The following is a 238158-nucleotide window of genomic DNA, read 5'->3' as shown; positions in this document are numbered from 1 at the left end:
TGGGACATGTTTATCCCTAATATAAATATGAATATATTATTTTTATCAAGTCATTTTATTGTTTAATTATTTTACTAATAATAATTAAACTTAAATAAGAGTATATTTTAAGATAAAAATAATGATATTTTTAAAACTTACTAAATTATTGTTTCCTTTAACTTACTAAAATTCAAAAGCCAAGAACAAAGGAAGAGAAAGAGACGGTAGAAGCAAAATTTTATAGTGATTGAATTTTTGGCATCATGCTTTGGAGAATAAAAACTTATCCATAATTCATACTTGTTTTGAATCTTGACTAAGAATGAAGTCGTTTACACTTTTATTCTGGTGTGAACATGTGGAGGCTGCATTTTTAAAAAAATATTTAACAGTATCAGATTCCTTTGTTAATTTCCCACACGCACAAACTGTGATTTTGTTTTTCAATTTTCGTAGGTTGATTGGGACATATTATTGTTGTAAACTGCTGAAGAAAATCAGAAAGCATTGCAACTGATTATATGCCAAAGTTGGGAATGGATAGCATTATTCTAGGTTACATTTTATCCACATGTGTTCTCACCTCTACCTTCTCAAGGATCTCACCAAAACACATTATATTAAGAGACAAGGGGCTAGATTCTTCACTCACAATTCTTGTAGAAAAACAATAAATATAGATTTTTGGTATCTAATTATTTTGAAGTGTAATTTAAGATTTTAAAATGGTACACTACAAGAAAATTATTAAATAGAAATTAATTTTAGAGACTAAAAGTAATTAGTTTTTATAGTGACTAAATTAGAAACCATTTTAGAGACTAAAAAAATGTTGGTTTCTAAATTAGTTTCTATTATTGTTAAATGATTTCTAAATTGGTATTTAATCAAATACCAAAGTTTTTGCTACCAAATTTATAATTTAAATAATTGACAGTTAAAACATTGGTAGTTAATTAGATACCAATTTACAAACTATTTAATAATAATATAAAATAATTTATAGACCAATTTTTTTTAGTTTCTAAATTGGTCTTTAATTTAGTCATTATATCAACTAATTATTTTTTTTTCTTTAAAATTGGTTTCTATTTCATGATTTTCTTATAGTGGTATTTCTGCATTGGAAAAGTAACACTAAAAAATAAACCATATACATTGATTTAGATTTAAGATTTAAGATTTAAAAATTAGAATTTAGAATTTAAAGTTTAAAATTTAGAATTTAAGATTTAAAATATTAATTTATTAAAGTGTCTTAATATTGACATATCCGTGTTCTTCAGCATTAGTTATTCTTGCAAAAGCATACCATATTAGGTGACAATGTTGTATGAAAATTTTACATATCAGAGTGCGTGAGAGAGAGAGAGAGAGAGAGAGAGAGAGAGAGAGAGAGAGAGAGAGAGAGAGAGAGAGAGAGAGAGAGAGAGAGAGAGAGAGAGAGAGAGAGAGAGAGAGAGAGAGAGAGAGAGAGTGGCTGGAAACACTTAGTCTGATCATATAATAAATTTTGAACAATTAGGCAGGTCCACAAGTAAAAAAATGTCTCATCACAAACACATGCAAAGTTCACTACATAACACATTTATACTTTATAAATTAAGCATCAAAATCAAAATCATTATAATGAGTGGAACTCTAACCCTTTTGAAGAACACTTCGGTAATGAAGAAATAAGTGCAAGGAGAGAAGAGAAGCATCGGAATGAAAAAGATAGATGGTTTTGTTTGGGTAAAAAAACAGTGAAATGAAGAAACAACCTTTATTTTATCTTATTTTTCTTAAATCAAACCACCTTTTTTTTATTTATATTTTTTTTTCTCTTTCACTTAATTTCTCTTTATATTCTTTATTCTATAAATCTTCGTTTTTAATGTAGAGTACATGATGATGATTCACTTAAGAAGTAGTTTGAGAAAAAAATTTATCAGCAAGAAATAATCAATAAATAGATATGATTTTAGGAATGACTCAACCCTTATACAGGAATTAAGAAGAGAGATAAAATAGTACCTCACACTCCAACATATTCAAACTTCCAACAAAAAACTACGAGTTATTCCTTATCCCAAAACCAACCAAAGAAGTTCATCCTTAACAACAACAAGGAAAAACCAACATATCAAACACCGAAATGGATAAAGAGATAAACAAACCACCAAACACAATCCTCCAACAATATTAGATCATTCTCTTTTTTTTAACCCCTTTACAAAAAGTACAACATCTAAGAAAACTACAAACACAACAAAAAAAAACATACAAATTCTTTGCACGTCACTTTGAAAGAATTTGAAAAGTGTTAATATCTTTAAAATATCTCACTCACACAAACACTTAGTGTGACAACCTACTAAGATCAACTCCCATGTTGAGTGCTTCAAACATTTTCATTCCTCACACATACAAATACAATATTTCCCAATTAGTAGTTGCACCCTCCTTGGTACTACATAGTAATTTGTCACAATGCACATAATTGTGGAGCATCACCAAACCCCAATAGCCTTGACCATATGAAGAAAGTGCAATAACACTTAGGCTAATTTCCAAATTAGGTAAACTAATCGTTTTTAACTAATAAAAGACTAATTGGTTTAAGAAGCAATTGAATGGTTTTAGCAGAAATAATTAGTGAAGAAGAAAACTGATTCTTAGATGTAACAAGTCCATGGCCCAACTGATAGGGTTGAGAGGAAGCAATCAGCATCAAATCCAACCAAATCTCGTCCAGCTAAGAGATGTTGACACAAAAGAAGGATCAAATGCTACGTGTTCATCTTTCATTAACTATGAACCTGACCCCACATGTTTATTCATTCATCAAATTTCCATAAAAAATGGTGTAATAATATACCAACAACAACCCAAACCAAATACCTTTTTTCCTTTCATTCTGTTTAAGAATTGTGTTTCCTTTTAATACAAAACTACTTCCAAGTTCCAATCACTACAACATCATTATTACAGTATGCATGTCTTCAAATTCTATCTGCATATAATCTAATCTCTGAATAATACACAATTTAGTCTTCAAAATGATCCATTTCACAACAATTTATCACAATATTTGTGAAAACACACAAATCATTAAGAATTAAATGAAAACATATTATTTTAGATTATTTATTGATCTGTCTCTTTTATTGCGTAAAGGGTGTACGGAAAAGAACTACAGGAATAAGTTCATAGAGCAACAGCATTTTATCCATTTCTGAGTCGACAATTTGGGTCCCAAATAAAGGGCACTGTCATCAAAATTACATCTATTGTCGACTTTGAATTGAGACTTCTGTGTCGTCTGCAACTTATTGTTTCTTCATCGTCATAATCATTATAACATTTCATAATATATCACTCAAAACACAACACTAACAATTCAATCTTTTATTTACAATAAATACTAAATAATAACATTTCCTACAATTATCCTTATTATTTCTTTTCTCCATATATTTTTTTTCTAACTTCTTATGGATATACTCTGTAGAAGTTTCAGAGTCAATACGATTTTACTTATATCTTTATTCTTTATTTAAACTTTAAATATTCTATAAAAGAGAGAAATGATAAGGAGGTAAGGCTTCTTAGTTATTGAAACGATTTTAAATAAAAAATTATTAAAGTTATCATTTTAAAAAATAATATATAAATAATGTATTTTAAGAAATTAGGTAAAGTAATTGTCTCAGTAGAGGATTAACAATATCATTTAAGTGTGGAACACATAAAGTGGTGTATGTAGTTAGAGGATATGATTATAACTCTTTTTAATACTAATTTTTATAAAGTTTTATATTAACTTTTTAATATTTATGAAGAATGTATATGGAAAAAGTGAATACCAGATATTGAATAGAAAGTTATTAAAAGATAATAAAGCATGAAGAAAATGATATCTTTTCTAAAAAGAAATAAATCATCTCTAGAAAAGAAGATGATAAACCTTAAAATGTTTAAACAAGTACATTGTTAGACTACGACAATTAAATGATATACACATAATCCGGCTAATAATTGATAAATATTTTCAAAAAAAAAATCACAAACATAACTAAAAATTGGTACATGTACAATAAAAAAAAGTACAATACTTAGTACTTTTATATTGTCAAGTTGCATTCAGCTTTTTCTTTTTTTTTTATAAAGTTTTCGTGTTAGGCATCACTATGCAACTTGACATCTCAGCTAAGCTGACACCTCAAGTAACAACAATCATCTGTCACACATGAAAAAATATTATTAAAAAAAAAAAGAAAGAAAATACAAAAATATGGGGGGACTAGACCAAAACCCATATGTTAACACAAACGATACATAGGTAGATTATACCTATTCATAAAGAATTCTAAGAACAGACTAGCAGGGAGTCTATTATACCAATGAAAAGATTCTCTATGAATAAATCCTAAATTAGCCAACTTATCAGCACACGCATTCCCTTCACGAAAAATATGAGTTACCCTAAACCTGATTGTCCCACAAAAATTAAGACACGCATTCAGCTTTTTCTTTACAAACTATAAAGTTTCATTAATCAATAATCAATAATTAACTACAAATATTCTCATTATCACTTATGTTTTACAATAATAAATAAATAAAATCATCCTTAGTTATCCTCTTTATCTTTTCTTAAGATAAAGAAAAGTATTATTTTTTAACAAAGTGGATTGTGATTTTTTCAAATACTCTTTAACTATCACTTTTTCAACAACAAAAAAGTTATTTGATTGATGATGTCACAAGAAAGGATAGACAATATTAATGCTCCTTAACATAAGAAAGAGAACTTTAAAGAATGAATGTTTTATAAATAAAAAAAACACTTATTTTATTATCTAGTTACACTATGATAAGTTTTATAACACTATTCTAAGTCACTTGAATTGCATGGAAGAGTTTCTATATATAGATATCTTGAATAAAAGCGTCAAAGTTTGCAAGAAGATCTTTTGTTCTTATATAAATGTTTTATCATATATTGATACTTTTAGCTTACACTTTTTTTTTTGTTGCATTTGACTTTATATATAAAAGTAAAGTTTCAATCCACACATTCTTTTGTATACTAAAATTGACAATACAATCTTAAGATGAGTTGGTCTACAATGTTAGAATCAATGTGAGAATATGCGAAGTACAATGAAGAGTAGAAAGTCTAACAAATAAAATTTTGTCTTGTTTTATACACGTCTTTAATGTCTACTTCTTTTTTTTGTTGTTGATATGTTTTTGATGGTTGTCATGTAATTGTTATATGTGAAAATGTTCCTTCTTTTAGAGGTTCATATGATATTTGTGAATGTTTATCTTTTTTTCTTCTTCAAACATAAATCTTCTTTAACACTTATAGAAGATATTATTAGATCATCAAATTTTGATATTATTTATTATGATCAAAATCATATCATAAGTTGTTGTCTTAACAAAATAATATTGGTTGATGAAGATTAAATTCTTTATGATAGATAATTTATATACTTATTTGTTTAAAGTATTAGAAATAACTTGTATCAACTAAAACAAAAATAAGTAAATTGTCTTACATTAGAGTGAAAATAATAAAATAGATTAAATCTCATTTAATATAATACTTTTTATTTTCAATAAAAATTTTAAATGACATAGTCACGTAACACTTTCAATGTGTAAAGATTACCTTTAAAAACATTATAATCACAAATAAGAAAAAGAGTTACATGTACACATCGTTAATAAATTGAACTTTGCCTAAAATTATTTCATTTCATCTTTGAATGTCTTAAATTTTTAGTTTTATCTAAGACCCTTTGATTTGCAATACTATTTTCATTTGTAAAAATTTGAAAACAAATATTTTTTTAAAAAGCAAAAAAAAGAAGAATAAGTGAGTCTTTTGGCCATAAATGGTTGTCAAGAATACTTGTTTTAAGATTTAATTTTAGGGAAAGTTGAATGTGTTTTAAGAATTAGATGGGGTGGTACAAAAATGCTGTGTTTGCTCTGTCTTCTTCTTCTAATGAAAACTAAACGTATCTTAAGCAAAAGTTTTATATTGTTATTTTTTTAAAATGCAATTCATCCACATTGTATTCTTTTAGGTTAACAAGGAAGGAATTTCACAAAGAAACATGTGAATGTTCATATCCATTGAAAGTTTGGCAAAGTAGTTATAAAGAAATTTATCACATATAATAAGGTTACCTTTTACTATTTATTGGCATTGGACAACCATAGAGTAAGTAATGGCTTTCCCAACTACAATTTGAGATTATATATCTAAAACATTCAAATATAAGTTATTTGTTAATAGTTAGAAAACTGTTATTAAAAAAACCTAATAAACGCATTGTCCATTTGTAAAATTCATATTAATTAAGATTAAAAAAAACTAATAAAATCATTGTCCATCATATGTATTTTCACAATTAAAAGAGATTTTTTATTAAAAGAAAATAGTATAATTTCTAATAGCAGAGGTATTCTATTTAATTTCTTAAACCGTGGCCTTATTATAGCTACCAAAAGTATGTTGAGAATTATCCAAATATGCAAGAGTTGGGAGATTCGCATCACTAACCATCATACAAAAACATGAAATAATCGAACATTCCTTAAAATTAGCTATTAAAATAATGATGGAACTAAATCCTTAAAAAGAGAAGAAATCATTGGAAGCATGTATTTAAAGATATAGATGCATTTGTTAGTGCTCCTTTTAAATTTTGACTAAGGCATTATTATAATTGTTATTACTTAGAGACTAATCATTCCACTGGTTCTGCAAATTCACACTTCAACTGTTTTTCATGATGTTGTGGCTTGCTCAGTATCCTGTTCAATATCGTTCCTTCGTATTATTATTCTGGTGTCGATAATTAAGAACGATTGTTTTCACTTTCTAAAACTGCTGATGACTGTGTATTGTCCATTTGATGAAGATACACCAAATGCAATATTAAGGATAACAAACGCTTCTGGCAACATTAACAAGAAAAAACTTCAAATAGAATTGACAGAGAGAATACAAGAACCAAAGGAAAATTCAATTTAGAGTGATTATGGACAAAAGAAAAGGGTGTCGTCGGGGTTCACTGAATCCTTAGTCGACACGAATTTCTCCTACATTGACAGCGAAATTTCCTATGATTTTGATTTTGTTTCACTTTCGAAAGTTACAATTTTCCTCCAACTTTTCTGAAATCTAAAAAACAGCATTACACTTGGAAAGAAGAAAAGAAAAAACAACATCGATTAAGCAAAAGGCAGACCTCAGGAGAGTGTGTCTCCATCTTAGTCCTGAAAGAGAGGGCGTGGGTGCAGTGGAAGTGTCTGTTATGATGCTTGAAAGGGGCACTCATTCATTCATCCTTGTTGCATTCATTCGTTAACGTAGTTGGAAGTGGGGACCGAAGTTTCTCCTTGCTCCTTCCTCAAATCAATCACCACCACGCTCACATTATCAGCACTGTGCCTGGCCAAAGCCAGCTTTGTCAACAGAATTGAGGCATCCGAGCAAGCACGGTCGGAACCATCTGCCGTCACATAACCGCCAGGAGACGGCGGAGTGGGAGGCTTCTGGGATTTCAGACACATCTTCACCACCCCACAAGCAGTTTCGTTTGACACCACATCCCACAGTCCATCACTTGCCAGAATCAAACACTCGTCTCCATCACTTCGCTCTGTCACAGTCACCTCGGGCTCCGAAATCACGAACGGTTTCAGGTAGTAGTCTCCTGAACAAACCGAAGTAACACTACCATTACAACTTCACAAACCACAAGCTAAGATGAAGTAACATGAACAATAAAAAAAAAAACCAAGCTTGCCATATTGGGCAGCACTGGTTCGTTCATTCATTCACTCATTCACTTGCCTATGGCTCGAGACATGGCCAGCACACCCAGCACTCTTGGGCCGTCCCAGTAAATCACGCGCCCTCCCTTGGACTCCACTCGGAGCAATTCGTCGGGGCGGTCAGGCTGAACAACAGAAAACGGATCGAAACACTGTTATACGTTAAGTAGTTACTTTGTCTGGTATTTTGAAAGGAAATTGGGAATTAGCAGAGAGAAAGAGTGGTACTTTGTGATCAGAAGAGAGAGGGATGGCAACTCCGTTGCGGCAGAGGACAGCACGGGAATCACCGCAGTTGGAGACGACAATTTTGTCCGGGGTGAGGACGGCGATGACAGCAGTGGATCCAACAGCGTCGCAGTGCGGAGTCTGGAGCTCGCACCTGCAGTTGAAAGTCTGGTTGCCCTGGCTCCGGCGGAAAACCTCTTCGTCCATGCGAGCGAAACCGCTCTGCATCAACAATTTCCACTCAAAATTATCGTCCTCATCGAGAATCTCTTCGTTCACAATCTCATGTAGCCGCTCCTTGCACATGGTGGCAACCTGCGGAAACAACAAAAATAGAAATAATGAAGAGGAGAAGAGAGAAGCAGATCCATTAGCACTAGTTTAAAAGAAGAGTGTGAGAATACAAACATGAGAGCAACCATGGCCGTCAAAAACGCCAAAGTAGTGAAAGCCATCCAGCGAGAAGAAAGGGCGCAGGGCAACGGAATCCTCCATGTCTCTCCTCCTGCCGCAGACAGAGGTGACCCCATACTTGGGACACTCTTCATCTTCGGAGGAGTCATCATCCGACAACGATTTCGTGTCGGAAACATCCTCGTCGTCCTCCTTGACGAATTGGGAATCCTTCTTCATAACCTTGACTCCGGAGGATTCCTGGTCATTTTGAAGTTGATCATCAGTGTCATTGAGATCGAGCTTGGGGCGCTTCCGAGAAGACTCGGGCACGGTCATGTCAGCCATGTAGTTGAAGGGTACGATGTCCATAGCTCTGCGGGTGGTGGAAGGACGAGAGGAAGAATCAAGAGGGTTAGGGGTGTCACCTTCTCCTACAACTCTACAGCAAATCCCAGCCATTGAGAGGGTCTTTATAGGCGCGAAATCAACAGAGAGAAAGAGAGAGTTTGTTGCAGTAGTGGTAAACTGTAGAGATAGTTAAACTGTGGAGGGAGGAGAGAGAGAAAGAGATGAACGCTCATAGGAGGAGATGAAAGGCTTTTGCGGAAGGGGACAGTGCCATTGAAATGGGATTGGGGGAGAAAGGTTTTCTAGGCGGTGAGAGTAAGAGAGATAGAAAGAGAGAGAGAGCAATTGTTCACTTGGCCTGGGGGCCACACGGGCAGGCTGCCCGTCACCGTCAGGGGCACCGTATGCCATCTCCACCCTTGATCACATCTCTCCTTCTCTTCCCTGCCCTACACGTGGTGGCTCCTTTTTCTCAAATCCCTACGTGGCACCAATCATTTCCTACCACGGTAGCTCCAACCCTTCTTCTTTTCCAGACACGCATGTGGTCCTTTCCCTCTCCCCTCTTCTCCCTCTTCTCCCCCTTCTCTCTTACCTTAACTTCACCTCACCTGGTTTCCGTTTCACCCGCAAATTATCATTTATTATTTTTGCATAATATCATATCTCTCTCTACCTTCTATATATATATATATATATATATTACTACTAATGGCTAAGTAATTATAAATTGTTATTAATAATTGTTTATAGAAGAATATGACTACTAACTAAATTGCATTCTTTGAGTAAAGTGTTGTTCCACTTTTCGATCTCCTAAGACGCTCTGATGGGGGATGTCACCACGTGGCTTCATACGAGATTCTCTCTTTTGTACTTCCTAGTCACGCCGCTCCTCTTCGTGTGTGCACCACGCACCTTCTTATTTACTGCTTTCATTTATCCAGCGCAGGAGAAAAAATAATTTAAACAAAAACAGAACATAGAAAGGAAATAAGGTAAAAGTAAAAAAAAAATTAATTTTAAAATTAACAAACACATCAAATAAAAAAGAAAAAGAAACCTAATGCATTCAGTTTTCTACAATTAGGAAGAAAAAAAAATTTACACAAATTTATGTAATTGATTATATTGGAAGACATAGTTATCTCAAAATATTATTAACTAAATTAACTATTTACATACTTCTTCTTTTTATAAGATACTTTATATAAATTATTTATGAACTCATCGTTTTTTTTTTCTTGTTAAGTTTTAATGTATTATCAGTATAAAATACTTCTAAATTATTATATTCAAAATATTAAACATTTAATCCATACTTTATCAAAACTATATAAATAGTTGTTATAAGATAAAATAGAAGATGGGGACCATACATTTTGCACGCTACACCTGTGAAAATCATTTTTAGATAATTAATTCCATTTTGATCAAAAAAATAGCTTTGCTTTCACATAATAATTAGAGAAAAAAATCATGAGTGAAAAAAAATGTTCAGAAATTTGAGAGAAATTTAACAATAACATGGGTTGAATATAAAAAAAAATTGTTAGAAATATATGCATATGAATGAATAGTATTTAAATACACAAAAATAATTTATTGAAAGAAACAGATAAACTAAAATTTGACCAAATACCCCTAAATTAAGTTTTAGATATCAAAGTTTAAAGCATATGCACTAAAAGACTTTTTAGGAATGGGGGGTGACATATTGAAAGAAACTGACCTTGTTTTTTTTTACTAGACACAGAAAAAATTATTCTAAAAATAATACTTCACACAACTAATTAAAAATTTAATATATTTGTATAGTATTTCTCTTATGACATTTTTTATTTTGTAATTATTATAGAATTTTAATGGTTTTTTATATTGAGGTGGTAGATGAAATTATGTTAATTTTGAGAATTAGAAGTTGAAGAGGGCGAGTGAGGTAGGAAGGTTTTGAGTGGGGAGAAGGTTGGGTTTTTCATAGCTATATTCCAGTTGTCCAATGAAAGCAATCTACGTAACAAAGGATATTTAGACACGTGTGGAACCGCATGTCAAAGCCGATTGACGCTTGCAGAATATCTCAGCATCTCATTATTCAATGTGGGACGCGTGGCCTTTTCTTCACTTCACTAACTCTCCTTTTTCCATTCAATTCAAATTCTCAACACACACTTCTCACTCTCCCTTCAACTCAATCACTCACTAATCTTTCTTATTTCAATATTACTCTATCTTTCACCACATTTTTAATTTAACATCTCAATCTTATTTATAAGAATAAACTTATATAACACACTAAAACTCTTACATTTAATACTTAGCCTAACACTAGTACAAAACCTAGACATATATAGGTAAGAAAAACAATGTGTAAAACACCATAAATGGAAGATGCAAAATAATAATACATCAGCTTACATTATTTTATAATAATAAATTATAAATATATTTTTATTTATGATTAACTTAAGAGAAATAACTATAGAATAACAATTAATATTCTACCAGATTTTGTAGTGATATATTTTACTAGGTTGTTTTGTGAGACTGATATAATTAAGAAGGGAAGAGAGAGGTTGAGTCAGTCTCTGCATTCAGATTCAGAAACTGACCTTTTCAGTGTCTTACTTACCAAAAAGCCACACTGATTCTTGTACCACTGATTCCTAGTTAAGTTTTCCTTATTACCAATAAATAGTAAGCTTATCACCTTGTTTAATGCTTTTCTATCTTGAGTATATACACCTTTTTCTCTTTTTACTCTAAATAAATTATTTCTAAAAAGAATTATATCAACAGTATAATATCATTTAAATGTGATTAAAATATTATTTTTTATTTTTTTTTATAATGGTGCATATATATTTATTTATTTTAATTCTTATAATATATGTGGTTAGATTGAATACTATTTATTTAAAAATTAAAAATTATTATTGATTCTAATGTAGAATTTTTTTCATTTAAAAATATAATAAGTCACGGGTTAAAGTGTGACTTTATCTACTAAGCTATTATGATTTCGTGCATGAAAATTATAGAAAAATATCATTTTATAAATTGTATATATTTATTTTATAATTTAAAATTTTAGAAAATTTCAGTTAACCTAAAACCATGATTTCATTGGAATAATTTCTCTAAATTAACACACTAGTCATTGAAATTAGAAACAAAAGGAGTTGAAGGTGGTGTTTACTAGCATTCAATTAGAACTATGAGAGAAGAGTTAATGAAGAAAAAATAGAAAAAATATTTTGATAGAAAAGAATTCACAACAAAACATTGTGTATTGATTAATTTCACACCTATAAATATTGGCATAGATACCTTTTTTTGTAAACATGCATTTAAACTTTCTATTATAAGAATCCAGTGTAAGAAGTTTACTATTAGTTTAAGAATTTTACTTTTAGTACTCAGAATATCTATTTCAAAATCATAGCCTGTGTTTCAATTCTATATTAGTCTTAAATTTAAACAAATTGAAAAATAACACTTACTTCTTTAAGATGGAGTAAAAGTTGAAGGAAAATAAAGTTATATATTTTAACCATTCATTGATGAAACTTTAGAATCTAGACTCCACCTGCAAAGGCAGTGAAATGACAGATATTTATTGATGAGCAAATTGGAATACAGACATATAATAATAAGAACATGACAAAAAATATATGATGTGTCTAATTTCTTCAAGCAGCATGCAATTGTCCTCATATTCATAAACAGCTATTAAAAAGACAGAGCTATCAGGGTTACGTGTCATGTCCTCATATTCTCATGACACGAGGAAGCCATGCGAGGAACTTAGCAACAGCATCAGCAAAAGAAATGCATGCTCATGACACGAAGAAGCATGGCATGCCTATATGCATCCAGCATGAGGCAAAGGAAAGATATGTACATGACACGAGTAAGACATGCCTTTGATGCATTCAGAGTTAGCCAAAGAAAAGACATGCATATGAGCTGCCTCAGCATGAATAGGCTATTCCTTAAGCAAATGGTACCTTCTTGCTGCAGTTTAAACTTACACTGACGCGTGTGTTGGTGAATAAAGTTGCATTATGCATACTGTTGGCGCTCCTGTGAAACAGCTTATACTATTTACTAAAACCAGGTTTCTAGGTTGAGGTTTCTAGGTTGAGGTTTTGTACGAGTCAAGACAACAAATGTTGTTTCCTAGGATCCATGATGTCGTGTCAAAAGGTACATGCAAATGCAGAAGGGAATGCTGAGTGATATAGTTTTGAGGAGTAATGTTATATCCTCTGTAATCTTGAGGCCCAATGAACACAAAAAGTGGACAGAGATGGGTTTGCATTCCGAGGTAGGATAGAGAGAGGGAATAGTTTTGAAATTTTTCCTCTTTACCACTGTTCATTTATGTCACACTCAAAAAGAGAAAAAAGAGAACACTATCATTCCATGAGCAAGCCATGAGAGAAGACAATCTTCTGTGGAAATATTTTTTGAACTTTTGATGTTTTTCATTTGATTTAACTGATATGATTGAAATTATATTTAACATTTTAGAGTTTATATTTTTAATAAAACTTAAAACTTTTATTTTTAGAATTTCTATTATTATGTGTGTTTATATTGTGTACTCTTCTATTCAACTTAAATTAGATTTTAACTTAAATTTCAAAATAAATAATATTTTAAGATAATAGAATGTTAAATACTAGGTTTAATTCTATTATCCTACTTAAATATAAGATTCAAATGATTTTAATTTGATTTGTTTAATTTAATATAAAATTTAAATCAAGTAAGACTAATGTTTTTTAGTTCAATTTTAGAAATAGTTTTATATTTTATATTATATATTTATATATTTTTTAAAAATTATAAATATTTTCTGGAAAATTATTAAATATTTTTGAAAATATTATTACATATTTTATAATTAAAAAATTTAAATAAAAGAATATGTTATGAAATATTTTTGTAATATCATTATATTTTTAGTTTAGATTTTCTCTCATATCTATGAATAAATTGTATAATTTTATAATAAAAAATTATAATAGAATTTTATTATTTTGTTATAATAAAAAATATATTATAAATAAATTATAATGGAAACATATTCATAATTGATAATTAAATCTAAATATAGAATATTATATTTAAATATAACAAACTACTTTGTTCAATTTTGTTCAATTTTGTATAATTCCTTTTCAATTCAAGTGTTGAGCTAACTTAGATTAAAAAATTAAAAACACAATTTTAATAAATATTTTTTATTAATTTGAATTTAAAAAATATTATTTTTATTTTTTCTAATTAATATAAATAGTTTTTTTTTCTATTGCTTCAATTTCATTATCTAGTCTTCTTTTACTATAATTTCCTTTTTACATCTTTGAATAAAAATAATAAATATATTTTTGAAAGAAGATTCACTTTGTTATCTATAAAATACTCTAATAAACTAAGAGTCTTGTGAGAATATTTGTTATTTAATTAATAAACTAAGAGATTGCAATATGCATATAACATGTTTATTATCACTTTATTTGACTGACTGAGTAGAGAGTAAAATTCTCAATGTATTTGTAATTGAGCTTCTGGAATTAAAGTAACCCAATCTCAATTAGAAAAAAGTTTTAATAAAGACTTGAGTAGTACTTGAGAAAAAAAAATTAAGTAATAAATATTTTTTCAAGTATTTTAATATGCAATGAGTTGTTGTGATATGATGTTAATGAGGAACTGAGAACTGAAACGATGGTCATGAGAAACTGAAACAAATGACTTAGTTTATGAACTACAAAACAAAACAATAAAATAAAATAAAAATAAAAATAAAAATACTTTATAGTAAAATTAATAATAATAAATATATTTTTGGAAGGAGATTGACTTGTTACCTATAAAATAAAATAGTGAACTAAGAAATTTATGAGAAGAATAGTTATTTAGTTAATGAATAAGAGATTCTAATTATGTATATAACAAATTTATCATCATAAGACAAATAAAGGAATAAAAATCTCAGGGTACCTGTGAGACCTTCTGGGGTTAATGCAAGTAACCCAATCTGAATCAGAACAAGTTTTGACAGAATTGATTATCACTCGAGAAAAAAAAAATTTCATAGATCTTTTCCAGTTTCTTAATATGCGATGAGTTGTTGTCATATGATGTTCCCGAGTAACTGAAACAAATTGATTTGGCTTATGAACTGTAAAACTGAGATCAGAGTATGAGTAAGATATAAAAAACATTTAATCAACCTTCGATATTTACCAGGATTCAAAATAAGTTACCCTTAGAAATCTCAGCGTACCTGTGAGACCTTCTGGGGTTAATGCAAGTAACCCAATCTGAATCAGAACAAGTTTTGATAGAATTGATTATCACTTGAGAAAAAAAATTTCTCATAGATCTTTTCCAGTTTCTTAATATGCGATGAGTTGTTGTCATATGATGTTCTCGAGTAACTGAAACAAATTGATTTGGCTTATGAACTGTAAAACTGAGATCAGAGTATGAGTAAGATATAAAAGACGTTCAATCAACCTTCGATATTTACCAGTATTCAAAATAAGTTATCCTTGTTCATCAGATAAAGGACAAGATGACTCAGTGTAAAGTCTGCAAGCTAATAAGTCATTATCAGATATTAGATCTAAGTAATATTCTTTTGGTTGAGAACAATGGAGAAGGTGAGCAACTTATTTCAAAACAGAAAATATTGAAGAGTACCAAGATCTTTGATGTTGAATGATTCCTGAAGATGAGACTTAAAACACTGAATTTCTCGAAGATCGTCACCTATCAACACAATATCGTCAATATATACAAGTAAAGTTGTAAAGGAATGATAAGTTTTGCACACAAATAGAGAGTGATCACCTGTATTTTAAACATAACCAAGATGAATTCCATTATTTACCAAGGGGATGAGTCATGCAAATTTCTTCATCAGGATTTCCATGAAGAAAAACATTATTCACTTATAATACATGAAGAAATTATAACTTATCTCTTGCCAAACACAGAAGAAAAAAATGAATGGTAGTAATCTTTACCATTGGAGAGAAAGTCTCAGAATACTCAAGACAGACCTTTAGTTTGCGTAGAGCTCTTGACAACCACCAGAGAGACGTTGTATATATCAATGGAGACATCTGGTTTAGGCTTGAGTTTTGTTTTATAGAAGGAGACAACATCTATTACAGCTGTAGAAACAATAATTTCATTATTATAAAAAGTAGGAAAAGTAGGCACAATTTTAGATGAATCAACTTTCTTCTTATGAAATGGGAAACGAGTTTTAAGAAAAGTGACACGCTGTGATACAGGAATATTTTTATAATCCATATAAAAAGAGTAAAACATTTTACTCCATCTTTATAACTGAGAAAACCACATTTTCTTGTTCTACGACTTAGTTTTGTCCTTTGAGCATTATCAATACTAGTGAAAGCTAAGCAACTAAAAATCTTTACATAAGAAATGTAGAGGTTCTATTGATTAAATGTACAAAATGTTTGATAGCATATAACCATAGACAAATAGGCAATTGAGATTGAAAAACATGATTGCACATATGACATTTGAAAACATGTTGATGCCTTCCCTCAAGAATACCATTTTGTTGTGGTATTTTCACATAACTAGTTTGATGACATTTTCTATTAAATAAATGAGTCGCTAAGCTCAGGATCATTATCATTTCTCAACAATTTTGAATAAACACTAAACCCACCGATTTTCAATCATATTAATAAATGCTTTCAAACGTTTTCGTGTTTTAGTTTAGTTTTCATTAAGCATATTCATGCATATTAGTAAAATTATCATCGAATTGTTATATCTGGTTAGGTTTGTGCAACAGGGCATTAAGGGGTTTGTGTGTGTGCAGGGTACATTACACTTTTTTTGTGCTTAAGAGGGCTTTGGTCGGAGTATAGATAGTATATCTATATTTTTGTATAAAGATTAGAACACTCATAAGTGTTCTATGTTCTTTCAATCTATTAATTCTTTGCTGAAAAAAGAAGAAGAGTAAAATCATATATGTGGTGGAAATACTCTTGAATGATTGAGGACTTAAGACTTTGGTATAAATGTAAGTCAGTTGCTATGTTGTGGAAATGAGAAACAAATGGATGAGACCCTTTCCATGATAATGTGACAATCTATTTTTATGTGTTTTCTACGCTCATGAAACATTGAATTTGCTGTAATGTAAAATAGATCATTGCTCAAAAGAAACTTTAAAATCTTAAAGAAGGTAAGTTATATGAACTCTTTGATATTGTTCCTTGCTTATTTGATTTTTAGGATATAAGAAAATTCCCAAGATACACACTAAAACCAATTCTGATTGTCTTGAATCACTACAGGTGCCCCAATCACTATCACAAAAGGCTTTTAAATGAGAAGAAGTGTTGGAAGAGAAAAATAAATCAAGACTTGGAACTCCTTTAATATATCTTAAAATTCTAATTACTGCAACATAGTGAGCAATTGTAGGCTTAACAAGAAACTTAACAAGTTGTTGCACAAAAAATGTTATGTCAAGTCAGATATTAGTGAGATACATAAGTCTTCCAATCAATCTTCTTTAGGCTTGAATATCTTTGAAAGGAATAGTTCCAATAGAAGAAAATATTTCATGATTATCAATAGGAGTGAGTGCAGGTTTGTAGGCTAAAATGTTTGCATTTGTTAACAATTCATGTGCATATTTCCTTTTATTACCATTATCCCTTTCTTACTTGTTGTTACTTCAAGACCAACAAAATATTTTAAATCCTCAAGATCCTTAATATTAAATGTCTCATTCAAGACTTTTTAGTTCTATCAATCTCCTCATTTCCATCTCCTGCCAATATTATATCATACACATACACCAATAATGATGTAAAAGATCATTCAGACGAATTAATGAACAATGAATAATCATTCATAGATTGAGTATATCTCGCAGAAAGCAAAAAGGATGAAATTTTGACAAACCACTCTTTGTTAGCTTCCTTAAGGCCATATAAAGCCTTTTTAATTTACAAACTTGTCATAATTGAGTAGAAGTCAATCCAAGAGAAACAACCATGCATACATATTCTTTAAACTCTCCATGTAAAAAGACATTGCTTATGTTTAATTGTTTCAATTCCCAGTATAAATAGAAGCAACAAAATGAAGCAACCTTATGGTGTTCATCTTTGCTATTGGAGAGAAAGTATCAAGGTAGTTAATGTATTCTGTTTGAATGTATACATACTTGATAACCTTTCTCAATTATACCAATCACTCCTCATGCTACATCTAAACAATGAAATAGATGGGAGATTAGAAACATGTTAACCAATTATGATCTGTGGTAAATTTTGGAATAAAAATCAAATTAACTTTGAAAGAATGAGATATTTGACCCCTACCAATTTGATTAACACTTAATTGAATTTCATTAGGTAAAGAACCAATATAGAACAAATAATAGGAATAAAGAATAAAATATTTTTATTATAACATATATTGTAAGGATCTAGAATATTACTTTAGAGTAGAAGTGGTATATTTTAAATGACTCCTGAATATTTTCTTTTATCTAAAATGAAAAGGGCATATAAATAGAATTTCAGTTATTTAGGTTTCATTTTTAAAAGAACCACCATCTCTCTAGAAAGTTCATTTTCCTTTCCTCTCCCTTCTCTAATATTTTGACTTCCTCGTTCATCAATTCGACGATCAGAGTCCACCATCAGACTCCTAGTAGTGAGTACTACAAGACTGCCCAATCAGAATCTCTGATAGGGTAAGTTCATTTTTTATCTTTTCTTTTAGTCAAATTTTGAACTTGTTAGGTTGTTTTTGTCCTTGCTATGCATGTGACCCTTTTAGCTTCAGAGTTAATCTCTGTTAGCTCAGGGTCATAGTGATATAGTTAGATTTTTTATTAGGACTCTGTGGTGCAGGTTAAGTTACCTTTGAGTTCTTGGTGGTTTTGGAGCTCTTAGTGAATATCTACTAAATTTTAGGTCAGGGAAGCTAGCCTTAATTTCCAATAGAATACTAGGTTAGAAGATCTGGATGTGAGAGTGACGTGGTCACCAGTCTCAAACTTTCTTCCTTCCAGGATTGTGTTTTAAGTATATTAGTAATTGACTGAGATTTGAATGTGCAATTTGATATATGGTTGTTGTTATAAAATTATAATGGTGTTGATTATTGGTTGTTTAATGTTGATTTAGAGTAATTTTCAGCTATAGCATGGACTTTGTTATTTTTGGGTGCTTTCTGATGTCATTTAGATCAAACTAAAATATTTTCGATCAATCCAAAATTTATGGGTGCTCTCTGGTGTCATTTAGATCAAACTAAACTATTTTTTATCAATCCAAAATTTATAGGTACACTCTAGTGTCATTTAGATCAAACTAAATTATTTTTTTATCAATCCAAAATTTCTGGGTACACTCTGGTGTCATTTAGATCAAATTAAACTATTTTCGATCAATTCAAAATTTCTGGGTACATTCTGGTGTCATTTAGATCAAACTAAACTATTTTCGATCAATCCAAAATTTATGGGTACACTATGGTGTCATTTAGATCAAACTAAACTATTTTCGATCAATCCAAAAATTTATATATACATATACATATCACTATTATTATTATTTTAGCATAGTTTATTTTGGATGATTATTGTTAAATAACTTTTTGGATATATTTGGATTGTTAGAAAGTTTAAATTATATGTTATGATTGTATGGTGTATTGATGTGTTACATGAGATATTGAATGATGTGAAAGTGAGATCAAACATAGTATTTTCAGGAAAGGAAATACCGTGTTGAGAGTCGATGAAATAGATGAAGTTATTCAGTTGGTGAGAGTCGATGAAGGTTCATATGACTTTGTTTATGGTTTGAAATATAATCTAGTCTTTCAGGTCATATGAATTTATCCTGTCTTACTAGATCATGAGATGTTTATGCGCATGGCTGTGTGGATTCACAACGAGTAGTATGACAGGTGCAGGTCTCAGGATTCTAATTTCAATATACAAGTCTTCCGGAAGTAGAGTCAAATGTCTGAGTATGTAAGTCAATAAAGATCTCACATGAATAATGTAGATGATAGTTGTGATAGACATTTGATGAATTTGTGTAAATTATGTGAATTTGATGGATTATGTTTGTTCTTAAAAGTTAAATTTATATTAGAATTCTTAAAAATAGCTAGCTTACCCCATGTTTTGTTTTGTGTTTGTTTTCTTTAATCTGTGATGATCGTGTTAATTTACACGAGAGCAGATGAATTTGTAGGTAATAGAGCTCATCAGTGAGTAGCTAGAGGAACAAATGTTTTTATGTTGATTGTTTTGTTTGTAAATCTCTTTTATATATATATATATATTTATTTTTTTTATTTTTAGATACAAATACGAGAAAACAATATATATTTATATGTTAATTAAATATTACATGCATAATATATTAATAAATATAAGTAAAATTAAAGATATTACATATATGATTTGTGACGCTTGTGTCTAGTATCCAATGATCATACATGAATTGACTATTTGAGAAGTATTAATATGATTTGATGAAAAATCTAATAAATGGATAATTGTTGAAAGTCATTAAGTCGTTGTATTATCATTGGATAATTTAAATTTTAGAATATGATGAATCAATCAACCTTGAAAGAATCAACATCCTCTTGAAAAATCTTTTACTTTTTTTTTCAATTTGTGTGAATTATTTTTACATTCTTACATTGGGGTGATATTAGTAAAAGAAAATGTTTTTTTTTTCTTTTTAAAAGTTGTTGTTACTATTGGGCCTAGAGCAGTTTGGGATAATGTTACAAAATCATCAAAGAGATTCATAATAAAAAAAAATGTTTACACCTCCATAATTATTTTTAGTACTTTCATATTGTCAAAATTGTCTTTGGATTGTAAAATCCAGAATACAAAATTTGTATTTCAGATTGAAGAATCCAGAATTTAAAATTTGTATTCCAGATTTAATTATTTAGAATACAAACTACAATTTATATTTTTACTTGTATAATATAAATTTGTATTTTTGATTAATCCAAAATACAAATTTTGTATTTTAGATTCTATAATTCAGAATGTAAAGTTTTGCATTTCCGATTGTATAGATTCTGCAATACATTTGTATTCAGATTTGTAAAATCTAAAATAGATATTCACTATTTTTAAAATATGGGGTACCAGAATAAACTATTAAGGTGCAGGAAGAATTTGGCATGGATCCTTTGATAATTTTGTACAATGATCCCAAGCTGCTCTGGCCCAATAGTGACCACAGTCTCTAAAAAGAAAAAAAAAACATTTTCTTTAATATGATGTCCACTGTACGAATATAAAGATAATTCACAAAAGTAATGGAAAAAAAGTGAAAGATTGTCATACAAATAGAAAAAAAAAGCTTAAATAATAAACTGAGAAAATACTAAAATAGATTTATTGTTCACTTTTGTTGTCAAGAACATGTAACAATAAACAAAAGAATAAACAAATGACCACAAATGTTAATTTACTACAAATTATTATAAGTAAAAACCAAGTAAATTTCAAATTGTAACAAAATATAAAAATAAAAAACACATGACTGATTATTTTGTACAGTATGTTGCCTTTAATACTAATTGAAAGTATCCTCAAACTCTCTACGTGTGTGTAATTCATATTTGATTATTACATTAAAAATAATTTAATCTCCCTATTCTTCTTTACATTAAAATCAGTGTAATTCAATTAATATGTTAAACACTGTATGATAAATTTGAGATGGGTCATTATCTTCAATAACAAATATAAAGAAACGGAAAATAATACACACTAAACAAATATTAAACAGGGTTGATTTAGTTGGGCCTTGGGCCCAAAACAAAAATTGATACTAAAATTAATAGAGGCCCAATATATTAAGCGGCCTATATAATAAATCCATTCTCATTATGCAGTCATAGAGAGATCCTCCAACAACTAGGGTTTCTGAGTCGCTGCGACAATGGTACTACCACTTTTTTCCCTTACTCTGCATAGATCTGAGGTTAATTTGATTGTGTGATGAGTCTGATGATGTTTCGATTTCGCGTGATTGCAGGGGAAAGGTACAGGGAGTTTCGGTAAGAGGAGGAACAAGACTCACACGCTCTGTGTGAGATGTGGTCGTCGCAGCTTCCACCTTCAGAAGAGTCGGTGTTCTGCGTGTGCTTTCCCCGCTGCGCGCACAAGAAAATGTAAGTTTTCTACTTATTAAATTGTAAGCGTTTGCGTGAGGATTCGGTTCTGAGTGAGTCGTTGATGGTTTCAGATAACTGGAGCGTGAAGGCCATTAGGAGAAAGACAACCGGAACAGGAAGGATGAGGTACCTTCGTCACGTGCCTCGCAGATTCAAGAGCGGCTTCAGAGAGGGTATGAACGGTTAATTATTTGAGTATTTAAATTTTAGGGTTTGGTTTAGGGTTTTTAGGGTTTTTGTTAATGTGGTCATTTTGAATCAGGCACGGAGGCAGCACCAAGGAAGAGGGGAGCAGCTTCCACTGCCTAATCTTTGAGAGGAATCAATTTTTCTGGGTTAGTGAATTATAGGAGTTAAGGATTGTGTGCTGTTTCTAAAGAACATTTTTTGTTTCTGTCGTCTTAATTTCATTTAATATGTAATGGATTTTTATTTCGACATTTGATCGATTTCATAGCTCTGCGTTCACTTTATCAACATTCATAGCATTTTGATAGAAATCCCTTTGAGAATTTTGATGGACTTATTTAGTTTTATAAGTAATTGTTAATATTGGTACTATACAGTAAAATCACTTCAACCTGAACTAGCATAATAAGCTGTTTAGTGTTCTAAGTCTGCATAATTAGCTGTTTAGTAATTCATGTGCTTGAATGTTAGATTACTACTTAAAAATAGTATCGCCATTTTTATTGAAGTCTTTTTTAATTATATTTAATTATATTGGTTAACAATTTTTATTCTCGTTATCATAGGTAAATCATATTGTTTTGTATCTCAGATAGTACGAATAAAGGAAGAAATCAAATTGAATCTACCTGTAGTTGTTGAAGATACGAAATATCAGAGTTTTAGGAGTGATTTTACATTAATATGATCAATATGTCAATATGTATATACTTAATAAATATATAATAGCTCTGTAAATTTTTCTATATTAGAGACTTAAATTTAATTGATTGTAATTTATTTTGGTCATTAAGAGAATTGAACGTTAATACTTAATTTAATATGAATATTTTGTCTTTATTTTTTATTTTATTTTTAATTATAGTGATTTCTCAAACATATTAATATTACATGTGTAAGACTAAATTAAAAATGTTATATTAATACTTTATATATGTACTAAATCAACTATTTATCTTGTATATTAAATTTAGAAGGTACCAGATTAAATAAAGATTTTGTTTTGGTAAATTTTCAAAAGTAATTTTTCAAACTAAGATTAACTTATATTTTATATGAATTAAATTTTACTACTAACTTTTTTTGTAATTATCTATGTGGAAGTTTATTATTCTGCAATGATGAGTTATGGGATTTATTTAAATTTAACAAAATTAGTATCTCTGGCAATATCGGGTCCTTAGTTCCTTACTTTACTATTTTAGTGAAGTGGCTAAATATTTCTAGTCTGCTGTAAGCTCAATTTTAAAAATTAAAGATAATAATTTAACATATTAACTTTATTTTATATGGTATCTTTAAAGGGAAATAAATATATAATAGTATTATAATTTAAATCATTGATATTTATACGTTGGTTTTTTAGTTATTAATTTTAATAAAGTAAATTAATCTATAAAAATAATTGCTGTAGTCGCTCTTTGACGGAATTGCCGTGGAAAATGGACTGTACACAGTAATGTATTGACAATTTCATGACACCTTCATACGTCTTTTTCCAGCATCTTCGTATTTTCTTTTAATTCCAGGTCCTTTAAATATAGTGATGAGTATTATGTTTTTTTTTCTCATTTGTAGTGTTTTTAGTAGTGGTAATTGTTTGTGGTGATTGACGACCATAAATTTTGTGATATTTTCGCTTATTGTTGTACAATTCAAAATTTACAAAATCCAAAAAAGTAAAAAAATGAAATATAAAACTAAAATAAATTTATCTTCACTATAAAAGAAAATGTTTGTCAGAGCCTACTTTATGAAACCATTTTAACAATTAGTGTGGATTTATTTTATGAAATAAATTAAAACTGGTAAAATGATGAAACTTTCTCAAATGTTATGATGTGAGAACAAAGAATGTATTGGGCTAGAATGGAAGTATGGAGCTAAAAGAAAAGTATGAGGATGAGGATGCAACTGATCTTGAAAATGTGAAAATATTTTATATTTTATTTAGAGTTATTTAAAAAGGTTAAAATTAACTTTTCATAATTATTTTGATAATGGATTAGAGTAGTAAGAAGGTGGAGGTTGAATTTTTGTGTGGTAAAATTCAAATAGTTTAAATAAACGGGTTGCATTCGATACGAAAATTGTAATAATAGAAAATTAATTTTATTTTATCATGATAAATAAAATATACAAATTATATCACTTAAAGATTCTATAGGTGATATTATAAATATTTTTCATATCTTCAATAAAAAGTATATTTATGAAAATAAAACATATTACTAATTTAATTTAATCTATTTTAGTAAGATACTGTAATTTAGTAAGATTTTTATAATTAAACATAAAATACATTAGAGTATAAAAACGAGCAGCTTAATAAATAAAGGAAAAAAAATGTTCAGAAATACAGGGAATCGAGTAACAAAAACATCTCTAAAATAGTAAAAGAAAATGGAAATATATAACAAAATACAAGTATGAAACAAAGTCATATCACAGTTGAACTCAGATAGGGTCCTAATAGCCTCGGTCACATATTTGACAATTTCTTTTGGCACCTTAATAGTGTCCATATCCATCCCATGAGGATGGTTAAAAGATTAAATTTTTCTGTTAAAAACTCCTTGATGTAACCATTCCTTTGTCATTAAAAGTTATTTTCTTTTGTAAAACAAGATTTTGAATTGTGTAATTAAAAAACACTTCATTTTTATATTTATAAGATGTAGAAGGAAAAATATGGGGTACAAATAGAAATCTCTCATAATCCTTTGTACCGAAGCCATTTTGAAACAAAATTTTCATTTATCGGAGAATGCAAACTAAAAGAAGCTATTAATAATAACACAGTCATGTCATCAACAAGTTGAAGTTTTCACAATAGAAGAAAAAAAAGTTTATTTTAATAACTGGCTAATCATGGCTCCATATATTCTCACCCCAAAACTTTGGATTCAAACAAGAACTAATATCCTCTCACTTCTTTAGTTCTTCTTTAGTTATGAAAAAGTACATTTATAGAAGTAAACAGAGCCTAAAAGATTAAGTTTATTTCTAGTTTTAACTCTAGAAGAAATTAAGGCAATGAAAGGAAAGGAAGGAATTCAAGTAATTCTTATACTAGGTTGAAATCCATTAACAGTAACCCCTCCATCAACACAGATAACTTGTCCAGTGATGTAAGATGCAGCAGGCAAGCAAAGGAAAGTCACCAAGGATGACACTTCTTCAGGTTCTGCAATGCGCTTCAGCGGGGTACGAGACATCACATCATCCACAAACGTTTGGTTTTGGAGCAACTGCAAATCAATCTCAAACAAATTACATCCAAAACAACACGACCAAATCAAATATATGTTCTATTTTCAACATAAAATAATCACAAAAGATGCACCCATCTAGTTCAATATAAAAATAGGGAGAAAGGAAATTACATGTTCTACAAGTGGGGTTCTGGTGGTCCATGGTACAACACAGTTGCTTCTTATGTTGTCTTTTGCCCATTCACAAGCCAGATTTTTTGTAAGCTGATTAATTGCGGCTAAAAATTGAATGAACAGAACATGTTATTGTCTTTTCTTTGTAGTAAAATTTGATTGATGAGTTGTGCATGAGAGAAAAGATGCATCATTACCTTTGCTTGCTGCATAAACAGAACCAGTACCCATGCTGGTGACACCAGCAACAGAGGAAAGGAACACAATGCATCCCTTTCCAGATGCTTTGAGAAGAGGGTAGGCAAGTTGACACAGATGGAACGAGGAGTCTAAATTAACTGTCATCAGCTGTGAATATTCTTCACCACTGTACTCAATTGTTGGTTTTCTAAAGTTTGTTCCAACGTTGTTCACCTACAACCACAAATTCATGCATATTTGTGATTCATCACAATTCTCAAATACTAAATGAAATGGTGGAAGGAAAATGCATTCAGAGCAAAGCATTAATTTCATGGTAGTTTATGATCTAACATTTTCGCACATTATAATTGTTCATAGCTTTTTTAAAGATTTATATCATCAATGGTTTTTGAGAATGATTGAAGAAAATCCAATAAGCTCCATTCATTGGTAAAAAAACTACTTTTGGTTATCACTATATATGAATATTTTTAAAATAGTTTAAAGTTCACACAATTATTTTTTAAAATAAACTACTAACTTATATGCTTGATAAAAAAAAGGAGTATACGAGTTAGTGATAATTATCAAACTGTAAATAATTACAAATGATAAATGAAATAATTACATATGAATACCTTTTCCTGAAAAAACAAATACAGATTAATACACACCTTGATTCCTTCTAGTTTTATCTTCTAAATGTGATACTTATAAAAATGAATTTTATAAATACAAAAAATAATGCATAATAACCAATTAATGAAGTAATGCATCAATTCAAATATTCATTAATGAAACTATTAAAATCATAAATAAATACATCTTACTCAATTAATGAAGACATAAATTCAAATACTCAGTTGTACACAATAATCAAATATTCATTAATGATCTATTAAAACTCAAAACTCCTAACTTCATAAGTTGAATTTTTATTTTTATTTATAACAAAAACATTATTATTTTAATATTTTTTACATCATTTTCTAAAAATAATGGACTTTAACTATAACTCAGTCTCATCTCATACAAGGTGAGATTTATACCCATTTATAAAAAATAAAATATCTTAATCTCTATCTCCAATCCATTTAATTATAAATTTATCTTTTATTATATATATTTTTTTTCAAGAACCACAACGTTTTTGTCGTTGATTTTTGTGAATTTGCACCCCAATAAAAAAGAAGGTTAGGAATAGTTGGCCTTAGCAGCTTGAAAGTCTTTGCACAGATATACCAGAAATGGAAAAAGGTTTTCAAAGAAAAGTGGATCTAGATCTAATCCTAGTTAGGAACAGATTGATCATACATAGATGTTAAGCTTTCCATTGAAGGTGGATGCAACTTCCTCAAGGAGCTTTTCTCTGTCCTGTGGTGAGGTGACGTCACACACCGATCCAGTTACCTGAAAACCCTCACTCTTCCACTTTTCTAAGCACTTCTTCAGCTCTGTTTGGGTCCTCGAACAAGTGTGCACGGCGGCGCCAAACGCGGCCAAGTCACTCACGATGGCGTGCCTATATATAACACCGTTTCAAGCAACAAAGAAATATGAGAAGAAAGCAAAAAGCAGAACAAAAGAGAAAAGGTGCGAAAAGAGTGATGAAAACCAACCCGATCCCACGTGTGCCACCACTGACCAGAGCCGTCATTCCCTTCAGACACCATCTTCCTCCTCTCTTACGCCTGCTTTCTTCAAACTCTGCCATTTTCACTGCTTTTCACCCACAATAACAATATATATATAGACATATATATATAGACATATACATATATATAGGTATATATATATATATATATATATATATATATATATATATAAAATAAACGCATGCATGGTTTTGTCACATGCAATGCACCTGTAACTTTTGCACCAATTTTAATTAAATTAATTAGAAACAATAAATTTATCACTAATCTGTACCATTCCTCCAGTTGCTTTCTTCAAACTTTGCCATTTTCACTGCTTTTCACCCACAGTAACAAAAAATATATATATATATATATATATATATATATATATATATATATGCATGCATGCATGTTTGGTTGTGTCACATGCAATGCACCTGTAACACCAACTTTAATTAAATTAATTAGAAACAATAAATTTATAACTAATCTGTACCATTCTGACAAAAAGAATTATATTTTTAAAGTTGAAGTGATTGAGAGAGATTAGTATCTCATTACTTATATTTTTAAAATTTATTTCGAATATTTAATTAAAGATATTTTAAGAAAAAAAAATGATGAATACATAATTTAATTATAGAAGATTCTTATGAAAAGATATCTAAAAAGTAATATTATAAATAGAGAGGGATAGTATTAAAAATGTTATTCAATGATATTTACTTATTTATTTATTATGCAAAGACTAATACAACACTTAATATTTTTAATTTAATGTTTCAATAGAATATGAGTCTAGTCTCACAGTAGGGTGAACCACGCTGCCGTTAATTCAGTAAATGCACGTGAAAGGATTATATTTATTTAATAGCAATATGAACCATTATTATTATTATTATTATTATTATTATTATTATTATTGATAATAATTTTCCCTAACACAATTATATCATTCAGAATTGAATTTGTGACTTTGATCTTGATAGTATTACATCAAATGCTAAACCTCCATGAGATTATAATTACATTAAAAATCTGATGTATTTAATAAAACTTAACTTAGTTTTTTATAATTTTAACAATTTTTACGGATAAATATTTAATCCATCCATAAAACAATGTTTTAAAAAGATAGAAATAATTTTTTAAAACTATATTTTGAAATATTTTTAAAAAAATTCAAACAAATTTAAAAGTATATTTTGAAAATATTTTAAAATGACAAATTCAAAAATATTTAATTATAAAAAAATAATTTTGATTTAGTAAGCATTAATATGTTAATTTATTTGATTTAGATAAATAATTAATATATAGTTATTCATTCATAAAATTAAATGAATACATTTAACCTCATCTATTTTTTCCATTTTTATAATAAATAGATTATACAAATTCATATATAGCCAAATTGGATAGATAAATTATTTTTTTTCAACCTTCTTTAAAGCTCAAAAGCCAAATTTGGAGGAAATCGATCTTATTATTATAAGTTTTAACAAATAAAATATTTATGTATAGTCTATTTCAAACACCACTGATAATATTTTTCAATGAATAGACTACTGACTTTAAAATCTACTTTATTAGGTTCTTAAGAAACCACAAAATTATTTTTCTCTAGCAGAGTTTGGGATCTTATTCACTCATTCTGTTCATTAAGAATATAATTATAATAAATCAGCAACGTGAATAATTTTACATAATCCCTTAATCATAAATTATATGGTTAAATTTATATTAACTAATTAAAAAATGTTAGAATGATTTCTAATTAGTTAATAGTGTAAAATCTTTACTACGTAGAAATTAATCTTTATATGTTTAACTAACAATCAATCATTTTATTATAATTTTTTAAAATGATTAAACTTTTCATACTCATAATTTATGGTTAGAAAACAGTGTGTATATTATCTAATACATTACCAAAAGGAGAAGACATTAAAGCTATTTAAAGAAGGAAAATACTACTTTTGACACGGTATATTGAAAGACAACCATTTACAACTCTTATTTAACCAATGCAATTTCAAAATTGTTCCATTTCAGCAAAAAAGTTATTTCTCTTTTGAGTTGGAATCTGATGCAAAATTGTTGTCAACATATCAGTACTATTTAAAGAAAGTGTCATTTCCCTGCTAATGAATTGAACAAGACCATGTATTCTGGTATGCAACTAGAAGGGAGAGAAAACCAAACTGCACATCACTTCTCACACTTATTCGTGATCAAATGAGAATCATTTGTTCCAAATAGTGTTTTCAGGTAATTCTTATGCTGGGTTGAAATCCATTTACTGTTAATCCTCCATCAACACATATAACTTGTCCAGTGATGTAAGAAGCACCAGGCAAGCAAAGGAAAGTCACCAAGGAAGACACTTCTTCAGGTTCTGCTATACGCTTAATTGGAGTACGGGACAAAATTTCATCCACAAACTTTAGGTCTTTCAACAACTACCAAAAAGAAAAAAATCAAGTTAGATCAAACACATTGCCAACATCATCTAACAAAGATAAACACCAGTAGTAATATACTCATTTCAACACTTTCACATTCTATTTCTTTTAGTGCAATAAAAAAGTATTACTGTTTAACTTCATGCCTGGTTGTGTTCTATTTTCAAAATATCTGCCACACTCTACCTCTGGTTCAAACTTCAATTGCCAAAACAATGAATAAAACGATTTTCTTGATGATGCATTAGTCCATTATCTGAATATAATAAACATAAAATTTCCAAGCAGAAAAACTAACAAAAGTTCTGCTAGGATATAGATTGGCTCTGTAATATTATCAACTTCAAAATCTACCTTAATGAATGCCTAGCTAGCAGTACTTAGTAAGTCAGGAATTTTATGAAATAGAAAAATTAAACACAATCAAATACACAAGTGTTAGCTTCATGTCAGACACAACAGGAAATACTTGATAGCCAGAGTAATTCATTTATCCATCAATCCACAAGCAGACCTTATAGATTGGAAAGGGTTCACTATGTTGGTTTTATGATAATGGGAGTCAATAGTATATGACATGCAATTATTTGGTGAAGCTTATAGTGAATGTCAATTAACATGTCCACTTTTTTATGGTTCTGAAAGTGGTAAACTTAGTTCAGTACTTGACAAACATTTTCCCAATCTTGCAGGACTTGGATGGTTTGCTAATGTCGAGTCTGCATATTAATATTGTTTTAAGGCTTTGGTAGAGAGGAGAACAGCCAAAAGAAATAAAAAAAATGGGATCAAGTAAACTACATGTTCTACAAGCGAGGTTCTAGTAGCCCACGGTACAACACAGTTGCTCCTTATGTTGTCTTTTGCCCATTCACATGCCAGATTTTTTGTAAGCTGATTAATTGCGGCTGAAAAAGAAAAATCAGTGGAGCAAAAGTATAAGTATATTTCTTTGTTTGGGATAAAATTTTAATGATAAGTTGCTCATGAAAGAAAAGACTTGATGATGGCACTCACCTTTACTTGCTGCATAGACAGCTCCAGTACCCAAGCTGACCACACCAGCAACCGACGAAATGAACACAATGCTTCCCTTTCCAGATGCTTTCAGAAGAGGATATGCAAGTTGGCACAGATGGAATGAGGAGTCTAAATTAACTGCCATCAGCTGTGAGTATTCGTCAGTACTGTACTCAATTGTTGGCTTTCTAAAGTTTATTCCAACGTTGTTCACCTAAAATAAAGCAAAAGTCATGCATATGTCTGATTAAGGAGAAGTAAATTAAATGGAGGGAGACTACTTTGAAAGTGAATCATTAACAAGTAATGGAAGTTTATGATCTCAAATTGGGAGCATTTGTAGGTATTGTTAAAGTCTACTGAATAAAACATACCTGACTATAAACAATATTGTTGGGTTCTCAACACTAACAAAGCAAGAAAAAGATCTATATGCAGAGAACTCTCACTATTTTAGTATCTTGACAAAGTTCACAAAAACTCTATATAGAAGGAGTAGCAGAAGATAATTCAGGATCTATTACCTACTAACAACACTACCAACATGAGGCAGATCCGACCTACTACAGACCATACTATACATGATGCTACCAACTACATTAGCATACGGGTAGTCTTCTTCTTCATCTTTTCCTCCTCAGTACTTGGAACTTAGCATACAGAGCATACTTTTCTTCTTCATATGATGTTCAAAGGCTTCCCCATAGGTTTAGATTCATGCGTCATAAACCTCTCAACCACCTTTTGCAAGTACCCTTGCTGAGGCAAATGCAATATCCCAACCGTCTGGTCCGTCTGCATGTCCATCCCTAGTAGATGCCTTGCGGGACCAAGATCCTTCATTTCAAACTTTGAACTTAATTTTCTTTTGATCTCTTCTAATTCATCTTTATATTGGCTGGCAATAAGAATATCATCCACAATATAAGAGTAAAAACACTACAAATTCTTTTCTTTTTTGAGGATGTATACACAGATATCATAGCTGCAGCTCTGGAACCTGTTTGCCTTAGAAAGACCTCAAATGTCTTGTACATTGCCTTGGACTCTATTTCAAGCCATACAAAGATTTTTCCAAGAAACAGACCTTCTCTCCCTCTTGAACAAACCCCTCAGATTGTTACATATAAACAGTTTCCTCCAGAATACCATGCAAAAACGTTGTCTTACTGTCTAACTGTTCTAACACCAAATTGTACCAGTTAACAATAGACATTAAAATCCTTATGAAACAATGCTTTACCACAGGTAAGGATATCTCATTATAATTGACTCCCTCCACTTATGTATAACCTTTCACCACTAGTCTAGCCTTGAATCTCTCCATACTTGGTATTCCCCCCTTCTTCTTGAACACCCACTTGGATGCTACCTCCTTCAGGTTTCTTGGTAGATCAACAAGCATCCACGTGTGGTTCTTCCTCAAAGATTCAATTTCCTCTTCCATGGCAACTTGCCACTGCTAACCTTTTGAACCTTCTATAGCCTCCTGAAAGCTTTTAGGTTTTGAACCGTCTATCTCCTTAGTTGTTGTCAAAGCATAACTGATAAGGTCAACATATGCAAAACCTCTATTTAGATTTGACTATCCTCACCTCCTTATCACGCGTAAGTTGATAACTGGAGTCAACCTCTGCATGTTTGGACCTTCTCGTGTAAGAGGTATAGACAGTTGGTGGACATCATTAAGCTACTGTCAAAGCATAACTAAATCCTAATCCTCATCCCCCAAATTCCCCTCAATATTCTCCCAAGTCGTCCAATATCTTGTTGAAATCTTAGTTGTTCCACCATCATTCTTAATTCAGTCATTTTGAACGAATACAATTGTTGCTTCATGTGTGGCAACAACTTGGTCATATATAATGACTCAAGCTTCACCTACGTCGACAACAATCTTCTGCGTGACTTATCTCAGTACCTTATCACCAAGACACAGGATTTTGGCGCTCCTTGCTCTCTTGATTGGCACAACCTTATTAGTCTTCTCCTCTTGAGTCATAGACGTTGGTACGTTCGTCTCACCCTTCAAAGCATCAACACAACCTTATTGAATCAAGATGACTTCTATCTTGAATCTCTGCAACCCGAAATCATTCTTTATCTTCTTGACTTTCTTTTCTTGTCAATTTACTACTTGTACACATACTTATAAATACAATATAATCGAAAGCATGAGCTCAACATTATGAGTAGAACAAGCTTACATAGATGTTAAGCCTGCCATTGAAGGTGGATGCTACTTCCTGAATAAGATTCTCTCTCTGAGGCGGCGAGGACACGTCACACACCGATCCAGTAACCTTAAATCCCAGATTTTGCCACTCTTCTAAGCACTTGTTGAGCTCTGTTTGGGTCCTCGAACAAGTGTGCACAGCCGCGCCAAACGCGGCCAAGTCACTCACTATGGCGTGCCTAAAACAGTTTGAAACAAACGAATTATCAGAAGAAAGCAAAAGCGAAATGAAGAATCATAAAAGAGAAGGTGCGTTGAGATGAAAACCAACCCGATCCCACGGGTGCCGCCGGTGACAAGAGCCGTCATTCCACTGAGAGACCATCTTCCTCCTCTCTTACTGTTGCTGATTTCTGGCTCTGCCATTTTCCTCTGTTTTTTATTCTAGAAGCGCGTTTGGAAATTCGTAATGGAAATTTTCTTGAAGTTGACAGAGCGTTCTTCACCCGTGATCTTTATTATATAGTTAAATATTTAAGGAAAAATATAGCTTAAACAATAAATGCAGTTTTTGAAAGTGATTTTTTAAATAAAAAGATGATCTTATAATTTTTTTTTACAAAAGTAGAAGTTTGAAAGACTTATGTATGGATTTTTTTTTTCTTTTAAAATTTTTAAGATTAAAAAAATTTAGGGTTTAAATTAATAAATTAAGTCTTCCCTTACTAGTTGAGAGGTTCTTTATAAGTATTGTAAAAATATGTTTATAAGTAATATGTTGAGTCTGTGATATATTTTAGTTTATGAAAGGGCTTTGATTGTAATTATTATAATTTTTTTCTTTATCCTAGTGAAACTTACTAAGTATTTATATATTTAATGAAAATATCTGGAGCATAAAAAATTATAGACACCTATACAGACACGAAAATACGTAAAATCTTTAAAATGTAAGATATGGGAACACGGATATATATATTATATAATTATGAATTATATAAATTGACAATAAAGATTTATGTGCACAAATATGTTTTAGATTATATTTTTGAGGAAAAAGATGTTTTTTCATGACTGGTTCACAAAGATTTGTTTCTTATTTTTATAATCATAATAACAATTTATACAATAAAATTTAAATTTTTAGAAAATTAATGTATTGTTTTTAAAATTGTGTTAGAACTGTATTAGAATTATCAGAAATCTAACAAATACTTTTTTAATTGAACATTTCACGTATACAGGTGTCATACGAATGTCGGTGTCCGATACAAGTATTGACATCGACACTTTATTTAAGAGAAGTGTATGAATTTCATAGGTTAGAAGCATCTTATCAATAAGTATAATCTTAAGAAATATAATATAATCTCATTAAATAAATTAACTATTTTTTCAAATTTTTGTGAGTTGATTGAAATGTTTTTTACAATTAAAAGAGATTTTGGAATAGTTTAGGTGAGTGGAGAAAAATAATATTATCCACATGCGAGATGGTACCTATCACAGCTGCATCTGCAAGAAATGGCTCTTGTTCTCAACGTCTCCTTGTGTTCCACTTCTAAGCCACGTCTTTCTCTCTCAAACTCCAATTTCAAATCTTCCACTCTTCTTCATCTTCCTCTTCCTCTTCCTCTTCTGGTTCGTATACTACTCTACCTGTTTCTCTCTTATTCTACTTCAACTGCGTAATTCCCTCGCCTTCATTTCACAGGGATTCAACGCAAAGCAAAGTCGCCAGCCATCTCAGAAACTCACATTTTCATTGGGTGGCTCCGTGTCTGCTGCCACCCTCGCTGCTCTCCTCTCTGCTTCTTTCATCTTTGTTGATCCCGCACTTGCATTCAGGGTAATCAATAACTCAACATTTTGTAGTTTGTAGATGAGAATTTCAACCCCAGTTACTCAAGTTAAAGGCTTTTTGAGTTGATGAATGATGGGTGTGGTGAATTCAGGGTGGAGGGCCATATGGGCAAGAAGTGACAAGGGGACAAGATCTCACTGGGAAGGACTTCAGTGGCAAGACTCTGATCAAACAAGACTTCAAAACGGTGTAGCTTTTTTTTTCTGTTTTCCCCTTTGTTTTTAATTTTTAAATGAGTTTAGTTTTAATTTAATACATTTTATCTGTCAACGTAATTTTTTAAATCAAATTAACTTTTAAAGTAATCATTAAAAATAAAACAGTCTTATCCAAAGTAACAACCCATTATTGTATGACATTCTAATTAAATTCAAGTTTAATTTCTGTACTGCAAAAGATTTTTACATTGTTAACTAATTAAAAATCAGGATAAGCTTGACTTTGAGTAGTTTCTGCATGAAGTTGATAAACTTACCAGATGACAATGTCTAATTGAATCATAGTATGAAAACTTTTTACACTGCAAGTGCATATATAATTTTCTCACGAAACCCTGTTTAAAACTAAATTGATTTGAAATTTGATGCTGGAATCATTCAAATGTGTGCTTTTGATGAAAAAAATTAACAAGTTAACTAACATTGCCTGTTACAGTCAATACTGAGACAAACCAATTTTAAAGGTGCAAAGTTAATAGGTGCTAGCTTCTTTGATGCTGATTTAACAGGTTTGTCCAACACTAATGTTATAATAATGAATGTAATGTAAACATTTCGAATCCTGTTTAAAATTCACATTCATTCTCTCCCCATCTGCTGTCTTTTTCAGGTGCTGATCTTTCGGATGCTGATCTTCGAAATGCAGATTTTTCCCTGGCTAATGTGACGAAGGTAATTGTGCTCCAGTATTATTAGGGTGATTTCACTAAGCTAGAATCTAATGGGAATTTAATATCTAATCCTTTGTCCAAGACCATCTTGAGATTCTTACTCCGTGTTGATATGCCCTTTGTTTGTTGTGTTGTGTATTGTACTCGTATCAACCAAAAATAGGGAAATTGTGTGAGTGGGGTTATACAAGAGGGGAGATAATTAATCCTCAAATTTCTCAACATATGATTACATGTTTCCTCATACTGTCCTTTTGTTAAATTATTTGAAGATAAATTATAAATGTTTCAAATAGATACAGACAAAACTCGATACCAAATGACCAAATGAAAATATGAGGGATATAATTGTGAATGCAGATGAACATGTTCTAAAAGAAATCACAACTAAAGAACCTCGACTCTTCTAACAACTCATTTTTGTAGAATACTTAGCGGAATGCACTTTTGCTCTTTGAAGAATTCACTTCCAGTTATTATGGCATAGAAGTTGCAATCAAGTTAACATAAAATATCACGATGTATCATTAACAACTTCAAACTTTCTTTCAGTCTAAGTTGAAAATGTGCCCCCAGTCCACTGTAATTAACGAATTTCTTTTTGGTTGTCTTCTGCGTGAATGACCACTTTCTGCAGGCAAACTTAAGCAATGCTAACTTGGAAGGTGCACTTGCAACAGGAAATACATCTTTTAAGGGATCCAATATCACAGGCGCTGGTATGTAGTGAAACTATAATGTGCTACTATTGGACTTTAAGGGAAATATGATTGTGAAAGAGTGTACTTCTGATAATAGCTTTCAATTCATTGGAAGTCCTACATTGGTATTGCCTGGTGATTAGTTTACTAATCTATAGTTCCAAATCTACCCACTTAATTAATTAAAGAATGTATATTATTGACATACATGATACAATTGGTGTTGGGTTTCAATCAACCTAGAAAGAAGAGAACATATAAGGTAGTAAAAACAATGGGAAGCTAGTTTGTCTGCTAACCCTGAATATGTCTATTATAAACTTCACAAAGACAAGTTCTCTTCTCCTTGACAATGGCACTGTGCTTCCATTTTTCATGATCTCCCCTTTCTTGTTTTAGTTTTGTATTTATTTTTATGAAATATGTCCATCAGTAGTATATCTTCTGGAAATTTTTGGCATACTCAACATGCAGTTCAGATGTGAGAGTATAGTTTAGTCGTTAGTGTAGAAATTAGTAGTACAGTGCACCTGCATAAGTTGGTTTCTGTATGCTTAGAAGTAATCATGGAAACTTATGATATGTTTGAACTGATGTAATAACTGAACCTATATATAATGCTAAGAGCGTAAATAAACTTTGTTAAGATATGATGACACCATAATAACAAATATTTACATCTTCATTCGATGGTTTGTGTCTTGGCTGGAATCAGACTTCACGGATGTACCACTAAGAGAAGATCAACGTGAATACCTCTGCAAAGTTGCTGATGGGTAAGATTATATCTATAAATTAAGATTGTTTTATTGTCAAAATATGCTTCATCTGTAACGAAGTTGTTTCTGGTAACAGAGTGAACCCAACAACTGGAAATGCCACGCGCGATACATTGTTCTGCAATTAGTATCACATTCCTGAAAGAAGACTCACTCCCAAGACCTTCAAAATACATGCACTAAATATTTGTATCTCCATTATCCTCTACGCAGTCTGTGCCATGTTGTTGGAATCTTGTAATACAAAGCACCAAATCTAGATTACTCCAAATTTCCATTCACCATACACTTGACAATAAGATTGTGATGTTATGCTCGTAGCCATACCTATTTGTGCAATAGCTGAACTCCTTTCATATATAATATACACTTTGGAATACATGGAGTAGCCTTGCGTAAGACTGAGGGTCTATTTTGAATACATTTCTCAATCGAGAAAAAGTAGCTTTTTCGTTATTTAAAATTTGTTTTATTATGTATAAGTTAATTTATTTCATATCATTTTTCTAACTTTTTTTAACTTGTGCATACACATTTTAGTTTATGAATATAAATTTTTTTCCTTTCCTAAACACAATGAATTGGATTGGAAAAGTTAAATGTGAATATGGTTGCAAAATATAGAAGTCAAACTAGAGATGAAGGAGTTTACACTTTAAAGAATATTGTGAAAAAAAGATGTTGGATAGGATTGTGTTGCCTTACTAAAATATGTCTCCAAATTCATTTTATCAATTACAAACTAGTAAGTTGTTGTATGTGTTATTTGGCAAGTTCTATGCCTTCGCATGAAGCACTATTATTGAGAAACCAAATGTTATACTGGTCTCTCTCCTTCCCTTCACACAGAAAAGTTTCACTCAGAAAATATATTTAAAGGTGTTGTCAAATGCCACACCCATTTGGCACCACCCTAAATTATGGAGGGCAGGTATAATAATGAAATCACCAAAAGAGGAAAACACACTCATTCCATTGCATGGAAAAAGAAATGACATTCACACAATATACGTCCATGTTCATGCACATGTCCATGGACTCATTTAGTAAAAACACGATTTCACTGTTACTGTTGCAACCACCTTTGATTCCAGTTCCACCTTATTTTTTGTTTGCCACACAATGTTACCTTTTGCTTCCGAAATAACTGAGTTTTTTTTTTTTTGTTCTAATTGAGGTTGTTCCCCCTATAGCCATCTCCAGACTATTAAACATCAAAATTATATAAACAACATTCCTAGTTTATTGATAAAAATAATTCCCAACATGTTTTAAGCTTTTACGTTTATATCACTGATAATTTCTTTTCTTAAAAAAATATACGAAATCAACTTATTCAGCACTTAGGAACATGTTATAAATATATGAATTAATTCAATTATTTGAGGAGTAGATATATTATCTTTGTAGTTGTGCATATTTTACATAAATTAGTCATTTACGTATATTTTAAAGAATATATTATCCATCAAAGTAAAATCTGATAAAATATCAACTAATCTTTCATTTATATGAAATTTATAAACTTAATCTATTTTATACAAATAATTCATTTCGACGATTACATTGGCTTCATACAGAATGAAGTTAGAACAAAGTACCACGAGTACAAAAATTCGACTCTTAATATCAATTGCTCTTTTAATTTATACCCAAAAATCATTCATCATAAATCTTTCATGATTCAGTAAAAAAAAAATACTCACTGATATTCTCTTCTGATACTCCAGCTAGCCCAGTCATTGAACTAAACAAACTTGTTCCTGCTCAAACTTAAAAGCCAGGTTCCACATCACACCTCACAATATGTTTTGCTCTTCTTTTTTTACCTTGCATGTAGCAAGAAGCAAGAAGAAAGAAGCAAGATGAGCTAATAAAGAAAGGCTATGGCACAACGGTAAATTTTATTTCAAGCTCAATCGTTCAGAATCCCTGGGAAGGATGGCAGAAATATTAAATATACTGAAACAATTAATAACCGACGTGTATTCATGAGCATCTGCAGAAGGCAGAAAAGGGTGAGAGAAGAGCAAGCCAGGATCATCAATAATTTGTAAGTCACGGCGGAGGTGTCCGCTGTCCCCGACCACCACGATGAGGTCTATTATCAGAGCCTCCATCTGAAGATTCGTTTGCATCATCAGATCCAGATTGTCCATCATAATTTTCCCCCCAGAGTGTGGCGGGTCTCCTTATTCGCATCTGGAGTGTGGTACCCCTGGACACAGAAGCAGGTTGAAGAATGAGGAAAAACACAGCTAGCAGACCACCATCATCTATGGGATCATCAACCCCAAATGAAGTTTGAAGTGTGCTAAGGAGATCCCCAAGATCCCTCTGGCGCTCCAACCTCCTCCAGGTGCGCTGACGCTCTGGGTCTACTGCGGATGGGCGCTCAAGAGGATGTTCAAGTCTTGCATGCTTTCTAAGATCTGGGTATGTGCCACTGAAGTTGCAAGTCTCACAAGAACAGCTCCTTGATTTTTCATTCATAAAATGTCGAGCCGCCTCCACTACTTTCCACTCTTTTATTTGGCCCCTACATAGAGGGCATACTAACTTTGACTTTGCCTCATTCTCACAGGATAAGGCTTGCATTGTAACCAAACCCTCACTTCTGTCTTCAGGCACATCAATTCTAGTTTGGACAGTCACCTCATTTATGTCTTCCGGTACATCAATTCCACTTCCACTTTGGACAGTCCCCTCCTCATTTCTGTCTTCTGGCACATCAATTATACTATCGACAGTGTTAGAAATTTGACTTTCTACTTGAGAAATGGTTGATGTGGTCTCAGCAAATGACTTGCGGAACTGATCAAGACAGTTTGAGTGGCGATAGCTGGTGTTGCACATGTAAGGGCGGCATCCTTTCTCATGGGATGAACATATGAGGAGAACAGCATTGTGAGGGTGTTCCATGCACACTGGGCATCTAGCTTCTTCCCATTCTTTAGCGTTTTCCTCTGACTCTCTAAGAGCAGATCTTCCAACACGACTAGAGCTGCTTGGGTAAGGTGATGCTCTGCTACTTTCATGTGACAAAGACCTAGCCCTTCTCTCCTTTGGCATCTTGAACTGTCAATACTTTGTGAATACACAGACTTTAACACCCAGAAGAATAACTGAACCAACTAGAATCCTACATACAGGTAGCATCAACATGAGCAAAACTGAATTGGACATCAATACATGTACTGGAAAAACTCATGTCAAATACATAAGACATCAGTGAAAAAATTTTGATCAGCAAACAGTCATCCATGTGTAAAACAACAGAACCTAAAAGACAATACACCTGGCATTCATATTCATAATAATTCGACAAACAAATTTCATTCCAAAACATCATGTAAATTTTGAAAGTACAATAGTTATCATTAAGAAGACTCCATGGCAGGACTTGGTTTACAAAAAATATATAAGTTATGCACACAAGACCTTAAAAACATATGCACCAGTGTAAGTTGTTGCTTGAATGCCAGTGTCCATGACTAGACAAGATTAGAGTAAATCCAAACCTTATTTCCACCCATTTTACGAGAGACTTTCCCAAGGTTGATAATAACCTTCTTCGTGACATTAAGTTTTCAAAACAAAATCAATCATATCAAATTCTATAGCAATTTATAACAAAAGGGTTGAAAAAACTATTATAATCTTTATAAAATAAAATTGGAATGATAAAACATTCTTCACATCCCTAATAGAAAAGGAGTCTACTAAGACACAGCGAGGTCAGCCCAAAATACCCACATACATGTAAGCATTCAAATAATTATACATTTTCCTATCATTTTCTCATAAACTCATTATTATAAAAAATTTCGAAATAAAATAGCTATGTCCTCAATTCTCGTTATAACTATGCAAAATTCAAAGCATCAATAATACCACCATCGCATGCATAATTATATATACCATAATAAGCAAGAGATTAACAACTGAGCAAGTAATAAATTGGCAAGCTCAACTCAACATGCTTATCACAATCTAGGGTCCGTTAACCCTGTATTTTAGAATAATGTCAGGGATCCATTCACCCAATAGTTTTCTCAAAAGGATCTGTTCACCCAGTGGCTTACATAAAAATACTATGGTAAGGCAGATTATGTCATTTTTATTGTCTCTGTTTCAGCAAAAGCCGCTGTTCTAACATACACCCCGTGAAAAACTGCATTCAAACAAATCCTGGACAATAACAAGTGATGTAAGGTATCACATCTCAACAACTTCATACCATATCTGTTCACTTTGACACTTTGTTACTACAGCACAAAAACTTTGTGCCAGTGCAGTATTCTCAATACATATTGAATAAAACACATTTTTTTATATATCATAGACTACAGCATGCAAATTTTAAAATATACGAGTCAACATATCCTATGACGTAAAATATAGCAATAAATTGGAACCCTTACTAAACTACTCCGCTCCTATTGTGGAACTGAATCAAAATGGATCATGTTTGAGATTCTACCACAAGAAGCTAGATTTTCTAAGCTTTCCAACAAGCTCAGGATCACACAAATTGGAGTTCCTTTACTAAAGTTATGATCCTTCAAAGTAGATTGATCTACATGAGAATTCGGCAAGACTAGTGTCTGCATTTTATGCACCAGGAGGAATCCCCGTGGTTGAAGAATTTCAAAACTCAATAGACTAAATGTCTTAAAAATCCCTCTGATTCATTCAAAAACCAATTTTCCAAACTCATGTTATTTATGAGCAATCACATTAGACATGGTTTTATCAAAATACTGAACCAAAAAGTTAAGTTCAAGAAATTACAATTAGAGGGAATTCTATAGTTATCAACACATTTTGAAAATTTTCAGGGTCAAACAACTGTATGTAAGCTTCCAATTAAAGTTGTTTCCACTTCAAAATCATTTGTAAAGCTTATGTTATTCTCTTTTAAAATCGGCTGACTCATCAAAACTTACAGCAGATAATCATGTTCTCAAATTTATTATGAATTTTGTTGCATGCTAATGAAATTTTCCGGTTAGATACTTCATTAAAAAGCTTTCAAAATCATCTGTACAACTTAATTATTCTCTTTTAAAATAGGTTGACTCCAAAACTTATAGCAGATAATCATGTTGTCAAATTTGCTTTGAATTTTGTTGTATGCTAATGAAATTATCCGGTTACATAGTTCATTAAAAAAATTTCAAACAAAGTATCCCCTTTCAGCATCTAAAGCATAAATTTTTTTAAAAGAAATTATTTCAACTTCAAACCAAGCATCATAGATCTCATTCTTGAAATTTAAAGACAAATTAAATCTTGTTTCAAAATCCACGCTTAAACCACAGTTTATGGCATGAATTGAAGGCTGAACTTCTGCCAAACACTTTGTCAGTAAAAATCTTTAAACTTTCACAAGTCTTGAAATTTCTCAATCCTCTCAACCCCTCTATTTGAAAAACTACACAACTCGATCCAACAGCTTATTTATCACAGAAAACTCCGCAAGAAACACGATTCCCTTTCAAAACCCTAGTTTACCAAAACCAAACATACAGAAGCAATTCAGCGAATCCAACTCCACAAATGAATAGAAACAGCAATAAATTAAAGTTTAATATCTAAATCCCTCACCACTTCGATCTTCTTCCACCTCCAATCCGAAAAAATTGGATGTGCTGAAACCTGAAACTTGTGATACCGTTGAGTTTCTCTCGTTCTCCTCTACAATTTCATCAACTGTGAGGAACGCAAGGGAGATCTCGATCGATCTTCCTCTTTTTCTTTTGTCTTTTTCTTTGTGTTTCCCCTTTTTCTTCCTCTCTTCTTCTTCTCTTTCTCTCTGCTTCTTCTGCACTTCCACGTTGGAAACTCAGTGATTCCTCCTCTAATATAACTTTCATTATTTACTTTGTAGGACCTACACTTCCTCAATTTCCATATACCTTTTCTTCTTTTTCTTCCATCTTTTCTTTAAAAAAAATCTGAATCTTCCTACCATATTTTTAATTATTAAAACTAATCCTTCTTATAGTAAATAAATATTAATATTATTAATATTTTGCAAACTACAAAATACATTAATCACCTCTGAAATTTTCTAATATTACATAAATATTGTCTAATTTTTACACCTCCTAATTCTTTAAAAAAAAATCCTACCACTTATATTTCTAAAAAACATTACTACATAAATCTTTACATAAGAGATTACTGTAAATACATAAAAATAAATAAAAACTCATATAATCTCACAAAATCTCAAACACAGTTAATGTAGTTTACTTAGTACATAAATTACAACATCTTAATCTAATCATGTAAGATTATTATATACAACAAATTCTCCCTTCAATATTTAATAAAAATAATATATTTATGCAATGTTAAAATTGAAGTAATATAAGAGTGTGATATATTGGTAATCTTATATTAAATTATAATTGAAGAAAAAATAATTTTTAATTAAAATAAAATATTATATGACATCATAATTTTAAATATTTTCAAGTATTAAAATAATATTTTTGCTTAATATTTGGTTATGAAAGTAACATTTTTGGTTTTTCTTTGTTGTTTGTGTCTTTTACATGAACCGCCAATGGCTATGACTATTCCAAATTTCCATTCCCCATATAATCATATCCAACACTTTTTCTGGGCAATTGTGAGATTAAATTCATTGCATTTACCCATTTTTTCTTAAACATTGGAAAAAGGAAAAAACTCCAAAACAAGGTGTGCATGCATTTTGCATAATTGTATTTGGGAAATAAAAGACTGGGTAATCATTTTATAGTTTTTTGCATCTTTTTATATACTAACTCAAGAAAATATTGAATAAAATATTAAATGCCTTTTAATATTACTAATATTTTGAAAATGTAAACAATGTTTCTTATTTGCTTTATTTAAGAGTTAGGTTAATTTATAGGAAGAACATTTTGTAAAAGGTACAGTCAATATTTTATTTTTGGGAAATCAAGTTATAGTATATTAATTAATTCAATAAAAATTTAAAATAGAAATTAATTTTATAGATTAAAATAATTAATTATTATATTACTTAAATTATAAAATAAATTTAAAATAAAAGTTTTCATATTAGACATCACTAGGCTGACACCTCAAGTAACAACAATAATTTGTCATCACATGAAAAAATTATTATTAAAAAAAAGAAAATACAAAAATACGGAGAACTAGACCAAAGTTCATGTGTTAACGAAAATGATACATAGATAGACTATACATAAATGATACATAGATAAACTATACCTATTCATAAATAATTATAAGAACAGACAAAATGGAAACCTATTATACTAATGAAAAGATTAAATTAAAAAATATTTTATAAATTAAAAAATTATTGATATTTAAAATGATTTTTTCTATTAATAAAATTTTATAAAATAACTTTTAAATTAATATTTAAATTAGTTAATAAAATTTGTGTAACTAATATTTTAAATTATAAATTAGTTTCTAAAAAATTAATATATAGAGACTAAATTAAAATATAAGTAATTAATAGATAAAATCTCATTAACTATTGGTTATATATTAATTTAAAAATTACTTTATAAAAATTGATATTAATTTAAAAATATTTTATAATTTTTTATTAATAATAAAAAACAATTTAGATGCTAATAATTTTTTTATTTATAAAATAATTTTTAATTTAGTTAATATATTAATTATTCTTTTATCTATAAAATTAATTTCTATTTTAAATTTTTTATAGTGTACTATTATATATAAACTGAAACTCGAAAATAACTGTATTCATTATTTAGTTGGTATATTTTCTCCTTAACCCTTTGACAGTGTAATTTGAGTTAGATTAACCTAAAACAAAGTAAAATCTCCCATAAATCATGCATTCCAGATTTTTTAGCAAAATTTTAAATTTATATTTATGAATAAAATATTATAAAAATCTTGTTTAAAGCTCCTATATACATGCATGATGAATATTAATTTTTCCGAAGTAAAAATAAAAGTGTTAATTTTAAAAATTCATCAGAAACTATAAATTAGAAATTGTAACGGTGATATTTGTTATTTGTGGACGTAACGATTAACAGAGAGATAGAGCATTCGACAAGTTGCACGTGGACTTGTACCTGTGTGTTCTGTCCAACTATTTCTTATTATTAAATCACAACTGTTATCCAACAAAATATTTATGTGGAAATTATTTATCATATAGTACTAACTTAAAAAATATATTTAATACCTTTAAATGAATTAAATATTCATGAAGTTTAAAAAAATGCAAACAATCATCTACTATATAGATTAACAAGTTTTTAAAATTTTCATTCAATTTGGTATTTTGTCTCTTCAAAATTGATGCTATTAAAAATATTAAAATTAAGATTTATTTATTTGAATATGTTTTTTTACTCAAGTAATTAACGTAGTAATATTTTTTAATCATCGCAGCAAGACTATAAAAAGTTAGAAACTTTTTAGTCTAGACCTTGCATACCAATCAAAATGGTCTAAACTTTGCAATCGGACTAAATTAAAATGGTAAGAATTTTTTTTTAATAAAATAATTGTGTAACTTACTTAAAAAGGAGTAATTAGACAATAATACATATTTTTATTTAAATTTAACTTATTTAATTTATTTTTAAAGTATTTATGAAATTGCATTAGTTGTATGTTTTACTTGAGAATAATATCCTAAATAGTTAGTGTGGACACTTAGTTGTGTGTATTAGATATGGAGATCAAATAAAATAGATTATTCAATTTGAAATAAATAATATGATGAAAGTGTTAGTTTAATAAATGAATGGACTATTACATAGAAATGTCAAAGTGAGTCAACTTAACTCACAGGTTAGTTGGGCTAAAAATGAGTTAACTTAACTCGATTTACTTTTTAGTGAGTTAATATAACCCAAGTTGATTCATGAGTTGATGAGTTGACTCACTTAAACATATTTTGTCATATTAACTTATTGTAATACAATTAGATCAAATGAACTCGATTCATCTATTTATAACACTACAGTTAAAATGTTAACATGTCTTATCAAATATTAACCTCAATTCAAAAGTGATACTATAGTAAGTGAAGAATCAAAGTTTCAACTTATATAATTTGACAAAAAAAAATAAATTAGACATCTAACCCGTGCAAACATTGTTGAACAATCTTCAAATATTTTGAAATACTAAATTGTTAGCCTACATAATTAAAAGTAATGAAAAAATACAATAAAAAAAATGTTGTTGATGAACTACAAGTTAACTCACATCAAATATTGAATCCATTCAACTCATCAATTAAGTGAGTCAATTTCAAAATTAACTCATATTTAAAAAAAAATTGTATATTTTCAACTCAGTCCGACTTGAACCCATAATAAACTAAATCGACTCACGAATTTAAGCTTAATTTACTACCTCTAATCACAATCGCTTTATAACATTAATTATTGTATTCTCTAACTAAAAACATTCCTTCACCTCTAAATATTGCCATTCTTTATTCTTCTATTTTTTTTCAACGACAAATCAACCTTTCTCCATATAATTCATCTTGCATGCTAGTTATGAGGAAATATAACTTCAAGACTTTTGTTCATTTTGGTTAAGATTTATTTTCTTCACATTCTTCATTTTTTTTCCTTTTTTTCTCTATAACATGCATGTGAGAGTTGTTGAAATGTATTTTCTTAGATAACCTAACTTTGGACTGATTGCTAACTATAACTAGAATCTTTAAATTGATAAAAGTCATATTTAAACTTTGTAGATTAGATAATTTTTGTTGTCTTGATTTCTTATAATAATTTAAGATAAGGAAAGTTAATGATGTTTGAAAGTTTCTAACTGTGTACAAAAATCATAAATTGAATGATGATGAAAATTAGGATTAGGTTATAATTTTATATGACTATGAAACATTGTGTATGGTAAAAAATATTCACATTAGCTAAACAGTTTAACTTGATTTATTAAGTATGTTTTAAATTGAGTTTGTATTCAAGAGTTATACATTTTTTGAAGAAGTTAACTGAGTTAAAAAAAGTCACAATCCTAAATGGAATTATCAAGAAGATTAACACCTAAGAAAAAGAAAACTAAAATATTAATCGGTTTTAAGATGAAAATAATATTACTATTTATATGACTTTCCTTGATGAAACTAGTTTTTAAATGCTTTAATGTAGTATAATCATATAAATAAATAAATGCAGAGATAAAATATAAATTTATACCAAAATCACATAAATAAATGTATCACGTTCTAAGTAAATAATTAAGACTGGTACCATTTATTAAAAAAAGAAAAGAGATATTTAATATCACTATTTTCATAGATATATTATCCTGATTTTAAAACAATAAAACATAGAAATACAATAAATTAAATAGATTAAAAGTGTTTGAAAATAACTGTAGACCTACCACATAATTTCTCACGTACTCATTTTTATATTTTTGGGCCAATAAATCATGTTACCAAATTATTTTCAAGCATATTTAATCAAAGTAAATAATTGCTTTTAAAAGAAGCATGAGTAACAGTGACATCTTTTTCACATATTTATTCTTCACATTAGATTAAAAAAATCACAAAGTTTTTTTAATCTTATTATTTATTTAATAATTTGTCTGTAATTTTATAATTTTGTAATAAAATTTAATTGCTGGGTCTCTGTCTCACCAGCATGCAATGAAAGATTGTCAGAATGTGAAAATAGAAAGATTGTTGCAGTAATAACAAATTGAAAAGAGAGTTTTTTATTTGTTTAAAAGAAAGAAATAGCGAAGGCTTCAACAACAACAACAGCAACAATGGGATCTCTTAGAAAGGAAGTGTGACACAGAACACAATCCATGATTTCCAATTCTACGTTCCCAACAATGGATCCCCGTTAGCTTTGATTCATGCCCTTTACAAGCTACCCTGTAAGTTTTAATTTTTCTTCCATTTTATTTCTCATCATTTCTCTGGGGTGCCATTGTGTGTGTGAATTTAAACTTCAACGTAGATTCAAGGACCCTTCTGTAGAATTTTGTTTAATGCAAAATGGGCTGTGTCATTGATTTGATCATTGTCACCATGCCAATCAAATTGTCTATGAAATGGGTTCAATGAGAAGGGTCAGATTTCATGGTAGATCTAATGTTTTATCAACTTCGTGTTATGGGTTTAAAGTTGGATTGCGGTTCCATCTGGATTGATCTGCATCCTCAACTGGTTCACTTTTGTCTTGAATTGATCTTTTTCTATTTGAATGTGTCCACTAATATGATGTTTCTACGAACTGTGCTCTTTCAGAGAGAAAAACGCCTTTGAAGTTTCAGCTCACGAATGAAATATTTGACTTTGAGTGAGAGGAACCAAATATACATTAATCAATATCTAATCTACCTGATTCAATGAGTGAGTGTGCCTGAGCAACTTATTTTGTTATTTTCGTAAGTATGAAAAACATAGTAATCAAATTGCTGGATTTTTTTGGTGATGGAGAAGGTTACTATTGGTTATAATTTTTCAAATGAGATATAATGTATTCGGCTACTGATCTGTTGTTGCAGGCCAAACATTTTGTGCTGCTGAAAGGCTTGAAAACGTTGTTTAGTTTGCTTAATTCAGTGAGTCATTTTCTTTGGGATAAGTTCTTTATTGTATTTGTATGACTCTGAAAATATTTGATACGTTCCCATTACTCTGAACCAAGGCCTCTTCCTATATGTGTTTGCATGCGGGTTTATTGTTTGTATGGTCTGCTAATGTATTCACCGTGCATGCTCCTCCTTTCTTCCTTGACAAATTTCTCTACAGTTTTACTGGGTACTTGGGTTGTGTTTCATATGTATGTAATTTGCATCTGTTTTGAATTTGGATTATTTGTGTTACAGAATATTGATGCTTGATTGGAGTCATGAACACGTGGGAGTCCTTCTCATTGTATTGATTGTCTCTTTCTACACTGTCTTTGTTAGGGCTTTTGTTCATCTCATTCTCAACATTCTTTTAATAAATGTGAACCTGATCCTTTTTTAAAAATAGGACACCTAAAGATGCAAATGCAAACTGATCTTAATGCGATAGAGGATCAATATGGGCAATGTGAGGCGAAATATCCAAACAAAACTGCTATAGCATGCATGATAAATGCAGAAATTAGTGCTGTGTTGGCAGTTATGCGAAGAAACGTTAGATGGGGAGTTCATTACATGTTAGATGATGACCAATCAGAGCACTTCCTTGTTCAGTCATTAAAGACGCTGAGGAGGCAAATTTTCTCATGGCAGAATCAATGGCATACCATCAACCCTGCGTTGTATCTACAGCCTTTTTTGGATGTGATACGATCAGATGAAACTAGTGCACCTATTACTGGTGTTGCTTTGTCATCTGTTTACAAAATCTTAACTCTAGATGTGATTGATCAGCACACTGTCAACGTAGGGGATTCCATGCACTTGGTCGTTGATTCCATCACTAGTTGCAGATTCGAAGTGACTGATCCTGGATCAGAAGAAGTGGTATTAATGAAGATTTTGCAAGTTCTTCTAGCTTGTGTGAAAGGTAAAGCATCTGTAATGCTGAGTAACCAACACATTTGCACCATAGTGAATACTTGTTTCCGAATAGTTCATCAAGCAGGAACCAAAGGTGAGCTGTTGCAACGAATAGCACGGTACACAATGCATGAACTGGTTAGGTCTATATTTTCTCACCTTCAGAATATTGACAACACAAAGTGTGGATTCATAAATGGGAGCGCTACCTTAAAGCAAGTGGTATAAGATTTGTGTTTCCTTTGACCTTTTTGGTTGCATTTCACACTTCTTGATGCGATTATTTTGCCAGTTATAGAAACAAAAATTAAAAGGAAATTTCTATTCTGTGCTGGGTAAAATTCTTATTTGCACAAAAAAAAATTTGCTTTGCAATTATAAGTTTTTCTCAGTTAACAAATATGAAATTGTTAAAAGGGGAAATATCCTTAACTTTTTCTTATGTTACTGTATATTATTTATGTGAAAATTTCAATTTCCATTAAAACGGACTAAAGAAAGCCAAGTACATGACTAAGAAATCTTCTAGGTAGATTATCTGAAACTTATAGGGAAAGACGGAAAAATGCTTGTAATAACATATGTTAATAAAATAAAATATGGTGGGGGGTGGTCGAGGAAGAAGCAATGTATCTTTGCTTGATGCATATATTTTATTACTAGTTAGGGTTAGATAGCTGTCTTCTATATTATTAATCTTTCAAATGACAATATTGTATGGTCAAATCTAAATTATCCATTCAATTGTTCGACTGCCATAAACAAACTGAATTTTTCGAGTTAGAACATGCATAAACTTGAAATTAAGTAATGATATATATATAGTATTTTTTCAGAACAATGGACTGAATAATGAGCATGCTTTGGCAAGCAGAGAATTGGAAAATGAGAGGCTTAATTCTGCACAGGATGCCCAACCATTATCTACAATCACTGGTTCCGGTACTGCAACTGTTGTGACAGCAAATGTTGTGGATGAAAACACAGTCATTGCTAGCAGTGGCAACAAGACTGAGCCACACGAATTACAGCTCATGACTGATGGAGTTCCTTGTATGGTGGAAATATTTCACTTCTTGTGTTCTCTGCTGAATGTCACTGAGCATATGGGAGTGAATCCTAGATCAAACACAATGACGTTTGATGAAGATGTGCCTCTTTTTGCATTAACTTTGATTAATTCAGCCATAGAGTTGGGAGGGCCATCCTTCCGCCATCACCCAGGACTGCTGAGTTTAATTCAGGATGAATTATTCTACAATCTTATGCAATATGGTTTATCAGTGAGCCCTCTTGTACTTTCAATGGTGTGTAGCATTGTTCTCAATTTATATGAACATCTTCGTCAAGAACTCAAACTACAGCTAGAAGCATTTTTTTCTTGCGTAATTTTGAGGCTTGCACAAAGCAAATATGGTTCCTCATATCAGCAACAGGAGGTTGTGATGGAAGCACTTGTTGATTTTTGCAGGCAAAAAACATTCATGGTGGAGATGTATACCAACTTTGACTGTGACATAAGTTACAGTGATGTCTTTGAAGATATTGCAAATTTGTTGTCCAAAAGTGCATTTCCTGTGAACAATCCATTGTCTTCCATACACATTCTTGCCTTAGATGGTCTTATTGTTGTAATGCAGGGAATTGCCGAAAGACTGGGTAGTGGATCTTTAAGTTCAGAACAATCTCCTGTAAATTTTGAGGAGTATACACCATTCTGGATGGAAAAGTGTGACAGTTTTGCTGACCCAAATGGTTGGGTTCCTTTTTTCCGCCGAAGAAAGTACATAAAGAGAAAATTAATGATTGGAGCTGATCACTTCAATCGGGATATTAAGAAAGGTCTTGAGTTTCTGCAAGGAGCACATCTTTTGCCTAACAAACCTGATCCCAAAAGTGTTGCCTGCTTTTTAAGATACACAGCTGGGTTGGATAAGAATCTCATTGGTGATTTCCTTGGAAATCATGAAGAATTCTATGTTCAGGTTCTTCATGAATTTGCTAAGACATTTGATTTCCATGATATGACCTTAGACACAGCCCTGCGTGTACTTTTGGAGAGTTTTAGGCTTCCTGGAGAATCACAGAAGATACATAGGGTGCTTGAAGCTTTCTCTGAGAGATATTATGAACAATCACCAGATATCTTAGCTAACAAAGATGCTGCTCTCGTGCTATCATACTCAATTATATTGCTTAATACAGATCATCATAATGTGCAGGTCAAAAAGAAGATGACAGAAGAGGATTTTATCCGAAATAATAGGCGTATTAATGATGGCAATGATCTGCCCCAAGAATTTCTGTCAGAGATTTACCATTCAATTTGTAAGAATGAAATTCGCACCACTCTTGAACCAGGCTTTGGATTTCCTGAAATGACCCCAAGTCGGTGGATTTCTCTGACGCACAGGGCAAATAAAACTGCTCCATACATTGTATCGGATTCCAGAGCATACTTAGATTATGATATGTTTGTGTTGTTGTCAGGCCCAACAATTGCTGCCATTTCTGTGGTTTTTGATAATGCTGAAAATAAAGAGGTATATCAAAGATGTATGGATGGATTCTTAGTTGCTGCTAAGATATCAGCCTACTATCATCTTGAAAATGTACTTGATGATCTGGTTGTGTGCCTCTGTAAGTTCGTTACCGTTTTGGATCCATTATCGGCTGACGATTCTGTCCTGGCCTTTGGAGATGACACAAAAGTAAGAATTGCAACTGAGACAGTATTCACCATTGCAAATAGGTATGGTGATTACATCCGCACAGGGTGGAGGAATATTCTTGATTGCATTTTAATATTTTACAAGTTAGGCCTCCTTCCTACTCGCTTGGCCAGTGATGCAGCTGACGAGTCACAGGTAACTACAGAAATTGGACATGGAAAATCTAACTCAAATTCTTTATTATCATCTAATCTTCAATATAGTGCTCCAAAGAGATCCTCAGGATTAATTAGCAGGTTTAGTCAACTCTTATCGCTTGGCTCTGAAGAGATACGACCAATACCGACAAAAGAACAGCTGGCTGCTCATCAGCAAGCTACACAAGCAATTCAAAAGTGTCACATTGATAGCATATTCACTGAGAGTAAATTTCTGCAAGCTGAATCTCTATTGAATCTTGAAAGAGCACTCATCAATGCTGGAGCTCAACATCTGAAAGGAAACAGAATGTCTGAGGATGAAGAGTCTTCAGTTTTCTGCCTGGAGTTATTGGTGGCAATCACTCTGAATAACAGGGATAGAGTTATACTTCTTTGGAAGGGTGTTTATGATCACATATCCAATATTATTCAGTCAACTGTGATGCCTTGTGCTCTGGTAGAAAAGGCTATTTTTGGACTTCTTAGAATTTGCCACCGCTTACTTCCCTACAAAGAGAACATTACTGATGAACTTTTGAAGTCCCTGCAACTAGTCTTAAAGCTTGATGCACTAGTTGCAGATGCATATTATGAGCAGATTACACAAGAAGTCGGTTTCCTTGTGAAGGCAAATGCTTCTCATATTAGATCTCAGTCTGGATGGTGGACTATTACTGCTCTGCTCTCAATTACTTCTAGACACCTGGAATCATCTGAGGCTGGATTTGATGCACTGTTGTTCATTATGTCTGATGGAGCTCACTTGCTCCCTGCTAATTACATCCTATGTGTTGATGCTGCGAGACAGTTTGCCGAGTCTCGTGTGGGGCAGGTAGATCGATCTATAATTGCACTGGATCTTATGGTAAGTTCTGTCAATTCCTTAGAAAGATGGTCGAGTAATGCTAAGAAAGCTGCGAAAGAAGAGGAAGTGGAAAAGATGTTACAGGATATTGGGGAAATGTGGTTTAGGCTAGTTCAGGGACTGGGGAAAGTATGTATGGACCAGAGAGAGGAGGTTAGAAACCATGCATTGTTATCTTTACAGAAGTGCTTAAAAGGAGCTGTTGGGACTCACCTCCCGTGTGATTTGTGGTTGACATGTTTTGATAAAGTGATCTTCATTGTGCTCGAAGACCTGCTTGAAATTGCGGAGTCACATTCTCAAAAGGTGTACCCAAACATGGAAGGAACACTTGTTATTGCCTTGAAGCTTATGTCTGAAGTTTTCCTTCAGTTACTCCAAGAACTATCACAATTGGCGGCCTTCTGCGAACTATGGGAGGGTATGCTAAGCTGTATGGAAAAGTGTGCGAAGATGAAATTTAAAGGAAGAAGAAGTGAGAAGCTTCAAGTGCTTGTGCCTGAGCTTCTGAAGAACACTTTGCTTGTTATGAAATCTCGGGGCATACTAGTGCAGACTAATAATGGTTCGGGAGAAAATAGTTTGTGGGAAGTGACATGGCTATACATGAAGAATATTGCTCCCTCATTGCACTCTGAGGTGTTTCCTGAGCAAGATCCAGAGCAGCTACAACACAAACAGGTTAAAGCAGTTGAAAGTTTGGGACCTGATGCAAACATTTCTGATCCTTCAAATGAAAAAGATGGCCAAGGAGTTGAGATCAGTTAATTCTACCTGACAGTGCCTAAGCAACCTGAATTGGCTTTTCTGTGTCCCTGTGAACACCCCAACAATATTAGTCTAACCTTGATAAATTTTCATTTTTGTATCTTGAGGTTGTGAGGGTGTTATAGCTGATTTTGCAGTGTATGCCATTATTAATGTGGTTGGAGCAGTTTGGTCAGGCTATTCATGAAGTGAAGTTGCCTGTTATTTGGTCTTCTCTCTTTCTCATAATTGCCTCAGGGACTCTTCTTACTGTATACAGATGAAACTTTTGGTTGGAGATATGTTATACTACACAGAGTCACTGAAACTATGAAGCATCAGTATTGTCTTTGTAGGTTGTACAGAACTCAAAATTATCTCTTTTTGTATTGGCTTGGACATGTATTTACTCTGTATGTTAGTGATGTAAACAACACATTTTTTTAGATGATCATAAATGTATACACACATATTAAGATTACCATATACTTAGGAGCAAGTGTTGTTGTAGACCAAGTTCTGTTTATAAAGAGGGTAAAATGGATTTTGGTTTAAGCAAAATTAATTTGCTGCTGTTCAATGTATTCCCTTTGAAAAATCTTATTTTTTTTGTAGAACCAAGAAACACAGGTTTTTAACCCATTAAATAGTTGTTTATGGAGATTGAATTTCATCATTAAACACAGGTTAAAAGTTTACATTAAATAAATGGCTGTTTCTTTCTGCACCCTAACAAATTTCTTCCTGCACCCCATCATTCTCGAAGAAGACTATTTTAACTCTTTTAAAAATGACTTCTGAATTGTTCTTTCTGAAATATTTTCGGAACATATTTTTGGAATATATTTTATTAAAAACAAAATGTGTTTCTGAAAGGATATTTAGGAATGATTTTTTATCTTATGGATTTCCTAATTCGGAAATACCCTTTGCTTCCAGAATCTCTATTTCAGAAACATTTTTGCTTACAAACCCATATTCCAGAATTACCCAAAACTGTGAAAGGATATTTTTGGTATTTCAAAAGAATGTAGGGTACATGAAGAAAAATGTGAGGGTGCAGGAAGAAACTCCCTAAATAAATTAAGTATATAAAGTTTCATGTGATTAGTCCTTTATCAATTATATAAATTGTATATAAATATACTTTTAGAAGTATAAGTGTACCTAAATAATAAGACTGCAAATTTATGAATGTTCACTTAAAATTTGGTATACGATCATTAAAATAATATTTTACAATTTATTAATCTTTTTTAATTTAAAATTTATTTTAATAAAGTCTTTCAAGAGTTAACATAATACTATTCATTTTAAAACATATTTCTTTTTCAAAAAAAATGTATTAATTTCACTCTCATAATATAATTGTATTAGTTTCTTATAATTTCTGATGTTGTATATATGGAGAGATGTTGTTGTATATATGGAGAAAAGTGAAAATAATATACAAAAAGAAACGACCAACTTTAGAGTTTTTAGTTTACTTTTAATTGAAATTTTTAATTTTCTTTTGATTGTTTTGTTTTAAATATATATATATATATATATATATATTTGAAAATTCTAATAAAAAATATATTATTTTGTAAACTAAAATGACAATAATGTAAATTATATATATAATATAATATAATATAATATAACTTGTTATGACGTAATTAAAGACTATTAAAAGAGAGATGTCTAGCTTATTTAAATTTTATAGGATATTATCCTACCATTTTTACTTTTAGTGATGTTATTTATTCATCTTCCATATATTAACATACAATACTGATAAATTATTTTTTAAAGAAAAAATGTGGCAATTTTCCGTGTACGTTTTCACTGTCAAATTTTTGTGGAAGATAATTACTATGATTTTCCTTAAATTAAAATTAAATTTAAAATTAGATAGACTTGTTTACAGTATAAAATTTATAAATAACATTTACCAGTTTCAAGTTAAACTGATAAAAATGAATCATGAGAAAGTTAACGGATACTGATATGATTATAAAATAATATTTAATATTTACTTATTATTATTACAGCACGATAATAATAAATAAATAAAATTTCCTTAGTTTTTCGAGTCATTTTCTTTTCCTTTCTTTTCTTTTTCAAACTAGTTTACAGAGAGACGCAGTAAAGAATAGAAGATCGAAGATTCCGATGAGGATCAGTAGCAGTACGGAGTTCCGTCAACTTTTCCGTTGAATCGCCGAACAAAGCAACGCCTCGCAACTTTCCGATTCGCAGAGAGTAACAGGTGAGTGTGATTTTTTTGCTTTCGCAGGATGTTGCAATTTCGCCATTCTTTCAGTTGCGTCGAATTTCATCTCAAATTGCTTGAATGAAAATGCTGGATCGCATCGGATCTTCTTCTTCTGCACTTTCATTTTGAGTAGTTGAACTCTTGCACATGTGCATACTTGGGAATTAGGATTTGTGTATGTATACTAATATTTTATACTTACCATAGGGTAGGGTTACCTTGTGTGTTAGACATTTACATGCCGTGATGCTGAATTGAATCTGAAGCGTTCTCAGTTTGTGTTTGTATTTCGTGCTTCATTTAAGTTAGGGCATTACTCTGTGCTGCCCTTAAGAATAATGTCGTATAGTGCTACAAAAATATCTTACTGGTTCTCCTAGTACTCTATGGAGAAAGTAGAAATCGTGGAGAAGCATTTAATTATTTGTTTTGGAAGTGGGAAGATTGGAAGGACAAAATAATTTGGTAACTAAATCTGGACCTTTCAGTCTTGATTGGAACAATTATTGATTACTTGGTTTGTGGAAATCTGGACTTGTTATTTTTGTTGTCTCGTTGTATTTCAGAAGACTCGGGCCTTGCTTAGATAAATTTCTCCATTAACATTTATAGAAGAAAATAAGAAAAATTAAATAAGTTTTTTCTTGTAAGCTAAAATGAACTTATGCATAATTCAAATCAACTTCTGTAGAAGTTAATATAAGATTGTTTTACAATACTGGCTTGTGCATAAACTAAGTTAGCTTTTGGAAGAAACTTCTTCATTTTAATTTCTTGTTTTCTTCTCTCATGAGTGTTTATGAAAAGGTTTATTTAAACAGGCCCTTATTCAGTAATTACTTGGCAACTCGTCTTGGTTACCATACTAGTCAGAGTGCTATAACACAACTCTTTTTAGTTATTTGGGTTGTGGAAGTTCTGATTGGTTATATTTATTGGTTTTTTTTGTACTTATTAGAGAACCCCGTTGAAAATCTATCAGATCCTTGCGCTGCCCTTCAAAGAGTATTGAAAAAATGGGACGTCTGAAGCTGCAAGCTGGTATCAATGCAATAGAGGAGGAGGAACCTGAGGAATGTGATGCTGCCTACCCTGACAAAACAACTTTGGCATGCATGATCAATTCAGAAATTGGTGCTGTTTTGGCGGTGATGAGGAGAAATGTCAGATGGGGAGGCCGTTATATGTCAGGTGATGATCAGCTGGAACACTCTCTCATTCAGTCTTTCAAGACAGTGAGAAGACAAATCTTTTCATGGCACCACCATCAGTGGCAAGCTATCAACCCTGCCTTGTATCTACAGCCATTTTTAGATGTAATTAGATCTGATGAAACTGGTGCCCCAATTACTGGTGTTGCTTTGTCATCTGTCTACAAGATCTTGACTCTTGATGTGATCGATCAAAATACTGTCAATGTTGAGGATGCCATGCACTTGGTGGTTGATGCTGTCACTAGCTGCAGATTTGAGGTCATTGATCCTTCTTCAGAAGAAGTTGTTTTAATGAAGATACTACAAGTTCTCCTAGCTTGTATGAAAAGTAAAGCATCTATAATGCTGAGTAATCAACATGTTTGCACCATAGTGAATACTTGTTTCCGGATTGTTCATCAAGCAGGAAGTAAAGGCGAGTTGTTGCAGCAGATAGCACGATACACAATGCATGAACTTGTAAGGTGTATTTTCTCTCACCTTCAAGATGTTGGCAATACTGACCATGCACTGGTTAATGGAAGCACTAACTTGAAACAGGAGGTATGAGAATCCTGCTACCAACTTTCAAAGGCTATATTTTTTCCCATGATTATTGTTTTAGCTTTTGGGGAAAAAAAATTCAAAAATTCATACAAAGTGGAATTGGGGTGGGGGAGAGGGTGATCCTTTTCTTAGTATTTATTTCCTAGAGTTAACAGTTTGGTCATCAAGAATTTCATATTTATACCATCTATATGAATTTTTGTATTTGGCCACTATTCTTGCAGACTGGAGGTTTGGATAATGACTATGCATTTGGAAGTAGACAATTGGAGAATGGCAGCATGAGTTCTGAATATGATAATCAGTCATTATCTTCAAACTCCGCTCCTAATGTTTCGAGTGTTGTGAAAGCAACTGTGATGGATGAAAACACAGCCATAACTATTAGTTGCAAGGATGGTGTACCGTATGACATGCATCTCATGACTGAACCATATGCCGTTCCTTGCATGGTGGAAATATTTCACTTTTTGTGTTCTTTGCTAAATGTTGTTGAGCATACGGGAATGGGTCCTAGATCAAACACGCTAGCATTTGATGAAGATGTGCCTCTCTTTGCCTTAACTCTTATTAATTCCGCAATAGAACTTGGAGGACCTTCTATTTGTCGTCACCCAAGGTTGCTGAGCTTAATTCAGGATGAATTGTTTCATAATCTGATGCAATTTGGTTTGTCAATGAGTCCCCTTATACTTTCGATGGTTTGTAGCATTGTTCTCAATCTGTATCATCATCTTCGTACAGAGCTCAAATTACAGCTAGAAGCATTTTTTTCTTGTGTCATTTTAAGACTTGCACAAAGCAGATATGGAGCTTCATACCAGCAGCAAGAGGTAGCAATGGAGGCCCTTGTTGACTTTTGCAGGCAAAAGACATTTATGGTAGATATGTATGCTAACTTTGACTGTGACATAACTTGCAGTAATGTCTTTGAAGACCTTGCTAATTTGTTGTCTAAAAGTGCATTTCCTGTGAATTGTCCATTGTCTGCCATGCATATTCTTGCTCTGGATGGTCTTATTGCTGTTATACAGGGAATGGCCGAAAGGATAGCCAATGGATCTGTTAGCTCCGAATATTCTCCAGTGAATCTTGAAGAGTATACTCCATTCTGGATGGTTAAATGTGAGAATTATAACGATCCAAATCATTGGGTTCCTTTTGTCCGCCGAAGAAAGTACATAAAGAGAAGATTGATGATTGGTGCTGACCACTTTAATCGTGATCCTAAGAAAGGTCTGGAGTTTCTCCAAGGAACACATCTTTTGCCTGACAAACTTGATCCCCAAAGTGTTGCCTGCTTTTTCAGATACACTGCTGGGTTGGATAAGAATCTTGTTGGTGATTTCCTAGGAAATCATGACGAATTCTGTGTTCAGGTTCTTCATGAATTTGCTGGAACATTTGATTTCCAAGACATGAACTTAGATACTGCTCTGCGTCTATTCTTGGAGACTTTCAGATTGCCAGGAGAATCACAAAAGATACATAGGGTGCTTGAAGCTTTCTCCGAGAGATATTATGAACAATCACCACATATCCTAGCTAACAAGGACGCTGCTCTTGTGTTATCATACTCCATGATAATGCTTAATACAGATCAACACAATGTGCAAGTTAAAAAGAAGATGACAGAAGAGGATTTTATTCGGAATAATAGGCTTATAAATGGTGGCAACAATCTGCCTCGAGAAATGCTGTCAGAGATTTACCATTCAATTTGTAAGAATGAAATTCGCACAACCCCTGAACAAGGTGTTGGTTTTCCTGAAATGACACCAAGTCGATGGATTGATCTAATGCATAAGTCCAAAAAAACTGCTCCATTTATTGTATCTGATTCTAAGGCCTACCTTGATCATGATATGTTTGCCATAATGTCAGGCCCAACAATTGCTGCCATCTCTGTGGTATTTGATCATGCTGAACAGGAAGACGTATATCAAACATGTATGGATGGATTTTTGGCTATTGCTAAAATTTCAGCCTGCCATCATCTTGAAGATGTTCTTGATGATTTGGTAGTGTCTCTTTGTAAGTTCACTACACTTTTAAACCCGTCATCAGTTGAGGAACCAGTCCTAGCCTTTGGAGATGACATGAAAGCTAGAATGGCAACTGTTACAGTTTTCACTATAGCAAACAGGTATGGTGATTACATCCGCACAGGTTGGAGAAATATTCTTGATTGCATCTTAAGACTGCACAAGCTTGGTCTTCTTCCTGCCCGTGTAGCCAGTGATGCAGCTGATGAGTCAGAGCTTTCTGCTGAAACCGTTAATGGAAAACCTATTATGAATTCTTTATCCTCAGCTCATATGCAATCTATTGGCACTCCAAGGAGATCCTCAGGATTGATGGGTAGGTTTAGTCAACTCTTATCTCTTGATACTGAGGAACCAAGATCACAACCTACTGAACAACAACTTGCTGCCCATCAACGCACCCTACAAACCATACAGAAATGTCATATTGACAGCATATTCACTGAGAGTAAGTTTCTGCAAGCTGAATCTTTATTGCAGCTAGCAAGAGCACTCGTGTGGGCTGCAGGGAGACCTCAAAAAGGGAACAGCACACCTGAGGATGAAGATACAGCAGTTTTCTGCCTGGAGTTGCTGATTGCAATTACTTTGAATAACAGGGATAGAATTGGTATTCTATGGCATGGTGTGTATGAACACATATCCAATATTGTTCAGTCAACTGTAATGCCCTGTGCCCTGGTCGAGAAGGCTGTTTTTGGACTATTGCGGATTTGCCAGCGGTTGCTTCCCTACAAGGAGAACATTGCCGATGAACTTCTGAGGTCATTGCAACTTGTCTTGAAGCTTGATGCGAGGGTTGCAGATGCATACTGTGAGCAGATTACTCAAGAAGTCAGTCGCCTTGTGAAGGCAAATGCTTCTCACATAAGATCCCAGTTAGGATGGCGTACGATTACGTCACTTCTTTCCATCACAGCTAGACATATAGAAGCATCTGAAGCTGGGTTTGATGCACTATTGTTCATAATGTCTGACGGTGCACACTTGCTTCCAGCTAATTATGTTCACTGTATAGATACTGCCAGGCAGTTTGCTGAGTCTCGTGTTGGACAAGCAGAGCGTTCTGTGCGGGCACTAGATCTCATGGCAGGGTCTGTCAATTGCTTGGCCCGGTGGACCAGTGAGGCTAAGGAAGCAATGGAGGAGGAGCAAGTGTCCAAGTTATCTCAGGATATTGGAGAGATGTGGTTGAGACTAGTGCAAGGTCTAAGGAAGGTGTGTTTAGACCAGAGAGAGGAGGTTAGAAATCATGCTTTATTATCTTTGCAGAAATGCTTGACTGGGGCTGATGGCATTTATCTACCACATAGCATGTGGTTACAATGTTTTGATCTTGTGATCTTCACCGTGCTAGATGACCTGCTTGAGATTGCACAGGGACACTCTCAAAAGGACTACCGCAACATGGAAGGCACCCTTATCTTAGCAATGAAGCTCTTGTTCAAAGTGTTTCTTCAATTACTCCCCGAATTATCACAATTAACAACCTTCTGTAAGCTATGGTTAGGTGTACTGAGCAGAATGGAAAAATATATGAAGGTGAAGGTTAGGGGGAAACGAAGTGAGAAGCTTCAAGAGACAGTGCCTGAGCTGCTTAAAAACTCCTTGCTTGTTATGAAGATGAGGGGTATACTAGCGCAGAGGAGTGCCTTGGGAGGTGATAGTCTCTGGGAACTAACATGGCTACACGTGAATAACATTTCACCGTCATTGCAACTTGAGGTATTCCCTGAGCAGGATTCTGAGCATTTGCAGCACAAACAGGGTGAACCAATAGGAGGTTTGGTGCCTGATGATAAGGGTTCTGTTCCTTCGAGTGAAACAGCAAGTCATGAAGATGCTGGCATTGTTGGTTAATTAGAGTTTTCATGTTTCTGCTACCCGAATTGCTGTTTATAATTATACACATCTTCCCTGACCTCAAAACACTGATTGTGCAGAATTTGTGGATCACATACGCATCCTAATTTTTTTTTGCCACTGATAGATGCAGAAGTATTATATGAGGGGAAGTATAGTTCTCAGGCAAGGACGTTGCAAGTTGATCTAGTGAAATCTCTGTCACCTGTCAGTTGCCATTGCCTTTTCTCGTTCCCCATAGAAGCTTCTTGTTCCAGTAATTTAGATGAAATATATTGTAGCTTGAGATAGATTTCTACCTTTCAGCGGGGTACTGCATGGCTTCCCTTTCTACCCATGGAGCTGCGGCAGGGATAGTAAGCCTAAATTTCCTATAAATTTTTACACAAAACCTCCATTTGCTCTTACTGCAGCATGCATATAATGGGTATGACAACAGATAGTTCTGATTTTACAGGCTGATTGTCTGTGTGATAAACCTTGAATCGTTTATGCGTGTCATTAGATATATTGATGTTTTGTGCCTTTGTATTTAGTATTTACATCCTAGTATTCACCTTTTTTCCTGAGCCAAATATTGGTCCTTGACTTTAGGCATGCACACAGAGTAGCATCTTCCCTTCCTAGTTCCCGTGTAATTTGGATGTTAAACAATGGACCAAAGACAATGTTATTCCAACAGAATTACAGATATGTATTATATATGCTTGAGTGATTTCAGAAGTTAATTGTTCGAAATAGTTTGGAATGGTAGCGAATGCATGCACTTCGGAATGCTTACCAATTGAGCACTCAATTTTCATTCTTACATTTTTACGCATAGTTCAAATGTTACACGTGCCGTGTGAAAAAAACGAATTTCAGATTCATAGCATCCACTGTTATTCATGGTGCTACTTACGAGTCCTTCCTCTTAGAACACTAAGCATCCCAAACATATTATTACAGCCAAGAGTAAGTGTGAAGATTCTAGGCAAATCAATTTATTGGAAGTGTTCGAGTTTAATTCATTTATTTAAATGAGTGAAATTTACAAATTAAGGTTGGCTCATACTTAATTCATTTAACTCGGTTATGACTTAATTACTCATTTGAATTATTTTCCTTAATTTTATCAGTTTAATATTTAAAACAAGCATGTTTATAGTAAAAAGTAAAATAAAAGTGAAGGCAGCAGCTATAAAATAACTTAAAAGAGTAAGATGAAAATTTCGATACAAAAATGATGACCTTTTAAAAAGTTTAACGCGTTAGTTTAAAATATAAATCTTAAAAAATAGAGTTAGTAAGTTGGATAAGTGGTAGATGTAAATTAGTAATAAAATTAGAATATTCAAGTAAATCAATAAATTAATTACCACTCTTTGGGCTTACATAGATCTCTGATTACTCAAACTATTAATGATAGATAAGCTTGCAAAACATAATTTTAACTTAAATATTTCAACCTTATTTAAAGCTTAGACTTTTTATTGGTTAAATAAATAAACTAAATCCAACATTTAATAAACCAAACCCAAATAATTCACTAATGACAAGAAGGCAAATTCTCTCTTCCCCATATCAATTCTAACATACACGCAATCTCCTATTGAAAAATGAAAATAACAAAAATACACTTCCAAAATAACCTTAAACAAAAGAAATGTATAGATTAAAATTACTTCCAAAACCATTTTTCCAAAAATATTCCATATTTAAATTTTCATAACACATTTTTAAATTCTGAAAATTCTTATCTGTTATACATTCTCAAATTTGTATTCCAGAATCTTTTCTTTAGTTTTGAATTATATTTATTATTCTATATTTGAAAACTTGGAATAAGGATAATTTTGAAAATTTAAAAAATATAAGGTTCGGGTTAAAAATTGATATGGTGCAGAAAGAAATTGGCTAAGAAGAAAACTTGATCCTCCAAGTGCAAAACACCCGATCTCCTACAATAGTACATAGTTTTTTTTTTACTAAAAGAACAGTTTTTTTCACAATTGTAAGAACAGTTTTTTCCACAATTCTGATCATAATGATCCATCCATGATGCAGAGACACACACACGCTAAAAAAAATATTGTAACTTCTAGCCGTCAGTTTTACAGTTTTCGGCAGTTAAAGGAACTGTTAGTTTCGCGCAAAACAAAACAAAGTATTTAACATTCCAAAGTAGATCTTGAATATGCATTGTTTTATGTAATCAAAATTGTTCTTAATATCCAGTGTAAGAAGTTAAACAATTACCCTGCATGCACAGTAAAATGGAGAAGGAAATAACACAATTAAGAAAAAAAAAGTTATTTTGCCACAAAACATGGCCTAATTCAGGTTACGTCACCAAATCTATGCATGTTATAAAAGAAGAGAATAAACAACACCTTACCAAATCTTCTCCCTCTTCAAACCGTTCTTCTAACAAGCAAAACGACATTTATCTGTACTTCCTTACTCATCCTGAACCTGGTGAAATCCAGTTAAAAATAATGGAGCATCTATTTAGTACAAAAAAAATCATTAAATAATAACTAAATTTAGAGACAAAATATAATTAGTCACTGTATTAACTAAATTAAATATTATGTTAGATATTAAAAAATTATTGATATCTAAGGGGATTTCTATTATTAATAAAAACTTATAAAATAGTTTCTCCATTTTAAATTTACTACCAAAATTTTAGCTACTAATATTTTAGATTCTAAATTAATCTTTAAAAGACTAATAGAAACTGATTTAAAATATAAACAATTAGTAGATAAAATCTTAGTACCTAATGATTAGATACTGATTTGAAAACTACTTTATACATTTTTATTAATAATAAACATTATTTTAGATATCAACTAATTTGAAAACTACTTTATACATTTTTATTAATAATAAATATTATTTTAGATATCAATAATTTTTTTAGTTTATAAAATAGTATTTACTTTAGTCAATATATTAACTAATTATTTTGTTATCTAAAATTAGTTTCTATTTCAAGATTTTCTTGTAGTGATTACTGGGGCAAGGAACCATTCCACCATTGAACAAAATTAAGTTCTTAATAGTGCACACCTGAGATTGATCTAGTTTTATCCAGGACTAGGAGCAACAGTTTTCATTCTCTGCACAACATTATTCAAAGATTTCCTAGGTCTGCAGTTCAGTTCTCAGAACCTGCACAAAAGGCTCACCAAAGTAAAGTTGAAACTTGAACATCAAAATACACAGAGGAATCATCTTTACCATTGCTGGTGAGGTGGTGGCAATTTCTAGTGTCAAAGACATTAACTTCAAATGAAGAGGAATAATGAGGGAAAGTCTTCCTGCTGTCCATAAGAAACATGTGCTTGCATGATTGAAAAGGGAAGCAAAAGCCAGAATATGAAAAGTGGAGAGAAAAAACAATACATATCTAGATATTTGAGGCCATACAAACAAGTGGAAAATTTCCCGAGACATTTATTATAAGTTGAGACTATGAATATTTTGACAACTATATATGTACAAGGGTGGAAATGTTAGAGGTGACACCTACAAGACTCACTATAGTGATCTACTAACTATGCCGACCAAATAAAATGGCTGATTCCTAAGCAGTGACTGTTTCTTGAGGTCTGCACTTCCTAATCCTGATATGCATACTACCATTCTTTATGCTTCCACCCCACAGTAATTGGCAGCAATGCCTGCGCAGTACCTGGTTAAGTACAGCCAAATCAAATGATTAATTTAACAGCCATTTTTAAACTCCAAATGTATATGGAATTCAATTCTGTTCAAGCATATTATTATCATGACAAAGCTAAGTTCTAGATCCAAAGATGTTTTTGTTTCAGTTGTGTGTGTTGAGAGAAAAGATTAAGAGAGTTACATTCTTCCAATATTCTGGGTCCAGCTTCAAGGCAGAAACTCTAATTCTTTCCACTTCCACGTTATTAATGTCTTTTCTTGTGCACTTCCCTTCATTGCCTTCATGTCTCTTGTAGATAGTGACACTTCCACTTTTTCCAACCTTTGTAACCTCATCCAGGAAAAACACAGCTGGCTTCTGGCACGGGTCAGAGCTCATTGGTCTAGTATTGAATGTGAAGGGACCGTCCTTCCAACTTCGCCAAGTCTTAAATGTCTGCAGTGGCATCTGCAAGTCTGCTGCTACCAACAATAATGGATATATTTGTATAGTGTAACCCCATGAGATAGATATTGACCATCTGTGCTTATGATCATAGCAAAAACTTTGCTGCACTATCCGGGCAGGGTCAGCGTCGTATGCACTGATGAGCTTTTCCATTGAGTGAAATTGAGTCTGGTTGGGAAACAAGGAGTTCAATTGGCCAAGGTGATGGAGTGATAGAAGTGGTACCAAGGGATGTGCAGCTAGAAGACCATATGGATCCCCTCTTATGTCAAGCTGAAAGAAAAAAAGGTCATTAATAAACAAAATTTATTGAGCATGGACAAGTCCAAAGATGCAAGCTGAACTAACGACATTTGAAACATGAATGTGATTGATTCTTTCTTCATTTGGCAGAAAACAATCAAAAGATTAGCTTGCACCTATATTTAATATTGCTGAGTTTAATTTTTATGCACTCACAATGATAAGGGTTTTTATACTGTCAATCAATCACAAATCTTGCTAAAAATGACTTTACAAGGCAAATTCTGACTGGTCTGCAATTTAAAATCCCTTTACGCTGAGTTCATGTACTCTATTTATCCTATTGCTAAACTTCCAAAGTTTGTGGTACGTAGATGTCAAGCAGGAGGGGAGTCAAAGGGAGATTGACCAACTATGTATATCAGTGTATAGTTTGTTTGTACCAAAAAGTACACAAATGTAACAAGTTGAAAAAGAATATACCTGGTGGAATCCAACTTCTCTGGTAAGAGGCACCCCAATTTCATTCACACAGGCCCAAACCCTTTGATCAGAACCATAAAAATAGTAGTATCTGCTTAGACAACCATCCATCATTTTGTCTAGTTGAGCAGCTAATGCATAACTGATTGCAAATCCACCTCCACCAAAGGCCATGTTATAAGAATGCATCACATCTTGCTCAACACTCTCAGAACTCCCACCAATATAGTACATTTGATTGTGATCATATTTTCCCAAGACAGTAACTAAGTTCTCAGTAAAGAACACAGTATCATCGTCTCCCATTACAAACCACCTAACATTTGGTAAACCAAGTTTAAAGCTCTCATAAACTATCCGGGCAATCCGAACTGCAGATGCTGAGTGCACATACTGGAACCGCCTCCAGCCCTGTGAGATTTGATATGGAAGTAACATGTCATCATGCAAAATCTCAGGCTTCTTGTCAAGCCAAACAAAACCTCTTGTGGTGTTTGGTTTCCACCATAGTTTACTGTAGTTGCTACGGTCATGCCAAGTGTTAGATGACCCAGCAATGCCAAACAGAATATGTGAGATGTTTGTTGGTCCGCTGTCAATGACAGAAGTATTCTGTACAGTATGTATATGCTCCGGTAAGGGGAACCATCGGTCTGGTTTAGCAAATGCTGAATGGAGGGCAAGTGATATGGAGGCAACAAGGCACACAAGTATGCCAAACCTTATTAAGAGTACAACCATATCACCAAGTCTTTCGGGGAAAAAAGATAGTCTCGATGCTTTAAGAGGAGACTCATGACCAGGTTCCAAGCGATTGTGGCTCATCTTCTCCCTACTACATTTGAAATAACTCATTAGAAAGAATTTAGACATGAATCATAACAAATCATATAACTCGCAATTGATCAAAGTCACTATGAAACAATTCCATTATATTGCAATTGCTTACTTTTTATCTATGAAAACCTCATTTGCTTAGAATAATAATAATAATCCAACAAGTGGATGCGCCAAGTTTCTTATTAAGCAAGGATAATCCTTAAACCTGATGAATTTATTTAAACCATTAATTATTTTTCTAATTGATGCGCTAAAAGATTTAAAGATCAAAGCCATTAACCAGTAAGCCAAACTAAGGTCTTTTACTAAATCAATTATTTTCACCAGACCTATGACATGTCAAAATTGCTCAATAAAATAGTGTATCAAACATAACATGATAGCAGGAGGTCCATGGATGGTGTTTGATCACTATTTAGTGGTAGGAATCCAAGTGAGTCCGAGTCTCACATTGATTGTTGGATCTTTCAAGAAGGATACACTGGGGAGATTCAATACCACTTAGCTATGAGCAAATTCATATAAGAGATTATGACACCATGTTCAACCTTAAACCTTAAGGCAATGGGTTTACAGGTCTTCTTCCTTGCATGTTGCTCAATTTTCCCATTTTTATTCAATGTGGACTCAAACTCACTTGAAATCCTAACATTTTGGGAATTTCTTTACGGAGTCCAAATTTTGTATTGCCTAGTGCAAAGATAAGAAGAAATATGATACGGATTAGGTTTTCAGACCTTAATCTAGTCTTTAATGATGAAAGCTTCCCTTTAGTGGCTTCATTGATTAAAAGATCAATCAAAGTTGATACTAATACACTTCGGGCAAAAAGAGGCTCATTTGAAAGAATATGTGTTGAAATTGATCTAACTCAATTAGTTGTGGGGACAATTTGGATTCAAGGACACTGGTATTACGTGGAATATGAGGGACTGCAAGTCGTTTGGAGTGCATGTGGATGTTTTGGTCACTTGATAGTTGCCTTCATCAGATATGGAAAGAGATGAACAAAATGGAGAAACAACTAGAACAAATATCAAAAGAAGAAAGAACTAAGGTGGTGAAAAGAAGAAAAAGAAAAGCAAAGGAAATAAAATCAAGATATAGCTAGTAACGGGAGATTCTGTCATTGGGATAGAAAAATCTAATGATATAATTCAAAGATATGAAGACTTAGATAAAAAAAATCATGGAGTAAAGGATTGTTACACAGAAAAAACGACAACCTCAATAGGATAAGGTTTTTTCGAAAGGGAAACTCAACAATGTACCTCTTATCAAATCTGTCCACACATAAAAAGGAAGAAAATTATAAGCTTTGATGGTTAATAAAAGGAGGACCTTAGACAACAAGGTAGAGAATAAGAGTTTGTTTGAGTTTACTAGTAATCCTCCTATAATTGGAAATAAGCAAAAAAGGAGGAATGAAGCAAGTCAAAGTGAATATGTTAATGGTGAAAACTTTGTAGGAAAGGAAGTAAACAAGAATGAGATGGATGCTATTATTATTAGATCACATCAGCAAGCAAATAGTACACAAGATATGCATGTTGGGAATATTTCTCTGAATTTATATGCTTATCTAGATGGTATAGTTGAAGATACAACTTCTGGTTCTAGTAAATCTGGAAATAAAAAGGGCTAAGCTTTTACTACAAGGTCCAACAATTTACAGAATAAAGAAGTTTCTTGGGAAGTTAGATTGAAGTAGTGCCAGAAATGAAAATGATAAATGAGATTGATACGAAACAAGGTCAGAGCCAAGTAGTTTTACTTGTTCCTTTTCATTCTGTCTTTCATGATGAACTTTAAAGATGTTAAAGTGCTTTCCTGGAATATTAGGGGAGCCAATAATCAAATTGCTAAAAGAAACATGAGGTATATTATTCGGAAACATCACCTATCTTTCATGAAAGTTATTAATAGCATTAGCCAAGTTGTGACTTTCTATTAGAACACAGAACAAAAAATGGTGGTGTATATTATGGACCTTCATCTTACTTGTGAGGCTGGTTATAGGAACACTATATGCTTACTCAGATTCTATGCACACTCTTCCCACAGCATGATTACCTTTCTCTAATTCTCTATACATGGTATGTTAACGAGAGGGTGGAATGAAAACCAGAGATATGGAGCATATTACAGTGACAACCTTCGTCTACACACTTCAAGCTCACTAGATTGAAGTTGACTTGAGAGAAAAATTTATCTTAATGTCTTTGTTATCTTATTTTATTTTATATATTTTTTCCCTTAAAAAGTGGTTAATTGTGTATATAATAAATAAATTAAGCTGAATTGCACTGTAAAAGAATTCCTGGGGAGAAGACACAGCAAGTAATATATTTACTGGGGGTTAACATACCAAAACGTTGTTAAAATGTATTTCTGAGATACAAGTACAAAAGTAAATTAATAAAAATAATGTTTTCACCGTATAGTAACAGTACCCTTTTTTGCATCGACATAATTCACATAAAATGCATCTATGAAAATGATAAATTTAGATCACACCATCACTCACTTTGAAAAGAATAAAAACTGAAAGCATTTGTGTTCTCAAAGGCTGCTGCATAGCCAAGAAGAGTATAATCAAATGAATCATATTTAAGGATGAAAATGGAACACTTTGTTTTTTTTTTCCATTCGGGAAGAAGCTTGAGTGATAATGTAAAGATGATATATTATCGTTATCTTTAAAAATAGACATGGGAGAGGATACATAAAATCCCAACAATTACTTAAAGCAGAACAGAAAAAACCTTCAAACACTTCATACCTCAGTTTAAGGATCAAATTGGAATACTTCTTTTCCTTTTGTTTGGTTATACAATTCTGCTACTGCCCTTTGCATCAAGTTATGACTTTTTTTAACCGCAACCTGTTCTGGCTCTTATTCCTGAACAACTCCCTGCAATGAAACAGCATAACAAAATTATATAAAACAAAATCCCACAAAAATAAAAACATAAAGGTTAAAACTTCACATGAAAAGATGAAGATGGCGATGACCCAGATGAATAATAGAAAGAAATTAATGATGACAGAAGAAAAACAAAAAAAAATTTGGAAATTTTGATCATACCCCCTCAGCAGAAGAAGGGTAGGTTCCCATCATTCAACAGAATTCTCTTCTCCTTCTTCTTTTGTATTTGTGCTGGTTTTGTTATGGTGCAGAATCCTGAGACCATGTCTGAGATCATGATCTGCTGTTCACATTGCATATAAAAGGAGAACATTGTACATTTACACAGAAGAAGAGTGAGAGGAATGACTCAATTTTTTGTTGGGACCTTGAGGGGTCGGTTATGGAACATCATGGCCATGTGTCATGTAATATGCTCTCTTGCATCATCATGCACTCACACTGTTACACATTCATAGAAATTAGTTTCCAAAGGTTGTTTTTCTAAGTGTCTTTAACTTTTATTATTATTTCTTTTTCAAAGAAATACATTTTTATTGAAAAAGTTAAAAGTGGCATTTCCACCACTAACAATATATGGTATATATTCTTCTAAGAGATACAAAGGTTATTTTCGGTATAGGTTGTGGTAATCCAATGTCAATTCGAATAAAAATAATTATGTTCCCATCAAGGTTACATTGATGTCTAATTTTAAGAAATCATGTTAATCTTCAACTATAAATAATCACACAAAAATATTGATTTTTTATACCTATAGTAACGGCCACTTTTAACTATTTGAAATATAATTTTTATACACTATAATACATACATTATCCTTTGATCTTTGATGATAAATTTACTAGCCTAAAAAATATTAATTATAAAAAATATTAACTAATAGTATCATTTGTGGTAGTAGGATTTAACTATATTATTGAAAACTATGCATTTGATCTCTATGAAAAAAAAATGACATGTGAAATGCAACGTTTGGTCATCAAAAATTAAAATTAAAAACAAAGTTAATATATTTACACAAAATAAAACTTTATAATAAAATGTTAATTTCTAGTTTTTTTTTTTTCAAAATTTACCTGCACTGTGCAAACCATGCTTCATCAAAAGGATTGTACTTTTTTTCTTGAAATAGTTTTTACATGGCTTTAGTTTCTCTTTTAACTCAATAGAGAAGTAGAAAGTAAATATTAAATTGATAAAGAAATATATAAAGAAGAGCTTTGTTGAATTTTGAAGTGACGCGTGGCTTTGATGAAAACATGACAGTTTTGGATAGTGACGGTTCGAGATCCGAGAAAAGGTTGAAGTGAGTGTCAGACTCAGAACTCCACTTCTTTGTATTTTCTCTTCTCCTTCCAAGGAACACCGATTACACCTCAAAAGTCATTTTCTATCAAAATATTCTACAAATATATATATATATATATATATATATATATATTTTAATTAAAATAGTTATACTGGAATGAGGTGAAAAAGAGAGCTAAGAATTAAGAAAGAATGGAAAAGATATAGATAAAAGAAAATATTTTTTCTCTATTTATTTGGATGAAAAAAATGAAAAAAAGAGAGAAAATGAGTAATTTCTAAAATATATAATTTTCAAGTAGTTTTCATGTATAATTTCCATCGGAGATAATTGGTAGTAGGAATAAATTAAACCTAAACAAGTCAAAAAATTAAACCTAAACAAGTACTTTTTGAAGTATTATAGTAGATGAAAATTAATATTTAAACGAGACCAGTCTACGAAAATGATATTTATAGGCACAAATAAAAAGTCACATAAAAGTTTATAGAAATTCAATAGACAAAATAATTCATTAAGATTAATTTCTTCTCTTTAAGACTTTCAAAATCAATTATAAATATATGGAACTTTTGAATGTTTAAGGAAAAGTATGAGAAAGGTGGAATGAGGAGAAGATGACAACAAGACACACCCACCAAGCCTCTTTATTATATGTCTGCTAAGGTACTAGAGTTAAGATTATAGTTTAAATATTTTTTTTTCAACCTACTAAATCAAATTACACATTTCAATTTTTTTTATTTTTCTTGTTTTTTATTTTTTTTTTAATAAAAATCTTAACTAGGTAACACCTCAAGAAACAACAATCATTTGCCATCACATAAAAAATTATTATTTAAAAAAAAAATATATGGGAACTAAGTTATATGTTAAAAAAAACGATACATAGGTAGACTATACCTATAATAAAGAATTCTAAAAATAGACTAGATTGAAGTCTATTATACCAATAAAATGATTCTCTATGAATAAATCATAAAATCAATTTATCAACACAAATATTCTTTTCAAAAAAATATAAATAACTCTAAATCTATTTTTTTATAACAATTAAAATAAATATTTCATCAATTATTAAGAAAAAAAAACATTTGTCCTATATCACAAACCAAGACTTTTCTCGTATTTCATATATATATATATATATATAAAGAATTGTGTTCTTTCCGTCCCTTCCGACAGGCAATGAAGTTTCTGTACACTATCGACAAAACATCATACGGATGCATATACAGCGTAACCAGCATACATGGATGCCATTGATGCTCATGTCATCCATACATTACATACTCAATTTTTATTTTTAATATAATAACTTCACTTCTTTCATATTATTTTTAATATACAGTAAATTATAATATTTACTTTAATCTTACTTTCCAGTACACGTATTTACTTTCTCATTTATTATAAATTTATTTATTTGATAATGTGAATATGGTTATTTATTTGTAAATTTTTATTTTTACACTTGCTTTGATATCTATCACGTTTTCAATTGAATAATAAACACCGCCATTTCTTTCCAATTGCTATCATGTTCACCTTTTTGACATAATTAAGGGGCATGTTTTATTTTATGTGATTTCAATGGTGTTTTTTATGAATCACATGTCCTTTAATTTCTTTAGATTTAAAAATTTATTTGAAGGATTTACCCTTTTTAAATTTTTTTTTATATGTGTGTTGATATACATGGAATGAAGGATCAATTCCTACAACATAGTTTGAAGAATATGGTGTTTAACCGTTTCATAGAGTCGTCTTTGACTTAATTTCATGCATGTCAAAATCAAAGACCAAGACTTTGGAGTGTGGTTCCCTAATGTTGGTGAAGGTGGGTGTGAAGAACCATTGCTATCTTAAAGGGATTGTTTATTAATGGTGTGAGTAGGTGATAGTTAAAACTCTTACATTATTTCTATAAGGCAATTGCTTCCGAACCATATCCCTGCACCCAATTTCAATGGAAAAGACGAAAATGTTCTTAATGTATTACTTTTTGTATTATGGATTTTTTTATTTTTTTATTATGGATTTTCTTATCTAGAATCGGCTTTTGATTTTTGTTTCCAAATTTTTATGTCCAGAACACAAAAAAACTCTTATGGATCTACTTTTTCAGAATGTATTATTTTCAATTCCAGATTTTCATATATGAAATAAAGGGTATTTTCAGAATTTTAAAAATGTGTCAGGTGTAGGTACAAAAATGTTGGGTGTAGGAAGAATTTGCCTTTCTATAATCTTCAAATCGACACCTTTAAAGACTTGCACCAAGAATTAGACTTTTTAATAATTTTGACTAAAGAAAATTGGATAATTGCTAAATGTACATCCTTCATTGTTAGGTACAACCCACTTTTGATATATTTTTTCTTCCAAAACTACATAATTTTTAATGGCTTAGTTTATGTTGAAAGTTTAAATGCATGTATATTATCGTTTTTCAGTCTTTTTCTGAGGCATCTAAGTGTATAATATGCTTTAAGATGGTACTTTGTGGGGTGGTGTGATAACAAGATACCAATTTACTCTTCCACCTTCATAGTTTTTTCCTTCCATCTCCATAAATATTTTAATTCCAAAATTACCCTTAAACAGAAAAGTGTAAGATTTGTTTTTGTTTTTATTTCCGAATGTATCAAATATATTTCAAACTTTAAAATTTTGCTTCCTCTGAGGTGTTTATTTCTTGTCTTCCACAGTAGATATTCATTTATCCTAACCAAAATGATTGGCATTCATATTTTGTTATACACTTTACCATATCTCTCATAAGAGGTTATTGGGAGTGTACTTAGCTATTTCCAAAGATTTGTTCACAGTTTTTCAACTGGGCCACGTCTGTATTTTCGGTATAGTTTTTGCTAACTAATTTATCCAAGATTGTAAAAGGCCAAATTCTCCCTTCACCCACTACAAGAAAAAAATGATTTTAGTGGAGGTTATTTAACGGAGGTTAACATAACCTTAAAAATTGATTTAATTAATGGAGGTTTTTTTTAAAACCTCAACAAAATAACGGAGGTTTTTTAACCTTATTTAAATTCCAAAGGTTTATTCTAAAATCTCGGCAAAATGACGGAGGTTTTTTTAACCCTCATTAATTTTCAAAGATTTATTTTAAAATCTTCGTAAAATAACTGAGGTTTTTTTAACCTTCATTAATTTCCATATATTTATTTCAAAACCTCCGCAAAATAACGGAAGTTTTTTAACCTTAGTTAATTTTTAAAGGTTTAAACCTTTAAAACCTTTGAAATAATTGCTTAATTCAATTGTTTACTAGTAAAAAAGAAAACACAAGCATTTAGTGCACTTCTTTCTTTATTGTTATATAATTAGTAATTTACTAAGCATGACAATTAAATCTAAATTTATGATTTTTTTTTATCTTTTCTTAACTCTGACGATTGAAGCCTGTTAGGGTCCAATTTAACTTTTCCTGGACCGTAAAAATAGGTCAATAGATGAAACCTTCAGCCCTAAACCCACACTATATATAAATTGGAGTTAAAGTTTGGTTTTCACTTTTTATAATTACTAAAAATAAAAAATATTATTTTAATAAATAAGTAATTAAAATTGGTAACTGACAATTACATTTAAAATTACATAATTAGCTGAATATATAATATAATTTGATTTTTATGTTATTTATTATTTTTATACATTGTTTGGATTAACATGTAGATAGTACCTGAATATCTACTTCATTTAAAATACGTAAAAAACTAAATTTTAGAAAAATTATACAAAATTTCTCATGATTATTTCGAATAAAAAGAACTTGAAGGAAAATTAAGTTAGATATGATATGTTGGAGTTGTGTTTGTTTCTTATTTCTCCTTTAGGATAAGCATTATAGTTACATGTCAGTAGCATTACATTAGTATATCAGAGTCTTGATATGCTTTTACAGCATTTGTTTTTTTCACATAAAATATTGTTTGAATTTCTCACATCAATTGGATTGGAAGTGACATTATCTACTTTCCTGTGTTCAATTACTCTTACATTAAATTTTGAATAAAATATAATTAGGTAAGTTGCATGGTTGATTAGCAAGTGTCACGTCACGTTCAATAAATGTTGAAGGCATTCATACATCACTCACCTTTTCATTTTCTTCCCAAAGCACTTATTAAACTGATCTTTCACAGTACTCTCCCACTCTGCACACCCTGCAATTAGCTACGCATGCTAAAATTATTTCCTGTACTTAATTAATTAACAACTATTATGCAGACACACTTCTTCTTACACGAAACCCTTCTTCATCTTCTTCTTCTTTTCTGTCATAAATTTTCAAACATGCATTCATCATCCTTCCACAGTAGTAGTAGAACCATCACTATTATTTCATCTCATTATTTATTTTCTCTTTCTGTTGGAATCGTGTTTCATATTCTTTTCTCTCTTCTTTATGTTTTCAAGGGAATAGTTCCAAAAACTTTGGAATCTTAGATGTTTGGCTTGGTGAGTTGTTTTTTCACCATTAGTTCATCCTCCTTGATTACTTAAGCTCTTCAATTTCAGCATTGTGGAAGTGCTCTAGTTCTGTAAGGTACATGGTCCATGAGGTGTGTCTGATCGTAGCTACTTTAACCCCTGTCGTCTTAGGGTTTCATGATGTCGGAATTTCAAATTTGGAAGATTCAAAGTTGTTTTGAAGTAGTTTCTAGAAGGTGGGATCTGGGAAAGGGGCGAGAGGAAAAGAGAGGATTTGAAAATCCATGGAGTGAGAGAGGAAATTTAGAAACTGTGGATTTAGGATCTGTGTGAAAGAGGGAATAGCTGAATAAATAAATAAAATTTAGGTTAATGACGGAGAGAGGAAATTTAATAGAGAAGAGATTTCTTTTTATTGAAATAATTTCACTAAATTTCTTTAACTATTCAATTAATTGACAAATTTTTAATATATTTTTTTATCAGCAAAGAATTAATAAATTAATATATTTTTAATTTATAATATATTTAAAACTATTAAATTAAAAAGTTTGATTTTTTAATAACATTATCTTTAAAAATACTAATTATGGTATTATGATTTTAAGTTTTAGTTTTAGGTCACACTTTTCTGTTTCGGTGGGTATTAATAAATTATAGCATCATTTGGAAAAGTTTCTTAAACATTTATAACTTATAATATCCATATCTCACATTAATAAAAATGTTACATTTTTATTATTTTAGTGTAGTTTATTCATTGGGAAAGATAATATTTTTAAAAAAGTGACTTAAACATTAATAGTTTTTTATTGATAAATAATTAAATTAATATATTTAAAGTATTTGAGGGATGTTCGAATTTGTATTTAAAAAAGTCAAAAGGATATAGAAAAATCTTCACAAAGTAACTTATAAAAAATTGATATTCCTCTAAAATAGCCCTACAAATATATGCATATGAATATGGATTGATTTAAGACTTGTCCACAACTCTTGTGCAACCTGAGTGGTGGTAACATACTAAAAAAAACCATCAGCACTGCAACCTAAAAAAGTCTCACCTAATTGTTCCATCTCACAAAAAAACATGTTACATTTACTATAGTAATTACAGCAACACCAATATAAACACTAAATAATATTGAATAAAAATACATTTTAAATAAAAAAAATAATTAATTATTATATTAATTAAATTAAATATTAAAAAAATGATTAATTTTTAAATTAGTTTGATGTTGACTAAAGAATAAAATAAAATGTTGCCGTGATTTTAATCACTTGTGCTCCTCTTCAATTTGCCTTTTGTTGTCTTCTTTGATCTTCCATTTGCCACCTTTCTTCATCTATCAATTTTTTCTCTTCATCAAATTTTCTCTTTTCTTTTCTTTAACTTTGTCTCTTATGACTTTCTATTATTAACTCTTATTGACATTTTGCTGATTGAAATATTGATGAAAAGAACACCAACAAAACAATAGCAAACAAGTTAGAAAATAAATGCAATTTAATCTCAAGTAGTATTATGTCTCTCAGCCTTCACTAAAATAGGTAAATAACTCAATTTTGTAATCAATCTTTGAAAGATTAATCTTTGTGAGTACAATTCTTGGTATTGATTTTCTCTAATGATTTCTTTATGAAAAAAGAATTAATACAATAAAATAGAAAAGAGGTCAACCCTTATAAAAAAAATATTACAGTTATTTAAGAAGCACCCAAACGCTATAACCACACCAATAAATCAAAAGGCAATGCATCTTACCACACACTAAAAAAAAAATCATTAAATAAAAATTAATTTTAGAGATAAAAAATAATAGTTGTTATATTGACTAAATTATATATTATTATAAAAACTAAAAAATTATTGATTTCTAAATTAGTTTCAATTATTGATAAATAGTTTCTAAATTGGTATTTAATTAGCTATCAAATTAAAATCTAAATATTTAATAGTTAAAATCTTGGTAACTAATTAAATACCAATTTAAAAATTATTTATCAATAATATAAACTAATTTAAAACCCAATATTTTTTTAATCTCTAAAATAATATCTAATTTAATCAATATAATAATTAATTTTTTTTTGTCACTAAAATTAGTTTTTATTTAATAATTTTTTAGTATTGAAATTAACCAAACACAAGGCTTTATACAAATTGGGTTTGGGTCAAGACTCACTAGTACAGAGAGACCAAACAGGTGCGGCTCATTGATTCGTGACTGGTTATGTGGTGTATCTTGGATCATCTTATTTCATGGAGGTCCAAATAACATTTTCTCACAGTTCTTCTAAGGCCAAATATCATGTTCTCCCAACACAGAATGTGAAATTTAATGGCTCACATATTTGCAAATGGTTTTAACATCTCTTTTGATAGCTTTAAGTCGTTTTTTTTTAATCAGCAAATAGCAATGAAATTAAATAGGACCACTGCAGGAGTGATCCAACCCTTATACAGTAAAATGATGTTCACATATTACCTTTTTAACTACAAATCAGCCAACAAATCCTCCTACAGTCAAACCCATCTCTATCAAAATAACAAAGAATAACAAGGATCAATCCTCATAACAAAATTAAATTGAATGCATACAAACCAAAGGTTCAAGACACCAATCAGAGAATGAGAAATTAGCTGACGGTATCTTTGAAGAGATCCAGGACTAAACCTTAATCTGTGCCAGAGAGAACACCTCAATGTGGTCAACCACTCCACCTTTAAATAAACAGTTGTTCCTATGCCTCCAAATTTCACTAATCAACGCAATCCACACGTTGCCCATAATCATATGCCTCCAAATTTCACTAATCAACGCAATCCACACGTTGCCCATAATAAGATTAACTGAAGTGGGTGCATCCAGAATCTTGAAATGTTCAAAATGAGACCTAGGATCCATAAAATCGACTGATCTTACTCCTAACCAATCATAACAAAGATTCCAAATTAACCAAGCTTTAAGTCGTTTAATCTCCACGTTGTTGTCAACCTCATTTTTCATGAAATATACAAAGCAACTTGTGTTTACTAAAACTCCTATTAGTCTCTTCATCTCACATTTGCACAAAACCTTTATCACCAACTAATTTTCCTCCAAGTTTGGGAATGTCAGAAATCTATTCCCATGTCCTCTGGGAATCTTAGCTATAGTTAGTTTTCAATAATTAATAATAAACAACTATATCAGAATCTGTTACTTAGTTTTTGTTATTTTTTGCTGTGTATATAAATGAGACTTTGCAACTTTTGTATAGCAGATTTTACTGATCAATAATAATGCCAGTTGTTTCATGCTTCTTCTTCTTCTCTCTCTTCTTCATGAAACATGTTGAATTTGGATTACTATAGTGTATCAATAGTCTGCAACTATCTTTTCGAAGTTTTACTTGCTAACTTTCCAGTTTATATAATCTCTTTTCATTCTCATATTTTTCCAATATTGAATGCAACATACATATACATATACATATATACATATATATATATATATATATATATATATATATATATATATATATATAGTTTTCAGTGAGTTATTGATGGGCACGCTGGATTTGGTACGGATGAAGGATGTTGATTGCAATAGCTGATATCTTGATCGTGATTGATCATAAGTTTTGGAAAAGCAAGGACATTATAAATTACGACAGTGTATTGCTGTTGAAATTGAACATGAAATAATATGATATATATATTTAGTTGTCGTATCTTAATCGGCTTCCACAGATCCACGTTTGAAACATAGGTGTAGCAGCTCCGTTGCCTTATAGCTAGGCACATATTGTTCCTCACTTGGTCACTGGTACAAGTCATTAGTTCTTGCTTCAGAACAAGGATTAGGTACTAATAATATTAATTTCAATTACTAGCTTGTGGGGCTCGGAGTGCATAATTCAATTACTCATTTAGTCTAACCAATAATTGAAATGCTTCTTAATAAATAGGCCCTTGGTAACTATATTCCTCCCCAACAAAGTCCACCAAACATTAAAAAAATAAAAATGACAAAGAACCTAGAAATTAGTTAATACCAATTTGCTGTGCACGATGACACGGATAATTCGTTTGAAAACATAGCCACTGAATATACATTACAATTGGAAGAAGCCAATTCACTACCAAATATAAAAACCCAGGTGTTTCAACATTTGAAAGATAAAAAAAGCTTTTGCTTGTTAGCTTCCTTTTTTAAATCTCTATTTGTTGTTTTCTTATGCTACTTTAGAAGAATTCAGTGAAATCAAATCAACCTTGGGCTACCAGTTTAATCTGCCCTGAATTGACTAGTTCGTGTGTTTGTCTCAATCGTGTTCTTGTGTGACTGTGTGAGAGAGAGACAGAGAGAAAAAACTCAATCATACATCACTAATTTGACTTCTTAATTTGACTTGTTAGCTTAACGTGATATGGGAGAAAAAGCCTAAAAGATTCTTTAGGTGTTTTTTATGAGACAGGTGCAAGAGGAAAAGGTGTTTAGATAATCCAAATAAATGGGTGGCTCTTATATCTCCTTCTCATACTAAGTATATAATTCAAAGAAATTGTCATATATGCACTGTATTTTTCTGAGCTTTAGCAATAACTCAAAAGCAATTAATTGCCCTTTTCTCTTGGCAATTCGTTTGTTGAGTTTACATGCACGTCGTTGTATATTACACAGCATAACATAATTTCTTTTCTTTAACCTTTTTCTTCTGGTGTAAAAACTTTCACGAGAAACAACCTATATTATATTCTGATTAAAAAATACCTACAACATGTACGAACAATTGTTTTATGGAGAATTTGTTTAATTTGTTTCTTCCTCACATGCAATTGGGGTATTCTGTATTGTGGTGAGGGACATGCTATAACCAATAAAGTAGTTACTATAGTGGAACAGAAAAACTAGACACGAGTTTAAATGAGTGGTACTTTATGTGCGTGCTACATAGTAGAAGTTATTATGAGAACACTGGACAGTGTAACAGTATTACCATGCATATGGGTTTGGTGGAAGCTTCAGAGAAACAGTTTAAATGTATTTTCTTACTCTCATAACCGTTATCTCCATCATCCGTGTGAATCAAATATGATGCAAGACAGTTGCATAAATGGGACCCTCCCAAGACTGTGTTGCAAGTAAACCAAGCAATAAAACAACAGAAAAGCTTCAGTACTAAAGGCAAGACACAGAGCTTATAACAAGACTTTTTCAGATAACCTTTTTCTCTTCCCCCATAGATTCTTAGGTTGCTTTCAAATATAATAATAACCAGGACATGCAACCCTAAACTATTCATATTCAATTCCCTCCCTAGCCAGCCTTTAATTTTCTCATTATATAAAGCTTCTTCCACCAAACCTGTTTCTCACTCTCATTCTTATCATCTCCCAACAGGTTTTAATTTTCCTTGCCACTCATACACATGGAGGAGTCTCAGTATCTGTTGTGGTTCAAGAGAAAACAAATGTTGAACTCACATATTCAACAACCATTTGGAGCCCGCAACAACAACACCAACTCATCGTGGGAGGAAAGGGCTTTTGCAGAAGATGCTGCTAGGATACTTGGTGGGTGCATATGGCCTCCAAGATCTTACTCCTGTAATTTCTGTAAAAGAGAGTTTAGGTCTGCTCAGGCTCTAGGGGGACACATGAATGTGCATAGGAGGGACAGGGCTAGGCTCAAACAAAGCCTTAGTCACCATAATGAATCCCTTCAAGATCTTCACAAAAATGATTGTAAGTCACAGAGTGCTCAATTTTCTGAAGTGATGGAACTTCTCTCATCCAGATATTGTTGCCTTAATCCTTATTTACTCTAACCTTTCAGGTCCAGTTGCAACAAGCAAAGTCTCGTCTTCTAGGCCCTCAACTATATCTACTCAAGAAAATTGTTATCATCAGCCTACCATGTCTCCTTACTCTTCTCCAATTAGCTGGGGACATCACCACATGGGGTCCCCTGATTCAGAACCAAAAGGGTCTGCAGTGAATGGAAGGGAACAGTTTTTAAAAGGTTTGGGTTGCAATGATTATGTTGAAACAAGTTTGTCTGTGGGACAAAGTTCAGTGTTTGTCCAAAAGTTACCAATTGAATCATATGGGGACGAAGCTATCAGTTATAAAAGATCAAAGACTTCTATGCCTCCTTTGCCTGCCTTCCACAAGCCATGTTCAAGTGATAGACACCTAACTTTTCATTCTGCAGAATTTGTACTCAAGCCTGGAATGGAAGACTTAGATCTTGAACTCAGGCTGGGGAAGCCGCAGAAAGTTATTTAGTATATAAGACAAACAGAAGAAGTTGTAATGGAGTGTCAGTGTTTACCTTTTTCTTTCCCCTTTCCTATTAGAGGTTCATAGAAAATAGGCAAGAACCTTCTTCGCCTAACCTAAAGCCACCTTGAGTAGAATTCTTAGGTTTATTTTCATGAGATGTTAATTTGAATACTAATATTATCTCTAGTTGCATGTTATTATATTTTTTTTCTTCTTCTCTTCTCTTGAATATGTTGATGTTTCTCCTTTCTGTTATGAGCATAAAATTACGCGTAATGGTTGTTTTGTATAACAAGGAGAAACATGAAAAAAAGGAGAAGAATGGTTTAAGATAAAACTTATACATGTGAAGAAAAGAATAAAATTAAGAAACTACTGTAAAAGGGTATGAATGAGAATAATAAGAATGAGATTTTTCTTGAATTATTAGTTTAGTTACTGCATGCAGTTCATTTGAAAGCAAATGACAGATATTGAAAATACAACACTACAGTACCTTCAACAACATATGCAAATCTCACCATCTCAAATATGATATCAGATTTGACCAACTAAAACATGTTAGTGGAAATTGAAAATCTTACATTTGCTAGGGTTTCACAACGAAGGGGTTATGCAAAGACAGACAAAGAAATAAACCACACAAAGTTGTACTTTTTCTTTCAAGAAAAACATAAATTTCTTAGAAGTTTATTGATACAGTATAGTCTCATTTACTTGTGGTGAGAGGAATCAAAGAAGAGGAAAATTGGAGTGTAAGGTAATAATTAAAGTGGTGGAAGAACTGACAGTGACTGACAATTAGAAGTCACTTCAGCTACATATATTCCAGGGAACTAACAGTAGTCACATGCACATAAACCTGCACAAAATTATGAATAACCTTTTTACACGGATCATTACAAGTGATCGCTCACCCACTTACCACTTCACCTCATCATTCCATAAATTCCAAACCGTTCAGTTGCTTTCCACATGCTTTTTCTTACAAACACTTCCAAAAAACCAACCAACCACACGGAAATTGAATATTAACACAAACACAAACACCACAGCCAAATATTAATTTAGTTTGGTAGAGAGGGAAAGGACATCACATCATTGGCCTTATTAGCATGTCATTGTTTTTACTCTTGGTGTGATGTGTATTATATATATCCATGTTAGTTATAGTTATCCCTAAAAATGTCCACTTCTTATCTTTCAAATATTTCGAAGCCCGAGACTCTTCTGCTCACTGTAGTAACTTAAAAACAGTGTTAGCCACCTTATTGTGACACCGACCGTTCCTCCAGAATACACGGGGACGTCACACTCTCTTCTTTTCAACCTTTCTTTCTAAGGAAATTTTATGAAATATCGCTTTTATTTGACTTCATGTTCTTTGCAGTCTGCCATGAGCAACGCATACACACACAGAAGCAATGCATTTCTGTCTACGATCAAGGGGGAATTCCAGCTATATACCCTTTTCACTATGTTTAATTTCCCATTACGGACTAACATATATACTTTTACTCATAAGATACAACATTGGCACAAAAGAGAGATTAATGAAGAAAAGCATGTTTTCCATAGCAACTTAATCAACCATGGATATTGTACATGCACACTTATGCTAAGCCCACTTATTTTATGCAAAAGTTTAACTCTTTATTTCAAAATTAGAAGAAATAAAAGTTTAATGGTCATTAATTGATGGCACAAAGTAATTTTATCCAGTCATTTATTTACAAATCATTTGTTGATTAAATAGCATTACATAACTTCAATTCTAAAAAGTTACATTGGTAAGTAAAGTTAATTACATGGACAGATTATTATATTGTATTTCTTCCAAAGGTTGGTTCTGTCGACCAGAATATTTAAGCATTTTGGAGTTTTGTTATTAACATGAAAAAAAACTGAGATTATATATGTCACATTGTATATAATTATCTGTATTTTATCCTTGTTGGTTTTTTTTAATGTACACGCATCTCAAAAACATGTCACAAAATCAATAAACAACGTACCCTTTGTTACTATCTCAATTTTATACTGAATTTTTTTTTCTTGAGCCGTGCCATGAAACGAACTTTGTGAGCTGTAGCAACTAAAAGTCACTGCGATCATAGTCTTTTTTCTCTGTTTAAGCTTTCTTTCTTCTCCTAAAAACTTACTCAGGCAAACAACCCTAGCTGATTGAGGAAGTGGTGTTTGGTGAGTGACTTTGCAATTATGTGAATATATAAAAATGGTGATTAGTTGGAATAGAAGTTATGGTTAACAAATAATGCAGCATTTTGATTATGGCCTGATATCAGGGTGAATCTTATGTTTGAATTAAAGTGTAAAGATATATATATATATACATGCAGCAGAGAGAAGTCACATGGGGATGATGATGTGTGTGTTTCTGTTTGTATTTGGTGTATTTATTGTGGGAATTGAGATTGATATGCATGTTCCCCAGTTTAGGAAGTTTGTGTACTTTATTTAGGGTGCTTCGATGTATGCAAAGTGTAGTGATAGTATTTTGTATAGCTAATTGCTATATACTGGTGAAGTTTAAGAGTGTCTATAGAGATTGGAATTGTAATTGTAGGTAGGTAGCACGTGTGTGTCTATGCATTAGGATTGTTTATAGCTTCTGCCACTGAAAACAACTACACAGACATTTCGTCGTATAATTAATCTATTCATTGGTTGTGAAAGACGATTTGACAAATGACACTTCACAACCTTATTCTCCCTTCCTACAATGTCGCTTTACTCTTCCATCTACAAATTTTAAACCTTTCAAATATAAAAACACTTGTTTCAATTTGACAAAATGGAAGGAAGAATAGGGGCTTCTACACTCTGCATGCACGTGATGCCAATTCTAAATTGCAATCACTCTCCTCCGTGACTACAATAGCTTTTGTAATTTTGTACCTACCTAAACCTACTCATCTCTTTCAAAAATTAGTTCAACAAAAACTACTTGCTTCTTTATTCAAAAACAAAATTATTATCTCTAAGTCAAATCTCTTGGGATTAGTTCATCTGTAGCTTCTGATTCAAACTCAAACCTTGTTATTGGGCCCATCTGGGTATTGGGAGAAAAGCTATTGGGCCCATGAAAAAGGATATCAACAACACTATCATATACATATGCCCAATAAAAAAAGCATACACCTTTTGAGAAAAAGATGATTTTTTTCTTTGTAAATTTTACATAAGATGGTAAATACACGTTCTTCAATCTTCATGGTCACAAAAAAAAAGGTAAAAACTTTAGCAAAAGCAAACAAGAATGGCGAACCCAGAGGGTAGTGCAGAGGCTCAAGATGGTCACTTAAGGGAACCACTTCGTGAAAGCGGGTTCCTTTTTTTCGCTTCTCGCTCTCCTTTTCTCGAACTATCGTTTTTTTTTGTTCTGTTTTGTTGCATGAAGTGAATTGGGTTTCTTGACTCCGGGGTTTGTTAAAACGAGTTAAAGCGTTTTTTTTTTCAAGTTTTTTTTTTCTGGGTGTGATGTGGTTTCATTGTTGGTTCAGGCATGCTGTGGTGGAGGAAATGGCGGAGTTTGGTGCGAGGTGTACACTTGCTCCAGGAATGAAGAGGAGCTGAATGCACGCTAGAAGGAATGGAAAAGAAAGGGTTTTTGGTTTCTGGGTCGGTTTCTGATATGTGTTTTCCACCCCCAAAGAGAGAACCTCATTAAACAAGTGGCCTCTGCCTTCAACGGCAAGCTCAACATACTTGTGAGTCTTTCTTCTTTTTTGTTTATGTTTAGAAATTGGAATATTTTGTCTTGTATTTGTGTTTAAAGTAGTTTAGAATAGTAGGTAGGATAATCTGAGTGTTAAGCTTTATAAAAAGTCATGACTGATTATAATTCATGAAATCGATTTCAACATTTATGAATTCATGAAAAGGAACTGTTGGATGAAGATCAAATTGTTCACATTTCAAATACATATCTTAAGATTATACTTGGAAAAATAAAATATGAGTTGTTGCATCTTCGTCCAACGATTCTGATTAACTAAATGTGTGAATGCAGGAACACAGTTAATAATTGAAAACATAACAAGTTTTGTCTCTATGAACATCTTGTGAGCTTAGGTAAACAATGTTGGAATAACTGTGAGGAAACCAACAGTAGAGTATACAACTGAAGAATATTCAAAATTGATGGCAATTAACATGTGCCAACTTGCACATCCTCTTCTCAAAGGTATTGTGTTCGTTTCCTCTGTTGCAGGTCAGACAAGGTTCTGGAGCCATTTATGCAGCAAATAAAGGTGAGTTGATGTGTAATTATGTGATCTCCGGCTTTTGACATAGATTACAAACTATTTTGAAAGGTATTGATGAAATAAATTCATTGTGCTGTTTTCTTTAGCTGCAATTAATCAGCTTTCTAAATATCTTGCTTTCGAATGGAACAACATAAGGAGCAACAATGTTGCACCCTGGGTATACCAACACATCAGTTCATACACATGTAATGCTCTATAGTTTATTTCATTCAAAAATTACTTTCAAAACTATATGTTGTGATACCTCATCCAGTTGGATACCTATAGATCCAACCAGAGAATTTGTTGGGTTATTTTAGAAATTGTTGAGGAGCCCAATGAAATCATCATGGCATAAGTGTACACAGTGGAGATTCCACACTAAAAGGAGGTTTTGTGCTAACAATACATTGCGGTGACCTTACGCATGATCATCACTATAATAATTAATTCAATTAACATTATCTTCTTGATTTGGGATGCTAATGTTACCATATATCTGACAGTTGCTTGCAAATAAGGAACTTCTTGATAAGATCATATGTCGAACGCCAATGAAGCGAATTGCAGAAGCACATGAAGTGTCATCCTTGGTGACTTTCCTTTGCTATGCTGCCAGCAGTTTCTTACATCACTGCACAAGTTATTTCTGTTGATGGAGGATTTACTGTGTATGGATTTCAACCCAGCTTCAGAATTGCTTGAAAGCAAAATGGACTTTTTTATTGTTGTATTATGTGACAAAGTAGTAACCACTTGAGTTTTGGACCACCTCTGATCAAATAGTTTTGAAATGAGAATGAGTTATTTTAGTATTTTAAATTTATATATACACACATAATGAATGTTATTTTTTATGTAATATATATGTTAAGAGTTATATTATTATTAATTATATAATGATATTTAAAGGAAATATTAATATTCAAAGTTATTTTTATTATATTTAACATTTCTTCTTGCCCAGATTCTCTCAAAAAATTGGATGACAACCTTTTATATTTCCATTTTAGTTTCATTCTAAAAATCGAATCAAACAATAACTTCTTTTAAAAATAAAATTTTCGTTTTCTCCCTTCATTTTCTTTCAACAAAACATTATGCAAGATTAATCTCTTTCAGAAGGTAAAATAACCTTTCAACCAAGTGCTTTTCTAAACAGAATACTTAAGATTATTTTTTAACCACTTACTTAAGTTACTCAAGTTCATCATTACTTCACTCAATCACTAGTTGATTCACTTCTCTTTCTTAAAAAAAGAGCAAATTGAGTTAAAAGTAAGGCCCCTAATGAATTTTAATACAAACATAAAGGTTTTTTTGTCAGATTTATATTGCATTGCACACACTGCATGTTAGTCCTTTTCCAAAATACTAAAAGGGAAACATGCATTCTCTCTTTTGCCTAATCAGCACTGACAACAACACACACAAACAACCCCCACAAATGGGCCCATTGGGATATCACCGCCACCAAATATCTAACCTCGTCGTTTTGAGACAACATAAAAGACGTTCTAATTCTTCATGTTCAGAACTCACAATATAAGATCGTGAACAAAAGCTAATAGCAATGGCGAATCCAGAGGGTAGTGGCAGAGCTTCAAGATGGTCACTTAAGGGAACCACTGCTCTCGTTACAGGAGGCACACGTGGAATCGGGTTTCTTTTTTTTTTCTTTCTTTTTCTAAATCGTATTTTTTTTTCTGTTTTCCTCTTTTTCTTTGGATTTCATTTGTTGCATGAATTGGTTTGGGTTTCTTGATTCTGGGGTTTGTTAAAACGACTTGAAGTTGCGTTTTTTGTATGCAATTTTTTTATGGGTGTGATTGGGTTTCAAATACATTCGTAGAGGCAGATTCAAAAAAATTGTTCTTTATGGGCTTATAAAAGATGTTCAATGCAAGGTTTTCATAGAAACCTTTACCTGCAAAAAGTGTGAAGATTGGACGTGATTGGGTACATTCTTTTCGGGAAGGGAATAAAATAATATTTAAGTGTTCTAACAAGCTCTCATCACACATCATAGTTCTTTTATTATACGTTGTTATTATAAAAGCCAATACGTTGTTATTATAAAAGCCAATGAGGCTAATTGTTTCCATGTGTGAGAAACTTGAACAATTTATGTTTTTATTAAATTAGGGTTATAACTTTGGATGTTTACTTTTATTTTTATGTTTTTAGATCCGGATGTTTTTTATTTTTATGTTTTTTATTTCTTGATTCTGGGGTTTGTTAAAACGACTTGAAGTTGCGTTTTTTGTATGCTATTTTTTATGGGTGTGATTGGGTTTCACTTTTGATTCAGGCATGCTGTGGTGGAGGAACTGGCGGAGTTTGGTGCAACTGTGTACACTTGTTCCAGGAATGAAGAGGAGCTGAATGCATGCTTAAAGGAATGGAAAGAGAAGGGGTTTTCGGTTTCTGGGTCGGTTTGTGATGTGTCTTTTCCAGCCCAAAGAGAGAATCTCATCAAAGAAGTGGCCTCTGCCTTCAACGGCATGCTCAACATACTTGTGAGTCTTTCTTCTTCTTTTTGTTTGTATATTTAGAAATTGGAATAGTAGGCAGGATAATCTAAGTGTTCAGCTTTATAAAAAGTCATCACTGATTGAATTCATGAAATCGATCTCTAACATTCAGGCATTCATGAAAAGGAACTGTTGGATGAAGATCAAATGGTTCACATTTCAAATACATATCCTAAAACTAGATTTGGCAAGAAAAAGTATGAGTTGTTGCATCTTCATCCAACGATTCTGATTAACTAAATGTGTGAATGCAGGAAATGTTTACTGCAGCACCATAAATACAATCTTAGAGTTTGTGACAATAATGACACATCTCAAGATAAGACCTTTAAAATCAAGAAACTATACTGTCAAAATGTGAAAACCGGTGTTAAGTGAATGAATGTACCACTTACTAATTTGTTTATTGTGCTAAATTTCAAAATATTTTGGAGCTTCTGTACCTACCCTGTCATGTATTATGATGCAACCCAGCTGCTTTGCCTGTGCTTAGGATAGAAGCAGGATAACCCGTGTATTCAGCTGTATTGATGACTCTCTTATTTTGGGATATTAGTTACTGAATTTGTTAGAGATGATCTCAGGTTTTTCAATTCAAACAGGAGTTTCAATATGATGTGTATTGCTGAATACTGTATCGTGTATTGTAATAACATCCTCGTAAAACACTCAATGTGTTAGTGTGTGTTCTTCATCCTGTTCTCCTCTTACATGCACTCAATTTGCAAGTGGTTACTGACTTATAAAATAAATAAATAATTGCAATTTCTTTATGTATTTTGCCTAAATAAGACTTTCTTATTGTTGCTTGAAATCCATCCTGTAGGCAGCATTTGTATCTGCACAATATAGTTAATTGAAAACATAGTATGTATAACTTTGCCTTTTGTGATCATTTCAGCATAAAATTGTTAAAATTAAAAATGTTCAATCAAATAGCTAGACTCGTTTCTCTTGTGGGCGAGATTTCAGCACACAATAAGTTTTGTTTCTATGATCATCTTGTGAGCTTAGGTAAACAATGTTGGAACAAATGTGAGGAAGCCAACAATAGAGTATACAACCGAAGAATATTCAAAATTGATGGCAACTAACTTGGACTCTGCATACCATCTGTGCCAACTTGCATATCCTCTTCTTAAAGAATCTGGAAATGGAAGTATTGTGTCCATTTCCTCCGTTGCAGGTCAGACAAGTGTAGGTTCTGGAGTCATTTATGCAGGAACTAAAGGTGTGTCGATGTATAATTATGTCATCTCAAACACAGATTACAAACTATTTTGAAATATATTGACGAAATAGAATCATTGTGCTGTTTTCTTCAGCTGCAATGGATCAGATTACCAAATATCTTGCATGTGAATGGGCGAAAGACAATATTAGGAGCAACAGTGTTGCACCCTGGTATACCAAAACATCACTTGCGGAACCTGTAATGCTCTTTCACCCGGTTTATTTTCTGTTCCAAGAGACTAATTGTCTTTTCTTTCTGAAGATTGGTTAATTATTTTGAGAAATAAAATTGAGTTTGATCCGCAGTGAACTGGTCGGTCATTAGTAAATAAATTCTAAGCTGATAGTATTAATTTATTTTGTTGATCCTGTCAACATATATTCTGTGTTGAAGTTTTACATTCATGTTACTTTTAAGTTTTAACTTGTCTATTCAGCAGTATAAGAGTATTCAGATAAAAAGTGTCTGTCTATCAGATAATAAAATATCTTTAGATTAATTTAGTACGAAATTCAAATTCTTGAGAGAGCACATGTGTGTATGTTAGCATGCTAATTGTTACCTTGTATCTACCAGTTGCTTGCAAACAAAGAAATTGTTGAGGGGATAATATCTCGTACGCCAATAAAGCGAATTGCAGAAGCACATGAAGTGTCATCCTTGGTGACTTTCCTTTGCTTGCCAGCAGCTTCTTACATCACTGGACAGGTTATTTCTGTTGATGGAGGATTTACTGTCTATGGATTTCAACCCAGCGTGAGAATTACTTGAAAGCAAAATGGACTTTTTTATTGTTGTATTATGAACAAAGTGGTAACCACTCGAGCTTTGGAACACCTATGATGAATAAGTTCACTTGAGCTTTGGAACACCTATGATCAAATAGATTTGAAAGGACAGTGAATTATTTTAGAATTTTAATGTCTTTCACGACTATCTTGAATCATAGTAACTATGAGAATGAGTTATTTTAGTATTTTAAAAATTTATATATATTCAATGCCTGTAATAATATGTTGCAACATGATTGTACTTCATCTGGTGAACAAAATGCAGAGCTTCCAACAATTTTTATTTGTAAAGTTGTAAAATGTTATTTTTTATGTAATATATATGTAAAGAGTTATATTATTATTAATTATATAATGATATTTAAAGGAAATATTAATATTCAAAGTTATTTTTTGTTATATTTAACATATCTTACTATTTATTTGATAATTTAAAAAATAAAAATAATGCTAAAGGCAGATCCAATCGGATCATGTTAAAGTTTTGAACAAAACCTACTTAGATGACAAATTAAAAAACAAAAACAAAGTGATTAAATGATATGATTATCTCTTCAATGATTCATATCACAAACATCCTTTCTATTTATTTTTAAAATAAAAAGTAAACTATATTTATATTTTCTAGACATAGAAAGAGATACTGTGGATTGCGCTTTTGCTATTGAATTTCAAAATGAACTTGATGACCACTGTCTGCTGGCAGATAATAACGGGAACATCCATGTTGTAATGTACAACATGGATTTGCTGAATCCTGAAATAATCTATGCATGGGGGAACTTACGTCATTTTTATGATCTTAAAGGAGAACATCGCGTATATTTCCGATACGTTAGTGATAACTGCTTTCATATTAATGTTTACATGGAAGCGGCTTCTCAAATAATGGTATCTGTCCATTTTGCTGAAGCTGAACGTCGTGAACCACTCACCAATGGTCCTTTTCAACAACATTTCTTCGTAACTTTATCTCTTCGTCAGACTCAATCAAGTTATCTGGTGACATTTTACTTTTGTCTTATTTAATATTTCAATCCTTATTTTGTATATTAAGTTTTTTACACATTGTTTTATTTTTTTGAAGTATCTACCTGAGGATTTTGCCAAATACATTCGTAGAGGCAGATTCAAAAAAATTGTTCTTTATGGGCTTATAAAAGATGTTCAATGCAAGGTTTTCATAGAAACCTTTACCTGCAAAAAGTGTGAAGATTGGACGTGATTGGAAGAACATGTGTCAAGTACATTCTTTTCGGAAAGGGGATAAAATAATATTTAAGTGTTCTAACAAGCTCTCATCACACATCATAGTTCTTTTATTATACGTTGTTATTATAAAAGCCAATGAGGCTAATTGTTTCCATGTGTGAGAAACTTGAACAATTTATGTTTTTATTAAATTAGGGTTATAACTTTGGATGTTTACTTTTATTTTTATGTTTTTAGATCCGGATGTTTTTTATTTTTATGTTTTTTATTTCTTGATTCTGGGGTTTGTTAAAACGACTTGAAGTTGCGTTTTTTGTATGCTATTTTTTATGGGTGTGATTGGGTTTCACTTTTGATTCAGGCATGCTGTGGTGGAGGAACTGGCGGAGTTTGGTGCAACTGTGTACACTTGTTCCAGGAATGAAGAGGAGCTGAATGCATGCTTAAAGGAATGGAAAGAGAAGGGGTTTTCGGTTTCTGGGTCGGTTTGTGATGTGTCTTTTCCAGCCCAAAGAGAGAATCTCATCAAAGAAGTGGCCTCTGCCTTCAACGGCATGCTCAACATACTTGTGAGTCTTTCTTCTTCTTTTTGTTTGTATATTTAGAAATTGGAATAGTAGGCAGGATAATCTAAGTGTTCAGCTTTATAAAAAGTCATCACTGATTGAATTCATGAAATCGATCTCTAACATTCAGGCATTCATGAAAAGGAACTGTTGGATGAAGATCAAATGGTTCACATTTCAAATACATATCCTAAAACTAGATTTGGCAAGAAAAAGTATGAGTTGTTGCATCTTCATCCAACGATTCTGATTAACTAAATGTGTGAATGCAGGAAATGTTTACTGCAGCACCATAAATACAATCTTAGAGTTTGTGACAATAATGACACATCTCAAGATAAGACCTTTAAAATCAAGAAACTATACTGTCAAAATGTGAAAACCGGTGTTAAGTGAATGAATGTACCACTTACTAATTTGTTTATTGTGCTAAATTTCAAAATATTTTGGAGCTTCTGTACCTACCCTGTCATGTATTATGATGCAACCCAGCTGCTTTGCCTGTGCTTAGGATAGAAGCAGGATAACCCGTGTATTCAGCTGTATTGATGACTCTCTTATTTTGGGATATTAGTTACTGAATTTGTTAGAGATGATCTCAGGTTTTTCAATTCAAACAGGAGTTTCAATATGATGTGTATTGCTGAATACTGTATCGTGTATTGTAATAACATCCTCGTAAAACACTCAATGTGTTAGTGTGTGTTCTTCATCCTGTTCTCCTCTTACATGCACTCAATTTGCAAGTGGTTACTGACTTATAAAATAAATAAATAATTGCAATTTCTTTATGTATTTTGCCTAAATAAGACTTTCTTATTGTTGCTTGAAATCCATCCTGTAGGCAGCATTTGTATCTGCACAATATAGTTAATTGAAAACATAGTATGTATAACTTTGCCTTTTGTGATCATTTCAGCATAAAATTGTTAAAATTAAAAATGTTCAATCAAATAGCTAGACTCGTTTCTCTTGTGGGCGAGATTTCAGCACACAATAAGTTTTGTTTCTATGATCATCTTGTGAGCTTAGGTAAACAATGTTGGAACAAATGTGAGGAAGCCAACAATAGAGTATACAACCGAAGAATATTCAAAATTGATGGCAACTAACTTGGACTCTGCATACCATCTGTGCCAACTTGCATATCCTCTTCTTAAAGAATCTGGAAATGGAAGTATTGTGTCCATTTCCTCCGTTGCAGGTCAGACAAGTGTAGGTTCTGGAGTCATTTATGCAGGAACTAAAGGTGTGTCGATGTATAATTATGTCATCTCAAACACAGATTACAAACTATTTTGAAATATATTGACGAAATAGAATCATTGTGCTGTTTTCTTCAGCTGCAATGGATCAGATTACCAAATATCTTGCATGTGAATGGGCGAAAGACAATATTAGGAGCAACAGTGTTGCACCCTGGTATACCAAAACATCACTTGCGGAACCTGTAATGCTCTTTCACCCGGTTTATTTTCTGTTCCAAGAGACTAATTGTCTTTTCTTTCTGAAGATTGGTTAATTATTTTGAGAAATAAAATTGAGTTTGATCCGCAGTGAACTGGTCGGTCATTAGTAAATAAATTCTAAGCTGATAGTATTAATTTATTTTGTTGATCCTGTCAACATATATTCTGTGTTGAAGTTTTACATTCATGTTACTTTTAAGTTTTAACTTGTCTATTCAGCAGTATAAGAGTATTCAGATAAAAAGTGTCTGTCTATCAGATAATAAAATATCTTTAGATTAATTTAGTACGAAATTCAAATTCTTGAGAGAGCACATGTGTGTATGTTAGCATGCTAATTGTTACCTTGTATCTACCAGTTGCTTGCAAACAAAGAAATTGTTGAGGGGATAATATCTCGTACGCCAATAAAGCGAATTGCAGAAGCACATGAAGTGTCATCCTTGGTGACTTTCCTTTGCTTGCCAGCAGCTTCTTACATCACTGGACAGGTTATTTCTGTTGATGGAGGATTTACTGTCTATGGATTTCAACCCAGCGTGAGAATTACTTGAAAGCAAAATGGACTTTTTTATTGTTGTATTATGAACAAAGTGGTAACCACTCGAGCTTTGGAACACCTATGATGAATAAGTTCACTTGAGCTTTGGAACACCTATGATCAAATAGATTTGAAAGGACAGTGAATTATTTTAGAATTTTAATGTCTTTCACGACTATCTTGAATCATAGTAACTATGAGAATGAGTTATTTTAGTATTTTAAAAATTTATATATATTCAATGCCTGTAATAATATGTTGCAACATGATTGTACTTCATCTGGTGAACAAAATGCAGAGCTTCCAACAATTTTTATTTGTAAAGTTGTAAAATGTTATTTTTTATGTAATATATATGTAAAGAGTTATATTATTATTAATTATATAATGATATTTAAAGGAAATATTAATATTCAAAGTTATTTTTTGTTATATTTAACATATCTTACTATTTATTTGATAATTTAAAAAATAAAAATAATGCTAAAGGCAGATCCAATCGGATCATGTTAAAGTTTTGAACAAAACCTACTTAGATGACAAATTAAAAAACAAAAACAAAGTGATTAAATGATATGATTATCTCTTCAATGATTCATATCACAAACATCCTTTCTATTTATTTTTAAAATAAAAAGTAAACTATATTTATATTTTCTAGACATAGAAAGAGATACTGTGGATTGCGCTTTTGCTATTGAATTTCAAAATGAACTTGATGACCACTGTCTGCTGGCAGATAATAACGGGAACATCCATGTTGTAATGTACAACATGGATTTGCTGAATCCTGAAATAATCTATGCATGGGGGAACTTACGTCATTTTTATGATCTTAAAGGAGAACATCGCGTATATTTCCGATACGTTAGTGATAACTGCTTTCATATTAATGTTTACATGGAAGCGGCTTCTCAAATAATGGTATCTGTCCATTTTGCTGAAGCTGAACGTCGTGAACCACTCACCAATGGTCCTTTTCAACAACATTTCTTCGTAACTTTATCTCTTCGTCAGACTCAATCAAGTTATCTGGTGACATTTTACTTTTGTCTTATTTAATATTTCAATCCTTATTTTGTATATTAAGTTTTTTACACATTGTTTTATTTTTTTGAAGTATCTACCTGAGGATTTTGCCAAATACATTCGTAGAGGCAGATTCAAAAAAATTGTTCTTTATGGGCTTATAAAAGATGTTCAATGCAAGGTTTTCATAGAAACCTTTACCTGCAAAAAGTGTGAAGATTGGACGTGATTGGAAGAACATGTGTCAAGTACATTCTTTTCGGAAAGGGGATAAAATAATATTTAAGTGTTCTAACAAGCTCTCATCACACATCATAGTTCTTTTATTATACGTTGTTATTATAAAAGCCAATGAGGCTAATTGTTTCCATGTGTGAGAAACTTGAACAATTTATGTTTTTATTAAATTAGGGTTATAACTTTGGATGTTTACTTTTATTTTTATGTTTTTAGATCCGGATGTTTTTTATTTTTATGTTTTTTATTTCTTGATTCTGGGGTTTGTTAAAACGACTTGAAGTTGCGTTTTTTGTATGCTATTTTTTATGGGTGTGATTGGGTTTCACTTTTGATTCAGGCATGCTGTGGTGGAGGAACTGGCGGAGTTTGGTGCAACTGTGTACACTTGTTCCAGGAATGAAGAGGAGCTGAATGCATGCTTAAAGGAATGGAAAGAGAAGGGGTTTTCGGTTTCTGGGTCGGTTTGTGATGTGTCTTTTCCAGCCCAAAGAGAGAATCTCATCAAAGAAGTGGCCTCTGCCTTCAACGGCATGCTCAACATACTTGTGAGTCTTTCTTCTTCTTTTTGTTTGTATATTTAGAAATTGGAATAGTAGGCAGGATAATCTAAGTGTTCAGCTTTATAAAAAGTCATCACTGATTGAATTCATGAAATCGATCTCTAACATTCAGGCATTCATGAAAAGGAACTGTTGGATGAAGATCAAATGGTTCACATTTCAAATACATATCCTAAAACTAGATTTGGCAAGAAAAAGTATGAGTTGTTGCATCTTCATCCAACGATTCTGATTAACTAAATGTGTGAATGCAGGAAATGTTTACTGCAGCACCATAAATACAATCTTAGAGTTTGTGACAATAATGACACATCTCAAGATAAGACCTTTAAAATCAAGAAACTATACTGTCAAAATGTGAAAACCGGTGTTAAGTGAATGAATGTACCACTTACTAATTTGTTTATTGTGCTAAATTTCAAAATATTTTGGAGCTTCTGTACCTACCCTGTCATGTATTATGATGCAACCCAGCTGCTTTGCCTGTGCTTAGGATAGAAGCAGGATAACCCGTGTATTCAGCTGTATTGATGACTCTCTTATTTTGGGATATTAGTTACTGAATTTGTTAGAGATGATCTCAGGTTTTTCAATTCAAACAGGAGTTTCAATATGATGTGTATTGCTGAATACTGTATCGTGTATTGTAATAACATCCTCGTAAAACACTCAATGTGTTAGTGTGTGTTCTTCATCCTGTTCTCCTCTTACATGCACTCAATTTGCAAGTGGTTACTGACTTATAAAATAAATAAATAATTGCAATTTCTTTATGTATTTTGCCTAAATAAGACTTTCTTATTGTTGCTTGAAATCCATCCTGTAGGCAGCATTTGTATCTGCACAATATAGTTAATTGAAAACATAGTATGTATAACTTTGCCTTTTGTGATCATTTCAGCATAAAATTGTTAAAATTAAAAATGTTCAATCAAATAGCTAGACTCGTTTCTCTTGTGGGCGAGATTTCAGCACACAATAAGTTTTGTTTCTATGATCATCTTGTGAGCTTAGGTAAACAATGTTGCAACAAATGTGAGGAGGCCAACAATAGAGTATACAACCGAAGAATATTCAAAATTGATGGCAACTAACTTGGACCCTGCATACCATCTGTGCCAACTTGCATATCCTCTTCTGAAAGAATCTGGAAATGGAAGTATTGTGTCCATTTCCTCCGTTGCAGGTCAGACAAGTCTAGGTACTGGAGTCATTTATGCAGCAGCTAAAGGTGTGTCGATGTATAATTATGTCATCTCAAACACAGATTATAAACTATTTTGAAGTATATTGACGAAATAGAATCATTGTGCTGTTTTCTTCAGCTGCAATGGATCAGATTACCAAATATCTTGCATGTGAATGGGCGAAAGACAATATTAGGAGCAACAGTGTTGCACCCTGGTATACCAAAACATCACTTGCGGAATCTGTAATGCTCTTTCACCCGGTTTATGTTCTGTTCCAAGAGACTAATTGTCTTTTCTTTCTGAAGATTGGTTAATTATTTTGAGAAATAAAATTGAGTTTTATCCACATTGAACTGGTCGGTCATTAGTAAATAAATTCTAAGCTGATATGTTGAAGTTTTACATTCATGCTCCTTTTATGTTTTAACTTGTCTATTCAGCAGTATAAGAGTATTCAGATAAAAAGAGTGTCTGTCTATCAGATAAAATATTTTTAGATTAATTTAGTACGAAATTCAAATTCTTGAGAGAGCACATGTGAGTATGTTAGCATGCTAATTGTTACCTTGTATCTACCAGGTGCTTGCAATCAAAGAATATGTTGACGAGATAATGATTCGTACGCCAATAAAGCGAATTGCAGAAGCACATGAAGTGTCATCCTTGGTGACTTTCCTTTGCTTGCCAGCAGCTTCTTACATCACTGGACAGGTTATTTCTGTTGATGGAGGATTTACTGTCCATGGATTTCAACCCAGCGTGTTGATTACTTGAAAGCAAAATGGACTTTTTTTTATTGTTGTATTATGAACAAAGTGGTAACAACTCGAGTTTTGGAACACCTATATGAATAAGTTCACTTGAGTTTTGGACCACCTATAATCAAATAGATTTGAAAGGACTGTGAATTATTTTAGAATTTTAGTGTGTGTTTGGATTGGGGAGTGGATGTGTGAGAATTTGAGGCATTGGATGTGTGAAGATGTGAGAAGAAAGTAATGTTGTTTGGATTGGAGTATGCTAGAGTGGATGTGTCAGAAAAGTTTATGCGAGTTTGTGAGTGATGTTATGGTTGTGAGGAACTTTTAATTTTTTTTAAAATTGTTAAATGTTACTTTACAAATTTATCCTTGCCTATTAAATTTTTTTAATAATGAAATGAATTATTTTTGTTTAAAAATAAACAACTTTGACATTATAATTAAAAAAATGTATTCAACAAATTAAATAAAAAAACTTCAAATAATTTTTTAAAATATTAAACATGCATTATAAAATTAGAAAATAAATTAGATCTTATGTAAATAAAAGATAATATTTTTTATTATTAAAAATCCTATAATAATAAAAAATTAAAAAAATACTAAAAAATATAATGTAATTAACAATAGAAAATAATTTCATAAAAAACTATTATCAAATAAATTACTAACTCATAAACATAATAATTATAAAAAAAAATATATTAATATAAACGCAGAAACAAATTAAATAAAAAAAGAACTTCAAATAAATTTTTAAAATATTAAATATATACTATAAAATTAGAAAATAAATCACATCTTATATAAATAAATAAAAAATACTATTTTTTAATATTAAAAACCCTTGTAGATGAATAAGGGTAAATTTGGAAATAACACATGCTGATTTGGCTTTCCTTTTACATTTCTTCATTTTGAGGAGAGAAGATATATACTTTTCATAGGTATATCCTCTCCTCCTCTTTCATGCAAAACTCTCGATCCAAATCATTGATATCCTCTCACTTCTTTCCTTGTGAACCGTAGATTCATAGAAGCAAACAGAGCCTAATGTTATCTTGAATCCTACATGTACGTGACATTATTCTATTCTAAGTTTTTTCTTTCTTTTTACTCATATAATGGATTGTATCATATTCTCTTTAATATCCAATGATTTTGCATGTTTTAACAATGTTACATAATTTTTTATTTTTTTTTTAAATTATTTACTGGACTGTATCTCAAACACTGTTTTAATTATAAATAACTAAAATATATAGATAAATAAATTATATTCTTCTCCAATTATTTTTTAACACAAGGTTAAATTTGTAATTTTACTTTTTTTATTAATTAAAAGAAATGAAATTTTAATCATACTTATCACAAGTTGAGTTAGGCTTAAAGTCCATTTTTTAATATGGTATCAAAATCATTTTGAGTCTATCCTAGCAAGAGTTTGTTGGATTTATCGTGTCACCAATTATCGACGGTTATCGAACCACTCATAATATATAGTCTCAAATATAAGTTGGTAGTCTCGGCGTAAGAGAGTGTGTTCGAAATTCCATATCGACTAAAGATTAGGACTTAGGACATTTCTCAGTTTATAAGTGAGTGCAACTTTCACGTTATAAAATTGAGTTAAGTTTAAAGTCAACTTCTTAACCTGGTATAAAGTTATTTAAAATCTATCACAACGAGAATTTGTTTGATCTATCGTGTCATCTGTTATCGATCACTCATAAATATATAGTCACACACACGAGTTGATAGTATCGGCATAAGGTGTTACAAAATCTTATGAGATTAAATTAGAGTTGTTCACTTTTTAATATCGAGTTTTTATATATATTTTTTATTTTATTGATCTTAATCTAAACTATTTTCTTTCTGTTTAAATCAATCGTTTTCCTCAACATCAAATCTCCTCCCTGGACCCAAAAAGCATGAGTGCTGATTAACTATTCCTATACATATTATGTATGTTAGCATGATCATAAGTATAATAATGAATTCAAATAACATTATGGGTGGTAATTGTTACCATATGTCTGACAGTTGCTTGCAAATAAGGAACTTGTTAATGAGATCATATCTCGAACCCCAATAAAGGCGAATTGCAGAAGCACATAAAGTGTCATCCTTTGTGACTTTCCTTTGCTTGCAAGCACCTTCTTACATCACTGAACAGATTATTTCTGTTGATGGAGGATTTACTGTCAATGGATTTCAACCCAGCTTGAGAACTACTTAAAGCAAAATGAACATTTTTGTTCTTGGATTATGTGAACAAGGTGGTGGTTTGCCACTTTGATTGGTGAATGAACTATTTTAGTATTTTTAAGAATTTAGATAGTCATATTCGGTGCCATGATTGTAACATTATGGGTGCACTTGGAGCTCCTTACACATCATTCAATATATGTATCTATTACTATCAAACTAGTGCCAAGTGCCTTAGCACTGTGTATTGCAACATTATTGCACTTCATCTGCCACTGACTGAAACAAATGCAGATCTTACAACAAATTTTATTATTGTATCAGGTGGAGCCAATCACTAATAATCATTCATTTTATACTAAAATATAGATAACCTCTATCATAGGGAATGTACATTGATTACTAATATTCCTTGAGTTCCCTTTGCTATGCACTGACCGTGATTATAAACCATCTAATTCAATCATAGTTGTATTATAAAACAAGAATTGAGATGAATAAAGAGAAAACCAAAGGATGTTCAAAGATATAAGAAGATATACTTTTTCTATTTCTTTTTCATTAAATTAAAGTAGAGAGTTTTAATATATATATATATATATATATATAAATAAATAAATAGTACATTCATTGTTTAGTTAAGGAGAATGTAAAAAATAAAAAGTCAATAAAAATTAGAATAAGAAAATATAAAATAAAAACTAGACATATGTATAAAGAAAAACACTTGAAAATTGAAAAGATAAAATAAATATTTTTTTTTTAAAAATCTTGCATTTATATTATTTGTTACTCTCCACAAACTAAGAAACAAATATTGATAAGATCCAACTTAGAATAAATACTCTTAAAATAAATATATAATAATAATTATTATAAATAATTTAGCTCTTTTTATGAATAATTAGAAAATTTATTTTTTATTTTTTTTTATCAAATTTCTAATTATTATTATAAACTCAATATGCAAAGTCATTCAAAATTCCAAATGCAAGATTCAAAGAGATGACTGCCAAAAAGGAAAATAAAGTTCTTCAACTTTCTTCATAATCATAATATTTGACAAAATCATATTTTATTTTCATCATTTAGACTCTAGTCTAACAGGTCATAAAATTGTTTAAAGTAATGTTACAAACAAGAATATTAGCAATTATAATTCACTTGTAGAAGATATCCTGACGTCCAAGTTAGTAAGAGTATAAAATATAATAAGTATAGTATAAAATATAAATTGAAAATACTCTTCGTGTTATTGATGTTATGTTTTTTCTTTTACATAAGATAATTTTTTCCTTTTTTTCCTTTTTTTTATATATGAATTTATTATTGATTTAATTGAATAATAAATATTCTTTCTTCCTATTTAAAGCTGATTCAACATTTCTTAATCTATGCTTAATCTCCTTAAATATAAATATCTATAGATGTACGACTTTGTTTTTATTGAATATCAGTTTGGCCATGACGGTAGTAGTAAGAAGCTTCTTCTTGTGTCCTAAAAGTCCAGAAGTGTGACTTTGACTTTGATTTGTCTTGAGTTTCCAGAAATTCCTGGACTTGAGCATTAAGCAATCAACCATGGTTTTCCTGGTCAAGAACACCATCCCTGTAATACAGTGTTGTAAATAATTATATTTAAATTTAAAGTTTGTAAGATTCTTTTCTTTAGACATGGTGATATGATAGAAATATTTTTGTAATTAGAAACTTTGTGTCATTTCAATGTCTTTTCTGTGAGAAGAAGAGAAGGTATTAGTGCATGGTAATTGAAATCCTTGAGGTGTTTGGAGCTTATGATGAATTGGATTTTAGATGATCTTATCTCATGCCGCGCACAACTTATTTGACTAACTTTTCTATTATAATTTCATTCTTCACATCTCAGACCAACTCATAACTTTTACCTTCACCAAAAAAATCCATACTCTTTCCTACCAAACCTATACATACATATACAAAAAAAAAATCACTCAAAAACCAAAATATTTAATTAAAATTATTAATATTTAAAGCAGTTTTTATTATTAATAAAAATTTATAAAATAATTTTAAATTGGTATTTAAATATTAATTATCTTATATTCTAAATTAGTAATTTTTATTAGTAATTTAAAATTTAAAATATTAATAATTCAATTTTTTGTAATTAATTTGAATATTAATTTAATTATTTTTATTTTAATAATAAAAATTACTTTATATATTATTAATTTTATAATTTTAGAATAATATTAATTTAATAAATATAATAATTAATTATTTTTATCAATAAATATAATTATTATTTAATAATTTTATTGTAGTGTATCAAATTTTCTAGGATTAAATACAAACTCACCGATCTTTGCTTCAACTACTTGGAAAGGGGGAGAATTTCTCTTATTGCACCATTTGCATTTTATTTATGAAAGTACAGTTAATTCTTATAATATATTTTTTATTTTTTTACAAAAATATTTTGTTCTTATAAAAGAATTGAGATAGTAGTATCTATTCATCGGTTAAATAATTATATATTTTTTTTCTTTTTTTTTTCTTCTTTCTTTTGGTTGCATGATTTTGATTTTCGGTTGACATTTGCAAAAGATTATCTGACATTTAAGTAGGTGTTTAGTATTCGGGTGCAATAAATGTTATAATAATGACATAAATGTTATAATAATAACAAGTACTGGATTGTAGTGGCTATTTATAGTATTGATGAATCTTTTCACTCTTAGGTCTTGATCAAGGTATCTGTAGTTATTAACACTCTCATTACCTAATTTTTGTACGGTTTAATTACCATTAATACATACTTTAACAAATACATATAAACTTGTATCATTCCATTGTGGTCAGAGAGTTTTTATTTATTTATTTTTTATTTTGTTGAGATGAAAAAATAAATTTAATATGGTTTGTATTTTTAAAATAAATTTAAATGGGAGAGAATAAATTATAGTAAACTTGGTTTTTTATTTTTATAATAAAATTGAAATGAAAAGAATAAATTATTATAAATTACAATATTGATTTTTGAATTAAAATTTGCATTTTTAGTTTAGTAAAACATAAAAAAAAATAGTAGCAAAAATTAAATAAAAATATTGGGATATTTTTTAAAAATAAATATTAATTTAATGGTTTAAAAATTAAAAATAAAATTTAATTTATTCATTAGTGATATGTATGTAATGATAAAATAATAAGTGAATAAATGTATGATTTGGTTTAGTAAAAAAAAAGTGTATAAATTATATTTTTAAATTGTGGAATTAAAAAATAAATGATGATTGGAATGAAAGATGTTTTAACTAAAAAAATAATTATATATATATAATAAAGTATGATAAAAAAATATGTAATAATATTTGGTTATAAATTAATACCAAAACATATATAGAATAATGAAATATGTGTTGATAACTAATTAAAATGTAATTTATATATTAATTAAAGGTGGATGAAAAATAATACATCAAATTAATATAACAAAAATATGAATTATTACTAATTTAAAAAAGTGTGGATGTTATTTTGTGAAGATGGCTGATGTAGATACTCTCCTCTAAGTCAATTATTGAGGTGTGTGAATTTTTTTTTGAACAAACAATTCAATCTTGTGTAGTTGAATCGTAATGTTAAATACTTATATTAAGAAATTAAGTACTTTTTCAACTGTTAATCATTCTTGCATGTGAATATTTTTTGGTATTTTTAATGTTCGTGACAAATTTTCTAAACAACCAAATTGTATTTCACCTTACATAAATTTGTAATTTTTTTAGGGTTTTGGCGGTCAGAATTTAAAAAAATGTGAGAATTGAGTAGCTAGAGAGGCAAATTCTCACCAACTACAAAGAATGAGTTATACTTTTGAAAATAAAATGCAAAGCGGTTTAATTGGGGAAAATTTTCCTCTTTTCAATCCTACTACACTATGGAAGAAAAAAGAGACTCTTACTTCAACTACTATTAGTGACGTGGCATGATTATATTAAAAAACTTGACTTCTAAAATTTGTCCTCATTTGTTACGAGAATGGATAACGATGTTGCTTTCAAACCTCTTCTCTAACCAATCTTCACACCATTCTATATTTTCACACTATTTCAATTTTAGTCATCGATGACCTCAAACACAACTTTTTTATAAACTAGTTACAAAAATGAAAGAAATTTAGAAGTTGACGTGCGAATGGAGATAAGATTGCAGTGCTGGAACAAACTTACATGTCTGCTATTTCCTTCTAAATTTCTGATCAAGTGATCATCCCTGTGAAAACGACCATTGAACTATATTTTTTTTCCTCATCTTAAAATAAACTACATAGTTAATTTGATTTAATCCATGAAGTTAATTACACTGTCTCCCTTTTTCACAAGCATCTACTTTGTTGTAAGATGTGTTTATTCGAGTTGTTTTTCTGGGTTCCATTCTCACTTTTCTGGTGGCGTACAGTAGATTCATTGCAAAAGTGGCATCACCACTTACGTATTGGTGCCACTCATCCAAATTCCCATGCTCATTATTCACAGCACACTCACCATTCAAAGCTCAAAAATCTCCAACACTATGCACACTACACCATTTTGGTTTTATATCAGTGTGTTACTGTCATGTGAGATAAAATGTAAAATATATCAAACATTTGATAAGAAAAAATGTAATATTTGAGAACCCAATTGGTATAATTGAAAGGTAAAGATAAAATAGTTACTGCGTTGAAAATACAATGATAGAAAAAGGATTACTGATTCTGAAGTGATTTTGCTGAGAGAGAAAGAAATAATGTTGGCGGTGATGTTTCAGAGACCTTGGCATTCGTTATTTTTGTCGCCATTTGCAGACATTGATGTGTCCCACTCCTGCTCCTGCCGCCCTCCTTATAATCTTCTTTATTCCTTTTCTTTTTTTTCATTTTCATTTTTATTTCAGACCCTTCAAAAAATATTATATATTTTTCTCCAATAACATTAAAATCTCATCCACCAAACTCACTTTAATCACTGTTAAGGTGTTGTTTAGTTCAGAGGATGAATAACTGACCTAATCTTTTTACTTATAACCAAATACCTTTAATGCTTTTTTATTGTATTTCTATCTTGTCAACCTACTCACGTCTCACGTATTTCTATCTTCTGAACCTTTATAATCATAAAACCTGAACTTGAATTGACTTACACTTCTGCGTCCCAATAAATATACGAAGATGCCAACCAAAATCTTGAAACTAGAGAGTTAAAAAGGTGGCATTTTTAACCTTCTGAGTATTTTATTGCTGTAAAACAAGATTTAACTTCTGTGTATTATTGTAAATACAGCAGTTAAGGTTGTTGGGGTGTGGGAAAACACAAGGTTGTGCATGATAAGTTGGTATGTTTTTGTTGAAAGTGGGTATTGCAGTAATTGTTGATAGAATAAAAAGTAAGAAAAAGGTGTATTTGTTGTGATGTAAAAGTGAGAGGTGAAATTATTGGGAGAAGGAGAAGAGTGAGAAGAGGAAAAGCAGAAGGGCACGCGTCATTGGAAGGGAGCATGGTAGGAAGTAGCACTTGATGAATGAGGAAGAGAGAAGGGTAACAGAGTAAATTGGGAATGAAAACTCAAAACTGTTTTTACTTCTCCATCTGGGCCAACTTGCTGGGTGAGTAAGTGACACCACATCAACAAGTGGATGGAGTTCTGCTTGCTTCGGAAGTTGAAAACTTTGAACACAACACAAGAACCGCTTACCAGGGAGACTCCCCAAAACCACTTCATCCTTCAATACTACTTCTTTCTAATGCATATCATATCATAACATAACAAAACCATTTATTTCATCATTGATGGTGCTGCTGTTGCAATTGATGTTGCTAACATCATCTTCCTTCTCCTTCTCCCATAAAATATATATAAAAAAAAGAACAAGCATAGAGGACCCCGCTCACTCTCAAGGTACTTCCCACTGTTTCCATCTTTTGCCCCGTACTAATCTGACCCTTTTAGTGGCATAGATTGAGGTACAATTACAAAAGCATATTACCATATTACCGTATTATATCCTTTCTGCTGCAACAACAACAACCCCCCGAAAACACTGCGTTTTTGTCAACTAAAAACACTTCCTTCACCTTCAACTTCAACCCCAACCTCAACCTCAACTCTTCTCTTATCTTCTCTTGTACTTCTACACACCCTTTTTCCTCCACTTTCACCTTCTTTGATTTTTAGGTGGATGTGACTCCTCCTGTTTACATGTGTGGTTAGGGTTTACATGCAAAAAGCATGTCTTTCGTGCCTGATTCAGACACAGATCTCCCCTGTCTATTCTTTTCATCCTTATATCTCTTTTCGACATAAAATAAAGCTTCAGAGGCGAACATGGCCAACCGCTGGTGGGCTGGGAATGTGGGGATGATTAGAGAGCAAGAGTTGATGGAGAACAATAACAACGCGAATACTACTCCGACCAATAGCAGCAACAGCAACACCAACGCCAACACCAACACCACGGAGGAAGAGGTCAGCAGGGACAACGGGGACGACCAGAACCAGAACCTCGGAAGCCACGAAGGTTCGGAGCCCGGAAGCGGCGGTCGGAGGCCACGTGGAAGGCCTCCCGGGTCCAAGAACAAGCCCAAGCCGCCGATTGTCATAACCAAAGAAAGCCCCAACGCGCTCCGAAGCCACGTGTTGGAAATCGCCAGCGGCAGCGACGTCGCGGAGAGCATCGCCGCCTTCGCCAACCGCCGCCACCGAGGCGTGTCGGTCCTCAGCGGCAGCGGCATTGTCACCAACGTCACTCTCCGACAGCCCGCCGCGCCCACCGGAGTCATCACCCTCCACGGAAGGTTCGAGATTCTCTCCCTCTCCGGCGCGTTTTTGCCCTCCCCCTCGCCTCCCGGCGCCACCGGACTCTCCGTCTACTTGGCCGGAGGGCAGGGGCAGGTTGTTGGCGGCACCGTTGCGGGTTCTCTGGTGGCCTCCGGGCCGGTGATGGTGATCGCCGCCACGTTCGCCAATGCTACCTACGAGAGGCTGCCGCTGGAGGAAGAACAAGGTGAAGAGGAAATGCAAGTGCAACAACAGCAGCAGCAGCAGCCACAACAACAATCTCAGGGTTTGGGTGAACAAGTTTCAATGGCCATGTATAATTTGCCTCCTAATTTGCTACACAATGGTCAGAACATGCCTCATGATGTATATTGGGGAGCTGCTCCACCTCGTCCTCCACCCTCCTTCTGATATGATGGATTTGCTTAATCTTACTGACATGTGAATTAAGTATGTTAATTTTTCTGACGGTTTTTCTTTGTAAGCATAAGACTAGGCGGTTGTTTTTTTGGTTCCTTTTGTTAATTTTGCTTCTGAAAGAGACTCGAGTCAAGCAGATGTTATTATTATTATTATTATCATCATCATCTTTAAGACACTTTGTAGCAGCACTGGTTTGTTTATTTGTTTGTTTCTCTTGTGTCTAATGGATCTGCTTTTTTTGTGTGAGGAAGAGTTGGATTATGATTATGTGTAGGTAATAAGGATGGAGTTTGAAATGGTCCGGAATAAGAGTGGAGCTAGCTAGCTGTGTGCTGGAATTTGTGGTAAGCAAACGTGTTGTTTGACTCTTCCTTGTATTAATTGGAGGCTATGCCACATTGAATGTTTTGGCACTTGCTACATTCATATGGAAATGGAACAAACACTTCTTTAAAGAGAAGGGAAGGGGTGACAGTGATATGGTCGGTTCATCTCCCTTTCCCTCAATGAATCAAATCACTCTCATCTCATCTCATGCATGCTGTTTGTTTGGACTTTAGAATAGACCATACTGCTTAAACTCAGTCAACATTATTATGCCTCATGTGAGGTGGTGTAAAAAAAAGGTTGTCTGGGTGTAGTTCCCCTTGTTTTTGTTTTCTAGGTTTTACGGGGTTTGCTTTTTAGTATTTTCTAAGAACCAACCTGCACCCATTAAAGTTGGACCCATGGTGGATAATATTGTTTATGGTCTTGGCCTTTTGGTCTGTGTCACTCGTGCTTAGAAACCCGTTTAGCCAACATCGTTTTATAAATTTTTTAGATAATAGTTATCGATGGACATCAAGTATGGGATGCGTACCATAATTGTGTCCACTGTATTTTTAATTGAAGTATTCATCGGACCAAGGGTTTTCAAAATCTTGTACTGATCCTTAGCTATTCCTTTTCGTATCTCACTTTTGCTTGCTTTCTTGCTCAATTTGTTCATCAATTTGACACTTTATATATTCTCATTTTCATATGTTTTGGAATAATATGTTGAATGTGGGAAACTGTAACTTCTTTCATATTTCATCTGTGTGGTTGAAATCCATCTGCATTATTTAACACTATATAAGTGTCTTGCATTAATTTGAAAAACTATACTATTAGCCATTTGGATAGAACAAATTTTACAACTAAGAGAGGAATACGAGATCTAATAAATGATACAATAAAGAGAGAGAAAATATTTCTATTAATTCCGTTGTATACAAAATTGATGCATGTCATAATTAGTGTGTTATTGATATTTTTGTAGGTTATACTAACGGTTAGTGCAATCAAAATGAATATGATGTATTGTATTTTTTGTAGTGTTGTAAAATAGTAGAAACAAAATGGCTTGGTCTTAATGTTAGTTACTGATGTGATTTAAGGAGTGGCTGAATGAAGTAAGAATGGGTATGATAGATCCTTGATGAACATGAAATATGAATAATGTCCTTTGATGTGTGTTGTAGGGTTGTAGTGATGTAAATTAAGAATGTTAGTGGGGTTAAGTTTGTCTAATATGATGAAATAAAACCCTAGGCCACTTGAGCAATAGTTCAGATGACAGCCTGGTTTTCCACTAATAGGCAAACCATAATTCAAATGCATCCTCCCTTGGCTACCTCTTTTCTTGCTCTCTGCTGTGACTTCTGAATTCTCTCAGAGGAAATAACCATTTCATTCTAATATACACTTAAGCTGTTAATCAACATTTCATACAAAGTTTATTTTGGCATTCCTTGTAATTGTAAGTTAATGTGTGTCTTGGTTGAATACTGCATTGATCATGTGTCGGTGGAGGGTTGACACCAGTCTCTGGTGGAGTTTCGGTGGCAACCCCAAAATCAAACACCTGGCGCACATGTATACGTATGATAGGAAACTGGAGATAAGATAATGCCTCTACTCTCTACTCTGACCGAATAGTGGGAGCTTGCCCTCTTGCTTAATCAAACACCTGGCATGCATGCCACAGAACTTTAGATAATGCCTCTCAACACATATTCCTTTTTAATCAATTAATCAATGTAGATTATTCTAGCAAGGAATTCATTTTTTTCTTTCTATAGTAGGGTTTTTTCTTTGTATGGTTAGAGTAAATTACTGAGATTTAATTTCTGATTGGTCTAATGATCATGGGGAAAAATGATAGAATGTAGCAAGCTATTTGGTGAAATGGGAAGATTTTGAGCGAAAGTTAAGTGAAAATTAAGGTGAAGAGAAAAAGGGAACAATTTGATTGAATACAAATGATGTGAATGTTTTTCTTTCAACATGTATGATTTATTTCTCACGCAAGGTGATCGTATTCAAATTCTAGAATGAGATATTGATAAATTGAAGATATGATGTGATAAAAAAAAAGTAGATGAAAAACAAAAAATGTGTAGCATGTGAGAGTAGTATTTCAGCAATGAGATGATTTTTATCGTATCTATATATATTCATAATCATATATACATGTCAACTCAAAATAATAATATCTATCTAATATTGTTATAAACAAAATAATAAGTATATTAAGTAGAAAGATGTAGGAAAATAAGTTTAGTTAGTTACATATATACATACCAATAATAGAAATTTTGAATTTTTCGTATGGCTAAGTGAATTTTCCTTATTTCTCTCCATAGTATTAAATAAAAAATCTTAGAATGTTTCACAATTATGTCTAAACTAATTCTATAACTTTGAACATCTCCTAGTTATTTATGGCAAGTAGCCGTCATAAAGTTTGTGACATTAAATTTCCATTTGATGAAACCGCTACTAATCTTTATCACAAATTCACATCATCAACCAATACAATATTCTTTCAAAACATCAAAAGTCAAAGACGAATCAAGTCAAAAATATTAATACTGTAGAAATTTTGAATTGAACTAGAAAAGTTAGGGAAAAAATGTAGTGGGAAAAAATCAAATCAGGAGCATATTTGCTTTAATCTGTGAAAAACTGCTCCAGAACAACTAGATAATCCAAATTACATTTTACAGTGATTTTTTTTTTCTTTTTAATGCATCGATGGTGTTAAATTTCTTCACAGTTAGATTAAGAATTAAAAATTAAATAATATAAAAAGCAAATCAAAGAAGAAGAAGAAGAAAAAGTGTGTGGGGCTTCAATTTGAGAGAGAAGGTAGGTTTTGCTAGGGTTCTAAATTCTGATTGGAAACGATGAGTGACCCATAACTAACAACCTATCTAGTGGATAGATATAAAGTTAATGAAAAAATTCTTTGAACCCTCTATTCATGACAACTCCTTATAATAATATTTTTAATTAAAAAATAAAATGAATATAGTTAAAATATTAATTCATTAAATTGGTGTATTTATTCTTTGAAGTGTCAAACAAACTATTAACACTGGTTTAATATTTTGTACGCATATATTTCTTTTGTTTATGGTTCTTGAAAATTGAAATGATAAATATCTATAAAGATAAAATTGTACTAAAAGAGAATTGGACAAATTTGGTTTAATTGGTGGGTGAAATGCTTTAGTTTGGTGAAGCTTTGTCTACAAAAGTTCAAAAAAATTTCTTAAAGAACGTGTTATTACCATTATATAGTTGTATTTTATTTTATTTTTTTTTATTTTTTTTTAATAATTTTTTTTCATGTGATGATAGATGATTGTTGTTACTTGAGGTGTCAGCTTAACTGAGATTTGCATAATAATGCCTAACACGAAAACTTTATATAAAAAAAAGATAACATGTTTAGCAAATTTTGGAACAGGTCATTCATAGTGGATGTATTAAAATATTTTGATTTAAAATTCATGGTGGTGTATGAAAATATTTTGATTTAAATAATTAACCGTAAAAAAAATCTAAATAAGTAAAATCTTTTTATTTAAACGTGAGTAATGAGGACGTAATAAAAAATTATTTAGGTTATTGGAAGTAATAACAAAATGATTTATTATATACTTATTAATACATTTTTAAACAATATACATTTTTATATCAACAAAAGAATATTTTAGAATAATTTTATGTTCGAATAAATCAATATATTAGAAGTATTTGTTATTTGTAGTTTGTACACATGGTAAGAATTTTTTTTCCATGAAAAAAACACTGGAGATTATTATTGAAATTTGAAACAGATACATGACACATAAATAACACAAATATACTTGTAAAAGAAAACAATTAATTTAAGAACCGACTTTTACCAGTTTAAAATATATGGATTTATAATCATTAATGTTAACATTTTAAGAATATAAATTATAATTAATTACTTAATTACTCAATTTTGAAATTATTATTTCTTTAATTTTCTTAACACTCTCTAAGTTCTTAAATTTCTTTAACATATTTTTAAAAGAAATTTTAGTCAAATCTCATCAATTAAGGATGAATGCATCTTAGTAGTTTCTAATTCATTGAAGTTTGATTTGGAGTAAAATTCTTTTTTATTTTTAAATATATTTTGTTTTTAAGTGTAAGTGTTTCAAAGTTTTATATATTTGACTAATTGAAAAAGTTGTTAACTCGGTGGTTTCACTTTTGATAAGTGTTTTAGTTTTAGGTCTGAAGATTATAAATCTCACATTTTATTCTTCTACGTTGAAGTTGTTATTGTTTAGTAAATAAACGACTAGTAAATAGGGGAGAGTTGAACAATTTTTAAGTAATATATTGATTTGTATTTTGTGATATTAAATTGGTGGTAAGATTATGAGGTATTGAAATGATGTCGTTGGTCAATTAATGAGATTTAGTATGGTTTTAAAATCAATGTTGATTGTGTATATATTGATTAATTGATAATTGAAAAAAAAAACAAAATTTAATTTGTGTTTAAAAGTGAAGAATTATCAACATTCTTTAAAATATGTAAAAAAATTATATTATTATATGAATTTGCTAAATAAAATCCATTCAGTATAAAATCGATTCTCAAACATAATAGTAGATACTAGTAGTAAGTAGTGGAGAAGTAGTTAATAACCAATTATATATAAATATATATATTTATATATAATTGATGAGAAAAAATTTATCTTTAATAAGATTTAAAATTTAAGATAATTAGTTATAGATATATTGATACTAATTATGATAGGTTTAAGTGAATAGTTACTAAACTAGTATGTTAGTTGTGTTTTATGATCTTGTAATTTTTTATATCATTTTGATTTATATACACTAGCAGAAATATAAGTGCTATCGTGGGGTATATCTGTTTTTTTAATATTATATTTTTTTTAATATTAAAATTTGAATAAATGATGTTATTATTCACATGTTTATATTATAAATATAAATTTATAAATTATTTTAAATGTTTGTGTTTTGTATATTTGTATTTTTTATTTTTATTATTATTATTATATGTGTATTTATATTTATTTAAATGAAATATAAATTTATGTGTATTCATATATTTAAAATATCAAATTCTCTCTTTTAAGAAGAAAACATTAAATTCTTCATGAAAGGAAAATCAAATAAAGATAAAGATTGATGGGAATGTCTTTATACATATTATTCAAAATAAATAAAAATGTTGTTAACAAATATTTTCACTAATTAAATTATATAAAACATATCATTCATAATTTTTTCAATTTTAAAAAATTAAAAATTTTATTTATTATTTTTTTATTTGTGTACTCTTATCAAGATTAAAAAAAATAAAATAACTATGATTGCTAAGTATTAGAATTTATCTGTAAGATAAAATAAGAAATAAAAAGTATATAAAAAACAATTATAATGAGAAAGTTTTTTATATATAAATGTAGACAGTATTAAATAGAAATATACAATAAGATATATATAAAAAGTACGTGAAAAACTATCTGTGATAATTATTATTACCAAATATTAGAACACATATTCAAATAAAAAAATAGTTATAATGGAAAATTCTTTTATAAGTAGGCATATATATTTAAATTTAAATTTATATAATATATATTTAGTTACCTAAACACCTATTAAATATAAAAATAATGATAATAATAATATCTGTATGTTTATTAAACTAAGCACAAACTATATTTTGATGTTAAAATAAACACAGCAATGTAAAAAAATGTAGTACATAGGAGTGAATTTTATACAACAACAGAAGATAAAGTTTATATTGAAACATTTTATCTCATCAATTATTAGTTTCAAATATTTTAATATTTGATAACCATTGAAATTTTAAAAAGAAAATCTTTGTACTTAGAGTTCAGCGAAGAGCCAATTATACTTGGAGTATAGTGAAGGGCCATATAATAATAATATTACTAGTTTCTTAATCTAAATCAGGGAAAAAAAATCTAATTTAAAATCCATCCTTATCACAAAATTTCTTAAAAATTATTCTTTACTGCATCAAGAAATTAATTTTATTTCTTTTTTATTATACTGAAAAATATTACAAGTATAATACTGCATTAATTTTGTTATTAATACCTAAAAATATTAATTAAAAATATAATATCCACATTTATACCAAGCAACCTTCAAATCAAAACAATTTGGATTCACTATTTTTTTTTATAATTGAAATTAATTAATATTTGATATTTCACTATGCTGAAAAGTGTATAAATACAACTTTTAATTTTTAGGAAGTTTCAAAATTTATGAGACAAAGAAAAAGAATAGATCTATGAAACAGAGGAGTTGGATAAAAAGAATATAAAATTGAAGAATAAGAAATAGCGCCAAAGCAATCAACAGAGTTTTTTTTTTATTCTTGCCTCATCAAAACCCTCTTTGTTTTACGCTGCTGCCACACTCTTTTTGTTTCGGTATTCTTCGTTTCACTTTTATTCGCACCATAACCTTTTATGATTCTGCTTAGTCCTCAAAGATTTTATTTTTCGCCCTCTATTCTTGTTTAAGAGCTTCCCAACACTTGATCGAGGACATGGCGGCTGTCACGGAATTTGGGGTGTCTCAATTGCTGCAGGTTTGGTTTTCCTCCGTGTCTTTGAATTAGCATTATTTGATGGACCCCTTTTATTTATTAATTGTTGTTGTCGTCATTTTTTTTGGGGGAGGGGTGTTTCAAGCTTTGATGCTCGTAATAGCATATTTTGATTCGTTTAAGTTTTGTTCCTTTGGCATAGGTTGTTATTATTTCAGTTGTTCGTGTATTACTTGGTGAAGCGTGTTAAACTAGCAAACTAGCATAGGTTGACATGGGTTTGTGTTTGTTTTGTTTATATCTTTGTCGTTGACTAGTTGGTGCACTATGTTTAATTTGGCAAATGAAAATGCATCTTTGTTTATGGGTTTTGTTGATTTTGGTTTCAGGGTACTTCAAGGCAGACATTGTTCTTGAAGAAGAAGCCTCAGAAACATAGAAGTCACATGCTTTGGGGTACGCTTTGGAATAGGAATTGGGCTTTGGGATCAACTCGAAGAGCTTTGTCTTTAAGGTGTCACGCTCAAGAAAATCCCAGAGCAGTTGTAGAAGAGCAACCTGGCTTGGTTGAGATGCCTGCCTCGGAGGTTGTTCATTTATTCCGGGTACCGTTTATGCAAAAAAGTGCAGCTGCTGAGCTTTTAAAGGATGCTCAGGTGAAAATCTGTAGTCAGATCGTGGAAATACAAACGGAGCAATGTTATAATGTTGGCCTTAGTTCACAACTTTCGAGTGAAAAAATTTCTGTCCTTAAATGGCTTCTTGAAGAAACATTTGAGCCCGAGAATCTGGGAAATGAGAGCTTTCTTGAGAAGAAGAGGAAGGAGGGATTGACTCCAGTTATAGTCGAGGTTGGTCCCAGGTTGTCATTTACCACAGCTTGGTCTACTAATGCTGTGGCAATTTGCCATGCTTGTGGATTGACGGAAGTCACCCGTTTGGAACGGTCAAGGAGGTACTTGTTGTTCACCACAAGTGCACTGCAAGATAATCAAATAAATGAATTTGCATTTATGGTGCATGATAGAATGACTGAATGTGTTTATAGTCAGAAGTTAACATCCTTTGAGACTAGTATTGTTCCCGAGGAGATTCGTTATATACCTGTTATGGAGAGGGGACGGAAGGCATTAGAAGAGATTAATTTAGAGATGGGTTTTGCCTTTGATGACCAGGATTTAGAATTCTACACCAAACTTTTCAGAGAAGACATTAAGCGTAACCCGACAAATGTGGAGTTGTTTGATATTGCGCAATCCAACAGTGAGCATAGCAGACATTGGTTTTTTACTGGAAACATTTTCATTGATGGACAACTTATGAATAAGACTCTAATGCAAATTGTGAAAAGTACTCTGCAGGCAAATCCAAATAACTCAGTTATTGGGTTTAAGGATAACTCAAGTGCTATAAGGGGTTTCCCTGTAAAGCAGCTCCGACCAGTTCAGCCTGGCTCCTCATGTCCATTAGAAATTGCAGTAAGTGAGTTAGATATACTATTTACAGCTGAAACACATAATTTTCCATGCGCAGTGGCACCTTATCCTGGTGCAGAGACGGGTGCAGGAGGTCGCATTAGGGATACACATGCTACTGGAAGGGGCTCCTTTGTCCAGGCAGCTACAGCTGGTTATTGTGTTGGGAATCTCAACACGTCAGGCTTTTATGCTCCATGGGAAGATCCCTCCTTTACTTATCCATCGAATTTGGCACCACCTTTACAGATTCTTATAGATTCTAGTAACGGCGCATCTGATTATGGGAACAAATTTGGAGAGCCATTGATCCAGGGTTTCTGCAGAACTTTTGGAATGAGACTTCCTAGCGGGGAGAGGCGAGAATGGTTGAAGCCAATCATGTTCAGTGCAGGCATTGGACAGATAGACCACCTTCATATAACAAAGGGAGAACCTGACATTGGGATGCTGGTTGTCAAGATTGGAGGCCCAGCTTATCGCATTGGTATGGGAGGTGGGGCAGCCTCAAGCATGGTCAGTGGGCAGAATGATGCAGAGCTTGATTTCAATGCTGTGCAACGTGGGGATGCTGAGATGGCTCAAAAACTATATCGTCTTGTTCGGGCCTGTATTGAGATGGGGGATAAAAACCCAATAATCAGCATTCATGATCAGGGTGCTGGTGGGAACTGCAATGTTGTGAAGGAAATTATATATCCAAAGGGTGCTGAGATAGATGTCCGAGCAATTGTTGTTGGTGATCATACAATGTCTGTTCTAGAAATTTGGGGGGCAGAGTATCAGGAGCAGGATGCAATCTTGGTGAAGCCTGAAAGTCGTGATCTCTTGGAATCAATCTGTAGCAGGGAAAAAGTTTCAATGGCTGTTATTGGAACTATTAGTGGTGATGGACGTGTTGTGTTAGTCGATCGCTTAGCAACCCAACAGTGTATTTCAAATGGACTTCCTCCACCTCCGCCTGCAGTTGATCTTGAATTGGAGAAAGTCCTTGGTAACATGCCTAAAAAGTCTTTTCACTTTAATCGGGTGGTCTATGAGCGGGAGCCACTTGATATTGCCCCTGGGATTACAGTGATAGATTCTTTGAAGAGAGTGTTGAGTTTACCATCTGTCTGTTCAAAACGTTTCTTAACAACAAAAGTTGATAGGTGTGTTACTGGTCTAGTTGCTCAGCAGCAAACTGTTGGTCCTTTGCAGATTCCCCTTGCCGATGTTGCTGTTACAGCTCAAACTTTTACTGATTTGACTGGAGGTGCTTGTGCCATTGGGGAACAGCCAATTAAAGGCTTGTTAGACCCCAAAGCAATGGCTCGGTTGGCTGTTGGAGAAGCACTAACAAATCTTGTATGGGCGAAGGTCACTTCCCTTTCTGATGTCAAGGCTAGTGGTAATTGGATGTATGCTGCCAAGCTTGATGGGGAAGGAGCTGACATGTATGATGCTGCCATATCTTTATCTGAAGCAATGATTGAACTTGGCATTGCTATTGATGGAGGGAAAGACAGCCTTTCTATGGCAGCCCATTCTGATGGAGAAGTTGTCAAGGCTCCTGGAAATCTTGTTATCAGTGTTTATGTTACCTGTGCTGATATAACAAAAACAGTGACTCCAGACTTAAAACTTAAGGATGAAGGTGTTTTGCTTCATATTGATTTGTCAAAAGGTCAGAGGCGGTTAGGTGGATCTGCTTTTGCCCAGGCGTTTGACCAAGTTGGGGATGAGTGCCCTGATCTTGATGACGTTCCTTACCTTAAAAAGGTCTTTGAAGGTGTTCAAGATCTTCTTACTGATGAACTGATCTCTGCTGGCCATGATATCAGCGATGGTGGGCTGCTTGTTTGTGCCTTAGAGATGGCATTTGCTGGTAATTGCGGACTTAATTTGGACATGACATCTCAAGGTAACAGCCTCTTCCAAACACTCTATGCTGAAGAGCTTGGGTTAGTTCTTGAGGTAAGCAAGAAAAATCTGACTTTGGTAATGGACAAATTGATCAATGTGGGAGTTTCAGCTGAAATCATTGGTCAAGTAACTGCCAGTCCATCAATAGAAGTTAAGGTTGATGGGGAGGTTTTCTTAACAGAAAAAACTAGCACTCTAAGGGACATGTGGGAAGAGACCAGTTTTCAGCTGGAAAGGTTCCAAAGACTGGCATCTTGTGTGGATATGGAGAAAGAAGGACTAAAACATCGATATGAACCCTCATGGGATCTGACCTATCTTCCTGTCTTCACTGAGGAAAAGTTTTTGTCTGCAACTGTGAAACCTAAAGTGGCTGTGATTAGAGAAGAAGGAAGCAATGGAGACCGAGAAATGGCTGCAGCATTTTATGCTGCTGGTTTTGAGCCATGGGATGTTACTATGTCAGACCTTCTCAATCGAAAGACGTCTTTGCAAGAGTTTCGTGGAATTGTGTTTGTTGGTGGATTTAGCTATGCTGATGTGCTTGATTCTGCAAAAGGTTGGTCTGCTTGCATAAGATTCAATGAGCATGTTTTGCAGCAATTTCAGGAGTTTTACAAGCGACCGGACACTTTTAGTCTAGGTGTATGCAACGGGTGTCAGCTAATGGCTTTGTTGGGGTGGGTACCTGGGCCACAAATTGGGGGTGTGCATGGTGCTGGTGGTGACCTATCACAACCAAGGTTCATTCATAACGCGTCAGGGCGGTTTGAATGCCGCTTTACAAGTGTTACCATACTGCCCTCACCAGCTATGATGTTCAGGGGCATGGAAGGTAGCACAATGGGTATATGGGCTGCTCATGGTGAAGGAAGAGCTTACTTTCCAGACGAAGGTGTATTTGACCGAATAGTTCATTCTGAGTTAGCTCCTGTAAGATATTGTGATGATGCTGGGAATCCAACTGAGGCCTACCCTTTCAATGTGAATGGCTCTCCTTTAGGGGCTGCAGCTATTTGTTCCCCAGATGGGAGACATCTTGCCATGATGCCTCATCCAGAACGTTGCTTCTTAATGTGGCAGTTCCCATGGTATCCAAAGCACTGGCATGTAGAGAAGAATGGGCCTAGTCCTTGGTTGCGCATGTTCCAGAATGCGAGAGAGTGGTGTTCCTGAGATCACCGTATGTTTTTTCTTTTTTGTATAATAAAGCACTTGTCCTTGTTTTTGTTGATGAATTATCCATCATCTCTTCCTTTTGTTTACTATCAATAATTAATGGACAGGTCTTGGCAGTGGAATATACCAAGATTCTTGAAGAAACCGTTTTCAGCACTAAAAATATTTGTACTTGCACAACCGTTTATTACCAATATGCACACTGACTATAGGCTGTTGATCTGATGACTACCGATATGCACATTAATTATAGGCTGTCGATTTGATAAACAGTTAAACCAGATGCAATGGTTGTGAGGATAGCATAATTTTTAAATTAAATTTATAAAATAAATGTCTGCAACATAATGCTTATTTTTATGCAATCATCCTGTACAAGTAAAATTCAGTTGCAGCTTTAGTTTTCTTAATTTTACGGTGCTACGATGTTGCTTGCTTGGAATGTGTTAGCAGGTAAGGAAGAATGGCCAAATATTATTTACTTGAGTGACTACACGGAGTAAGTTCACTCAGTCCTTCGTTATATCCTCCATTTGATTTGGTATTAAAGGTAGTCTGAGTTCTATTCCAATGCATTCTTTTGGAACATTGGTAATGGTAGATCAATTATTTTCTGAAAATAGGTGAGGTGGTTGATGTTGGTGAAGGAAAGACAAAAGTGGATGTTAGTGTGAAGGTAATGGTGCTGCTATGTTGGAGGTCTTTAAACCTTATGTGATCTGTGTTTAATTTTCTGGGGAAGGAGTGGGGTTGGCTCTAATTGATGCTTTCATGTGCTGTATTCCAAATACGCTGGTACTGAGGTAGAATTCAATGGTACAAAGCATCTTATTGTGAAGGATGATGACATTGTTGGTATACTTGAAACTGATGACGTCAAGGATCTTAATCCCTTGAATCATAGAGTCCTCATAAAGGTACTTCCTGTGCTTAGATCATTTGGCAACCGTGTTTTTAATCATATAATATAATTCTCTTGATGTATTTTTCATGTCATGGCTGTCCTCTCCTAGGAACAGTATGTTTGGTTTTGTAAGGAAAGTGGGTTTTTTTAACTGTAATAACGGTTGAAAAATTTAGTTGATTGCAATCTGTTCCTTAAACAACATGCCTTATCATTGGATTTTAAATCATCTTCTATAATGTCTTGAAAATCTAAATCCAGAAAAATGTTTTGAAAAAAAATTTCAAATTTATATTTTTATCCACATTCCCCTCTATTTTAAGAGTATTTTTGTCATTTTACGTGAGCATGTGCAGGTTAAAATTTTATCAGGATTTCATGGAAGGGAAACTCCCAATGCAGATTCTCGTTCGTGGATATTTATTATTGCTATTTGTAGGACAATTTCTTGTACAAACACTTCTGAATTTGGGTTCTTTATTTAGCAAAAAGTAAACCCTTATGTAGTTTTTTCTTTCTCTATCTGCTTTATGGTTTGAAAAAACAAGAAAACTGTAAAATCACTACTTTAAAGTTATCTTCAGTATAAGTATCTTTATTTTATTTTATACTAACGTCACCATATCACATTATTTTAAACTATTATTGTAATTTTTAATATAAAATTCTCATAAGATTTATAATTTAATATTTTTTTTCACATTTTAATTATTTCCAAACCGAAAAAAATAGTTATTATTTTTTATCATTCAAAATCTTATTCAAAATTATAAGTTTTAAAATTCATATCACATCAAGTTTCAATCAAGATTCCTTATCAAACTTAGATTTCAAAGTTATATTTTTAATTAAAACACTTACATTAGAGATAATTGAAAATATTTGAGACGTCCGAAGCTTTATTGGAGGAAAAACTAAAGTCCAAAATATAAATGGATAAATAATGTTTGTTGAAACACGTACGCAACGTTGATCTTTTATGTCTTCAAAAGGTAGGGATTCATTATCCTACCCACATTATTATTTGTGGACCATTTAATTAAAACTTTAATGTTTTTTTTTCAATTTCTTATAATTTTTTGTTAATATAATTTTTTTTTTCAAATTTACATTTATTATTTGAGCTATATATTATTTTAGTCACCAATTGAATTTTAATTGATAACGTATTCTTCGTTATTTATATCATATGTTATTGTTATAATTTTATTTTAATATAATGTGTATTTACAACTTATTTTTAATGAAAGCTAAGAAAAATAGGAAACTTTCTAGCAACTTGAAAATATATGAAATTTTTAAAAAGATTCATCATTAAACAATGTAATACTAAATGATGTAACATAACATAATTCTATGAGATAATGCAACATTGAATGATGTAATTAGGTGATAAAAGCACACTATATTCTTATGATATAAAAAGATAAAGTAGATTTGTAGAAGTCTAATGTCTTGTTATTTTTCCTCTTCTTTCCCAAAGATAAGGCATGCAAATACTCTCATGCAAACAACACTTTTCTCCATGCACAATCAAACTAATTTTCCAGACATTTTACTCTTATATTGCAATGTCATATCTCAGGTTGTCAACTTTTACAAACAATTCGAGTTACTGTAAATTTGTATCACTATTGGAGATTTTTCTACCAACTTTTTACAAAACAACTATAGTGAATAAATGTGTTATTTTTTATATAATGTATTATAAAAAAACTGAGATAACAAAAGAAAAAAAATAAAGAATATGAAAAAAAAAATATTTCTTCTATTTTCTTTTCTTTACATCAATCAAAATAGAGAGCCTTAATAGATTCAAGCTGTACATTCATTTTAGTCTAGATAAAAGATAAAATATAAAACAAAGAGACAATAAAAAATAAAATTAAAAAAGTAAAATAAAATAAAGACTAGACATATATACAAAGAGAAACAACTAAGAATTATAAAAGATAAAATTAATATTAATTTTCTTATAACAACCTTACATCCATATTCTTTGTTACAATGTTATCAATAAAAAAAATAAAAAAAATAATTAAATTAAATCAAAATAATAAGTAAAATTGAATATGTTTTAGACACATTCATTTATATAATATAATATGAAATTTATTTTAACTTTAAACCATCTAAATACTTAGTACGAAAAGAATTGGAATAGGTTATTATGTAGGTTTAGGTTTTAAAGGTTAGGATTTAGTATAAAAATAATTGAAATAGGTTATTCTATGTGTTTAGGTTTTTTTTTATCATCAAAGAATGAAATTAAATTAAGAGGGATACAAAAGGGGTATCCCCACCCTTTTACATAAACCAGACCACATTAAGAATCTCCAAGAATAAAAAGATGAACAAACATCCCAGAAACAATAGACCGATAATGTTTTCTGCATAAGCTAGACATTCTATATGTTTAGGTTTTCAAAGGTTAGGATATATGATTGAAATGAGAAAATGAAAATATTAAACAAGCTTATATTTTAGATAATTAAACATCAAATAATCAATTTTTTGTAGTTTTAAATTTGTTTCTTGTTATTTGGAAGCTTAACAGTGAAGAAAAAGCAGTGAAGTTGTGAATTTCCTTTAGTTGCAAGTGAAGAATGTTGGCCACACAGAACAGATAGAAGAAAGAAGGAGAGAGACATGGTAGGGTCAAGGGATGTAATAGGGCTCAATCCCCTTCATTCATGAAATTATCTGAGACTCACCAATTAAATTTCTTGTTTCTACCAACAATAATTCATCTTCAAATGAACCCATTGGCTCCAATGTGGGGTCATTAGTACCATCTCTACCTCTGTAAAAAGACAACCTCAAAAATTATGCCACTTACCAATTCTAATATTATTACTCTTATGATTGGTTATCAAGATTGAAGATGCTTGAATTTGAATAAACGACACAAGTTCTTCAAGGCTTGTGTGGCAAACAAATCTCCTTAATTCTGGTGGAGATAGAAAAAGCTGCAATGACAACCTCAAAATCCTCGACTAAGAGGGACAAAAAACCTTGGAGGCACAGTATCTTGCCACGTGGCTGCTGTTCAATCTTCTATGTGTGGATCTTAGGCCTCTGTGACCAATCCTTTTGAGCACAGGCAACTACTATAAGTCAGACGTACCCTTCGCTTATACTAAGCCATCCACCACTGAATTTGCAACTCAACAACAACCTTACCCTTTCTCTCCACAACAGCACTTCCATGGCTGCCTCCCTCTCCACTGTCGGCGCTGTCAACAGAACCCTTGTACGATATCTTTCCTACTTTCTTACACTCTTTCCCTTTTCATGTCTTCTTTGATATCCATCTTTATCTAGCATCATGGTAATCATTGCATGATGAATGCTCAAGTGTTAGGAAATGTAAAAACAAGTAGGCTCGCACATGTTTATTCAGCTCACGTAACCCTCTGTCACTTCCAAACAAGGGTTACTATATCTTCATTTTATGTGTCATAGTTGTATAGTGTGTCATGGTTGTATAGTTACATGCTGAGTTTAAATATATGAGTTTCGGACTCTTATGTTCATGTTGGATATACATATCGAATATCGACATCCTGATATTGGTAGGACACGTATCGATGAAGTATCCAATTCAAAAAATATTTATTGAATTTATAATAATTTTAGTTCGGTTCTAACATAATTTTAAAAAAAAATACATTAATCTTCTTAAAACTTAAACTTATTATGAAAAACATATTTGTAATCCAAACAAAATCTAAGAGTATCAGTCTGTGTTGTGCTATTGGTGCATTAAGTTGCTTGATTTGCATGTTTATATGGCTCATGATTGTGCATGGTATAACATGAGTTACTGTGATGTGACATTGCAGTTGAATCTGAATGGATCTGGAGGCGGAGCTTCAGGTCCCAGTTCAGCTTTCTTTGGCACAAGCTTGAAGAAGGTTATTAGCTCAAGGGTCCCTAACAGCAAGTTGACATCTGGAAGCTTCAAAATTGTTGCTGCAGACAAAGAGATCGAGGAGACCCAGCAGACCGAGGGGGACAGATGGAGGGGTCTAGCCTACGATGTTTCTGATGACCAACAAGACATCACAAGAGGGAAGGGTTTGGTTGATTCTCTTTTCCAAGCTCCAATGGATGCTGGAACTCACTATGCAGTCATGAGCTCCCACGAGTACCTCAGCGCTGGACTACGCCAGTCAGTATACTCTTTCTTCCTCACATAATCTCTAAACCCTTTATTTACCGTTTCATTCTCTTTTTTATATCATCATCATCATCATCTTCTGTGCTTCTTAATTTAGGTACGACTTTGACAACATGAAGGATGGTTTCTACATTGCTCCAGCTTTTTTGGACAAGCTTGTTGTTCACATCGCCAAGAACTTCATGACCTTGCCCAACATCAAGGCATGCCACCACAAACATCTTCTCTGCATAAATTGCACTTCAACTTTTCTCAAATTGGGAGACACCATTCATTTTTTTTCTAATCCTTTTGCAGGTTCCTCTCATTCTTGGTGTCTGGGGAGGCAAGGGACAAGGAAAATCTTTCCAATGTGAGCTTGTCTTTGCCAAGATGGGAATCAAGTGAGTTCTTGCTGAACTATCCCCTTCATTATGTGAACTTTTTAATCACGGTCATCAAATATAGCTAAAGTAATTTTATATATAAAATCACATGTTCTGTATCATGGAGAGGAATTTAAACAACTTTTGTGTTGAACCCAAAATTTTGTCCTAGATTTTACTATTTTTACATGGTTTGAGATAAACATGTCCAAACATGAACTATTTAACTTCGAATTCATTTTCACAAATCCCCACTCAAACACAGAGTAGGAAGTATTGATATCTGGCAATACTCATACTTCATCAAAGATTTGAATTATATTGTATTGAAGCTCACAACAAATGAACTGAACACTCTTTATATTTGATTTGTTTGAATTGTGATTACATTACAGCCCCATCATGATGAGTGCTGGAGAGTTGGAAAGTGGAAATGCCGGAGAGCCAGCAAAATTGATTAGGCAGAGATACCGTGAAGCCTCAGACTTAATCAAGAAGGGAAAGATGTGTGTTCTGTTCATCAATGATCTTGATGCAGGAGCAGGTCGTCTTGGTGGAACCACCCAATACACTGTGAACAACCAGATGGTGAATGCCACTCTCATGAACATTGCTGATAACCCCACAAATGTGCAGCTTCCTGGTATGTACAACAAGGAAGATAACGCCCGTGTGCCCATCATTGTCACTGGTAACGATTTCTCAACACTTTATGCTCCTCTCATCCGTGATGGTCGTATGGAGAAGTTCTACTGGGCACCAACAAGGGAAGACCGCATTGGTGTTTGCAAGGGAATTTTCCGGACCGATGGTGTTCCTGAAAAGGACATTGTCGAGCTTGTTGACAAACACCCTGGCCAATCCATTGGTAAGAACTAAGAACCAAAAACTGTAACACTAAGGTAGAATTTGGGTTCCAATTTTAAAAAAGAACAACATTAGATGAGTTTAAGAAAGAGAACAATTTGATTCCATTGAAAATAATAAAACCAAGGAGCAATTTGATTGTATTTTCACAAATAACTGCAATAACATCCCATGTTGTGGTGCAGATTTCTTTGGTGCACTGAGGGCCAGAGTGTATGATGATGAAGTAAGGAAGTGGATTTCTGGTGTTGGTGTTGATTCTGTTGGGAAGAAGCTTGTGAACTCAAAGGAAGGACCTCCTACCTTTGACCAGCCCAAGATGACTCTGGACAAGCTCTTGCTGTATGCTAGCATGCTTGTCCAAGAACAAGAGAATGTGAAGAGAGTCCAATTGGCTGACCAGTACTTGAATGAGGCTGCTCTTGGAAATGCCAACGAGGATGCTATCAAGAGTGGATCTTTCTTCAAATAGATCATTGAAGGTTTGCATCTAGCTTAATCTTCCTTCAACTTGCAACAATAATCTCACTTTGATATGAAATTCTTGAATTGTTTTATGTGCAGGCAAAGCAACCCGACAAGTAAATATTTCTGTCCCTGATGGCTGTGCTGGTCCAAGTGCTAGCAACAGTGTATTACATTCTTAGCATTCTCAATGTGTTGTGTGCAAAGAGAAGATGCTAAGTTTGAAATAATTTTACCATGTTTCTTATTGGACTGTCCTCTATAATTTTGGTTACAGTTTGCACTTAATGAATTTGGTGCCTTTTCCTTTTGTCCTATATTCTTGATTCTTCTTTATATTTTTGTCTGTCACTACAGCTTCATCTTCCAAGTTCAGATAATAAACTGTTAAGAGAACATCACAAATCATAAACATTACAAATTGAAATACGAAAAGAAAAACATTGTTCAATATGATTTCTTGTATACCTTTCAAATTTAATGCACCTTGAACATGAATACCAAACATTGCTAGAAAGTGATTAAGTTTGGAAAATCATTGACACTACTGGAAATAATCATTTGAAAAACGCACACAGTTGATACAGAAGTATATAACAGACAATGAGAATGCTGTAAATTTTTTCCTTCAAGAAAAAAAAATCCTTCTAAACAAGATTTTGAAAACCAATGCAAGAGAACATCAAGGTCATAAAAAAATCAAGCAACTCTATTGTGCACCCATATTACTTTGAGTTTAAAAGTTAAAAATCAAAGCAGAAAAAAAAGGGTCTGTTCTGTGTAAATTTAAAAGAAAGGACCTCTTGACATCACATTTACAGGTCATCCATATTCCTATATACATCTCTTCCAGGAGCAAATAAATAAATAGTGGATATTAAATTTCACAAAATAATTGTTGGACACCCTAAATCCTATTACTTAGGAAAATGAGAGAAAAATATGAGAACAAAGGTGATATAATATGATATGATCGAGAGAGAAAAAAATAATAGAAGAAAAATATGTGTTTAAGATGTCTTAATATCATTCCTTTAAATTTTAAGGGAAAATGAGAATAGGAGGAGATAGTCCTGAATAGGAACAAGACTTTGTTGTTTGAGAAACCTACCTTCTGTAGCTAAAAATGATGGTTTTATAATTTTTTTATATACAATTAATTGATAATTCTTTTATGATACAATGAAACTCTAATGTTTTTCCTCTTGTTGTACAAAGGGTGAATAAATATCTAAAAATGTCTAAATTAAAAGTTGCCATAAAGCAACAAGAAGAAAATTGCAGGCATAAATGAGTAGAGGGAGGGCTAGGCTATATAGTTGATATGCATGGAAATGGTGACTAGATAAGACTAAGTTTCTCCAACAGCTAGAGAATAGTGAAGAGCACTAGTGATGGGTCACTTTCTCATTATTTGTGTCTATACAATTAGAGGAAAAAGAAATGGAAAAGATTTTATAGAAATATTCACTTTTTGTATGAAAAAAAATGGTATTTTTGGGATTCATAAGTATCTCCCCTCCCCTTCAATTGGCATGTAATAAGGAAGATGATTGATATTTTTTTTCTACATATTTTTTTTATTTTTTTAAAAAGGTGTAATCATTTTATACATAAAAAATTGAAAATAATATGTAGTTTAATGATAAGAGTGTGTTGTTTAAACTAATTTTTAAGTAATGTGAAAATAATTTCATTATTTATTAATTTTTACTCATTTTAAATAAGTGAAAGAATGTTTTTTTTTCTTTTTTCTCTCCATTTAAACACCTTTTTGCATCTTATTTTTATTCTCCATTTTTTAGTTTTACTCTTTTTCTCTATTTCACTTATGACGTGAGGGAGCATTAGAGCAAGCACTCAAATTTGGTGGAGGTAGTCAAATTTGTCACGAATAGAAAAGGAGTGCAATTTGATAGAACTAGCATATTTGGGCTAATTTGGATTAGAGTTTAGGGTTTATACATTATAAAGAAAATTATACACATGTTTGTATAATTTGATTATCACAATTAAATTTGATTTCAATCAACTTGCAAAATCCAGAAATTAGTTTTTTTTATTCTGCTTCTGTAGTTCATCTTGTTTTATAGAGTAAACCATTATATTATTTTTATGTTAAGTTACCTGCATGTTCTGACTTTCATGGTATCACTTAAACCAGAAGACAAGCCCCAGAAAATCACAGCTTTCTTTGCTGAGTTGGAGATGCTCCATATTTAATTATATCTCACACTCTTAAACATATAATCCAGAATCACACTCTTGCATATCAAATTATAAATCATGATAATAAGCTATTCAACTTTCCATCATGTTATTTTAATATCACTGTAATTTAAAAATTAAGAAAAAGAGACAAAGTTCTGATCCATGCACGTGGTAAAGAAAAACATTTGACATCAAATATTCACATGCTATCCACGTTCAGCTAGACAATTCTCCATATAAAGCCTACATGCAAACAAATTCATAGTGGATGACAAATTATAAGGGAAAAGGACCATAAGAGGAAATACCAACACATAAAATAAATTGTGTAAAGCTGATACAAAAAAAGAATTGAAGTGGAAGTGGACGATGATGATGATGATATTCAAAATGGTAAAGCTGTGTTAAGTCACAATCCGTGGTAAACACCAAACATGTGAGAGAAATGAATCATGAAATAGTAACCACGTTTCAGTTTATAATCCACACACACTCTTGAATAGCACCTCACAGCACAGAGCACTATTCATTTGAGCTTACTTAATGATTCTTACAAACAGCATGAAGTACGTAACATTTGTGTACAAGTTTTTTGGTTGCTCTGCCTCGTGATGGCCAAAACCAGAACACTTGTGCTTGTGTGTGTTTTGACCCTTCTTCTGGTCACAGACATTGCAAAGTCTCAAGAGTTTTTCTTCAACGGATTCGGTGGTGCTTCTGCCACCAACATGGCCTTAAACGGAGGAGCAGTGATTGAGCACAAGGGCTTGCTTCGTTTAACAAACAACACTCAGAGAGTAATTGGGCACGCGTTTTATCCAACTCCAATTCAGTTCAAGCACACCAACAAAAGCTCTTCCACCGACACAAAACTTTTCTCCTTTTCCACTGCTTTTGCATTTGCAATCATCCCTCAGTACCCAAAACTCGGTGGCCACGGTTTTGCCTTCACCATTTCGCGCTCCGCGTCCCTCGCGAACGCGTACCCGAGCCAGTACTTGGGCCTCCTCAACCCAAAAGAACTGGGGAATTTCTCAAACCACCTTTTTGCAGTGGAGTTCGATACCGTCCAAGACTTCGAGTTCGAGGACATCAATGACAACCATGTTGGTGTCAACCTCAACAACATGGTATCCAACAAATCCGTGGAAGCTGCGTTTTTCCCTGAGGACTCAGCCAATAAACAAAACCTGAGTTTGAAGAGTGGTAAAGTGATACAAGCATGGGTTGATTATGATTCATCAAATAACCAATTGGAGGTTAGACTCTCCCCAACTTCCTCCAAACCCACTTACCCAATTTTAAAATACAAAGTAGATCTCTCACCAATTCTCCAAGATTCCATGTACGTGGGGTTCTCTGCTTCAACAGGGTTACTAGCAAGCACACACTATATTTTTGGTTGGAGCTTCAAAATAAACGGAGAGGCCAAAACCCTTTCCTTGCACAACCTCCCATCGCTCTCTGTCCCTAACAAAACTCAAAACCACTTAATCTTAGGACTCTCCCTTTCATTCATTCTAACACTCGCCGCAATTTCTCTGGCGTGTTACCTATTCAGAAGGATGAAGAACTCCGAAGTAATCGAAGCTTGGGAGAGGGACGTTGTTGGGCCGCACAGATTCCCGTACAAAGAGCTGCACAAAGCCACGAAGTGTTTCAAAGACAAGAACCTCCTCGGGTTTGGAGGGTCCGGTCGCGTCTACAAAGGGGTTCTCCCGAAGACCCACATGGAAATCGCGGTGAAGCGAATCTCCCACGAATCTAAACAACGTGTGCAGGAGTTTGTGTCTGAAGTATCAACCATAGGAAGACTCCGACACAGGAACCTCGTACAGTTACTGGGTTGGTGTCGGAAACAAAACGACCTTCTACTTGTGTACGATTTCATGAAAAATGGAAGCTTGGACAGATACTTGTTCGATCAACCGAAGAAAATACTGACATGGGAGGAAAGGTTTAAGATAATAAAAGGGGTGGGTTTGGGGTTGGTGTATTTGCATGAGGAGTGGGAACAGACGGTGATTCACAGAGACGTCAAAGCTGGGAACGTTTTGCTGGATAACGAGATGAATGGGAGGTTGGGGGATTTTGGGTTGGCCAAGCTTTATGAGCATGGTGCAAACCCTAGCACCACACGTGTGGTGGGAACGATGGGGTACCTTGCACCTGAACTCACACGAACGGGGAAACCCACCACCAGTTCTGATGTTTACGCCTTCGGAGCATTGTTGTTGGAGGTGGTGTGTGGGAGAAGACCCATCGACATGAAGGCGTTGCCGGAGGAGCTGGTGCTGGTGGACTGGGTCTGGGAGCGGTGGCGCATGGGGGCGCCGCTGGCGGTGGTGGACTCCAGGTTGGGTAATGTGTTTGATGAGGTGGAAGTTTTGATGGTGATCAAAGTGGGATTGTTGTGTTCCGCGGAGGCACCGGAGAAGAGGCCCAGCATGAGGCAGGTGGTGAGGTACTTGGAGATGGAGGTGGCGCCTCCGCCGGCGGTGGTGGATGGTGGTGGTGGCTGCTATGGAGAGTTGCATTCGTATTCGCCGTGGTCGTCGGTGGGTGATGACGTGCCGTCGTCGCTTTCACTTTCCGGTGGCCGGTAAAGGGACAAAAAAGACAGTTAAATTACTAATTTTCAATTAGTTGGAATTAAAGGGTCAAAAGATTCTCTTCTCTGCCTATTGTCTTGACTTGAATGATTATCTTTTTTATATTAATGAAATTTGTTTGTTTATTTAGGACATATACTGTTAAGACTTCCAACACTTCTTAAAAAATGAAATAAGTTTATTAATAAATTAAAATAATTTATTTATGAATTAAAAATTGCTTTTTCTGTTACAGCGTTAATTTTAACTTTTTTAACAAATTTAAACTTGAGCAATAAACTTTTCATTTTAATATAGTATTAATTATTATTTTTTAATTTATTCTCATATTAATTACTCTTCTTGTTTTATTCGAAATAATATGTTTATGAAAAAATATTTGATAATCATACTAACATTTACAAAAATATATTTTTAATTCATGTATAAATTAATTTCTTTTATAAAAAAAATACTTCTTTAAAATATTTATGAAAAAAATTATCCGAAGTGAGAAGTAGTAATAAGTATTTACGATTTATGATGTTTAGGAATTAATTAGTATTTGTTTTATTTTATACAATATCTTGAATATAAGGTAGAATAAATTAAAAATTATCATGATTAACATCTACATTAAACACTTTTACTTGAACATAAACAGCAGAATTTGCTTGTTTTCGAATTAAACCCAATCTAAAGTTTGAAAAACTGAACCTGTATTTCCCCATTAACACCCTCACAAACAGACTTTTTTAGCTGGGAGAGTAACCTGTTTAATTTGAATGGAATATTAAATTTAAATTATTTTAAATTTACTTTTAAGATAATCTGGAAATTTATTTATTTTTTACTTTATTTATATATGAATTTTAAAATCAAATATAATTTTACAATTTATTTAAAAATGATAAATAACAAACTCTGAAAGTAATAAAACAAAATATTATAATAACTGTATGTGTTTTGGTTCAAACTTGTATTTGGCTCCTATGCAGTAGTACTAGTCCCATGTTTTCTTAGTCAAAATCTCAATCATTTATCATACAACTTTTTTATTCTTATTTAAAGATTTCTCCTACTTTTCATAATGCATTTTTTGTTATAAAATTATCAAACTTATACAATATCACTTTTTGTAATATAACTCATTAAAATTATAGTATGAATTATATTAACTAAATGTATTTAAAAAAATACAAATATATTTGAACCTTTTTAAGATGATAATTTATTCAGAGTAAATCAAAATATAAACCTAGTGTATGTGTGTGAGAAAATTATTGAAGTGAAAATACTCATGAACTTGTTTAACTGTGATAATGTATTACAGTACTTCATAAAAGACGAATCTTAGCCAAAAAAGAAATTGAAGGTTCAAATGGTCACTCTCCTTTTCATTTATTTCAGTTTGCAATAGCTGTACACTCTAGAAGGCAAGAAAATTAGCAAAACTATTAAATACAGCAGATGTAATGTGACTAACTGTACAAGAACATTGCAAATCATGTCAATTCATACGTGTATATACATACATATACATATACATATATATATATATACATACACATATACATATATATACACATACATACACACATATACATATCGATAAATAGGATGCTGGATGCTCCTCACTTGTCTACCAAGAACCTCCTCAATCTCCCTCCATCTTCTTCCAACATTAATAACTTGGAAACAATGGAAACACCTTTTCTGAATTAGGCAATAATGTGGGAAGCTATCAACACTGATCAACAAACAAATGCATGGTTATTCTCTCTGATAATTTGCTATTGGTTTACCAACTTTTCAACAGTGTTTTCATCCTCACTATCTTTTCCACAACTGAAAATTTCATCATCATCAAACCCTACAATCAGTTGAAAACATGTTCGTTAGTATCATTTTCTACCGCACAATATTTTATAAATACTTTAGGAAATAAAAATAACAAAAAGAAATTAAATTCTTTATAAGCTACAGTCTACTCACATATAAGTTCATTTAATTTTTTCTTCTTATTTTACTTTTCTGTAGGTGTTTAAAGAGAGACTTGTCCAAACAGATCCTAAGCCCATGTAGTGTACCTTCATCCAATTCTTCAGCTTCATCATTTAAAGGCCTTAAAAGCATTGTGTTAACTGAAGATGGATCCAATGCCATCCAATCTGAGTTCCCATACTCGTCTATGTATAAATCCCTTGGCCTAATCCACTCATCAACATAACTAATGGTGTCAAATGATAGGGGATCACTATCTTGATCTTTGCTCGTAAACCTGAAAGAAAAGTTAAACATTATAATAATTCCCTTCAATTGGCAACTGCATTAAAACAAACCATCAATATTCAATGTACAACAGTTTAAGCTCACATTTGTCTTAATCGTAAATTGCAGTGAACAAAGACAAGATCGGTAAGGTGTTGGCGCTCTATATAATTCCTTGTGTTGACTATTTGTTCAAAAGGAATCTGGTTTCTCTTGCAGGACATCACACTGGATGTTTGGCTGAGAATACGAATTGCTAACCGTGATAAGTTAGGGCAGCCTCCTCCATATGTTGACCACCATTCAGCTGCAAAAATAGCATATGTAAGTCTTATGTAAGGAAAATGTAAATTATCAAGCATAGAAGTCAAATAGAATCTAGCTGTCGACTCCAGAAAGATTTCATCAGGGCAAAATTTCAAAAGAACTACGCTGCCAGTGATTCTTAAACTACAAGTACTTTGTGCAGAACTTTCAGACAACAAAAAATTCTACTTCAAATTCTACAGCATTGGTCATCATGCCAAAGTCAAATTTTGTCCTCTTTCATCTTATCGGTTTTTACACCAGCATTCTTATACTATTACTACTTTCATACTATGAATAGATTCTAATTCATTTTTTCAATTAAGTTACTTAGACTTGAGAAAGTTAAATCACAATATAACAGATGTGTATGCTACTCTTACAAGGAAGCAGATTATCTCTTGCTCTCACTGCCATCTTTCTCCCAAAGTCACCTGCAGCAGACTTATACAAGTTTATCTCTTTGATAATTTTATCTTGGATTCTTGTATCAGATACCAATCTCTCTATGCAGTCAAACATTCCTGAGACAATCTGACTGTGAATATCTCCTTGAATACTATAGAAGAACTTTGGATTAAGGTAGAATCCAGCAGCGTGAAGAGGATGATGCCACAGCCTTTCCCATCTATGATGTATAATATTCCAGTACACCATGTATTCCTCCCTCTTACCGAGAGCTTTTTTAATTGCTTCTTTTGCCCGGTATATTCCAGCATAAATGTATCCCATTGCAGGTCTCATCTCACTACTAGCTATTCTCAGAACTTTTAAGAGAGGGGCTGTTAGACGAACAATCATGTCACACGAGGACCAAAATGTTTGACTGCTTAGGCAATCTAACATTTCAAGCCCTGCTGATTTCTTTGAATATGGGCAATCTGCCCACTCCTGAGAAGTCACCAAGGCCTGTAAATTGTGTTTAAGATCAACCATCCGTTTCAATGTGGTAAAGTTTGTTGCAAATTGTGAAAAAGATGGATCCACAATATCATTCCCTAACGTATACCTTTTAACCATAATCAAAATTGCACTGTAATTGTACACAAATCTTGTTACAGATTTAGCTTGTTCAATCACTGCACTAATCCACTCAAGATTTCCAAAATCTTCAAGTATGAAATCAATGCAATGAGCAGCAGAAGGGCTCCAATAAAGGGTGGGAAAAGTGTCGGTCAGCCGTCTACCAGCAACAGCATATTGTTCTTCACCAGACGTAATCACTTGCAGCACTTGCCCGACTCCAACTTCATCTACTACTTGTTTTATCATGTCATACAGAAAATCTGCAGAAGTTGAAATCTCAGTCGCATCCATAGATTTCAAAAAGACAACGCCTTCAGGACAATAAGCCAAAAAGCTTATCAGTACTCTCCCAGTTTCTGTTGCCCATTGATCAACCAAAATGGAACAGCCAGTCCTACCCCAAGTCATCTTGCATCTATCTATATCATTCTTCACTTCCTCCACAGAGTTCTTCAGGATCCAACCCCGAAGTTCATGATGCGAGGGCCGCTCGAAACCCGCCCCCCTTGAAGAAATTGCATCAACCATTTCATGAAAATAGACTGAGTTCACGGCATCAAAAGGTGCACCAATGTCATACAAAAACCGACCAATCGCCATATGAATGTGATTGTCCACCCTTTTGGGAAACAATCCATTCTTCTCCACAGCAACAACACCCTCCGAATTTGCATAAATTGCTGCAGGATTCTTACTAGCTCTCATCTTCTTCCTCCTTTCCATATTCTTACTCATTCCTTCACCAGGATTCACTACCAAACTTGAATTGTGGTCCACTCCAATGGCCTGCAGCCCCTGATTGACATCAACCTGGTTATTATTGGGAAGCGAGTTCACAACAGTGGTCAAAGGATTAACACTCATAATCTCCTCCTCGATCTTCTGCTTCCTCCTCTTCTTCACCACAACCCCATCCAAACTCTGCTGCATGTGAAGCCTGACATCATGGGGGACACGGCTGCAAGTGGATGCATTCCCTTTCTGGCAAGCTAGGTGTTCCTTAATCCTATGAATCCCACCACCCTTGAACATCTTCTGACAATATATGCACTTCAGCTGCACCTTGTCCCCATTCTTATACATCTGAACATGTTTCCATGCCGGGTCATGTTTCTGGGATGTAATTGGCACCGGTTCCAGATTCGAACCCATTTTTCCCTATAATCACAGCCACCATTTCAGAGATTAATAATAACATAACAGCCATATTAGTGTGAATGCAACAAAACCAACCACTTTCTCATGACCCAAATCGGTGTTTACTTTCCACCGAGCCAAATTGTAACAAAGATGCAATCTTTTTTCAATATCAAATCCTTAACGCTTCTGGGTCTGGTTTTGAGACAACAAAAAAACGGAAATTGAAGAACCAAATAGAGAGAGTGGAAAAGAGGAAAATATGCATACCCGGTTTGATGAATCGCTTTTTTTTATTATTGGAAGAGAAGAGAGGAATAGGAAGAGAGAATGAACCGACTCCAAGAGAGAAGCCAAGAGAACCGTGGAGATGTGACCGGACAGACCGGTTAGGGCATAGAGAGAGGGGTCCGGTTGAGTTGGCTTCGCTTCGAATAGATCCGGTTTCGGCGGTAAAAGGTAGCTGGCCGGACCGGTTTGTTTTCCAACAAATAATGAGAAAACCGATATTCGTGCCCATCCTCTTCTCCTCAATCTAATCTTCTGTTTTTATATTATTTTAGAGTTTTAAATTTTAAGCATGATCTTTGGAAATACACTTACTTTTACATTAAATACAAATTATTAAATTTTTAAGATAGGTGTGCATAAATTAATCCAATTGCATTCTAATAAATAACAACAAAATAACCCAAGAGTTATTAATCTACCATCATTTTAGTTGTTACTTTTAAAATTAAATTCTTTCAAATTTTTAGTTTCAAGATAAATTAGATAAAAAAATTCTCTATCATATATGAAAATTTATATGCAGTATTATCAAACATTGCAATTACATTAATAATGGCGACATACTAATAACAATAATAATGATTGTAAAAGTAATAATAATATTGATTATCAGCATAAACATTACAAATAACTCCAATGTAAATAATAATTGTGATGATAATATATATATAGGTTTTATTATCTAAAAAATTACGTATAAAATTGAAAATGTTTTATTGATTATAATTAGAAAATTAATAAAATATTTTATAATTTAATTTAATTTTGTTACTTGTAATTTCAAATTGATGAATTAGTTTTCAAAACATAAAGGGTGACAAGGATGCTATAGTAGTATATATAAGCTTAAAAGGAATATTTTATCTTCATGAATTTCTGGAATAGAAGTATATACTAATATAATTTTATTTTCACATCAAATTAAAAATCATTGCCTAATTTTTGTTTTACAAATATTAATTGGTGAAAGGAAAGTAGTGGGAAACGGTTTTCAAACAGAATTAGAAAATGGCTAAAAGCAAGGAACCTCCATCACATATATATAGCTTTTTCCTTCTACACAGCACCATTATATGAAACACAACACAACACAACACAGTTGAAGAAAGAATGAGCAGAAACAGTTCCACTCTCCCAAACTCAATGCCTACTTCCTCACATTACTTCCTTCTCTTCTGCTTTCTAATCTCCATCTCCCACACAGGTTCTGATCTTCTTCCCTCTCTCACAATCCATGCATGCATATCCCATGAAAGATTTTCACATCTTTTTTCTTCATGATTATAGCTATTTATTGTGGTATTAATGTTTATAATTCTTTTACTCATTCATACTCACCCTTCTCTTATAGTTTACTTCCATTTTTCATCACATTGTTTGTTACTTCAGATGGGACACAACTCATAGTGGTAAACAACTGCAAAGAAAGTGTATGGCCTGCAATTCTCGGCAATGGAGGACAGCCTTCACCTAAACATGGCGGCTTTTATCTTGGAAGTGGTGAAGAGGTTGTTGTCGAAGTTCCTGAGGGTTGGTCAGGGAGAATCTGGGGCAGACAAGGGTGTTCCTTCGACCAACAAACAGGCAAAGGTTCTTGTCAAACAGGAGATTGTGGAGGCCTATTGCAATGCAATGGCATTGGTGGAGTTCCTCCTGCAACCCTAGTAGAAATGACCCTTGGAACCTCAAAATCAGCATTGCATTTCTATGATGTTAGTTTGGCTGATGGGTTTAACCTTCCCGTCTCAATGAAGCCACTGAATGGTGGTGGTGCAGATTGTGGTGCTGCTGGGTGTGAAGCTGACTTGAACGTTTATTGCCCTTCAGCCTTGGTTGTGGAGAGGAATGGGAAGGTTGTGGGGTGCAAGAGTGCTTGTTTGGCAGCAAAATCAGATAGATATTGCTGCACTGGTGAGTTTGCTGAAAGATGCAAGCCAACTGTGTTTGCTCGTCTCTTCAAGACCGTTTGCCCTAATGCTTATAGCTATGCTTATGATGATTCAGCAGTGCTCAAGACTTGTGTGGCACCTCGCTATGTCATTACATTCTGCCCTCCACATTGATCATGTGTCTCTGCTGTTTTCACTGTTTTGTTTTTCTTGTTCTTCATTCAGTATGAACTTTAGTTTTGCAATTTTCAAGGGTACAAAACCCATTTAAGCATATGACAACATCAATTCATTTTACTGCTCTACCATTTGGAGTTGTGATTAACTGATTGTGTTCATTATTTCAATTATTAGATTTTAACCAGCCTCTTACTTATATTATATTACCATATATTTAATTTTCTAATTAATATTTACTTAAAAAACCATATTCAGCACTTGTGTCATTGAGATAAGGATATTAACAGAATTGATATCTGTCACTGGTTCAATCTATTTATATTTGTTTCTTCAAAGCTATCCACTACTGACCCTATACTCAAGCCACAACTTACGTAAATCCATAAGGATAAGTGCAACAATTCTAAACATACTTCTATATATATTTCTATTCTTCTCTACTCTTTCAAATGGAGTGAAACTACACCTTCAACCTCTCTAATTAATGGCTTCAAATTCCTTGGACATGAACCCCTCTTGGACAAGATTGCAGAACAAACAATTTGAGAAGGCACTGGTCTTGTACGATGAAGACACACCAGATCGGTGGCATCATATAGCGAAGGATGTTGGTGATAAATCAGTGGAGGAAGTGAAGAGACACTACGCAATTCTTTTAGAAGATGTTAGTAGAATAGAGTCAGGGCATATTCCAATTCCCCAATACAAGTTCTCTGAAAACATGCATGGATGATGATGCAGAGGTATATGCTTTAATTAATTAATATACATATTAAACTTCACAAGTATTATTTCTCTTCTCTCTTGCAATTTATCGAAATTAATAATAATGCAGTTCACCATGCAATTTTGTTTCCTTTTAATTATGCAGGCATTCCAAGTATCTTATTTTCTGAGTTAAAACCAGCTTCGAACCTTGGTAAATATCCGTCGTATTCAATATAACAGTAGAAACTATTTACCCCTTTTGTAATTAGCATCAATATCCGTCGTATTCAATATCCATTTTTTTTAAACCCATCACTCGTCTCATTTGTTTTGCTTTATTGGGTTGTCTTTCAGAATTTAAATTCAGAAACTGTCTAAAAAATTTACTTTTGAAAGTCTATTTGCTACACGTTCATAACTCTAGCAATAGTTCATAATTGCGTGTTGAATTATAATTCTGGAAATAAATAAATAGAATAAGCATTGATTAGAGATTATTTTTTATTAAATATAAACCAGACATGTGATGCGTTTAGGAAAAAAGTACTGGCTAAAAAAATCCTAAAACTTTCTCAGATATGAGTTAAGTGGTGCTTAAAGTTCACTTCTTAATATAAAATCAGAATATTTTGAATATATTCTAACAAAAATCAGAATTGTTATCGAATCACTCATAATATATTGTCATATATACGAGCTGTCATTCTCGATATGAAGAAAATGTATTAAAGATTCCACATTAACTAGAGATTAAAACATTTCATAATATATAAATGAATAAAAATCTCATCTAAAAAATCGGTTTTATAAGATTATTTAAAGTTCATTTTTTAATATATTAAGATATGTTATCATCTAAGAACAAGATTGAGTGTGTGATGCTAATGTGTCTTGGGTGAGTAATTTATTAGAATGACAACAACAATTAAAATAAGATACGAGGTTTAAAGGTATAATAAGTCAAAAAACCTAAGTGATGACTTTTATCTCCACATTTTTTTCATTCAAAAGATTTTAATTATTAATCTTAATTTAATAATTTGGGGTAGCAGACATACACAGCTAGGTATTAGTTGTGGTAATGATCACCTTGATTTAATGTAATTTTTCGTTAAGTTGGATCGATGAATGGTACAACAAATATTCTGTGCCTTTGACTTTCTTACAAGTTTGCTCGTGTTTACTCTACTGTCTAATGAGTTATGTAAAAAGTAACATACGAATTAATTTACACATTTGAAGTAAACACTATAAAATATTGTTTCATATTCGATTCAATTTATCATCTAAACTTACTAGCAGAAAATACTACAAATTTACAGTAAACTCCTTTAGAATAGATGATAATATCAGAAAGGTGGAAGCTTTTGGAAAAGGTTGGCAAACCCAGGAGTAGCACTTGTTGAAAGCCAATAAAGTCTTCAAATCCAAATCTCCTAGAGCAAAGATGATATTTGGTGTGCTTGAATTTGCGTTATCTAGCATATCTTGGACAGTGTTATCCCAAGAACTTGATGAATGCTTCAGATTGGTACTACCATTGCAGAACCGAAATAAAATTGACACAATGACTAGTCAAGTCTGCAAACAAACGCTTGACAAAATGATGCAGTTTCATCAGGACAACACAAAGATGCCACCAAGAATGGAGATCAAGCTGTTGGTTCAGTAAATTCCGAAGATAAAGTTATTCGTGAACATCATGTATGATAATCAACATATCAGTAAAAACATGGACAGTTAGGAGTGAGTTCATAAAATATACACCAATTTCATGAAATTCAGGTTCTGGAAACACAAATTTCACCTTTTTGTCGTGACCAAAAGCATTTCATTTCAACTCTGTAATCAAACTACTTCTTTAGAAAGTACATTCCATCCCGAAGTTCTAACTTTTCCTCAGAGACCAGACCAGATAAAAAGCTTTGTAGTTGTTGGAGTGACTTGTCATATGGGGGATCAGCAATGCAAAACATCTGAATACAACCATGTAATTAAATCTATCGGATCATGGTATCAGCATACAAATACTAGTATAGGTGTAAAACTGATCTTTTTATCAGGAAGTACAAGTTTAAAACCATTCTTACCTTGAGAGTATTGTGAATTCGATCCAATGCCATGCTACCAAAGTTTGTGAGCATCCCCAGGATAAATTTCTGCAAAGAAACTTCATCAGTTAGACATGCTTTAATCTATGCATTGCACATCCCCTGTGTTTAAATACCTCGAGATGCATAAATGAAAATATATGTGCACCCCAAAAGCTCAATCTTTGGCAAAAAAATATTTGTTCATATTGGCAAAACTAGGAATAACAGGCTGATGACGATAAAGAACTGTATTTATTTATTCAACATTCATTCTCTAGTGTGCTTCTTCATTAAATATTTTCCCTGCCCTTGTGCATGAAAGCCTATTTGTTGTAAGAGATCCATTAAGAATTGCTTTTCTACAACATATATTAGCCGTCTAAGATTAAAATTTAAATAGCATACATTCCAAGGATTCTCAAGTCTAGGTATTGGATAATTAAAGTAAGTCATAATTATCAACTGACCATTAATTTTCCCACGTACCTCATAAACAGTCATTTCCTTACGAAGTTGATTTTCCACAGAGGCCACAGATCTGTCCTCCTCCTCGTCACCTCCTAGAAGTTCCTGAGTACCAGTAGTACTGGCCCCATTCTTACTTGTCTCAGCCATGTTTTCCACAATGGTGTATACATGGTCAGAGGAATCTTCCCCTTGCGACTCTGTAATGATTCCCTGGGTACAAAAAAGACAGCAAAAGTATTTAGTTTCAACTTCACTACTGAACTTAAGACTTCACAGTTTTAAAAAGAAAATTCACAGCCGTGAAATTGTGCTCAATTGAACAGCAAGTCATGTCATTGAAAAATTAGAATCATTATACATAAAGGAACTTCGAGGTTAAAGTAAAATGTGTACTTTCTTTTGTGAAAAAACCATCATAAGTTAGTTAACTCAAAAAAGAAAATAGTATTTGTCTCCACAAAAAAAATATAATTATTAAGAAATGATCTAACTCAATCTCATAAAACCGGCTTATAAAGTGATGTTTGCACCCACTTATATACTATAAAATATCCTTATCTTTAGTCGACGTGAGATCTCCAAGACACACCCAATCTGATATATGAAGGAAAATGTTGAAATTCAAAATGTTGTTGATCTGCATTATTCAGGAACCTTTGGATATCCAACTCTATTCACAAAATGGTGACACGATGACGAGGGTTCTGAAGCGCCTCAACCAAGAAAGGGTCAACCATTGACTCCTTATCTTTGAAACTAGAAATGACGTTGTTTGAGATAAAGTAGGAATCCATGGTGTCAATAAGAAAGCTCTGACCCAGAGAGATAAAGAAAACGGCGACTTCAAGAAGGTTGTTCCTTTTTTGTGTTTCCTTATAATATGGGTTCAGAAGGAAGAAGAGGTGAAAGATTTGTGATTGTGGCCTAACATAGAGAAGAGATAGGAAAAAGGAGGCTCTTGGGTTTTTCACCATCCATTCTTCCTTCTAAACCCATATCAGAAGGAAACACAGAAAGAGGCACAACCTTCTTGAAGCCTCTGTTTTATTTATCTCTCTGGGTCAGAGCTTTCTTATTGACGCCATGGATTCCTCTTTTATTTCAAACGGCGACTTTGCTGGTTTCAAAGATAAGAAGTCAATGGTTGACCCTTTCTTGATTGAGGTGCTTTAGAACCCTCTCATCGTGTCACCATTTTGCTAATGGAGTTGAATATCCAAAGGTTTCTGAATAATGCAAATCAACAACATTTTGAATTTTAACATTTCCCTCCTTCATATATCAGATTGGTTGCACATCGTGTTGCTCGACACTATGGTATGCAAACAATCAATGTAGTCAAAATCGCGAGTAAAATCACACGAGGCAACGAATTTGGAAGCCAAACCGAGGTGACTCGGTCGACGGATTGTCGTCGAAGCGAATCGTACCGTGGCGCTACGCAGCTCGGTGCATCATTGCATCGAAAGGCATCATCGATCCGCCTCATAAACTAGTGCAGCACGTTTTTGCCCCAAATTTATTTGACCTAGTGCGGCCCAAAAGCATATTTCTAAGTGAGCGAGTGAAGCGGGAAAGAGTAGAGTGAAGAGTGAAACAAGCACCGCAAACTCCATCGGTGTCGTTGTCGTGCTCAGGTTCTCTGCCACCTCCAACGCTTGCGATCATGTTCTCCATTGCTGACGTTCACCACCGCCACCGTTTGAGTTTGCCACCGTTCACGTTTGCCATCGCCACCGCCGCCACCAGCATTCGCCATCACTGTCGTCGCTCGCGTTCGCCACATCAACTGCTCATGTTCTCCTCTTTTTTCATTCTCCATCACAGTCATGGTTCTCATTCTTTTCTTCTTCAATACAAAGCCTTTTATAATGGCTTCAAACGGTGAGAGTTAAAAAAAAAAGGAATTATTTGTAGAAGAGGATGATGATTATCCTTTAATTAATATGAAGGATTTCCTTGGATAATTTAATTGTATTAGATATTTGTGAACTTAGTTGTTTTCTATATAAATAATTTATGATTTAAGAATCTATTTACGATTATGTTATGTATTGAATATTATTTTTCATATGTTAGTAACTCTTACGAATTGAGTTATGATCCTCGAGTTACGATCTTTTAGCTCTTTTTCAATCCAAGTTACGAGTTTGACTACATTGCAAACAATGGTCCAGGATAATGGCTTAGATGGTCGGGGAACCAAGATTATGGTTAGAAAGTTAGCTAAAAGCAAGTATCCTATGGTCTGCTTGTCTGAAATAATCTAAATAGTTGGAAAATGATAAACTTGAGCAGATAAAAATTGCCATAAGGCCTAGGCCAAATGGAACCAGTTTAAATGAAGCCAATGAAGTTGGAAAAAAAAACAATGCTCTTAGAAGTGTGGAAGAGAGGAAGGAGGAATATTCCTGGGCACAAGCATGCATTTTTAGTAGCTACAAAAGTTGTGATTCAGATTACTTAGTCCCAGTCTTCAACAAAAGAGAAAAAAAATCTTATAAGCAAAGATCAGAATGAAACTAGCAAGATTCATGTGGTTGATTCTGAAAAGTGCATGACTAGCACGGATATTAATTCTACCCGAGTTTCCATATTTAGAAATAGGGAAAAGGACCGTAATGATCCAGATTATGATTGTAACTATGGAAGGTGTGTCAAGGGTATTTTCCACCTTCTTCGATACCATATTCGAGCCTATCCTAATGAAAGTTTGATTTGGTGACATCTGACTCAATTGATTGAAAGCAATGTCATACTGCATGAATGGATTTTGAACTTGTTGGAAATTAAAAGGCATCAAGTTAAGGGAAGAAGGTGGAATTCCCCTAGCATACCTTCCATAGTTACGGTTATAATCTAGATCACTACGGTCCTTTTCCCTATCTCTAAAACTAGCAAGATTCATGTGGTTGATTATGAAAGTTCTGATAACATATTAAAAAATAGACTTTAAGTTTAATTCAACCTCATAAAACCAACTTATAAGGTAAGGTTTGCACCCACTTATATATTATGAAATGTTCTTATCTCTAGTCGATGTGGGGTCTTCAATACACATCCTCCCACGCCGAGGCTACCAACTCGTGTGCGGGACTATATATTATGGATGATTCGATAACGACCCGGTAATGAGTGGACTGATATGCCCAACAAACTCTCGTTAGGATAGACTCTAAATTGCTCTGATACCATATTAAAAAATGGACTTTAAACCGGTTTTATTAGGTTGAATTAGGCTTAAAGTCTACTTCTTAATAATAATCATGCTGCAATTAGTAATGCCAAAAAGAACAACAAAATTTGCAGAAGTGTCTATTAGACCCACCTTGCTTATCCAGAAATGTATTCTCCGGTTTAAAGCATCTGCAGGTATCCCAATAGCAGCACCAAGGTTTTTAGCAGTCCAACTGAAAAAAAAAATACAGTATAATATTACTACTCAACCAAAACAACAGACTAAAGGTATGCAAAGATTGCTAAGGATACCTTGGTTGATCTTGAAATTTCATAATGATAGATGCATGAACAGGGGCTACTGTGAATTGCATTTCCCTATCTTGAAACTGCAACTCCAACTGAACAGTAGAAAATGGTAATATAAGGAGCAAATACAGAGGTAAAACAGTAAAAGGTGAGAAAGGAGGGGCATCATTATTCATAAAGTTCAAAACTGTGTCAAATATCTGCAGACAGAAAATATAGAGCAACTAACCTTGATGGTTCCAAGACTTTTTTTCCACTGTAGCTTACGAGGAGTTTTGATTTCACTAAATCTCTTTGCATAATCAGATAAGAGCTGGTCAACAGGTTCAGGCAGGTTAAGGGGTTCATCCTGTAAATCTCTTCAAAGTTAAAATAGTACAGACACAGTTTTGCAGGACAACAATGAAATCACTAAATCTATTATATTAAAAAAGGATAGATTTTTTTTTTTATCAGTGGCTAGATTACGTTATCATAGTGTCCTTGGTTTATGTTTCAAGTTTAACACAACTCAATAAAACAAAAAGTGATAGGCAAAGTTGGCTGAACTTTCTAGAAGAGAGAATTGAAATGTAATATCACAAACCTGAAATTGTTTAACTGCTTGAAAATAAACACCAAAAACCTGATTTCATTTATGTGTTTTTATTTTCTACTTCACCTTTTTAGAGAAAAAATCAAATATTTGCTGCAGAAAATTGTTTCATACGTGAGGAGTACATTTACATTTGGAAAATATAAATTTGCCTTGGCATAATGATGACAACAATGAAAAATGAGTGATAATAGCAGGAAAGGTAGGGACAGAAAAAGAAAATTTTGATCATTTTTATTTGTTTAGACAATATAGGATAAACTGTGTAAAAAATTGTTATGGAACAAATGGACCAACATAATTCCTGCATCTCAAGTAGAAGTGATTCTTAGACAGAAATTAATAGAAAGAAGTAATGAATTGGTACTGCTAGAAAGTGAAGAGTACATATAATAGTAAACAAATAATAATAAATGTATTGAAAAATAATTTTTTGCACTTTCTTCTGAGAATAAGCCTTATAGCTGAGCCTAAATATAATACACAATCCTAGTGAGAAATAGATGTCGTATCATGACATGAATAAATGATTTATCTGCTCATTAAAGAATCAATAAAATAATTTTGACTGCAAACCTGTATTGGAGGCCAGAAATTAGAAGATATGATAGTGGCAGAAATTACATCCATGGATATTGCACTGTCTCCCACTTCAACACCTGAGGGAGCATCACCAATTTGTTTGTGAAAAGGACTTAAAGATAAAAAATAGTTAAAAATGTTGTTGGCAATTATCACAAACATGGAAATATGAACTTGGAAATTACTTGTCTGGGGTTGCTGATTTATGGTAGCTTTAATGTTACTGTTGATTCGCTTTGAGCCAATTAGGTCATTGAGCATAATCTCACATTTCTGTAGGCTACTCTCTCCAAAGTGTATCTAACAAAAAGCATTAATAAGTGTTTAGATACCAATACAAAACATGAATGGATACAACAAAAAAAGTAATAAAATATTAACTCGACACCTACCAAACAACCAGGTTTCATGAGTTTTTATTTGAATAAATACCTTCAGGAGTTCTAGAGTCCGTATCTCTGAATCAATATCATAATCTGATTTATTAAGAAGTTTCTCAGCAAGCATAGTTCGATATTCATGAACTAGTTGATCTTTTGAACCAATTATGCCAACAATCATCCCAAGTATGTCAACCTTCCTTTGGTTTCTGCTTCCCTTTAATGGATCAGCTTCCACAGGGTCAGGTTGCCATCTGCTTGGAAAAGGCAATTACAAGAAACGTCATTTATAATATGGCAGGCACATCAAATCAGAAAGAACATTTAAAAACAACTGATCGTCATCCAGAATACAGATATACCGCATGGCATTGATCCATGCTTGCCTATCATCACTGTTAAAATCATCATCAACACCAGCATTCTCTTGAATTTCTTCATCTCTGTTCAACTCTTCAAGAAGGCTATCTCCAGGATTCCCAGAAGAACTTGAATTTCCACCAGTCCCATCAGTGAGCATTGTTACTATGCACTTTATGGTATCCCTCCTTCCTCTTAAATAATCCCTTATGGGTTCACCAACTGCCTCAAGGAAAACACCTGCAGGATCTATTGTCCTAAGTGCTTTAATAGTTGAAACATACTGGTGTAGTATATCATTGGTTGATGCGCCTGCAGTAAGCAATCGATATCGTAGTGCTGAAATAAATGATTCCACCAGCTTTGAATGTTGTCCAGTGTATTCAAGACACAATTTTAAGTCTTCAATTGCAGGAGAGCTTCCAAAATTGGTAGAGAGAGAAAGAAAACAAATTATCAGAAGACATGGCATGAACAAGAAAGCCACAATCTAGCAAAGAATTAATTAGTTGAGACAAGTCAGATGGCACAACTGCTAGATGTTGGAACTTGAAAATTATCCAAAACCAAAGTTAAAGCATGCAACTGCAAGAAGAAAGAGTTGATAATTCAAATTCAAAGTTCATTGTTCAGGCAAACAGAAACAACTTCATTTCTAGAATAAAATGTTAAATCCTAGAACAATTGTCGATCTCTTTGATATGACTGGAAGCTATAACCATAAGTATGTTTTAGTCAAGGGTGTTGAACTAGCCATTCAATTTGTCAAGAAATAAAAGAGGGTAATTAATTTTCTAATAGAAAACCCAGAAGAAATAAAGTGAACTAGAAATAAAGTACCTCTCAGGATAATCAACAATTATCTCAAATAATTTAGCAATTCTTAAATCTTGCAGTGTTTCATATGCAAAATATTCCAGCCGCAACTTCCATCTCACTAGCCCTTCAGAGGGAGTATTAATTCCAGGACAGCATGAAGATGGTTGTGGTGCCAAAGGTGATTTCAAACCTGATGAAGTACTCTCATAACTAACTACATCGCCAAGATAGACAAGAAGTGCATGCAGAAATTGGAGAGGAACAGCCTGAATGATTCCAGTTACCAGCATACTGTGTTAGAATTGTGAGAATGTACATTTTTTTCTAAACTGGCTACTATGGGCAGAAAGTATATTTTAGATAAAGTGCAGTGACTGTCAAATTATATAACTAGGGTCTGAAAATAAGTTATTCCATAAATGACTTTGGAACTCGTATGCACTATGCAGATACTCTTTATCTACCACACTTAATGCATATGAACATCGATATTTTAATAAAGCATGTAAAATTAGGTTGTTCCTGTGAAAACAAATAATTGGCCAAAGCAAAGCATCATAATAAAATATTATTTAATTGAATCCATATACATATGGTATATATAATGTATTAAGTATATATCATGTATGATATATGTAATGTATCATGTGTGATATATGTAATGTATCATGTTCATGTGTGATATATGTAATGTATCATGTGTGATATCATATATGTAATGTATCATGTGTGATGTATGTAATGTATCATGTGTGATGTATGTAATGTATCATGTGTGATGTATGTAATGTATCATGTATGATATATGTAATGAATTTAGCATATGTCATGAGGAAAGAAATCATAGTTATGTAAGAATTGAGATGCAACACGACTAACAAAGCAAAAAATGCTAATAAGAAAACAAGTGGAGTGAAACTTGTATGTGGCATAAAATTTTGCCAAGACTGGATATTGGAAATGTTTTTTGGCTGGTTGGGCATCCTTTGACCAGTCCCTTTTAGCAATTCCCAACATCTAAATTTAATAAATAGCTAAGTGCTATCTGAATGATGAAATGTACTACAACATCAATTATTACAATCTGATGCAAAATTCACATTTGTAATGTAATTAGAATCATAGTTATGTCTCAATGTAATTATAAAAACAAAAATTGAAAATACAGCATAATTAGGATGAAATTATATATGCATAACAAACCTGTATCCAGCTTTTAATAGATTGTAAAACAGAACTCCGGAAATCATCACCAGCTACATCATTCACTTTTGCCTGCCATTCAGACAGGAGAAAGGAAAATGGCATCCCAAGATTATATTTACAAAGAGACGCAAAAGTGAAACAAAATGGCGTGAGCCAGGATTTTGAATTTCAGAAACATTCTCACCTTCAGTAGTAAAAATATAGCAGAAGCATAAGCATCTTCAGCCATGGAAGTAAATCCTAGATTTCTAAGATCAAGAACAACCTTTCCAATGTTCTTCACCAGTCTACTGTTTTCTGAGAACCTATGGTCGTTATAGCACTCATCAACATCCATTTCACCAACCTTGTTGCATACTTTTCCTTTTTCATCTAAATCCATGCCATCCTTATTTTGAGATGCATCATCGCAGAACTCTTCATCCATGATCGTACTTAACTCCTCCAGTTTTCTTTTAAAATACCAATGCAGTATAACTAATAGTTGCAAACAGGAAAAAACATACAAGGCAAAAAAGGAAAGAAAGCAGTAAGCTCCTTAAAAAATATCAAGAAATTGATGCGATCAAGAATGTATTTGGAACATCAACCATTATTTTTTTTTATCAATGACAGACATTACTTATTTACTCATACTCAGTTACTCACTTTAAAAGAGTCAATCAAAATAGATCAAGTGCTCAAAATATTGCATTAGGAGCTAACCAATGTTAACCAGTATATTAGAGCTAACCATAGCAAACTTTGATATAAAAGTACACATATGGTGAAAACCATGAGATTTGTAAACAAGTTTTCAAAATTAAAACAATCGATTTACTTATAACGAACCCTCGTTAACCTATCAAAAAGCAACAAACTGCAAACAAACCAGGGAAATGCCGAGGAAGTGTGGCCATAAGAACAGAAGAGACAATCCATTGATACTTAGAAGTAAGGTAATTTCTTTCTCCTTCAAAATCATGTTTATCCTCTGACATCTGGTCCTTGTAAGATTGTAAACCATGCACCAACATCAAAAGACACTTCTCCTGATACTGTTTCTCCAAAGTAACCTCTTCCAAAGCATTATACAAAACACTCTGAATCTCATCCTCATCAATCTGTTTCAACCATTCACGAACTAAACACTCACCACAACGAAAAAAAGAAAAGAAACAAAAAAGAATTCAAGTAAGCATCAAAAACACTCACATCAAGGTCATCATTCTTGTTCAAACCCGCAACATGAGAGTAGGGATCAAAATGGCGCCAAAATCTCGATGCCCCATTTCGTTCAAAAGTCTCCTGCAACAAAAAGAGTCGATAAATTTTCAAACTTTGGACCACTATTGGTGAAATAAATTGTGGGGTACCTCGAGGACTCGAAGAAAGTGGTCTTGAACGAGGGAATGGAGACGATGTTTGCAGAGGGCTTGAACGTGAGAAACGAAGTCGGGACCCACGGAGAGATCGCCGTTCCCGGTGAGAAGGGATTGCGTTGCGGCGCAGAAGCCATTGTAGCTGCAGATGATTTCGTGAAGAGAATCCTCAGTGAGGGAATCCAAAATTGCAGGGTTGAAGAAACAAGAGTTTAGTTCTTCCATAGCCTTGGGAATTTTGAGTCAGTGAACTAAACTAAAAAATGAAAATGTTTGGAATTGAAAACGCAAAGACCCAAAATTGAGAATGTTTCGTTCTTACGTGCAATTGTTATAATCAAAATGTAGTTGTTTTAACATACTTTCATATTCTAATTTTTTTGGTGCTAATTCTTCTTATTTCAAAGATCTTAGGAATTTTCCTAATTGTGTATGTGTTAATGTTTAGTTCATAACTTTTATGGGAAGATTGGTAATCAATAAATTTTTCACATTCTAAGGATTTTAAATCCTAAAAATTGTTAATTTTAAGAATGAATAAATTATACGGTAAAAATAATTTATATTATTTTATCATCTTTATTGTCATTTTAAATGTTTTAATAAGTAAAAAACAAAATGTCAAATACTAAAAGTTATTAAGGGATTTTTAACTCTTAATAATAATAACACATTTGTAATTATGAAAATTTTAAAAAATTGTTCATATTTTTTAGAAATATATATATATATATATATATATATATATATATATTATTCTAAAATTCATTAATAAATATTAGATCCGTCAAAGGGTATGTTTATAATTTTCAAAAATCTAACAATTTTATAAGAATGAGAACTGGAGATTTATAATTTTACAAGAATAAAAAACGTGTGTTACCCTTAAATCTTCATTTAAAATTAAAACTACTAATTATTATGTGGCGTAAAAAATTAAAATATGTAAAGTTTGTTCCATTAATAACTAAATATGTTTAAGCATTGTTACATATTGCATGACCTAAAGAATCATTTAAAAATTAGGAAAAAATTGAGATTATTTCATAAATTTTAATTTAACTTTTATAATGCATGAATTTACATGAAGGAATTTGAATTGACTGCATAGACTCCCCGTTTTGCTACCTTGTCTTCTATTCTAAACTTATCTTAAATAACAGGAAATAAAAAAAATGAAATTTTAATAAAATTCATTTGGTTTGTTTTTTAAATGAATATATAAAAGCATGATAATAGCATTTTTTAAAACCATTGCAACTACACTAAAAAAATATCTAACCAGAAAATTTAAGTTAATTCGTAGGTTTGATGATAATAGTTGACCTAAGAACAAATATATGTTTTACCATCTTGATATGTAACAACTTCAATATAATACTTCTGAAAAAAAAATCAATATTCTTCATATAAAACATATTTCTTCGTAAAGTACAATGTCTATATTTCATAAAATATCTCAATTTCATCCTAAAATATTTTAGAAAAATATAATTGACTATTAAAATATAACAATAACTTCAAATTAATTTTCTAATTTAAAATTAAAGTAAAAAGAAATCGTACGCACAGTTCTAGAACTAATAAATAACAAAAAGGATAGTATAATATAAAAGTAATACAATATACTTTACTATTTTAACAATCGTATTAATATATAGTAAGTTGACATTTGTATTGTAAAATAAGATAAAATAATACCCAAAGAATAAAATGTGTCAATTGTAACAATAATCAAGAGCTATGAAAAAAAACAAATATTAATACCTAAAACAAACATTAAATCGTGTAATACTAAATTTGGTAATTATAATTTTATCAATAAAAAAACTGGAAAACTAAGTTAGCAAACTCACTCCAATACAAGTAAATTCATACTAAATAATGAACTCATCACTAGTCATGTAGCATTAAAAAATTTATCATTCAACAACTTAATATCTTAGTTAGGCTGACTCTTCAAGTAACAACAATCATTTGTCATCACATAAAAAAGTATTACTAAAAAATAAAAAAATAAATAAAATACAAAAATATGGGAGGATTATATCAAAACTCATATGTTAACAAAAACAACATATAGGTAGATTATACATATTCATAAAGAATTTTAAAAACATATTAGATAGTAACTTATTATACCAATGAAAAGATTCACAAATCCTAAATTAGTAAACTCATTAGCACACGCATTCCCCTCACGAAAAATATGAGTAACCCTAAACTTGGTTTTTCCACTCTAATTAAGACAAGTATTCTATCAATTACGAAGCATAAAAGGAACATTGGTCATAACAGTAAATGCAACACGAACCAAAATAGAATCACATTTCAGTTAGACATTAGTAAATTCATCTTTTGAGTTTCCTCCATAACATATATAACTCCACAAAACTGAACAATGAAAGTCGTATGAACTTAAAAAAAATACAGAAAAAGTTTCAATCAATTTTTCCATACTCCATGAAAATAATATTTTATATCATAATTATATTGTATAAAAAAATAATTATTAGATTTTTCAAACACATCAACCAGATGATTTTGGATAATCAGCCGGTACTTAACTTTAAATAATGGACGACGAAGTTTCATCACTCACTTAGATAACAACAAGGTTTAAAACCACTAATATATTATTGAAACTAATTGGACTTAACTTTTCCTCTAGAGTGGTTCTAGAACAAATTCTGGATATAACTTTTCCAAATTCTAGAACAAATTCTTCATAGGCAAACAATTAAAATTGTGCACCAATATGTGTTCTAGAGCAAGTACAAAATTGGCTGGCTTCCTTTTCTAACCCAGTTGTACATGGTAATTGCCCACTAAGTGTTTGAATTATTTCGAACTTGAAAACACCAAATCATAACTTGTCAATGTGAACAAATAGTTTGTCATCAAAATGAATGAATGATGCAGTGGTGAAGTCTACTTGCATCAGTCAACCCAATTAAGAATTAGCAGACAATTAACTTCACTTCAATTATTATATCCTATACACTTTTTTCAGTCTTTTGTTTACTCCCAAATTATGCTCATCATTTTGCGAGAGATAAAATAGTTGGTGGCTGGTGTGAAGTAAAAGTTTATACAAAGATTAATTGTCAATGTTTTATAATGCAATTTTTATACAGAATATTTAGCACATGATATACACATAAAGGGTTATTACAATGAATAGGAAGATTTTAGATATTTATGGTTGGCAAGGAAAGAACTCTTCTAAAAGAAGAGATTACTTTATACACCTGTTATAAAAACTCAAAATCACTTTATATAAAAGCTGTTAATACTTCTTTTCGTAAAAAAAAAAATTATAGGTTAAGAAAATGAACATAATTTCTCTCCAAAATACTTATTTATTAAATAAAATATTTTATCATTTATCTTCGAATAACTAAAAGTTTGAATATATTTTATGGCCTTTAATTTATGCATAAAAAACACAAGGCAAACTGATAAAGAAAACTAGACAGAAGATTATATTAAATTTCAAATTAAGGATCGAATGTTATATAAACAACTAACAAATGCTTTTCTTTTTCTTATATAAAAGTTTTTATATTAAACACAATACTATATATTAATGATATGTATTTTTAGTATAAGTTCTATCACAAACTACGTTTTACGTTAAGAATGATAGTGAAGAAAGAAAAATACTATATTATTTAATATTATTCATGTATCTGTAATTTTTACAAACATTATCATAATACATAATAAATATTTAGTTAGTATATTAAATATCTTAATTTAAAAAATAAATAAAAAATTGTTTATCCATGCATTTGACAGTTTATAATATTAGAGTACAATATTAATTTAGTGGATTTTGAATCGTACGGATAACATTCATTACCGAAATCTGTATTAAAAGATTATCCGATCGTTTATTTATTTATTTATTAATTAATTAATGTGTGTCATTTAAGACAACCAATTCAAATTCAATTATTGTTACTTTTTTTTACGGATTTTCAATTATTAGTATTACTTATCATAATGAAACGTACACCTTTATTTCATTATTCCTTCCATGTTTATATTTTCTGAATAAGAACAAGCAACCGACCAAACACGGCCTTAAAAGATGGGAAGGAAAAATGCACCCAAAACGCTCCTTTGAAAAACAATGCCCTGACCCACCACTTTCGAAAATGTGTTAATATTTTTTTCTATTTGTAGAGAAAAAAACAAAACAAAAATCCCAACAATCATAACAAAGGAATGGATATTTTTAAGGGAATGTTAACAATGTCAAAAGTCTTTTTCTTCTAAAAATAGCATTATTTATTGTGCTAAAACATGAAATTATTTTTGGCTTAATTGAGTTTTTTTTTTTTTTAAATTTTGGTCTATATTCAATTTTTCTTTTATTTTATACTCTCTTAGATGGATTAAAAGTAGAGTTTTTTTTTTTATATCAACACTACATAAATATTGAATTTTTTTCCAATTTTTTCTTTAAGCATAATTTTAAAATACTTTTAACAAATGTTCAACTCATACCCTGGCCATTTTTAGGTAAAAGGAAAAGAATACAAGTTTCGTTCATTAACTGTGATTTAAAAAAAAATTGGAGAAGAGTTAGGGACTAAAAGTTGCAAGAGAGAAGATTTGTGAATTTTCACCAAAATTTATGAGTTTAGAAGGGTAGATTAATTTCACAATCGATTGCAAGTTGTTGTCATGTTAACCATCTTTCAAGTTCCTTTTAAATTACAGAATTTTTAAAAATTTAGAATGTATTTCGTAGAAATAAATTAATGTATAATGCTTTTTACATAATTTAACGAATTAATATAATAAATAAAATAATAGAAATTGCATTTATCTAGATGTTACAAAAGATTATATTGATGGTTTTTTTTGTTAAACTTTTAATAAACATTTGACTAAGATCAATATGAAAATAATTTAGTTAGCATAGGTAATAATGTAAAAATATTTTACGATATTGATTAATAAAAAAAAGGTTTTTCCAATTTAAAGACGACATTAATTTAATTGGTAAGAAATGTTGACAACATTAATTTAAAATAACAGCGAGGATAAACATTGTATACGGGTATATATGTTGATGAAATTTGAATTTAAATTTATTATGATTTTGGTATTGGTTAAGATTAAGATTAAGATTAAGATTAAGAAAATCTTAATAAAACGAAGTAAAATAAGGTTAATGTAGTGTGTTTATAGTCTTAAATGCGTATGAATAAATAAGATGAGATAATTGCAAGTTTGAGAAAATTTTGGTATAACCATATCAAATTCTTTTTAAACAATAAGACTCATAATTAAAACTACAACTTATAGTATTTAAACAAAAAGAATTATTGAGACAATTTTCTCTATTCTAGAAATAAAAACTTTTTATTTTCTCTTAAAAAGTATTAAGATACATATTTCTTAATAATTAAGTAAACAAATTTATATTTTACTTCCCTTAAAATAATTGAATATTTAAGTTTATCTAAAATTAAAAAAAAATACATATGTAATAAATGAGTAATCAACATTGCCATATGTTTTTAGTAATTATAAATAAAAATTAAAGTAAAAGGTAAAAAAAAATACATGTATTAAATAATTGAATTTTATTGTTTTATCTAAAATTAAAAACACACATCTGCATTAAATAATTGAATATTTATTTTTATCTAAAATTAAAACAAAATGCATATGTATTAAATGAGTAATCAACATTGATATATGTTTCTTATTAATTATAAAGAAAAGTTAAAGTAAAAGGTAAAACAAAATCCAGTATATTACAAAAATACAATACAGAAAAAGGAAGAAAATAAAAAAAATATATTAAATTGAGAGAAAATTTGAATACAAAGTGTGTAATATTTTTTGTAAGACGGAAAAGAATGATTAGCAGCAAGTGTCGAAGTCAAGAGAGAGTAAAGTCAGAAACAAAGTCCCAAAACAGGTCATTTAGTTTATTAACAAGGTTCCATCATTGAAACGGTGCCGTTTGGGTTGCATCCAACGGCAGTCCGCCACGTGGTTGGTGACACGCTAAGACATGACTACGCGGTTTCGCTGTTATCTTTGTTTCAAGCGACACATGACTCTGCCGTCGTCCCCGCTTCCCTCTCTCTTTCTCTCTCTTCCATGGAAACTCCCACATAGACACATGAACAGTTCCTCATAGTCTCTTACTCCTTTGATCTTATCTTCTTTTTTTCCCTCCTCGTTTTGGGTTTATTGAACTGGGTTTCAGAGGTCTGTCTGTGCAAGAATCTGGTCCAAAAATTTGAATCCTGCTTGCGGATCCGTTCGGTTCCTTCGAGATCTACTGCACGATGATGTCTTCTGGGACATCCTCGTACTGGTGCTACCGGTGCAGCCGCTTCATCCGCGTTTTGCGCCATGATGCCGTGGTCTGTCCCGACTGTGACAGCGGATTTATCGAAGAAATCGAACACCCGCCGCGTTCAGTTCACCTCGACCCTCGCCGCCGCCGCTTCCCCGCCGCCGCCATGTACATGATCGGTCAGCGCCCCGCCTCCGATAACGCTGCCCGTCCTGCTCTACGCCGCACCCGCCGCAACGGTGGTGACCGCTCCCCTTTCAACCCTGTTATCGTCCTCCGTGGCGGCGCAGCTGCCACCTCCGCTAGCAGCGAGGACGAAAGTCGAGGCTTTGAACTCTTCTACGACGATGGTGCCGGTTCTGGCCTGAGACCCCTGCCTCCGAGTATGTCAGAGTTTCTTCTCGGATCTGGATTCGATAGGCTTCTGGAACAACTCTCTCAGATTGAGATCAACGGTATTGGAAGGTACGAGCACCCTCCTGCCTCAAAAGCAGCCATAGATTCGTTACCGACCATCGAAATCGATGACACTCACTTAGCCATGGAATCACACTGCGCCGTTTGCAAAGAAGCTTTTGAATTAGGTACGGCTGTGAGGGAAATGCCGTGTAAGCATATATATCACCCTGAATGCATCTTACCATGGCTTGCCCTTCACAATTCTTGTCCTGTTTGTCGGCACGAGTTACCTGCGGATTCCTCAAATGTAAATTCTAATGCGAATTCAAATCCACCACAAAACGTGGGCTTGAACGAGGAAGAGAATGTGGGGTTGACGATTTGGAGGTTGCCCGGTGGAGGGTTTGCTGTGGGGAGATTCTCCGGTGGGAGAAGAGGTGCTGAGAGGGAGCTTCCTGTGGTGTATACTGAGATGGATGGAGGGTTTAACAATGGAGGTGAGCCTAGAAGGATTTCATGGTCTTCTAGAGGGAACAGAGGGAGAGAGAGTAGGGGATTGAACAGGTTTTTCCGCAATTTGTTTGGTTGCTTCAGAGGTGGGGTTGGAAGTAGTGGTACTAATGCTACACAGCGTTCTACTTCTAGTAGAGAGTCTATGAGAGCAAGTTCTTCTCGTTCTAGTATGGATCCTTCTCCGCGGTCACGCAGGACTTGGTCTATGGATGTAAACAGTGGAATGAGAGCATGGTAGTATTAAAGGGAAAAGAAGAAGGTAAGTGAGAGTGTATAAAAGCTCTCAACTTTGTTTCTCTGGATTCCCCTTTATCATTGTCAAATGTACATAATGATATTGGTTGAGAGTCCTCAAGGATGCAATCCAATCATGGAGTCTAGTGACGGATTCTCACATCTTCTTTTACTGGGAACTGTTATGTTAGCAATAGGTCATAGGGACAGGGAGTGACAGCAATGGTTGAAGGTTAAACCCATGGAGGAAGGAGATTGAAGCAGGGGTTCTGGGGCTGTCAAGTGTTTGTGTATCTTTGAAATTTTTGGGGTGAGGGGATATGATATGATAATGTTGATGATCTTGAACTTCATTTTACTTTCATAATGAACTGAAGTACCCTTCTATTGTTTTTTATTCTATGTTTTTATCCTTCTCTGTCACACCTATACTGCAGTTTATGGTCCTTCAGATTCATTGGTCACGGTGTCCCTATTTGTCATGGTTTTTATTTTTTTAGCCTATTGCTGTCTCAAATTGATTGTGTTCTTGGTGATAACTTGCTTAGTTTAATGGTCAGCTACATCACTTTTTCTTTACTACAATATATTATTTTTCCTACCTTACTAAAACATTGATCCTTTTGATTCTAAATAAACATTTGTGTAGAATTGTTTGTTTTTGTCTCCTTCTGTTCTGCTTTTCTCCTGTTTTATTGATCAGGTAGCAGTTTTTTTTATGGTCTAAAATTCTAGTTCTATAGGTTCAGTCTAAGTATTAAGACATTCTTGAACTCTTTTCATGACAATTCTGTGTGAAACTAACTTGAGTTTCTACACTAAAAAATACATCCTTATTATGATGAGTGTTCCTTATTATGATGAGTGTTTCAACTTTGAATGTGATTCACATTTATTTACAGTACATCCTTATTATGATGAGTGTTTCAACTTTTGAGTAATGTTTCTGGACCCTGTATAATGCACAACTTGTTCCTATTAAAGTTAACATTACTCATGAATTTATTAGGCTATTTGGTACAAATTTTAAGGTGATGTTTTGTGCTTTTTTGTTTGATCGGAGTCCTTTGCTAACTTTTGTGAATTCTGTGAATTCGTACTTTTTTACATCATTGGGGAGTTGGCTCTGTATTTTGAGTGGACATTGATCAATTATCATGAAAGTAGCATTACTAAATCAGTAAAACTATTTACCCTTCTTTCCAAAGACCTTTTTTAATGACACAAAAATTAAAAATTCCCCAATCGTGCATTCTTCTTACTAAATTATCTAAACAATTCAAATCAATATTTTAAGTTGAGAATTTGTTATACAGTCTAATACCTCTTTGAGAATTTTGATTATTGGGTACCTCGCTTTTATTAATTAAAAGAGTTGATAATATTTTGAAATCTGTAAAGTAAAATTAAAACAATTTTATAAATGTGTCAAAACAAATGGTAATATTTTTTTGTAATATATTTTTAAATAAAATTGATAAAAAATTTAATAACATTGTAGAAAAAATTGAGGACGTGGGTAAAAAATGAATAAAGACAATGATGTCTATTTGAAAAATAATATTATTGTACCATAATTGAAAATATATAGCTTGAAATATTTTACTAAATGAATAAATCACTAACATAAAGGTTGGGAATTTTTAAACAATGATAACCAGTTAGTAGTAGTTTATGATATAACGAATTTTAATTAATTTTAAGAATGTGAAAAATCTTCAAGTTATTAATAGGCTGAACAAGGTCATTTCAAACACATCCAAAAAAATCAAACTCAAATTATGATCGATGTGAAACCACAATTTGTAGCACGAGAGACCATTAACTTAAAACAATTTATAATAAGGTATGTGTTTGGGTTGGGTTTCAATCCCTGTCATTGGATAGTGGATACTTATTTCTTCTGCACGCGATTCAAGTGCCAATAATTTCTACACATGCCCTTTACCTGTATTCAAGGAAATTTCAAAATTGGAAAGGGATCTTACAAGATGCCACCACCCTTATGCTCATTTTGATGCCTTTGCTTGGGATCATTTCATGGGGAAGAACATTAATATACTGCATACTTAAAGCTTCAAGCAAGAATATATTAATAACTGAACTTTAATTTAAATTTAACTTCATAAAATCGATTTATAAAGTAAGATTTATATATATATATTATAAAATGTTTTAATCTCTAGTTGATATGAGATTCTCAACACACCGCTCACAAAAAGAATGACAAACCGCTCACAAAAAGAATGACAAATTGTGTGAAACAACATATTATAGGTTGTGTGATATCATCATGTTCCGATGATATTTTTATTAATATGTTCCGATGATATTTTTATTAAAGGATCTGAATCTTGATATGTATGGAATCCTGATTTTCCCAACTATAAATAAGTCTAGAGATGAGCATCAAAATCATAGAACACTGAGTGATTATGGGTTGTGTGTGAGCTGTGATATAATACTATCATATTTTTGTGCTTAAAGCACGTAGCCACGTTTCATTTGAAGGAGAAATAAAAGACTAGGTAGTAAGAAATTGCCATCATCTTACAAGGTTTGTGTTCTCTCTCTAATATATGCAGTGTCTCTTTCTTACATTTGTTAAGTTCATAACAACTTTTGTGAGTTTTATTGTATAAACGACAAAACGCACCGCGATAAAGCTATATATTTTCCACGTTTGCTTTGGATTTTTTCTTTTTTTTTATATTTTTTATTTTTTCTTTTTCTAAAAATTATGTTTATTTATATGATTATTATGAGTCATTTATTATTGAACTAAATTAAAAATTTTAATCATGATTACAAATATATTATTTAATAATTGATCATTTATTAATCTTCTGTATGACTAGTTTTAATCGATCAGTCTTTAACGAGTACTTGACCGTTTTATATAAAAGTTAAGCAAATTACCATTTTAATTTCATTGTCCGAGTGAAAAAAAGGGACAGCATTTTTTTTCCCCTCAGCTTGGTGCAGTGTAATTTAGACACCAAAAAATTTAAAAACTAGAAGCAAATAGAGGTTAAATAGCACAGTTCTAGTATATGAACAAAGCGTGTACGTTTGAACTGCTTGAATGAAAATTAAGAATATTCATTTGTTTAATATATGAAGTATGATGAGGAGAGAATATGAGTAGGAATTTGGTGTGAATATTAGTGCAAAAATAGATGAATTTGGTGTGCTAATTTGCATACAAAAAGGTCGTCCCGTCTAAGCCGTAAAATTATGAAATTTTCAAATCTATTTTATTGGGATTGGGTTGGTATGAATTTGTTGTCCACTCTTATTCATAATTAAAATAAATAAGCCTCTATCCCTAATTTTACTCTTTTATATATATATATATATATATATATATATATATTATGCGTATAATATCTAATTAACATATAAATATATATTATTTTTTCATATTTGTATCTCAAAATATATCCCTCCTCATAGGAATTTAATATATACATTCAAAAAGTTTAAAAACAAATTAAAGCAAAGCATTCAATTTAAATCTATCTAATCCTTCTGCTGTTCACTTATGAGCTCTATTACCTGCAATCTCATCTGCTCCCGTGTAAATACACTATCATCACAAGAAACAACACAAACAAATAACAGGGTAAGCTAGCTATATAAAACAAAATTCTATATAAAATTTCAATTTGAAATTTATAAACATAAATGATTAAGTTTCATACCATTTTTCAAATCAACACAAATTCTTAAATCATCAAGTGTCTATTAAAATTCAATATTCATTTTTCACATGTCAGACTTCCACTGACTCATATCACATAGACACTTGACTCTACTTTCGGAAGACTCGTGTATTGAAATTAGAATCCTGAGACCTGCACCTCGTTGTGAATCCACACAACCATGCGCATAAACATCTCAATATCTCATTATCTTGTATGATAGGGTAAATTCATATGACCCGAAAGACCAGATTATATTTCAAACCCCATACAAAGTCATATGAACCTCCATCGACTCTCACCAACTGAATAACTTCATCTATGTGATTCCATTATATCAGTAGAGTCATGATGTCTCATTACGGGCCTGACAGATCAATACACCCTAACAACAATCTCAACACGGTATTTCCTTTTCTGAAAATACTATGCCTTAGATCACACTTTCAAATCAATGCACACTTCATTTAACACATCGATACACCATTCAATCATAATATATAATTTAAATTTTCTAACAATCCAAATATATCCAAAAAGTTATTTAACAATAGTAATCTAAAATAAACTATGCTAAAATAATAAAATAGCAATATTCATATATGTATACAAAATTTTGGTTTGAACGAAAATATTTTAGGTTGATCGAAATCACACCAGAGAGCACCCAAGAATTTTGGTTTGAACGAAAATATTTTAGGTTGATCTAAATCACATCATAGAGCACCCAGAAATTTGGGTTTGAACGAAAATATTTTAGGTTGATCGAAAACACACCAGAGAACACCCAGAAATTTTGGTTTGAACGAAAATATTTTAGGTTGATCGAAAACACACCAGAGAACACCCAAATTAACAAAGACCCTGCTATAGCTAAAATTGCTCTAATCAACATCAAACAACCAATACTCAACAACATTATAATTGTATAACAGCAACCATATATCAAATTTAACCTTCAATCTTCTAACCTAGTGTTCTATTGGAAATTAAGGCTAACTTCCCTTACCTGGAAATTAGAAGATATTCACTAAGAGCTCCAAAACCATCAAGAACCCAAAGGTAACTTAACCTGTAACACAGAGTCCTAATAAAAAATCTAATTATATCACTAGGACCCTGAGCTAACAGATATTAATCCTGAAGCTAAAAGGGTCACATGCAAGCAAGGACAAAAAACAACCTAACAAGTTCCAAATTTGACTCAAAGAAAAAAGCAAAAATGAACTTACTCTATTAGATATTCTGATCGGACAATCTTGTAGTACTCATGCCAGGAGCCTGATGGTGGACTCTGATCGTCGAACTGATGAACGAGGAAGTCAGAATCTTAGAGAGAAGAGAGAGGAAAGGAAAAGAACTTTATAGAGAGATGGTGGTTCTTTTTAAAATGAAACCTGAATAACAAAATTTCTATTTATATGCTCTTTTAAGTTTAATAATAAAATATTCAGATGTCATTTTAATTTTACCACTTTTACTCTAAGACTATTTTTCTCAATCCTTACAATTCACATTTAAAAAATATATATATTGTTTCAAAAATTATGAAAGTGATACATGCCTTTTTAAAAATTGTATAGCATAAGTTAATTCTTCGAAAGTTGGTTTTATTTTGTTTGTATTTTGTATGACTGGAAAAGGATACAAAAGATCTGATAATTATAATTTTTAAGTTGTTTTTATATCACTAAAGTCTACTGTTTGAAAAAATCATATGTTAAACTTTTAAAATGTATTAATAATTTAAAAATCAACTTTAAAAAAAATCATAAATTTTTCATTTAATAAGTTTGGAAGTAGGAGTGACAAAAGGGGGGTTAATTTCATCTTCTTTTTTTTTTTATCTAATTTGTAGTATATAATGGCAAATTGGGTTAAAATTTTTGATTTGTTCTGATGGACTGCGAGTTGATCAACCACTCTATCAATATTTTTTAAATCCTTTTTTGTTTTGTAATTTTAATTTTTTTATAATTCTGTAAATATTTTTTCTACTTAACTAATTAATATCTATAATTGAATAAATTAAAATAATTATTATTCCATTATAATTAATAAATAAAATTTAATTTGTAAGTATTAATTATTTAAGTTACCATATTTACATCACTCATATAATATAATATAATATAAAAAATTAATTTTTAAACTATTTTTTATTTTATGTTTAATTTAAGAAAATAAACTGACAGGTTCTTTCATCCTATCTCTGATCTGCTAGTTTAACGAGATAGATCAAAATAGATTAATAGATTGAAAATACTAATTGGACTCATAGTTCAAACAAACCAATAGATTATTCATTTTGCCACCCCAATTTAAAAACACTAAATATTTCTTGTATGTTTTCTATAGTGTTAGACTTAGATTCTAGCTAGATTACTTTAAAAGTACTTTCGACTGAATCATATTTTTGTTGAGTAGAATTAATATTGTATAATCGTGTTGTAATTGCTATATTTTTAAATTTTTCTTAAGAAAATCTCAATGAAAACTTTCCTTTGTTATTTTTTTTTCCCAAAAAGTAACACAATGAAAACTTATTTTTTTGTATTATTTTATTAAATTTCTTAGAAAACATCGAATGATGACTTGTTATTTCCTTGATATTCAATGATAACCCTATGGAAAATTTATTCAATTTGTATTTTTGAATCCACAACTCTATACAAAACCAATTTTGGTAAATTTTTTTCATTGTGTTTAATTTTCTTAAAAAAATATGGCTAAAACTTGTTTATCTGATAAGAATTTTAGTAGAAAATAAAATAAAAAAGCTTGCGAACTTAAATAGTAAATAAGGGGTAGCAATAGCAATGTCTGAGCTTGTGTCTTCTTTGTCGATTGGTGTATTATTCTAGTGATGCGCCTTTTAAGCATTTTTATTCACCAAATAACAAATAATATATCGTTTTAAAAAATAAGTAGTCAATAATTATATTTATACTTTGATACCATAATCATATTTAATTGTTTTTTATTTTTTATTTATTTATCTCTCAAACACAGAAACCAAGATGGTCTCAGTCATCATCATAGTTAAAATTATGTCTCTTCTTTTTTAGCATTTTTGTGTTTTGTATAAAAAAACTTATGTTCACACGTCACTAGCTCCTTTTTCTCTTTGTTAAATTTCTCTCTCATTGTTATATTTTTTGTTGTTGTTTTTCATCGAAAATTGACGTTTGTGTTTGCATTCAAATTAAGGCCACCTATTGCGTAACAATTTCCTTTTGTCCTCTATTCTCGTGTGCCGTATTTAATAGATTCTTTCTTTTTTTTTTGCAGATTATTAAAAATAAAAATCTTATTAAAATTGATGAATTAGGTTTTCTATATTACACTTCAAAAAACGATTAAATATACTTACTGATAAAAAAATCCATATCAATAATGAGATTCAAACTTAAAACTAATATGGTTCTCTTTTAAAGTAAAAATATAAAGTTGCACTGAGTAATTTGTATGTTAAAAATGAATAATTAAATGAATGTAATAATTAAATTATGTTATTAAGTTTTCAAAGATCAAGATTGTAATAGAAAATATTTGCATTTCTCCGGCAAAGTGACAAGAAAATTAGCGGTGAAGCTGATGATGATAACTTGTACTTTTCAACCCTTTTTCCAATTTTTTTCATTAAATTCCAACTTCAAATTCTATGGTGGGGTTTGTTGGCATGGCAACATCTTTCTTAGCCGTTCTTGTTGAAGATAGTTCACAAAGAACAATTTTAGGGTTTTATTAGGGTTTTTGTTCTATGCTTTCAAAAAGATCTTAATTATTTGATTATCACAAAACACATTTTTATAAGGCAACTTTATAGTATAATTTAATAGAGTATCTATCACGCGCATACTTATATAGTTGATTAATAATTTAACACAGATAAGAAATTTAAAGAAAAAGAAGATTGCAGCCATTGTTCTGCTATGAAGACAAAACCACATATGAGAACAAAGAAGATGCCAACATATTCATTTGACCCATAATTGAAATTAAGGTAAGTTTTTGTGTCGGTTTACTTAATGGAATGGCATAAAGCGAGTGGTATTGGAAAATTAATACCAAATATTTGGCCATATGTTACTAGAAAAACAAATTAGTTAGTACTGAAATTTGTGAGTTTGATAGGTTTGGAGATATGGGTATGTCATTATGTGCAAATTTCAAAGGAAAGACCAAAGTTGACTTTGTTGCCCTAATTGAATTTATATTGATTGATACCAATTCTCATCTTAGATTCTATTTTTTTAAAACTCATTCTAATATAAGCATAATATGTATTATTTATGACTGAATATTCATTATGATAATAGAAGATAAATTTAATTTATTTTTTAATAACAATTATGATTGATTAATTAAAACAATCTTAGTTGATAACAATTAAAAAATTGTGTTTGACCTTAGTTAGATCAGATAAAAAATATCGATGATAAATTTTGGCATGAAAAACTTTAGTGACACAAAACACCTTAATAGAGATAAAATGACGTATAACTAATAACACATAACCAAAATTGACTTAACAGTACACATACTAAGTTTTAAGCTACTTTTACTAAAATTGAGTTGAAAATACTCAAACTAAATAAAAGAAAGAACACAAAAAGAATAAACAAATATAAAAAAAATTATGATAAAAATTATTTTTTTTGTACATATAAGTAAATATATAATTCTATAAATTTTAAATTTTCTTATTCAAATAAATTATTTTCTATGCAAGTTTTTTTTTTTAAATATCCCATTCTCATTCGGATAGCAAATTTAGTTATAATTGGCATAAATCTTAATCACAATTGCCTACCAAACTGCTAGCTGTAACAAAATTTGAACTTAATCACAAGAGTAGAAGCACCAACCAAATTGTATGATTTTGTGAAAAAAAAAACTATTTTTTTATAATGATTTTTTAGTTCAACAACTCATATTAAGAGTTACATTAATGTCTGATTGAAAATAGAAAAATATTCTTAGTCTTGTGTAGAAGATAGAAAGAAAACAACAATGATTAAAGTGAACAGAAAAAGTTATTAGAAAGGATCACATTCACTTAATTAAAACTGGAGTCATTATGATCATACCATATACAACTCATACACGTAAGTCTCAACCTTTTTATGCCCATAATAATTTTTACTAAAAAAAATCTAACTAATGCCCTTAAATCATTAATTAAAATAGTTTAAAGTAAAAATTATTGCTGTTAAGATATTTTTAATGCATGGATTGTAATTAGATTTAAAATTTAAAACACTAGTCTTGTAAGAATTTTCATAATTTTAAATGTGTCATAAAATTTTAAAAATATTATGAAAAGTTATATTTACATCAAAATGTAGATTTTATAATTTTTTTAATTAGAATAAAATTTTAAAAATGTAAAAAAATATAGCTCTTGGAAATAAGTTTGATAAGTTCTATGCTCTTGAAGTTGAAGTTATTGAAATAGAAACATAATCTCGATTAAAGTGCATAAATTTCAATGTGGTGATGTCTGGAAAAAATCAAATGTTCATAGTCCCAATAAAAGGGAAAAGTCAGTGTCGTCATTAAAATTATAACTAATCATATCAGTTTAGTCAAAGACTGAATCAAAAGACTATTAAACCAGAACTCATCTTAACATCTTCTCGAATCAATCACTTTAATGGTTCATTTCTGGCGACAACTGTGTAACCAAATCTTACTGAACACATAAAAAATTGGTAATATCAGTAAATTATCACCAACTCAACTAACAACCAATCAAAAGCAAGTCCAAATCAAGTTGAACTACATATTGCCCTGAATTGACAAAAAAACAGTAACTCATAGAACATGTAGCCTAATAGGTGTCTCCATCTAGATGCAAATACACAATGAGTTTTAACAGAGTCAAAGGCCACTTTATTATCTCTAAGCTCAACTTTTTTCTCCCGGTTTTCCTAAAACTCTGCTCTTTATGTCTGATTATACCTTCTAAAGTGAAACCTTTTTCCTCAGAAAAGCCCTGCTAGCATCTAACTTTTTTCCTTCTTTTTCTCTGCCTCACCTTTCAAATTAATCATCAACAATAGAATTAATCAACGAGCATCAGTGTTTACAAGAGCTGGTTATGGCCAAAAGATATACTTTACACTAGAGCATAGTACTATAATATAGATAACAGAATGGAGTATGAATGAAAATAATGTAACAACACCATTTTTTAAAAGGCAAGTGTAAAGAAATATGCAGATAAAAATATATTAGCACATCAGTTTATGCAGTCCACACATCTTGAAGGGCCAAAGTGAAAGTTGTACACATTCACCTGCATGTCGTGACATGACACAATTCAAAGTTGAATCCAACTACATAAGAGAATTTCAAGAGTAGAGTAGAGATATAATGTGTGTACCTCTAACACTTTCCCACCACACAACAACAACATAGTGACTGTCTCGCAGGAAACACATCCTTCACCTTTCTCTCTCCCCATTATTTCCATTCAAGTTTGAAGCCTCCAATTTAAGGTAAACCAAATCAATAGACACAACACAACATGGCCTCCAATATCCTCCTCCTCCTGCTCCATCTTCCTCCTCTTACAATTACCCTTTTCACTGTTTTTATCCAAATCCAAACAACAACTTCTTCACCCCAAGGCCCTCTCATATTGCCTCTAATATCCCAGACACTCTCACATGGGTTTGTTTCTGTTCCAACTCCTTCTTCACGTAAGCTCTCATTCCACCACAACGTCACCTTAACCGTTTCACTCACCGTAGGCACGCCCCCACAGAGCGTTACCATGGTCCTCGACACAGGTAGCGAACTCTCGTGGCTCCACTGTAAAAAAAACCAAAACATTAACTCAATCTTCAACCCACAACTCTCTTCCTCCTACACTCCAACACCCTGCACCTCACCTATTTGCACCACCCGGACCCGAGATTTCTCCATACCCGTTTCCTGCGACCCGGCAAAGCTCTGCCACGCCACCGTCTCATACGCTGACGCCACCTCCTTAGAGGGGAACCTCGCCACTGACACGTTCTCCTTATCCGGTTCGGGTCAACCCGGTATTATTTTCGGCTGTATGGACTCCGGGTTCAGCTCCAACACCAAGGAAGATTCCAAAACAACCGGGTTAATGGGCATGAACCGCGGGTCGCTCTCGTTTGTTACGCAAATGGGGTTTCCGAAATTCTCGTACTGCATCTCCAGCCACGATGCCTCCGGCGTGTTACTCTTCGGCGACGCCAAACTCACGTGGCTGGGTCCTTTGAAGTACACGCCGCTGGTGAAGATGAATACCCCATTACCCTACTTCGACCGGGTCGCATACACGGTTCGGTTGGTGGGTATTCGGGTCGGTTCAAAGCCATTGCAGGTGCCGAAGTCAATTTTCGCGCCGGACCATACTGGGGCGGGACAGACAATGGTGGATTCGGGTACCCAATTCACTTTCCTTCTCGGGTCGGTTTACACTGCTCTAAAGAACGAGTTTTTGGAACAGACGAAAGGGGTGCTGACCCTTTTGGAAGATAAAAATTTTGTGTTTGAAGGAGCGATGGATTTGTGTTTTCGGGTCAGAGGGGGTGCTGTGCCGACGGTGCCCGCCGTGACAATGGTGTTTGAGGGGGCGGAGATGGGTGTGTCCGGGGAGAGGCTACTGTATCGAGTGGGTGATGACGCGGCAATGGGAAAAGATGTGTATTGTTTGACGTTTGGGAATTCAGATTTGTTGGGAATTGAGGCTTATGTGATTGGGCACCATCATCAGCAGAACGTGTGGATGGAGTTTGACTTGGTCAACTCAAGAGTTGGATTTGCTGACACAAGGTGTGAACTTGCGAGTCGAAGACTTGGCATGAGTTCTTAGTGTTATGATTCTGCTATAACTGTTCATGATTCATGTACACTGTAGTTATTTTTTCACTGTTTAACGCAACAAATCTATATTAATTACACTAACTCCTGTGCTGATATCAGTTTAGTTGTACTGTTTCTTAGATCCTACTATTTGTTAATGGCAGTGAGAGTTTAGTGAGAGTTTGGTGATTTGTGATGATGAAGTTTTGTTGAGAGGTTTTTCTGTAGAGATGTAGTATTGGTAGGGCATATAATGGTGTAACTTAACGTCACAGTTACTTACAACTAAGTGAACAGAGTTTGGTAAGAATATGTTTTGCGCGCTTTCTATTCAATGGTTTTGGCTTTTGAGTGATTTTAAAGTAATATAACAATGATTTCTAAGGATTACTTTTGTATTTAAAATGATAAAATATTGAAGATAGAATGGAATATAATCGATTAGAAAGTGACCAAATCATTTTAATAGCATGAGTTTTAAAATGTTTTCTTATTTAAAGATATATATCATTTCGGGGCTAGAAAATAATCAAACATTATGTTAATACTAGAAAAAAATAACCACTTTTAGTTTAACTCCATTTAAGGTAGTTTGATAAATATTTAGTCATTTAACTGCTAAATATGAAATAATTAATTACACTAACATATGATCTCTTGTAAAAAAAATTAGTTTCATGCTTTTTAACATTATTTTGAGATCAAGATAATGCTTTTTTTTTTACAGAAATTAATAGTTTCATAATTAAATACTACAATTGTCAACATAAGTTTACATCTCAGATATTTTGATTGAAAAAGAATATAATTATTGATGAATGTTGCACATTTATGGAAGTTTTATAAATTTTATGCTTGATTTGGTGGGGAGAATGTCCAAGAACTTCCATTTGGAGAAACAATCCTTGATGATAAAAGAAAAAAAATGGATGATAACTTTTGTTTAAGGAGAATTTACGGAAAAAAAATCATCTCCTGAAATATAAATGATGTTAGGTATTTTTAGTGAGTTTAGTTTAGATTCAAATTTTCCATATTTGATTTAAATTTTCATATTAAAAGTAAAAAACAGTAAATAGTTGTTTCTCGTTTTTCGAATTTTAGATGTGATTTTAAAAACTATAATATATTATAATAGGTATTCATTAAAACATGTATTTAATATTATGAAGGGAAGGATAAAAAAAATGGGTTTGGTACCAAAATAAGATGAAAATATTTAGGGTGTAAAAAAAATTAACAGTTAAGGGCTTTTTTTTTATGTCAGACGCATCAGGTGTAATATGAATAAATCATATGGATGCTAGCGTAATTTGATCATTGTAAAATGATCAATATAAAATGATACAATTATATCAAAATGTTAAAAGAAAATGGAAGCTTTAATTTTTTTAGTTGATTTTTAACTCTTGTCAGTTTTTATTATTTTTATAACTATAATTTTATTATATATTTTATTAAAAATTAATAAATAAAGTGATATTACTGTAACATTACGAAGGTAAATCTTATAAACAATATAATATTAAAAAAATAGATTGATATTTATTGATTTATATTTTAAAACCATTAAATTAATTAAACATCAATCAAAATATTTTATATAAGAAACTCAATACACCCCTTTTAACTCAAAATTTTAAGACATTTTTTTTCTGTTATATATTATTTTTCATGTATATCTTCAAATGCGAGTTTCTTCAATATTCATATTTTTGTTCGAGCAATGTGGTTATCTATTTGTATTGTAAAAGATTTTTAATACATGAAATTTTAATATATAATGCAAATTCACCAAATTAGATTATTTTTTCTTGGGAAAACATTGGGTAACTCGGCATCATTAAACTATTAAACTATGAACATTTAATGTAAAAATTAAAAATAATCACTTCTAATCTAAAATTTTAAAACATGTACTATTTCTTATATATTGTTCTTCAAACATGTTCCTACACCACGTGAGACAAATTCACACTTAAATCTTAACAGTAAAATTATTAATAAATACTCTCAAATAATGAAAAAAATTATTAATATTAAAGTTTAAAACATAAAAGAAATTATAAATGACAAGTTAAAATATAAGTTCAATTGGTTTGATGCTATTTTAGTTGATGTTATTATAGATGATCATACATGTCACAACGAAAATAAATAATTAAAAAATTGGTAATTAAATAATTTACTCAAAAATATATTATTGTTGTTATATTATTTAATATTTTAATCTATTAAGTTATGTAGACTTTTTGCTTGAATTACAGTTGGACTTTCTTAATTGATTTTTTTTTTCAAATATTTTAAGTTGATTTGTGTCATAATTGAATCATTTTTTACCCCTTAATTTTTATTAAATTTTCCACCTATTTCGGGTGTTAATATTACTATAAACATCCCTACAAAATATTTTTCTATACGAGAGTAAAACTAAGAAATCATTGTTTTAACTATATACAAAAATATTTATGGTTAAAATGAAAATATATAATTTAGAGAGAGAACTTTGTTATTTTAATTAAACATTTTAAGTTATTTTTTATGTATACATCATATTACTTTGTAATCATCTAAAAAAATTATCTTTTACTAATTTTTTCTTTATCTATTATATACTTTTTTTTATTCTTTACTTCTTTTAATCAATTTTATTCTGCTTATACACGATTTTATTTATTTGTTAAATAAATATTTTTTGATAATAGTCTTACGGAAATTGTAATTAGCATATTATTTAAATTCATCACCACTAAATTGACTAAAATGATTTTAAATAAATAAAAGTATCTTAAAAAAGACGAAGTAAATGTGGTAGAATATGAATGCAAGAGTAAATAATACTATTTTTAAAATTGTTAATTTATTACAGTGTTATTTATTTATTTATTTATTTTATTTTATAATGTGTTTTTTTTATTCGTCCATTACATTACTTATTTTATCTTGTACGTATTTTATTCTTCTTCACTTTTTTATCGCTCTAATTTGTAAAATGTTGAGAATGGACGCATATACGCGAGGATTACCACACACCACAGACTTGACCATTGTTTAACCATAATACAAAAAGATCCAAAAAGAAAAGAAAAAGAGAAAACTATATCACCGTTTCTCGTGATCTTCGGCAAAGAATCGAATCGGGAGGTGAAAGATCCAATTCCGACTGTCTTGTGATCGAAAGCGGATTAACGCTGTTTCCGATCACAACCCCCAATCACATTCAGCTGTCGTTCCTCGCCAATTTCGGTAACCCTCTACCTCTCATTGTCCACGCGATTCCGTTTTCAAATTTTCATCACCTGAAATGTTTTGCCGATTTTGTTGTTGTTGTTGTTATTATTATTATTATGAATGAGCGTTTCTTTCTTGTTACTACTCGATTCAATGTTATCTCGAGATTGAGCTAGGGTTTTTATTTGACGTTGTTGGAGGATTTGCTGTTGGTTTCATTGATGCCGTTAAATGACCACGGCGTAGCGAACGGTTGTGTGGATTCTTGATCGACGTTATATCCTTGATTTGTTTATCTCCATTGGATTGGAATCTTGAAAATTGTGTAATTGTATGTAATGCTTGGAAATGATTTGGCTCCGCGGCTCTGGTGTTTTGTGTTTTCCTGTGGAAAATGGATTTTGAGTTAGTAGTGGAAGCCTAGTGACTGGTTCTGTCGATTTATGTTATCCTTGATTGGAGCCGGTGGATGGTATGACATATATTGGAATGAATGAATCATGTTCTGTTAAGTTTAAAACTGGCAAATTTTCTTTCATGACGTATTTGGGATGATTCTTAATTTTTCACAAATGCTCCATACACTAAATAAACTGAATAACGGAAGCATATTTTAGGATCATGTTCTCTGTGAGAGTGGAAACATTTAAAATGTTCACGGATTACTTTGAAAATTGAAATATGAGTTATTGTGCTTTAGATAGTTATTTATTGTTAAGCAAGATCCAAACTTGGTCCTTTATTATTCCTTTGTAGTAATGTTGTTTTTATGATGAATATTTCCGATAAGTGATAATATTTTATAGCATTGGCCAATTTTAGGGATGATCCTGTTAGGGTCAGGATGTGGTATGTTAGATACCTTCTGTCTGTCTGTCTGCCTCTTTTGATTTATCTGATACTTGATAAAATTATATGGTATTCATGGTAAATTTTCATTCTTCCCCTCCTTTCTGTTCCTATCGAACTTTATTCTTTAGCATTTATCTATTAATTGATTTATTGTCTACTGACCATGGTTTTATTTGATATTTCAGAATATTCAAAGGTTTTAGTTGCTGTTTTTTGTCAACTCTAGCAAACCTGTGAAGTTTTAATTCAAGTTTTCAAACATATAGAGCCATGAGTTTTGTTTTTCGAGGAACGAGAGCAGATCTTGAAAATGGGTTTCCAGGATTTATACCGGAGAGGCGAGCATTGGTATGTACTCATTATCTGCACCTGTATAAATTTTTTGATGGAGCTAACACGTGCGATGCTTTATTGTTTCTGTGTTTTCTTGTTCTATGAATAAAACATCAACTGAAAGTCTAAAACTTCATACTGATTCCAATATTTTATCCAGCGTGTCCATGCAGCACGTCCTAGTAATTCCAATTCACTCACTTTTCTCGTGACAGGTTTGTTGTTACATTATGTTTTCTTCATCACTTTCTCTTTTAATATTTTATTTTTCCCAATAGATTTTCCTTCAATGTCCCATTTATGTCTTATTGTTTATATGTTTCAGTTCTTCTGTTATTCATGATACTGAACTCTCACCAGATGTCCCCAAATTTTCTGGTAAGGTCCTGTAGTATGTAAAGTAGGCATGCAAGTTTTTCAATGAAAAAAATGACATTAATTTATCCATTTGGTTTATAAGTTCTTATCTCTACTTGTAGCTTTGGCTGGTGCTTGGTGTTTTCTTGATGGCAACAATGTTGAGGATGTATGCAACATGTCAACAGCTTCAAGCACAGGGCCAAGCTCATGCAGCAGCAGCCAGTGGCATTCTTGGCCACACGGAACTGAGGTTGCATATGCCACCATCAATAGCACTTGCAAGTCGAGGGCGTCTGCAGGGTCTCAGACTTCAGCTTGCACTTCTTGACCGGGAGTTTGATGATCTTGGTTTGTTGTTATTTTCAGTCGTTTGTGATATAAATTGCTACTTTGCTACTCATAAATTTTTTAGAACTTTCTGAAAATGATCTCTAGTATAGTAAATTTTTGTTTTTTAATCTCTTCAGATGTTTCATATAGTATATTGAATACAGATTTTTCTTTCCAATCTCAGATTATGAAACTTTGAGAGCTTTGGATTCAGATAATGTTTCTACTGCACCTTCCATGACCGAGGAAGAGATAAATGCTCTTCCAGTCCACAAATATAAGGTTGCCGGTCCCCAGAGGTAATTAATCAATCAGATCTGTTATTATGTTCTCCCTTCAAATGGATATTAATATTTTATACTAACAGCTCTTGTCTGTGTGATGCGGCAAAAAATACTGCTCTCTATTGCATGTTATTAATCAAATATTTCAAATATGTGGATACATTTGAGGGTAAGAGTGTAATGATAATATAAAAAAAGGCCATGTTGAAATTATGATAGCTCTGATTATGAATAATATATTCTGAATGATGACAAGGAAGCACTGGTATTTCAGTGCCATGCTATTTGGGATGCTTATGATTATTGTGTATTACCATATTTTATATGATTATTGAAGACAACCTTAAACCATATTTTCTTTATTAGCTGTTGACATGTGAAAATGTCCTGTCCAGTACAATTTTGTCTGCCAGTTATTAGTATTAACTTGAAATTCTAATTGAAATGGGAATTTACATCCTCATTTAGAGATAGCGTATATATGCAAAGTAAATAAATTTAGTATTTGATTATTTGACAAGAAGCTGCTTTTGCTTACAGTGGTGGTTCCTCAATGCAACAAGCATCATCCTCCACTTCTGTTGAGGTATTGTCTACATTTGGGCCTTACTTTTTCCTCCATCCATGTGGCCTAAACAAGTGAATTTCAAAGTTTCTCATGATAACTTCATTGATTCCTTGGGTGCATTTTCTACTTGTTTTTCTTGTAATTTTCCTATGATATTCTTGACAGTATGGGAAAGTGCTGTCACTGCTCATGCTGATGTGTTATTCTGTGGATAGCATTGTATCACTTTACATCATTATTATTTGTCTATTCATTTCAATTCTTTTTGGTGATTTAAATGACTAAAGGATCATATGAATATGCAACGTCTACATTGTAAGTCTTTGTTTTGTCTGTAGAGTACAGACATGATTCACTGTAAAACATTATGGCATTTTTTGGTCGTTGTAGCCCATCTCACTTGAGGGCAAAGACATGGTTATCATTGTTGTTCTACATTGTTATCTTTTCCTTTCGGTCAAATTGTAGAATTTTTGTTTTATGAGCTGCTAGTGTGTTGATCTACATGTTTCATTCTTTTTCATTTGTGGCAGAAGAAGCAAGATAATTCAGGTGCTGTTGGGAGCATGAAAGCCTCTGACAATGAGCTCACTTGCAGTGTATGCTTGGAGCAAGTTAATGTTGGTGAAGTACTGCGTAGCTTACCTTGCTTGCATCAGGTTTGTTTCATAACTTAGTAATCTGTAACTTTTGGTCTAGTAGCTTTTCATGTTGTTTGATGATTCATTGTGTCATTTCATATCTGCTATTGTCATCTGATTCTCTTATATATAGAAGTAAAAAAGGTTAGAGTCATTTTGAATTTATGAGAAGAAAGAAAGGTTTTTCTTATATCTAAATTAACACCATTTTCTAAGTAAAATGTGGTTGAAATCCTGTCAATTTCAGCTATTGACTTGGATTTGTAGGTTGTTGCTTATATTGTGAAAACTTCCGTTGATGTGGATTTCCGTTATGAATTTGAGCATTTAACGTTGTGTATCCATGGGAGAAGCACCTGCAATACATTTTATGTAATATATGCTTTGATACAATTATATCATGCCAGTGATAGTTTTCTCCAATTTAAAATCTGAACACATTTAAAGAAGTGTAACATGTTTTAAACATTATCTTTTGGTAGTAGTGAAGCAAAACATCTGCAATTTTAGGAAAGTAAATATCAGTACGAGCATGTTTGATAAACATTTGTGTTATTTATTTAGGGACATTTGTTGACTATTCTCTTGACAAAGAATTCTACATGCACTGAAATGATAGTTGATATTCTGTATTAATCTCGTTTTAATGATTCTGAGACCTTGTTTATGTTTTTATGTTTTGAAGTTTCACGCTAGTTGCATCGATCCATGGCTGCGCCAACAAGGTACATGCCCTGTATGTAAATTTCGAGCTGGATCTGGGTGGAGTGACAATGGACATAATGATATCGCAGACATGGTTTGAATACATCGTCTAATTTTTATTTATGGACGTGTGATTAAAATCTACAGCAGTAACTTAGTGTCGTGATGTATCAAAAGTAGTAGTTTTTAACTAGTATTGGTGTAATTACCCCCTGACGTGTAGGGATCAGAAGAACGGCAGAATACCGTGTAACAACTATTCTACTTATATTTCTTCGGCGTCTGTGCTTAACCCAGCGCCATCTGCACAATTTTTTCTTTACTGCTACCATACCTCTCTTCCCCTCCCTTTTTTGTGTCTCGCAGTGCTTAAATATCAATTCAACCAGGATACTGATACTGCGTTATAAGGGACAAACAAGGTAATTTATTTTATTCATCCTATTTCTCTAATTTATAATGAACAGGATCTTATAAGGTTTTTATGTATAAACTAAAACATAAAATATTTATTAGATTTTTTATTTTCTTTTTATATCACAATAAATTTATTATAAAAATTAATGAAATATAAAGTGACAGCGGGAGTATAAATATTATTTAAGATTAATAATAAATAACTCATGATGTTTACTTGTACTTGTTACCTTACCAAGTCATCTGTTCAGCCAGCCATGCCTAGTTCAAGGTTATTTCTTCCTTCCTACACGAGGAACCTCTCCAGGGACCCCTAAAATAACCATATGAATATGAAATGACGATTTCAATGAACTTTTAGAGGGTGATTAATTTTATAAGGATTTTGAAATGCTTTAAGAAAAACTGTAAACAAATGAAATTTTAGGAATTTGATTATTTAAAATAATCTGAATTTGAAATTCTTCATGAGTTTTTTTGTTTCATTGTTATGTCCATGACTTTGTTTAGAGGGGAAAATTATCGGTTTGGAAGAGACTAATTTTTTTGACTAATGTTGGTCATTTCTTTTAAATTAAAATTGTGATTATATTTTTATCGGTATCAGACAAAAAAAAATATTTTATTGGAGGTTGTTCAAAGTTATTAATTAACGTATTATTTCTCCATTGACTTTAGTAAGAGTTTTATCATATAATGTTAGAGTTGTATCGATAATTATACTTATTTTTTATCCAATATAAGTCATTTATTTTTCAATTACGTTGATAAGAGTTTTTTTCCGTTGATTTTGTTGAGATTATTTTTCCATTTATGTGAACTAAGGTTATTTCTCTATCAACAATGGTAAGAGTTTTTTAGGTCAATGTTGCCAGAATTCTTGTTTGATGGATGTTAGATTTTTTTAATTGTCGTCTTTAGTTGTTATTTTTTGGTTGATATTTGTGGGGTTTCTTGGTTGATATTGTTAATGTAAATTTTTCTCCAAAGTTGGTAAAGTTTATTTTTATAATGTTTAATGGACAGTTTCAACAAACTTTGACAAGGGTTATTTTAGTCAATATTAATTAAGAACTTGTTTATACGGTTAAAAGGTAAGTAAAAAGATTGACTAATTATGTTGGAAAAATTGTGACCTATTTTTATCCATTATTAATTTTTTTATATTCTGTAATAAATAAAAATAAAAAATTAAAATATAATAAATTTGAATTATTTTATTCAAATGAAATACTTTATAAAATGAATCAATTCGAAATGAAAAACAAATAAAATTTAGTAGATTTGAATTCTAGGAAAACTATATATATTCCTATCCAAACACGTGGTAAATATTTTAAATATTTTGTTGCATAAATTTAACAGTCTTCTAGAAAAACTAATTAAAAAAAAGGATAACACTCTTTTAGAAAGACCATTTTGTAACATCTCATTATGAGATTTATCGTCATATAATGACTTTTTGGAAATCGTTTACATTTTGAAATAGATTTTCAAGAAAAGGTGTTAAATTCCTTTTAGAATGGTCTATGCATGTCGTACGTGCATAAATCGAAAGAACATTGAAAAGAGCTTTCCAGAAATAACCTTCCGGCTTTAATTATATATTTTCTAGAAACCCATTTGAGAATAATATTTTCAAAATGATAATAAATTATTTCCAAAATAACCTTTCGGAAAAAAATAATATGGCCTTTATCAATTACGATATGATAATTGTAGGATGGAGTAAAATTGTTTCTAAAATGATCTTTTCGGAAGAGTGTTAAATTTGTTATAAAATGATCTTTCACAGATTTTTTTTTCGTATAGGTTGCATTAGTTTTTCTTTGTTAAAAGGAAAAACAATTATTCTTTGCCAAAATTCTCTTTAGATGCATATGCAAAATATATTTTAAAAATAAATTAAACCAAAGGTGCAGATACAAGATGACACACAAGCCACAACATATCACATCACAGAAAAAATTAGGTATCCAACGCCAATTAAGGCAGAGAACTCTGAGAGAATTATTAAAGAATTAAGTGTTAAGTATCTGCTAAAGAATTTCTAGTGTTGCTAAATATCTATCTATAAAAAATGCTAAGAACGCAACTACTCTTATGAACACACTTCTTTTTATTGGTTAAAATTATTTAAAATCACAAAAAATGTGTAGTTTCCATATCTTGTTTAATGTTTCTATATCATGGTTTTAAAGTTTTCAATAATTTTAACTCACGAACACTTCTTAATATCTCTATATTCTAAGTTCTCCTCACTGCCCAACTTAGCTACGTCTCTACCTTCAACCACCCTTCGTTGCAAGTAACTCAACCATGGCTGTAGCCTGTATTCAGAAGGAATGAAATAGGGTGTCTATGTTGTTGCTAGCTGCTGATTACCTAGCATCTTACCAAACATCATATTTATGTTGTCTGGATGGACAAAACCAATTATTTATACATCGTTTAGGATTGGCCAAAGGGTAAGTGAGATGCTGAATAGTAGATAATACATAACTATTTGATTTGATTGTCACCAAAATATATCAAAGTTGTGTAGATGTTTATGAGACCCTACTTTGCTTTACCTTTACCCTTTCCCTGACCTTTTTTCGCTCCTAACTTGGCTTGCACACGTGCAGCAGCAGCTGCTTTTGCTTCTTCTCTCTTCTTCTTCTCTTCCTCTTTGACAGCAGCAGCTAGCTCTCTCTGCTTCTTCAGCTCGCTGTTTTTTTTTTCATCACAAGATATCATATTGTTGGTAATTTCTAGTGAAAGGAGACATCCAAAACAAACTGAAGCATATGTATTTGGTAAAATGTTAAAAAAAGTTACTTACTCAAGCCTGGCCCTCTCCTCTGAAACACTTCCCAAACTGGAGCCCTTCCTTGGCCGACAGGCAACTAACTCAACTTCAAAAACAAGTGTTGCTCTGCAAGGTAAATGAAAAATTCTAAATTTGAAGTCACTGGTAAACGCATGTTCTTGTGGCTAAAGTGAAAGTGGATTAGTAGAATGGGGAGCAAGGCAAAGCTTCAAAGAGTTACAGCATGATTTCATCTAATAGTTATATAAAGATAATTTGGTGCTACAAAACTCTCACTACAGATGGGACTAGGTAAGTGTTCGATCGACCCACCACGCAAGAGAAGGAAGCCTTGCGAGGAGAGAAATAGAGTGAATAGAAATAAAAAAAAATAAAATGAAATAATTTAGATATAAAATGAAAATTAAAAATGTTTAGTTGAAGAGAAATAGATAATAGATGGTAAGAGAAATAGAGAAATGAGTAGAAATAAATGATAAATAGCCCGGTAGATCTTAACATTTTTAATTTATTTCCATCTTATTTCTCTTCTTTTAAACACTCTAACTTTATTTCCGTTCACCCTCCACCCCTAATTTCTCACCTACCAAATGCATTACAAAGGCTGATTTCATGACATGATAATTCAATAATTGAAAACACTTGGAACACTGATAGAATTGTATCCCAGGTTGTTTTTCGGTTTATACCTTTTAAAGAGTAAAAATGTATTGACAAATGCATGTTCTCAGCTTTCTCATTTTTCTAAGGAACATCTTTCATTTTTAAACTTTTTTGTTAAACAATTATGTTTCCTAACAATAATTGTGGCATGGGAATAGTACTCTGGAGGGATATCTGGAGGAGATCCCGCACTGCCATATGCATATTCTGGTTTGCAGGTTATTTTTGCAACTTCTCCGACCTAGCAAGATTAGCAGATAAATATCAGATAAAACCATTATCTAAATACATTTTCATCAAAAGTATGCTTTATTAGACCTTCATGGTTTTGACTGCAATTTCCCAAGCCTTGATAACATTGCCCTTTCCAAGCTCAAAAGAGAAGATAGTGTTATCTTCATGTGTTGTGTCAAAAACTTCACCGGTATCAGCAAGTGTGCCTTCATAATGAACTGATCAACACAAACAACATTGAAATGAGAACCAGAAAAATCAAGCATTTCATGAAAATAAACTTTAAACACTCTAACATAGAGAATCAAAACTTATAGTTAGTTTAGATAAACTTCTCATAGGCCAAAAAATTAGAACGAAACAAGGTGAAAAATGAATCAATCTTCTTGCACAATTAAAATTAACTTGTACACATAAGCTTTTTAAAAAACACACTCCTTTATATTCTCCAATATCCATAAGTACATATCAACTTGTAACTTGTTTCGTAAGTTAGAAATCAAACATGTCCAACTGATAATTAGGAATATTCTCCATTGTTAAGTTTTCTTATATTATACTTTGAATGATTATAAATAAAGAACTTACGTGTGATTATACACACAATTCACAACAGAGAAACTTTTTATGGTATCATAGCTACTTTTTTCTTTTTTTTCCCTTCCTTTTTGGATTCAGTCACTGTTCACATGAACCATTGCAACCCTCCACACATCACTGTCCATCAAAGTCACCTCTCTCAAACGATCACCACTGTGCAAGAATTGTTGCCTAACAGTGCAGCATACGCTGCCTCTCTCTGACGCGTCCATCTCATGTGCCACCCTCAGATCAAAACAGTCAATTTTTCATGGTATTATAGCACCTCCCTGTAATGTATCTCCTTTGGCAAACCACTTTTAGGCTTTTGAAACTATTTGACTCCATGGCTTCTTCTGACTTGGTACCATGTGATGTGACTTTCACCTATGTACCACTGATCCCACTGCTATCCAGATATTTGACTACTATAAATCTCAGTGCTGAGTAATCTTGTTGGAAGCAAATTGAGGCCTCTTTATGTAGCTTCATGTGGTTCTCTTTTGGCCCAATCTTCAGGCATAGTACTAAGCCTTTACGGCCTGCTATGATGTATGGATGAAGGCCAAGAAAGTTTATTCAAAACAATGTCCATTGTTTCTCTATAGTGTACTTCCTGACTTGAACATCAAGTTAGAGAACATGAACATGCAGACATATCTTGGAAAGCTTGATCATTTGAGAGCAAAATATTATACTCTCATGTCCTTCACTTCTTTTGTACAAACATTCTACAAATAACGCAGTCAATTTTTCAAGATACTTGCTCTTGTCGAACTTCCATCAAACCTTGAGCCTATTCGTAATCAATTTGCAGACATGCTCACTAAATTCCTAAAGAGCTCTCATATTGACCACATTTTTAACAAACCCATGACATGTATGCTCCAGCTTGAGGGGGAATGTAAACTTTGATCTTTGAAATTAGGGAAATATGTACAAGTACAACCAATAATTAGAGATATTCTACATAGTTAGTCATTTTAAGGTTTCCCTATATTATACTTTGAATGATTATAAGTATAGGATTTACTAGTGTGATTATACACACCATTCACAATAATAGAGAAACACTTTATATCTAAATGGAAAACTTACCATAAGCTAGAGACAAATCCAAATTGGGCCTTAATATCTAAACTTTTCCTTGTAAGTATCCTAATATCCTACAATTCCGATCCACTGTGTAATAGTCCAACATGATCTTTCCATTACAGTTTCACATTTAAGGGGAAATTTTAACATCCAAGTAAATTATAGCAAGTGTAATGTATGTGTTCTCATGTATTTTAGAATTGAGACCATGCATGAAGACAATATGATAAGCTTTTGAAAATAGCATTATATGATTGGTTAATGCATAACAGACAAGAGATGTTCCTTTTTATTCTAATAAGAAGGTCTATATATAATTAATGATTGGAATGACTTCTTCAGCACCTTAAAAGCCACGAGTCACTTTACTAGATAAAAATTACAAAAGTATGACTGATTGTGTAGGAAAACTCTAAAGGTGTTGAGTATATTGCATCTTGCTTTGAGACTACAATGTCCTGTAGTCCACTACTAGACAAGTTCCAAAATATTCCCCATGCCAGTACAAACATACCATCAACAAGAGGAAAATTTTCTGTTGGACCAACAGCGTCAGCTTTGCTTTTTCTCAAAATGGTCTTAATGACTCCTCCATCACTGGTCAAATCAATTGCATCACCCATTGTTTGCACTCTGTTAATAAGACAAAAAAGCTAAGAAACGTAAACATGGATAAATGGAACAATGCCATGCACCTCACAAGGTTGTATTAAAAATCAAGCCATCAAACTTCTCAGAACAAATAGAATTAAATTCAAACAACCTGATCAGAAAACACAAGCATGACCAAAAAATTTAAAATTTAATGACCAAAGTCACCAAGTTTTTGATCAGTTATCAGTTAACTTTATATCTTAAGAAGAACTAAACTAGTGGTGATCCCTCTCAATCTTTGAAAATGTAACAGTCATTACAATTACAAAACTTTCTGTATGTCCAAATGTTATTGGAAGGAAAGTCAATCAATTTCATAACTGCGCAAAAGAACATGCATAAAACAATTGATCATGAAATATCTTTTAGCCGCATCGTGAAATTGTGAAAACTAAATAGTAGAGCTCAGATGAACCAGTCTAGATCCAAAGCTCAAGGACAGTATTCAATTACTATCTTCAGTTGTCTGAATGTAATTGCCATTGCAGTATAGATGCTAAATTACCAAGTTTATGATGCATTGCTGTAACTATTTTTGTATGGGGATTAGGGAAATTGGGGGGAAATGTTGGAAAAGGGCCCAAAATTTCCTTATACCCTCCCTGGTAAGATAAACAGTCTATAAAAAGGTTCAATATATTCTCAGTACAGAAGTACATGCAAAATAATAATATGAAATGAAAATTTAAACTATAAAACAAAGTACTCACTAAACATCAGTCACACAAAAAAACAATCAACAACATTTACCATGATAAATTAAATCAAATCACGAAATTTAGATTCCATTTCATTTTTCAGCAATCTATTCCCAACACAATACCATTAGAAAAACAACAGTCCAATTCTCAATAAAACAACAAGGATAACAAAAATTCAAGTTCTCCATTTTCAGAACCTTCAAATCTGCAATCTTTTGCCAAGTTTTCACAAGACCCATTATGCATACACTTAAAAAGATTTTGAATTTTTCCAAAAACCCTCACAAATTGATTCGGAAGCAACGAAAGAATGGAACGAAATGAATCGAGAGAAACTAACCCTTTTTTAGGTGAACGGAAGAACGAAGCTAGTGAACGGTGTAGTTGATGAAAGCGCCGAATTTGGAGTGGCCATGCGTTTGAAGAAACTCTTCTCCTTCAGAGGTTTTAAGAATAAATGCCACAGCACAATCATACCCACGCGCAAACCAAGCGTGGTTTACACTGCTTGTCAAATTGCCTTGCGCGTGTTTTACACATTCAAGAAAGAGAATGGGGGAGTTAAATATTAAGTGTAGTTGTCTTAGTGAATGAGCATATTTTCATCATCAAATAACCATGAATATACCTAACAGTAATTTATTTAGAATTTTAAATAATTTAGTAATTTTATTTATTTTTAAATTTTTTAAATATAATATTAATAATTTAAACAAATATTTATTTTATATTTTTATTTAAATAATTTATAATTTATATTTATATTTATTTAAAATTTAACAATTTAAATTTTTTATTTATATAAAATATATGTGCCAAAATTTGTAAAATACTTTTACATAAATTTAATTTATTTACTACCTCAAATCTATTTTCAAATACTTTATAACTTTCATGAAAATGGTTATAATATATATAAAAAGTTTTCATGTTAGACATTGTTACTTGACATCTCAACTAGGATGACACCTCAAGTAATAATAATCATTTGTCATCACATGAAAAACCTATTACATACTTATTGTTATAGTGAAGAAAAACGTGTTTTAGCAGAAGGATTAATATATAAAAGATTTTTGGAAAGCAATTAAGCCTAACAAAATGCAAGATTGAGTATCACAATATGGTATTAGAGGTTATTGGTTTTTTACAACTGATTATTGTTATTTGAGGTAATAGAAACCTTGGTTACTAATTAGATATCAATTTAAAAATTAAATAATTGTTAGTTAAAACCTTGGTTATTAATTAAATATCAATTTAAAAACTATTTAACAATAATAAAAACTAATTTATAAATCATTTTGTTTAGTTTCTAAAATGATATGTAATTTAATTACTATTGCAACTAATTATTTTGGTCTCTATTTCATGTTTTTCTTGTAGTGATAATAATTCTAATAAAGTTAATGTTTCTCGGTTACACCATCCATATATTCAACATCCCTAGTTCAAAATCAATAATCAATGCTCATAGTTTCTTAACGTCAACTATATCATAAAATAATTCAACTCATTTATACTATCATTCAAACACTTTCAATATCAATTAATACACATTCAATTACTATATTCACATCACAAACAACATAAAATCTAACATTTTACAACCTCAAATAAAATACATTATATCACTCATTCAATCATTCCAACATCTAATTTCAAATAACACTATTTTACTCATAAACAATCAATCCTCCAAACAAATTTTGGAACTCATGACTACACCATCCCCACATCCAAGTCTTTTTAATTTAGGATTCTATTGAAAATTTAAATTAGTTTTTCTTACCTGAGTTTGAGTAGGTGCTCACAAAGAACTCTAAACAACTACATCACAAAGACTAATCTAAATATATTACTAGGACCTCTGAGTTAATATAGACTAATTCTAAAGCTAAAAGCATCACATGCAAAAACTTAACTGGAGTCAAATGATAGATGAGTGAGGAAGACTGAATTTTAGAGAGAAGATTAAAAAGAAAAAAAATTTATAAAAATATAAAACTTAAATAACTATTTTTTTATTTATATATTTTTTTCATTTTAATAATAAAATATTCAGATCATTCTTCTAAAATTAATAAACTGGATGATATGTGAAACTTGTGTGAAGGCTTTTAAAAAAAATCAGGATAGAGTTACTTTGGGTTTTAGGCAATCATGCATATAAAAAAAATACTCTATGTATAATTACAAATGCTAAATGATGGTTGAATTTCTAAACTCATAAGATAACTATTATCTAACCTAAACTACTTTTACAATAAAAGATGAAATATTTTTTTGATTATATTTATTTGACATCCCCAACAAAAATTGTTAGGCAGACAAAATTCTCACATTTCACAATAAAATAGGGGTAGGAAAAATTAGAAAAATCAAGAGAAAAACAAAGAAAAAATGTGATGCAAGTAACACAACGTTGGTGGTTGTAGAGCCAAGTTTATAACTGACATGACGAGAGAATGTTCAGCTCACTATTGGAGGTCGGCGACAGTAATTACTCTTTGCTGCCATGTTATAACGAAAAATCAGACACTGAAGAAAATTAAAAAATAGTAAAATTAAAGCTATTTTTCTTAAAAAATAAAAGAAAATTATTTTTATTATGTTATTATTATTATTATTATTATTACACTCACAAAATAATAATCAATTTTATCACCTTCATAATAGATGTTTTTCAAGTAATATATATGATAAAAGGTAAAAATAATAGACTATTTTAATTTTTCACTAATTTTATTTTATATTTGTGTATAAAGTGACTTACACATTTTTTTTTCTTGACTCCAATTTTTTTTTCCTTCTATAGCAAATCGATAACATCCCTTTTTCCTTTCCATTTGTACACCTGTGCGAATAAAGATAAATATACTATTTTTGTTTCATAATAATAATAATAATAAATGTTTCACTTCTTAAAATAATTTTATTTTTTAATAAATATATTATTTGTTAGCTGTTATAAATATATACAGTAAAATATTTCTGTTTAGGGCTAGTTAGGAATAAAATTATTAATATTCATGGAAACTAAAAATATTAATCAATTTATTTTAAGGAAAAAACTAAAACTGTAATAATTTTGGAGGGGGAAATCGATAAACATCATCCCAAATAATAAGTTTGGATTTTACTATTCATATACAGATTTGTGATAAATAATCCACAAATATTCTCACAAATGTTTTTGAGTCATGTTCTAATTCCAATAATTTTTTTGAAACTTGTTCCATATAAATTTTTTTAATATAATAAAATAATTACAGTAAAACAAACTGTGAGATTAGATGGATAAATTTGAACGGAAAATTTTCCTTCTAATAATGTGTTATATTTTTAGGTTAATTGCTCATGAACAATAATGTTAAATCTTACAATAAATTATGTTATTTTATTATCTTATTATTAGTGTAGAATATGTGACTTTGTAGGTGATGAATCGGATAACTTAGTTGGATTGGCTTAAAAACTTCATTGGTTATTTTCACTATGATCTCTTGATTTAATTATTAGGTTTTCTTTTCATATCAAATTTTTAATTATTAATTTTTTGAACAAATATTTGATCACAAGTCAAATATAAGTTAATTATTTATTAATTCGTTAAAAAAAATTATGAAATAAAAATTAATTTTAGAGAAAAAAATAATTAATTGATATAATGCCTAAATTAAAGACTATTTTAAAAACTAAAAAAATTGATTTTTAAATTAGTTTATATTATTGTTAAATGGTTTATAAATTGGTATCTAATTAGCTATTAAAATTTTTGTTACCAAATTTAGAATCTAAATAATTTGTAATTAATTTTTTGGTAGCTAATTAGATACCATTTAAAAATCATTGAACAATAATATAAACTAATTTAGAAATCAATTTTTTTTAGTTTTTAAAATAATATCTAATTTAGTCATTATAACAATTAATTATTATTTTTTAAATTTAATTTCTGTTTAATAATGTTTAATAATTTTCTTAGTGAACATACCATTATTTTTTAACTAATTGTTATTTAACTTACTCTCATGAATTTAGGGAAATTTTATTTTAAATTAAATAAAGAAAATAGAGAAAATTATAACTATTTTTTGTGTGTTTAGATTTGCATGGATTAGGTGTTAGTATTAAAGATAATTAAAAATAATTGGTACATTAGTAGTAATATTATGAGTGGGTGAGAAAAGAAAAGGACAGAGAGTGGGTGAGAACAGGAAGCAGTTGATGTGTCAGTGTGCGTGCGCGGTGTCTGAGTGTCTCTGCTTCGCACTCACATCATACTCTTTTTTCTTTCTTCTCTTTCCCCAACGCTCCAATCCCAAAGCAACACGTGCCATCCCTTTGGTGATGTGACCGTTGACCATGTCCTTGGGCCCGGCCCACCCACTAACTAGTCCTTTCCTTTACCCACGGGTTTTTCTTGCCTCAACTTCTCAAACACCCTTTCTACACATGCTTCGCTTTTGGTCCCACCTTTCTTGGATTTTACCCATCTGAGCCCACCCATCAGGGCCACTCCCCCTTTCCTTCGGCCCTTTTTCTTCACTTTTCTTCCTTCCCTTGCAAACCCTATTACTTTTTATATTCAATCATTTTTTTTCTCTACACAATTTTACTTTAATTAACTACAATTATCACCAACCATCAAAATTCTCTTTCGGTCACTTAATACTTTGTAAGAAAAATATTGAATGCAATTAAATGCATTCAAGGTTCTAAGATCTGGATTTATTTACGTTGATGTGACCATTGTTGCAAAATAATCACAAGAGAGTATTTTTGTGTTTACAGATCACTGCATCATATAAGATATTGTGTTTATCGTATTCAAATTACTAAATATTCACGTTAATAAATTAAAGAATTTACAATGATATTGAAGGTTCGTAGAATAAAATGATATACAATAAACGAACTATTAATGAGAAAATAATTTTTGGATCAAATTTCAACAATTCACGTGTACCTGTTATCCTTTTTCAAGAATACACATAACTATTCTTATTCTCTATATCGTTCAAATGAATTAATAACCATTTATTCATAAGTTATCATTAATTTGGAAATTAATATAATAACTAATAATTCAAACTTCACTTTTTATAATATAACTGATTGGTTAATCTCTGCTAAATTTAGATTATAGATGTATTTTTTAATCGATCTTTATGGATATTTATTGAGTTGATTATTTGTAACTCAAATCAATCTAATCCAATTCAATTATATTTGGTTGAGTGATGTATTTAGTATGAGTCACATTCATTCTTATAAAATTGTGTTATGGATAATTATGCTATTTTTTTATATGTTTTAAATTAGTTTGGACAAACAAGATTTGACTAATTTGAAAGCTTTTAATTAATTTATGTAAAGGTTGTCTTTTTTTTTTAATTAAATTGATATTTGAGAACTACTTTTAACAAAAAAAAGAATGTTTTTTAAAATTTTGATCTAATTAACGCAATTCAATCCAATATGCTTAAGAGTCGATTGAATTGGATTAATTTAATATAAAAAATGTAAAAATCAAATCTAACTCAACCCAATTCAATATAATATTTTTTAGTAGGTTAGATTTGTTCAAATCCTATCATACCCAATCTGACCATAAATACTCCTATGATCTTTCAACTATAAAATCAAGTCATAGTTTTCAGAAAAATAACAAATATTAAGACAATAAATAGATCAAATATATAGCTTAATGAAAGTCACACACATAAACATACATATATGTCAAAAGGAATATATCCATGAAAAATAACCAATCAAGATTACGTCTCAAAAATAAAAAGAAAGACGAAAAAGTCTTCTATGGTTGCTTTCCAACTTATAAAGTATAGCATAATTGAAAAAATGATAAAAAAAATAAGTGTAATGATAGTTTATACCTTTAATTTAGATTATTTTCTTTTTAAAAAATTCTTCAAGTGGTGAATCAATATTTCACTTGATCTTAAATCCCTTCAAAGTGTGTTCCTACTCGTTTCTTATGTCACATTATTCATAAGAGTTGATAAATCTATTTAGTTGCAGGAAAACCTCATAAAAAATTATATTATAAAAGAATAATATTATAATTGTTAATTCTCAACACTTATTTCCTATTCTATCTTGTTGGGGGCTAATGATATGTAGAGGAGAAGGTATCCTCAATTATTATGGTTGCTTCTTTAGGGTTCTTCAACATCGTTGATCCTCCTAATGTAGCATCTTAAATCATCTTATAATTTTTGAAGAAATTTTTGGTTCTCTACTATAATTCTCCAAGTGTTATTATTATTATTATTATTTTATTTTCTCTATCTCTGAGTCAAATAACAACTTATCAATAGGATTGAACTTATAAATTTTACAAAGGCTAATCAAAATATTAAAAAGAAATATAGAAAAAAGAAAGAATAAAATAGGTAGGGCTAAAATAGAAATTGTTTATATATTAACACGAACAACACCAATTTTATCGTAAAAATAATAATAAGGGGCATCAATGCGTCCACACGAGAAATTAGAAATATAAAATATTATATTTAGTCTATTAAAATTGTTGAATATTCCCAATAATAATAATTATAAGGATTCACAATAATACCCAATGTTTATAAAAGGATACATATTATATATATATATATATATATATATATATATTAAGAGTTATACACATAAGAACACTAAGAGTTATAATTTATAATTTGTTATATCTTATTCTAAATTTTTCTCTATTTTTTTCTTTGTTTCGATATGTCTAATATTTTATATCACCTACAAGTCGAGATCAATGTTAATTTATATATATCTTATTTTCTTAATCTAGCGATATATCTTTAAAGATAAAATCATCTAATATAGTTAAATGTCAATGTCAAATTATATACATCTACCTAGATACCTTTTAAAAATAAAATTATTCACCATGCTTAGGAGTTGAGATCAATGTGAGTTTATATACATCTTTTCCCTTAATTTATGATAATATTTTTTAAGGACAAAACTGTGACCCAATATTTTCCATAAATAACCAAATTAAAAAAAAAATTTATGAATTACTCTAGATCAGAATGATTTTGTTTTACTTTTGTACTAAATTAAAGTAAAAATATAAAATTTAATTAAAAATACCAATCCGTATATTTATCAAGGAAGCACACTAAACAATTAACTACTACTTAAAAATAGAAAATTTCATTAAAAATACCAATCCGTATATTATAATTTTTTATTAATAATATAAACTAATTTATATATTAATAATTTTTTTAATTTATAAAATAGTACATAATTTTTAATTAATAAATTTTTTCTCTCTAAAATTAGTTATTATTTAATAATTTTTTCCTAAAATTAAACAATAAAAGTAATTAATTAAATGACATGAAAAATTGTTTTCCTAGTTTTTAGGTAAAATGGCTTATTTTAAAAAAAAATTGTTGATCCTATAAATTTAAAAATATTGTTTTAGTAAACAAATTTAAAAGCAAATCTTCCATATCTTACATTTCTTTAGTTCTCTAATTAAATCCATTTTAGTATTTAGAGTTGATGTAATGTAATTTAAATAGTATATTAGATTCTCGATATTTTCTTATCTAATTAAACCCATTTTAGTATTTAAATTTAATGTAATGTAATTTAAAAATAGTATAAGGATGACTTTAAATATTCAAAATTTAAATGAACAAGCAATACTTACACTCTCTCTATATATATAGGTTTTAAACCTTCCAATAGTCAATAAAAAACTATCAACAATTATCTATTTTATCTAATTTTTAATTCAATTTCTGAATTTTTAAAATATATTTTTTATCCCTTTTAACATTTTCTTCATCATTATCTCAGTAACTTGTATAATATTTGTTTGTCTTTTACTTCTTATATTTCATTTTTACATTTTTTTCTTTATTTCTTTCCCTCCTTCTTTCTTTTTTTTCCTTACCTTTATCCTTCTCACTTTGGATCTTGAGTAACTATTTTGATTGCTAGGATGCGTCTGGTTTCATCTTTTTCTTACAAATTTCTTCAAAAAAAAAAAAAATATAAAAAAATAAAAAAATAAAAAAATATATATAGTGCTAAGGTTATGGTCATGAATGAAATTTTATTCTATAGTATTAAGGTTATGATTCATAGTTAAAATGTTCAAATATGATATTTACTTTCACTATATTTAATTTTATAACTTTAAAATATAGTGTCCTTTTAATTTTGCAAATTGTGTTAATTCTAATTTTAATTTACCAACTACTTATTCAATGACTTTAATTTGAATCACATATTCATTTTCTCAACAGATAAATACCGGAGAAACTAATATCTAATTAATAAAAAATAATTTGTGATAAAGTATCATGTATAATATTTAAGTGATATTTTCTAAAAGAAAAAATATTGTCTTAACTTTTCTCTCGTTTAAGTTATAGGCCAACGCTGAAACTATACGTCTCATCACTTAAAGGATTAACTCTTCGCTTAAGCAATTACATATCGTTCAAATAATATTTAGTTTAAAAGAAAATAAAATTTAAAGAAATTGTTTTAAAAGAAAGAGATAGTTTAAATATAATTTTTTTTAAATAATCAATTTCACTTTAAGATAGTGAGAGAAAATCGGATGGATAAATTGAGTATTTGTAGAAAATAAAATAGATTGTCTATGAGAAACAAAAATCCTTGTAAAAGGGTTTCACAAACAAATAACGAAAAACAATTATTGATTGATAATTACAGGGGTTCAATATGTAAAAAAAAGTGCAGAGTGAGAGAGAGAAACAGCACTGTTCAACAATTATGAAGAATGAACTATCAATTTTTCGAGGTTATGAGATGCCATTATTTAGATGGGTACATGTTGTTTGATATATGACAACAAACTAGACAAAGATGGTTCAAACAGGGGACAAAAGATAATGATACTTGATAGAGTTTGATTTTTTCCCCCTAAATATAAATTACACTCAAATTTAGATATATATAAAAAATACTGGCATCACATATACATTAAAAAAAATCATCAAATTTTAATTAATTATAAAACCAAAATAATTAATTAATATTGGATTAAATTATAAATATTTTAGAAACTAAAAGATATTTGTTTTTTAAAATAATTTCTATTACTAATAAAAATTTATAAAGTAATTTTTAGACTGATATTTAACTATTAACTACCAAGATTTTATCTACTAATATTTTATATTCTAAATTAGTCTATAAATCACTAATTGAGATTAATTTAAGATCTAAAATATTAGTAGTTAAATCTTCGTAGCTAATTTAGATATCAATTTAAAAATAATTTTATAATTTTATATTAATAATAGAAACTACTTTAGATACTAATAATTTTTTAGTCTCTAAAATAATATATTAATTTAGTTAATATAATGATTAATTATTTTTTATCTTTAAATTTAGTTTTTATTTAATGAATTTATTGTAGATAATGAATTTTATAGTAATTTGATCAAAATTCATAATTACGTTAAAAAAACTTTTGATTTCCTTTCTTTATAATAAAATAACATTTTCTTTCCTTTTGGATAATATTTTTAGTTTTATTTATTACTTTCTATTATTTTAGTTGTCTAATATTGCATAAGTAAATGATAAGTAGTGGTCCAAATCAAATCTAAGCATAGATGGAGATTTTAGAAATAATCTAAGCATAAGAGTGGATTGGGACATGGGATGATTATGTTTTCACCATTGAAGCATGAACCATTTCCCTTCTCTTCTTTTCCCACTTCCTTGTACTGTGTAATCATTAACTTAATCTAAGATTCTCAGAGTATGTTTTATTTGATTGCACACATATTGCATCAAAAGAAGGTTTTGGAGGAAAACCAAAATCTTTGACTACAAAACCTGTAAGCTTGACCATGTTTAGAGAAAATAACAACAAATCCGAAGGATTCAAAACCTGCATAAAATTATCCAAATTGGTACAGTGCATGATGACATATAACCCTTATAAAACTAACACCACTTCAAGAAAAATATAATGACTCATTATATCAAACTAACACGAAAAGAAAGTATCACCAAGATAATATATATTATAGACAACACAATTAGTATTACAATTCAATATTTATCTTACACGGCAACAATTTGTAATATTTAATTAGTGTAGATAAACTTCAACTCACAAAATTCTAATTCCTATTTATTTTTTCATTCACTTCAAGAAAATACTTCATAGATAGTTTTAAATTCTTCAATTTGAAATATACAATAAATTTAAAAACTTCCTTGACTTTTTTTAAGAATCGGTTAGATGACCAATCTTTTATAGTTATTATAATTAAGTCATAAAAGCAAAAACTCAATTTAACATATTTTCTTACAAAAAGTTAATTATTAAGTTTAAAAGGTGTTAGTTCTTTTAATTGAATCAACATAAAGATTGAAAAGTAAGTTTTATATAGTTTTATCATAAACTAGATAATAAAGGAAAAGATACTCTATTAATTAATTGTGACAATTGTTATACAGTCTAAAAATTCCTATGTCTATTAATTAAAGTAACACTTTATCTTAAACAATTAACAATAATCTTATTAATTAAATTAACACTTTATCTTAAACAATTAACAATAATCTTGTAAGAGAAATTTTGACCTTGTAACGGATAACCATGTCATTTTCATATTCAAAATCTTATAATCTAGAATATTATTGCAACTCAATTCTAACTTCTCTTATCCTATTAGATGAGTGACTACCATAAAGGAGTTTTAGCTCCCAAAATATGCAAAGATAACCTAACATGCATTACAAAATTTTGATTAATGATATGTAACACATTTCTAGGATCTTGAACTCACAAAGACTAATCATGGAATCACATATGATGTAGAATGGAGTCAAAAATTTAGAGAGAAAGCAAAGGAGAAAACAAAAAGTATTTCTAGAGGAATGGTTGTTATTTTAAAATGAAACTTGAATAAGTAATTTTGTTATTTATATGAATTTTTCACTTGAATAATAAGATATTCAGATATCACATTATTATAAAATCACTAAATAGAAACTAATTTTAGAGACAAAAAATAATTAGTAGATACATTGACTAAATTATATAATATTTTAGAGACTAAAAAAATTATTGGTATCTAAATTAGTTTATATTATTGATAAATAGTTTCTAAATTGATATCTTTTAACTACCAATTATTTATAATAAACTTACCATTTTAATTATACTATACTACTGTTTTAAAATTATTTTCTAGGCCCTTACATTATTCTCAACAACAAAATTTTTCAAAAATTATCTTACTAAAAAGATGTAGGGACAAGTTTATCTCATGGTTTCTTCCATTTTCTGCATGGAATCACCATACCTAATAACATCCTACAACACCTTCACTATACTGATGGTCTTTCCTTTGAGTTGTTTACTCTACTGATCTTCAATCCTAACTGACTTTGTCTCAAAGGATAAGTCTTCCTTGAATTATAAATCATCCACTTCCAACACATGGCTAGGATCAGGAATATACTTTCTCAGTTGACACAGATGAAACACACTATGTAGGTTTCCTAACTAAGGAGGTAGAGTGATACTGCAAGCCACTGGACCTATCTTTCTTAGAATTTGATAAGGTCCAATAAACTTAGAAGATGTATTTCTCAATTTGATAGCTCTTCGTACTCTCAGAAGCTTTCATCTCACTTGAATTTGCTTCACCTTCTTAGTGATATTCTAGAGTAACTCTGGTCCAAGCAAAACTGTCTTTCCATCCTAGTACCAACTCAAAGGATTTTTACACTTCCTCCATGTAAAACTTCCATGTTGTGTCATCCAAATACTAACATATGTGAACTCTAGCACAGACAAATTTTCATTCCAACTACCTAGATGATCAAATACACACATTCTCAACCGATATTCTAAAAATTAGATTGCTTATCTGTTTGAGAATGATATATATAAAACTCATTCTAGTCTAGTCTCCAAAGTATTTTGCAGAGTCTAGAGTTTTTCAAAATTGAAAAGTAAACCTAATATATCTATTAGACACAATGCTGGAAGACATTCTATATAGTCTCAAAATCTCCTTATATATAACTGTTTAAGCTTAGTCGTGTATGCATTTTTTTTAGCATGTCAACTATCACCTAAACTATAAATTTAGTTGAATTAACTTTTTTGTAAAAAAGAAGTGTGAAGATAAAACTTAACATGAAATAAGTAACATATATGTTATTTATAAACACACAACTTATGATGTGAGGATAAATTCATAGTGATAGGAGTCTTTTATTTTAAAAACATACAACTTATAATCATACTTGTTAAGTTTCACAAGAAAAAGATTGATATAAAGGGTGCAAGTCTGTACATTATTTTAGTGAGACAGTAAGAACACCATTACATAAAAGGTAAATAAATTTAAATAAAATAAACTATAAGATTTTAAGAAAAAAATGAATAAATAATCTCAAAGTATTAATAAAAAGTACTATTATTATCATTAACATAATATATATGCATGAATATTATAATCTTAATAATATTAAAGGTCTTTTATTTGTTTTATAAAAAAACTAAAATTCTTTTTATAATTAACCTAAAACCTAACCACTTTAAGATGTTTCTAGTTCTTCTAAGAACTGTTTAATAAATAAACAACTAAATTTTCTTCCTATTTGTATCTCTAGCAACACTTTCTCGTGATGTCAGTAAAAAAACGACAATTTAAAGTTAATTTATTGATAAAAAAAACCCTAAACAGTAACTCTTGAACTTGTTTCCATTTAAATAATTCAAGTTAACTCGTGTCCAAGTGAGTGAGAGTTCATGTGTTGCTCGCTCGCCTGCGATGCCATTGTCAGCGTCTGTGCCAACCTATCATTCCCAAAGTCATCAAAACAATAACAATATTATTATTTTACTTTTTTTTTTACTTTTTCATACAATTTTTTTTTACTATTAGTGGCCAAGTAAATGGTTATTTTCCTTCAAAAAAAAAAGAGCTTAATTCAGTTATGATTCCCAAGGAGAATTCCACCTTCGTAAATTAAATAATCTTTACCCGATCTTGAAAATAAAAAAGATATTATTTATTTAACATGTTTTGTTTTGTTTTTCTACGCAGAGTCAGGTTCTGGTGGCAGTTCTGCAACTTCACTCCCACTGTGTAAACAACAGCAAACCCAGCTGTAAATAAATTATTTCATGGACGATATCACCCCTCTGTTGCATTTCAATTACTCTTCCGAAAATTTACACTTAATATCATAATTAATCAATCCATAAGAACATGCAGTGGACCGAATTCCATCAATGTCCCTTCACAACTTTCTCGGTCCAACTCTCTCTGTTACATCTACCTGTTAAAAAGTGTTCAAAAAGCATCTTTTTCACTGGACAATTTTGTCATTTTACAAAAAATAAATAAATTGCCTTGGGAATTGGGACTTTCTCCAAAATAATCTATTTTGCCACCCACTCGTAATATTTAAAAAAAATAGTTGATAATTTCAATACCAAATAATATATAATTGCATTTTTTTTCCTAAAATGATACTTATATATATTAGTTTTAAAAATATTTACACTGTAATAATATGATACTTACATTTTTCTAAATTTTTAAATAATATATATTATTTTTGTATTTCTAATAACCAACATTACCTATAATAAAATGAAATCAAATATCTTTATTTTTTATATTTCAAATTTTTTATTTAATTTTGTATTGATATTTAAAAAAAAAGTTCACTTTTATTTTATTAAAAATAGGTTAATATCATTTATCAAAAATACACCAGATATGAATGTCTAATTAAACAATTAAAGAAATATAAATATACTTTTATCAATAAATGTGTATTATTTTTCAATAAATTTCTAATCTAATATCCAAGATGAATGGCATAATTTTGTAATATTTTACTAAAATATTTTTTTTTAAGAAACTTAGCTATTTTATAATTTTGATGTTGTTTAATATAAAATAATAAAGGTAATTATATTTATAAAATTAAAAAAAATGGTATTTATAAGATTTAAAAGATAACACCGAATATTGATTTTGTTGGAAAAAATAGGTTGTTTATTTGACAATATTTTATAGTATTAAAATGAGAAATATCTAACTTGCCGAATTCAGAAGATAGATTTGTGATTCAAACAAAAAAGATCTCAGTGTAATAAAGACTTTAAAAATGACTTTTAATTTGTCTCGTAAACACCGTAATAATAATATTTAGCACCAAAGTTAGTGCAGACCTTTGACCGAGGAAACGGCATCTTTGTTGCTTGCCCCTTTGCTCCTTCCAAAGATGTTTATATTTATTTGGCGTAGACCTATTAATTTTAATACTAAATTACAATTAATTAAACACAAACATTAGAAAAATATCAGTTGAAAAAAAAAAATGATTCTATCGTAATTCTCTAGAACATAATTTTTTATTAAAAAAAATGCAATTAATTATTTAGAGCGGTGGAAGCATGTTGAGAAATAAGAAATTACATGAAATGATTATAGAAAGTATGGTGTTGCGTCATCCTAAGCACCCATTAGATCTACACAAAGCCTAGCACACACCTCATCACCCTGCAATGCTTCAAAGAAAAATCTCTCACTCTCAGGTTTTAGATCTCAGTTCTTCTTCAATCCCAAACAACAAAAACTCCTACAAATAACCTAAGTTTATAAAAACCAAGTTCAGTTGATTTCTGAATTCTAATTTACCATATATGTGCCCTATTTGAGGTAGATAAGAAATTAAAGTTGAAAGCAGCAGTAGCATGAAGAGGTTGAAACCCCATTATTAATTGTAGCTGACAAAAAAAGAGAGGAGATTTGTATGTACAGTTGACTCCAAGAACAAGTTCATGTCCAACAAAAGGATCTCATACAAAGAGAAGAGAGAGAGAAAGATAGAGGAAGAAGAGAAGAAGAAAAGAAAGAGAGAAGAAGAGAAGATATTTTTTGTGATAGCAGAAAGCAGATTTAGTGGTGTTTCATGAATCACTGTACTCATGCCAGCATATGAGCATTATGACACAGCGTCTCATGATGTAGAAACGAGCCCTTTGTTCTTTGACCAACCTTGCACACTTTCTAGCAAAAGCACACTTCCTCTGAGTGGAGGAATTGTTGATGAGAGGGGAAGTGGTGGAGGTAGAAGAACCTTCTTTCTTTGAGACCTTACAGTTCTCAGGAGTATTGAAGTACAAAGTGGTGGTGGTGGTTGCACTACATGGGGATGCAGAAGTGGAAGAAGCCATGGTGGAGAGAAGAGAAGAGAAGAGAAGGAAATTGTTGACTTGAATGAGTGGGTGGGAAGATGAGTTTAGTGAGAGTTGAATGAGTGAGGAGTGAGTGAGTGAGTGAGTGAGTGAAGGGAGAAGAGAAGAAGGGAGAGAGGGTGAATATTTATAAGGGGTTTGTTAGATTGGGAAAACAAGTAGCAGAGCAGATGGTATGTGTGTGGCACTGGGTATCACCTGGGCCTTCCTTTCCCAACACTGGCCCACCATAAATTTAAATATATCACCACTCTAATAACTCCCATCTTCTTCTAAATTAATACAACAAAATCATCAATTTTTTTTACTTCTTTATTTATTTCTTTACTTCTCAACTCTAACATAATTTTAGATAGAGAATTTATGTTTGTTAAATTTTTTAAAATAGGTTAGCAAAATATGGATAATTATCTTAATTTAAACAAGATTTAACAATTAAGGTTATGATTGATTTATCTTGTTCTTGATGTTGGTTGAGGTTATTCACAACCTTTTGTTATTGAGGTTATAATTAATTATTTAAATTGATATTCATTAAAGTTATTTTTTTGAACATTATTAGTTAATGTTTATGTTTACTACAAAATGTTATTGATGTAAACAATTTAACCAACATTAACAAAAAAAAATCATTCAACACTATAAAAATCAACAACTTTAAAAATTGATATTGATAGTATGGATCAAGAAAATGTACAAACATTTATTAAGAAATAGTAGTAAAATATTACAATTGAAATAGAGAAATAACCTTCACTTTTATTGAATAAATAATTTTGAATAATATTAATTGAGAAAAAAACTTCTATCAATTTGGTTTGTTATATTGATTAAGAAAACGTATAAAAAGCTCTATAAAGTTGTTACTTTATAAGGTTTTGACTTAGAAATAGTTATTTGATCTTTAGTATGTAATGTTTATGACTTATTGATGTTAAATTTATATTGTGTTTAGTTTAAAAGAAAATGAATTGATCAAACTAATAAAAATATTGTATCATATTTATGATTCAAAGCTTGTTCAAACAACAATATACTAAAATGTGATTATGTAATGCTATATTGGATGTTTAATATGTATTAAGGTTTTAGCTAAGATCATGGTTTGTATGACTTTTATAAGTGTTGTAGGGATACATAAGGTGATATTGTGCATATCCTGACACTAAAAACATATGTTAGATTTTAGCATGTGTCAAAGTATTAATCTCAAATAAATGACACTTTATATTTAATCATATGACACTTGTGATTAAACTATACATGGGTTCATTGATTTCATGTTTCGTGTGTGTATATAGTGATACATTTTGTTTACATTATCCTTCGACACTTGTTATCTATGTTTGTTTTAAAAAATATATGTGAAAGTCGGATAAATTATATTATTTTGTAGGTAGGTGTGAAAATTTGGTTAAATAGCATATGGATAATTAGTTATTTATGTATATGTGATACTTATATTATAATTAAATTATTATATAATTTGAAAAAGATTATAAAGAGAAGTTATGAAAATTTTCATATTTTAACTTTTCAGAAAATTTTGATTTTTAAAAAAAAATTTAAATAAACAAATTAATCTTATAAATTTCAAAAATGTATTTTTCTTCTAGAATTCCTCATTTCTCCTCCCCTAAGTTTTAATTCTATAATTTTTTTCCTAATTTTTTGAAATATGTAAATTTTGATCAAGTTATTTTTGTAATATTTAATCCCACTCTTGATCATCAATATTTGTGATTTAAAAAGAATAGAAAAATCACTGAAAAATAATTCAAACACATGAATTTTTACATTTATAATTGTTAGACACATGTTCGTTGTTATTTAAAATTAATAAATAAAAAAGTATAATGTTAATAAAATAAATGATTTAACTTCTTATTTAGTATATTTTTATACAATAAATATAATCACATAGTAATTTTAATATCCACAGATGACATATTACTACATATTTCAATATTAACATTATTAATTATCTCAAGCTGTATATGAGTGCATATGCATCAATGTTAAGAGGGGTGAGAGATATGTGATCAATGATTAGCTGAATAGTAATTTAGATATTAAGGTGAGAGACCAAATCTTTTCACTATTATGAATACAATTTTATGAATACAATTGAGTTTTAAAATCATAAAACATAATAATAATAATAAATAAAAGAAAAAATATAAGTTAGTAAGCAGTTATTCATGAAGAGATTAGTAAATGTTGTTACTTATGTAATTAATAAAAAAAAAATATAATCTAAAAGTAATAGATAGTAAAGGTAAGTAAACGAATCATATATTATTATGTCACAATGATATAAAAAGCTACTAGTAAATATATCCATAAGCATCAAAAGATTCATGTTAAAATATGTTTTTCAATCAAACTTTGTATCATGATTCTATTTAAACATAAAAGTTTTGTATAAACCCTAAATTATAGCAGCACTGTAAATATTCATAGTGTCTCTGTAAGATTTGATTTCATTTGTAGAAAAATGTTTGGGAGGGAAGTTCGGGAAGGGATTGAGCGGGATAAAATTGAAAATATGTGTGGAAGGTGTTTTTTAGTAAACGAAACCTTAGCGTTGAAAAAGTTCCTTTTGATTCAGGTAAAAAAAATGTTTGGGTTTGCAAAAATGGCCAATGAGGAAGAAATAGTGATAAAAGAGAGTCTGCGACATTGTGAGTACTGTAGGTGAAACTACTGTAGATGATGTAGAAGTCACTTTACTTCTACTGTCACCAAATAAAGTTGTTATGCATGTAAACCAACCTCTTCTTGTTTTTCCTTCTGTAAAAGGAGATTGTCATTTTCTCATTCAGTTTTTAAAATGTCTCGTGACATAATCTCTTTTAAGCACAGCTTCTTCTTCTTATCTTTCGTTTTTCTTCCTTTGCTTCTTACTTTTTTTTCTTTTTTTTTTAAATCAGAAAGATAGTTTGCACTGTTATATATTTGACAAAATCTTTAAATGCATATTTTAGAAAAATAAAAATAATAAAATATGTTTTTCATTCAAAACCTATATAGATAAGACGATATAATTTCAGTTATTAAAAAAATTGAGAAGATCTTAAAAACCTATTATTCTTACATTAAAATTGTGCAAAATTGTACATACTCTATTTATGTAGCTGAGTTTTAAAAAAAAATCTTCTTAAAGAGAGAAGAGAAATCATTTATTTAATTATTCTTTTAATTTAGTCTTTAATTATTAATTAATTAACTAATAATTATTACTATTTGAAAGTCTTTATTACATCAATATTAAAAAAATGTATACTCACCTTTTTCAAATCATCCCTTACTTTTTATATAAAGTATATCCACTACCATTTCCCTTATCATTTATATATATATATATATATATATATATATATATATTTTAATAAAATTCTTTTCTTTCTTTGTTCAGTAATCAATTAGTTACAATTATGTCCTAATGTTATTTATTTTTGTTTTTTTATTATTTTGTTATAGATGTTTAACATTCAAATTTAGTTTTTATTTCTAATTTTTTCTTTTAATTTTGATTGACAATATAATTTTGTTATACAATTTTTTGAATTGTATATATATTCTTGTAATGAATTAAAATCAAAACTTCAAAACTAATTACATTTTATGGATATTTTTTATATTTTGTTTTAGTCACGCCTTTGAAAAAATATTTAACACATTTAATACATGTAACAAATTCAAATAAATAATAATCACACATCACATTCTAAAATTAATATTACAAAAATTTAAGTATAAAATTATTATTTTTCTTTAATTAATAAATTTATCGCTTACTCACACCTTATCTTTCACATATAAAACTATTTTTAAGCAAAATTATGAACAATTAATTTGTTTAAACATTTGTTTGTTAAACACAATTTATGAAAGTTCTAAAAAAAAATAAATAAATCAATAACTTTAAGATGCCTAGCTTAAGCCCAAACACAATTGTGTCTTTGAAATTTGATGGCTTAAAGTGACCATGATCTTAAGTTAGAATGATCTTGCTTTAAACAAGTTCACTTGTTTGTTTTAAAGATATTCATTTCAATAGTTATGTTATATCTAACATTCAAAAATTATAAAGCAATATCTTATCTTACAATGTTTTAAATCACATTATTATTAAATAATTTGAATATTTTATTATATACCTTTTGAATTTAAGCTAATAATACATGTTAGGCAATATGCAAAGCTTTAGTGGACACTCTTTGTCTAAGAAGTTTCGTTTGACAAACTTAACAAACTAAAGACTTCGTTTGACACACTTATCTCACAAACTCTGAAGGACAAACTTATGCTAGTTTTATCACAATTTGAACTAGAAGGATTTGTTTACCTTTAGTCATGATGACGAGTTTAATGCAAATGATAAGTTTAATTATATTTTTCTTCTTCTCCTTCATTAGCGAACTTTCAAGAGTAATTTACAATTTTTTTATATATTTTATTTAGAGGATTTATCCTTTGATCAGATATACACATCTTTTACAAACTACCCACCTAAACTTTCATTTCGTTTGAAATCAAATTACAAAATTAGAGTTAAAATTGAAAGAAATGAAACAATGTCAAATCTTGTAAATTATTTGTAGATAACTTCCCTTTAAGGGACAAGTTCATTACTTCTAATATTGTGAGACAATGAACAACTACTATATCAATAATGGATCCTATATATTACAATTATTTTCACGATTCTTGGAATCACCACTTACTTGAACCCATTATACAATAAACCACTTGATTAATCTTCTTATAAAAACATGTAATCAAGTTGTAATATTAATAGTACAATAAATATATATGAATGAATATATGTAAATATTTATAATTGTGGATAAAACTTATAAAATGTATGAAATAAAATATATAGTAAAGATAATATGACATTTTACTTATAAAATGACTTTTTGATAGACACGTGTGTAATATTGGACAAAGTATTTTAAAAAACTCTATCTTCAAATGTAATTTCAAAATTAATACATGAGATATTTTTATCGTCTATCCATGTGAAAACTTATAAAACAAATTATAATAAATTATACGTATTGTCTAACCAAATAAAAATTTATCAAACAATACTATAATACAAGATTTCTTCATGTATTAAGTTAGATGAAATAATTGCATTTAACAAAACCTAACACTTATATCAATATTGTAAACCTTATTGAATATTGATCTAATTAATATATATATATATATATTATTAATTTTTATAAATTAATAGAAACGATATATTGAAAAATAGTGTTACATTAAGTTAGATGAAATAATTGCATCTAACAAAACCTAACACTTATATCAATGTTGTAAACCTTATTGAATATTGATCTAATTAATATATATATATATATATATATATATATTATTAATTTTTATAAATTAATAGAAACGATATATTGAAAAATAGTGTTACATTAAGTTAGATGAAATAATTGCATCTAACAAAACCTAACACTTATATCAATGTTGTAAACCTTATTGAATATTGATCTAATTAATATATATATATATATATTATTAATTTTTATAAATTAATAGAAACGATATATTGAAAAATAGTGTTACATTTAGTTTGTGATAGATTTAATATCATTATAAATACTAGTCACAAAAACGTGTTTTTTTATAAAGCATTTTGTACTTTGAATATATGATTTTTTACATTTATATTGCATAAAAAAAAATGTTTATACTGATTTTTTGTTCACCAAAATAATAATAAAACAAAGTTATGACTTTTTTTTCTTAATATTTTATTGATTATCCATACTTTAACGATCATGAGGCAATAAGTATATAGGACCAAATTCTATATATATGTCTACATCAATCTTTATGGTGCTATGATTCTGAAACCTGTCTCAGATTCTTCCTCATTCCATGAACATATTCCATGAGAGGAGCATGAATTACCATAGAAAATGATGAAAATTGAGAAAACATATAAAAAGTGCATTATAGGGTCCCTCATAATTGAAGGATCGTGAAAGGTGAAGATAAGGTCACATTCACGTTTAGAAATTGCCCACAAAATTTATACATCAACTTGGCCATAGTTATTATCACTATATTTTAGTATGTATATTATATATAATTAAAATGATCACAAATAAGATTTTGGAAATAAGAAATCTATTATTAAAATTCATAATAAAAATTGTTTAATATATAAATTATATTTTCGATGCACAATATTTAAAATATTACACATTTTAAATTATTTTAACAATATGAAAATCTAATTTATAGGTAAAGATAAAAAAAAAAAATATTTGAATTTAAAAATAAGATGGAAGACTAGTTTAATATTTGAATGATAATTTTTTTACTAGTTATGAGAGTAATGTATGAAATATGTTTCCAAATGAGATTATTTTAAAAGAATATATCTAATTAAAAAATAAAAAAGAATTATACCCTTTGAATTATATTTTTATTTATAATAAAAGAATAAATAAGGTAATAAGTATTATGAGATGACTATATAAATGTTAGGTCCCTTTTACCATTTGATAAAAGGGAGTTCCTCTTTCCTTTTATTGTGGATGTTGTTTTTAAAAATAAGCTGGTTAGAATCAAACTGGTCATTGAATAAAAATATAGATTTTAGTTACAAAGGGTTAATGGAAGTCAAACTAATTTTAAAAATCTTATAACTTTATTTTTTAATATAATAGTATAATATACAAGGTAATATTAGTAAAAAAAAAAGTTATATATGTATAAATTTGTAAAAATAAAATTTAAACTTTATTTACAAGTCTCATGAGCCATAACATATGATAAAAATAAGTTATATAGAAAAGCAAAATAAGTTATATATTTAAATTCAACTTGAACAAATAAAATTCATTGACTATTACAAGTTACTTACAAAAAACATCTAATAACATGTTAACTTATATAATTGTGTAAATAAATTAATTAAACATTAAAATCATTCAAATATTATTGAAGAACATTCTAATATTAAAAAACCAAAATATCAACCTACATATACTTAGAAATAATAAAAAATTATAATAAAAAAATAGGTGAGTTACATTCAATTTGAACCTAATGCAACTTGAATCCATTGATTGAGAGATCTAGGTCATTTTGATACCCTATCCATTCATGTAGTAACAATAATACATAAAAGGCAATTAGACAGGAGAGTTCTTGGCCACTTAGAACAAGTTTGATTTGATACATCCTTGGCTATAATGAAGCTACCTTCAATGTTGCAAAGACAAGTTCAATCACATTACCAATATGTCCACTTGAGTTTTTCTAAAACTACAAATAATCTTTAATAATAAAATTTATGTGTCCAAATTCAAATATGTATAAAATGTGTGTTTTCAGTTCAAATTTCAGATCATAGAATAACTCAATTCATTGGTTTGATTTATTTCCCGGAGTTGGATTCGAGTTAGAATTATTTTAAATCATATAAACTTAATTTTTGTAGCAAGTTGAATTGCCTCATCGACTTTTTATTTTACTGTAATTTCTCTGGATTAAGTTATAGGTGATAATGAATTAAAGTACTTATAACAGTTTTAGTTTTAACCTTTTATGGTGTATTTCAAGTATTTAAATGACATATTCAGTATTTTTTTTTATCAGCAATAAATATCGAATATCAGGAACCACTTAAGAGGTGGTTCAACCTTATAAATACCTAACTGGAACCACTTAAATGACATATTAAGTAATAATAGTATTAATCATTTGTGTTATTTCTTATTTATAATTATATTCTGACAAACTGAGATGTACATGCGCATTATAATTAAATATTTTTGTTATATTTTGATATCTGTTTATAGCCTTCTAGACAGACAATTTTTCTTTGGAAAACAATAAATTAAAAATGAAATGGATTCACCTTGCACTAGTTCTAAACATACACTTAATTAACTACTCACAAGAATTTTTTTTAGACAATTATGCTAATAAATAGTATCTCTAAAAGGATATATCCCACTTGTCAATCATAGATTTTATTTTAATCCAATTTATCGGCCTAAAGTATAAGTTTTATATAAATACATGTTAATGAGAGATGGATGTAATGCTAATTCAATTGTCAGGCCAATAAATGTGAACTTCAAATATAGTTTTTTTTTATCAGCAATAAGGATTGAATAACAGGAACCACTTAAGGGTGGTTCAACCCTTATACATACCTAAAAAATATGAGACAAATTCACTGGTCTCCCAAACCAACAAATAGAGAGAGACAAACAAATCATTGCTTCCACTTTGTTAAAGCAAAATCTTTTTATATTTTTTATAATTTTGATATATATATCCAAAGAAATTAGCTTCTTGAAAAGGTGCATGATTTGAGTCTCATCCTGAAAAATAAGGATAAAGAGGTTTGGAATGATAGCGATTCTATTGAGTATTTTGTTAGTTCTGCCTACAATTTCTTAAGGGGAGAGGAAGAAGGGGAAGTTAAGCGGTTGTATAATTATTTCTGGATGATAAATGTTTTGCCCTCAGTTCATGTTACTGCTTAGAGGGTGTTGGAAAATAAGTTAGCTACTAAGATCAACTTGGAGAGATGTGAGGTTGAATTAGAAAGTATTTTATGTTATCTATGTCGGGCAAATGAGAAAATAACAAGTCATTTGTTCTTTGGTTATAGAATTATTTTGCTAGTTTGGAACCTTTACTTCGAGTGGTTAGGGTTGAGTTCAGCTCTTCATCACACTTTTGTCTCACATTTCCTGCAGTTTAATATACATTAAACACCTACTTCTGTTAATTTAATTTTGGAAAGTCTGGACTGTGGTGATAAGATTTGGAGACATAGGAATAAACACATCTTTAAAGGTGGAGTGATTGATCATTCTGAAATCTTCTCCTTGACTCAACTAAAGATCTAGTCCTGGGTAACCTCTAAAATCCATTTTGCTTGTTTTTATTTTTCTGATTGATTTCTGAATCCCTTGATTTATATGTATTCAATTAAAAATAAGTTATTTATTTAGATTGATCAGACTATATTTATTCTGATAGAAAATTATTCTTGAAATGAGAGATTTTTCTGTACGATTTTGTACATGAGGTGAATTACATTGAAAGGAAATTTTGTTTTTATTTTTTTTATTATTGATAAAAAAATAATAAAAGAAACATTTACATTGTGATAAAAGTGTGTTAGATAGTTATGAAGTTGTACATTAAGTATCTGAGTAGTGATCAGAAGAGATGCATGGAAGGTAATAAATTGATAGCAGGGAAGTGGAAAAAGAAAACATTTGAGGGATGGTGATGTTACAGAGAAATGTGGATTGAAAGAATGACGTGGTGTGAAATGGTCGGTGGGGGGTCCTGCAGGGAAGAGATTACAGAAAGCGCAGAAAGGGGTGTAAGTTGAAGCGTGGAGCCAAAACCTAACCTTGGGTAATGTACATTTTTGCATTCCACACCTAACCTAATCTACTCACACCTTTCAACTTTTCTGCTTTCAATTTTTTTCTAATCCATACTCATTCATTCAATCTTATATATAAACCTATTTCTATGCATCCACTTTCTTATTTTTTAAAAAGATATGTAAGAGTTCAGGTTTATAATATTTATTATCTATATTTTTTTTAAGTGTTTCATGTTCTCCAAAAGATAGATTTATAATTATGTATATTATTGATAGTTTGTCTTAGCCAAATGATCGTTTTAGTACTTGAAAGTACACTTAACTTTCAACTAGGTCTCTTAAATTATTAACATTAAAATCGTTTATAAAGTAAATGTAATTTTTCTCTCACTTTAATCTTGTTGTTAGTTTATTTAACAGAATTTGTTGTAATTTTGATTCTCGAATGTTATTATCTATTATTATTTTTTATTGAATTTGTTATAATTTTGATTCTTTAATGTTATCATTTATTATTGTTTTTTTTCATTAATTTACTATTATTTTATTTCTTAAATTGTATGATTTATTGTTTTTTCATTAACAATAAATAAATAAAATAATATGGAATACATAAAGGGTGTTTCAACCATGCTACAAAGAAAATGTTCAATAAAAAGGTTAGGTCCAAGAGAATTACATATTCTTGTGTTCCAAAATTAAGATCATTAAAAAAGTTTTTCCAAAACTTTACTCTACTGATAATTTCACGAAGAACCAACGGTTAAAAAGGTTTTTTTACCATGATGAGGTTATTTTTTTTGGTTTTTACCAAAACGGGATATTACAAAGTGGACTTTAAGCCTAACTCAACCCCATAAAACCAGCTCAATGGGGTGAGATGCTTCCTGGAGATGCAGGCGGTGATAATTCTGATGGAGGTGCAATGTTGGATGCAGGAGCAGAGACACTATTTGTTGGAAGATCATAGGATAATGAGGCTGGTGGAGGAACAATATTGGGTGCAGGAGTAGAGGCACATGGCTCGACAGGAGGTGCAGTATCAGAAAAAAAATCAAAAGCAGAATTATATGCATTAGAAATAGGGAGAGATAAAGTGTTAGGGTCCTTAGGCAAGCCACTGTCCAATTTATATGGAAAGTGATTTTCATGAAAGATTACATGTCTTGATATCTCTATGCTATGAAACTTTAAATTTAAGATAATATAACCTTTTGTATTTTGCGGAAAGCCAAGAAAAATACATTTGATAGATCTATCATCTAATTTTTTCCTATGTGCAGTAATGGTACTTGCATAACAGAGACAACCAAACACTTTTAGAAAGGAAATGTCATATGGTTTTCCAAACAACTTTTCATGAGGAGTGATGTTATCAAGTAATGGAGTAGGAATAACATTTATTAAGAAAACAACATGATTTACAGCAAATTCCCAAAAAATAGGAGGAAGATTTGCTTGAAAAAGTAAAGCCCGGGTTACATTTAGTATGTGTTGATGTTTACGTTCTACAATGCCATTTTTGTTGTGGTGTTTCAACACAAGATTTTTGATGTATAATTCCCTTTGAAGCATAAAAATTTGACATAGCAAACTCAACACCATTGTCAGTACGAATCGTTTTGATATTAGTTTTGAAATGATTTTGAACGAAAACAGTGAAGTTAATGATGTGTTGACGCACTTCAGATTTGTTATGCAGCAGAATAACCCAAGTATAACGCGAGTAATCATCAACAATAGTCAAGAAATAACGAAAACCTTGCATAGAAATTATGGAACATGGTCTCCAAATATCAAAGTGTACAAGATCAAAAATAGCAGAGGTAACAGTATTACTTAAAGTGAAAGGAAATTTTCTCTGTTTTGCACGACTACAAGTGTCACATACATGATGAATATCAACAGTAATAAAAGAGTATTGTTTGCTTAAGACATGTAATCTTTCATGTGAAGGGTGTCCTAGTCTATAATGCCATAGTGTTTTGTCTGTGATATTACAATTAATAAAAGGAGCAAAACAATGCGGTTTAGAATTACTAGAAGCAGGCAAGGTAGTGACAAGGTACAAGCCAGCGGTGGCTTTAACTGTACCAATCCTCTCTTGAGTGAGATTGTCTTGTATAATGCAGTGGGTTGAAGTGAAAGTTAAAGTGCATTTAAGTTGGTGTGTGAGTTTAGAAACAAATATTAAGTTTAATTGAAAATGAGGCACGTATAACACTTCAGACAAATAAAACTGATCAGAAAATCGTACTAAACCAGAATATGTGGCATAAACAGTTTGGCCATTTGGAAGACAATCACAACATGAGCCTAGTCACAACATTCCCACCAGGCTTATGTTGTTGGTTGACACTGGTGTGTGACAAAGTTGTTTGGTTTCTCTAGCAGTTGATTCCACACTGCTCAACATCAGGACCACTGACTTTGGTGGTAAAAGGGTCGATTCTGACCCACAACAGAGAGAAAATGGAGGCAAGAAGAATGGACCAGACCACCACAATGGTTGGTGTTCTGTTCTGGCGTCCCATGAGACCTTTGAGGAAGGGATAGAGATGAATGATCACCCAAAATGCAAAGAAGAGCTTACCAAAGAGGGGACCCCATGATTGGTAGCCACTGTTGATGGCATAGGAGATACCTGCAACAACTCCAACCAGGTTTATGATGAGAAGTGTTGTGCTCTGATACCATATTACGAAGTGGACTTTAAGCCTAACTCAACCCCATAAAACCGGCTCATGAGGTTGAGGTTTGCACCCACTTATATACAATGAAAGGCTCTAATCTCTAGTCGATGTGGGATCTCCAACACGGGATCCATTTAAAAAAAATTACAAATTTAGGCAAGTCGTACCTAATTGGGACGACTTCATATGTAGAAGTCGTACCAATTAGGCACGACTTCTGCCATGTCATACTAAAGTCGTACCAAGTTGGCACGACTTTTGCCCTGTCATACTGAAGTCATGCCAACTTGGCACGACTTTTGCCCCGTCATATTGAAGTTGTGCCAACTTGGCACGACTTCTGCCACATCATAATTTTTTTTTTTTAATTTTATTGTTTATATATTGGGTAGTAAGTTATGTAATGTTAAAAATTAATTTCATACATAATTTTCTAAGAGTGTTAGTTTTAAGGAACAAAAAATTGGATAATCGTGTATGGATCATGTTTAACGGTAATGTAATACAATAACTTGATTATTTGATTAATTAAAAAATGAAGAAAATTGTTGTTGAATTTAGAAATAAATACATAAATGAAAATTTATTGTATTTGGAAAATAAATAGAGAATTATTATTGTGAATTTGCAAAATAAATAGCATGAGAAGTAATGATTTTACAGAACACATAATGATGAGAAGAGATTAATTAGAACTAAACAAATTAGTAAGATTCATTACAATATATAAAATAAAACTATAAAGTTGAACTAGAAGTAAATTATTTATGGGAAGACGTGACACAACGTGGCAGAAGTCGTGCCAAGTTGGCACGACTTCTGTATGACATGACAGAAGTCGTGCCTAATTGGTACAACTTCTGCATATGAAATCGTCCCAATTAGGCACGACTTGTCTAAATTTGTAATTTTTTTTAAACGGACCCCATTTTGGTAAAAACAAAAAAATAACCCCATCATGGTCAAAAAACTGTTAAAAAGTTTTATTTCAGATATTCTTAGCTGGTCCAAAACCTTATACAAAACATATATATTCCTTAGTACAAACAACCCAAACTACAAAAGATATGTATACAAAAAAATACAATCATATTAAGACCCATAAATACGTTTAAATTCCTTAAAAACCTTCTTAGAGACACAATTTCTATTCAGCCTATCAAAAAGAATAATATCCAAACTGAATTTTGCGTATTGAATTGTACAAATTTTTAAAAATGGCTGTAGCACCAACATCTTGCACTCCAATCCGAACCACCAGATCACGCCTTTTAAGCTATGTATTGTACTATGCATTACTAAAAAAAAAACCTTTCCCAACTAGCTAAATGATCTATAACTTAAAGGAATAAATTTTTCAACCAACCATACATATAAAAATCAAAAATTCATTTAAGAGATTTTAAACATAAAATTAAGCACATTATTATTTTAATATAACAATTAATATATAAAAAGGACTCCCATAAATTAAAATTATAATAAGTAATTAAGTTTAGTTTCTAAAATGATACCATATTATAAAGTTTAGCAACTAAAATGACAATGATAAATTTAGAGATTAAAATCATAATAAATGATAAAATATGAGGATCAAAATGACATTAATTATAACTTGTATGACATTTTTTTTAAAGGAGATCAATATAAAAATTATATTTATTGATACTTTCTTTTAAAGGTAAGGAGTTTAATTACATTGTATTGTTCATGGTGATATGTGTGTTATAAGTCGTATTAGAGTCTAGAAGCCACCTCATGCATATTGGAGTCTATAAGCTTTCTTTGCTTATTGTTATGTCATCTCAATCTTTCTTCTTAATTCATTAACAACTTGCTTTATGGGATGCAAGACTGGAAAATCTCTTTCTTTGGGGTTGGTTGAGGACTTATCATGGTAAATTTGAAGGTAATATGATATTTTAGTCAATATGGTGCACCTGGATCTAATTCTTAGGACTTTTAGCTTGAGCATTGAAGATGGTGTGTTTGTTCATAGATGTGTATTATATAAGTTCTAGTTAGTTGTTTTGTCATTCTCTAAATTTTAACTAATATTATCTAATCTTTCAAGTTTGAATTTTTCTTAATCGGTTTCAAGTACCACGAGTAGATATTCCTTATTTTTATCTAAGATTTCTGGTAGTTTTATTGAATATCTTTATTAATGATTAATAAGCCTTATGAGTTACATTCTCTTTTCACATAGATTAGACTAATTAAGGGTACAATACTCAAATTGAATTAATTCTATCTACAAAATAACTTATTTCAATCATTTTCATGCTACAAACATCTTGATGATCTAAAGTTTGAACTAAAAATGAAAACCAATTTTATATTATAATACACAAACTAAAAACATATCTAACCATTTTTTTTATAAAATTTAGTGTGATTTAAAAGATAAAAAAAGTAAACTTCAAAACCAACCGGAATCCTCAAATTATAGCAGCAAGAAACTTTAATTATTTCTTAAATAGAATACAAACCCTGATAAATATTTGCTCGAGCACTATTCCACTATATTATCCATTGATATTTTTTTCTTTGAATTCTCATACTTTTCAAAAACTGCAACATGCAAAACGTTTCAAGTTAACCTTTATCAAGTTCAACAACATCAAGCTCTTAACCAGATAATGTGATATGGGATCATGGGATAGTAACATGCATGACAATACTTATAAATTGTCTATATTAAGTTTTCCAGTTATAATTATTTTTGTCCTATTAGGATACGAATTTAAAAATATTTGGAATCTTAACTACAGCGTTCACAACTACCCGCTTCTGCTTATATCACTAAACCAATTATGCTTATTTTAAAATTATGTTTATGTTACTTTTCTGTTTATTTGGCCATTGTTATCCATGATGTAGCTTGAGGTAGAGAGACATTAAGGAACAACAAATCTTGATAACCAAATACTTGCCCTCTTTCAACTCACTAAATCTCAATGATTTGGATTCAATATTTAGTATACCTCCCTATGTTTTAAGTTCTGATGAAACCAATAAATACAACATAATTTCTTAATTTAAAAAAATATTTATAAAAAAATTTCATTGTCCACTAGTGTCTTCTTATTTTTGGGGATTTCGTTGTTGTTGGTACTAAAACTTTGAGAAGTTAATTTTTTTTTTTTAAATAATTAAAATTAAAATGATAGCTTCAAACTATGTTTTTTTCATATCATTTTCGACCTGCATATGTTTTTTTTTTTTTATAATATCTCTCCTATTTCCATATTTTACCACAAACCCAACACTCTAATGTATTTGCTTTGTCCATTAGTCATCATCTTGGATATCTTCATTGCAGTGAAATTCAATCATGAAGAAAATAAGTATGAAATTAATAAACATACAAAAAAAAATTGAAAAAAAGAATTAAACAGAAACCCGAGACATGATAAAAATAATAATCAGATTTCTTTCTACTTCTTTTATTATGTAACGATAGATTGTCATAGAATAAGAAAGAGATAATATGAAAAAAGAAGAAGGAAGAGAACATACTCAAATTAGGAAGATGGGGAATAGAGAAAATTATATAGGGCAGAAAGTTTCCTACAAAAACTAAACACAAAAGCAATCGTTTTAATTTTAATTAATTTTTTAAAGTTAACTGTAATAAAAAAATTAATAACTAAATTAAATATTATTATTGAGATTAAAAAAATTATTAATATATAAAATATTTTTTATTAGTTAACTAAAATTTTGATAACTAAATATTTAAAAATTAATAAATCATTAGCTCAACCATGTCTACTGTTCTGGAATACCCTTCACCTTTTCTTCCCTATAACCAAACAATATCTTAAATTTATAACCATGAATAAATTCATAGCAGCAAATTGTTCTTGAACTGTGGAACAGAAGCCCCAGACACCTTTTCTCGGTCGACTTTCGTTGTGGATACTATAATGTTTTTGTCTTGGTTCTACCTTTTGTTGCATGGCTGTTTTGGCGGGTAATACCAGTCATTTGATTTTCTAATACTAAATTAATTTGTGGACAATCTTTTCCTCTACCATAATAATCCACTTCAAAGAATTAAAAATAAATGTTTGGAATCATAACAACATGCATAACGAAATTGTTAATCTTACATGCATAAAGAATGTAAAAAGACAATGATATTGTTTGACCAAGATATGGGGTAATTTTATGCTTCTATATTTATGATGATTAGTTTATGTAATTCCACACACCACACACGCATGAAATAAAACCTCATTTTTCTTTGGTCGTGTTTGCTTTTTGTCACTTGATTGGTCAAAGTGCATGTTACCATAACAAAAAATGAAAACATTAATTTCAAATATGGCTTATGCGTACCAAGTCACAAACCATGTGAGGTGTCAATTGAAAAATCAAAAACTGGCTACGCCATGTGGTGGTTACTTGATTTTGTTTACAAATTTGGGGAAGTTAATAATTTAGTAGAACTTTTTGTCCAATGACATGCCATGTGTTCAAGAATAAAACTAAATGAAGCTCGAAAACCATAGACATCAACATAAAATAATGACTTAAAAATATACAAACATTGGACTCATTAGTTACTTCATTTTATAAGAGAATTTCTATTAAATATCGTACCATATTCATTTCCATTCAAAAAGGGCATGCCTACCGTGTAACCAAATTGATCAAAGTGAACATGAGTTTATTTTGTACATATGCCTATTTGGAGATTTGCTACGTGCTTAAAGTTGAAGATTCTTAATTATAAATTAAATCGGTTGGGACTCATGGTTTTGAGATATCTTGGTAGTACCAATCAATCGATATGTTTAAATTATTAGGAAGTTGAACAAGGTTAAGTCGTTAAAAAAAACTATATGCAATATGTTATTAATCATGATACATATATTAATCTTGATTTAATAGTAACATGATCCATTTATATAGCTGTATAAATAGACACAACAATTAAGGCAAATGTATGTCTTATTACATATTTATGACACTAAATATCAAACACTTACTTGAGTGTCGAAACACCTAGAAACGAATAAAGGAAGTAAAGTCAAACCAAAACGTAAGAGTTAATAGAGTGAAAAAAAAAAAAAAACTAACTGAAACAAATGAATTAATTGTTCAGCTGAGAGAAGATTTTCTCAATTCCTTTATACGAAAACATAAATATTTTTACTGAATTTTTTTTTCAAAAATAAGAATGTGAAAGAAATAATGAATATCAACATATCTTAACATTGTGATCTAATTCATGTTAAACAACTTATGTTCATTTAGATTAAAATACAAGTGACCTATCAACAGCAAGAGCAAAAAAGAGAAAATGTTAGTGGTAAGTATATTTCCTTATATTGGTCATTGTTTAAGGGTGAAATGCTATTCATATAGTGTCCCACAATCTTTTACTCCATCACTCACACCACAATAAGTAGAAACAATCAAAATACTAATGAAATGTTGTGACCAAAATCTTATGTCCAGTTTTTATTCAAGAAAATTAACTGAGATTTGACAAACCAACCTTGAAGATAGCAAAATTAGACGCAACACACTATAGGGTACATAAGCTACTTTTGGCAACATTACAGTTAGTTGATGGCTTGATGATGTTGTCAATTTTGTCTTCCACGATAAGGTTAGCTTGTTTTCCTAATTCACATGCCACAAATATGTTTATGCAACGAACTTAGACCAATAATTCATGAGAACAGTGCAAAGTGCTCTGCTTCAACCATTTCGCAGTTGCCAAAATCATTTTCTACTGTCCCCTTACTACACCAATACTTCATTTCTATTCAAAGTATTAGTTTCTTTCTCCAACATAGTACTGGTTTTTATAGCTTCCTACACCATCCAAGGGACACCAAAACTATAAGTAGGGAACATTTCTGATATTAACAGTACTTTCTGTAAAATTCATTTATAAATATATACACACACAAACACTTTGAACAATAACTTCAAAAATAAAAAGCAATTTGATCGGTTTTCAATTTGCCTCTGTTGTGAGTTGAAGAGTCATGACTAATGAAACACAATATATAAAAGCAGAGAAGCATTAGGGTCTACTGCCATGCTTGTTCAATGACGTTCATTCATCCTAAAAATTCATAATGAATGCAGCAACACAAATGAAGAAACCCTAAGAGCTTAATTTAAACTATATTGTCTAGCCTTTGTGCATTTTGATTCCATTCTTAAAACACTCCTTTCACCAAGACGTGTACAATTGGTTATAGGAAACTCCAATATTTTTTCTGCTATCTAGAAAATTGTAGACTAAAACATTTGATACCAACCATTTAGAACCATTGATTTTTGGATCATTTAATTACACAAGGTTTTTTTGGCGCATTAAATAGCAGTGAATTCATTAACTCATTGCATTTAAAAATATTGTCTGCTTATTAATGCTCTGACTTTCTATATGCTTAACTTCAGAGAAAAAAGGTATTAATATAATCTTCAATATCACATTAGAAAAATAAATAAATTCAAGAATAATGAAATAAAGTTTTTTTTTACCAACAAGAAAAAAAATATGAGTCACTTCAAAAAATAATAAAACCTAAAAAATCACCATAACACAAAACCACATAGCCAAACAAACAACAAGGAAATAAATACTAAAAAACCACTAAAACCATAGCCCCAACACTAAACTACCTTAAAAGCCTTCAAAATTATCTTGCACACTTGATTTGGAATAAAAATATCTTGCACACTTGACCAATTCAAAATTAAGAGGTAAATATTGTTTTTATCTTTTCACATTCAGCCTCCTTTTGTAGCATGTAACCATTTTTTTTTTCAGCATGAGTGATAGTACATTAGAATGATTTGGACAAATTTTGCGTGACGCTACCGAACACATGTTTTGTTATCTAGGGAACGTGCATGTGATTATGAATTAAGGAAGAGAGTTACATGACATGTAAAAACATTGTTTGTGAAATGGGGAACAAGAACTCGTTCACTAAATTTCATGGGAAACTTTGATAAGGTTTGTTCTTCCATTAGGTGCCTGACCAGTCAAACATAAACAAATGCATGCAGCTGCGCAAGTCCATCATCAAAATGTTACATATTAGGTCCATGAATCCACATCAAAAACTGAAAACTGTCGATTACAAAATATATTATTCCTCATGCATCACGAATCATGTGGTGGGTATTTCTTTTGTCTTATTTTCCATATAGGTTCCGTAATCCATAATTTGTCCTATTGTTTTATTCAACATCACCAAATACTGCATGCACAACCATTCTATAATCACTTTTGATACAACCATTATGAACAAAATCTGACTAGATAGATAGCAATCAGAAAAGTAGTGGTTGGGACTCTGATGCCTCTAAAAAATGTTAATAAGATGCTCCCTTAATGTAAATTGAAAAGGGATAGAAGGATAACCAAAATAAAACAAATTTTGGTCTATATTAATGCTCTAATAATGATTATAATGATGATAGGACAAAATTATGTATATAAAAAGTCAATTTAAATATATTTTTCGATGAATTTTAAATTTTAAAATGGACAATACTTTAAATTAGGATGATTAATTCTAATAATATCAAAAACATGTTTGGATTGCATAATAAGAAGCCTTCAATTCAGTGAATTTAGAGAAATACTAAATTTTATGTTTGATTGTCTATTTTGGGGAAGCCATGTTCACTAGTTCCGAAATGCTAACATGTTCAGAGACTTTCATCCCCAAAGTGTTGATGAATGTAACAACATATGATTATTAAGAAATTAAACCAAAGGTGGAATTTTACGTTAAAGGAAAAGTAGACTAAAGCATTTTTTAAGTTAATGTTTTCTTCCTAATCATAAACGGATTTTGTAAATCCCCATTTGAAAGAATATTATGTTGTCTTCTCTCTTTTTCTTATTTTAAAGTCTCCACCGTGGCTTTGTTTCATCACTCAATAAATGTGCAGAAGCAGTTGATTCTATAATTCTATTGTCATTATTTTTTCATTATGGGTCAAATATCACATGCCTCCATGAAAATAGCAGAACATCATTATTGAAATTGTAGCATTGACTAATCACCTTGATCTGATGTGAAAAATGAAAATGTCAGAAGTTGTTTTTGGGCATATACCATTGATTTGAATTATTTGAGTGTTCAAATTAACACCTTTTACTTGTTCACATTGTTTTTCTCTAACTTTCTTTTGCTGGAGAATCAGCAAAATAACCTTCCAAATTATTATAGTGATGAGGGGTCTAAGCAAACCCAAAGAGTACAAAGCTTAGCCCAAACTTAGATCAGCCCAATCTACTTATCATACTATTACTCAAGTACAAAGATATTCCAACACTTGCCCCCGGAAATATACTAAAAGACTGTTTTATCCTTTTATTGAATAGAGTGATGAAATCTGAGGGTGAAAAAAGAAGAAAAAAAATTAGAGTGAAAAAATTAATGGAATAATAGTAAAAATGGTTTTTAGTTTTTTTTTACAAAGTCTATAAGTTACGTTTGTATATTTTTATAAAATTCAAAGCTACAATTTCTACAAAACTAACCCGTGCATTGCATGCAAAAGAAATAGTTTTCAATCCTACATAATCAATTATATGCCACCAAAATTTTGCAGGTGAACATTAAAAATGGATGAAATGGTCTGTTTCTCAATATCAGCACAATTTCCCCTGAATTTCTAACTAATAAAAGGCTAGTCCAACTTACAAAATTTATCTTTTCAAAAAAATTTACATTTCATCTCCTCTACAAAAAATCATTAAACAACAATTAATTTAGAAATAAAAAATAATTAATTATTATATTAATTAAATTAAATATTATTTTATAAATTAAAAAAATATTTAAATTAATTTTTATTATTAATAAAAATTTATAAAGTAGTTTCTATTTATAATATTAATTATCAAAATTTTAATTACTAACTACTTTTAATTTTAAATTAAATTTTAATTTGATGAGTACTAACTTAAAATATAAAATAGTTAGTAATTATAAATTTTTATTAATATTAAAATATAATTTGCATACCAATAATTTTTTAATTTATTTAATATAATAATTAATTATATTATTTGTAATATCCAGATAGTTTTTCAATTTTTTTTAGTAACATAACACCGATTTCTCTATCCTCTCTATCCAACCGTTTGAATCAATGTTTTTTTAATAATAAAGAGATTAGTGTAATATGTTTCAAATATTTATATAAATATTATCATACTTTTATTTATATATATCGATTTTCATTTAACCAACTTTAATATATCATTTTAAAATACGTTGTTTACCTTAGTGTGAATTAGCAACAATATAAAATTGTTCTAAACTATCATATATTGAACTACAAACCTCCATCTGCATGACGGTTAAAAGTAAAGATACCAAAAGTTACTTACCAAAGATTTTGTTTTAATTATTTAAATTTTAAAACTAAATTAAGAGTATTAAACTTTCCCGCAGCATTTTTACAAATAAATCAGTAAGTTGTTTTATATTGCTTTTTCTCTGCTACTTTTTCTTCCTTTAAGAACCTTTTGTTAATATGTTTTTTCTTTCTCAAAATCTTCTACTTGATTATACGTCAAGAAATTTAAATTATCCACGCATTTTAAAGCAAACGCAAGAATCCTCGTTGCTCCAAACAACCTTTTACTGGCCTGTCATGTCAAGCAACTTTTTGCTTTAGAAAATTATTGCTATAAGAAAGAAAGAAAGAAAAAAGCACCCTGTGATGGTCCTCTTCTCCATCACTATCACATGCATGCCACAACTCAAAGTGACACTGTAAATAACCCAAGTGCTCTTCCAGAATGCATACTCCACCCTTCATCACTCTTTATTTGTTACAAAACATTTTTTCTGCTTCCATACTGAGATTGTTCTTCTCCTTATATGTAACATCTGCACTCAACTTTTAAATTCCAATCTCTCCATTTTGGTTTGTTCTGGACATTTTCGTCTCTATATCTATTGTTTACTCATCAATCACTTTTACAAGTGAGACTCCACAATGTGGATTCATTTAACTCTACAAAGTGCCTTCCATTGATCTGTAAATCTCAATTTGACGTTTGGTTTAACCTCATTAAATCAATCATGTAATAAAGTTTACCATCAATTATATATTATATTTGGTCTCATTTTGAAGTTTTATAAAATAGAATGATGTCATGTGTTTATATTCGAAGTGATTAATTTATGTGTAAAGTTCCCCAAATATAATAAATAACTATGCAGTACAACTGCTGTAAAAAAAAATTTAAAAAATCTTTAAAATAGAGAGATACTTACAATAGCTACATCGTTCGTGTCACCTTGTAGAGCAAACAGCGAAATATATATGAATTTGTGTTGGGGAAAAGAAAAGTGTCGTATGATTGGACCATAAACTCTTTAACTTATGATGTATAACATTACCATGGTATCTTAGAAAAAAATTAAGCTGAGTAATGGTTTTTCATCAAAATGATGCAATTTCTTCTCTGTATTACCAAAATGTTTTTATTTACGCAATGTATTACCAATTCATTGGGCGTGGCACTTATTCTACAGAATTATATATGTGAAAAGACACATCAAACATAACCCAGAAATTTCGCTGAGCAAAACAACCTACTATACACATATATGTCTGCATTAATTGTGCACACAATACATCATATCCTAATTTGCATTGCATCTTAGCTTACTCCATGTGGAAAACTCCAATGTTTGGCCCCTACTCATCATATTCCCTTATTTTAGCTACTTTTACTTGTATGTGTATATGCACACGCCATCTATAACTTCATTCAAGAAATGTGCATGTGTGTGTAGAAAATGGGGTTCAAAATACGTTGATGTTGCTCTTGCATGTATGAATCATGAAATTAGTTTGGTAAGCACCACTTAATCATGACTGTGAACAAGTTAATGCTGAGAGAATGTAGCAAGTACCCAAATGCAGACAGCAGTATAAGAAACGCATGCAAATGCTAACTTTGCTATAATTATGTAAACAAAGACATTTAATGTCTTTTATTAAATTTATATAATTGGCAAGGTTAGAAATAAGTTGGTAGCTTGAATTTCTTTTTGAATGAATATAGTAGACACAATGTAAGGAAATGTAGGGTATGAATTAGCTGGGTAGCCATAAGAAAACAAAGTTCCAAAATAATAGAGTAACATTTTGTGGTTGGAAATAGTATCTTGAATGTGTTTGTTGGGGAGATATGGTGAAGATTAGGGTGAAGCACCCGTTTATCCACATGTAAGTTTGTGGCTATGGGAAGTGATTTGTAAGATTGGGCCATTGTACAAGCAGGGTAGTCTCTCTGAGTCAGCTCAGGCTCAGTGTGAATTATGTAGTGAAGAATTTTTAGGTAGTCGTGTTCATGCCAAAACAAATCAAATCGATCCCATCACAGGGAAGATGAAAGCTTGGATTTTAATAAACTTGTGGGAATCTGAGTAGTGTGATACACTGGTGTTCAGTTAATGTCCTTCAGGTAAAGGACCCTCCACCTCATACATGCAAAAAAATATTACGTACATTGTTCAAGTTTTATAGATAGATAAGACATGATTAACATATATATCACATAAGAATCGATCAAAACTTTAATCAGCACCATAAGACCATGTAATAGTTTTTGTCTCTCTGTGTGTGTCCACAAGTCGTGGGAGTAATTAATTGAGTGGAAAGAAAATCTCTGGTCATTGAAGGGTGGAATTTATGAGTGTGAACCAGAAAAACCGAGGGAGGGTGTGAAAGTGAGAGGATATTTATGGTTAGAAAGTGACTGCGGATGATCACATGCATGAAGTGCATATCAGATGATGGTGATGATGATGATGCCATGCAACGCAATATATGATTGTAGTTGGTTCTTCTTCTTCTGATATTTGTTTAGATTCATAATTTAAGTGGTGACCAAATAGGAGAGTGGTGATGGGTGATGGGTGATGATGAGAGTTGATTTGACCATTTGCCAGTGGCAGTAAAATTGCACTGCGATTTGAATCTAAGAAAATGTCTTATTATTTTGTCTGCTGCGGTTCCCTAGTGTTCTATTCTGAGAGAGTATGGTGTATGCATATATGCATATGATGTTGGAGGTAAAATCACAAGTGGGACCAGGTTAAGGAGGGAACAATCAACAACGTAAGAAAAATGTGGCAGAAAAAGTGAATTGGCCAAAAAATGAAGACGTTTCCTCTGGCTTTCACAAGTTTTTTACAGCAAAAGAACACGGAATGAAACACTAGCTAGCATTCCTCTTTCATCTTTCGCAGGTGGCAAAAATATAAGCCATTGTACCAAAAGAATAATTTACATTTTTTAAGAACATGACCCCACCATAGACCTTCTAACTTTTCTCTAGTAACGTACCCTGTGGTCCCAGGAATCTTCCCAACACACTCCAATTACAACAAACGACCATTAATAACTTACCTAATATCTTCACTCAACCATGGAGCCAGAAAAATTAATGAAAGGAAAATAATAGTTTGAGAATTTTGGAGTTTTATACCACTTTTTTTAGAAATAAATATATTAACTCTGAAATAGTTATTTTTCTGTATAAAGATTGGATCACCCTGAAATTATTCATATATTTTTTTTTATTGATAAAAAAAAACTATTAGCTCTCTCACCAATTTTAAATTTTATCTACATACACTACAAGAAAATCATGAAATAGAAACCAATTTTTAGATACCAAAATAATTAGTTACAATAGAAACTAAAATAGAGACCATTTTAGAAACTAAAAAAAAAATTGGTTTCTAAATTAGTTTCTATTATTTTCTATTATTGTTAAATAGTTTCTAAATTAGTATCTAATTAGCAACTAAGGTTTTAGATACCAATTATTTAGTTTCTAAATTTGGTCTCTAAAACCTTGGTTGCTAATTAGATACCAATTTAGAAACTATTTAACAATAATAGAAACTAATTTAGAAACCAAATTTTTTTTAATTTTTAAAATGGTCTCTAGTTTAGTTACTATTGCAACTAATTATTTTGGTTTCTAGAAATTGGTTTCTATTTCATGATTTTCTTGTAGTGATAGATGTAAAATGATATTAACAACCAAACCTACATGACCAATATATACAAAGCATCTATAATACTTAATCTACATCTACACTTGTTCCAAAATGTGTCTTACGTACATTCTTTAAGAATTTAAATTAAAGATAACTTATAACTCCCTTTTTTTCTATCTATGAAAACACTTTTTTAAAATAAAATTATAAAAAGTCATTAAATATAGAGATAAACAATACTTCAAACACATTAATAGACTTGTCAATTTAAAGATTCTTTCACCCATCTTTTAAGTTCCACTTCACAACTACTTAATATTTTGTTTATTATAGCACCTTATTTAATTTTGATTTCGACCCACTTTTTCCTGCTATTACTAGACAGTTGACAAGAAGAATAAGATTTCGGGCAGATTACGATCACTTGGGAGAAGAGGTAATGGATGCAAAATTGAAAAATAACTATACTACTATTCAACAACACCAAAATAATGAGAGAGGAGGGCCCGAGAAGTAGAGGTTTCTTGAACTGTTGAAGAAGACCAAAGAATAGACCTGTGTGAGAGAGTTCAAGAAAAAAAAAAATAAGAGTACAAGATACTAAATTTCATTGTATACACTTATCATAAAATGATGTCTTTTTACTTGCAAGTATTCCAAGTTAATGATCTTAGTTAATGATGTCGTCTAGGTTTTGGTCTTTGATTGGTGAAGGTAGAGTATTTGTAAAATGTATCTAAGTTAGAATTTAGTATGAGATATAAGAAAGTAATAAATATGCAGATTTCTCTTAGTGGATGCACATTTATAGAGTTCTATTCCTATATTGAACCTAAATTGTGATAACTTGTCGAGTTAACCTTGAAATTAAGGTATATTTTGTATTATGATTACAACAATTAATCATATTATGGCCGCTTAACTTGTTTACAGAATATATATATATATATATATATATATTCTTATTACATTACAAATATAATTAAATTTAATCACGAATTATTACCTACAAATCTGTATTAATAGTTAAATTCAACCTTATTTACGAATTATTAGTTATGGATATGTATTTATAGATAAATTCATCATTACACACAAATATCTATGTGTTAGTAAATACAACATTGTCCACAAATTAATATTTATGGATTTCTATCCATATATAAATCCAACATTACATACGGATTATTATCAAAATATCTGTATTCGTAAGTAAATTTAACATTACATATGAATTATTATCTACTAATTACCAAAAATAACAATAATATAAATAATATTATTAATATTAATAATACTATGAATATTTTTACTAATATTATTATTAATATTATCATTAACATTATTAATACACTACAGGAAAATCATCAAATAGAAACCAATTTTAGAGACAAAAAATAATTAGTTGCTATAGTAACTAAATTATATACGAGTTTAGAGATTAGAAAATTATTGGTTTCTAAATTATTTTTATTATTGATAAATAGTTTATAAATTGGTATTTAATTAGCTATCAAGGTTTTTGCTACCAAATTTAGAATATAAATAATGAGTAGTTAAAACCTTGGTAGCTAATTAAATACTAATTTAGAAACTATTTATCAATAATATAAATTAATTTAGAAACCAATAATTTATTTAGTCTCTAAATACTATCTAATTTAGTCACTATAGCAACTAATTATTTTTTGTCTTTAAAATTGATTTATATTTAATGATTTTCTAGTAGTGATATTGTAATTAATATTATTAACACTCCTAATATTATTACTATTATAAATAATAATAAATACTATTATTATTATTAATATTTTTATCAATATTACTTATATTATGATTAATAATATTAGTATTATTATTATTATTTTTATTGATAGTATTATTGATAATAATATAAATACTAATATTAATAATTATAATATTGATAATATTTAAAAAAAATCATATAAAATATAATTAATATTACTAAAAATATTCATAATATTAAGAATATTAAAAGGCATATAATAATAATAATAATAATAATAATAAAACTAAGCATAATATTAATATTTTTAATAAAAATATTTTTTATTATAAGAATTTATAATTTTAATAATGATATTAATAATTAATAATAAGTATAATCATGAAGTTTGTATTGTGTAGTGGTTGAAGGTTATTTGGACGTAATATAAGTCCCTCAATAATACTTATAAATTTTTTAGTGTTACCTACATATTTTTGTTAAAGGTAAAATCCTTTTTTTTGTGATAAGTTTCCTTAAATATTAAGAGTTAGCTAAAAATATCACAAAATAAAAATAAAAAGTTAATTCTAAAAAGTTCAAAAATATAGAATTATTTTTAAATAATTTAATTGTTGATAAAGTCAGTTTAATCAATTTTAAGTCAATATTAACTATTTTTAATAAATAAATATTAATGTTTGTGTCGGATTAGGCTAATAGGTAATAGAGTATATTTACTTAATTCTAAGACAAAACTAACTATTTTTAATTTTTCTTAATAAATTCAAATATTTATGTTAATGTTAAACTAGTTTCGGTTTCGTCAAAAGCTAGCTAAAATAAATAAAATTAGCATTGTTCTTTATGTTAACCTTATTTATTTTTAGTATATATTTATTTTAGTTAACATCAAATAATTTTATCTATGTTATTATTTATTTAAGTTAGAATCCATAAAGTTGGTTCTAATATAATCTATTTTTAATATTTATTTAAGTTAACATCAACTAAGTTGACACTAATTTATATGTTATGAATATGTGTATTTTTGTGAGAACGAATAGGAATCGTAAATTATTTTTAATTCAAAGGTTTGGATTTAAAGATGACAAATCTACTCACTTATAATTTTTTTCTCACTTTCTATATAAATATCATCATACTCATCTTCATCCACACTCATTTCCTTAATCTACACTCATCTCCTTCACTCACATCAATTTTTTCATTTACATTCATGGCTTTCGTCCACACTCATTTTCATCATTTTTTTTAATATTTTTTTTGTTGAAAATGAAGGTATTGCAAATTAAATTAATATTAAAATTTTATTTTTTTAGTGTTGGCTTAAACGATACTAAATGAAAATAAATTTAAAATAAAAGCGCATTAGCATAAGCTTGACAAATTTTAAACTACTCTAATAAAAAAAATAATTTAAAAATTAGTGATAAATTAACGATGTTGTTTAGACTCAACTCTCAAAAGGCAACAATAATGAATTAACATATATAATTTTAGAGTTCACTACTCATGCAACACAAATTCAACAGTATTGACTAATTACCATCAACTTTTAGTCAACACTAAGTGTCCATTCTTTTATATTGCATTGTCTCTATCTTTGAATGAAAAAATTATATGCATCTCCATCTCCATCTATCTTTGATATTTGAAGAATATAAAATTTATCTTTCCTCTTCATCGCCATTCAGAAACATATATACTCATACTTGCTCAAATATTGATTGGATATTGTTTTACAAAAAAATAGAAAATAAAGTTAAAAATATGATATTATCAATATCTTGTTAAAATAGTACACAAAGTCTTCTCTTCAATACAAACTATCAATAAACAAATTATAATTAAAAATAAAATAAAATAAAATAAAATATCACATAGACTAAAGGATTTTTAGTAACTTCAAATATGAAGAGATATAAGTATGGAGACAACAATAATTTTATTAAAAAATAAATAAAAATGTTACACATCATCATAAACATTTTATTTGACAAAAAGTGTATTATATTTAAAAGTTTAGCATTCAAAAGTTTTTTCTTTTGCCTCTAATGCGATCATATATTTAAATACTATTTTATTCTTAAAAAAATATAAAATTGTGATTAAGTTTTTGAATAATGAGGTTGATATAGAAGAACCTCGTAATGATAATAGATATGATGTTGTTAAAACTATTAAGAAACTTAAAAGTCTTAAAAAATATTTTAAATGTTTACTAATAAGAAATAAGAGTCATTGTTTTTAGGATTTTTTTTACAAGGTGTTAAAAATCTATATTTTGATTGGTTTAAATTTATAGTTCTTTCTTATTTATTATAAATTTTGGCCTAGTTTTCTATACTTATTTTTTTTTCTTGTTTAATTATATTTTTTTTATATAATAACAAAATGTCTAACATAAAACTTCATTTAAATAAAAGTGTTTACATCAATATTTGTTTAAACTCTTGGTGCTTGAGAGGTTGTTGATGGACATAAATCCTCTATCATTAAAGTTTGTCTGTTTTAAATAATATCCAACCCCTAGTTTTTGTATAATTTGTTCATCTTTCAAACTTTAGTTCATCCTATCCTTTTTCTTTATTTGCATTTTCTCTCTCTCCTTTTTCTTTACTTTTTTTTTTTGCATTACAAAGACACAATTGTAAAGACAACACAATCTTTTTCTTCTTTTTAATTTCTCACAAACATACAAATAAAATGAAAATGTAAAAAAAAAAATTGGTCCAAAATCAGATGCAAAGTGGCCATTTGAAACCGGGGGTGGGCAATTCTCTATCAGATGCAATACAGTATTTTAATGTCATTTGTCCTTCTTCAAATTAAAAACTTCTTAAAGGGCAAAGTTGAATTAATAAAAAAGAGAGTAACAAATGAGCAATGAGGTCACTAGAGAGAACGAAAAGGTGATTCAGAGTTGAAAGTCAAATAAATTGGTGTAACAGCAGGGAATTGGAATAGTTTCATTTAGACTTTACTTGTCATTTTTTATGTTTTTTTTACTTGTATTTTTTATGTTTTTTTTAATTGTTGGAGATTGAATTTGTAAGGATTTAAAAAGTAGATTTGTGAAAATTTGCAAGGAAAGTTTGAAGAAAATGTTCATATTAACCTATGAATTTGTGAAAAAAAGTTATTGAAGTTTTTGAATGATGTGATAATTATGAATTTTATTTTATTTTATTAAAATATATAAAATGTAAATTTACAAATTTAATCTTCTATTATTATTGTACTGTTCGGTCACGATCAAGTTGGAACCTGATCGTGTGGATAGGATTTTTAGGGTCAAATTGAGTCGTGTCACTAAAAATCCAAAGAAGATGCTTGATATTTAATACATCCACATCAGTTAATTATAGATACTTTTTTCAATACAAATTTAGCAAAAACATAACAAGAAACGATACTATATATAACATCACCTCTGAATGACACAAAGATACTCACAATTTAAAATGTCGTTACAATTTCCTAAAGAAGGATCTATGAGTGTTATATAAGAATTCTAAGTACCCAAATAAATGTAAGTATTATTCAGTACAATACATATTACACTAAAATTAATATTTAATATTTTTACTAACTTGATCGTTGAAATTTTGTCAACAAGTGAAATCTTCCTCGTCACACGGTGATTTTCAAGCACTCAAAGACTACCATAACGAAGAATTAATCGGATATCACCTCCCAAATCCGATTCTATATTGTTGATTAGAACAATTATATTTTAGATATATACAAAATTGTGGAAAATGCATTGTTGAATTAAAATGATAATAATTTGGTTAAGATTCGTGAGAAGTAAAAGTAGGTGTGTAGAGGAAGAGGAGAGCGTGTGGGAGAATAGGAATGCTTTGGTTCCGTACAAATCTGGTCACATCAAAGTCACGTCCTGGGATGAAAGCTGTGGGGGTTACTTCACTGTTGCAGATTGTCATTGCCTACGCAAAATAAAATACTCAACCACAACATTCTCACTATCTCTCAACACAAATTCTCACCTATTCAACTTATGTTTCTTATCTTCCATTTACTACTTCTTCCAACACTACACTATTTACACTTGTTTTAAAAATCAAACAATTCACACATTGTTTTAAATAGTTTTTGTTTAGGATTTGTTTTATAGTTGATCGATTCGATGCAGTTTTAACAGAGGGAAGATTTTATCGCAGAGGTTAAGATTGAAATTTGAAAAAAAGAAGAAAAAAAATCACATGAAAAAAGTGCAGAGACATGTAATAGCAACTTTTGGAAAAGCAGAAAGCAGGGTCACTCTCTTGCCGCTCACAATCGCTTATTTATTCAGCATATCATTCCCTAACAGGCAAAAAAATATTGATGTGATGAAATTTTGCTATGCTCTGTTTAAGTAATAAATTGCAATTAGTCATAAATCATAGATAGACACACTGCTTTGACCAGTGATGTGAATAAGGACATGCAGCGAATCCCTTCTGGCGAATCACTTTTACTAGTAACTTTTGAGCCTAAATTAAAGTCATTTCAACCTCAAATCCCTCGTTATATGATATAGACATGTTTTAATACAAAACAAACTAATCTTATAAAAATAATCACTTTTTAACTTTATAATATTTATAAGTATTTTTATAAGTTTTGATCCTTCGATTAAGTCAAAATCACACTCGTATGTGATGCAAACTAGTAGCACACATCGAGTAAAAATAATATATATTGAGGGTTATAAAATATTTTGAAATTATTTTGTGGAAGAGATACGTAGCATGAAATGATAAAAGATTGAGGGTTGTGGAACCCAGTTGAGTTAAAAATGCATTATTAGTCCTGAACACTACTTTCGGTGGGGTATGCTTTATTTGGCCACACCGCAATTTCTTCATAAAAATGAGTAAACATATAAACAAAATAGTTTTAGAGTGTTGTATTCTTAATCATCAGTCTCCACTATTCTTTATGTATGATTTTTTTTCCTATTTTTGTAATCTCGCATAATTGTTAATTGCATGAATTTCTCATCATCTTCTATAAATATCGTGATCAGAAATGATATGTCCATAAGTACTAATAGGCTTGACATGTCAACCTCTCAGCCTCTAACGAAAGCAAATGAAGCTTAAAAGCTATTGGGAACATTCGCTTTATAGATACCTAACAAACTCGGTCCATAACCCTAAAAAAAACTTTTTTCTTTAACTTTTACAGCAGAAAATGAACTAATTAATCAAGAATTAAGTTTTATTATTTTGTAAAAAGGGCTTGTTTAGGGTATTTGTAAAGTATGCTCATATTTTAACACACATTTAATAAGTTAAATTAATAATATTTATTTAGATTTTTTATTTGAAATTTTAATATACATTATTATATTATTAAAATGGGTTGTAAGATGGATATAATTTTTGTATTCAAATATTTTTCATTTGTAAAACAGTTGAAAAATCTACCAAATCTTTTATTTCACGTTTCATTCATTGAGATGTGTGCAAAGATGTAAACATTCATATTTAACGACTTCTTTATGATACCATCACTATTCATTCCTTTTTCTTTGTTATTTGGACTTAATGGCATTATTTGCCTCCTTTTCTTTATTATTTGGACTTAATGGCATTTTTTTCATCGTGTTGAGTCATTAATTTTGAATTGCATTTGACATAATTGACTTATACCTTCCCCAGAAATCTAATGTACATAATTCACATAATGTACATTAATGTAAATAAAAAAATCGATTATGTTAGGTCATAGGCAACGTTACAATAAATATTCCAAAAGATAGTGAAAATATTGAAGGAAATTCCAAAAGAACTAAGAAAATATCAAGAAAATTATAGGAAAGGAAATATAATAATAACAATAATTATGCATGGTGGTATTTTTCAAAATCTACCGCATTTAAAAAAAATAAGAGATTATAAAGTCATATGTCTTGCTCTAACTAGCCCCGCTAATCTTTTATATTTTTTATATGATATATATATTTTTTAAGGAATGAATCATTTGGACTTTTCATATTAAAATATAAAACGGGATTAATTGAATTTTAAAATAATCATAAAAGTTATGGCTAGAATTATAAATTTTTATTATTATATATACAATCTAAAATCAAATTATATTTTCCAAAATCAAATTTAAATATTCAAGTAAAAAATTAAATAAATTTAAACCAAATTAAATTATCAATACATTTTAAAGGTTACATAGGGAATTTTTTATGCAAAAAAACTATTTAGGAAGAGAAAAGGTCATCCGACGTTATAATACTGATAAAACATGGCAAAAGTAGCAATGAAAGTTGTATTTAAAATAAGGTTAGCCTACATTTAAAGAGAAATATTATGTTTTAAAAATTAAAATCGATGATGATCAAATTTTTATATAAAATTTTATTTATAAGTTATTTAATTTATTGAAGCATTGTTAATATTTATTTTATTTTGTTAGATATTAATTTTTTTATTAAAATATTAAAGTTTGATTTAATTTTATTGCTTTTCTTTAATTTTTATTGTTTAAAAGATTATATCAAATATTAAAATCAAATAAATATATTTGAAATAAAAAAGATGAAAAAAAGAAATTGAAAAAGTGACGTGCCAATTCACCCGGTACGCTTTTGACACCTCTAAATTTAAAGAAAGGATTTAGTTGATCATGTGATAGGAAATTTGAATATCTGTTGAAAGAGATATTCATAATTATTTTTTACTATGTTTAGACCATGCTTATCTTTAAAAGAAGATATTCGTAAGAACAAAAACATGCCATGAGTGTTTGATATGGTATAATCTTTTTGCTTAATGATGGAAACCATTTTTTATTGTTTAGAAAAGCGACCACTTTAACTAACAGTGTGAAAAGAAGTGAAAAAAGATAGCTTCTGTATAAATAAAAAATGTGTTGAAGAATGAGTTGATAGAAGAGATAAATCCAGAAGGAAACACGCACTCAGAATCTTAACTAGCTAGTGCGGCATTTCGTTGCGTAATTTATTTAACATCTTACTCCACTATGAACTCTGTATCATAATATCTACCTTTTTTCCTATCATTTATCCATCAACTTTCTTTTAGGTATAACATGGTTAAAGCCTATATATTCCTTATCATTTTCGACTTTTCTAGGTCAACAAGTACCATTTCAACTTCTGCACAATTCCTTCCCTTTGCCTTCTTCATACATTATACAACCCTATACTAATCTATTTCTCTTTCTAATATTTACCCATAATAATAAAAACAAAAAATATTATTTCTTTAACATCTACAATTCCACCAAATATAATTGATTTATCCTATATTTTTTTATCTATAAAAAAATCACTAAAAATTCATTTTAGATATAAAAAATAATTAGTTGATATAGTGACTAAATTAGAAACTATATCGGAGACTAAAAAAATTATTGATTTTTAAATTAGTTTATATTATTGATAAATAGTTTCTAGATTGATATCTAATTAACTATCAAGGTTTTAACTACCAATTATTTAAATTTCTAAATTTACTAGAAAACCTTGGTAGCTAAGTAGATACTAATTTAGAAACTATTATCAATAATAAAAATTAATCTAGAAATCATTTTTTTAGTCTCTAAAATGGTTTTTAATTTAGTACATATAGTAATTAATTATTTTTTATTTATAAAGTTGGTTTCTATTAATAGTTTTATTAATGATTTTTTTTGTATTAGTGTATAAATGAATTTCACAAAACCAATCCAAGCAATCAATATCTCAAAAGGTGAAATTGAATACTTTGTACATAATTCGACAGTGATACAATAGCTTTAACTAATATCGTTAGTACATTTTTTTATATGACTTTGATATTAATTTGGTAACTGAGTTTATGTTTATTTTTTTTATATAAAAAATTATAATGCATTATTATGAATCATTACATTTCAATTAGATTCACATCTCAAAGTTGTTTCAACAATCATCTGTACACCACATTCTTAAAATATTTTTATTAATTAATTAATTTATTTTTTGATGAAAAAATAATGTCTAAAACATAATATATGGATAAACCATATTTATTGATATCTGAATGAAGTTTAAATAATTTTTTTTTGTTGGCAGTAGTTTTATGCTGTTTCAATTCGTACAACTTAAGACATTTTAAAATCAATGCGCTTATGATATTTTTAAAGCAATGACTCCAACTTCATACGATTTAACTAAACTTACTATATATAGGCTTTTTTTAAAAGATTTTTTAGACATTAATGCGAATTAAATCTCTTATCTCAATCTTAAGTTTTATCATCTTTACGTACGAGAAAAACCGTATATAATACTAAACAAACAAATAAATAAAGACTAATAAGAAATTATTAAATAGAAATAAATTTTAAAAATAAGAAATAAGTAGTTTTTATATTAATTAAAATAAATATTATTTAGAAATTAAAAAAATTATTAATAACATCGGAGAAGGAATTATTTTGATTGGGAAATACCCAAATTCAAATCTTTTAATAACGACAGTTGAGTTGGAAAGGACAAGTGGAAATTGAAAGTAAAGAAAAAATGAGTCATACAATTAAAATTGCATGTAAGGTACTGCAACACAGTGCAAATGCAAGTGGAGAAAAATAAAAGTTCTTTAAAACCATATGAAAAACTAATTATATTCCAAATGTAAAACATTTTTTTCTGAAGAACGGGTTTGAATAGGATTGAAACTACAGATAATCTATTAAGAAGGCGAACGCAGATAATTAATAATAAATGTGTGTTATGTAATAATCATATAAAAAGTATAAATCGCCTCTTTTTTAATGCAAGATAGCTACAATGACATGTAATTTATGTGACAAAGTGGGTAAATATCATATGTCCCCAAACAGTGTAGTAAATAATTTTTATCAATTCAATATATTATGTCTAAGAAAATATGGAAATAAAATTTGAAAAACCATGTAGATGACTATAATGAGAGGAATATAGAAACATTGAAATAATGTCATACATAGAACTGCAATAGTTGATGGGAGGAAAATTTTGCAAATGTACAACTAAAATCTTCTGCATGAATTACAAATAAAGTAAGAATATCAAACTTTTTCTACTTACATTGGTGCCTCAGCCAAGGACATGTATAAGTATCATACAAAAATGAAAGTCTTATGCACATAAAGTGGAGAGAGGAACTTGGAATGTCAACAAAATTTTAGCTACCAACTTTAAAATCTAATTAGTTAGTATAGCTAAAACTTTGGTAGATGATTAGATATCAATTTATAAATTATTTATTAATAATAAAAACTATTTTAATACCAATAATTTTGTTAGTATCTAATTTAGTTGATATAGTAACTAATTATTTTTTTCTCTAAATTAGTTTTTATTTAATGATTTTCTATTACTGGAATATACTCTATTTTGAAAATCTTATAATTTCGGGTAATAATAAAATTTTGAAAGTGTGCAATGGTTTCTTTTAGCATGGTAAAATTTCAAGAAAATTCTCTAAACTAATGGTAAGAAGAGGGACAAAGAACCCTCTATCTTAGGTTATTTGTTGTGTGTTATCCTCTGTATAAGTTGCAAGATGCCAAAGACTCGCAAAATCGTGTGCTAAAAGAGAACAAAAATGTTTGGAGTGCAAAACAAATATGAAGTTCAAAATGTATTGTAAAGCATAACTAATCTCACATCCATCACTTGGGTAAACCAAAAGTCAAACAATCTGAGAGATGAACCGAGCCTCGAAGCTTCCAAGTTAGACATCACCACCCCCAAGCAAATTGACCTACTTACAAATTCAATCCAGAGCTAGCTAATGGAAAATTCAATCTCCTAAATTTGGCCAAATTTTAAAATAATATACTATTAGATTCATACATCATACAAGATAGAGAATGAGTAACGACACTTCTAATTATGTTTAGAATGAAAGAGTCATAATTTATTATAATATATAGATGCAATATAGTCTCATGATAGTATTTTGTAAAAGGATTAGAGTATCCGTTACTTAAAAAAATACTATGCGTTTCTTTAGTTAAATGTTTAATAAGTAGTCTAATATCAAATAATATTATTTGTATATGGAATGATTTATCATAATATTATCAATTCTATCACTAAAATGCACATTGCATAATTTCAAAGAGTAAAATAATAATTCATTACAAGAAAATCATGAAATAAAAACCAATTTTTAGATATCAAAATAATTAGTTCCAATAGTAACTAAATTAGAGACCATTTTAGAAACTAACAAAAAAAAAATGGTTTCTAAATTAGTTTATATTATTGTTAAATAGTTTCTAAATTAGAAACTAAATAATTGGTAGTTAAAACCTTGGTTGCTAATTAAATACCAATTTAGAAACTATTAAACAATAATATAAACTAATTTAGCAACCAATTTTTTATTTAGTTTCTAAAATGGTATCTAATTTAGTTACTATTGCAACTAATTATTTTAGTCTCTAAAAATTGGTTTCTATATCATGATTTTGTAGTGATTAAAGAGATATTTAATTATTTTTTTTATCAACAATTAATATGTAAAAAAAATCACTTCAGATGTGATTCAACTCATTTGTAAAATGGTAAAAATACAGATAAGGTATATTATATATACTTTAAAACATAATCCTTAAAATTCTTATAAATCTCATAATTTCATTATATAAATTCTTTAAACTCTAAATGACAGTAATCTTTTAAATATTTTAATTTGACAATAGTTAAAACTGTGTGCGCTTACTTTAATTTGTAAACATAAAAGTCCCGTGGTGAACAGAGTTATATATGTATGTCTGTTACCATGACAAGGGATGCTGTAGTATTATTTTGTCGCGGGAACATGGTCGGTGATCACTGACTATGACAGAATAACATGTTATGCATATTCAATAATATTTGTTTTTTGCAATATATTCATTTCATTTTGTTTTTGTATAAAGTGTCTATATAAAAACTAAACATATATTATTATGAGACTCTAGGGGTGTTCTATCACTTTTAATCGTGCCACCTCAAAACCAAAGGACAATTAACATTATTCTGAAAATGAGTGATTTAAGATCCCTTTCCTATGATTGGAAAAGCATAAACTAAAACAAACTTTGGCTCCTCTTCTTGTCCAAGAGATAATAAGAGTCAAATTAATATATTTATATACTTAAGTTTTTTTTTTTTTACGATTCGATTTAATCGCTTGAAAGATTTTCTGGATTTTCTTACAATTAAAAAAAAAAACCAATCTTATAATTTGATTAGATTTTTAAATCTTGTGCGTGTGTTCAATAAATAAATAAATATATGTATAATACTTTGTTTTTATGTTTATCGTATATCTTGATTGAGAGATTCTTTTTCTAAAAAAAAAAGATATTAAATGAAAGAGATATTAGGGTTCCCAACCCTTATAAAAGAAGCTACAATATGTAAAAATAACTACTACTTGAAGTAAAGGTAGCAAGATCAGCTTAATATCCCACCAAATTTCCCACATTCTGTTCAATTTATTACAC

The 238158-nt window shown here is 30.7% G+C and overlaps 25 protein-coding genes, 2 long non-coding RNA genes and 3 pseudogenes across 56 annotated transcripts; 20 read left to right on the top strand and 10 right to left on the bottom strand.

Moving 5' to 3' along the window:
* Positions 1 to 6992: 6992 nt before the first annotated feature.
* Positions 6993 to 9723, bottom strand: LOC137815010 (putative protein phosphatase 2C 24). 3 transcript variants are annotated; one of them, XM_068618015.2, is made up of 4 exons: positions 8464 to 9723; positions 8056 to 8370; positions 7847 to 7952; positions 6993 to 7706 (listed from the first exon to the last, which is right to left on the bottom strand). In XM_068618015.2, the coding sequence occupies exons 1-4, from the start codon at positions 8908 to 8910 to the stop codon at positions 7348 to 7350; spliced, it is 1227 nt and encodes a 408-aa protein (XP_068474116.1). In that variant the 5' UTR covers positions 8911 to 9723; the 3' UTR covers positions 6993 to 7347. The 3 variants fall into 3 exon arrangements, with proteins under 3 accessions (XP_068474116.1, XP_068474115.1, XP_090150348.1); XM_068618014.2 differs by having other exon boundaries at positions 7847 to 7979; positions 8464 to 9458; XM_090294222.1 differs by lacking the exon at positions 6993 to 7706 and having other exon boundaries at positions 7839 to 7952; positions 8464 to 9442.
* Positions 9724 to 12199: 2476 nt separating this feature from the next.
* On the bottom strand, positions 12200 to 15950 carry LOC150029696 (uncharacterized). 4 transcript variants are annotated; one of them, XR_016514969.1, is made up of 6 exons: positions 15846 to 15948; positions 15670 to 15733; positions 15520 to 15588; positions 15347 to 15415; positions 14815 to 15254; positions 12200 to 12388 (listed from the first exon to the last, which is right to left on the bottom strand). It is a non-coding gene; the product is annotated as an uncharacterized LOC150029696 (long non-coding RNA). The 4 variants fall into 4 exon arrangements; XR_016514973.1 differs by having other exon boundaries at positions 15347 to 15408; XR_016514972.1 differs by lacking the exon at positions 15670 to 15733 and having other exon boundaries at positions 15882 to 15950.
* A 5802-nt stretch (positions 15951 to 21752) lies between these two features.
* LOC137815011 (large ribosomal subunit protein eL37x) lies at positions 21753 to 22568 on the top strand. Its single transcript, XM_068618016.2, has 4 exons — positions 21753 to 21824; positions 21918 to 22053; positions 22128 to 22229; positions 22319 to 22568. The coding sequence occupies exons 1-4, from the start codon at positions 21822 to 21824 to the stop codon at positions 22363 to 22365; spliced, it is 288 nt and encodes a 95-aa protein (XP_068474117.1). The 5' UTR covers positions 21753 to 21821; the 3' UTR covers positions 22366 to 22568.
* A 2501-nt stretch (positions 22569 to 25069) lies between these two features.
* Positions 25070 to 27619, bottom strand: LOC137815007 (tropinone reductase homolog At5g06060). Its single transcript, XM_068618010.2, has 5 exons — positions 27437 to 27619; positions 27132 to 27339; positions 25832 to 26048; positions 25632 to 25738; positions 25070 to 25496 (listed from the first exon to the last, which is right to left on the bottom strand). The coding sequence occupies exons 1-5, from the start codon at positions 27529 to 27531 to the stop codon at positions 25302 to 25304; spliced, it is 822 nt and encodes a 273-aa protein (XP_068474111.1). The 5' UTR covers positions 27532 to 27619; the 3' UTR covers positions 25070 to 25301.
* A 1698-nt stretch (positions 27620 to 29317) lies between these two features.
* Positions 29318 to 33616, bottom strand: LOC137815008 (tropinone reductase homolog At5g06060). 2 transcript variants are annotated; one of them, XM_090294213.1, is made up of 5 exons: positions 33447 to 33616; positions 31464 to 33354; positions 30937 to 31153; positions 30721 to 30827; positions 29318 to 29916 (listed from the first exon to the last, which is right to left on the bottom strand). In XM_090294213.1, the coding sequence occupies exons 3-5, from the start codon at positions 31082 to 31084 to the stop codon at positions 29722 to 29724; spliced, it is 450 nt and encodes a 149-aa protein (XP_090150339.1). In that variant the 5' UTR covers positions 31085 to 31153; positions 31464 to 33354; positions 33447 to 33616; the 3' UTR covers positions 29318 to 29721. The 2 variants fall into 2 exon arrangements, with proteins under 2 accessions (XP_090150339.1, XP_068474113.1); XM_068618012.2 differs by having other exon boundaries at positions 33147 to 33354; positions 33447 to 33615.
* Positions 33617 to 34575: 959 nt separating this feature from the next.
* On the top strand, positions 34576 to 37727 carry LOC137815006 (Tetratricopeptide repeat (TPR)-like superfamily protein). The gene is made up of 8 exons (XM_068618008.2): positions 34576 to 34756; positions 34830 to 34964; positions 35071 to 35166; positions 35634 to 35706; positions 35808 to 35869; positions 36506 to 36587; positions 37285 to 37345; positions 37425 to 37727. Exons 1-8 carry the CDS (start codon positions 34640 to 34642, stop codon positions 37474 to 37476), a joined length of 678 nt encoding a protein of 225 aa, XP_068474109.1. The 5' UTR covers positions 34576 to 34639; the 3' UTR covers positions 37477 to 37727.
* Positions 37728 to 39233: 1506 nt separating this feature from the next.
* On the bottom strand, positions 39234 to 43221 carry LOC137815009 (MAP kinase kinase kinase, putative (DUF1644)). The gene is made up of 2 exons (XM_068618013.2): positions 42959 to 43221; positions 39234 to 40490 (listed from the first exon to the last, which is right to left on the bottom strand). The coding sequence occupies exon 2, from the start codon at positions 40418 to 40420 to the stop codon at positions 39407 to 39409; it is 1014 nt and encodes a 337-aa protein (XP_068474114.1). The 5' UTR covers positions 40421 to 40490; positions 42959 to 43221; the 3' UTR covers positions 39234 to 39406.
* A 4843-nt stretch (positions 43222 to 48064) lies between these two features.
* Positions 48065 to 54858, top strand: LOC137815004 (ARF guanine-nucleotide exchange factor GNOM). Of its 10 annotated transcripts, XM_090294181.1 has the most exons (6): positions 48124 to 48265; positions 48639 to 48743; positions 48899 to 48955; positions 49223 to 49271; positions 49374 to 50110; positions 50725 to 54858. In XM_090294181.1, exons 5-6 carry the CDS (start codon positions 49385 to 49387, stop codon positions 54391 to 54393), a joined length of 4395 nt encoding a protein of 1464 aa, XP_090150307.1. In that variant the 5' UTR covers positions 48124 to 48265; positions 48639 to 48743; positions 48899 to 48955; positions 49223 to 49271; positions 49374 to 49384; the 3' UTR covers positions 54394 to 54858. The 10 variants fall into 10 exon arrangements, with proteins under 10 accessions (XP_068474107.2, XP_068474105.2, XP_068474104.2 ...); XM_068618003.2 differs by lacking the exon at positions 49223 to 49271 and having other exon boundaries at positions 48084 to 48265; positions 48639 to 48778; XM_090294186.1 differs by lacking the exon at positions 48639 to 48743 and having other exon boundaries at positions 48104 to 48265.
* A 1468-nt stretch (positions 54859 to 56326) lies between these two features.
* On the top strand, positions 56327 to 63023 carry LOC137815003 (ARF guanine-nucleotide exchange factor GNOM). 2 transcript variants are annotated; one of them, XM_068618000.2, is made up of 3 exons: positions 56327 to 56626; positions 57591 to 58389; positions 58617 to 63023. In XM_068618000.2, exons 2-3 carry the CDS (start codon positions 57649 to 57651, stop codon positions 62295 to 62297), a joined length of 4422 nt encoding a protein of 1473 aa, XP_068474101.2. In that variant the 5' UTR covers positions 56327 to 56626; positions 57591 to 57648; the 3' UTR covers positions 62298 to 63023. The 2 variants fall into 2 exon arrangements, with proteins under 2 accessions (XP_068474101.2, XP_068474102.2); XM_068618001.2 differs by having other exon boundaries at positions 56448 to 56626; positions 57615 to 58389.
* Positions 63024 to 65724: 2701 nt separating this feature from the next.
* On the bottom strand, positions 65725 to 71474 carry LOC137815002 (uncharacterized). Of its 2 annotated transcripts, none has more exons than XM_068617996.2 (5): positions 71078 to 71474; positions 70772 to 70903; positions 67150 to 67984; positions 66157 to 66696; positions 65725 to 65982 (listed from the first exon to the last, which is right to left on the bottom strand). In XM_068617996.2, exons 3-5 carry the CDS (start codon positions 67972 to 67974, stop codon positions 65875 to 65877), a joined length of 1473 nt encoding a protein of 490 aa, XP_068474097.1. In that variant the 5' UTR covers positions 67975 to 67984; positions 70772 to 70903; positions 71078 to 71474; the 3' UTR covers positions 65725 to 65874. The 2 variants fall into 2 exon arrangements, with proteins under 2 accessions (XP_068474097.1, XP_068474099.1); XM_068617998.2 differs by having other exon boundaries at positions 67150 to 67981; positions 71078 to 71269.
* Positions 71475 to 81935: 10461 nt separating this feature from the next.
* On the top strand, positions 81936 to 83162 carry LOC137815000 (putative transcriptional regulator RABBIT EARS). Its single transcript, XM_068617994.2, has 2 exons — positions 81936 to 82425; positions 82517 to 83162. The coding sequence occupies exons 1-2, from the start codon at positions 82110 to 82112 to the stop codon at positions 82966 to 82968; spliced, it is 768 nt and encodes a 255-aa protein (XP_068474095.1). The 5' UTR covers positions 81936 to 82109; the 3' UTR covers positions 82969 to 83162.
* Positions 83163 to 86133: 2971 nt separating this feature from the next.
* On the top strand, positions 86134 to 86662 carry LOC150029695 (uncharacterized). The gene is made up of 2 exons (XR_016514943.1): positions 86134 to 86313; positions 86490 to 86662. It is a non-coding gene; the product is annotated as an uncharacterized LOC150029695 (long non-coding RNA).
* A 322-nt stretch (positions 86663 to 86984) lies between these two features.
* On the top strand, positions 86985 to 88035 carry LOC137816109 (tropinone reductase homolog At5g06060-like; annotated as a pseudogene). Its single transcript, XR_016517139.1, has 4 exons — positions 86985 to 87005; positions 87061 to 87239; positions 87341 to 87442; positions 87743 to 88035. The product of XR_016517139.1 is annotated as a tropinone reductase homolog At5g06060-like (transcript).
* A 572-nt stretch (positions 88036 to 88607) lies between these two features.
* On the top strand, positions 88608 to 91972 carry LOC137814998 (tropinone reductase homolog At5g06060). Of its 2 annotated transcripts, XM_068617993.2 has the most exons (5): positions 88608 to 88898; positions 89548 to 89755; positions 90785 to 91001; positions 91096 to 91202; positions 91581 to 91972. In XM_068617993.2, the coding sequence occupies exons 1-5, from the start codon at positions 88810 to 88812 to the stop codon at positions 91773 to 91775; spliced, it is 816 nt and encodes a 271-aa protein (XP_068474094.1). In that variant the 5' UTR covers positions 88608 to 88809; the 3' UTR covers positions 91776 to 91972. The 2 variants fall into 2 exon arrangements, with proteins under 2 accessions (XP_068474094.1, XP_090150271.1); XM_090294145.1 differs by lacking the exons at positions 90785 to 91001; positions 91096 to 91202 and having other exon boundaries at positions 88714 to 88898.
* A 1008-nt stretch (positions 91973 to 92980) lies between these two features.
* Positions 92981 to 95740, top strand: LOC150029694 (tropinone reductase homolog At5g06060-like). The gene is made up of 4 exons (XM_090294143.1): positions 92981 to 93576; positions 94606 to 94822; positions 94917 to 95023; positions 95402 to 95740. The coding sequence occupies exons 1-4, from the start codon at positions 93562 to 93564 to the stop codon at positions 95594 to 95596; spliced, it is 534 nt and encodes a 177-aa protein (XP_090150269.1). The 5' UTR covers positions 92981 to 93561; the 3' UTR covers positions 95597 to 95740.
* Positions 95741 to 96806: 1066 nt separating this feature from the next.
* On the top strand, positions 96807 to 99731 carry LOC137815001 (tropinone reductase homolog At5g06060). Its single transcript, XM_068617995.2, has 4 exons — positions 96807 to 97397; positions 98427 to 98643; positions 98738 to 98844; positions 99182 to 99731. Exons 1-4 carry the CDS (start codon positions 97383 to 97385, stop codon positions 99374 to 99376), a joined length of 534 nt encoding a protein of 177 aa, XP_068474096.1. The 5' UTR covers positions 96807 to 97382; the 3' UTR covers positions 99377 to 99731.
* Positions 99732 to 107025: 7294 nt separating this feature from the next.
* On the top strand, positions 107026 to 108986 carry AGF2 (AT-hook protein of GA feedback 2). Its single transcript, XM_068617982.2, has one exon. The coding sequence runs from the start codon at positions 107926 to 107928 to the stop codon at positions 108787 to 108789; it is 864 nt and encodes a 287-aa protein (XP_068474083.1). The 5' UTR covers positions 107026 to 107925; the 3' UTR covers positions 108790 to 108986.
* A 6499-nt stretch (positions 108987 to 115485) lies between these two features.
* On the top strand, positions 115486 to 121796 carry LOC137814990 (putative phosphoribosylformylglycinamidine synthase, chloroplastic/mitochondrial). Of its 6 annotated transcripts, XR_011081708.2 has the most exons (6): positions 115576 to 115765; positions 116113 to 120286; positions 120736 to 120781; positions 120906 to 120958; positions 121090 to 121199; positions 121543 to 121796. XR_011081708.2 is itself a non-coding variant. In XM_068617980.2 (3 exons), the coding sequence occupies exons 2-3, from the start codon at positions 115724 to 115726 to the stop codon at positions 120277 to 120279; spliced, it is 4209 nt and encodes a 1402-aa protein (XP_068474081.1). In that variant the 5' UTR covers positions 115486 to 115604; positions 115699 to 115723; the 3' UTR covers positions 120280 to 120344. The 6 variants fall into 6 exon arrangements, 3 of the variants coding, with proteins under 3 accessions (XP_068474081.1, XP_068474082.1, XP_068474080.1); XR_011081706.2 differs by having other exon boundaries at positions 120906 to 121199; XR_011081707.2 differs by lacking the exon at positions 120736 to 120781 and having other exon boundaries at positions 120906 to 121199.
* Positions 121797 to 124327: 2531 nt separating this feature from the next.
* On the top strand, positions 124328 to 127383 carry LOC137814997 (ribulose bisphosphate carboxylase/oxygenase activase, chloroplastic). The gene is made up of 7 exons (XM_068617991.2): positions 124328 to 124439; positions 125032 to 125360; positions 125467 to 125572; positions 125667 to 125752; positions 126130 to 126602; positions 126787 to 127083; positions 127166 to 127383. Exons 1-6 carry the CDS (start codon positions 124395 to 124397, stop codon positions 127071 to 127073), a joined length of 1326 nt encoding a protein of 441 aa, XP_068474092.1. The 5' UTR covers positions 124328 to 124394; the 3' UTR covers positions 127074 to 127083; positions 127166 to 127383.
* A 2075-nt stretch (positions 127384 to 129458) lies between these two features.
* LOC137814996 (L-type lectin-domain containing receptor kinase S.4) lies at positions 129459 to 132023 on the top strand. The gene has a single exon (XM_068617990.2). It carries the CDS (start codon positions 129889 to 129891, stop codon positions 131881 to 131883), a length of 1995 nt encoding a protein of 664 aa, XP_068474091.2. The 5' UTR covers positions 129459 to 129888; the 3' UTR covers positions 131884 to 132023.
* Positions 132024 to 133237: 1214 nt separating this feature from the next.
* LOC137814995 (uncharacterized) lies at positions 133238 to 137126 on the bottom strand. 4 transcript variants are annotated; one of them, XM_068617988.2, is made up of 5 exons: positions 136879 to 137126; positions 134829 to 136629; positions 134245 to 134446; positions 133959 to 134149; positions 133238 to 133741 (listed from the first exon to the last, which is right to left on the bottom strand). In XM_068617988.2, the coding sequence occupies exons 2-5, from the start codon at positions 136621 to 136623 to the stop codon at positions 133662 to 133664; spliced, it is 2268 nt and encodes a 755-aa protein (XP_068474089.2). In that variant the 5' UTR covers positions 136624 to 136629; positions 136879 to 137126; the 3' UTR covers positions 133238 to 133661. The 4 variants fall into 4 exon arrangements, with proteins under 4 accessions (XP_068474089.2, XP_068474087.2, XP_068474090.2 ...); XM_068617986.2 differs by having other exon boundaries at positions 133864 to 134149; positions 136879 to 137110; XM_068617989.2 differs by having other exon boundaries at positions 136705 to 136887.
* Positions 137127 to 137986: 860 nt separating this feature from the next.
* Positions 137987 to 139006, top strand: LOC137816108 (thaumatin-like protein). The gene is made up of 2 exons (XM_068619202.2): positions 137987 to 138103; positions 138289 to 139006. The coding sequence occupies exons 1-2, from the start codon at positions 138010 to 138012 to the stop codon at positions 138960 to 138962; spliced, it is 768 nt and encodes a 255-aa protein (XP_068475303.2). The 5' UTR covers positions 137987 to 138009; the 3' UTR covers positions 138963 to 139006.
* Positions 139007 to 139437: 431 nt separating this feature from the next.
* Positions 139438 to 139704, top strand: LOC137814994 (protein RADIALIS-like 3). Its single transcript, XM_068617985.1, has one exon. The coding sequence runs from the start codon at positions 139453 to 139455 to the stop codon at positions 139699 to 139701; it is 249 nt and encodes an 82-aa protein (XP_068474086.1). The 5' UTR covers positions 139438 to 139452; the 3' UTR covers positions 139702 to 139704.
* Positions 139705 to 140766: 1062 nt separating this feature from the next.
* On the bottom strand, positions 140767 to 151394 carry LOC137814992 (anaphase-promoting complex/cyclosome 2). 2 transcript variants are annotated; one of them, XM_068617983.2, is made up of 17 exons: positions 151021 to 151394; positions 150860 to 150952; positions 150537 to 150768; positions 149850 to 150142; positions 149663 to 149734; positions 148481 to 148725; positions 147643 to 148059; positions 147333 to 147534; positions 147086 to 147200; positions 146895 to 146977; positions 145953 to 146072; positions 145727 to 145815; positions 145566 to 145647; positions 142256 to 142447; positions 141767 to 141835; positions 141484 to 141652; positions 140767 to 141333 (listed from the first exon to the last, which is right to left on the bottom strand). In XM_068617983.2, exons 1-16 carry the CDS (start codon positions 151249 to 151251, stop codon positions 141530 to 141532), a joined length of 2658 nt encoding a protein of 885 aa, XP_068474084.2. In that variant the 5' UTR covers positions 151252 to 151394; the 3' UTR covers positions 140767 to 141333; positions 141484 to 141529. The 2 variants fall into 2 exon arrangements, with proteins under 2 accessions (XP_068474084.2, XP_068474085.2); XM_068617984.2 differs by having other exon boundaries at positions 140767 to 141270.
* LOC137814993 (uncharacterized) lies at positions 144337 to 144962 on the top strand (annotated as a pseudogene).
* A 5554-nt stretch (positions 151395 to 156948) lies between the features above and the next one.
* On the top strand, positions 156949 to 158900 carry RHC2A (RING-H2 finger C2A). The gene has a single exon (XM_068617978.2). The coding sequence runs from the start codon at positions 157347 to 157349 to the stop codon at positions 158505 to 158507; it is 1161 nt and encodes a 386-aa protein (XP_068474079.2). The 5' UTR covers positions 156949 to 157346; the 3' UTR covers positions 158508 to 158900.
* Positions 158901 to 168430: 9530 nt separating this feature from the next.
* Positions 168431 to 170244, top strand: LOC137814986 (Eukaryotic aspartyl protease family protein). The gene has a single exon (XM_068617974.2). The coding sequence runs from the start codon at positions 168743 to 168745 to the stop codon at positions 170063 to 170065; it is 1323 nt and encodes a 440-aa protein (XP_068474075.1). The 5' UTR covers positions 168431 to 168742; the 3' UTR covers positions 170066 to 170244.
* Positions 170245 to 173017: 2773 nt separating this feature from the next.
* On the top strand, positions 173018 to 177670 carry SDIR1 (RING/U-box superfamily protein). The gene is made up of 9 exons (XM_068617976.2): positions 173018 to 173301; positions 174324 to 174486; positions 174632 to 174686; positions 174797 to 174849; positions 174951 to 175179; positions 175346 to 175460; positions 175986 to 176031; positions 176547 to 176672; positions 177340 to 177670. The coding sequence occupies exons 2-9, from the start codon at positions 174409 to 174411 to the stop codon at positions 177457 to 177459; spliced, it is 822 nt and encodes a 273-aa protein (XP_068474077.2). The 5' UTR covers positions 173018 to 173301; positions 174324 to 174408; the 3' UTR covers positions 177460 to 177670.
* A 2487-nt stretch (positions 177671 to 180157) lies between these two features.
* On the bottom strand, positions 180158 to 185051 carry LOC137814988 (FKBP-like peptidyl-prolyl cis-trans isomerase family protein). Its single transcript, XM_068617977.1, has 6 exons — positions 184855 to 185051; positions 183674 to 183792; positions 181570 to 181703; positions 181413 to 181492; positions 180601 to 180693; positions 180158 to 180486 (listed from the first exon to the last, which is right to left on the bottom strand). Exons 2-6 carry the CDS (start codon positions 183780 to 183782, stop codon positions 180336 to 180338), a joined length of 567 nt encoding a protein of 188 aa, XP_068474078.1. The 5' UTR covers positions 183783 to 183792; positions 184855 to 185051; the 3' UTR covers positions 180158 to 180335.
* Positions 185052 to 199288: 14237 nt separating this feature from the next.
* On the bottom strand, positions 199289 to 199895 carry LOC150029693 (small polypeptide DEVIL 11 pseudogene; annotated as a pseudogene). The gene has a single exon (XR_016519492.1). The product of XR_016519492.1 is annotated as a small polypeptide DEVIL 11 pseudogene (transcript).
* Positions 199896 to 238158: the final 38263 nt, after the last annotated feature.

This window comes from Phaseolus vulgaris, chromosome 1, assembly GCF_051622355.1.
Source record: "Phaseolus vulgaris cultivar YP4 chromosome 1, ASM5162235v1, whole genome shotgun sequence".
Lineage (NCBI taxonomy): Eukaryota > Viridiplantae > Streptophyta > Magnoliopsida > Fabales > Fabaceae > Phaseolus > Phaseolus vulgaris.
Note: the sequence above shows the minus strand (reverse complement) of the source record. Positions and strands in the feature narration are given on the sequence as shown.

Bases quoted from the DNA above. Each gene is read 5' to 3' on its own strand.
- LOC137815010 (XM_068618014.2), bottom strand. From the start codon at position 8,910: ATGGCTGGGATTTGCTGTAGAGTTGTAGGAGAAGGTGACACCCCTAAC. The intron at 8,371-8,463 runs GTTTGTATTCTC...TTGTTTCCGCAG, and splicing joins ACGGCCATGGTTGCTCTCAT to GTTGCCACCATGTGCAAGGA. The intron at 7,707-7,846 runs GCAAGTGAATGA...CGGTTTGTTCAG, and splicing joins GGCCATGTCTCGAGCCATAG to GAGACTACTACCTGAAACCG.
- LOC137815011 (XM_068618016.2), top strand. The intron at 22,054-22,127 runs GTAAGTTTTCTA...TGATGGTTTCAG, and splicing joins CGCTGCGCGCACAAGAAAAT to ATAACTGGAGCGTGAAGGCC. The intron at 22,230-22,318 runs GTATGAACGGTT...ATTTTGAATCAG, and splicing joins CAAGAGCGGCTTCAGAGAGG to GCACGGAGGCAGCACCAAGG.
- LOC137815007 (XM_068618010.2), bottom strand. From the start codon at position 27,531: ATGGCAGAGTTTGAAGAAAGCAGGCGTAAGAGAGGAGGAAGATGGTGT. The intron at 27,340-27,436 runs GTTGGTTTTCAT...TGTTATATATAG, and splicing joins GGTGGCACACGTGGGATCGG to GCACGCCATCGTGAGTGACT. The intron at 26,049-27,131 runs GTATGATCAATC...TTGTGGTTGTAG, and splicing joins ATGGAAAGCTTAACATCTAT to GTGAACAACGTTGGAACAAA.
- LOC137815008 (XM_068618012.2), bottom strand. From the start codon at position 33,541: ATGGCAGAGCCAGAAATCAGCAACAGTAAGAGAGGAGGAAGATGGTCT. The intron at 31,154-33,146 runs GTAAGCTTGTTC...GCTTTATTTTAG, and splicing joins ATGGCAGGCTTAACATCTAT to GTGAACAACGTTGGAATAAA. The intron at 29,917-30,720 runs GTAGTTTACTTG...TCTTTTTGGTAG, and splicing joins GAACCTCGCTTGTAGAACAT to TTGTTGAAAGACCTAAAGTT.
- LOC137815006 (XM_068618008.2), top strand. From the start codon at position 34,640: ATGGCTCTTGTTCTCAACGTCTCCTTGTGTTCCACTTCTAAGCCACGT. The intron at 35,870-36,505 runs GTAATTGTGCTC...CACTTTCTGCAG, and splicing joins CCCTGGCTAATGTGACGAAG to GCAAACTTAAGCAATGCTAA. The intron at 36,588-37,284 runs GTATGTAGTGAA...GGCTGGAATCAG, and splicing joins ATCCAATATCACAGGCGCTG to ACTTCACGGATGTACCACTA.
- LOC137815009 (XM_068618013.2), bottom strand. From the start codon at position 40,420: ATGCCAAAGGAGAGAAGGGCTAGGTCTTTGTCACATGAAAGTAGCAGA.
- LOC137815004 (XM_068618004.2), top strand. From the start codon at position 49,385: ATGCAAATGCAAACTGATCTTAATGCGATAGAGGATCAATATGGGCAA. The intron at 50,111-50,724 runs GTATAAGATTTG...GTATTTTTTCAG, and splicing joins GCGCTACCTTAAAGCAAGTG to AACAATGGACTGAATAATGA.
- LOC137815003 (XM_068618000.2), top strand. From the start codon at position 57,649: ATGGGACGTCTGAAGCTGCAAGCTGGTATCAATGCAATAGAGGAGGAG. The intron at 58,390-58,616 runs GTATGAGAATCC...CTATTCTTGCAG, and splicing joins GCACTAACTTGAAACAGGAG to ACTGGAGGTTTGGATAATGA.
- LOC137815002 (XM_068617996.2), bottom strand. From the start codon at position 67,974: ATGAGCCACAATCGCTTGGAACCTGGTCATGAGTCTCCTCTTAAAGCA. The intron at 66,697-67,149 runs GTATATTCTTTT...TTTTTCTTTCAG, and splicing joins GAGAAGTTGGATTCCACCAG to CTTGACATAAGAGGGGATCC. The intron at 65,983-66,156 runs GTAACTCTCTTA...GTACTTAACCAG, and splicing joins ACCCAGAATATTGGAAGAAT to GTACTGCGCAGGCATTGCTG.
- LOC137815000 (XM_068617994.2), top strand. From the start codon at position 82,110: ATGGAGGAGTCTCAGTATCTGTTGTGGTTCAAGAGAAAACAAATGTTG. The intron at 82,426-82,516 runs GTAAGTCACAGA...CTAACCTTTCAG, and splicing joins AGATCTTCACAAAAATGATT to GTCCAGTTGCAACAAGCAAA.
- LOC137814998 (XM_068617993.2), top strand. From the start codon at position 88,810: ATGGCGAATCCAGAGGGTAGTGGCAGAGCTTCAAGATGGTCACTTAAG. The intron at 88,899-89,547 runs GTTTCTTTTTTT...CTTTTGATTCAG, and splicing joins GGAGGCACACGTGGAATCGG to GCATGCTGTGGTGGAGGAAC. The intron at 91,002-91,095 runs GTGTGTCGATGT...TGTTTTCTTCAG, and splicing joins CATTTATGCAGGAACTAAAG to CTGCAATGGATCAGATTACC.
- LOC150029694 (XM_090294143.1), top strand. The intron at 94,823-94,916 runs GTGTGTCGATGT...TGTTTTCTTCAG, and splicing joins CATTTATGCAGGAACTAAAG to CTGCAATGGATCAGATTACC. The intron at 95,024-95,401 runs GTAATGCTCTTT...TGTATCTACCAG, and splicing joins AAACATCACTTGCGGAACCT to TTGCTTGCAAACAAAGAAAT.
- LOC137815001 (XM_068617995.2), top strand. The intron at 98,644-98,737 runs GTGTGTCGATGT...TGTTTTCTTCAG, and splicing joins CATTTATGCAGCAGCTAAAG to CTGCAATGGATCAGATTACC. The intron at 98,845-99,181 runs GTAATGCTCTTT...TGTATCTACCAG, and splicing joins AAACATCACTTGCGGAATCT to GTGCTTGCAATCAAAGAATA.
- AGF2 (XM_068617982.2), top strand. From the start codon at position 107,926: ATGGCCAACCGCTGGTGGGCTGGGAATGTGGGGATGATTAGAGAGCAA.
- LOC137814990 (XM_068617981.2), top strand. From the start codon at position 115,724: ATGGCGGCTGTCACGGAATTTGGGGTGTCTCAATTGCTGCAG. The intron at 115,766-116,112 runs GTTTGGTTTTCC...TTTTGGTTTCAG, and splicing joins GGGTGTCTCAATTGCTGCAG to GGTACTTCAAGGCAGACATT.
- LOC137814997 (XM_068617991.2), top strand. From the start codon at position 124,395: ATGGCTGCCTCCCTCTCCACTGTCGGCGCTGTCAACAGAACCCTT. The intron at 125,573-125,666 runs GCATGCCACCAC...ATCCTTTTGCAG, and splicing joins TGACCTTGCCCAACATCAAG to GTTCCTCTCATTCTTGGTGT. The intron at 126,603-126,786 runs GTAAGAACTAAG...GTTGTGGTGCAG, and splicing joins ACACCCTGGCCAATCCATTG to ATTTCTTTGGTGCACTGAGG.
- LOC137814996 (XM_068617990.2), top strand. From the start codon at position 129,889: ATGGCCAAAACCAGAACACTTGTGCTTGTGTGTGTTTTGACCCTTCTT.
- LOC137814995 (XM_068617986.2), bottom strand. From the start codon at position 136,623: ATGGGTTCGAATCTGGAACCGGTGCCAATTACATCCCAGAAACATGAC. The intron at 134,447-134,828 runs GTAAGAGTAGCA...CTATTTTTGCAG, and splicing joins AAGAGATAATCTGCTTCCTT to CTGAATGGTGGTCAACATAT. The intron at 134,150-134,244 runs GTGAGCTTAAAC...CTTTTCTTTCAG, and splicing joins AATTTACGATTAAGACAAAT to GTTTACGAGCAAAGATCAAG.
- LOC137816108 (XM_068619202.2), top strand. From the start codon at position 138,010: ATGAGCAGAAACAGTTCCACTCTCCCAAACTCAATGCCTACTTCCTCA. The intron at 138,104-138,288 runs GTTCTGATCTTC...TTGTTACTTCAG, and splicing joins AATCTCCATCTCCCACACAG to ATGGGACACAACTCATAGTG.
- LOC137814994 (XM_068617985.1), top strand. From the start codon at position 139,453: ATGGCTTCAAATTCCTTGGACATGAACCCCTCTTGGACAAGATTGCAG.
- LOC137814992 (XM_068617983.2), bottom strand. From the start codon at position 151,251: ATGGAAGAACTAAACTCTTGTTTCTTCAACCCTGCAATTTTGGATTCC. The intron at 150,769-150,859 runs GTGAGTGTTTTT...TGGTTGAAACAG, and splicing joins ACAAGAATGATGACCTTGAT to ATTGATGAGGATGAGATTCA. The intron at 141,836-142,255 runs GTACGTGGGAAA...GTTTCTTTGCAG, and splicing joins AGGAAATGACTGTTTATGAG to AAATTTATCCTGGGGATGCT.
- RHC2A (XM_068617978.2), top strand. From the start codon at position 157,347: ATGATGTCTTCTGGGACATCCTCGTACTGGTGCTACCGGTGCAGCCGC.
- LOC137814986 (XM_068617974.2), top strand. From the start codon at position 168,743: ATGGCCTCCAATATCCTCCTCCTCCTGCTCCATCTTCCTCCTCTTACA.
- SDIR1 (XM_068617976.2), top strand. From the start codon at position 174,409: ATGAGTTTTGTTTTTCGAGGAACGAGAGCAGATCTTGAAAATGGGTTT. The intron at 175,180-175,345 runs GTTTGTTGTTAT...TTCCAATCTCAG, and splicing joins CCGGGAGTTTGATGATCTTG to ATTATGAAACTTTGAGAGCT. The intron at 176,673-177,339 runs GTTTGTTTCATA...TATGTTTTGAAG, and splicing joins GCTTACCTTGCTTGCATCAG to TTTCACGCTAGTTGCATCGA.
- LOC137814988 (XM_068617977.1), bottom strand. From the start codon at position 183,782: ATGGGTGATGCAATTGATTTGACCAGTGATGGAGGAGTCATTAAGACC. The intron at 180,694-181,412 runs GTACTATTCCCA...TTTACCTTGCAG, and splicing joins CCTCCAGATATCCCTCCAGA to AGCAACACTTGTTTTTGAAG. The intron at 180,487-180,600 runs GTAAGTAACTTT...AAAAAAAAACAG, and splicing joins GAGGAGAGGGCCAGGCTTGA to CGAGCTGAAGAAGCAGAGAG.